The 239,118-nt window shown below is 51.2% G+C and overlaps 17 protein-coding genes, 2 long non-coding RNA genes and 1 other non-coding gene across 43 annotated transcripts; 8 read left to right on the forward strand and 12 right to left on the reverse strand.

The window, feature by feature from the left end:
* Positions 1-24,767: 24,767 nt before the first annotated feature.
* Positions 24,768-29,608, reverse strand: LEUTX (leucine twenty homeobox). Its single transcript, XM_059383454.1, has 3 exons — positions 29,602-29,608; positions 25,853-26,004; positions 24,768-25,175 (listed from the first exon to the last, which is right to left on the reverse strand). The coding sequence occupies exons 1-3, from the start codon at positions 29,606-29,608 to the stop codon at positions 24,768-24,770; spliced, it is 567 nt and encodes a 188-aa protein (XP_059239437.1).
* A 9,140-nt stretch (positions 29,609-38,748) lies between these two features.
* LOC132006203 (ferritin light chain-like) lies at positions 38,749-39,835 on the reverse strand. Its single transcript, XM_059383978.1, has one exon. The coding sequence runs from the start codon at positions 39,646-39,648 to the stop codon at positions 38,851-38,853; it is 798 nt and encodes a 265-aa protein (XP_059239961.1). The 5' UTR covers positions 39,649-39,835; the 3' UTR covers positions 38,749-38,850.
* Positions 39,836-39,956: 121 nt separating this feature from the next.
* Positions 39,957-41,160, forward strand: LOC132006205 (EP300-interacting inhibitor of differentiation 2-like). The gene has a single exon (XM_059383980.1). It carries the CDS (start codon positions 40,052-40,054, stop codon positions 40,619-40,621), a length of 570 nt encoding a protein of 189 aa, XP_059239963.1. The 5' UTR covers positions 39,957-40,051; the 3' UTR covers positions 40,622-41,160.
* A 10,276-nt stretch (positions 41,161-51,436) lies between these two features.
* Positions 51,437-69,255, reverse strand: SELENOV (selenoprotein V). Its single transcript, XM_059383979.1, has 8 exons — positions 68,687-69,255; positions 59,924-60,016; positions 58,010-58,356; positions 56,231-56,255; positions 56,046-56,099; positions 55,872-55,946; positions 55,670-55,764; positions 51,437-51,510 (listed from the first exon to the last, which is right to left on the reverse strand). Exons 1-7 carry the CDS (start codon positions 68,798-68,800, stop codon positions 55,687-55,689), a joined length of 786 nt encoding a protein of 261 aa, XP_059239962.1. The 5' UTR covers positions 68,801-69,255; the 3' UTR covers positions 51,437-51,510; positions 55,670-55,686.
* Positions 69,256-69,314: 59 nt separating this feature from the next.
* Positions 69,315-77,678, reverse strand: DLL3 (delta like canonical Notch ligand 3). The gene is made up of 8 exons (XM_059383981.1): positions 77,196-77,678; positions 76,316-76,370; positions 75,036-75,278; positions 73,293-73,507; positions 72,835-73,057; positions 70,084-70,675; positions 69,764-69,848; positions 69,315-69,401 (listed from the first exon to the last, which is right to left on the reverse strand). Exons 1-8 carry the CDS (start codon positions 77,676-77,678, stop codon positions 69,396-69,398), a joined length of 1,902 nt encoding a protein of 633 aa, XP_059239964.1. The 3' UTR covers positions 69,315-69,395.
* A 4,409-nt stretch (positions 77,679-82,087) lies between these two features.
* TIMM50 (translocase of inner mitochondrial membrane 50) lies at positions 82,088-88,513 on the reverse strand. Its single transcript, XM_059381524.1, has 11 exons — positions 88,025-88,513; positions 86,988-87,144; positions 86,428-86,459; positions 86,191-86,212; positions 84,652-84,710; positions 84,433-84,552; positions 83,914-84,018; positions 83,715-83,813; positions 83,187-83,343; positions 82,749-82,855; positions 82,088-82,297 (listed from the first exon to the last, which is right to left on the reverse strand). The coding sequence occupies exons 1-11, from the start codon at positions 88,130-88,132 to the stop codon at positions 82,196-82,198; spliced, it is 1,068 nt and encodes a 355-aa protein (XP_059237507.1). The 5' UTR covers positions 88,133-88,513; the 3' UTR covers positions 82,088-82,195.
* Positions 88,514-89,386: 873 nt separating this feature from the next.
* Positions 89,387-117,709, reverse strand: SUPT5H (SPT5 homolog, DSIF elongation factor subunit). Of its 3 annotated transcripts, none has more exons than XM_059383135.1 (30): positions 117,611-117,709; positions 117,279-117,356; positions 112,013-112,178; positions 108,389-108,454; positions 107,851-107,862; positions 107,291-107,360; positions 107,106-107,174; positions 106,938-107,003; positions 106,660-106,690; positions 106,235-106,303; positions 100,522-100,773; positions 99,364-99,453; positions 99,184-99,254; positions 97,631-97,736; positions 97,295-97,388; positions 97,067-97,203; positions 96,465-96,620; positions 96,219-96,365; positions 95,240-95,386; positions 95,027-95,152; positions 94,137-94,221; positions 93,681-93,800; positions 93,496-93,598; positions 93,279-93,406; positions 93,077-93,182; positions 92,497-92,655; positions 92,212-92,380; positions 91,667-91,870; positions 89,884-89,979; positions 89,387-89,810 (listed from the first exon to the last, which is right to left on the reverse strand). In XM_059383135.1, the coding sequence occupies exons 2-30, from the start codon at positions 117,351-117,353 to the stop codon at positions 89,667-89,669; spliced, it is 3,264 nt and encodes a 1,087-aa protein (XP_059239118.1). In that variant the 5' UTR covers positions 117,354-117,356; positions 117,611-117,709; the 3' UTR covers positions 89,387-89,666. The 3 variants fall into 3 exon arrangements, with proteins under 3 accessions (XP_059239118.1, XP_059239119.1, XP_059239120.1); XM_059383136.1 differs by having other exon boundaries at positions 117,587-117,611; XM_059383137.1 differs by lacking the exon at positions 107,851-107,862.
* Positions 117,710-117,757: 48 nt separating this feature from the next.
* On the forward strand, positions 117,758-119,132 carry LOC132005695 (uncharacterized). 2 transcript variants are annotated; one of them, XR_009400879.1, is made up of 3 exons: positions 117,758-117,998; positions 118,120-118,205; positions 118,518-119,132. It is a non-coding gene; the product is annotated as an uncharacterized LOC132005695 (long non-coding RNA). The 2 variants fall into 2 exon arrangements; XR_009400878.1 differs by lacking the exon at positions 118,120-118,205 and having other exon boundaries at positions 117,764-117,998.
* Positions 119,133-119,238: 106 nt separating this feature from the next.
* Positions 119,239-121,747, reverse strand: LOC132005694 (uncharacterized). Of its 2 annotated transcripts, none has more exons than XM_059383139.1 (4): positions 121,726-121,747; positions 120,861-121,019; positions 120,698-120,742; positions 119,239-119,841 (listed from the first exon to the last, which is right to left on the reverse strand). In XM_059383139.1, the coding sequence occupies exons 2-4, from the start codon at positions 120,969-120,971 to the stop codon at positions 119,587-119,589; spliced, it is 411 nt and encodes a 136-aa protein (XP_059239122.1). In that variant the 5' UTR covers positions 120,972-121,019; positions 121,726-121,747; the 3' UTR covers positions 119,239-119,586. The 2 variants fall into 2 exon arrangements, with proteins under 2 accessions (XP_059239122.1, XP_059239121.1); XM_059383138.1 differs by lacking the exon at positions 121,726-121,747 and adding an exon at positions 121,486-121,709.
* A 1,174-nt stretch (positions 121,748-122,921) lies between these two features.
* RPS16 (ribosomal protein S16) lies at positions 122,922-126,451 on the forward strand. The gene is made up of 5 exons (XM_059383019.1): positions 122,922-123,044; positions 123,178-123,279; positions 125,854-125,950; positions 126,066-126,113; positions 126,255-126,451. Exons 1-5 carry the CDS (start codon positions 122,997-122,999, stop codon positions 126,398-126,400), a joined length of 441 nt encoding a protein of 146 aa, XP_059239002.1. The 5' UTR covers positions 122,922-122,996; the 3' UTR covers positions 126,401-126,451.
* Positions 126,452-126,473: 22 nt separating this feature from the next.
* PLEKHG2 (pleckstrin homology and RhoGEF domain containing G2) lies at positions 126,474-139,929 on the reverse strand. Of its 6 annotated transcripts, none has more exons than XM_059383018.1 (19): positions 138,294-138,984; positions 137,170-137,438; positions 136,992-137,092; positions 135,926-135,992; positions 135,731-135,777; positions 135,334-135,484; positions 134,888-135,025; positions 134,478-134,678; positions 134,117-134,209; positions 133,940-134,026; positions 133,545-133,578; positions 133,357-133,458; positions 133,188-133,235; positions 133,070-133,108; positions 132,880-132,896; positions 132,598-132,774; positions 131,560-132,487; positions 130,283-131,480; positions 126,474-126,692 (listed from the first exon to the last, which is right to left on the reverse strand). In XM_059383018.1, exons 1-19 carry the CDS (start codon positions 138,400-138,402, stop codon positions 126,638-126,640), a joined length of 3,861 nt encoding a protein of 1,286 aa, XP_059239001.1. In that variant the 5' UTR covers positions 138,403-138,984; the 3' UTR covers positions 126,474-126,637. The 6 variants fall into 6 exon arrangements, with proteins under 6 accessions (XP_059239001.1, XP_059238998.1, XP_059238997.1 ...); XM_059383015.1 differs by lacking the exon at positions 126,474-126,692 and adding an exon at positions 139,566-139,929 and having other exon boundaries at positions 129,584-131,480; positions 138,294-138,423; XM_059383014.1 differs by lacking the exon at positions 126,474-126,692 and adding an exon at positions 139,077-139,929 and having other exon boundaries at positions 129,584-131,480; positions 138,294-138,420.
* Positions 139,930-140,223: 294 nt separating this feature from the next.
* Positions 140,224-140,316, forward strand: TRNAI-UAU (transfer RNA isoleucine (anticodon UAU)). The gene is given in 2 exon segments: positions 140,224-140,261; positions 140,281-140,316. It is a non-coding gene; the product is annotated as a tRNA-Ile (tRNA).
* Positions 140,317-142,361: 2,045 nt separating this feature from the next.
* On the forward strand, positions 142,362-143,499 carry LOC132006108 (uncharacterized). Its single transcript, XR_009400983.1, has 2 exons — positions 142,362-142,665; positions 143,089-143,499. It is a non-coding gene; the product is annotated as an uncharacterized LOC132006108 (long non-coding RNA).
* Positions 143,258-145,843, reverse strand: ZFP36 (ZFP36 ring finger protein). The gene is made up of 2 exons (XM_059383784.1): positions 145,735-145,843; positions 143,258-144,896 (listed from the first exon to the last, which is right to left on the reverse strand). Exons 1-2 carry the CDS (start codon positions 145,756-145,758, stop codon positions 143,937-143,939), a joined length of 984 nt encoding a protein of 327 aa, XP_059239767.1. The 5' UTR covers positions 145,759-145,843; the 3' UTR covers positions 143,258-143,936.
* A 5,049-nt stretch (positions 145,844-150,892) lies between these two features.
* On the reverse strand, positions 150,893-155,410 carry MED29 (mediator complex subunit 29). Its single transcript, XM_059383785.1, has 4 exons — positions 155,110-155,410; positions 154,129-154,187; positions 153,785-153,869; positions 150,893-151,585 (listed from the first exon to the last, which is right to left on the reverse strand). The coding sequence occupies exons 1-4, from the start codon at positions 155,323-155,325 to the stop codon at positions 151,343-151,345; spliced, it is 603 nt and encodes a 200-aa protein (XP_059239768.1). The 5' UTR covers positions 155,326-155,410; the 3' UTR covers positions 150,893-151,342.
* Positions 155,411-155,555: 145 nt separating this feature from the next.
* PAF1 (PAF1 homolog, Paf1/RNA polymerase II complex component) lies at positions 155,556-160,339 on the forward strand. Its single transcript, XM_059383783.1, has 14 exons — positions 155,556-155,933; positions 156,523-156,552; positions 156,651-156,743; positions 157,066-157,187; positions 157,276-157,342; positions 157,436-157,537; positions 157,617-157,722; positions 157,828-157,896; positions 157,979-158,082; positions 158,158-158,274; positions 158,381-158,509; positions 159,393-159,498; positions 159,607-159,697; positions 159,776-160,339. The coding sequence occupies exons 1-14, from the start codon at positions 155,887-155,889 to the stop codon at positions 160,177-160,179; spliced, it is 1,587 nt and encodes a 528-aa protein (XP_059239766.1). The 5' UTR covers positions 155,556-155,886; the 3' UTR covers positions 160,180-160,339.
* A 99-nt stretch (positions 160,340-160,438) lies between these two features.
* On the reverse strand, positions 160,439-199,045 carry SAMD4B (sterile alpha motif domain containing 4B). 2 transcript variants are annotated; one of them, XM_059383782.1, is made up of 13 exons: positions 198,929-199,045; positions 185,517-185,741; positions 174,460-174,930; positions 169,868-170,107; positions 168,984-169,093; positions 168,740-168,826; positions 167,737-168,079; positions 167,035-167,120; positions 166,407-166,525; positions 165,653-165,851; positions 165,328-165,451; positions 162,888-162,971; positions 160,439-162,678 (listed from the first exon to the last, which is right to left on the reverse strand). In XM_059383782.1, exons 3-13 carry the CDS (start codon positions 174,821-174,823, stop codon positions 162,650-162,652), a joined length of 1,785 nt encoding a protein of 594 aa, XP_059239765.1. In that variant the 5' UTR covers positions 174,824-174,930; positions 185,517-185,741; positions 198,929-199,045; the 3' UTR covers positions 160,439-162,649. The 2 variants fall into 2 exon arrangements, with proteins under 2 accessions (XP_059239765.1, XP_059239764.1); XM_059383781.1 differs by having other exon boundaries at positions 185,339-185,741.
* A 458-nt stretch (positions 199,046-199,503) lies between these two features.
* Positions 199,504-208,132, forward strand: GMFG (glia maturation factor gamma). Of its 4 annotated transcripts, none has more exons than XM_059383787.1 (8): positions 199,504-199,805; positions 204,076-204,143; positions 204,582-204,678; positions 204,798-204,847; positions 205,693-205,742; positions 207,196-207,278; positions 207,723-207,796; positions 207,942-208,132. In XM_059383787.1, the coding sequence occupies exons 2-8, from the start codon at positions 204,141-204,143 to the stop codon at positions 208,011-208,013; spliced, it is 429 nt and encodes a 142-aa protein (XP_059239770.1). In that variant the 5' UTR covers positions 199,504-199,805; positions 204,076-204,140; the 3' UTR covers positions 208,014-208,132. The 4 variants fall into 4 exon arrangements, with proteins under 4 accessions (XP_059239770.1, XP_059239772.1, XP_059239769.1 ...); XM_059383786.1 differs by lacking the exon at positions 199,504-199,805 and adding an exon at positions 199,908-199,993; XM_059383789.1 differs by lacking the exon at positions 204,076-204,143 and having other exon boundaries at positions 199,505-199,805.
* Positions 208,133-213,535: 5,403 nt separating this feature from the next.
* Positions 213,536-225,501, forward strand: LRFN1 (leucine rich repeat and fibronectin type III domain containing 1). 11 transcript variants are annotated; one of them, XM_059381469.1, is made up of 5 exons: positions 213,536-213,640; positions 216,191-216,223; positions 218,674-218,728; positions 219,115-220,557; positions 223,727-225,501. In XM_059381469.1, the coding sequence occupies exons 4-5, from the start codon at positions 219,152-219,154 to the stop codon at positions 224,631-224,633; spliced, it is 2,313 nt and encodes a 770-aa protein (XP_059237452.1). In that variant the 5' UTR covers positions 213,536-213,640; positions 216,191-216,223; positions 218,674-218,728; positions 219,115-219,151; the 3' UTR covers positions 224,634-225,501. The 11 variants fall into 11 exon arrangements, with proteins under 11 accessions (XP_059237452.1, XP_059237459.1, XP_059237462.1 ...); XM_059381471.1 differs by lacking the exon at positions 213,536-213,640 and adding an exon at positions 213,732-213,844; XM_059381470.1 differs by lacking the exon at positions 213,536-213,640 and adding an exon at positions 213,851-213,942.
* Positions 225,502-231,841: 6,340 nt separating this feature from the next.
* Positions 231,842-233,800, reverse strand: IFNL1 (interferon lambda 1). The gene is made up of 5 exons (XM_059382229.1): positions 233,624-233,800; positions 233,326-233,397; positions 232,221-232,364; positions 232,032-232,115; positions 231,842-231,940 (listed from the first exon to the last, which is right to left on the reverse strand). Exons 1-5 carry the CDS (start codon positions 233,798-233,800, stop codon positions 231,842-231,844), a joined length of 576 nt encoding a protein of 191 aa, XP_059238212.1.
* Positions 233,801-239,118: the final 5,318 nt, after the last annotated feature.

Raw genomic sequence — 239,118 nt, forward strand, 5'->3', positions numbered from 1 at the left:
TAAAGGCCCAGTTCTGGCCTGTCTCTGGAAAATATCAGGATCTGCCCTAATAAGCCAGGGCTTCCACAGAGTCTGCAGGGGCGTGGCTCTTTATGCCAGGCAGGCATCTAGCAGGTGCTGAATGCATGTAGCAGGCCTTACTGGTGCCATCCGGGGGATGGCAGGCAGGCAGTGGGTACAGACTTTATCCCCAACGTCTGGTCTCACCCTGTGGAGCCATGACGGAGAAAAGCATTTTGAGATTCTCGGGCAGAAAGATATTCCCGGGGTTCCAGGTAAGTGGGTCTCTTTCCATAGCAATCTGGAAACTTTTGTCTCCCAACTGGCCAAACAAGAGCCTCCTGATTCGAAGGTACCTACCATCTCCCGCCACTGGGGCGCGGTGCTTCCTGGGAAATGGAGTTCTACGTAGCAGTCCCCTTTACGGTTTTTCGTCAGAGGACTACAAAGACCAGGATTCTTTTCGCTCACGCGTTAGGGACGGGCTCCCCGGGGGGCCAATAGGCGTTCAGAGACGGATGGGTGTGCCCGGATGCTTTGAGGCGGGCTATGGGGGAGAAGAAGGCCGTGATTGGGTAGCGTCGGCAAGGCTGCGCGCGAGTGTTGAGCTCTTTCAGGCGTGCGGCTGGTGGGCGAAGGTGCTGTTCCGCGAGACCGTACAGGTTAGGTGTCTGTGGTCTCAGAGCAAGAGGTAGGCGCTGCGGCCCTAACGCGCGGAGCATCACTAGCCGTGGTGTCCGTCTCCGCTCGCAGGAAGCCCCGGTTGGTAGGAGAGCCAGGCGATGACGCGAGGAGAGCGGATGTTCGGGAAAGGGGGCAGAGTGTGACGTGGAGGGAATCCAGGCGAGGCACCGGTGGGGAAGCATTCTGGGAGGAGCAGGAGCTGTCGGCGCTGAGACCTGGAGACAGGATGTTTGCGGTGGCCGTGGTGCGGTGGTTTGCGCACAGGCAGCGATGAGAAGCAGCCTGTTGTGTGAATGTGAACTGCGGGAGATGTAGTGTAGGAGATCTAATGGGAAGTTCTCTATGAATTCGATCGCGGAAGATTTTGTTGGCCATTTAGGGAGCTTAGGCTTTGTTCTAAGGGCATTGAGGAGCCACGGGAGGATTTGTAGAAGGGAAGGGGCATGGTCCATTTACTGCCATCGAGGAATAGATTGATGGGAAAGAGACTGGGGTCTGGGAGCCCAGGGTGGTGGTTGTGGCAACATCCTGGGCAAAAGGTGTTGGGAATGAACCAGGGCGGGAGTCTTGGTTGGGACAGAAGAAAGGGTATGTGTAGGAGAGATGTCTAGAAGGCTGAGCTGACAGGATATATGGCTTACAGGCTGTGTGGAAAGGGGAGGTAGAGAGGGGCAGGGAAAAAGTTATCTCCAGCAGGTCGAAGAGAGCCTGGCGTATGGTAGATGCTTAATTAAAAAAAAAATTTTTTTTGAATGAGCACAGGAGGCAGATGCTATTATGATCTCCCTTTTGTAAACAAAGATACTGAGGGCAGATAAAGTTAAGTAAATTACCCACAATCACATAGCTAGCAAATGGAAGGCCCAGGATAGTGTGTGTGTGTGTGTGTGTGTGAGAGAGAGAGAGGGAGAGAAAGAGAACCATTAACTTAGCAAGATGCGGGATGAACTTTGAGACATCAGCAGGGTCCAGATCATGTAGGTCCCTTAAGGAACTTAGGATAAGCATGGAAATGTATGTCCCACATTTCAGTTTCAAGCCCAGAACCTCTCCCTGACCTGCTGACTGACTGCCCACATGATATCTCTTCTCTCAAGATATCTGTAGTCATCTGGAGACCTTTCTTGACCAAACCGAACTCCGGTCTTTTCCGCAAAACCTGTTGTCCCACAGTAAGTGCCGCCTCCATTGTCTTATACTAATGTCTGGTCCATCAGCAAAGTATACTCAGAACCTGACCATTTCTTCCCACCTCCACTCTTGTCACCCTGGTCCTGTCCACTCTTATGGCCTGCCTACACCATCACAACAGCCTCCTCAGTAGTCTTCGTGCTCCCCACAGTCTGTTTCTCATATGCAGCCAGCGGGACACTGAATACCTATATCAGGGTGCATTTTTCTCCTGTCCAGTACCCTCTTGTGGCTCTGTCTCACACAGGAATTGCCAGTGTTCTTTCCGTGGCCTTTGCAAGGCCCTGCATGATCCAACCCTGTTACCTCTCTACCTGTTCCTTTTACCCTGCTCACTCTGCTCCAGCCACCCTCGCCTCAGGGCCTTTGCACTTATTCCCTTTACCTAGAACACTCTTCTTCAGATAGTAGAGACTCACGTTCATCTCCTTTAGGACTTTACTCAGATACCATCTTCTCTCTGAGAACTTCCCTGGCCACCGTTCTAGAATTATATAACTGACATTTGTATATGTGCTGCCCAAGCGAGCACTATAACTGACATTTGTATATTAACTTCTCTTTAACTCTTCCTTAGGATTAATCACATCACTATTTAACTCACTATATAAGTTATTTATCGTGATCATTGTCTCTGTTCTCTGTACCCACAGCAGACCATAAGCTTCATGAGGACAGGGGCTTTTGTCTACTTCCTGCTTTATCTTTAGCATCTAAAAGTGCTCCTGGCACGTAGTCTGGGCTCAGTAACTGTTTACTGAAAGGATGGTTCAGTGGGTGCTTTCAAGACACAGATCCTAATCCAACGTGCTAGGGACTCTGTCCATCCCTTTTCCACAGGACTTTAGAGGACTGCCTTAAAGTTGTCTGATGTCTTAGACATTCGACAAGTATTTCTTCTTGCCTTGCTCTGTGCTCAGCATCGGGAACACAGCAGAGAACAAAACAGTTTCCCTATCCCAGGAGAGGTCAGTCTCAGGAGTGGGGATTCACATCCTCAGCTAATCCCACAGATAGGAAATTACAAAGAAAGTTAGAGAGTGCCATAGGAGCACTTGGCCAGAAATCTAATCTGGACCTTAGGAAGTGGGGTTCAAGTGATGAAGGTATAGGCACTAAGGTCTCCATTAAGGTGTAAAAGTGTGAGGATGCCTGGGTGGCGCAGTTAAGTGTCCAACTCTTGGTTTTGGCTTAGGTCATGGTCTCAGGGTCCTGAGATCAAGCCCCACCCACATTGTACTCTGTGCACAGCATTGGGTCTGCTTGTTCCTCCCCCTCTGCTCCTCTACCCCGTTCTCATAGATAAAGTCTTCTAAAAAAATAAAGAGGTGAGAGAGAGAGAGAGTGTGGGGGGGGTGCACGTGTGTGTGTGTTGGTTGGAACCTAGAGGCTGAGGGGGAGCAAGAGGCCAGGTCATGTAGCCCCCGTAAGGAATTTGGGTCCTTACCCCATGTATAGTGGGAAGTCACAGAAGGGTTTTAAGGCGTGAGAGGAGATGCATTCAGTCTTGTATATCAGCAATCCCTCTGGCTGTCGTGCGGGTGAACTGACAAGGGGTTGAGTATTGAAGTAGTGAGACCAGTGACAAGGCGGCTGTCCTGCGATTTAAAAGGCTGCCACTGCAGAAGGCCACACATTCTTTGCTATTTCTCCCATCAGGAGGTGGAACGTCTTCCTCGTCTTTCATGTAGACTGGCCTGTAATTTGTTTTGACTAGTAGAATGCCATGGAAGTGATGTTGTGCTGGGTAGGTCCTTAAGAGGCCGGCAGCTTCTGCTTTCCCTCCCTTGGGGCCCTGGGCTGCTGTACAGAGAAGTCCAGCTACTCCGCTGGAGGGAGACATGGAGACAGACGTGGATAGAGAGAGGTCCAGCCAGCCCCTAGCGGCTCCGCTGTGTTGGCTGACGGGCTAGACACGAGTGATGCCATCTCGGATATTTTCACCCAGCTCCCAGCTGACACCCTGTAGAATAGAGCTTCGCCTTGCCCTCTCCGTTTTGCTCAAGGTACAGAATCACAAGCGAATAAATGGTTGTTGCTATTTTAAGCCGCTATGATTTGGGATGATTTGTTACTCAGCCAGAGCTCCCTGAAACAAGCTCTCTGAGATCCTTTCATTTTACATTTTACGGATTCACTCATCTCAGCCCCACGGTCGCCCTGTGTGGGACTTTGGTTATTCCTGTTACACATAGGAGGAAGCGAGAGCACAGAGAAGCTAACAGGGTTCTAGCAAGCTACCCGGCTCAGAGTAAATACTGAGTGTGCGACTGCGTTTATGCCTCAGCTTGAAAATGCCCGTAATCGGTAAAAAAGGGGCAGTGAGATGAATACGAGTGGCACTAACCCGCTTCTTAGTGCTTCCAAGGCTCCGTGTCATTGTCACAGGATGGGGATTCTAATAATATTCGTCTCAGGGTCTGCCAGAGCAGGTGCCTAACACGACGCTAATTCCTGAGCAGCACACAGCCAGGGTTCTCGTGGACAGTGGCCTGTCTTGGGGGTTCTGACGGAGAGACAGGCAGGTCCTTGGTGATACAGCCGAAGTGCTGGGTCAGGCCTCACCCAGCGTGAGCAGAGTGAATGACTTTTGGACTTTCCCATTAGGGAAACCAGTAAGTCTCATTTACACCAAGTTACATTGGGTTTTCTATTGCATGGAACCAACATCCTAACTGATTCTGGGTGTTTATTTATCTGTTTGTTGATTCATCAGATGTTGATGCACTTACTTGCATCCAAACACTGTTTTAGGGGCCAGTATTACAATAGTAAACAAGATCTTGGAAAGCCCTGTCCTTGGTGGAACTTCCGTTCTCATGGGACAGGTGGATGCTAAGGAAATCAGTGTTGATGATAAGAGCTTGGAAGGTTGGTGGTGTGGGAGGGGTGGAGGAGAGGAGGGGTAGAGAGTGACAAGCTCTGTGATGAAATGTTAATGCAGGAGAGACCTCCCCAAAAGGGAGGAAGCCAGCTGTGCATGTTTGCTAAGGAGATTCCAGGGAAAACAAGAGGCTTCAAGGCACACGGGGTGTGTTGGAGGAGCAGGAAGGAGTGAACAGGACCAGGGTGAACCAGTGGGAGGGAAGGGGATGAGGGCCCAGGGCATGCGGGCTTGATGAGCAGACTTGAACTCGATTTGCAACGAGGTGGGCAGGCAGGCAGAGCATTTTGGGCTCAAACACGATGTGATCTAACATCATAGGATTTCTCTGGCCACCCTGTGGGCACCAGGATGGAAGCAGGGCTCCACTGTGAAGGCTACTGCACTAGCCCAGCCAAGAGATGGTGGTGATCTGGCCAGAGGTGTTGTCGAATTTCAGATATTATTTGAAGGAAGAGTGGGCAGGATTGGGGTTATACAGGTGTGGGGTGAGGAAGAGGAGTCAACAACTCTAAGGTTTTTAGCGTGTGCAGAGAGAGGAGGGCGTGCCCAGAACTGTGTGAGGAAGGCCCAGAGAGGCTGTGGGTCTGATCAGCGTCCCCATGGCCTTGCCGAGCATGTGGGATATACAAGTCTAGCATTTGGGGGCTGGATCTGGGCTAGAGATACAAACGTGAGGGAGTCACTGCCATCTTCGTGGCATCGAGAATGAGGTTACTAAGGGAGAGTGGAGGTGCAGATGGGGTCTGGGAGCCAGAGCAGGGGTTCACGGGGAGTTGCTGCAGGAATCTGGGTGAGAGACCCCAGTGGCCTGCACCAGGGCAGGAGCAGGAGTGAGCAGTGCACTGGAGGCGTTTTGAAGACGGAGCCCGTGGTGGATTGGTCATGGGGATGATGGAAAGAAATGGACTGGAGGCTCATGAGAGCAGGGTAGAGTTAGAACATAGGGCAGGGACTCTGCTGTCTTCCTTTCCTTGGGCCCTGTGGTCCCTGCAGTCCCTCTGTCCCCATTCCAAATTCTGCAGACAAGAAGTGGATTGGGGTCCAGCATCCAACGCTGGTCCACCTGCTGGAGCTGGAGCATTGCCACAGTGATGTCTGTGTGCCTGGAGGGGCCGTGGACTGCGCGGTCACCTGCAGTATTCCCAGTTGACTGTTTCTGGCAGTTGGCGTCTGGAGGGCAGGTGTGTGGGCAGAGGGAATGATTTGGCCCATTTGGTAGGTTGGGGGGACAGACCATCTGTGTAGCCTGAGATGTGTCCTGCATTGGGTGAATGGGGCAGGGGAGACCAGGAAGGGGGGATCTGGCAGGCTCTGGGCTCAGAAGGAACAGGGTCGGGCTGAGAGAAATGATGGGGGCCCAGTGCAGCTTCTGGCACTGCCAGGGTTCCCAGAGTAGTCAGGAAGGCACTCATCATACCACAGCAGCCTCGGGAGGCCGGGGGTGGCGGGAGCCCGAAGAAGCACATGACCCAATCCGAGGTACCAGGAGGGACTTCGCCGAGCCGAGATACATGAGGCAAGATATGCCAAGCCAGACGAAGGCAGCTAGGGACTCTGCTGTGGCAACTTAGCGCCAAGTCAGCAGAACGTAGACTTTAAAATTGTTTTTATTTAGTAACTTTGGATTTACAGAAGAATTGCAGAGATAGTACAGAGAGCGACTTCCCATGTGCCCAGCTCCCCCTCATGCTAACTAACTCCTTACAGGACCGCAAACGTACCTTCGTCAAAACTAAGAGGTGAATGTTGGTTAGTGCTGTATTAACAGAACTCCGGACTTTATCATATCCCACCCGTTTTCCCACTAACGTTCTTTTTCTGTTCCAGGATCCAATCCAGGATACCCCGTTGCGTTTGTCCGTCATGTCTCGTTGGTCTCTTCCAGTCTGTGACAGTTTCTCAGTCTTTCTTTGTCTTTCATGACCTTGGCAGATTTGAGGAGTCCTGGTCAGGTATTTTGTAGTGTGTCCCTCAGTCTGGGTTTGTCTCCCATTGTTTCTCCCAGTTAGACTGGGATCATAGGCTTGAGGAAGAGTCCCGCTCAGGCAGGGGAGGCTCGTTTCTTGAAGGAGGCATCCCCCAGGGCTCTGCCCTTTCCTCACTGTGTGTGTCAGTAGCAAGTCGCAGGATCCAGCCCACACTCGAAGGGAGGAAAATTCCATTTCGGTTCCTGGGGGGGAAAATGTCGAAGACTTTGTCCTCATGTATGAAAACCACCACAATAATTAATGAATGTGGGAAGGTACTTTGAGGCTGCACAAATGTCCTGTCTCTCCTCAAAGTTCCTCCGCCTGATTTTGGCATCCATCAGTGGACCTTGCCTGGGATGGTTATTACGGTGCTCTTTGTTTTGGTTTTTTGTTTTGTTTTAATTGGCTTCACACCCAATGTGGGGCTTGAACTCAACCCCGAGATCAAGAGTTGCATGCTCTTAAAGACTGAGCCAGTCAGGTGCCCCTACTGTGGTGCTCTAATGATGCTTTTCTCTTTTCCTCAGTTCTTCTGCGGTTTGTTTTTTTTTTTTTTAATTCTTCTCCCCACCCCATCCATTCTATTTGTATTGTCATTAATTTATATCAGTATGGACTCGTAGGTAGGGATCATATTCCTTCCACATAACCCAATTATCATTGTAATTAATGTTTTTCACTCAGGTTGTTACAGGTTTGGCCACAGAGGCCCTGTCTGGTTGGCTCCTGTGTTCTCGACTCCTTTTTTCCCTTTCAAACACCTCCTTACTTTCTGGCACCGTAAGACGCCCCAGCCCTCAAGTCAGCTATCTCCCCGGGGGGGCCCTGGTCGGTTTTACTGGAGAATGGTAGCGGAAACCAAGGTCCACACGCTGTAGGTGCTCATCGCTGGGCTGTCCCTGCCTCGAGGCCCTCCCAGCTGACGGAGCTCGGAAAGATGTCTATACAAACCAGCGTGGACACATACCTCTGCATTTCCGACTGTGTGTGTATAGCTAGGTGTCTGTGTCTGTGCTGATGGGTTCACCCTGCCAGCTCTGACCCTGAACCGGGGGCTTCGCTCCTGCCACATCCCCCAACCTTGCTTTCTTTATAACCCCTTTCTCTGCCAACAAGAACCTGGCTCAGGGGGCACTTTCTAGCGCTCATCTTACTGGCCATCTTGGCACAAAATCAGCAGTGTTCGCCCTTCCTGCCTTCTCGAGGAGCACTCTCCTCTAGGTTTCTGTGGTGCTGCTGTCCCCTGATTTTTCTCCTCTGTCTTGTTTATTTGCAAGAAGTTCCTCTGATTTCACCAGCCCCCACTTACATGTTGGGGCTCTTCTCTTCTTCCCCCCCTGGGCCATCTTACCTGCCTTTATGGCCTGTTTCCTGTCTCTGTGCTGGTAATGCCCACTCATTCCCTGTCCTCCGCCCTGACCTCAGCCCTGAGTGATCCCTGGACCCATAACACTCACTGCATTCCAAATTCTAAAGCTGCTGCTCCTCCAGGGCTGGCCCCTCCATACCCCAACTTTCCAGAAGGAGCCCTGGGCCTCATCCTTGATGCTTCCCTCCCCGGCATCCCCCACTCCCAGCCCGACCCATCAACCTCCCTAGCTCATCCACTGGGCTTCCCAGATCTCTCCTACTTGCCCTCTTCTCCCCTTTCAGAGCCCTGCCTTGGTCCAACCCTGCCTCTTCCACCATGGCTCTGCCTGGCCTCCTCCCTGGCCTCCTAGCTCTCACACTGGGCACTTGGCACCTGGAGTTCTGTGGAACTCTGTGGAACACAAATCTGATTATGTCTTCCTGCTAGAAGCCTTTCCACGTTTCTCCAGCATCCTGAGGACTAGGTTCTAACTGATCCTGAGGGCCTGGTGTGATCTGGCCCCTGACCCTCACCCCAGCCTGTCTCCCCAGCTGCCTAAGCTCCAGACACACTCAATTTCTCTTTCCTTGAGTGTGACCAGCACGGTCACCCGGGTCTCCATGCAGACCCTTCCGGAGCCCCAGCCATTTTCAGTCCAGCCAGTCCCACCCACCCAACCCACACTCCACCCACTTTCTCCCCACTCACTCTTTCATTATTTTGAAAGGATTCCAGACATTATCATCTGTAAGGCTGATGAGTAAAATGAAACCAGTGGTTATTTCTGAGTGTTGGAAGAGGGTGAGGGCCTTTAAAGAAATGTTCACAGTGACTGTGTTTTTACTGAACACTAACATAACACCACTAGTTCTTGTGGAGAGAAAGTTAACAAGGAGGGGGAAAAAAATCCCCTTGAGTTTGAGTTTTAAGAGACAAAAAACTTTGAGGGGTTATTTTCTTACTTTAAACATCGCGCAGCAGCAGGACCAGCACGGCTCTGTTTCTCTGGGCGCTGTGGGAGTCGTCAGGCCAGAATGAGCTTGTGAAATGTGCTTGTAAGCTTTCGTTCGACTCACATCCACCGAGGGGATTTTCTGCTATTGATTTTCACAGTGACTGTAAACACGACTTGTGTAACATATCTGAGTGATGTGTCCCGCACATCTGGAACAGCCAGCCTCTCTAACAGAGTCTCCTACGTGGGAAGGAAGCTCCCTCGGGGAATCAGCGCAGGGAGAATTCTCGTCTTTGCGTGTCCTTTACACCAGTGACTGCTGGGACAGTGAGCTCCCTGTAAAGGACCCCGGAATGCATGTGGCTTTGAATCTGGCAGGCACACACTATATAGTAACAACGGCCACATTTTATCTAATAAGGTCCTGCATTTCTGCAGCTGCCCCCTTCAGCCCTTCACATACATGAGCTCACGAACTCACACAGCCCTTAGGCAGCTGCTGCTGTCACCCCCGACCCGGGTGTCAGTGGGGCACTCAGAGTTTACATGAGTTGCTTCGGGTTCCCTAGCTCATAGGTGGTGGCACCAGGATTTGAACCCCAGAGTCTGGCCGCACGCACATTGTCTGCCTTCAGCCACCTTTTCCTGGATGCTGCTCTTAAAGGAGGCGCCCCCCACACTTCTGATAAGGCACTTTCTTCTTTTCCGAGGAAGGGCTTAAGTTACTTTCTTCTCCATCCGCCAAAATCCTTTTCAGCCGCCCCAGTTATCTGGAAAGAACAATGCATAAGTTCTTTTGCTTTTAGGGACCATTTGAAACAAACAAAGATGCAGAAAGCAAAGTCTAATGAATGCTGATGTCCCCATATCCCGGCTTCGGCCCTTTCCTGGCTCCGCCCGCATCCTCTACATTTGCTCCTCTGCTTAATTACTTTACATCAAATCCAGGTATGTTTTAGAGAAAAGATCTCCTGCAGTCCCCAGCCCCAAGGCCTCCCCCTACTGGCCAATGGACGACCTTCCAGATTCTCTGTAATGCAGATGGATCTGTGCGCGAGGGGGGGGGGGGGGGGGGGTGATACTATCACTAGGCTCTGTCCCTGGCTCGATTCTCTCGTAACCCTATCCCCCAGGCCTTTCTCCTCGTTACTCTGAAACCTGAAAACGATCCGATCCCTCTTAGTGACTGTGGAAAGGCTGGGGTGGCTCTGCCAGCCCGCCCTCTGCAGTGGGACATTTAATCTGTTCCTGGCGTTTTGCCATGATAGTGGCCTCTTCCCTTATTTGGGTTATTTTCTGGACGCCTCCTTCACTCCAACCAGGTCAGGCCTCCTGAACTTGCACTCTGTAACTTCACTTGAACCATACCACCCTTCCCGTAGTCAAAATGACTACTTCTCAGTTAATGGCCAGGGGGGCTCCGTGAGGGCAGGAACCACGTCTGTCTTGATCCATGCCATGGCCCCGGCATCACCCAGCACAGGGCCTGGGACTCGGTCGGTGCTCAGTAGTGGTGAGGAATGAACGAATGAATGAGCGATTGCCGAGGTTGGTAGCTGGGCAGTTTTCATGGGGGCGGTAAGAAACCACAGAAGTGTTTGGGACAGAGCCGGACCCATTTTTCCTCGAACCCATGCACCTGTAAGTCCCCTGGGATCTTGTTAAAATGCAGTCACTGGGGCAGGGAAGGGCCTGAGATTCTGCAGCTCTAGCAAGCTCCCAAGTGATACCCGCGCTTTGAGTAGCGATGGTCTTGCCACTCATGTGGCGCTCCAGCACCTGAAATGTGGCTGGTATGAATTGAGAGACACTGGAAGTGTAAGATTCCCACCAGATTTCAAAGACTTAGTACAAAAAAGAGAATGTAAAATATCTCATTAATAATTTTTATATCATTCACATGTTAGTAGGGTAATATTTTGGATATATCAGGTTAAATAAAATATATTATTAAAATTAACTTCAACTGAGTTTTTTTTTAATGTGTCTACTAGAAAATTTTTAATATGTGGTGAATCACGTCTGGGGTTCTCGTTATGTTTCTCTTGGATGGAGCTGATCTAGAACACTCCAGACTCCCTGCCACCCCTAGCATTTGTACATGCTTTTTCCTTATTTGGAGCATCTTCTCCCCTTTTCTCCCAGCCGCCTCCTCACAACTAATTCCTACGTCTTTCAGGTCTGAATTAAGATGTCTCCTCCAGGAAGCCTTCCTTGACACCCCCTCTGCCAGGGTGGTCCGGTGCCGCCTCCAGGCTTCTACAAGTCTGGATTTCCCCTATCTCGGTCCTGACCATCTGTGATGTCAGCATCTCCTGTCTGTCTCCCTCTCTAGACAGATTTATAATGAGGATGGGGACAAAGTCTGTTCTGGCCACCACCTTATCGCCAGAACCTGGCACTGAATTACTATTTTGTGAACTGAATGAAGAAAGGACAAGTCAGATGTGGGCTCTGCACATCTTATGAGTCTGGAGCCAGCTGTAGTGGTATTTTTATGGTCCCAGCACCAGCACAGCATTGCCTCCGCTGGGCGTGCAGTAGCCCCATCGTGGGCCTCCCCAATCTCTTGGCAGAATTATTCTGCTTCTGCCCCTGAGCTACCGGGGCCTCCTCTCCACGTGTGTCCTCTGCTGATGGCCCAGGTCTGAATGGGGACTCTCTCGGTTAATACATACCCACTGTTGTTGGTATGACACAGATTGATACAGATTTTCCCCAGTCTCAGATTTATTTTTCTTTTAATTGCTTGTAAACAATAGTTTAAACATTGTTTAGAAACATGCTTTTAAAAAGTAGTCATGGGGGGACGCCTGGGTGGCTCAGTTGGTTAAGCAGCTGCCTTCGGCTCAGGTCATGATCCCAGCGTCCTGGGATCGAGTCCCACATCAGGCTCCTTGCTCAGCAGGGAGCCTGCTTCTCCCTCTGCCTCTGCCTGCCATTCTGTCTGCCTGTGTTCGCTCTCTCCCCCTCTCTCTCTCTGATAAATAAATAAAATCTTTAAAAAAAAAAAAAAAAAGTAGTCATGGGGTGGAGCGCCTGGGTGGCTCAGTGGGTTGAGCCTCTGCCTTTGGCTCAGGTCATGATCTTAGGGTCCTGGGATCGAGCCCCATATCAGGCTCTCTGCTCAGCAGGGAACCTGCTTCCCTCTCTCTCTCTCTGCCTGCCTCTCTGCCTATTTGTGATCCCTCTCTCTCTCTTTCTCTGTCAAATAAAATCTTTTTTAAAAAAAAAGTAGTAATGGGGTGCCTGGGTGACTCAATGGGTTAAAGCCTCTGCCTTCAGCTTGGGTCATGATCTCAGGGTCCTGGGATCAAGCCCCGAGTCGGGCTCTCTGCTCAGCAGGGAGCCTGCTTCCCCTCCTCTGTCATCTCCATCTGTCAAATAAATAAATAAAATCCTTTAAAAAAATAATAAAATAAAAAGTAGTCATGAAGCAATAGTCTGTTGGTCTTCTCCCTTCTCCATCCCTCTACCATTGCTTCAGTAGTTTTGTAATGAATTTGGTGTGGAGAGCCACTCTGTCTCCTCAGTAAGCAGGGGAAGACCAGGGAAGGCCACACTGAGGTCATCGTCATCTTCTCCCAACCTGCTTGGGCCCCCCTCTGTTAGCATGGCCATGGTCCCCACACCCTCCCTCGCCTCCATCACATCCCTCCTCTTTCCTCCACACCCCACCCGTGTCCCTACCAATCACAGAATTACAGTCACTACACTCCCTTCCTCTCTCATGATCCCACCCATCTGACTGAAGCCTGCCCATAATTCTATAAACATCCAGAGGGGAAAAGAGAGAGGGCCACACTGAGGGTCTACTTTATGTTTTCAAATTGACAGAACTTAGGATGACTGCCCGTGGGGACGGAGATTAGCAGAGCATCTCATGAACTTTGGGTGGGAGAGCAAGTCACTGTGGCTGTCTGGAGAATAGTTTGGTATTACTTTGAAAATTCAGCCAGGGTGAGGATTGGAGTCCCTCACACTCAGCATCTCCAGCCCTAGGCACTTCCCCAGAAGAGATCTGAGCACATGCACTAGCTGAGGTGTCCAGTAACGTTTGTATGATGCTGTTCAAGGGCAGAGATTGGAAACAAACCTGACATCCACTGGAAGGAGAATGGGTAGATCATGGTACATTCACACAGAAGAGTGTTAACACAACAGTGAAAAGGAAGGGCCCCAAATTGCACAGAAACAATAATGTTAATAAAACAAAACTCAGAAAACTCCATATAGAATGACATTTTTAAAAAATAGATTTATTTATTTGAGAGAGAGAAATAGATTCCATGCTGAGCAAGGAGCCCAACACGGGACTCAGTTCTGGCCAGGACCCTGAGATCACGACCCAAGCGGAACGCAGATGCTTGACTGACTGAGCCACCCAGGCGCCCTAGGATGACATTTTTATAGAGTTCAAATCCAGGCACAAGGAGAAATCATTTAGACTTACAAAAATATGGGACCAAAAAACTTATCTTAAAACAGCAAGGGGCAAAAGAGAACCTTTTGGGATTCATTGAATTATGCATGTAAAATGGGTATGTTTTATGGCATGTAAATCATGCCTCCATAAAGTTGAATTAAGAAGAAATGAGCAAGATACCTGGGTGGCTCAGTTGGTTAAACGTCTGCCTTCAGCTCAGGTCATGATCCTGGAGTCCCGGGATCAAGTCCCACATCAGGCTCCCTGCTCAGCAGGGAGTCTGCTTCTCTTGCCGACCTCTCTCCTCTCATTCTCTTTCTCTCCCTCTCAAATAAATAAATAAAATCTTAAAGGAAAAAAAAAAAAAGAAGAAGAAGAGATGGGCAATTGCCTGGCAATTTGTTGGCATTCAAGAAATGGTGTATTTGGGCGCCTGGGTGGCTCAGTGGGTTAAGCCGCTGCCTTCGGCTCAGGTCATGATCTCAGGGTCCTGGGATCGAGTCCCACATCGGGCTCTCTGCTCAGCAGGGAGCCTGCTTCCCTCTCTCTCTCTCTCTGCCTACTTGTGATTTCTCTCTGTCAAATAAATAAATAAAATCTTTAAAAAAAAAAAAGAAATGGTGTATTTTTAGGTAATATTTTTATTGAAGTGTAATTTCATTGAATTTTTCTTAAATGTTGGAATTTAACAACCCTGGGACAGACAAGCTCTGGATTTCATGCTCCTATCCTATCAAGCAAGCCCTGTTGATTTGTGGGTCCTCTTCCATGCCATCAGATGCATCATAACAGGCGACCCGCATGGTAAGTGAGTAACCGCTGACATTTTAGGGGGTCCCCCCGCTATGTGTCATGCCCTGTGTCGAGGGCTCTATCTGCACTATTTCTTTGAGTCTTCACAACACCCCTGTGAGGTTGGTTTTGGGGCCTCCATTTAACCGAGTGAGCCTGGAAAAGCCTGCAGATTGTCTTGCTTTGTCTTGCCATCTGTTGGATGGCTCCTGGCTGCAGACACACAGCTGTACCCACCTGTCACCTCCAAGGAATTCCAATACTTAAGTCACATATTGAAGACTAGAGAAAAGTTTTCTATGTTCACATCACAGGAACCACTGGGGGCATCCCAGTGGTTCCAGTTGTCTACTGCTTATAAACAAACCACCCCAAATCTTAGTGAGGCTTAAAACAATAACTTATTATGTCTCGTGGTTCTATGGGTTGACTGGGTTCCGCTGGGCACTTCTTGCTTAAGGACACTCATATCATTGCAGTTGGATATCAGCTGGGTCTGCAGTCACCCCAAGGCACGGGATGTCACGATGGCTCACTCACGTGGCTGGCCATTGACACTGACCTTGGCTGTGGGCTGTGGCTGGAGTGCCCATCCGTGGCTCTCCATTGTATCTTGGGCTCCTCAGAATGGTGGCTGGGTTCCAAGAGTAAGCTTTCCCAAAGACCCAATTCGAAGCTGGAAGGCTTCTTACAATCTAGCCTCAGAAGGCCACTTCTATGTATTCTGTGGTTAAATCAGTAAGCACAGCCTGGTTTCAAGGAGAGAGCACTCAATCATCTCCTGAGGGGAGAAGCCACTCCAGGTGTCTGCTTACATTGGCATTTTACAGTCAACGTATGACTCATCACCAAGAATGGCCTAGCATCAGGTCCCATCTTTTCTTGCTCCATGCCCCTCCCCCATGGTGCCACTACCTCTGGGGCTCCGGGCCAGAAGCTTCCTCTGACATCAAGACCTGTGGGGAGGGCCAAAGGTGGGTCAAGGTTTCACTCTATCTGACTTTCTCTGATGTCCTTCAGCTTTGAAAACTGTACCTTTCTGTTGTTAAGTACATTTGTTTTCACTCGAGTATAGTAACATAAGCCATAAAGCACACAACTCCTGAGTTCAGTGTGGAGTAGATGAATGAGTTCCCACATCCAGCTCCATGGCTGGGGATACCGAGGTGAGCAAAAAGGAGCGTCACCAGCCCTTGTGACACTCACGGTCACAGTATGGGTCTTTGAAAAGGGTTCTGGTTCTCTAGGGACTTTTAAGACAAACCCAGAAAGCCCACTCAGAACCGCTTTCATCTTCACCCTTAAGCAGTTCTGAATGCCTGTTCTCTATTGTACATACGAGTACAGTCCAACTTGATAGTTACACACGTGTAGCGGGGATGCGTATGGGAGACTTTTGTGGGGTGTGTGGTCAGGTTAGAGGACTTCAGTCTAGAGTTGGGGGAAAGAGGTAGACAGGACCACCGAAGGTACGATGGTGTGTACTCTGATCACGGCCTCGCTAGGCCCAGTGGTGTTGAGAAGACTAAGGACAGGGAGGCGGTGTGGAATGTTGGTGGTTTTCTGGAGGAGAGGACAGTAAAGCTAAGACAGGAAGGATGAGAAAAGCCTGGAAGTGCATGGGCAGAGACTCTGGAAACGTCATGGCAGGTGCAGGGGGAAAATAGGCAGCCTGTTGTAAATAGTATGTAGATTAAGAAGCAGCATAACTAGGCCCCCAGCAGCCCCTTCATGCCCCCTCCTATCCTTCCCTCCCTGTGGCATATCATAGTTTATTTTATAAGATTTGTATTTATTTATTTTTGTGAGAGAGAAAGCATGCATGTGAACATGAGCAGAAGGAGGGGCAGAGGGAGGAAACAGAATCCCTGCTGAGCAGGGAGCCAGATGCAGGGCTCAGTCCCAGGACCCCGGGATCATGACCTGGGTCGAAGGCAGACGCTTAACTGACTGAGCCATCCAGGCACCCACATATTATAGTTTCTAAAAATATTTATAACCATATGCTCCATGTGCTCTGCTTACAACATCAAGAGATGGCATGTATGACCACTCCTCTTGGTCCTGGGCAGACGTTTATGACCAAGACGACCAAGGGAGTACGGCTGAAGTGACACTATGTGACATCGGAGGCCACATCATAAAAAAAAAAACCACCGTTTCTGCCTGGTTGTTTCTCACAATGCTTCCCTTCGGAACCCAGCTGGTATGTGAGGAAGAGCAGACTAGAGGCTCCTGTGGGAGCATTCAGGCCTGTAGCCCACACAGCTGCCAAACCCATGAAGGAGGGAGCCTTCAAGATGACCCCAGCTCCGGCCACCATCTGACGATCACCCCATGAGGGGACCCCAAGCAAAAACCACCTGGCTGAGCTCAGCCAAATTCCAGAAACGTGAGTGATAATAGTGATCAGTGATCCTTATTTGATCTCACTAAGTATAGGGAGGTTTGTTATGCGGCAGTAAATACCGGATCCCCATGGGTAACCGCCCTGCTGATTTCTAACACCATAGGTTCTTTTTGCCTGATTCTTTATATAAAAGAAATGATAAAATATATCAGCTTCTGGGCTTTCTCTTTTACCGTGGTCTCTGTGCTTGGGCCCATCTTAAGAGAATTTTAAGGAAAAAATACACATTTTGCTTTTGGCTTAGTAGAACTTGGTTATGTTAGCCTGTCCCTCTATTCCCTTTTCTGGCTACCCTGAATCTACCCCCCCCCCCGACACACACACACACACACACACACAGGATGCAGCTGAGTCTCCCTGCTGGCTCTCTAGGGGTGAGCCCATAACCCAGGCCTGGCTCATGAGAGAACCTTCTATCTCCCTGCCCACAGTGACTGTTTCAGAAATGGGCCAGTGGCCCTCGCCTGGCCCAGTGAGAGCCAGGGTGGGCTGAGAGAGGAAGAAAGGGAGGCTCCTTTGGTGACGTGGCTTGAGAATTGAAGCCGCTGGGGGCCGCCGTGAGAGGCGAGCGTGCCTGAAAACGAAGACAACACAGAAAGGAAGGCAGAGTAGAGATGGAGAGAGAAAGGATCCCAACTATCTCCTTGGCCCTGGGTCCACCCATACCTAAAGGCAAACTTAAACCCATTGCAGTAACATGAACCTGCTTCAGCCAGTTTGAATTTGGGTCTTCTGTTGTTTGTGGGCGAGTGTCCCAGCAGGTGGCTGTGCACGTGGATTTTCCCATAGAGCCCCAGTCGGCATCTCCATCCGCTGGACTCCAGCCGCACGTGGGGAAAGGCGGGATAACAGCATGACCCTCCTCCTGCTGTAGAATCCGGGCGAGGAGCAGCAGCATCACCCAGGGCCCCGTGGGGAGTGCAGATTCTTGGACCTGCCACCCTCAGTGACTCACAAACAGACGGGCTCCTGCGTGTGTTTTAGGAAGCCCTGCAGGGAATGTGTGCTCAAGCAGGGGGAGCACTGCCAGGGAGCATAGCAGCCCGGGGAGAGCCCTGCTTCAGGTTCCGGCTGCACCTGTCTCTCCCACTCTGAGCCTGGATGAGTTACAGAAATCCCCCTGCCTTGATTTTCCCACCTGTAAAATTGCACCCCTCCTATCTGTAATGCTGTCATGTGGACCAGTGAGTTGCTAGAGGAAAATCACTCCGAAGCGTGCCTGGCACCCGGTCCAGGCTCGTCAAAGTGAGATCAAGGGTTCTCAGGCTTGGTGGCGCCGGAGAATCACCTTGAAGGGCTTGTTGAAACACCACTTGCTGGGCCTACCCCTCCGCCCAGAGTTTCTGACTCTTACTAAGGGGAGCATGGGAATTTGTGCTGTGAACGAGTTCTCAGGTCCTGCTGGTGCTGGTGGTCTAGGGGATCCTACTCTGAGAACCGCTAAGCTAGAGGTCACTGTTCCTCAGCTCCAGCTCCCTTTCTGCTGGGTCTGCATCACCTCAGGTGCTCTGGAATCGCTCTTTCCGCTGACTCAGGCCCCTGTCTCCTCCCGTCCCTCCCCTCTGGCACCAGTTTTGAGAGCTGGATCTCTGTGCTGGTAATCGGAGCTCTGAGCCCAGCTTTCCGCTGAGAGTAGCCCCAGCCTCCACCTGTTCAGGGCACCTGATGGATGGCTCCTTCCACCACAACTGTTCCTTTTTGGGCAGCCTTCAGAACTGTCTCCAGCTTTCTTATATAAGCAGACACCTTTCCTCCCAGCCCCAGAGGGCGCCATGTCACTCCTGCCACTCCAGCCCCCATTGCCACCACTCTCTCTCCCCCGACCCCCATCGGAGGCATGTCTTCACTTTGCTGACACAAAGGGCTTTAAAGGCAGGGTCAGACAGCTGAAACTAATGTAACATCAAGTGTCAGACTCATATTTTTTTTTTTTTTTAAGATTTTATTTACTTGGGGCACCTGGGTGGCTCAGTGGGTTAAAGCCTCTGCCTTCAGCTCGGGTCATGATCCCTGGGTCCTGGGATCGAGCCCCGCATTGGGCTCTCTGCTAGGCAGAAAGCCTGCTTCCCTTCCTCTCTCTCTGCCTCTCTCTGCCTACTTGTGATCTCTTTCTCAAATAAATAAATAAAATCTTTAAAAAAAAAAAAAGATTTTATTTACTTATTTAGCAGAGAGAGGACAAGTAGGCAGAGCCTCAGGCAGAGGGTGAGGAAGATACGGGCTCTCCACTGAGCAGAGAGCCCGATGTGGTACTTGATCCCAGGATCCTGGGATCATGACCTGAGCCGAAGGCAGACACTTAACCCACTGAGCCACCCAGGCGCCCTCGACTCAAATTTTAAAAATTAAAAATAAAGACAGGGCCAATTCAGCCCCCTCCAACAAACTCCTCTGTAACTTGGCCTTCTAGGTGGAGTGCGAAGGTTAGTGTGGCTGGAGCTGAGAGCAAAGGGGAAGATGGCAGGAGATTAGGTCAGAGAGAGAGAGCAGAGGACAGATACGTGCACAAGGCTTTATGTCATGAGAAGAGCTGGGGCTCCAGCCAAATAGTGGTAAGATTTTTAAATCATTTTTTAAGTTGTAAAATATCATAAATCTTTGCCTAAATCTTTATACACACAACTTTGCACATTTATACATATTATACGTATTTTGAAAATTATACAGTGAGCACACATGTAGCCACTACACAGGTGAGAAGTGGAACATGGCCAGTCAAAATCAGCCCTAACATCTGTGGATCCTGGACGAAAAGTATAAATGGAGGCTCCCTACCTGCCACTCACGCCCTTCTCTTCCCGTTTCTGTCTACACCCCGAACCTTTGAGGGGTCGGTCATCTGTGCGTTGACCCTAACACCCTCATCTCCGTGTGACAGCTTGGCCCATCTCCCAAATCACCACTTGCCCACCCCTTGGAATGCAGAGGTGTGCACACCAGCATGACCTGGCCTGGCTGTAGGATTCAAGGTGGGCCGGGAGAGAGGTGCACACAGGGGCTGGAAGCAGGTTCCAGAACACCTGGGTAAGGGATTCTAAAAAGCAGGCAACCTTCCAAAGTAGCTATTGTAAATATGTTCAAATAACCAAGAGGAATCATGGTTTTAAAAGTAAAAGGAATGGGACACCTGGGTGGTTCAGTTGGTTGGACGACTGCTTTCAGCTCAGGTCATGATCCCGGAGTCCCGGGATCAAGTCCTGCATCGGGCTCCCACCTCCACGGGGAGTCTGCTTCTCCTTCTGACCTTCTCCTAGCTCATGCTCTCTCTTACTGCCTCTCTCCCAAATAAATAAATAAAATCTTTTAAAAAAAAAAAGGAAAAAAGAAAAACCATATTAAAAGTAAAAGGAAGGGGCGCCTGGGTGGCTCGGTGGGTTGATGCCTCTGCCTTTGGCTCAGGTCATGATCCCAGGGTCCTGGGATCAAGCCCCACATCAGCTCTTTGCTCAGCAGGGAGCCTGCTTCCTCCTCTCTCTCTCTCTGCCTGCCTCTCTGCCTACTTGTGATCTCCGTCTGTCAAATAAATAAATAAAATCTTAAAAAATAAAATAAAATAAAAGTAAAAGGAAGGTATGATGATAATGATTCACCAAATTGAAAAAAAATTAATTCCAAATGGAAATCTGGAGCTGAAAAATGTAATAACGGAAATGAAAAACTCAGTAGAGGGGCTCACCAGTAAATCTGAGCTGACAGAAGAAAGAATTAGCAAATTTGAAGATAGTGATTATGCAGTCTGAAGAATGGAGAGAAAAAAAGAGTGGAGAAAAATGAACAGAGCCCCAGAGAAATGCAGGACACCATTAAGCCAAACAATACACACGTAATGGGAGTACCAGGAAGAGAGGAGTGTAAGGAGCAGAAAAATTATTCTAAGAATTATTCTAAAAAAATATAGTCTAATAATACACACATATACCCATGTACATTTATATAGAGTATTGTTGGACCTATAACATGTAAAATTGTGATTTCCAATTACAGCCCCAAAGGTTAATGTCATGAAAACTAAAAGAACAAGAAGGAGAAAGTATGTATAACAAAAGCTACAAGGGGCATCTGGGTGGCTCAGTGGGTTTAAGCCTCTGCCTTCAGCTCAGGTCACGATCCCAGGGTCCTGGGATCCAGCCTCACATCGGGCTCTCTGCTCAGCGGGGAGCCTGCTTCCTCCTCTCTCTTCCTGCCTCTCTGCCTTCTTGTGATCTCCGTCTGTCAAATAAATAAATAAATAAATAAAATCTTAAAAAAAAAAAAAAGGCTGCAAATACATACTTGCTCTCCTCTCAGCTTCTTTAAAAGACGTAACATCATAGGAGCGCCTGGGTGGCTCAGTGGGGTAAGCCTCTGCCTTCAGCTCAGGTCATGATCTCAGGGTGGTGACATCCAGCCCCACGTGGGGTTTTTTGCTCAGCAGGGAGCCTGCTTCCCCCTTTCTCTCTGCCTACTTGTGATCTCTCTCTGTCAAATAAATAAAATCTCTTTTTAAAAGACGTAACATCATATAAAGTAATAATTATAACAATGGGGGTGCCTGGGTGGCTCAGTCAGTTAAGTGCCTGCCTTCAGCTCAGGTTATGATCCCAGGGTCCTGGGTTCGAGCCCTGCCTCGGTCTCCCTAACCCTGCTTGTGCTCTCTCTCTCAAATAAATAAATAAAAATCTTTTTAAAATAATAATTATCATAATGTATTCTGGGTAACACTGATAGATGTGACATGTATAGCAATAATACAACACAGGGGGAAGGTAACTAAGCTATATGGGAATGGCGCTTTTGTATCTCATTGGAGTAAAGTTTGTATGAATCTACGGCTCATCCTGATTACTTAAGATGTATAGGGTACATCCTAAGCAACCACTAAGGTAATAGCTCATGTCTATTTCTATTTCTGGAGAGCAGCCAAGATGCCCTCAATGACAGAATTTGATCTGATTTCTAGAGATCTTGAAAGGTGAAAAAACAGAGTAGCTCAGAATTCATAAAATCATGTAGAAACCTTTGATTGAGCCCTTGCCATGCAGCTGGTGGACATCACTGCAATGGTTCTCAGATGAGGAAATGTTTCAGGATCTCTGCGTCTCAGCCTCCCTCATTCTGACCCTCAGTCTCCCCCCCGGTCTCTACGTTTCCCTCTGTGTCTGGGTCACCTTCCCCATGATCCCCCTCCCCAGCTTCTCTCCACCTCCTTCTTTCTCCCTCTCCCTCATCTCTAATCTGTGCAGCTCTCCCTGTTTTGCTGGTTGCCCTCAAGATCGTTCAGGGTTCTGACTCTCCTCACTGTTCTCGCTCTTTCTCGTCCAAGCTGTAAGGAATGGCCAGTTTGTGCTCCAGCTTCCTGCCCCTCCAGCTGGAGGGGCTGAGGGAGGAGGCACTTGAACGGTGGGCCTCTCCCATTAATTCGCACATTTCTCTGCCTTCTGAGACGATTCCATATGATTTCATCTTTAACCTGGAAATGAGCCAGAAATCTCTGGCACATTTTGCCTTGTTGAGATATTTCTGTATTTCTAAGAACATCCCTACCATTTCTTGTGAATCACTGTCTTAAAACATTGCTGAGTTCAATTGGTTAATTTTTTTTTTAATTTCGTTCTGTTTTATGAGTGACATTTGCCTAGTGTTTTGGTTTTCTTTTTAATCCTCTTTTTCTAGGTTTGTTGCAGGAATTGTGCCAAGCATTCAAAAGATTTTGGGAATGTCCTTTCTTTTTCTATGTTCTGGACTTCCTCCCACAACCTAGGAGTTCTTTGTTTGATTATATGGCAGAATTGGCTCTAAACCATCTAATGCCATTCTTAAGACTATAGCTTTTTTACTTCCTTTGTTACTTCTTTGATTATTGGTGTATTCAGATTTTCCAATTTTTCACGTGCCAATTATTGTCAGGACTACTTCCATGGAGAAACCCCATTTTCATTGTATTTGTTTGTTTACTTTTTTTTTTTTTTTAATAAAATAGCCTCTGCCCAATTGATGCCCCAAGGATCCAGCCCTCGATCCTGATTGGACATCAAGGATAAGGGGTGGGTCTTAAACCCAGAGTGACACTGCTGGAGACACCGCAGGAAACTTGGATAGAAAGTCCTCAGGCAAAGCGGGTCCCGGTGGCTGCACACACGTCCACTCGTGTTGAGCGACCAGTTCGTGGACCCGGGGAGCAGCGGCTGCCTGTAGGGGAGGACTGCCCACCCACAGAAGAGGGAATAGGGGACCGCACCATCACGGGCACCGTCTTGCAGGTTATGTGCGAATGCCGCCCCCTAGTGCTCAAATGTGGGCGGTGACCCTGGAGTTAGGCAAAATAAGGGGACCGACAGGGAGGCGCCCTGGTCTTGCTACACCCATTGTCCCAAGCTCTCAGGACATTGTTTGGTGCCCTTCGGGGTCACACTACCCAGTCAGAGTCCCACCATCGGGACCTCTGGTTTATTCACCCCTTTCTTTTCTTTTCTTTTCTTTTCTTTTCTTTTCTTTTCTTTTCTTTATTCACCCCATTTCTTAATAACCATCTAGCCAACAAGGGTGCGGATGTTCATGTGTGGGCCAGGGCCTGTGTGGATGGGGTGGAAATGTCAGCTCCCAGGCACATTGGCTTGCAAGCTCCACGGGAGCTTGCCAGGTATGATTTGAAACTGACTACCGTACAGAAAGGGCAAGGAGAGACAAAAGAAAGAGGCAGACTACCCCAGCTTGGTGCGTGGAAGGTTTAATAAACGAGGGAATTTACATTAGGATTGGGGAAAGGCAAGTGGAATGAGCGGTCCAGGGACAATAGAGGGGCCAAGGGGCCTCTGAATGCAGGTGTCCAGTGCATGGGTCGAACAGCCGTCCCCTCCTTTCTATGCCCTCCTATGCCTTCCTCCAACAGGAGCTCAGTTTAGTGGCATGGACTCTAGGCACCTTCCTCAGCTGGGATTAGCGTGGGCGAACATTGGGTGTTTGACCCCACTTGGGTCCTCATGGTGAAAGCTGTTGGAATCTTCTCCTTTTTTTCTCAAGTGGAGTAGGGGGAGGGGTGTATCTCCGCCAAGGGGATCCCCCTTGGCAGCAAATTGTAGGACTAGGGGTTGAAGTGACACACGTAGAATGCTTTCTGTGCTTTTCTACAGAGGCCTTGGGCTCGTACTCCGGAACTCTTCTCTGAGCTATTTTCACCCATAAGTACCTTGTTAAATCATTGTTTTTCTGGAGATACAAGTGCTGGGACCTCCTAACCCATCATCTTGCTGATGTCAGGACAACTTTTTAATTTTTCTTATTTTTTTATTTTAAAAGATTTTATTTATTTGACAGAGAAAGAGAGGGAGAGATCACAAGTAGGCAGAGAGGAGGGTGGGGGTGGGGAGGAAGCAGGCTCCCCACTGAGCAGAGAGCCAGATGCAGGGCTCTATCCCAGGACCCTGAGATCAAGACCTGAGCCAAAGGCAGAGGCTTAACACACTGAGACACCCAGGTGCTTTTTTACTACTTTTTTGCTACTGCAACCTTTTTACAGAGAGAAGATGGTCCCTCGGGTACCGGTGCTCAGTCCACATGGTATTGACTTTTGTTGGGGGTGCTTTCATGGAGCTAACTCCGCTGGGACAGGCAAACACCCAAGGAAAACTAGCTGGTTTCTGCTACAATTCTACAGGCACCTATGACTGTCATTGATACTGAATTTGGTTGAAAGGATACTACTCACAGGACAGAACAATGATGAAAGGTAGAGCAATTTATTTTTTTTTTAAGATATATCTTTTTTTTTTAGATTTTATTTGAGAGAGAAAGAGAGCATGAACAGAAGGAGAGGGAGAGGCAAACTCCCCACTGAGCAGGGAGCCCAAGGTGGGGCTCGATCCCAGGACCCTGCAATCATGGCCTGAGCTGAAGGCAGCCACTTAACCAACTGAGCCCCCCCAGGAGCCCCAGGTAGAGAGATTTCTTTCTCCTTACAGAACCAGATGGACTGCTGGGCTCTGATCCATTTAAACTTAAACTAACCCATTAAACACGTTTGGAAATGTCGCTCGGTTGGTCAAGATTTGGATCACGGAACACCTGTTCCAGCACACACCTGTTTTTCAATAAACAGATAAATGGACATGTCAGCCATACCACTTCACCTGGGCCATGTGGGGGAGAGGTACTGATCCAGACTGTGGGGACCATCATCCCCAGGTAGGGCATAGAGCTGTGTAAACTGATCGATGTCATAGGGACTGGAGGCCCAGGGAGGATCAGAGTCCCCCAGACATAGATCTTGGAGATCTGCAGGCTGTGAATCCCAAAATGAATTCCATCTGGAGGAACCAGGTTGCTCGTTCTTGGAGGACTGAGGCAGTTCATGGTCAGGGGTGTCTGAAATGCCGGGTCTTTTGTGATGATGAGTGTTTGCTGAAGTTACAGGTGAGGAGGGCTCCTCCTCCTCTTTGCCCGGAGTGGTCGGGTTTGGTGCCTGTCGTGATGAATTTGATCCATTTGATTGCTGCTCTTTCTTCCTTTTGACGCGCTGGTTCTTGAACCAAGTCTGGGGAGAGAGGAGGGGAGAAGGTTAATAAAGTGGGGTGGGTCCAACAGGGAACCCGCACGTTCCCGGGGACTGGGCTCTTTTGGCATGAGAAGGCTAGTCTCTCATCTCTTCAGTTATGTGAACAAGGGATGTTGCGTCTGTCCCCCGCGGTCCTGAGTTCCAGATGGCAAAGGGAGCGTGAGATCGTGCTTGCAGTGGGTGGGATAGGACAGAGCACTGAAACGCCAGATCGGGAGGGGATAAGGCAAGGTGCTTCTGTCTTATAAATGTTCTGCATTTTTCGAGAGAATTCTGAAGATTGAGACTATGAGAAGCCGCAAGACATCTAGAGGACTGTGAACGTCCTGATTAAGGAGAACCTAGAAATGAACAGGAACAGACCCCGAGGGGATGATCTGAGATCCATCCCCAAAAGGTCCCCTGTAGCATTGTGGTTCTGGAGTCAGAAAGGTCTGGATTCAAATTCCAGCTCTTGTGTTTATAACCCTTGGAGGAGTCTCTGTGAACCTTAGTGTTCCTCAGTGAAATAGGTGATAGGAAGAAAAAAAATACAGAACATCTGTCCTGACATGTACCAGTTGTTCCATAAACAGGAATTACATGATGTGCGAGTTACAAGTGCATGTGACACTCTGGGTTAGGTGTGCTAGCTAGAGACGTCTGCAGGGACGTACCTTTATTACAGACTCATCGAGATGAGTAATGGAGATGAGCTCCTCCGTGGTTGTCCAGTCTGGGTACATGGTCTCTTCAAACACACGCTTCAGGGCCTGGAGCTGCTCCACAGTGAATTGTGTGCGGCCCCGGCGAGCATACCTTGGATTTTCTGCAAAAAGGATAGACAAAAGCTTTCATTTAAACACACACACACACACACACACACACACACACACACACACACACACTCCAAGGTAAACTCCTGACCTGAGCCTGAGCTGAGAGCTTGGTCTAAAAAGTTGACTCACACTTCACCATCTTGCTGGGGCTGCCCTGTGTCCCTGAAATTGAGTGTCCCCTACTAGAAAATGGTTTAAGCCTGATTTAAGGGCAAGTAACTGTCCCCTTGTTCTAGAGGAATATGCTAGAAACTCATAGCCTAGAAAAATTTTGAACCAGACGAGTGGGAGAAAAGATAGCTGTCCTTGTTGGGATAACACAGGGACATGACATCGACCTGGGATTCATTGGCGTTCATACGATTCAGAGAGTGTTTGAGTGTCCGAGACCATGAAATCAGCAATAGGCTCTGGGCCACTGCTGTCTACACTGGTCGGTGCGTGAGATCCTGAAGCTGTTGATTCGGCCGTTTATTAACGAGGCCAGTTAGGGAAGTAGGCGTGAAGCTTAGTGACCTGAGAAAGAATGTTGATTACTCTGTTTATGAGCTCTGTCACTCTTTCCCTCTTTTCTCTATCAGTGAAACGGTCCCATATAATTCACTCACTTTGGGGAAGACACGGAGTATCCAGAAAGCAAGTCTGCTAATTACCGGCTTGACGCATCATAGGTACAAATTGGGAGGGTTTTTTTTTTTTTTTTTACTGGTGTTTAAAATGTTAACGTAAAACCATGTCATCTAGCAATATTTGGTCCATTCTCCATGGAAGATTCTATATATGTGGGAGGCACACAAAGGCATACATACAAAAAAGTCAGCATTCCACTAACCACCCCACTGTGAAGACAAGAAAGAGGTCAGTCAGGGATTTCTCGCAGCTTCTCAGAGTGTCTTTGAACACAAAGTGGGGGGGCTTAGAAGACCTTGGAGGAAGACACAGAGACAGAAAAGATAAGCAGGAGAAAGAGGAGGAACCACAAATGAACGAACAGAAACATTTTTCTTAAGAAAAGGAATAGAAGTTGGGGCATCTGGGTGGCTCAGTCGGTTAAGCATCTGCCTTCCGCTCAGGTCGTGATCCCGGGGTCCTGGGATTGAGCCCCACATCCAGCTCCCTGCTCCTCCCTCTCCCTCTGCTGTTTACCCTGCTTGTGCTCTCTCTCTATCAAATAAATAAAATCTTTTTTAAAATAATAAAATAAAAACTAAAGTCTTAAAGGGGTGCCTGGGTACCCCAGTCATTTGAGCACCCAACTCTTGGTTTCAGCTCAGGTCATGATCTCAGGGTCGTGAGATCAAGCCCTGCGTCAGAGCCATGCTTAGTGTGGAGTCTGCTTGGGATTCTTTCTGTCTCTCCTTCTGCCACTCCCCACTTACATGGCTGTGTGCTCTCTCTCTCAAATGAATAAGTAAAATCTTAAAAAAAAAAAAAAAAAAAAGAGGGGTGCCTGGGTGGCTCAGTTTGTTAAGCTACTGCCTTCAGCTCAGGTCATGATCCCGGAGTCCGGGGATTGAGTCCCACTTATGACTCCCTGCTCAGCAGAGAGTCTGCTTCTCCCTCTGACCCTCCCTCTTCTCATGCTCCTATCTCTCTCTCTCTCTCTCAAATAAATAAATAAAATCATTTTTTTTAAAAGAAAGAAATACACTTCTCAACTAGGCTTTCTTTTTTTTTAAGATTTTATTTTTTTGACAGACAGAGATCTCAAGTAGTCAGAGAGGCAGGCAGAGAGAGAGGAGGAAGCAGGTTCCCTGCTGAGCAGAGAGCCCAGTGTGGGACTTGATCCCAGGGCCCCGGGACCATGACCTGAGTCGAAGGCAGAGGCTTTAACCCACTGAGCCACCCTGGTGCCCCTCAACTAGGCTTTCAAAATAAATAACAAAAGGAAAATATAAATATCATAACATCAATATTTAAAATATTTGGACAATAAAAGTCTTAAGTAAATTGAAAAATACAGACCACAGATGAGAGAACTTATTTTCAGCAAATAAGAGAAATTATCAGTTTCTAAATACAACAAAAATGTTCTCCTGAGGGGCACCTGGGTGGCTCAGCGGTTAAGCCTCTGCCTTCGGCTTGGGTCATAATCTCAGGGTCCTGGGATCAAGCCCCGCATTGGCCTCTCTGCTCATCAGGGAGCCTGCTTCCCCCCACTCTCTGCCTGCCTCTCTGCCTACTTGTGATCTCTCTCTGTCAAATAAATAAATAAAATCTTAAAAAAAAAAAAAAAGTTCTCCTGAGCCTCAAGAAAAAAAATCCTAGAAAATAAAAAACAGTAAGTGGAGAATTCACACAAGAGAAAAGCAGAATGGACTTTAAAATTGAACAGGGAGGGGCGCCTGGGTGACTCATTCGGTTGAACATCTGACTCTTTTATTTTTTTTAAAGATTTTATTTATTTGACACAGAGAGAGACAAGGAGAGAGGGAACACAAGCAGGGGAGGGAGGTGGTGGGAGAGGGAAAAAGCAGGCTTCCCGCGCCCCTGAACATCTGATTCTTGATTTCTGCTCTTCTGCTCAGGTCATGAGCTCAGGGTTGGTCATAGAATTAAGCCCTGAGTTAGCCTCCCACTTAGTGTGGAGCCTGCTTAGGATTCTCTCTCTCCTTCTCTCTCTGTCCCTCCCAGTGCACTCTCTTGTGCGTGCTCTCTCTCTCAAAAAAAGAAAAATAGCGCAAGGAGTCTCAGTTTCACTAGGTAATAAAAAAATGGGAAATGGATCAAATATTAAGTACTATTTTATACCGTTAAAAACAAGACAATGGGCCCAAAATGGAGTGGCTCATGCTAATCCCCATATCACCATACTGACACTTAGTTTCTGTTCTCCCAAGGATGGAATCTTAAAACCAGTCAGGAATTACTTGATCACCACTAGTCAGGGAACCACCTGGTAGACCCCTGCCAGCCCCCGCAGGAAACCAACTTTGCAATAACCAATCGGCTTGTTTGTCTAGTCTCACTTCCTCTTTCCCTGCTCCTTTTTACCCAGAAAAGTCTTCCTTTAGTACAACTCCCCAGAGGTCCTTTCTGTTGGCTAGATTGGATGTTGCCTGATTCACAAATCGTTGAATACAGCCAGCGCGATCTTAACAATGTACTCAGTTGAATTTCCTCACTGAACACACACCAAATGGCTGACATCTGAAAGTCAGACAGTAGCAAGTATTAAAAAGAACTTGGAGGGGCACCTGGGTGGCTCAGTGGGTTAAAGCCTCTGCCTTTAGCTCAGGTCATGATCCCAGGGTCCTGGAATTGAGCCCCGCATCAGGCTCTCTGCTCAGCTGGAGAGCCTGCTTCCCTCCTCTCTCTCTGCCTACCCACTTGTGATCTCTGTCTGTCAAAGAAAGAAAGAAAGAAAGAAAGAAAGAAAGAACTTGGAAAAACAAAATCTCTCGGCTAATGGTGGAGTCCAGTTATAAAGCATTTTCCAGTGCTCCCTGTTGGTACAACCCAGTGGTTTCCCAAACTGGCCACTTGGTATTGGCAAGAGGATACAACAAACCCTCACCCACTATCCTCTGCTTGTCCACAACCCTCTAGCATCTCACCACTATGCTTCGCCTTTGCCCCCAGCTTACCTGCCATATTATCCCCGTTGAAGTACAGACTCCTTCAGCTCTGTTTTCCGACCTCCTGAGTTTCGTCTGTGTATCTGCTGGGTTTAGGGAGCTCCTATTTAAGCAAGATTTTAATGTAATCAGGCCCCTGCCCAATCCCTCCCTCCACGTCACACCTTCCAGTAATCCATTCAGTACTTGTGCATTAAGAACTGATTCTGTGCCTGATGCTGTGCTGATTTCTGGATAAAGCAGAGATCCCAGACAATCTCTGAGCTTCAACAGTGAAGGGAAACAGACAGAAGTCAAGAAAACAGAAAATGGGGCGCCTGGGTGGCTCAGTGGGTTAAGCCGCTGCCTTCGGCTCGGGTCATGATCTCAGGGTGCTGGGATCGAGTCCCACATCGGGCTCTCTGCTCAGCAGGGAGCCTGCTTCCTCCTCTCTCTCTGCCTGCCTCTCTGCCTGCTTGTGATCTCTCCCTGTAAAAAAAAAAAAAAAAATCTTAAAAAAAAAAAAAAAAAAGAAAGAAAACAGAAAATGGATAAAATGTCCAGAAATTCCACTCAGGGCAAAAGAGGAAGCACATGGGGTACTGGGAGAAAGAGTAGGTTGGTAAGATGAAGGAATCCAGAAGCCAAATGATGGACTCTGTGCATGGGTAGCTCCCGGGGAGACCTTCAGAGCAGGGAGAGAGGGGACAGGGAGCATGGAAAAGCCCCTCATCGTACCCCCTACCAGGCTGTTGTTCTCAGAAGAGGCAGCAGCAGACAAGGGTGAAGTTCTTAGCAAAGCCTAAATCATAGACGTCCTTGTAAATTCTGTTAAGGAGTTTGCATTTGGGACCATTGAAGTCTCAAAGAGAGTTCTGAGCAAATGCCAATTGCTTTTTTTTTTTTTTTTAGATTTTATTTATTTATTTGACAGACAGAGATCACAAGTAGGCAGAGAGGCAGACAGAGAGAAAGGAGGATGTGTTAGGACCAATTTAATGTTAAAACCTGTTTACTATTAGGGCCTGCTTAGCCAGAGTGACTCCATATTGCCTCGGTAGCCATATTGTTGTTTACATCCACGGACTTCATTCCAGAAATAAACGCCCCAGTAGTTCCTGATATTGGTTCCAGGTATCAATTCCGGGAGTAAACACCTTAACAATAGCAGCCACGTACCTTGGGTCTGCGGTTATGCCCTATAAAACCAGCCTGTGAGATGGGGACAGGGGTCGCTCTCTTCAGAGATGGCCCTGGCAGGTCAGTCTAGCTTCTAATGCTTGGCATAGAATAAAGCTTTGCATAACTTTCACTTTGTCTCAGTCTCGTTCCTTTGATAACGGACCCCAACATTCTGGGGGCTCATCCGGGACCAAATGACGAGAAATGAGCCAGCATCAGATTTCTGGGAAAAGCCTATGGAGGTAAGATATAGAGATTTTATTTTGCGAGATCTGGTCTGTCTATCTGTCTGGTTGTGGAGCTCCAGGGTATAGCCCACTGGGGAGAAGCTGGAAGCAGCTTTGCTCCCCAGGGCTGGTGTGGATGTGGGGACGCCCCGTCCCTCCACTGGGAGATTGCCAGGGGGTATGGGCCCCCCTAGGCGGTCAGGGGATGGAGAGAATCCCCACCAATGGGTGTTTGCAGGGGACCGAGAAAATCCTCACTGGCCACTGGATCTGTGGTTGTCTTTGTCTTGTCTTTTCATTGTCTATTATGTTGTTTGTTGTGTTTGAAGGAATGGGGTAAGCAGGGAGTAAAGGGACTCTGACTTTTACTCATTTATTGTGTTAATGGCTATAGCTGGAGCCAACTGTGGTTAATATAACTCAAGACAGATACTTTAAGGAATATTCTCAAGCAGTGCTGAAACTCCCTTTGTTTCAGGGAAATTCCCTGTCTTCTCTGGCCCGACATGGACTGCCTAACCCCTCCCCGCTTGCTGGTGGGAAAGCATGGTGTCTGCTCCTCTGCTGAAGCTGATGAGCTCTAAAACTGGAAACCCTTTCTCTGCCTTCTGGCAGCACTTTGTTCTTCTGTCTCCCCCTTCTGTTTCTGCACCAACTTGGGTGCGGCCTGCATAACTGGCCTCTAGACCATCCTCAGTGCTTCCTGCTCTATGGCTCCTTCTCTCTTCACTGTCAAGGAGCAAGAAGAGCAGCCCCTGGACCTAACATACCCCCACTCCAGATCTTCCCACCTGGGTCTCCAGTAAACATTAAAAGTGGAGTGGGTCAAGGTGGAATGTAAATCAGTATTTGAACTAAGTTAAGTTTGTTGGTTTAATTAAGATAGACATGTCTTGGCACGCCTGGGTGGCTCAGTTGGTTAAGCGGCTGCCTTCAGCTCAGGTCATGATCCCAGCATCCTGGGATCAAGTCCTGCATCGTGGTCCTTGCTCAACGGGGAGCCTGCTTCTCCCTCTGCCTCTGCCTGCCATTCTGCCTGTGCTCACTCACGCGTGCTCTCTCTCTCTCTCTCTCTGACAAATAAAATCTTAAAAAAAAAAAAGATAGATATGTCTTTAAAGTTACAGCAATAAATGTGAAACTTCAATTAAAGTTTACTGAAGGTCAAATAAGCTCATGTTATTTATTAAAATCTGTTAGCAAAAAGTAACTGAACTGATGGTTAATTGTCTGTCTCAAAGTTTTAATGGGTAATTGTTAAAATAGCTTTCAAAGTCTTTGGTAACCTGAAAGTTTAAAGTTTTGGTTGGATGACAAATGGAATTAAATTATGAACATCAAATGGGATAAAATGCTAAAGCATTGAGTACTTGATGTAGGTTTGTGCTTTTGGTTTCTTACCACAAAGAAACTAAGAATATTTAAGTCTATTGGTAAACATGTTTTGTGCTTAACTGATTCATAAATCTGCCATCTAAAAAATTCTGTTATAGGGATGCCTGGGTGGCTCAGTTGCCTGGGTGGCAGCCATGACTGCCTTCGGCTCAGATCATGATCCCAGTATCCTGGGATTGAGTCCCATATCGGGCTCCTTGCTGTGCAGGGAGCCTGCTTTTCCCTCTGCCTCTGCCTGCCGCTCTGCCTGCCTGTACTCTCTCTAATTCTCTGACAAATAAATCAATTTTTAAAAATTTTGTTATAACAGATCACAATTGGTTAATATTTAGCCATCACTAGAGACTGAAGTATTTATAGAATAGAAAATTCTGCTAATTATAACTAAGACTGATGAAATAAAGGAAGCAATTCTGTATGTAAAAAAGTAGGAGATATGCAAGAAAGGAATAAGGAATGAAATACATTTTGTTGAAGGTAATAGAAGGTAATTTTGTCCTAAATGAGATGGTTGTTTAGAAGAAAATGGCTTGGGACAAAACCTGGATGCAAAAAAAAGTTGTAAAAGATTTGTGAAGGAAAATCTTCAGAAAAGAAATTTTAAGTATGGTCAGGACGGACTAAGATTAAAATGAAATTTTTTTAAAGATTTTATTTATTTATTTAACAGACAGAGATCACAAGTAGGCAGAGAGGCAGGCAGAGAGAGAGAGAGGAGGAAGCAGGCTCCCTGCCAAGCAGAGATCCCAATGCGGAGATAGATCCCAGGACCCTGAGATCATGACCTGAGCCAAAGGCAGAGGCTTTAACCCATTGAGCCACCCAGGTGTCCCTAAAATAAATTTTAAAATGTAGCACGTCAAAGTGGCAAAAACACATGAAATGACTCCATGTATTCTGGACAACCAAAAGAAAAACGCCGTAAGGTTTTGATTAAAAGTTGTTTTTTTTTTTTTTTTTTAAGATTTTATTTATTTACTTGACAGAGAGAGAGAGAGCACAAGCAGGCAGAATAACAGGTAGAGGGAGAGGGAGAAGCAGACTCCCTGCTGAGCAGAGAGCCCAATTCAGGGCTTGATCCCAGGAACCTGGGATCATGACCTGAGCTGAAGGCAGAGGCTTTAACTCACTGAGCCACCCAGGCACCCTTTTATTAAAAGTTTTAATGCTGTCTGAAAAACCAGAGGGAAGGCAGTTGACTGACAGTAAGACTAAGTCATAGAAGGATTGGGGAAAGTGACTTTTCTTTGCCTTGGTTTATAGGTTTGAAAGGAAACAATGAAATATGTTGAAAATTTGACCATATTAGATCAGTTTTCCCTTCACAAGAAGGGAAAAAAGACTAATAAATCTATTCCTGTAAGATGTTTCTGTTCAAATGAGACATAGTATTTAAGGAAGGAAGACTAAAGCCCTGTGTCATGGCAAATCTATATTGGTGATCCATTCAAGTAAATGTTGACTATTATGTAAACTAAAAAGACACTGGTATAAAAAAATCTTTCTCTCTGTTCAAAAAAACAAAGTTTTCTTAGATTAATTGATCTGCTGTTAAGAAGAAAATGTAAATGGTTTTCTCTTTGCCTGCCCAGAGAAACCAGTTTCTATGTTTTGTTTTATCAGATCTTAAACATCCATAATCCTATTTAGGCATGTGCTTTAAAACTTATATTTTAGCAATTGTCAACAAGATTTAAATTGTAAATGAGATCTCTTTGACTAATAAGGCTTTTCCTTGGTATGCTAAATTACTCAGGAAGTACTGCTAAACCAATGATAAACCTTGGGTTACATTTGGATAAATGCTATAACTATTATAGAGAGTCTATGCATTTCCTAAAGTTTTAACCTTTTGATAAGGTCATCACTTGATATTGTAATTATTGAAATATTATGTGTCACAGAAGTAACCTGATTTTTTTTTTAAGATTTTATTTATTTATTTGACAGAGAGAGATCACAAGTAGGCAGAGAGGCAGGTAGAGAGAGAAGAGGGAGGAAGCAGGCTCCCTGCTGAGCAGAGAGCCCGATGCGGGGCTCCAACCCAGGACCCTGAGATCATGACCTGAGCCGAAGGCAGAGGCTTTAACCCACTGAGCCACCCAGGCGCCCCGAAGTAACCTGATTTTTTTGCCAGTTAAATTATAAACTCTCATCTCATCAGTTCTTTAACCATATCTATTCTGAGCTTTTGTCACTTATAATTGTTTTAATTCTCTTGTAAAATAAGTTTTACCTTAAAGGAGATTCATATAAAGGACTTTCAGGACAAATACAGGTATTTGATATGTTTAAAATCCTAAAATTGAAATGGATAAAAATTTCCAGAACTAAGTAAAAGCTGCAATCAGACTAAACCAGAATTAATAACATGGGACTAAATAAACTAGAATATTATAATGTTATATCTGTTAATTTAAACATTGCTGGTTCTCTAATGTCTGCATTTGTGAGTTCAGTCTCACAGGCATTGGCTAAGGCCATGGACAATAATTGAAAACTACACTGTGCCTACTGGCCCCAGAACTCCGGACAAGTAGAGAGAATAAACCGGACTCTTAAAGAGACCTTGACAAAGTCAATTCTGGAAACTGGCGGTGGATGGGTAGATCTTCTTCCCTTCACCCTCCTTAGGGCGCGATGTACACCCTACTTAAACAAGTTCACCCTATTTGAAATAGCAAGAGGTTGCCCTAGCGGAAATGACTGATCAGTCTATACTCCAGTCACTGCAAGCGCTACAGTCTGTCTTATGAATAGAACCACATCCTTACCAACCCAGAAACTTGGTTTGGATACGCTGCCACCAAGTAAAAAACTTGGAGCCTTGCTGGAAGAGACCATTCACTGTCATCCTGACCACACCCACGGCAGTAAAAGTAAAAGGCGTCAGGGCCTGGATTCACATGTGTCACATCAAACGAGCCAAAAGCAAGGACACCCTCCAGAAATGGGAGCCACTGCCAGTGGACCCCACCAACTGTGGACTAAAACTAATACTCAAAAGGGTTTTATAACTTGGTCACTTTTTTTTTTTTTTTTTTTTTTTTTTTCAGAGAGAGATCACAGGTAGGCAGAGAGACTGGCAGAGAGAGAGTGAGAGGGAAGCAGGCTCCCTGCCGAGCAGAGAGCCCAATTCGGGACTCGATCCCAGGACCCTGAGATCATGACCTGAGCCGAAGGCAGCGGCTTAACCCACTGAGCCACCCAGGCGCCCCTAACTTGGTCACTTTTAACCCTCTTCCTACTCAGCAGCAGCCAGGGGACACCTCACAGGCCTAAAACAGCCCAGTGGAAAATCAAAAAGACAGCCGATAGAACAACATTCAAGGGGACACCGTGGCTCAGTTGGTTAAGCAGCTGCCTTTGGCTCAGGTCATGATCCCAGTGTCCCACATCTGGCTCCTTGCTCAGCAGGAAGCCTGCTTCAAAAAAATTCAAGGTTAAATGCAGAATAGAAGAGTGCTTGACATATTATTCCTTAAAAAGTGGGGAGGATTTCTGCGTAGCCCTGGGAGAGGAATGCTGCTTCTGGGTATTAACGCCCTAATGTCGTTTGTACAAGAAAAGGAATTGGGGCAATAAAAATGTTAGTCCTACAAACTCAATATAACCCCTTACAACAGGAAGACATAAAACTGGCTGAAAAGTCAAGGAATTGACTAATCTCCAAATAAAAAGGGGGAATATTAGGGCCAATTTGATTTTAAGACCTGTTTAACTATTAGGGCCTGCTTAGCCAGAGCGACTCCATATTGCCTAGGTAGCCATATTGTTGTTTACCTCCACAGACTTCATTCCGGGAATAAATGCCCCAGTAGTTCCTGGTATAAGTTCCAGGTATCGATTCCAGGAGTAAATGCCTTAACAATAGAAGCCACATACCTAGGGTCTGAGGTTATGCCCTATAAAACCTGCTTGTGAGATTGGGAAGGGTTCACTCTCATCAGAGGTGGCCCTGGCCAGTCAGTCTGACTTCTAATGCTTGGCAGAGAATAAAGCTTTGCAAAACTTTCACTTTGTTTCAGTCTTGTTCCCTTGATAACGGACCCCAACAGAAGCAGGCTCCCTGCTGAGCAGAGAGCCTGATGCAGGACTCAATCCCAGGACCCTGAGATCATGACCTGAGCCAAAAGCAAAGGCTTAACCCACGGAGCCACCCAGGCACCCCAGGATCTTTTGTTTTTTAAAGATTTTGTTTATTTGGGGTGCCTGGGTGGCTTAGTGGGTTAAAGCCTCTGCCTTCAGCTCAGGTCATGATCCCCAGGATCCTGGGATCAAGCCCTGCATCGAGCTCTCTGCTCTGTGGGGATCCTGCCTCCTCCCTCTCTCTCTGCCTGCCTCTGCCTACTTGAGATCTCTCTCTGCCAAATAAATAAATAAAATATATTTTTTAAAATAGATTGTTTATTTCTTTGACAGAGTGTGTGAGCACAAGCTGGGGGAGTGGAAGAGGGTGAAGGAGAAGCAGGGAGCCCAATGTGGGGCTCAATCCCAGGACTCCAGAATCACAACCTGAATGAGCCAAAGGCAGATACTTAACCCACTGAGCCACCCAGGTGTCTCGATGAAAGATCTTTTATAGCCAGTGGTTCTTAAACTTTAGTGTGCATGAGAACCACCCGGAGGGCTTGTAAAACACAACGGGGTTCCACCTCCAGACTTTAATGCAGTAGGTATGCGCTGGGATCCATAAACAGACGTCTTAAGAAGTTCTCAAGTGTACTGATGCTGTTGGTCTGGGGACCACACTTTGAGAACCACTGTTCCTAGCAATCCCAGGGTCACCTTTTCATAGAGACTAAGACCTCTTGGGGACTTCTTGGATGAACTATGAAGTTTTAGGCCAGCTCTATATCTATTATAATTGTTACCAACATTAAGTTTTAATGATAGTTTAGTTTTAAAGAGCCTTTTAAATTTAGGACACAGTGAGGTGCCTGGGTGGCTCAGTCGGCCAAGCGTCCAACTCTTGATTTTGGCTCAGGTCATGATCTCAGGGTTGTGAGTTGAGCCCCACATGGGGCTCCTTGCTCAGTGGGGATCCTGCTTCTCACTCTCCCTCTGCCCCTCCCCACCTGCTTGTGCTGTCTCTGACAAATCAATAAAATCTTTAAGAAAAAAACTGCTATAAAGGGGAGCCTGGGTGGCTCAATGGGTTAAGCCTCTGCCTTCAGCTAGGGTCATGGTCTCAGGGTCCTGGGATCGAGCCCCACATCAGGCTCTTTGCTCAGCAGGGAGCCTGCTTCCTCCTCTCTCTCTGCCTGCCTCTCTGCCTACTTGTGATCTCTGTCAAATAAATAAATAAAATCTTTAAAGAAAATGAACTATTTATAACCAATGAAACAATGGAAAACATGGTGGAATCTCATAAAAATAATGTTGTGTGAAAGAAACCAGACACAAGGGCGCCTGGATGGCTCAGTGGGTTAAGCCGCTGCCTTTGGCTCAGGTCATGATCTCAGGGTCCTGGGATCGAGTCCCACATGGGGCTCTCTGCTCAGCAGGGAGCCTGCTTCCCTCTCTCTCTGCCTGCCTCTCCGTCTACTTGTGGTTTCTCTCTGTCAAATAAATAAATAAAATCTTTTAAAAAAGAAAAGAAAAGAAACCAGACACGAGTATATAAAATTAAAAAAAATAATAAGCGAAACTAAAATACAGGAATGCACCCCTGGGTAGTAAAACAAAAAGCAAAACAAGGAAGCAATCACTGTAAATACCCGGATAGTAGTTACCTCTGGATAGGAAGGACAGGACAGTGAAGCAGGGGGAAGGGTTCAGGAATGTTAGAAATCGATTTCCAGGGGCACCTGGGTGGCTCAGTGGGTTAAGCCTCTGCCTTTGGCTCAGGTCATGGTCTCAGGGTCCTGGGATAAGAGCCCCCCATCTGGCTCTCTGCTCAGCAGGGAGCCTGCTTCCCCCCTCCCTCTCTGCCTGCCTCTCTGCCTACCTGTGATCTCTGTCTGTTGACTAAATAAACGAAATCTTTTAAAAAATTGAAAGAAAAAAATCAATTTCCAGTGGTGGTTACGTGGATGTTGGCTTTCTGATCAATCAACCCGCCGTATATTTTCTATACTTTTCTATGTTATACTGCACAGATACGATTTAGAAAAAAAAAAATGGCCAAGAGTGGCCAAAGAAATGTTAAAGACAAGAAGGGAGTATGATTAGAAAGCTTTAGTAGTTCAGAGGATTGTTGTGAGGAAGATAAACAAATGAATAAACGGAAAGTAATAAAAAACACCCCTCTCCCTCCTCCCGCCAAAAACCCCACGAATCTAGACTATTTTGGTATACAATACAGGTGGCTTTTTTTTCTTTCTTTCTCCCCTGCAAAATGCTTTATTGTTTCCATTTGGTCTACAGCTTGGGGGAGGACCTCTCCCAGGTGGTTAAAAAGCTGCCTGGCTGCTGGCTGCTCCGACAAACCCAGACAGAAGCCCCGGGACTAAAGGGATGTTAGAGGGGCCCCTCAAAGGTCGCTGGGCTCCAGAGGCTGACAGTCACGCTTGAGGGTGAGCCTTTCGAAGAGATACTCGCCCAGCCCGACCTGGGTGCAGGACACCCTGCGGAGGTTTGTCAGGTGGTCGCCCATCTTCTTGATGATTTTCACCTCCTCGCCCAGGAAGTGGCTCTCCAGGAAGTTACAGAGATGGGCGTCCGCACGGGAGGAAGCCAGGGCGTGCAGATCCAAAAGGGCCTCGTTCAGGTTCTTCTCCAGGACCACAGCGGTTTCCATGGCGTCCAGGGCTTTCCCCCACTTGTCGTGGGACGGCTTCTGCACGTCCTGGAAGAGGGAGCTGCCGCTGCGCTGTTCTTGCAACATCAAGAGCTTCTGGGCGCCTTCGAGCTTCTTCTGGGCCAACTCTTGGAAGAAGTGGCCCAAGCCCTCCAGAGCCACATCGCTGCAGTCGAAGTAGAAGCCCAGGGAGAGGTAGGTGTTGGAGGCCCGCAGATGCATGTTGACTAGGCAGTTGACGGAGGCCTCCACCTCGGTGGAGTAATTCTGGCGAACCTGACAGCTCATGGTTGGTTGGCAACAGGGAGCTGAGCTCAAAAACCGGTGTTGGTTGGCCCCGGAGGCAGAGGGTAGCTGAGGAGATGGTTCCGAGGGTTGAGGCTGTACAGAGGGTTGAGGCTGCACCAGCGGCTGGAGAGCGACCGGAGTCTGGAATAAAGGGTGGCCCTGGGTCTGTTCACAAATTCTGTTGAAACACTGGACAGATCCAGGGGCCCGCCGGACGCACTGTTGGTGGGGCATTATAATCATGGGAGAAGAAGCTTTGAGTGAAGCATCTTGGATGGGATCTTGGGAAAGCCAACAAGAAGCAGTCTTGTAGGACTTTCCTTGTAAACGTTAAACTGGTCCAAATGGAATACATGGCTCCGCCCTCAGACGTTCGGTTACACCCCCCACCCCCCACGGCAGTTTCAGCTGTGATGGCACATCCGACCGCTAGGTGGCGTCTGGCGGAGAGCGGGTGCCCGGGCACGACGCGTGCGCAGTGCGCCTGGGTTGAGCCGTAGGCCCTGCGCTCGCGCACACGGGATCGCGCCCTGCGTTTCCTGGCGCGCACGCGCTGGCGCATGCGCACTCAGCTGCACACCGGTAGTCGCGCTCTCCCTTTACCGCAATATTTCTGGGAGCGGCTGAGCTGCCCCCGCGGTCCGAGATGTCCGAACTGCCCGCCGACAGCAGTATCCGGCAGACGGACGCGGCGAATGGCCACCGCGACGTCCGGCAGGCGGAGGTAGGCGGTGGGAGGCGGGAGCCGGCCCCGGCGCGGCCTACGGAGCCCCGAGAAGGTCCGGTGGCGGCGGCGGCGGCCGGGGAAGCCCGCGAGGCGGCGGTCGCCCGCGAGCTGGCGGGGCCGGCGGAGGAAGAGGGCGCGCAGGCCAGACTCCGGTCCCGGCCCGCGAACGGTCCGGGCCTCGCTGCGCTGCCGTACCTCCGCCTGCGTCACCCGCTTAGTGTTTTAGGAATTAATTACCAGCAGTTCCTCCGCCACTATCTGGAACACTACCCGATCGCCCCGGGCAGGATCCAGGAGCTGGAAGAACGCCGCAGGAGGTTTGTGGAAGCCTGCAGAGCCCGGGAAGCCGCGTTCGATGCCGAGTATCAGCGGAATCCCCAGAGGATGGATTTTGACATTTTGACGTTTACTATAGCTCTCACCGCGTCTGAGGTTATCAATCCTCTGATAGAAGAACTCGGTTGTGATAAGTTTATCAGTAGGGAGTAGTCTGGCGACGGACCTGCGTGCAGGGGAGTGAGACTTGGCGCCGGCCGTGTCGCGGCCTTGTAAGAAGTCCGTGTATAGGCGATAAGGCCCATGCCTCGTCGGGGTGGGGAAAGGGAGGTTTATCAGGAAAAAGCATCAGGAAGGAGAGAGAAAAGATTCAAAGCCTCGTGACTTCTGTGACGTTGGGTTTGCGACTGATAACATTCTTGACCCTGCGTGGTGGAAATGTCTTTGAAAAACTGCTTCCCCAACATGAAGGAGAGGTTTCCTGCAATTGAGACTCGGTGTGAAATATTGGCCATAATAGAGCCGGTGATGAGGAGAGAAATGGTCAGATACTCATGGTAGCAAGAAGGAGTCACAGCTGAGTTACCCTGTAGACAGACTGGAAGCCCCCGGAAGAGAACTTGAAATTGTCAGAATTTGCGCTCTCCTCGCGTCAGGTTTTAGTCTAAGGTGATTTTGTGTTTTCTGAGGCATTTCAAGTGGCGAACAATGTAACTGTTGTATATATTACATGATAAATTACGTGTTCGAGAGTTTCTGAAGTTTCTGGATTTTTTTCTTTCATTTTTAATTTTTACTTAAGGTGGGGTTTTGTTTTGTTTTATTTTTTGGCAAATGTATGCACACATCCCCAAAAGTAAAATACATGCTGAAAAGCCTTCCCTCCCTGGCCCCTCCATCCAGTACCACAACCCACATCTGTAGGTGCCTCTTCTGTCTTTGCAGTGTCCTTATGTATACACAAGCAAATGCGAATTTGGGTATTTGGCTGGGGGGGGGGGTGTCTGTTTTTTTGTTTTTCATTTCTTCACAAAAGTTGGTGTATTTACTGATTTATAAGTTACTTTTATAGTAAGAACGTATCTTGACGATCCTTCCAAACAACTAGGTTTCCTCATTCTTTTTTAGAGCTGCATTTTGTTTCATTCTGTGGCTGGTTATGCTGTAATTTACTTATCCAGGAACCACGCCTTTGGGTGGTTCCCCATCTTTTGCTTTAGATTTCTTTTTAAAGAAATCTAGGATCAGGATCATGATCCTAGGGTCCTGGGATCAAGCACCACATCGGGCTCTCTGCTCCAAGGGGAGCCTGCTTCCTCCTCTCTCTCTGGCTGCCTCTCTGCCTACTTGTGATATGTCTCTGTCAGATAAATAAATCTTTTTTAAAAAACGATTTTATTTATTCATTTGAGAGAGAGAACACAAGCAGGGGCTAGAGGGGCAGAGGGAGAAGCAGACTCCTTGCTGAGCAGGGAGCCCAACTGGGGACTTGATTGATCCCAGGACACTGAGATCGAGACTTGAGCTGAAGTCACACATTTAATCAAGTGAGCCACCCAGGTGCCCCTTGACGATATAATAATAGATTTTATCTATTCGACATAGAGATCACAAGTAGGCAGAGAGGCAGACAGACTGAGAGAGAGGGAAGCAGGCTCCCCGCGGAGCAGAGAGCCTGATGCGGAGTTCAATCCCAGGACCCTGAAATCACGACCTGAGTCGAAGGCAGAGGCTTAACCCACTGAGCCACCCAGGCCCCCCTCCCTTAACTTTTATAAAATGATGGAGCAGCTTATAATCAGCAGCTTCTTAGATTCTTTGTTATATATAATACCCATAGTGTGAATTTACAGAATTCAAAATTCTGGGCCAAAGGTATTTATTTGAAATGTTATAGATCCTGCAAAGTTGCCTTCCGTACGTGTTGTACCACATTCCACTTCTGCCAGCAACCGAAGGACCTTTCCTTCCAGTCTCGCTGACATAGTAAGCCACCAATGGTCTGGATTTTTCCAATCTATATACTTGAAAGGTAGTATGTTGTTGTTTTGAGAGAGAGAGAGCGAGCATGTGCACACTAGCAGGAGGAGGGAGGAGAGAGGGAGAGAGAGAATCTCAAGCAGACTCCCAGGGGCTCAATCCTAGGCCCCTGAGATCATGACCTGAGCCAAAACCAGGAGTCAGAGGCTTAACCCAGGGAGCCACCCATGCGCCCCAACAATATGAGTTTTTTCTTTAAAAAAAAAATTTTTTTTTAAGATTTTTATCTACTTATTTCACAGAGAGAGAGAGATCACAAGTAGGGAGAGCAGCAGGCAGAGAGAGTGGGGGAAGCAGGCTCCCTGCCGAGCAGAGAGCCCCATGCGGGGCTTGATCCCAGGACCCTGAGATCATGACCTGAGCCACCCAGGCGCGCCTGGACAGGATGAGTTTTTTAATTTGCCTCTCTCTTAGGATTGAAAAATCTTTTCTGAGAGTTCTGTATATTCCCTTTTCCATGAACTGTTCATAGCTTCTATCCATTTCTGTCCTGAAGAATTTTGCCCTTTCCGTGTTGATTCCAGGGCTATTTGTGTAACAGTGATATGATAGAATAGCTTGTAATGTGAGTTACAGGTGTGTTTTCCCAGTTGGTCATTTGCATTTGGTTATCCTGAAAGCCTTTTGGTATGGAGTTGTTGGGATTTTTTTTTTTGTTTTTTTGTTTTTTATTGTTTGTTGTTTTTTTGTGGGTTTTTTTTGTTTGTTTGTTTGTTTGTTTGTTTTTGCTTTTGCTTTTGCTTTTGTTTGCTGTTTTCTTTTAAACGGGGGGAAGATTTTGAATCTCAAGGTTTTCTTGGAGGAGGTATGTGTAGTTGGCGTATATTTGAGTCTTTGAGCCACTTGGAATCTATCCTGTAGGAGGTAAGGATACAAAATTTCTTTTTTAGAAAGAAACTGGTATTGTTCTAACACCAGTTAATAACCAGTCCAGCTTTTCCCCACTAACTTTGTTTAAAGATGCTTCTAGGTATACTAAACTGTGCTTTTCATTTTCTGACTACATTATTTTAAATCTGGTAGTGCTAACCCTCGTTACATTTCTTTTTCAGAGTATCTTTGGCTGTTTTTGTTTCTCTTACTAGTCAGCCTCAAAGTCAGCTTATGTTGTTTCAGGCAACGCTTTTCTTTTCTTTTCTTTTCTTTTTTTTCTTTTGAGAGGTACCTGGGTGGCTCAGTTGTTAGGCGTTTGCCTTCAGCTCTGGTCATGATCCTGGGGTCGTGGGATCGAGTTCCACATCCAGCTCCCTGCTCAGCAGAGAGCCTGCTTTTCCCTCTGCCTGCTCTGTCTGCTGGCCCTCCTGCTTGTGCTCTCTTGCTCTTCTCCCTCTCTGTTAAATAAATAAATAAAATATTTAAAAAACAAAACAAAACTTTTCTTTTTTCTTTTTTTTTTTTTTAAAGAGAGAGAGAGAGTGTGTGGGGGCCAGGCAGAGAGAGAGGAAGAGAGAGAATCTCAAGCAGTCTCCACACCCAGCATGGATCCTGGCTGGAGACTGGATTCCACAACCGGGAGATCATGACCAGAGCCGAAACCAAGAGTCCCGACACTTGACTGACTGAGCCACCCAGGTGCTCCTCAAGCAATGCTTTTTTATTAGAATTCCACAGCAGTTAATTTAGGAGTAACTGCTATTGTTAAGATACTGAGACTTGGGGCACCCGGGTAGCTCAGTGAGTTAAGGCCTCTGCCTTCAGCTCAGGTCATGATCCCAGGGTCCTGGGATCGAACCCCCATCAGGCTCCCTGCTCAGCAGGAAACCTATTTCTCCCTCTCCCACTCCCTCTGCTTGTGTTCCCTCTCTCTTTGTGTCTCTCTGTCAAATCAATAAATTAAATCTTATTTAAAACAAACAAACAAACTGAGTCTTCCCATCCCAATGGTCTATTTTCCCTTTTAAAAAAAAAAAAATTTTTTTTTTTTTTTTTTTTTTTTTTTTTAAGTAATCTCTACACCCAGCATGGGGCTTGAACTTACAACCCTGAGACCAAGAGTCCCACACTCTACCAACTGAGCCAGCCAGGCACCCCTATTTTCCCATATTTTTAAAAAAGATTTCCTTTGTGTCCTTCAAAGGAATATTAATGTTTATCCTCAAATGAATGTTCCTAAAGCAGGCCTTTCACAAATCTAGTTATGTATTCCTACATACATTTACCTTTTTTTGTTTTTCCTATGTAAGTGAGGATTATTTCTGTTACATTTTTTCAAAGTTTGCCTGTGTGTTTGAAAATAATTGGTTTTAAAAAAAAAGGAATTCATTTCTACATACTTACCTGCTAGCCTGTTAACACACTGAATTCTCTTAATTGTTTATAGAAGTATTTCATGTGGTTCTCTGAGGTTGGAAAACAAGTCCTATTAAATAGCGAAAATATTGCCTCCTTACCTTTTTACACCTAAAACTTCTTTCTCCTTATAAATTCCAGTTCCTTCTGTCAAATGTAAAATTATTTGAAAGACAGACATCCTTGTCTTGTTCCCCATTTTGTGGAAATACCTCACGTACACATTTGTCCCTCTGGAGACATGTGTTTTACAAAGAATGATGATTGAATTTTGTCAAAGCCCTTTTCAGACTCTTCAGTGATCCTAGGGTTATTTTTAATAGAATACTGATAATTTGTGATGTTTCCATTCTTCAAATGATCCTTATTTACAAATGAGGTATAATCCTTTTATTTGTTTTTGTTTTTTAAGATGTATTTATTTATTTATTTGACAGAGAGAGAGATCACAAGTAGGCAGAGAGGCAGGCAGAGAGAGCAGGGGAAGCAGGCTCCCCACTGAGCAGAGAGCCTGATGGGGAGCTGGATCCCAGGACCCTGAGATCATGACCTGAGCCAGAGGCAGAGGCTTAACCCACTGAGACACCCAGGCGCCCTGAGGTATAATCCTTTTAATGTGCTTTGGATTTCTCTTTTTTTTTTTTTTTTTTTTAAGATTTTATTTACTTATTTCACAGAGCACAAGCAGGGGGAGAGGGAGAGGGAGAAACAGGCTCCCCACTCAGCAGGGAGCCTAATGCAGGGCTCCATCCCAGGACCCTGTGATCACCATCCCAGCCGAAGGCAGATGCTTAACTGACTGAGCCTCCCGGGCGCCCCTCTGCTTTTCTTTTCTTTCTTTCTTTCTTTTTTTTTTAAAAGGGAGGCTGGCATTAGTATTCTGTAAGTGAAGTTGCTGTGTCCTTTTCTTGTGCCATATTTGTTATTTTTAGATACTAATGTTCTTGCATCATATAAGTAATAGGGAAGCCTTCCTTTCCTAAATTCTGGAACACTTTAAGACCCACTGGAATCAGGGCGCCTGGGTGGCTCAGTGGGTTAAGCCGCTGCCTTCGGCTCAGGTCATGATCTCAGAGTCCTGGGATCGAGCCCCACATCGGGCTCTCTGCTCAGCAGGGAGCCTGCTTCCTCCTCTCTCTCTGCCTGCCTCTCTGCCTGCTTGTGATCTCTGTCTGTCAAATAAATAAATAAAAATCTTTAAAAAAAAAAAAAAAAAAAAAAGACCCACTGGAATCATCTTGTTAAGATTTGATGGCATCTCCTTTGTGACTGTCGGGGCCCCGTGCTTAGGGTGGTGAGGGTGAGGGTCTGGTCGCCACTTTCCCTCCTTTTCCCCGCCCTGAGAGAGGTGGATTTGTAGGCACTTAGAAGACAGACATGTCCTCGCGGACTCGAGTGACTGGCTTTCTTGATGGGGTGCCTTTCTTTGCACTCCTTGTGACAGAAGGACTCAGAGGCGGCAGGCACTAAATACACGCCCCTGACCTGCCAGGCGCCTTTTCGATTTCTCTGGTGTGGTGTGTATCTCAGGGTCAAGGCCTGGAGTTTCTGCTTATCAGGTTACCCCGGAGGCTGCTTATTCTCAGTTCTTCCAGGATCTGGCCTGAGACAGAAATAGCAGGTTGTTGCCCAGACAGGAAGCAGCGTGATAACTCTGACGTCCACAGTTGTAAAGCCCTCCGAAGACCTCTTGTCCCTTCATTTGTCCAGAAAAGAACACGGAGGCTTAGAAGGCTCCAGGTCCATCTAAGATCCTGTGTTCTTCCCACTGAAGGGCATTAACCTGAAAGTGGGGATAGCCTCTCAGCAGGGGAGCGGGACCAGGGCTTGGCGGAGGGTGGATATTAACAGCATCACTTGGGGTGTCAGACTCCTGGGGTTCACAATCTGATTTTGACAGTTTTCTGTGAGACCCTGGGCTTATTACTCAATGCTCTGTTTCTCCTTGAAGATTCTCTCTGTTCCACAATCTTTATTGGTGATGAAATCTTACAGGGGTTAAATGCATACACTTTTGGAATTTCAGAGGAGGGGACACAAGAATCTAGAGTTCCTGGACCAATACGGGTTCCTTAGAATATGTAAATGCATGTTGTCACGTGACCAAGTTAAGTTTTCTTGTATGAAAATCCGCATGTATGATTGCCTAGCAGAGTCCCAGACTCTGGGACTTTTGGTTTGGAGAAATGCTCCCCAACAGATCATCCGAGCGTGGGAAGGGTGTCCAGTAAAAATGGCACTGGGACTGCCAGCTCCGAACTGGATGTAATTAGGATCGTGGATAAAGCTCTGTTTTCTTCAGGGACTGAGTGGAAGACACAGAGAAGGAAAGTAGGTCATTCTCAGCCCGCTAATGAAAATGACTAAGTGGTTTCCGTTTCCTCCTGTCACCAAGACCTATTGTTTTCTGCAAGGAAAGGGAAAAATACGGCCCTTTCTCCAGAAATGGATGGGCCGCACCGCACCCCCGGGAGCAAGCACCCAGCTGAGAATCCTTTCACCTCAAAGCAGACATAGCCTTTATGGTATAACTAGGTATGTGGTCTTTGCCCCTTGTTCCTGGCACAGAGCTCCTGAAATTCACCTAGGAATCCCTGAATGATAAGAGTGATCGGTGTCTTTTGTGGATAAGCATCTTTTGTTCTAAGGAGGTGACTCTCAAGGTGGCCCCATAGATAGCTCCAGGATGAGGACTAGCTGCCAGAAAGACCAAGCCTTGATTAGAAGCTCAGACCTTTCAGCCCCACCCCAGGCTCTGCAGAAGGGACAGCGGCTGGAGGCTGAGTGAATCACCCACGGCCACTGATGTCATCAGTCATGTCTGCATAAGGAAACCTCCATAGACAAGAGTTTGGAGAGATTCCACAAGTGGGTGAACACATTGACCCGCAGGGAGCTCCGTGCCCCTTCCAGCATACTGTGCCCTCTCTCTCTCCCAGTTTGCTGCTCCAGACTCATTCTGGTGAATTATCTAACTTGGAAGGAGCTGTGGGAACCCCTGAATTGATAGCCAGTTGGCCAAATGTGCTGGCGACAACCTGGGACTTGGGGTGGGGTCCAAAGCGTGGGTAGCCTCATGGGACTGCGTCCTTCCCTTGTGGGATCTAACGCCAACTACAGAGAGTGTCAGCACTGGACTGACCTGTAGGACACCCAGCTGGTGTGCAGAGAGCTGGAACTGGTGTAGATAGCACCTACGCACCTGATGTCAGGCCCATTCAGGGTAGTCTCCGGTTTGACTAATTCACGGGGCAAAATCCTTTTTGTCATTTATTGTGACATGTCCTGGGAGTGATAGCCCGTCCTATTCACGTGTCCCACCCACACTCAAGGGAAGGTGGGGTTATATGAAATGACCCCAGTATGCCTCACTGGGGGTCATCTTAAGATTCTGCCTGCCATAAAAAGTAAATATTGGGGGCACCTGGGTGTCTCAGTCATTAGGCCATCCGCCCTTGGCTCAGGTCGTGATCCCAGGGTCCTGAGATCCAGCCCCGGTGGGGCTCCCTGCTCAGTGGGGAGCCTGCTTCTGCTTCTCCACCCAGGTGCCCCCAGATAAATGAGATCTTTAAAAAAACAAACAGGGGGACCTGGGTGGCTCAGTGGGTTAAAGCCTCTGCCTTCAGCTCAGGTCATGATCCCAGGGTCCTGGGATTGAGCCCCGCATCAGGCTCTCTGCTCAGCAGGGAGCCTGCTTCCCTTCCTCTCTCTCTGCCTGCCTCTCTGCCTACTTGTGATCTCTGTCAAATGAATAAATAAAATCTTTAAAAAAAAAAAAAACAAAATAAAACAGTAAGGAAGCTTATTCTTCCCTCTGTAACTGTTCCCTATTATTGCTGTCTCCTTCCTCCGCTCCCATGGACACCTTCCCTGGCTCTTCAGGACGGTGCACCGTCAGAGTCCACATTCCAGGCAACAGCATGGCTGGTACCCCTTCCCTTAAGAGCACAATCCAAAAACTGCACACCTCCATTTTCTTACATCTTACTGCCCAAGCTTAGTCATGTGGCCATGCCTGGTGGCAGAGGGGTCTGGGAAATGTAGTCTTCAGCTGGGGACTCTCAGGAAGTCCGGGAGGACAGATACTGAGGGACATAGTCTAGCGGTCTCTGCCACAGCCGGGATGGCCAAATCCTCGTCTTCACTTTCCAGCTGGAGACACCAAGCTCAGAGTGCAGATGTCACCAAAAGCTGCTGGGTAAATAAATCAAAGGTGGAGGGGGGAAGGGAACCTCTTTGTACTGTACCCCAAGACCAGGGGCTTTTACCAGCTCAGAAGAGCTGCTCTCTCATCCCTGGTGCAAGAAGAGGCAGGTGGGGATAAATGAAAGTGGGGAAATGCATAAATTTGTGACAAGGGCTGGGAGAGGGTCTCTCATGGTTGCCACCTCGTGTCTGGGTGCGGGGTTGCAAGCGGCGGGAGAATGTTCTGAATTTACTGAGGCACCAGTCCTGGATGCTCCCTTCCTCTCACGCTCGTATCTGAGCCGTACAGTGCGATGGGCAACGCGGGGCTCTGCAGACTGACTGACTGACTGCCCTGGATTCTCAGGGCAGGACTTACGCGCTTGCAAGCAGGTATGCCCTGAGAGAGTTAACGTGCAGAGAGTCCCTGTGCCAGGAAGCACTCTTCAGGGATTTTCACACACTTAACTTGCAGACTTTTTTCAACAGCCCTAGGTGGTCAGTGCTACTACATCCCCTATTTTACCGATGGAGCGACTGAGGCACAGGGAAGTGAAGTTGCCAGAGGTGCCAGAGCTAGGATGTGGCAAAACCGGGATTCGAATTTAGGTAGGTATTTGGCTCCGGGGTCTGTGCTCTTAGCTAGTAAGTTTTAGGGTCCTCCAGGTCTGCCCCACCCCCAGCTGCATGGGCTAATCACGGTCAGGACTAGAAAGAGTCCAGACTCATCGAAGGCCCAGAGCTTCACTTTGGAAGTGCGGGCAGCATGTCTGCCGTCTCTCCAATGACCATCGCATCTCGGCCTCTGCTGTGGCAGACCCTGTTAGGGGCCTGCACTGCGTCTGTCCCTTCTTCTTCCACTGGAGCCAAACATGGGGCTGAGCCAAACCAGGAGCTGTCATCCTCTCCCCACCCGCCATAAGATTAAGATTCTGCCTGCCATAAAAAGTAAATATTGGGGGCACCTGGGTGTCTCAGTCATTAGGCCGCACCATCCCCTCCCCAGGAGGAGGGCATACCCGCCCAGTCTGCGGGGGAGTCTGAAGTGTTTGTGAATGGACAGCTGCTCCTTTCCAAGAAGGGGATTCTTTTTTTTTTAAGATTTTGTTTATTTGACAGAGATCACAAGCAGACAGAGAGGCAGGCAAAGAGAGAGGAGGAAGCAGGCTCCCCGCTGAGCAGAGAGCCCGATGTGGGGATCGATCCCAGGACCCTGAGATCATGACCTGAGCCGAAGGCAGAGGCTTAACCCACTGAGCCACCCAGGTGCCCCCCAAGAAGGGTATTCTTAAAAGGGGTTTGTTTTGTTTTGTTTTTATTTATCTGATGGAGAGTACAAGCAAGGAGAGTGGGAGCTCAGGGAGAGGGAGAAGCAGGCTCCCCACTGAGCAGAGAACCTGGCACGGGACTTGATCCCAAGACTCTGGGATCATGAACTGAGCCCCAAAGGTATACACTTAACCCACTGAGCCACCCAGGCGCCCCCGAAGAAGGGGATTCCGACATAGAGGGTGGTACTAGGATATGGGGGGGAACCTACAAGTCCCTGATGTTTCTTTCCCCTCTGTGCCCAGAAAGGTGATGGCTTTGGGGATGAGGCCAGGCTACAGAAAATTGTGAGCATTATCAGTGAAGAGATCAGGAGAAGGTAGTGGGGCAACAGGCAGGCTGGAGGGGAGGGAGGTGAGCTGGGAGGGGCAGCAGAGGGATTGAGGGGCACAGGGGAGAGCACCATCCTGGCATCACAGCCAAAACTGGGTGGGGCTTCCAGGAAAGGTTTGCCCCCCCAAAAAAAAAAAAAAAAACATGCCCCAGCTGGCATTTCCTTCCTTATTCAACCCTTCTCCGCCAGGAATACAGACATCATGGGTAGGGGCGCAACAGTGAAATGTGTGTGAACCCAGCCCCCTCCTACCAGTTCATGGGAAAAACTATTAATTGGTCCTGTTGCGTGAGCCACTGGTGGTCTGGTTTGCTGTTACTTGCAGAGAACACCACTCCAAATGAAACCTACTTGTTCTGTGCCAGGCCTTGAGAATTCCATGATTAAGTAGTGTTAGGATCCCCATTTTACAGAGGAGAATATTGAGGCTCCCAGAGGGAGGGTCCCTTATTGGAGGTCACAGCAAATGTCTGACTCCCACACTTTACAGTGACCTCTTGGCTACTGCCCGGTGACCCCATAGCACCAGGTGCAGAGTAGGGGGCCCATCGATGTCCCACGAATCCACACACGGCCCTTGCCCCAGGTCACTGAGACCCCTCCCAACACAGGAATTCTAGGACCTGAGGCTAGATGACCAGGAGCAAACCTGGGGAGCAACAGGCCAAGGCTTCTTGTCAAAGCTGCCCTCCCTTCCCCTCACCCCCAGTCCAGACCCTTGCTGATGCCGGGACCCGGGAACAGGTGACTGCCACAGTCTTCAGGAAACAGTGGGCCAACATTAGACACCATCAGACCAAACACAGGGAGGCAGACTGTATGTATTTCCCTGTTCCCCTCCCCAACCCACCCCAGCCCCAGCCACCATCAGGAAAGGACCTGACTTGGCAACATTTCAGCCCTTCCCGGCATCCTGCTGAGGCTCCTGAAATAGAGAAAGAGAGAAATTTTTCTAAAATACAGTAAATAGTTATTTAAAATAACAACTGTAGGGGCGCCTGGATGGCTCAGTGGGTTAAGGGCTCTGCCTTCAGCTCGGGTCATGATCCCAGAGTCCTGGGATCGAGCCCCGCATGGGGCTCTCTGCTCGGCAGGGAGCCTGCTTCCTCCTCTCTCTGCTGGCCTCTCTGCCTACTTGTGATCTCTGTCTGTCAAATAAATAAATAAAATCTTAAAAATAAAATAACTGTATTTTTAAAAATAGCATTTATATTAGGGTTTACTAGGTGTCAGGCACCATACTAATGGTCCCCACTTGAGACCCCTTGCCATTTCTCAAACACACCAGACACATTCCTACCACAGACCCTTTGCACTTGCTGCTCCCTCTGCCTGGAATACTTTCCCCCAGATATTCACATATGCACATGGTTCAATCCCTTACTTCTTTCAAGTGTTTAGAGATTTAAAAAAAAAAAAAAGTGGTTTTTTTTTGAGGGGGTTGGGAGAGAGAAAGCGAGAGAGCATGACATGGGGAAGGGGCAGAGGGAGAGGGAGAAACAGGCTCCCCGCTGAGTAGGGAGCCCACCTGGGTCTCCATCACAGGATCCCCGTATCATGGCCTGAGCCAAAGGCAGACCTTCAACTCCCTGTGACCCCCAGGGGCCCCTCAGTTTAACCCACTGAGCCACCCAGGTACCCTTCAGTTTAAATACGATCTTCCAAATAAGGTCTTCCCCACCACTCAATTCAGAATTGCAAAAAATTCCCAGCACTCCACCACTCCTTTCCTGCTTTGTTCTCTTCTCACTACTTCTTTTTTTTTTTTAAAGATTTTATTTATTTATTTGACAGAGAGAAATCACAAGTAGTCGGAGAGGCAGGCAGAGAGAGAGAGAGGAGGAAGCAGGCTCCCTGCTGAGCAGAGAGCCCAATGCGGGACTCGATCCCAGGACCCCGAGATCATGACCTGAGCCGAAGGCAGCGGCTTAACCCACTGAGCCATCCAGGCGCCCCTTCTCACTACTTCTTTTAATCTTCTGTTTGCTTTGCCTGGCTGTCCCAACACTAGAATATCAGCCTCCCTAGGGCAAGGGTTCTTACTGTTTTGTTCACTGTCCCATCGTCCCCAGGACCTAGAACAATATCCAGCACAAAATAAGTACTCAGCAAATATTTGTTGAAAAAAAAATGAAATCCAAGGAGGTGAAGGCTGTCGTAGTTTCTGGGTTACAGAGGAGGAAACCGGCAGAGAGAGGTGCAGGCATTTGCCTTACGTCACACAGCCAGTAAACAGCAGAGCTGGGATTTGAAGCCAGACAACACTGACTCCAGATATCTAATGTAGTTGATTGTCGTTCTGGTCCACCCAACTTTCTCCCTTTATCCCTCTTCTTCATGTGGTTTGGGGGGACCAACTCCATCCCCTTGTCCGGGAATGGCCACATGAGAGCACTATGTTCTCTTGGGTCTCAGTGATTGATTCTGGAAGGAAAATGTGACCTAATCCAGGTCAATGGGAACTTTCTTCAGGATTCATGCCACCATGAGAGGGAGCCTGTCTGAGAATAAAGTTAGCCCAGGAAAAAAGCAGAACACGGAGTAAAGAAGAGCCAGATTCCCAAGGCCAGTGTTTTGGTGCCTGGATCAAGCCATGCCTGAAGCTAATTAGCCTCTACACGTTTATTCTCATGAGCCAATTTTTTTTTCTTAAGCCAAACTGAACCAGGTTCTCTATTGCAATAAGAACAGTCATTACTTATTCCAATAACAGCAGCTGTCACTGAAGAAGGGATTTGACTGGCCTTTAATTCACAACACCTAACATCACCTGCTTCAGCTTTGTGTGGCTGGTGGATCCAGGGTTTGAATCTAAGTCTCTGTAACCCCAGAAGCTGCATGCATAATCATTATGCTTCTTGGCAAGTGTGAAAAACAGACCTCTCATCTGCCTCCCAAGCCCCCACCCCCGGATGGCTGCTGGAAAACAGACTTACTAAGTGCCTGGCACATAGTAGGGATTCCAGAAATACTGTTTGTAATTTAAAAAAAAAACGCTAATATACCATGTGAACACTGTCTGGAATCTAATTCCCAAACCATCTCGACAAAAAAAAATTTTTGAGGGGCATCTGGGTGGCTCGGTGGGTTAAGCCTCTGCCTTCAGCTCAGGTCATGCATGATCTCAGGGTCGTGGGATGGAGCCCCGCATCGGGCTCTTTGCTCAGCGGGGAGCCTGCTTCCCGCTCGCTCTCTCTCTGCCTACTACTCTCCCTACTTGTGATCTCTCTCTGTCAAATAAATGCAGTCTTTAAAAAAAAAAAAAAAAGATATTTCTGAGACACTGGAATAGTATTAAATGCCATTAACACATTTTAAGATTTTTGTTGGGGGATGATGGGACGCCTGGCTGACTTAGTTGATAGAGCATGTGACTCTTGAGCTCAGAGTCGTGAGTTCAAGCCCCGTGTTGTTCATGGAGCCTACTTAAAAATAAAATAGGGGCACCTGGGTGGCTCTATCCATTAAGGATCCACCTTGGGCTCAGATCATGATCCCGGAGTCCTGGGATCCAGCCCCATGTCAGGCTTCCTGCTCAGTGGAGTCTGCTTCCACCTCTCCCTCTCTCTCTCCCCTTGTCTAATAAATAAAACGGGGGAAAAAAAGTCTAGAAAATGCAAACTAATTTATGATAAACAGATCTATGAAAAACAGATCAGAAGGGCACCTGGGTGGCTCAGTCAGTTAAGTGTCTGCCTTTAGCTCAAGTCATGATCCCAGGGTCCTGGGATCGAGCCCCATGTTGGGCTCCCTGCTCAGCGGGGAGCCTGCTTCTCCCTGTCCCTCTTCTCCCCCTCGTTTATGCTCTTCTGTCATCTCTCCCTCTCTCTCAAATAAATAAATAAAATATTTTTTTAAAAAGGGGGGGCAAGCAGATCAGCAGTTGCCTGGGGCAGGGAAGAAAGCACGAGAAATTATAGTCCCCAAGGAAATTTTGGGGGTGACATACATTCATATGTCAAAACTCATTAACTCATATGTTTTAAACATGTACTGTCTCTTATACATCACTTATGCCCCCAAAAGGTGACAAATTTTTGTAAAAAATAGATAAACAGATTAAATGTATTAAATCTGTAGCAGCTTGCAAATGTGTATGTATAGTAAGTGGTTTTAAAAATGCACTACCTGAAGGGGGAAAAAGTCCAGTATGTGGGGCACCTGGCTAGCTCACTCAAAAGAGCATGTAACTTTTTATCTCAGGGTTGTGAATTAGCCCCACACTGATATATAAAGATTATGCACATAAATTTTTTAAATGAATAAAAAATAAAAATCCAGTATCGGTGGCAAAAAATAAATAAAATCCAGTATTGGCGGCAAATAAATTATTGTGCATATGGTTTAATACTTTATACCAATTCCAATACCAGTGGAACTTTCTGCAGTGATGGATTCTATATCCTCTGTGATGTCCAATCCAGTAGCCACATGTGGCTATAGAGCACTTGAAATGTGGCCAGTGTGACTAATAACTGCAGTTTTTAAGATTAATTATTTCTTTGTCAGAGAGCGCACGCTGGAGACAGCAGGAGCAGGGGGAGCAGGAGAGGGCAAAGCAGCCTCCCCTCTCAGCAGGGAGCCTGACAACTGCCCTAGGACTTGATCTCCTGACCCTGGGATCATGATCTGAGCCAAAGGCAGCTGCTTAACCGACTGAGACACTCAGGTGTTCCAAAAAGTGAGTTTTTATTGTATTTCATTTTAATTAACTTAATTGTAAATTGCAGAGCATCGGCCTGCTATTGGATAGTACAGCTTTACAACTAGGAGCTAAGAAAGTAAAGAAAGAACCTTAAGTTCTTTTGGAAGAAAATTTAACCGACATCCCACTGAGCCCTTCTCTGAGCCTTGTAAATTTATTATGTTAAGTGAGACGTCTTATGGGAGCGTCTCAACAAACCCATTTTACAGAGGATGAAAATGAGGTTCAGAGAAGGGTAGAGCTGACTTGTCCTGATCTAAACAGGGAGGCTGGGCTCAGCTAGGGCTGTGACTAAATCACCTTTGACTCCCAGACAGTGCCCTGCCCCCACCTACCCACCACCCCCGTCCTCAGCCCCACCTCACCTCCCTGACCTCACCTCCAGCTGGTCACCTGCTACCTTTTGCTGATCTCCTCCTCGATAATGCTGAAAATTTTCTGCAGCCCGGCCTCATCCACAAAGCCATCACCTTTCTGGGCACAGAGGAGAAAGAGCACGGACATGTAGGTCTCCCATCCCCAGAGGATCCCAGCACTGCCACCTGCCCGCCCGCCCTGTCTGGGCCCCTTGCCAGAATCACCTTCTTTGAATGGACCAGTTTTCCATCTACAAACACTTCGAACTCCCCCGTAGCCTGGGCAGCTCTTTCCTCCTGCTGGAGAGGGAAGGTGGGGGTTGGGGGGAAGGTGAGAGCTCCCCTCCAAGCCCCTGGAATCTCCCAGCCCTGACTGCCCCCCTCAGGCAGGCCACTCACAAATTGGAGACGATTTGGAAATTGCTGCTCCAGACTCTTTCTCAGTAGAATGAACTGCAGAGAGGAGTGGGGAGCATAGGGTCACAGGTCTTGGAGGGAGAAGAAACAGGACCTCCTTCTAGACTTCATGTCCTAATCCCCCTTCCCAGGCCCCGCCACCCGCCTACAAAATCAAAACTACTTACCCGAAGGCTATAGCTTCAGAGGCCGCTGGAGAGAGGGCAGAGAGAGATGGAGGGAAGACACTACATCAGTATTTCCTCCAGCCCAGAGGGAGCCTGGGAACAGTCTGATCCTGTCCCTCCGCTGCTTGGAACCCTCCCATAGTGGCAGCTCACCCAGGGCAAAAAACCAGTCCTCTTCATGGTCCACAAGCCCCCACCCGCTCTGCCTCATCTCCTCCTCCACTCTCCCCCTGGCCTGCTCTGCTCCAGCCACAGGGACCTTCTCCAATACTCCAGGCATGCCTGCCTCAGGACCTTTGCACCACCTGTTCTCTCTGCAGAGTCCTGGTATCTGCACAGCTCCTTCTCTCCCCTCCTTCAGGTCTTTGCTCATACATCACCTCAAGAAGACCATCCTGACCACCCCAGCTAAAATTGTGACGGCCCCCTTGCCTTCTACCATTAACACTGATCACCTTCTAAGATGCTATATAATTACTATATGTCGTATTTATTGTTCATTCCCACCCTCCTCTCTACACAAGGATGTGAGTGCCATAAGGACAAAGATTTTTTTTTTTAAGAATTAGAGAGCAAGCGAGAGAAAGAGGATGAGCCTGGGGAGCAGCAGAGGGAGAGAGAAACAGACCCCCAGCCCAGCAGGGAGCCTGATGTGGGCTCCATCCCAGGACCCTAGGATTGTGACCTGAACAGAAGGAGATGCTTAAAGAATTGAGCCACCCAGGCACCCCCAACGATCTCGGTCTTATTCACTGCTGTGTCCCTAGTGCCAAGGACAGGGCCTGGCACGAGGTAAGTGCTTAATAAATGAATTAGTGAATTAATGAATCCATGGAGCCAGAGAAAGAGCTGGAAAGGAGAAGGGCAGGAATGCTTGGGATCGAACCCCACATCAAGCTCCTTCCTCAGCAGGGAACCTGCTTCTCCCTCTGCCTGCTTCTCCCCCTGCTTGTGTTCTCTGTCAAATAAAATCTTTTTAAAACCAGGGGGAGAAGGGCAGAGAGAGATGGGGGAGATGAGGAAACATAAGAAAAAGGAGAAACACACTGAGTTGTGGGGAGAGACTACCTGGGCACAGAGAAATGGAGTCGGGGGAAGAGAGGAAGAATGGGGGAGGGAGAGGAAGTGGGGGGGGAGAGGGAGACTGGGGAGAGAAAAGGGGGAGAGAACATTCTCAAGCAGGAGAGGGGGATGGGGATGGAAGGGAGAGACCAGGCCTCAGCCTCGGAAGGTCAGGAAGGTCACCGCTGTTACTAGGGCCGCTGACACAGAGACTCAGCTCTGAGACTACCAAAGAGAACAGAGGCCAACTTCCTTCAGCCTTTGTGGCTGGGTTCCTCCTCCCCGACCTTTTACCTAGATCCCTTCCCCACGCCCCAGCTCTTCCCTTAGAGGCCAGTCTTCTCATCTGGGGAAAGGCCATCCCTGACAGTCTGAAATTCCCACACCCCCAGTGCTCCCTGGTGTGCTTTGCATCTGCAAAGCCTAGCTGGGCCTGGGGAGAAAAGCAAGGGGCTTGGGTCAGAGGCATAGGCCCATTCCTTGGGGGGCAGCACACTCCAAAAATGGATAAATGAGTGAGGGGGAAGCTCAGAGCAGGGATGTGAAGCCCCAGATCTCCAGCCTGTATGAGCATGGCAAGTGGAGCCAAGACTGGGACTTGAGACTCCCTCCCTTCCCCCTCCTAGCAAATCCCAAAGCCCCACCGCCCCGCCCCCCCACCCCCTCCAGCCTTGCCCCACAGGGAGGTAGGCAGGCATGCACCAGGACGACCCTTACCAGTAGATCACTCGAATCAGGATCTTCTTGTCCATCGGGAAGTTCTCGCTGGTGGGGGCTAACGGTCCGGGCCCCAGGATGGACACCGGCTCAGACTCGGGAGTGGAATCTGTCAACTTCGTGGCGGAGGAGTCGGTCCTCGAGGTGGAGCCAAGGGTGAGCCTCAGTAAATCAGAGGCGGATGGAGTGTGGACAAGAATGGACTCTCGGTTGAACCCGAATTCACTGGTGACGGATGGAAAGTGCTTCACACTAGGCGGCCGCGAAAGATCCTTGTCGCGCGACGAAGCGGGTTCCAAAGCGGGTTTCGTGGGCTGATCCAAAGGTGGGGCTGAGTCCGGGAAGGACTGCGACACAGGGACAGCAGTCGTGATCTCGACCCCGACCCGGGATGAAACTGGGGTTGGGGCAGGGACCGGAGGTGGGGTCCAGATTGTAGTAGGTGTCTGTGCCGGAATAGGGGTCTGGACCCCGGTCGGCATCCGCGCCCGAGTTGGGGTCCGGACGGGAGTGGGGTTCCAGACCTGGGTCGGGGTCTGGACGGGAGTCGGGGTTTGGGCCGGGGTCGGCATCTGGACTGGAGTTGGGGGCCAGGCCGGGCTCTGGGCAAAAGTCGGGGACCAGGCCGAAACCTGGGTCTGGGCGGGAGTCGGAGACCAGGCTGAGACCTGGGTCTGGGCAGGGGTCCAGGCCGAAACCTGGGTCTGGGCGGAAGCCGGGGTGTGGATGGGAGTCGGGTTCTGGGCCAGGGTTGGGACGGTAGTTGGAGTTTGGGGCGGGGCCTGGGCAGGAGTGGGGGTCCAGGCTGAGGCAGTAGTCTGGGCGGAAGCCGGGGGCCAGGCCGAAGCCTGGGTCTGGGCAGGAGTCGGGGTCCAGGCCGAAGCTGGGGTCTGGGCAGTAGTGGGGATCCAGGCTGAGGCTGGGGCCTGGACGGGAGTCGGGGTCCGGGCTGGGGTCCGGGCGGGAGTCGGGGTCCAGGCCGAGGCTGAGGTCTGGACAGGAGTTGGGATCCAGGCTGAGGCCCGGGTCTGGGCAGGAGTCGGGGTCCAGCCTGAAGCTGGGGTCTGGGCAGTAGTGGGGATCCAGGCTGAGGCTGGGGTCTGGACGGGAGTCGGGGTCCAGGCCCGGGTCGGGGTTCGGACGGGAGTCGGGGTCCGGGCCCGGATCGGGTTTCGTATGGGAATTGGGGCCCGGATCGGGTTTCGGACAGGAGTCGGGGTCCAGGCCCGGGTCGGGGTTCGGACAGGAGTCGGGGTCCAGACCCGGGTCGGGGTTTGGACAGGAGTCGGGGTCCAGGCCCGGGTGGGGACCGGAGTCGGGGTCCGGGCAGGGGTCAGGATCTGGACAGGATTCGGTGTCCGGGCGGAAGTTGAGGCCCAGGCAGGCGTTGGGGTCCGGACCGGGATCGAGGTCCTGACTGGGATCGAAGCCTGGGCCGAGGTCAAGGGGGTTGGGGCCCTTGCCTGGTTGTTCATGGTGGGGGCAGGGGGGCCCCCCCGGGTAACAGGGGGTTGGGGAGGGGGGATTGGGCTCCTGCCCGGTTCTCCTTCCTTGGGCAGGGAAAGCCTCACCCACACCAGGATTCTAACATGGGAGATGACCACAAGGGGGCACTGTGACATCATTTTCCACCCGGTAAGAAGGTTCCATTGCTCTGGGCCAGGGACCAGGTGGGAGGGACCTCTGGATCTCACCTAAAAATTCCCATCCCTAAACGCCCTGCCACCTCCAAGGTAAGGAACACAGACATTGCTCCAGTGTTCTCCTCACTGTCACTAAACATTCATTCATTCGGTACCTATTTCTTGAGCGCCTGCAGTGTGCACATTCCTATGCTGAGTGATTCCGAGGTCAGCCCTCATCAGGAAAGCCTTGGTCCAGGAATCAGTTTCCCTGTCCAATGGGGAAACATACCAAACAAGGACGGCCCAGGGTGGCCAAGGCTGGAGGGGTCAGAGATGATGGAGGCCCAGAAATCTGCAGGATCTCCAAAGGTGCTGTTAGGGTCTGTAATCAAAGGAGTGAGACTGATACAAAGCGAAGGTCAAGCAAAGATTTATTTTGTGCCAAGCATCGAGAATCAAACTGACCGGTCAGGGCCATCTCTTGCAACAAGGTGACCCCTCCCAGCCTCACAAACTAACTTTTATAGAGGTAGTTTAGCCAGGCTATACACAGGTGGTCAATGAGATTGCAATACACAGAGAAAACTGCACAGTCATGCTAAGTCTGCCACACACAGAAAAAACTGCTAGGTAACACATGGGTGGCCAATTGAGTTTTAATTTACCCTAGTAGATATATGTGTGCCCCACTGATTGGATGTCTTCACCTGGCCTGACCCACCCTTGTAGCTAGGCTTTGCAAGTAAGTTCCTCTGGGAGGGGCAGGGTCAATCTAAGCTTACTGCATGGGGTCAATCTAAGTTTACTGCATAAACACAAAATGACTCCCTCTGGCCAACCAGGCCCTTACATTGCTAGAACCAGCCTGGGGCAGAGCGGGCTCTCTGAATGGGGTAACTGGGTGATCTGGAGAAAAAGCACCATAGTAGCCAAGATAACGGAGTTTACAAGTATATAGTGCAAAGTGCTACCCCTACAAGCACAGTAAGTGACACTGTCGGGATCCACATGGAAACGGCAGGCTCCGGTGTCCTGGCTCTTAACCACTGGTGGCTCATTCACTGCTGAATCCCAGGCTTCTAGAACAGGGCCTGCCTTGTTTGCAGGAGGTGCTTCCTAAATATTTGTCTTTTTATTTTGAAATAATGAGACACTCCTATGTAACACTCATAGGAAACTGAGTAAAACTGATACTGAGCACATCCTGTATCCTTTCCACCCAGCTTTCCCCAGTGACAGCCTCAGCTGTAACGCTAGCATGTTGTCAGCACCAGAACTCTGACATTGGTCTGAGACCATTAGGTCAGGTACACACCTTATTTTGAATCATGAAAGGGTTGGGTTTGGGGGTTTGTTTTTTGTTTTAAGATTTTATTTCTGAGAGAGCAAGCATGAGTGGGGGTGGGGGACAGAGGCAGAGGGTGAGGCAGACTCCCCACTGAGTGGAGCACAATATGGGGCTTGATTCCAGGACCCTGAGATCATGACCCGAGCCCAAGGGTGACACTTAACTGAGATGGATGCCAGGGGCCCCATGGGTGTTTTTGAAAGGGATAAGAGTTAGGAGCACCTGGGCAGCTCTGTCAGTTGAATGGCCAACTCTTGATTTCAGCTTGGGTCATGACCTTGGAGTCCTGGGATGTAGCCCTAGATCAGCCTCCTTGGTGGGGAGTACCCTTAAGATTTCTCCCTCTCAGGTGCCTGGGTGGCTCAGTGGGTTAAAGCTTCTGCCTTTGGCTCAGGTCATGATCTCAGGGTCCTGGGATCGAGCCCCGCATCGGGCTTTCTGCTCATCAGGGAGCCTGCTTCCTCCTCTCTCTCTGCGTGCCTCTCTGCCTACTTGTGATCTCTATCAAATAAATAAAATCTTAAAAAAAAACAAAACAAAAGAATTTTCCCTCTCCCTCTGCCCCTCCCACCCACCCACACATGTGCACTCTCACTCTCAAATAAATCTTAAAAAAGGGGGGGGGAGAAGGTAGAAAGTTATGACCTACTGTACTTTGCAAACACTGAGCCCTTCTCGTGTTAAACCTTTGGCCTGGGTCTCAAAAACTATGAAGATCATGAAAGACCAAATTTTCTGTGTGATGCCTACAGGAAAATATTGAAAATATTGATGCCTACAGGAAATATTGAAAAGGGTCCTCTAAGCAAAGAGAGAGCCTATAAGTAACAGATCAGAAAGGAACAGAGACAATATACAGTAACAGTCACCTTACAGGCAATACAATGGCATTAAATTCATATCATTCAATAGCTACCCTTTGTGTAAATGGGCTAAATGCACCAATCAAAAGACACAGGGTATCAGAATGGATTTAAAAAAAAACAAAAACAAAAACAAAAACAAAAACCAAGACCAATCGATATGCTGTCTACAAGAAACTCATTTCAGACCCAAAGTCACATCCAGATTTAAAGTGAGGGGGTGGAAAACAATTTACCACACTAATGGACATCAAAAGAAAGCTGAGATAGCAATATTTATATCAGATAAATTAAATTTTTTTAAAAGATTTTATTTATTTGACAGAGATCACAAGTAGGCAGAGAGGCAGGCAGAGAGAGGGGGAAGTGGGCTACCTGCCAAGCAGAGAGCCTGATGCGGGGCTCAATCCCAGGATCCTGAGATCATGACCTGAGCCAAAGGCAGAGGTCCAACCCACTGAGCCACCCAGGCACCCCCAGGTAAATTAAATTTTAAGCCAAAGACTATAATAAGAGATTAGGAAGGACACTATATCATACTTAAAGGTCTGTCCAACAAGAAGATCTAACAATTTTAAATATCTATGCCCCTAACATGGGAGCAGTCAATTATATAAACCAATAACAAAATCAAAGAAATACATTGACAATAATATAATAATAGTAGGGGACTTTAACTCCCCCTCACTGAAATGGACATATCATCTAAGCAAAAGATCAACAAGGAAATAAAGGCTTTAAATGACACACTGGACTAGATAGACATCACAGATCTATTCAGAACATTCCATCCCAACGCAACAGAATACACATTCTTCTCTAGTGCACATGGAACATTCTCCAGAACAGATCACATCCTGGGTCACAAATCAGGTCTCAACCTGTACCAAAAGACTGGGATCATCCCCTGCATATTTTCAGATCACAATGCTTTGAAACTAGAACTCAATCACAAGAGGAAAGTTGGAAAGAACCCAAATACATGGAGGCTAAAGAGCAACCTACTAAAGAATGAATGGGTCAACCAGGAAATTAAAGAAAAATTGAAAAAAATTTAATGGAAACAAATGAAAATGAAAACACAACTGTTCAAAATCTTTGGGACACTGAGAGAAAAATATATAGTGATACAAGCCTTTCTCAAGAAACAAGAAAAATCTCAAGTACACAACCTAACCCTATATGCAAAGGAGCTGGAGAAAGAACAGCAAAGAAATCCAAAACCAGCAGTAAAAGAGAAATAATAAAGATCAGAGCAGAAATCAATGAAATAGAAACCAAAAGAGCAGTAGAACAAATCAATGAAACTAGGAGCTTGTTCTTTGAAAGAATTAATAAGATTGATAAACCCTGGCCAGACTTATCAAAAAGAAAACACAAAGGACTCAAATTAATAAAATCATGAATGAAAGAGGAGAGATCACAACCAACACCAAAGAAATACGAACAATTATAAGAACATATTTTGAGCAACTATATGCCAGCAAATTTGACAATCTGGAAGAAATGGAGGCATTCCCAGAGACATATAAACTACATAACTGAACCAGGAAGAAACAGAAAACCTGAACAGACCCATAACCAGTAAGGAGATTGAAGCAGTCATCAAAAATCTCCCAACAAGAGCCCAGGGCCAGACAGCTTCCCAGGGGAATTCTACCAAACATTTAAAGAATTAGTACCTATTCTCCTGAAACTGTTCAAAAAAAAAAAAAAAAAAAGAAAGAAAGAAAGAAAAGAAAAACTTCCATTCTCAATTTATGAGGCCAGCATTACCTTAATCCCCAAACCAAAGACCCCTTCCAAAAGGAGAATTACAGACCAATATTTTTGATGAACACAGATGCAAAATTCTCACCAAAATATTAGCCAGTAGGATCCAACAGTACATTAAAAGGACTGTTCACCACAACCAAGTGGGATTTATTCCTGGGCTGCAAGTTTGGTTCAACAGCTGCAAACCAATCAATGTGATACAATATATTAATAAAAGAAAGAACAAGAACCATATGTTACTCTCAATAGCTGTTGAAAAAGCATTTGCCAAAGTACAGCAATCTTTATCAAAACTCTTCAAAGTGTAGGGTTAGAGGGTACATACCTCAATATCATCAAAGCCATCTATGAAAAGCCCACAGCAAATACCATTCTCACTGGAGAAAAACAGAGCTTTTCCACTAAGATCAGGAACATGGCAGGGATGTCCACTATCACCACTGCTATTCAAGATAGTACTGGAAGTCCTAGCCTCAGCAATCGGACAACAAAAAGAAATAAAAGGCAACCGGGTTGGCAAAGAAGAAGTCAAACTCTCACTCTTTGCAGATGATATGATACTTTATGTGGAAAACCTAAAAGACTCCACCCCAAAACTGCTAGAACTTGTACAGGAATTCAGTAAAGTGCCAGGATATAAAATCAATGCACAGAAATCAGTTGCATTTCTATATACCAATAGCAAGACAGAAGAAAGAAATTAAGGAGTTGATCCCATTTACAACTGCACCCGAAACCATAAGATACCTGAGAATAAATCTAACCAAACAGGCAAAGAATCTATACTCAAAAAACTATAAAGTACTCATGTAATAAATTTAGAAAGACACAAAGAAATGGAAAAATGTCCCATGCTCATGGATTGGAAGAATAAATATTTTGAAAATGTCTGTGCTACCTAAAGCAATCTACACATTTAATGCAATCCCTATCAAAATGCCATCAATCTTTTTCAAAGAAATGGGACAAATAATCCTAAAATTTATATGGAACCAAAAAAGACCCCAAATAGCTAGAGGACGGTCGAAGAAGAAAATCAAAGTTGGTGACATCACAATTCCAGACTTTGGCTCTATTACAAAGCTGTCATCATCAAGACAGTATGATACTGGCACAAAAACAGACACATAGATCAATGGAACAGAATAGAGATCCCCAAAATAGACCCTAAACTCTATGGTCAACTAATCTTTGACAAAGCTGGAAAGAATGTCCAAAGGAAAAAAGTCTCTTCAACAAATGGTGTTGGGAAAATTGGACGGCCACATGCAGAAAAATGAAACCGGACAATTTCCTTACACCACAAAAGTAGACTCAAAATGGATGGAATACCTCAGTGTGAGACAGGATTCCATCAAAATCCTTGAGGAGAACACAGGCAGCAACCCCTTTGACCTCAGCTGCAGCAACTTCTTCCTGGAAACATTGATAAAGGCAAGGGAAGCCAGGGCAAAAATGAACTATTGGGACTTCATCAAGATCAAAAGCCTTTTTAAAAAAGATTTTATTTATTTATTTGACACAGAGAGACATGATCACAAGTAGCCAGAGAAGCAGGCAGGGTGCAGGGGAAGCAGGCTCCCCGCTGAGCAGAGAGCCTGATGTGGGGCTCCATCCCAGGACCCTGAGATCATGACCTGAACCAAAGGCAGAGGCTTAACCTGCTGAGCCACCCAGGTGCCCCAAGATCAAAAGCTTTTGCAGAGCAAAGGAAACAGTCAACAAAACTAAAAACTGACAGAATGGGAGAAGATATTCGCAAATGACATATCAGATAAAGGGCTACTATCCAAAATCTATAAAGAATTTATCAAACTCGGGGCACCTGGGTGGCTCAGTGGGTTGAGGCCTCTCGGCTCACGTTGTGGTCCCGGGGTCCAGGGATTGAGCCCCGAGTTGGGCTCTCTGCTCAGCGGGGAGCCTGCTTCCTCCTCTCTCTCTGCCTGCTTCTCTGCCTACTTGTGATCTCTGTCTGTCAAATAAATAAATAAAATCTTAAAAAAAAAAGAACTTATCAAACTCAACACCCAAAGAACAAATAATCCAATCAAGTAATGGGCAGAACATGAACAGACATTTTGGCAAAGAAGACATCCAGATGACCAACAGACACATGAAAAAGTGCTCCACATCACTGGGCAACAGGGAAATACAAATAAAAACCACAGTGAGATGCCACCCCACACCAGTCAGAATGGCTAAAATTAACAAGTTAGGAAACAACAAATGTTGCCGAGAATGCAGAGAAAGGGGAACCCTCCTACACTGTTGGTGGGAATGCAAGCTGGTGCAGCCACTCTGGAAAACAGCATGGAGGTTCCTCAAAAACTTGGAAATAGAGCTACCCCATGACCCAGCAATTGCACTACTGGGTTTTTACCCTAAATATACAAATGTAGGGATCCAAAGGAGCAGGTGCACCCAAATGTTTATAGCAGCAATGTCCACAACAGCCAAACTATGGAAAGAACCTAGATGTCCATCAACAGATGAATGGATAAAGACAACGTTGTGTATATATACTATGGAATACTATGCAGCCATTAAAAGAAATGAAGTCTTGCAATGATGTAGAGGGAGCTAGAGGGTATCATGATAAGCAAAATACGTCAATCAGAGAAAGACAATTATCATATGATCTCTCTGATATGAAGAATTTGAGGCAGGGCCAGGGGCTGTGGGGGGTAGGGATTGTAAAATTGAAACAAGACAGGATTGTTTGGGAGACAAACCATTTTTATTTTTTTTTAATTTTTTTTAAAGATTTTATTTATTTATTTGACAGAGAGAAATCACAAGTAGGCAGAGAGGCAGGCAGAGAGAGATAGAGAGGAGGAAGCAGGCTCCCTGCTGAGCAGAGAGCCCGATGCGGGACTCAATCCCAGGACCCTGAGATCATGACCTGAGCCGAAGGCAGCGGCTTAACCACTGAGCCACCCAGGCACCCATTGGGAGACAAACCATAAGAGACTCTTAATCTCAGGAAAAACTGAGGGTTGCTGGGGTTGTGGGGGAGGGATTGGATGGCTGGGTTATGGACACTGGGGAGGGTATGTGATATGGTGAGTGCTGTGAAGTGTGTAAACCTGATGATTCACAGACCTCTACCCTTGAAGCAAATAATACATTATATGTTAATTTTTTTAAAAAATTTTTTAAATGGAGGGGGGGGGTCTTGGTTCACCTATTATTGATTCTCCTGGTTTTCACCAAATTTTTAGTTTTTATTTTTTTTATTAATTTGCTATGTGCCCTCCGGATCATCCCCGGAAGCTTCAAATGGTCTGTCATTTTGGTTTTTTGTTTTAAAATTTTACTTATTTATTTGACAGAGAGCAAACACAAGCAGGGGGAGCAGCAGGCAAAGGTAGAGGTAGAAGCAGGCTCCCCACTGAGCAAGGGGCCCAATGCAGTGCTCAACCCCAGGATCATGACCTGAGCCAAAGGCAGAGGCTCAGCTCATTGAGCCACCCAGGCGCCCCTGTCATTTTGTTCCCCAGTGAGCAGGGAGCCTGAGGCGGACTCAATCCCAAGACCCTGAGACATGACCTAAGCTAAAGGCAGACACTTAACCAACTGAGCCACCCAGGCATCCCTTGTTTCTATAATTTTCACCTTTTTGCCAGCAGGGAGGTCTGCCAAGCTCCTCATTTGGTCAGGTCACTGTAGTAATAAATCCATACAGTCCATTTTAAAAACACAAACGGTAGCACCCTATCTGTTCTTCTGCACCTTATATTTTCCCCCCTTGGGCAAAATCTATCAAAGATTTCAGTTGAGCACATCTGTATCTCATCATTTGAACACTGGTGTAATAGTTTTCTTATAAATGGCCCCTAATCAATGTAGCCAGTCCTCCCTCATCAGACATTTAGATCGTTGACAGCCTGTGGCTATTACCAACAATTACTCAACTACAGACACCTACAGTCACCAAAGTCTACGTGTAGGGTAAATTCCCAGATACAAAACCATCCGATTAAAGGGAATGTGAATTTTTTTACTTTGGAAGTTATACTAAATGAGTCTTCTGATGTTTTATTTTGTGTGAGACCATAAAAACATCAGGGTATTGCAGGCGGCCAACACAGCTGCATTTTGGCTTTTAGAAACAAAGAAGCAGGAGTGCCTGGGTGGCTCAGTGGGGTTAAAGCCTCTGCCTTTGGCTCAGGTCATGATCCCAGGGTCCTGGGTTGAGTCCCATATCTGGCTCTCTGCTCAGCAGGGAGCCTGCTTCCCCCTCTCTCTCTGCCTGCCTTTCTGCCTACTTGTGATCTCTGTCAAATAAATAAATAAAATCTTTAAAAAAAAAGGGGGGGGTGAGCACAACCCAGGTCCACAAAAATCCGACAAGCTCTTTAGCAAGCTTTCTAGCAGGAAGGCATCCTGCAGGATGACTGCATCCCAAACCCCCCAGTCACTCCCTATCTTTGCAGCAGTTACTTCAAACTCCCTGAGCCTCAACTTTCTCTTCTGTAAAATGGATCCTTTCCACTCTTATTGACTGGTTCCATGGGGTTAAAAAAAAAGCACAGGCTTGTGGCACCCTGCTGGCTCAGTCGGTACAATGTTAAACTCTTGATCTCGGGGTTGTGAGTTTGAGCCCCAAAGCAGAGATTACTTAAAATCTTATTAAAAAAATAAAATATTAACAAAAAACAAAACAAAACAAAACAAAAAAACCCTACAGGCTCAAAATGGCATCACTTAGGCTAAGTCATCAAACTGGGGCTTAATACCTAACCTAACTTCAGTTTCAATTTAGCGGGAAAATTAAGTCTCACCAGGCCAGTCAGGAATTCTCTGATCTGCACCAGTAATCTGTAACATGGACCCTCTCCACCCCCAAAAGGAAAATAAGGTAATTCCCCAATGACTCCCTGCCCTTCCCCTACTAGGAGGTGCCCTTGCCTCGAACAATGCTTTCTTTTCTTTTGCTAACTTTCTTGCCCCGCTCTCCTTCCTATAAAAATCTTCCTTTTTGGTCACCTCCTCAGAGCTCCCCTACTCCGCGGACAAGACGCTCAACAATTCATGAATCACTTATAAAACTCTTCAAACTTACTGTGCTTTTCTTCTGGAACAGTTGGTTTCCCGGCCCGATAAGGTACTGACGTCTAGTAAGTAAGAAACCCAGATATGGGGTAGACAGGGCCGCTGCTTTACCCACACCCCCCATTTGCTCTGGAAAGCCTGACTGACCTTACTTCCCACCGCGCGCTAAACAAATTGCCAAGATTGGCCAATCAGAATAAGCCATTCTGCCTGGGCCCCGCCCTGCAAGGCCATGTGACAAGCCGGAGCCAGTGAAAGCCCGGTTTACAAATGAAGCCATTCCCAGACACAGCTGAGTGAAAAGATACTGAAGGCACCGGGTCCCTGAATCCAGCCCCGCTGAAACTACACCTACCACAAGATGTTTCATTTTTATGAATAAACTCTCCTTATTTAAGCCACTTTGAGTTGCTTCTGATCCCTCCAGGAGAGTCCTGCTACTTCTCTCAGGAGATAGTAGCTCTCCCCTCCGTCCCAATACTAAGTACAAAGCACTTAGGCAATGAGTCAAAGCTGATCAAAATAAGAGCCTTTATAGACTTCTCTAGAGAGGAGAGGGAAAATTGGATTTAAATAAGCATTATATACAACTCCCAAAGGTAAAATTCTCCCACACATGCCGTCCAGCTCCAAAGTGTCTCAGGCAGAGATTGGGCACCACCAAGTAAGTACAAAAATATCCAGGTTCTGTCTCCAGGCGCTGATGGAGAAGGGGCAGGTCAGGCCTAGAAATGAAAAGAGTAGGAGGCATTAGACAGGGCTGCCCTCGCTTCCTCTCCCTCTCCCCAGGGAGTGGAAAACAGGGAAGCTCTGCTGGGGCTCCCCACAGTGACCTCTTGAGGGCCGTATGGTCTGGCAAATAGCTCCAAACGACAGCAAGAGGGCTGCAATACAGAACTAATAAAAGCCGTAAGTGAAATGTGGCTTAAGGACCTCCCAGAGACCCTACGCTCATTTTACAGATAGAGTAAAAGAGGGCTACAGGAAAAAAAAAAAAAAAAAAAAATAGAGGGCTACAGGAAATGCAGGGGCTGCCTCCGCCCAGCATGCCCAATGTGTGGGGAGCAGGTAGAGGGGTGGTAACTACCTCCCGGGCATAGACGGAAGGAGCCGATATGACGTAAATCGCATGAGAGTCTCCATCTTCAGGGTGATTCCAATCCGCTGGCTGGCTGTGGGAGGAAAAGAAGATCAGATCCCTCTAATTCTCCGATCTTGTTTTCCCCACCCACCATGGAGAGACCGCAAAGCCAACTAGGGGAGCTGTCAACGACCCAATCAGAAAAGGCGGGGAGCAGGTAAGAGGAAGGGACCAATCAGTAAGGTCTATCAGGGAATCGGGTCAATTGCACTATGGAGATTGACGAAAGCAGCCAGGAGAGAAGCCAGACGCCTGGGGCCCCTCACCTTGGCCCATCCTCCGAACCCTCCTGCGTTCTTCTGTTGTTGAGTGCATCTGGGAGCGCGTGCACCGATGGCTCCGGGGTTCCCGCCAGCAAGCGAGACCCAGTATCCTGGCCGGGGCCTCGGCGCCGCACGTGGACCAGCAAGAGCGCCGCGCCGGCCAAGCCCGCGGCCACCAGCAGTCCCAAAGCCGGAGGCAAAAGAAAGCGCTGCGGGTCCCCCTGTTTCAGGCCCGGCAGCTCTGCGGGCAATACCCGTGCGCCATCGTCCGCGCCGTCGGGGTGAACCGGGAACTCGCAGCGCGCGCCCATGTAGCCGGGGGCGCAGGCGCAGACGAGGCCAGAGAAGTGGGCGTAGCAACGGCCGCCGTGGGCGCAGGGGCGCGCGGCGCACGGGTCGGCGCGTTCGCGGCAGTCACGGCCGCCGAAGCCCAGAGCGCAGGAGCAGCGGCGCGCGCCGCCGCCCTCTAGGCACGTGCCGCCGTTGGCGCAGGCGCGGCCGGAGCAGTCGTCCAGGTCGTGCTCGCAGCGCGGCCCCGCGAAGCCCGCGCGGCAGCGGCAGCGCAGGGCGTGGCCCAGGTCCAGGCAGAGCCCGCCTGTGGGGAAAGGGTGTCAGGGGCGCGGCCTCGACGGGGATCCCCGAGCCTGTCCGTGCGTCCACTCCTCTGCGCTGTAATCCTGCCCACCTTCTGCGTCCCCGCTGTCTTTGTCCAACTCTTAGGGCCAGCCTCTGGGAGTTGGCCTGGAAAACAGGCCTTCTTCCTCTCCTCCCCAGTGAAGTCTTGGTTTGAGTCAGTCCACCTCCTGGGCGCTCTGTATGGCCGTTTTTCTCTCGGCTTCAGCCATACTCCAATAGTTAGCAGTCCCAAACATGTTCGAACCAGCTGGCCTTTGCCCAGGGCTTCTGCCTGGGATACCCTTTATCTTTTCCCTTCCTCCTTTACTCCCATTCTTTTCACCTTATCTCTCCCTGAGCTCCCTGGTATCTGCTCAGATGTCCCTTCCTCCAGGAAGCCTTCCCTGACTCTCCATTCCAACCCTGGGCTCCCCTATCACAACCCTGACAACTTCAGGCTCCAAGCACAACTGTGTCTTCACCCACCCCGAGATGGTACCCTCATGAGGGCGGGGCCCTGAGCTGTGCTAGTCACTGCTGTGTCCCTAGTACCACTCAACCCAGAGTGAACACTCTGTTTTGGAGAGAATTAGTATTATGAGAATGCATGGGGCGCCTGGGTGGCTTAGTCGGTTAAGTGGCTGCCTTCAGCTCAGGTCATGATCCCAAGGTCCTGGGATCGAGCCCCGAATGGGGCTCCCTGCTCAGCGGAGAGCCTGCTTCTCCCTCTCCCTCTTCCCCCTAGTGCTTGCTCTCTCTCTAGTAGTCTGTGTCTCTCAAATAAATGAAATCTAAAAAGAATGCACTGAGCCCTTTACTCATAAACTTATGTAACTTTGTAACACCGTTATCAGATCAGATCTCTCCACTGCTCATTCCTGTGGCTCCATCTCCCTCAGGGTAAAACCAAAATCCTCCTCATGGCCCAGGAAGGCCTACATGATCTGTCTGGATCACCTCCCTCCCCTCATCTCGCACCACTCTCCCTGCACTCACTCTGCTTGATCCACACCTGCTTCCCTGTGATCCTCAAAAGGTCAGGCACGTTCTGACCTCAGGGTCTTTGCACTTGCTATTCCTGCTTCCTGGAACATAACTCTTCCCCCTAGAACCCACATGGCTCCCTCCTTCTCTACCCTTCAGCAAGGTTTTGCCTAACCACTTTTGCTAAAATGTCAACCCTCCACCCCATACACACTCCCCATCCCCTTCTGGCTTTATTTTTCTTCTTAGGTTTTTTTTTTTTTTTTTAATATCTTGTGTATTTATTTATTTGAGAGTGAGTATGAGTGTGAGCAGGGGGAGGAGCAAAGGGAGAGGGACAAGCAGACCCCACACTCAGCACAGGCTTCACACAGGCTCTGTCTCATGACCCTAAGATCGTGATCTGAGCCAAAGCCAAGAGTCCTGTGCTTGACCTACTGAGCCACCCAGTGACTGTTTTCTTCTTAGTTTTTATCACCATCTAACTTCCTATATAATTTACTTACTTGTTAATTGGCTGTTCTGTCAGCTCTATGAGGGCAGGGTTTTTTTTGTTTTGTTTTGGGTTTTTTTGTTTGTTTGTTTTATTTCATTCCCTGCTGTAACCGTAGTGCCTAGAACAGGACCTGGAACACTGCCGATACTCAATTATATGTGTTTTTAAGTAATATCTACACCCACCATGGCTTCAATGTACAGCTTCGAGATCAAGAGTCTCACAATCTACCTACTGAGCCAGCCAGTCTCCCCTTACTCAAATATTTTGGTATGGGAATACCACCTTGCCCAGAACAAGCAGGCTGGACAGGACTGCCCGGGTGGCTCAGTTAGCGTCCTTTGGCTCAGGTCAGGATCCCAGGGTCCTGGAACTGGGTCTCACATCCGGCTCCCCGCTCAGTGGGGAATCTGCTTCTCCCTCTCTTTCTGCCTCTCCCCCTGCCTCTGCTTGTGCGCGCTCCCTCTTAAATAAATAAATAAAATCTTTAAAAAAAATAAATAAAAATAAAACAGATTGGGGGTGGGGGAGGCTCACTTCCCCAGACCAGAGGGTAGAGAAAGCTCAGCCAAGATTCCCACCCAGGGCTGTCTGAGCCAAGCCCCGCTGCTGCCCACTGACCACGCAGGGCCCCTCCCTGCCTGGCCTCCCCACCTCACCGTTCCAGCACGGCTTCAGGCTGCAGCGATCCACTCTCTTCTCACAGTTGGAGCCTTGGAACCCGGGCGGGCAGTGGCAGATGTAGGCAGAGTCAGGGTCTGCGCCTCCCACACACAAGCCGCCATTGAAGCAGGGTCCATCCGCACATGTCACCCCGCTCACCTCACACCGCAGTCCGTAGAACCCTCGGGGACAGGCACATTCGAAGGATCCTGGGGTCTCCTGCGCAGAGGCAAGAGGACTTCAGAACGGGTCTCTCGGGAGCAAAATCCCAATCCCCTCCTGTCTTAACCAAGGAGGGCTGCTCCTTGCCGGGTCCTACCTCCCAGTATTCAGGGGCCCTCCCCTGACAGCTCCCCGCCCACCCCCAGCCCTCCCCAGGCTGTGATCTCAAGGAGCCGCAGATAGGGGGCGCTTGGAACTCCCGGAGGATGAGGAGGGAGGGGCTGATACTGACGCTACAGCTGCCCCCGTTGGCGCACGGGTTCCCGTCACAGGGCGCAGGCCTGGGTACAAGGCATCCAGGGGTGGCAGGAGACGGGCCCCTGGGAGTGAGGCAGCTGCTGGAGACCGGGATGGTGCAGAGGGGCCCAGTCCAGCCCTCCAGGCATCGACATTCGTTGGGCTGCTCGCAGAAGCCGTGGTCTGGACTGCAGCCCTGGCGACACGCCGCTATGGGGGAAGGAGAGGCAGAGGAAAGAGTAACGTTGATGAGGGCCGGGTCAGGAAGGCAGGAATCAGAGAAGTTTCTGAGGGCTTTCTGTGCACCACCTTCTCATCCTCGTGACAGACAACCCTCTGGGCTAGCGGGTATTGTGATCCCCAGTTTCCAGACAAGGGCACTGAGGCCCCGAGAGACACACAAGAAGTGGCAGACGGAGGATGTTAACCCAGGCCATTGAGCTCCCGACTCTTGTGCTCTTAGAAGGAGAATGGAGGGGTGCCTGGGTGGCTCAGTCATTAGGCGTTGGCTAGAGTCATGATCCCAGCATCCTGGGATCGAGCCCTGCATGGGGCTCCCTGCTCGGCGGGAAGCCTGCTTTCCCCTCTCCCTCTCCCCCAGCTTGTGTTCCCTCTGTAGCTGTCTCCCTCTGTCAAAAAAATAAATAAATAAAATCTTAAAAAAAAAAAAAAAAACACTCTCTCTGCCAGCCTCTCTGCCTATTTATGATCTCTGTCAAATAAATAAATAAAATATTTTAAAAGGGGGGGGGGCGCCTGGGTGGCTCAGTGGGTTAAAGCCTCTTCCTTCGGCTCAGGTCATGATCCCAGGGTCCTAGGATCAAGCCCTGTATTGGGCTCTCTGCTCGGCAGGAAGCCTGCCTCTCCGCCTATTTGTGATCTCTGTCAAATAAATAAATAAAATCTTAAAATTAAAAAAAAAAAAAGAAAAAGAAAAGAAGGAGAATGGAGTGGGGCCTGCAGGGTCAGAACCTGGAGAGATAAGAATGGTCCCCTGGGGCTGGGGAGGGGCCCCTGGACTTTCAAGCGAAATGGGAGGGTCTTCAATTAGGGCAGGTCTGGGAGAATCTGGGTAAGCCTAGGAGTCCTAAGGGCTTCACTGGGATTCAGAAGTTAGGGGAGGAGTCTGAGGGTCCCCATAATGGAGGTCAGGGATCCAAGCTTTAGAAAGCAATGATATCTGGCCTCTGCAGCTGCGGGGAGGGAGCATAAAGTATCCCTTGGTGACCGGGTTGTGGGAAACTGCAAGGAGTTTCCAAAGCTCCTGGGTGGGGGTAGGAAGGGCCCCAGCATTGGAAGAGCTGAGTGTCCTAGCATCTGGAAAGTGATGTGCGCATGCGTTCGAGGAGGAAGCAGGTGGGTAGTGCTTACATGGGAAATGGGTGTGGGGCTCCTATTCGGGAAGAAAAAAGTGCTAGGAAGAGGGGAGGGGGTTGGAGTGCCCAGGCAGGACTGGAGAGAAGTCCAGGGTCCTCAGTTTCCCCGAGGGTGGTAGATGGATCACGGGAGGGGGCTGAGGACCACGAGGGGGCCTGGAGTGGGGCCTGGGATACTTGGCCAACAGTCAACAACATTCCCTAGTTTCCTGGAGAGGGGTGTGTCTGCCGCACCACGGCAGAGCTCTCGAGCCCCCGGTTCCCTGAGGAGGGTAACCGGCTTGTAAAAGGAACCTTGGGGCCGTGAGTGCAGCTAAGGAAGGAAGTGCCGGGGACGGAGTGGGGTGGAACGCAGGACTCACGCGTGGCCTCACACTCGTCCTCGACCGGCGTGCAGGGGCGCAGTCCCGAACCGCACCGCGAGGGGGCGCTGCGCGAACGGCAGAGGCGCGCGCATGCGGTCCCAACGGCTGGCGGCTCGCAGCGCGCGCGGTAGGAGAAGCGCAGCTCCCAGGCGCCTGCGCGCTGCACGTCCCGGGCCCACGGGCCCCCGGCCGCCAGGCGGCGCCGACCCGCCACGCGTGCCAGCAGGCTCCAGGCTGGCCCTGCGGGGAGAAGGGAGCGAGGTGCTGGGGCGGGACGGGCCGCAAACGGACTCTGTCTGGCGAGACAGATGGAGCTTGCACTCTCCCTGCGGCTCTTAGCGAGCCCAAAACACCCCTTTTCCGAGCACTGAGAATGGCTGCAAACTCCCATAATGATGTAGTCATCCCATTAATACCCTAGGACCATTGCGATGACAACGGTCCTCCCAAAGAACCCGAAACACCCCCATATCTTGCCCAGGAATCTTTGCATATCAGTAAGGAGACCTCTAACATCCTGTGACATCTGATATATCTATATGGCCAAGGTGCAACATGGGTCTTTTGAACTGAGGTCATGACACCCCGAAACTGTGCCTCAGAATCTTCCTAGATCGAAATGGTGACAGATACCCCAATTACTAGACCGTAAATTGCCCTCATTGCCTGAAGCCTTGGGATACAGAGAGAGAGTGGCATTTTCTCCCCCAAGAAAGCTGTCACAACGCCCCCATATTGCCACAGGAGCTTTCTATATCTAAATGCTGACAGAACCCCCCAGACACACACACTGTAGACCTTACATGGCTCCAAAATCCCCTCAAATTAAGAATAAAATCACCCCATCTCCCTCCCTGAAACCTTTGCTCAACCTGCGACATCCCATAGGGCTCCTGGGACCTCTGTAGGGACACCATGACTGAGCTTAGCCAGGTTTATCAAAATCCCACAGTGACGGTGCATTACTGTGCCATCCTGTATCCTCCTGCTCTGGGGGCTTTTATTCCAAGATGCTAAGAGTGCCCTCTGCCTGGTATCAGCCCCTGGAGACTCCCGGGTCCAGGACCAGGACAATTCTACACCGACCTGCCAAGAGCCCTGGGACTACTGCCACCCAGCCCCCGCACTCAGAGCTGGGAGGACAGCACAGGCTGTTGATCCTGGGAATGCCCCACCCTACAGACAGTCCCATGTCACTCTCCTGGATCATACACGGGGCTCCAGCTCCCTGGAGTCCCCACACTGTGCACTGTAGTCTGATGACTGAAGACACTCACCTCCAATCTCTTCTAACTCCTCTCTCCAGGTTTCGATGATGAGAGAGAAGGTGCCCTGGTTGGGAGGAGAAAGGAGAGGAAAGAATGAAGACAGTGGAAGGCCAGATTTTTGGGGTGGTGATCCTTCCAGGGACCAGGCAGACAAGGGACAATTCCCAGAGGGGCTGGCCCAGGAAAGGAATGACAGTTTGGGCTTCCTTTATGGAGCACTTCCTGTGAGTAAACGTTAGACTGGAGATAGATGGTTGAACCCCTCAAGAGGGACCCTTGTGAGGTACCATGATGATCCCATTTTACAAATGGGGAGACTGAGGCTAGAACAGGGAAAGCCACCTTGCCCAGAAGGACAGGGGTCTAGACTTCAAGTACCGGTCCGTTCACCTGCCCACTTTTGGGGTTGTAGGCTAGGAGATAGGATTTTGGAGGTAAAAGTCATGAATACGGGCCCCAACTGGAAGATAGGAGAAGGGATAAAGGTGAGAGGAGACGGGTTTCGAAAACAAGGTGGAGGAAGGTCCCCAAGTGCAGGGAGATCTGAAGATAAAGATAAGGATTCCAGTGTTTAGGAATCCCCAAGGAGCAGAGGTAGCGTCCTGTGAATTTAGGATTTACAGAGGGTGAGATTGAGGTTCTGGGAATTTGGGGTCCCAAGCATGCAGGGTGGGTATCAGAACATCTGGGATCCCCAAAGGGGAAGTGGGACTCATAAATTTGGGGTGCCCTGTGGGAAGTCCATATAATAGAATGCGGGATTCTAGGTTATAGTTACTTGTCTGGGAATTTGGGGTCCCCAGAGGGACCCCCAGAGGGCAATGCTGGGGGCTTGGAGGGCAGAAGGCCATAGAAGTTTGGGTAGGGCCTCCAAGCACCGGGTTCTCACCGGCCAGGCTTCCCGGAAGGGAACGCGCATGAAGCCGTCGGGCAGCGGCAGGTCAGGCGCCAGCGCTTCGGGCTGCTGTTGGGTGTAGACCGGTCCTCGCGCAGTCAGCGCCGCGCCCAGGGCGCACGGAGACTCGGCGGCCTCCTCGGAGACCCCTGGCTTCAGGCAGACCCTAAAGAAGAGGCGACACGGGCCCTGCGCAGTGCAGGGGGACCGCGGGGCACCCGGTCCTGGTCCCGGCCCGAAAGAGTGGATCTGCAGCTCGAAGACGCCTGCAGGCCGTGCCTGGGGCCGGAAAGGGGCACAGCGTGAGGAGGTGTGGGAGCCCAGGCGTTCTCCCCGCCCCGCACCTCCTCTCCAAGACCTCTTGGGTCGCACCCCTTCCCATTTCTCCCTCTCCACTCCCGCTCTGACCTGGGGAAGGAAAATAAGCGCCAGGATCACTGTCCGGGGCAAGAGCTGGGGCATCTGCGGGCTGACCATGGCCTTTCGGGGGGGGGGGGGGTGCTGGAAGCAGCAGCTGCGGGCTCCCGAGCCTTATATGTGAGGGGACGGCCCCGCCCCTTCAGGCAGCCGCCGGGCTCCGGGAGACCCTAGGGGAGGAGGTCGCAGGAGAAGGGGAGCTTGCCGGAGCAACCGTGGATTGCGGTATGGGCACCGGCTATGCAGTGAGTGTGCCATCCTGCGTGTGCTTTGGGCCTGACTCCGCGTGTGACTCAGGGTGGGGTGGGGTTAGGGGCTTAAGACAGTGTATTAGGCTATACGGGGTTTTAAGATTCTGTGCGTGCATGCGGTGTGAGCAAGAGCTGCTGGCAGGAGGCTGTACGTGACTCTGTGATTGTGTGCCTGGCTGAGACCGCGTGCCTCCACGTGTGCCTAAAAGTGTATACAGTTAGGACTATTTGTTAGGTTGTACGTAATTCTAAGATTCTGTGGTTGTGTGTGTGTGTATGCGTGTGCACCAGCATGGGAGAATAGAGATGTACGTGACTTCATGATTGTCTGACTTTTGGGGACTGTGTGGCTGTTGTGGATGCTTCTCTGGGCCTGTGTAAGAATGAAGGTGAGATCCTGGACCACTGTGTGGAGTCACGTGAGCCTCTAACTTTGAGGTCTGTGCAGGTACCTCTAGGTGGCTGTGCGTGTGTGGTAGGGTCTGTGTCAGCTGTGAATAACCAAGCGTCCACGTGTGAACGAGATTAGGTGTCGGGAAGCCCAAGGGTGTAGCCATGTGTGCGGGCGATGAAGATCCCGGGTTCTTTGTGGACCTGTGTGTATGTGTGTACATGCTTGGTGTGTGCGCTGCCCTCCCGAAGACAAAGCCACCTTTCCAAACCCCGCATCACGGATGCACCAGACGCCGGGTGGGGAGCCCCCGCCTGCGAGGCGGCTCCAGCTGTATGTAAATGCCGCCATCTGCCGGACGCCCGCGCCCCTCCCCCTTTGGGCCGCAGCTGGGCCGCCCATTTGGCCTCCGGAAGGTGTGAGGAGCAAATGGGCAGGAAATTCCGTCTTCACAGATCAGCCACCCCCCGCCCCGCTCCCTCACAATGCGGGGACCAGGCACCCCCCAGGGCCCTCCAGAAGCCCCAAAGTATTCCCGGGGCCACGCCAAGGAAAGCAATGAGAGCAGGTGCTCCAGCCTCCAGTCCCAAACTCTCTGTGCCAGGTGCTGAGTAAAGCCCTTAGGTGATGCCAACCCCTTTTCCTAACCCCACAAAGAAAACATTTTAATACTTAGAGCCTAATACTTATGGGGGAAATACAACTTCGATTTACAAACTTATTTTTCTTTTGGAGAAGACAGGATGATCACGAAAGTGCAGCCCAGCAGAACCCAGCACACACAAGCGCTTGGCAATTTTTAATCAAGGAGCGAGTTCAGTTAGAGACTTTCCCTCTTAGGGGCACCCGGTTGGCTCCAGCAGTGGAGCTGGCAGCTCTAGATCTTGGGGTTGTGAGTTCAAGCCCCACACTGGGTGTAGAGATTACTTAAAAATACAATCTTTCCTTTTTTTTTTTTTTTTTTTTTTTTTTTAAAAGATTGATATATTTATTTTAGAGCTCCAGCAAGTGCGGGGAGAGGCAGAGGGAGCAGCAGACTCCCCACTGAGCTCGGAGCCTGGTATTGTGACCCCAGGCCAAATCAGGTCCCTCACTCAACCAAGCCACCCAGGCACCCCAAAAGTAAAATCTTTTAAAAAAAAGTTTCCTCTTAATCCTGAGGAGTGGAGTCATGGAAAGCTTTTGAGTAGGGGAAGGCCATGGTCACAGCACAGACAGCCCAGGCTCCTTCACACAGGTCTTCCCTCTACTTGCGTCCTCTATACTCCCTCCTCTATTGAATTCCCTTCTCAGCAGATTCCCCCTCCTGCAGGCACTTCCCTAACATTCACTAAGGTGGCCAGGCACCTCCTCTGAGTCCCACAGCCCCGATTCTTCTCTCCAGTCAAGACCATTCTGGCCCATGGGATCTAAGCTAAATCTGACCCTGTCCCTCTCCTCCATAGCTCCGCAGTGCCTTCAGAATACACTCCGAGGGCCGCCCCAGTTGGTTAAGTGTCTTGATTTCAAGGTCTTGATCTCAGGTTGAGTTCAAGCCCCACAATGGGTTCCACACGGGGAATGGGGAAGAAAGGAAGGGAGGGAGGGAGAGAGAAAAAGAGAGAGAGAGAGAGAGAATGAGACAGAGAGACAAAAAGAGAGGGAGGGAGGCAGGAAGAGGAGGGAAGGAAAGAAGGAAAATACACTCCCAAGACTCCAAGGCTGACATTTGAGGCCCCCCTCCATATCCTTCAACTCAAACTGGCTCTGTAGCCCAAAGCAGAGCCAAGCCTCATGGTCCAACTGGGAGGCAAGTTAGGCCCTGTACTGGGGGAGGTGAAGTGAGCTTCCCATCATAGGAGACATTCAAATGCAATTTGGACAGTCTTTAGAACCAGCTGTGGAAGAAGGCAAAGTCCTGCCCTGGATGGTAACTTGGGAAGGTAACAGATTCCAGGTCCGAGATATCTCTTTTTAAAGATCATAAAAATAGCCAGGCTTTATTGAAGGTTTGTGCCAGACAGGATGTTTCAGGTGAATTCTGTCATATCTATGTGTGAAGTATATTTTCAGGAGTCTCTTTGGCTATTCAGGATTTTTCCTTACAAGCTGATCTTAGCGCCCACAGGCCATGCTGAGGTGACATCTGAGCAAAGACGCAAGGTGGGGGTGGGGAGAAGGGGAAGTGATATGTATCCTGGGAAGATATTCCCGACAGAGGAAACAGCAAGTGCAAAGGCCCTGAGGTGACCACGCCAGATACAGAGATCCCCATGGCTTTCCTTATTTCCTTGTAATCTGTCAGATACCCCCTCCAAGAAACCTTCCTTGACCGTTCCTTCCAGTCTAAATCAGCACCTCCAGCTCCCAAACCACTGCCTACTTACCATACCTTATTTTTCTTTATGCATTTCTTACTTTGAGAAATATCTGACCATTTTCTCCCCTGAGACTTTTCACCTAATTTGTTTACTGATGCAGACTAGTGCCTAGAACAAAGCTGGGGAGTCACCACTTAGGAAATACTGGTGAGTCAGTCAATGAATGAGGGAGGTACTGTTACAAATCTCTTATGAATGCATAAACCAAAACCCCCGAGACCTAGCCCAGGTTATAGACGGTACACCTGGGGACTGGGCAGGTATGCAAATTTTAACACTTCTCTGTGAGCCTTTAAAAAATGTATCGAGTCCAGAGACTCAATCCGGTCCACAGAGGTATATCTTCATTATCATCGCAAACACCAGTTAAACTATTTAACTGGTCCCTGCACTAAGTGCTGGCTGGAGGAGAGGCTGGGCCAGCCAGGGGCAGGAGCTGTCAAACTGGCCCAGGATGCTTCAGTCTGCGAAGCCAGTATGGGAATCTACACACGCTGGGTACAGGCTTTCCCGTGACTGACTCAACTGCTTGAAGACAGGTCCTACCATCACCCCCCCCTCGTGAGCTGAGGAAGTGGAGGCACGAGATGCCAGGCCCAAGGTCCACGGCTACCATCTAAGGGCCTCCACGGGACGCCTCACTCAGCCTAGCCTGCGAGCTAGGTACCGTTACCTTTACAGATGGGGAAACTGAGGCACAAGAGGCAAAGTAACCTGCCCGAGACCACACGAAGCAGGAAGTGGTAAAGCTGGGATTTGAACATGGCCAGTCAGGAACTCAGGACTGTGGAATGGCTCATGACTGTGCCGTCCCCAGCAGGGGCCACGAGCCACAGATGGATGCTTAAATTAAGGTTACTTAAAATGATACGAACAGAAGCTCCAGTGCTCGGCTACCCTCATGACACTGCAGTACTCTGTGGCTCTGCCCGACCATGACAGTGCAGACATGGGACACGGAATAAACATCACAGAAAGTTCACATGGTGCTGCCACACTGCCTGTCCCAGTTAGGAGCCAACATTTCACAAGAGACTTAATATGAAAATCACAACTTCGGGCTTCTGTCAAAAGAGCAGATCAAGCAACTCCAGGTACACCTTCCCGCAGGGCCACAGGTGGCAGAGGGAGCAGCCCCCACACTGCCCCCCGAGCCCACATGTGGTGCGTGCACACAGTGGCCTGGCAGTGATTTGGCTCTCCGGTCCCCCGTGCCGCCCTCTCCTCCCTTTTCCACAGGTGAGGAATCTGTGGAAATCAAGGAGTGAAACGCACTTTTTGTGGTCACATGGCACATGGGAAGACGCAGCCAGAGGAACCCAGCTTTGTGGCTTTCTAGGCCAGGGTTCAAACCCATCCTGATCACTGAAGACCCTACTCTGTGCCCGGTGGCCGATCGGGACGATGACCCAAGAGTCCCGGACCTCGCCCCGATGCCCCAGGCTGGAGACTCTCGGGACACAGGAGTGTGGCATCTGGGATGGACTTTATTGGATGTGGCTGCCCAAGCCACAGTCTGGGAGCACTGAGCCCTGGGCCCAGGACCCAGGCAGTGAGTCTGAGGAGGTTCAGAGGTCAGGGCTGTTTGGAGCGAGGCCATAAGCGGTTGGTAAGAGAGCCAAAGAAGAGGTTCTGCTTGCTTGATTTGGAGAGCTCAGCCAGGCGCTGCTGTTCTTCCTGGGGTGAGGGACAGAGGAGGGTCAGCCCAGGGTGGGTATTTGCCTCCTAGGCTCCCTCATCCAAGGGGCCACCCTCCTTAAACCTCTGACCAGCCCACACCCCTCCCCAAAGCCTCTAGAACACCAGCCCTTTTCCCAGACCTGGCCCAAACTCCTGTCCACACAAAACTGGGGCCTCCAGATCTGCTGGAAACCATTGCAAACTACCCCTCTCCAAGACCCATGCTTGGCATTTCCTGCCTCCTGCTCTCAGATGAGGCCGTGGAACCGAACCCCCTCCCCCATTACAAGAGGGGAAACTGTCCCTACAGGACAGGTCATGGGGAAGACAAAGGCCTTGCTCAAGCTCTTGCAGCCAGAGTGCAGACAGGCTGCTCAAGGGCCCTTCTCTTGGGAGCCTCGGGAACTGATGCAATGCCCCCCACCCCCTGCGGATTCGGGGGGCCCACCTGCTCTAGCCGGCTCTGGCGCTGTTTGAAAGCCTCCAGGGGGTCATCCTCCAAGGCGTAATGCTCCAGCACAGTCCTGACATCCTCCACACGGTTCAGCGCAATGGCTGCGGGCACAGCAGGCAGGGCTCAGCCAGGCAGAAAGGCCATAGGGAAGCAGGGCCCGCAAGGGTAACGGTCAGATACTGGGGCTGCTCACTGCTACCTGGAATGCTCTAAAAAGGCTCCCCTGGACATTCTCCCAAGTATTTCCTAAAAATCCCCGAGCACCCCCAAACATTCTCAGAAACTCCTAAAAATGACAAGATGCTTGTGAACCTCCCACACCTCAAGTACCCAATTTTACATTGGGGTGGGGGCAGAATTAAGCAGTTATCATTCCTCCTAAGAGTCAAGGGCTCCTAGGTCAGAGCCCAGGAGCTCAGGGGTCAGCCTCACTCTTAAGGAAGGCAGACAGGTCCAACAAGACCCGGTCATCAGAGTTGCCGTCCCAGGGCCGCAGGGCAACACCATTGTAGGGCTGCAGGCGGAAAGCTTCTTTCTTGCAGTCCACGACGACTACGCGGGCAGGGTCCCGATTCAGACACGAAATGTCCTGGGAGTGCAAACAAGGCCCAGAATTTCACACAAGCTACCACAGCTACACAGCCCCAAAGACAATAGGTTCCAGACAGACATCAGATGGCTTCCAGATCTCAAACCCCTCTGTTACCCCCAACTGCCTCCTTTGGAGACACTCCATCCCCTGCACCCTCACTGGGAGTGGCTCCCAGCCCCTGATACTGGGGAAGGGAGAAGAACCTAGAAGCCCAGCCCTTGCTGAGGGCAGGCCGAAGGCCTGTCAGAATCAGACCTGCGGCAGAAGCAGGGTTGTGGCTTGGGTCAGAGCTGGGGCCTCTTTCCCTCAGGAAGTGCCACCCCTCCCAACAAGTCCCAGAGGACAACCCGTGGCCCCCAACGTGACACCTTAACATGGTGGCCATCCATGTATCTTGTGGCATCCCGGAAGAGGCGGTAGGAGATGAAGCCATGGGGGTCCACGCTGTCGATGAGTGGGAAGGCAGTCTGGGGACGGGAATGGGGGTGGAGAACAGGGTCAGGCTGAGCCCTGACCCTCCCGCCCTCCGGCCACACTGATCAACCCTCTGCTGTCCTGGGGCCTTACCATGCCAGTCTCGGATGTAAAGATGACGATTTCATACAAAGGGGCAAGCTGCTGGAATAAGGTTTCGATGCCTGGACGCTTCTTAAACCTCCAGCCAGTGGCAAGCTGGGGAGGCAGGGAGGACAGTGAAACACCAAGACCCAGAGACCCCCAAGAGAACAAAGCCCCAGCCTGGGGGATCCCCAGAACGAGTGCTCTCCCCATCTTTCTAGCTCCGGGGTGGGGCAGGGAGGGAGAGGCTCAAGAGTACACGGCCGTGACGAGGGTTTTGGAGGCTGGAGGGTCTGGGTCCCAGGCTGACTGACTCCTCGGCAGCATGGAACGTGCGCCCAGGCAGCCTCACAACAAACTACGGGGTGGGAAGTCTCACAGGCGAGCAAGGCAAGGCAAGGCGAGCGACGCCTCCTCCCCAGCAACACAGCAGAGCTGGGGCCAGTGTCTCTGCCCTTAACCATCATCACGATCTGGATCCCCAAGTCCACCTAGTGTCCCCAACCTGCTGCCGTCCCCAGGACACACCGACCACTCAGGGTGCAAGAGGACGCCCGTGAGCTCCAAGACCAGCGTGTAGGGCGGCTGGTAGTACGGCTCCCGCAGAGGGTCTGGGAGGAGGCAGGGACTGGTGGGCTCGATGATCATCTGTGGGAGAGAGACGGAGTGGGGGACACTCAGAAGAGGAGGCAGGGGCCCACGCAGGAGGGCTGGGGACTGGGCTCAGGGCTCAGGGCTCCCGCTCACCTGTCTATAGTCTTTGAAATATTTGTATGTCCGACGCAACTGCTGTATGAGAATCGGATCTAGGAGGAGAGCAGGGCACAAAGGAGTTCCGAGATGAGCCAATGCTCAACCTCCCAGACGAAGCTGGGGTTTGTTTACTTACCGGACACAAGTCTACAGATCCACTTGGTTTGAACAAGCTCATGTCTAAGTCCAAAGGTAGAAGGGAAGGATGTAACCGTCAGGCAGGAGTAATACATCTATCCACCTGCCCAGTTTTAGTGTGGATACTTACACCCACGCGCCCCACCAGATATAAAACCGAACACTGATACGTCTCCCCACTTAAAACCCACACCCACGAGACTCTGCTGACATCATGTCTGTGTGTTCAGTCCATTGGAACCACTAGGCTTCTGGATCTGCCTGCTTCGAGCTAATATGCTGAGTCTACTTAAGCCACACTAACTACGTACACACACCTACATATTTCATAATCTAGTGGTTCTCAACTTGGAGCTATCTGGTCTGCCACCTTCCGGGGAACTCAGGCGATGTCTAAAGACACGTGTGACTGTCAAGATACTGGCGTCTAGAGGACCAAGGCCCACGATGCTGCTCAACACACTCCAAGGCACAGGGCTCTCCCCCACAACAAGCACTACCTGCTCCAAAGTACTGAGAGGACCAAGACTGAAAAATCCTGGTTCAAATGAATATACTGAAGCCCGTTGAAAGCAGCAAGTCTACCTGACTGCCTCCTTCACTGCGGTACTTTTGGTCTAATTAAGCCACCATCTATGTACGGGCCTGCCTTTTCACAAGCAGAACACGGCAACGAGTTATGCTAGCAAACACACACTTCTTAAACCCGTGTGTTTACTGCCCCACTTAAATCAGTACGTTGACTTATTTGAACCAGAAAGATTACCCAGTTAAAAGAGCATACTTACCCACCTGCCCAGCCTAAGCAACCAGGTATTAACATGTAGGTCTGCTAACTTCCCCAGCACAAAGGTGGCTTTCTGGACCTACCAATTTTATTTTTCTCCTGGGAAAGGCCAGATGTGACAAGACTGACAACTACTCTCTACTATCCAATTTGTCAGAAACTCTCCACCAAAAGCTGGTTAACTAAAAGGAGGAGGGAGGAAAGAAGACATTGTTTTGGAAATGAGGAGCCTCATGGGGTGGGGGGCTGGGGGTGAAAAAGAGGATGTCTTTATGACAGGAGGGGATTAAGGGCTGCAGCCGCCCAGATCTAAGGCACAGGAAGCCATGTGTCTGGTGACAGACAGCCCCCTCTCTCCAAGCACTCCTACGGTGGACTCCCCTCCCCCAACTGTCCCTGACCATCTGCTCCTGGGCCAGTGAAGAGGGCTGAAGAGGACTAGGGCTTTGTAATGCCCCTCCCCTCAAAGCCATCCAGCTGCTGACTCCCCTACCACCCAGTGGAAGGAGGAGGGGTGGGGGGGCACCAGATGGGAAAGCAACATCCCCATAAATAGCAGAATAGGGAGGTTCGGGGGAACCTCAGAATCTGTGCTTGTTTTTACTCACCATTGTCGAATTCATCGGGAATCTGGAAGGTGGAAACAAAAATATAGGGTTTGGGATGGCAGAGGCAGAACCCCATCAAACCCCAAAGAGGAATCTCTGGGGCCCTGGGAGGAGTCAGCAAAGGTCCCTGGGAGGGAGTCTCACCCCAAGACCAGAAAAGAGCCTGAGCAGACCAAAGGGGAAAGGACCCACAGGATGGGACCCCTGGCAAAGCCTCTGAGTCTCTATCTCCCTCACCTTGGCACCAGTTTCATCCACAGAGTTGTTTCCTGTAAGGGAGACAGGGAGGAATGAGAGAAATTGGGGCCTGGTCTCCTGGGTCTTGAGGAAGGAAGAGGGCAGGGGGCCTGGATTCCTGGGTCTGGGGGAACAAGGAAGAAGCATGGTCTCCTAAGATCAAGAGAGGAGGGGGTTGGTAGTCAGGATCCTGGGTGTCTGAGAGAAGAGGGACTAGGGTAGGGTCTCAACAGTCTCTGGAGGAAGGGACGTGGGGGAGGGCTGGAGCTTTGGGTGCTGAAGGAAGAGGCAGCTTAGGAGGCTGGTCAGGCCCCTAATTCCCTAACTTTCCCTCTTCCAAGTGACTCTCTGGATCCTGGTGCATAACCAACTAAGAGTGAAACCTTGAGCAAAGTGGGTAGAGGAAGAAGAAAGATCTCCCGTTTCCAAGGTAGATATTCTAGTTGGCGGCCTTAATGAGGGAGGATCCAGGAAATGGGTCAAACCCTTAGGGGAAAGGGCCTCTCTGCAAAAGAGAGGGCCAAAGGAACAAAACTAAGAAACAGGCATATGTCTCTCACCAAAGATATAGATGACGCTCACAGTCCCACCGGCCCCCAGCAGCCCAGCAAGCCAGAGTGCGACTTTTTTGGCGTAGCTGGGACCTTCTGTGTCCCGCTGCTGCTGTGGCCCCTGAGCCTGGGCCTTGGTGCCCGTGCGGCTCCCAATTTCCGTGGCCTGCAATTGAGAGGAGATAGGTTAGCCCAGAGAGAAATGAGAAAGGGCAGGATGACTCTGGTACCCTAGTAGAAGGCTCAAGGTCGGGAGCCAGGAAACAGACACCCACATAGCCTCAGAGTGTTGTGTCTCTGGAGGAGCAACCAGGAGATTGGGTCTCTTAGAAGAGTCAAAACTAGACTGTCCAGGGCCAGGATCCCAGAGGTTCAAGAGTTGATACACCAGGTGCCTAGGATCCTGTAGGGCAGGGAAATGAAATCAGGCAGACTAGCTGGACACTGGGATGCTGGGAGCAGGCAATGGAGGGCACAAAAGGGGATGGGACGGGTAATTAAAACATCCGGATGCCTAGGGCTCACAGTAGCGGGTAGCGAGGGGAAGGGATGGGAGCAGGGACAGAGGGGCACTGGCTTGCCTGGGGAAGTAAGGGCACGAAGTGAGGTCAGAATGGCTGGATCTCTGTCAACGTGGAGGCAGGGTGAGATTAGAAGCTCGCATATCTACCTCATCATCACCAACACCACCACCGCGGGGAAATACCCCCAAGGCCAGAATGGGACCCCAGCATCCCAGGCCCTTCCCCTCAAGTATTACCTGAGAGGTCACTGAGAGGGGACACAGGTGACCTACCTTCCCCCCTGCACCCACGTGGGGTCCAGAGAAAGTGGCGTTCAGAGGACGCACTTCAGCCCTCAGCACCTAGCTCTGTAGGGGAGGAAAGCGCTGCCCACCCCGGGAGGCAGAGAAGCGCCCCGAAACGCGTGCGGCATTCCATTCAGCACCCTGAGGTGTTGCGTCCCAGAGCCTTCGCGCGGCGGCGGTCCGCCCGGAACGCCAGAAAGGGACCCCCGCACTCGGGGGCCACCCCCGTTCGGCTCACCTGGTCCGGGGTCCGGGGGGGCGGTGTCGCCAGCCTCGCGCACAGCCCCCGCGCGCCGAGCCGGAGCTCGCTCCGCAAGCGGAGGAACAGCGCCGCCGAGGCCGCCATCTTGCCCTGACGCCACGCGGCCCCGCCCACTCGCTCCGTCCTCTCGAAGCCCGGGCCCGAGCCCTGGCCAATGGGGGCGCAGGGGTGGGGCGGGCGGACGGGAGCCCGAGAGAGACAAAGAGCTGCGGGCGTGCCAGGCTCGGGCGGACCCGGTGCGCGGACCGGTTTGGAGTCCGACGACCTCACGCCTCCTTCGGGCCGTGGAGCGCTCCCCAGCCCCTGCGGCGGCACCGGGCGGCACACCCAGTGTCCGGGGGTGAGACTAAGGCCACCGCGTAGGGACCCTGTAGCTGCGGATGGTGTCCTGAAAGCGAAAACCCGCGAGCTAGTCCGTCTAGCCTGCCCCGAGGGAGGCTGTCCAGGAAGCGGACCGAAAGCCAGCCCTTCCCGAACTCTTCCCCCACGTGGAGCCTGGAGGCCGAATCAGCCTTCTCTCCAGTTCTCAGAGCTCTTTTTTGCTCCTCCTCCCAAGAGCTTCTAAGAAAGGGTCTGGAAAGCCAGCCATTTCAGCGATGCCTCAGCCGGGTATAGGTAGCCATGAAGAATCTCCCTCCTTCCGTCGAGAAAAGTAAGATAAGGCTTATGTAAACTTGTAACAAAACATGGAAAGACGACCACGTGACATTTAGGGATAAATACTGAGGTCAGGCTTCTGAGCATTCCCCGGTGGAGCGAAATGGACTGGGGCTGCTGCTTCAAGTGGGTCCTGTCTGCTACATACTGTTTCCTAAGCTGGTGGTGGTGGACATGGGTGTTCCAGGTGTTGTAATTTCTTTTTTGAATATCTGAAGTATTTTATAATACATTTGATATTGCATTTATTTTTTAAAGAAGACATTTGTCGGGTAAAAAAGGTCAAGGTACTAACAAGCCCCATTCTCTACCTTGCTCCCCATCTCCACCCTCAAGCCATGAGACAGGCCACAGCAATTCTGGTGTCACTGGTTTGTGGGCTCCAGGGAGAGAACCGTCAGGTGCGGTATCCTGCACCATAGGGGGAATTTAGGTTTTCCTGGAGAGTTACGGATTTTCACTTCACATAACTGAGAAAGAGATGAAACTTCAATCACAGGCAGGCTCTGTCCTAATAATCTCTTTCCAGTGTCTCATACATTCATCCTGAAGAGCCCTCTGGCATGGGCAGTATCATTTTCTAGATGGGGAAACTGAGGCTTAGGTACCATCCAGTTATTTGCTCAGGAAGTAAGTGGGGTCTGCAAATGACCCCACTTAAGAAACACACACACACACCACTTTTGACCAAACAGCTTTTTATTGAAAGACCATAACACAAAAGCAAGCTGTGGAAGGGAGGGTGCAGAAGGTGGGGACCCTCCTGCAGACTCTACTCTGATTCCCATGAACACCAGAGAGGGAGACAGGAACCCAGAAAGGAAAATAAAGGAAGTCCTGAACAACCACATTAGCCCTGGTCTGGGCCCCAGACCCTGCGTCAGAGCGGAGGACCAGGGAAGTTAGAAGGGACGATCCCTGCCCGCCAGGTATCCACCAAGGTCTGCCCACCCTGCACTTCTCAGGCCTCCAGGAGCTTCCCCAGGAAGCGGAGATTGAGGATCTTGAGCTGCTCGTCAAGGTCCATGCGGACGATGCCGTCCTCACCATCGATGCTCAACAGGACCCCTGTGGCTTCCCGGTCCTCACCCAGGATCACCTTCACCTGGGTGGAGGGACACAGGGTCAGGCTCTGCATCAGCAGCCCCAAGCCCCCCCGTCTCCTGGCCCCTCGTTACCTTGTTGTTCTTGGTGGGGGTGATGGGCTCCAAGTGCTCGCTGGAGATGCTGACCACTTTCTCACTGTCCTTTAGGTACACAGAGCACATGCCTCCCTGTAGGCAGGGACAGCCCAGTCAGTCTGGCCTGTTTCCAGTGTAGGACTGCTGTCCACATTCAGGGGGCATGGGCTCAGGGCTCATTCCAACAAGTCGCTTTCCCAAGGTGACAAGGGCAGGAGAGTCCAAAAGCTAGGCCTGGTTCCTGGGCCTGTGGTGTGTGGGGACACAGCCTGACCAGGCCAGCATGGGAAGCACCATAATGAAGCTGACTCAGACCAAAAGAGACTGCTGCTCAGGCACTCTTCAAGTCCCCATGCGGGCCTCATCTTTCCTCCCCTGGGCCCGTCCGTTATCTCAGGGATGTCCTCACACTCCCTAGTGCCTGCCCAGAGCTCTGGCCTCATGTTGGTAAGCTCTTCCACCAACAACCTCCAGCTCTGACATGTGTTCATATGGCCTCCTGAGGGTCTCTGCCACCTCTCTCCTCTCTTCCTCACAGCCTCACAGGGCGGGCTGACCTCCCCCCAGGGCTCACAGCCCTCTGTCTCACCTCCCTAGTCCATCCCTGCTACAGCAACATGGTGAATTAATTCCAAACCACAGACCTGATCCCACAGTTTTCTGCCTGCTTAGCTTCCTCAGGACACAGTCCAAGGTCCCCAGTCTGCCACGTGACCTGGCCCAGTCCCTTCTCTGGCCTTGTCACTCACCTTCCCCTTAGGCTATGTTCCAGCCACAATGAACATACTTCAGCTCCCCACATGTGCCAGGCTTTCCCTCACCACCAGGCCTCAGTGTGTCCTGAGTGTGTGTCCCCCTTTTTGGGACACACTGAGCCCCTCCCCAGCCACTTCTCTCGGGTTATTCCTATTCGTTCTTCAGGTCTTGGTGCAGACACCTCATTCTCCAGGAAGCAGCTCGCAAGCCCCTCCAAAGTTAAGTAAAGGTGCCTCCTCTAGGTTCCCATAGCTCCCTTTGCCCTTGGGGCTTCCCCTGTCCCAGCTCTGGTCACTTAGGCTCTCTTTCTTTGGGGACATGTCTGCCTCCTCAACCAGAATGTGAGCTATGTGATGGCAGGGCCTGGAGCTGTCTTGGTCCCTGGTGTTTAATTCAAATAATATTTACTGGAAGGCCAGCACACTCTTTCTTGGTCCCTCATCTAGGAACAAAGGCTACTTACTTAGGAACAAAACACAGGCTTAGTAATCAAAGAATCAGCCCTGAGTCAACTTTAAGCTTTTAAGCAGCAGGTAAGTAACATGAAAAAAATTACATGGAGTTACAATTACATGGAGATACCTCAAAAGGTTTCCCTGAAGGATGATTAGCAGTTTACTAGTAAGAGGATAGAAGGAAGAGCATCCTAGCCAGAGGAAAGTGATGAGCAAAGGCCCTGAGGCTACAGAGAACTTGGTGACAGTAAAGAATGGAAAGGCCAGTAATGCTGCAGCAGGGGTGGGGTGCCTGGCAGAACACGCAGTCCCTGTTACGGAACTGGTCTCAGAGGACTATGTTAAAGAGTAACCTAGTCCCTGGGTGCCAGTCACTGCTCCAGGCTGGGAAGGCCCCAGCTATGCCCTGTGGAGCCTGCAGGCTGACCCTACCACACCCACTTTTCCAGTTATAAACAGATACTGGAGAATGTGGTTAGGTGATTAAAAACAGAAACCCAGTGGCCACAGAGATTGGGGATCCCAAAGGAGAGGACAACTACCCACCCACCAGCCTGGGCCCCACTTACTGTGACGCTGCGGATGACTCCTGTCTGCCCCACCACCTGCGTATCCAGGTAGGTGTCCCGCACCTTCACCTGGATGTCTGTGGTTACCCAGTCGCTGGAGTTCTGCTCAATGCCTGAGCCTGGTGTGTGTGGGTTGTAGCCCCCAGGGGAAGGGGCTCCAGGTGTCATCGGACTGTAGCCAACAGGGCTCGGGCTTGGGCTGGCCTATGAGTGAAAGGGGGACAGCGTCGTCGGGATTAGGTCATCTAGCTTGGCTGTCCCCACAGACTCAAGGCCCATTCTAACCCATCTCCCCCCCTTTTTAAAGATATATTTTAGAGAATGAGAGAGAGTGAGCATTCGAGTGCAGGGAGGGGCAGAGGAAGGGAAAGAAACTTTAGCAGACTTCCCCGCTGAGTTTGGAGCCTGACACAGGGCTTAGTCAGTCTCAAGACCCTGAGATCACAACCTGAGCAGAAACCAACAGTTGACAGCTGAACCAACCAATGCACCACCCTGGCCCACTGTAGCCCACTGCCCTTAAGGACATGCAAGCTGGTCCATACCTGATAGGCCATGGGGGAGGGTGTGGGGTGGTAGCTGGCTGGAGAGTGGGTGTTCTGGTACCCTGCTGGGCTTGGCGCCACCTGGTGGTAGCTCTGGGGGCTGGGGCTGGGCTGGTAGGAGCCTTGAGGAGAGGGGGCAGCATAGGGGGAGAACTGGTCTGTGTTGTACCTGGAGAGTCAGAGCAGAAAGGGGCACTTGCTGGAGATGGTGTTGAAGAGAAGAAGGTAATGGCAGTGGGGAGGGTCAGGGCAAGGTCTAATTAGGGTCAGCCCCAGTGGACTCACATGGCTGGCGTCCCTGGCGTCTGTGGGTTGTACTGAGGGTTGACCTGTGGGGATGAGGGGTCAGGATAGCCGGGTGTTTGGGGATTGGGGGTGCCCCCATAGGCCTGTGGGGATGGGGTGGGCTCGTCGTCGAAGGCATACTCATATTCTTCCTCTGCCCTGTTGGAGAAAGAAGTCTGTTGAGAATGACTGCGGTGATCACAGCGATGCAGCAAATGCTTCCAGAACAGCACTGGACACCTCACAACAGCCCTGTCCAGAGGCTCCCATTTCACAGCTCAGACTGGGAGGCAGAGATGATGCTGCAGCCCAAGGTCACAAAACTGGTCACACGACTTCAACTGCACAAATCTGTCTAGGAGCCCAGGACTTAACCACAGCAGGCTACTCTGGTGGGAACTGGACACTATCTGATCCCCAGCCCCAGTCCCAACCACCCCTTCGCACATAAGCAGCCCCAGGCGGAGAGCAGAGAATTCAGGGAGGGCCATTCAGACCCCTCCATCCCCCAGACACCCGGCATAACCACTTGCACACACACACGGGCTCAGGTAACCCTGTCCCCACCCCCCATCCTCACCGGGATGGCGTGTTGGGATTGTTGGGGTCCCACGCCCCACTCTGAGCAGGAGTACGGCTGCCATCATGCAGGGGTGTCTGTGAACCATAATGCGGGGTGCGGCTGCCTAAAACGGGAGAGTGGGAGAGAGGTGTTCGTCTGTTATGCCCTGTCTCTAGGCCACGCCACATCACCCCTCATCCCTGTTCCCGGGCAAGCTCACCATCCTGGAGAGGTGTCTGAGAGCCATACATGGGTGTGCGGGAGCCAGAGCCGTACATGGGCGTCTGGGAGCCATACATGGGAGTCCGCCCGTAGGTGGAGGTCATGCCTCCCGGGCGCCGCGAGCCCCTGTGGACACAGAGAACCAGTGGGGTGAGGAGAACCCTCTAGCCACCTAACAACCCCCACTCCCGGCCCCACGCTGCCCTGGTGCGTACACCGTGGTGAGCCGCTGACGGTCCACAGAGATGGTCTGGCAGGTGGAGTGCAGCTCCACGCGGGCTGTGGACTCAGTGGCATCCTTCACCACACCAATGTAGCCTGGTGAGAGCCAATTAGTCAAGCTGGGTCGGGTGCCCCGCCATGCCCCTCCTTAGGCCTCCCACATGGCCCTCAAGGTCACCTTTGTAGGGCCCCTGGGAGATGCGAACGGTCTGCCCTATGAGCTCGTTGTCTCTCCGCCCCCGGCCCCTGCTCATGCCTCCGCTGCCGCCACCGGGGCTGCCAAAGCCACCACGCTGACCTAGGGAAGAAGGATAACATCACAGTGTGATCACAGTTCCCAAGGCCATGTCCTCCCCTACATGCTGTGTCTACAGACAGAGCACCCTCAAGCCTCCTCTCCCCCAGCTTGACTACCCCAAGGCACACCCCGGGTTTAAGAGCTTCCTCTGCGCAGCCTGCACTGCCGTAACTGCCCTGGCTGCCACTGGGAGCTGCGGTGCAGGGGGAGGATCCTGGTCACTGTGAGTCGAGAACCCCATCATGGCCAGGCCAGTGGAGCAGGCACCCAGAGAGTATGGGCTGAATTATCTCCCTCCCCCAGTCCCCAGCCCCACCCCTGCCCACTCGCTCTCACCTCCAGCGCTGGGGTGCATGGGACTGCTGATCCGAGGGCTCATGGGGGCAAAGCCGCCCACTGTGAAGTTGGTCACATCTCGGGGCTAAGGAAGGGATGAGCACTGAATGGGCAGGCAGGAGCCTGAGGGATAGCTCCCCCAGGCCACCACCTGCCTCCATTTGGGAACAGCTCCTGCCTGAACTGGCCTGGAGGCCATCCCTCACTGGAGGGATTGAGGAAATGCCTCAATTTCCCTTTGGGGAAACTGCCACCTCCATGCCACTGTCAATCAAGAGGCCCGGTCCTCTCCTGGCTGGGGTCTAAAGAATTCCTCACCCCGTGCGTAGGACCCTGAGGACCAGCTCCTGCTCCCAGCTCCCCAGAGTCTGGGCCTCATTTCCTGATGCCTGCTTCTGTGCAGCTTTCCCACGCGTCCCACCCCATCTACATTTGCTGCTCCCCAGAAACATTCACATAGCTCTGGGTCCCTTTGTTCAGGTCTGTGCTCGGGTGTCATCTCAAGGAGGCCTTTCCTGAACCTTCTCCCTCTAAGGCAGCACCCCCCCAACAATTCTCTCCCTATTCTGTTCTACTCTCCTTCATGGTGCTTGTCCTCGCCTCATAGGCACTACATCTGTATTTACTGATCTGCTCATCTGCGGCTAGCAGCTCTAGAAGCACACACGTTCGCCTTATTCGCTGGTGTATCTCCAGTGGCAAGGCACCTGTCAGGTGCTCAAAAAAACTGAATGGATGAATGATTTGGTAAAAAGTTTGGAATCTCAGTAAACTCTGCCAAGGACCTGAGCCTGACACGTGCCCTCCTAATCCCCAACAAGCCCATTCTCGTTGCTGCTAGGGCCAGGGAAGGCCAGGAACCCAAGGGCCAGGAACTACACCCGCCTTACCTTGGAGCCCCCTGCCAGGACGAGGTGGCGGGTCTTACAGACAAACATGCCCCCGTTCTCCACCAGTTTCTTGCAGTGCAGGAAGGCGAAGCTGCGGAAGAGATGGCGAATTTCGCCCTCCCGGCCCTGGATGGGGAAAGGACGGTCACTCTTAGGGCTGTGGCCCACTCTTGCAGTTTCAAGCAGGGCCAATGGGCGGGACCTTATACTCACTGAGTGGGGGCCGTCAATGACCTTGACGATGTCCTTCACATGGATGTTATTCTGTTCTGAGTCCAGGGCCACGGCAAAGCGGTTGTCCTTCTTCCGGGTCACAGCCTGATGCCTGACGGTCACCACCTTCCCATACATGTTCAGCACCTACAGATGGAGAGGGGGATGCTGAGCCATGAGAGTACAAAGGGGTGACGTGGAGCAGTGCTTCCCTAAGGTGGGACGATTCTTCCTTGCGGAAGACCATCCCAAGCTCTGCAGAAGTCCAAACTCCCTGGCAGTCTCAGGGCACCACCACCCAGGCACTGGGTCAAACAAAAATGTTCCGAGTCATTCCAAAATGCCTTTCGGGAAGACAGTCCATCCCGACTAAGCATCAGGGATCTGAGAAATGGGTGGAGAAGTAGATGTTAACATAATGTTTACCCATCACTGTGTGCCAGACCCCCTACTAAATTCTTCACACAATATTTCACTGAAGCCTCAAAACTTCTCTCTGAGATGGCTGTGGTCATGATTCCCATTTTACATGGCGGGGGGACTCTCAGGCCAAGAGAGGGTGAGTCATTAGCCCAGCATCACACAGCATGGAGCAATAGGCCCCAGGTATGAATCAAAGTCCAGGGTCCTAAGCATTAGGCTCTGACTCCCATGAGCACTGGGTATGGGTGGAGGGGAGGAGGGCACCTGCAGCAAGCATCTAGGTTTACATATTTGATCTCAGGGCCTCAGTCATAACAAATGAAGTGCATGCTACTATTATTTCTGTTTTACAGGGTGTGAAACATGCATGGAGAGAGTCAATGACCTGCCACTTACCCAACACCACAGAGCCAACCTGGGCTGACAGCCCTGATCGGCCCCCCAAAGCGGTCTGGGTTCATGGCTACCATACTCCACCACCTCCCAGGATGAGAGGAGCTCAAGGGAGAGGGATACCCCTACAAGGAAGCCCCGCCACTGAGTACAACACACACACCTGGAAGGTCTCCCGCTCCAGTCGCACGATGACACCCACGGTCTGGGGGTCCAGCTGCACCAGCTCCCCCCACTCATGCTGGCCCCCCACATCCACGCCCGATGCCGTCTCTGAGCAGAGCTGCAGGTCCCGGGGGAGCACCTTCAGCTATGGGAAACAGGAAAGGGGTGAAGCAGGGTCCCAGTAGCTCCTCAGCCTGGGTCTCCTCCTGGCACATTCCACGCTGCTTCCCCTCCCCCCACCTACCTCATGCATGGTGAGGTCAGAGAAGAGGATGACGAAGTTCTCTTCCACTCGCACAATGAGACCTGTGTCACCCTCAAATCGGCCAGCAATCACCTTCACATGGTCCCCCATTTTAAAGTACTTCCGAAGTTCCTGGGCTGGGAACTCCAGCATGTCCTGGGGACCGGGTGTGGGGAAGCTGAGTGGGGAAGGGAGGCCACCAGCCTGCCTGCCTCGCCGTTTCCAGAAGCCACTCATATTCTCATAAAACCTTCCCAAGACCCACTCTAGGCTCAGCACCCAACCACAGACTCCTGTAGGCTGCCTGGACAACCCTCAGACTGCCCCAGAGACAGCTCACTTCAGACTTGTGGTATTAGCCTGGACAACCCTTTACTCCACACACAGAAAGCTGGTCCCCAAGACACTTCCTCAGACCTAGCCGGAGAAAGCCTCACCCCGGACACACCATGCTAGCTAGCCTGGACAAACCCTCACACGGACACAAAGACCCAGACACATGTACCCTTACAGCAAACACAAACCAGGCAGCCCCCTCAGATTACTCCAGACTACACCTTGCTCTCAACCTGACCCATACATATAGGCAGCAGGGCGCCCACCTTGAGGTCCTCGTGCTTGGGCATGATGGTGATCTTGTTGCCGTCCACGCTGAGAATCTTGCCCTGCAGGTTGATGAGTTCACCCTCACACACCTCCACGTTGTCCCCAGGCTGGAAGTTGTGCTCCCTCTCCTTCCCTGCAGGGGCAGGTGCATGGGTGACTTGCAGGGTGCCCGCCATGAGCCGCCCCCTCCTCTTTGGTCTGAATTACTGCCAGAGACCAAATACCTGTGCTCTCAGTCACGACCTCAAGGTCAATACCCTCCGGCTGGTCCTCAAACTTCTCCAGCTCAGAAAGCGTGGGCTTCACACCCTCCGTGATCTGAGCCCCAAAAGACAAGGGGAAGAAGAGAAAGTAGATGAAGGTCAGTGTCACAGCCCAGCCAAGGGAGCTATATGGTGAGATTTATATCCACAGGGACACTCCTACACTCCTGACTCGCAAGATTGTCCAGGACAGACCCCGATAACCCCCTGCTCTGGGGCCTGGACTGAAGGAGGGAGAGAAAGCCTGGCCTCCCGGCTCCCCAGCATGGTAAGCAAGATGCCCCTCGGGACCCTCACCACAGCAGACATGGCAAAGCTCTTGAAGAGAAAGCCCTTCCGGCTGTAACGGTTCCCCTCGAAGATGAGGAAGTCACCGTCGGAAGCAACATCGCCACCAAGGGACCTGGGATTTTGTGGGGGAGAGAAGATTGGGAGGGGGACTAAGGAGAGAATCTTGCTATGCCTCAGGCTCCTTTGCTGGCAGAGGGGGAAGGATCACAGGACCGCTGCCCATCCTGCCCCACTGCGTGCCCTACTAGCCAAGTGCCCTGTCCCTGAACTCCCTGCACTCTCTCCTGTGTGACCTCAGCACAGCGCAGCTCACCCTCCGACGAGCTACCATCTGATGCATCTCCCTGACCAGAACGGCCACTCCCAAAGGGCAGGAGTCTCACCGTTTCCACTCACTGCTAGTCCCCCAGAGCAGCAGCCTGCACACCGGAGGCACTTGGTGAAATACTAGCTCGACACAATATTGGACCATGTCAATGGTTACCACGCATGGAGCACTCAGCCTGAGCCTGACTGGGCCATGCGCCTTTCAGACTGCCCCCAAAGCTTGTGACGTCACTCACATGCCCTGCATTTCCCAAGGAAATGAGGGAGTGAAGCACGCATGGGGCACACTTCCTGGCTAGGGTGGTCTGAGTCTGGATTCGAATTCGGGGGCTGGGACTCCCAAGCCTCTGCCCTAACTCTCCCGGCCCTGCATGTGGGTGGGCAACATTCAGTTCTGGCCCACGCTTCTACAGTGAGAAGGGAAAGCCTGCCCCACTCCCAAAAAGGGAGTGTGGAGGAGCACGGCGAGCTCTTCCTGCCACTCGATCCTCTTCTCGGTGTGCTGAGTTTGGCAGAGGCCAGAACAAGCTCTGTGGGCGGGGCCGGGCACTCAATAAGGTCTGGTCAAGTGGACAGCAGGGGGGTGAGAGGGTCCAATTCAGGCATGTGAAGTAATAGCCAAGTCCTGGGGTGCAGCTCAAAAGGTGTTCTATAATTCCCCTTTAAAGGCATGAAAAACCATCTGGTCGCTGACAGGGGGTTCTAGAACAGGACCAGTGGTTCACGTTCCTCCGTCTCCTCGTCACCCGGCCTCCCCATCAGGAGCCTTCTGGTTAGCCCTGGAACACTGGGGTCCTTGGGCTGCTCCAAAGCTCCCTCCATCTGGGGAGGGTGGGGGACACCCCCTGATGGGAAAGGGCTCTGCAGCCCTGTCTCCACTGTCCAGGCATGAGGATGTCAGGAAAAGAGACCTCACATAGCCCGACATGCCGAGGGATGCAATTGCTGTCCCTGATACTGGGGCCAAGTGCTACTCGGGGTACACGTGCACATTAACTCATCTGACGCTCATGACAATTACAAGAGGCAGGGGGCATCCCTGTTGGTGGTTATAGCAGAGGAGCCTGAGGCCCAGGATGTTCAGTAACTCGGCTGAGGTGATGCTGCCAAGCTGACCAGTCACAAAGTAAACCAAGGATGGGTAAGGGGGCCCAACCCTGCAGGGGAGCCCGGAGGCACACTCTGCGTCACAGCTCAGGGGACCTCACCCAGCCAGGCCCTAGGACACTCACCTGATCTTCTCAGCATCAAACAGCCTCTGTGGAGGCCGCTTAAACTTCTTCCTTTTGGCAAACCAGTCTTTCTGTGGAGGAAAGAGGGCGCGGGTGGGAAGGGTGGAGGAGGAGGACTCGGCCACCAGCAAGGATCAGGCATGCTCCCCGCCCATTGGCCACAGGGTGTCCCCCTGGTACCAAGCTCATGCGGGCCTTGATGCGGTCGTAGTCAATGCGGGGGATCATCTTCAAGGAGATGGTGTTTTGGCTGGGCTCCACATAATCCACCTGAGGAGAGGGGGGTGGTCAGGAGGGCCCTGGTCTTCCCTCCCCCATCCCAGACACAGGAAAGGCAGGAAAGCGGGTGATGGGGAAGAAATCACACTCCTGAGAACTCCCTGCCTATTCTCTAGCCTGTCTCCCCTCAGCTCAGAAGCAAAATACCTACTACTTGCTTGACACCTCTCCACGGACATCCGAAAGGCCCCTGAAATCTAGCACAACCACAAACAACCTCCTGCTGGCTCCCAAGTCTGCTCCTTGCCCAGTCTTCTCCCACTCCATCATTCCTTCTGCTCTGGCACACAGCCTGGGAGTCATTCTTGGCTCCCTCTTACTCTTCCATCCATCTCCATCGTGCTACCAACCCCTGTCAGCTCTGTCTTCAGAAACTAACCTCATCCTCCTCCTCCTCCCTGCTGCCACCCTGGGCCTGCCCCACCATCACCTGCCGCCAGGACTATGGCAGTGGTCTCCTCGCTGGTCTCCATGCTCCTGTGGCCCCATCCAGTCCAGCCCAGGGTTTGACGGTCAGGTAATTCTTTATTGCAGGGTGCTGTTCCCTACACTGCAGGACAGTAGCATCAATCCTGGCTTCTATCCACTAGATGCTGAACAACTCGCTCCTCAATTGACACAACTAAGAACAGTGCCCTGTGGGCAATACTGTCCCTGCCTGAGAACCAGGTATTTATCCTCCAAGAAGCTGTCAGAGCAATCCTATTAAAATCCAAGTCCTGCCACATCCCTCCACCTCTAGTAGAAGCCAAAGCCCTATGACAGGCCACAGGCACAGTCCCCTCCCTGGGCCCTCCTCCTGTTACTCTCACTCTGGGGCACTCTGCTTCAGCTAGGGCGGACCTATGTGCATGCTGTTCCTTCCACTGCAACTCTCTTCCCCAAGAATCCTACAAGGCTCCCTCCCTCACCTCCTTCAGATCTTACTCCCTGTGCTTTGAAGATGCACAGAAGATGTTCATCCATTTCAATGAAAAGGGAAGGGCACAGGAGAGCAGGAGTGTGATAGCAGCAAGCCCTGAATCCTCAGCCTCCCTGCCCTGCCCCCAGCCCTAGCACCTGGGCGATGTCGTCCTTATAGATGCCCCTCTTGAGGCGGACCCAGGATTTTGGCTTCAGGTTGGCCACCTCCTTCACAACTTTGAGCACGTCTGTCATCTCCTTGATGGGCACCATCTGTTGGTTCCAGTAGCCGAGCCGCAGGTTGCCCACACCCTCAATGGCCTGCTTCACATGCGTCTGCTTGTAGGCCTCCACGTAGATGTAGCCCTTCACGTGCTCCGGCGCCACCACTGACTTAATCTGCAGGGGCTGCAGGGTCGAGCCCGTGGCAAGAGAGAGTGAGACAGTAGTGCCACGAACAGTGACAGCTGCCATAACAGTGCCTGCTCTTCCAGGAATTTATCCCACAGAAACATCCGTGCAATGACCAGACACAAGGATATCCGTGGCAGAGTTACTGATTACAGCAACAAACAAGACTGGACATTTGTAAATGTCCTCAAGAGGGAATTGTTAAACTACAGCATAACCACTCCACGAAATATAACATAGAACTTACAAACTAATGAATCTGTATGTAGTGACATGGAAAGGTAACCAACACAGGGGCACCTGGGCAGCTCAGTCGGTTAAGTGTCTGACTCTTGATACCGGCTCAGGTCATGATCTCAGGGCTGTGAGATTGAGCCCTGCGTTGGACTCCACACTAGGTGAGAAGCCTGCCTGAGATTCTCTCTCTCCCTTTGCCCCTCCCCACCCTCCTGGCAAGCATGCTGTCTTTAAAGGGGAAAAAAAAAAAAAAGAAAGAAGGAAAGGTAAACAGTGTATACTACGTGAAAAAAATAAATGGATGGAAGAGAACTTGAATAAGTACACTAACAGCAAACAGAACACATTTTAAGACAAAAGCTACCAAAGATAAAAAAGGACATTTATACTGATAAACCATTCAATCATTCAAGAAGATTTAAGAACTACAAATACGTATGAACGTAACAACAGAAGCTCAAAAAACAAAAGGCAAAAAGCAACAGAAATAAAAGGAGAAACTGACAGTTCACTAATAATAACTGGGGACAAGACCCCACTTTCAAAAATAGACAGGACTAGACAGAAGATCAACAAGGAAACAGAGCACTTGAGGAACCCTATAAACCGACTAGACTGCACATGCATCTACAGACAAAACTCTATTGAACATCACCAGTATGCATACTTTTTTTTTTAAAGATTTCATTTATTTATTTGACAGAGAGAGATCACAAGCAGAGAGGAGGAAGCAGGCTCCCCGCTGAGCAAAGAGCCCGATGTGGGACTCGATCCCAGAACGCTGGGATCATGACCTGAGCCGAAGGCAGCTGCTCAACCAACTGAGCCACCCAGGCGTCCCCCAGTATGCATACTCTTATGGCACACTTAATACTCTCCAGGATAAACTGTATGTTAGGCCATTAAGTTAAGTATTAACAACTGTAAAAGAATTGAAATTGTATGAGATACACTCTCCAACCACATGCAAGTGAAATTAGAAATCAGTAACAGATTTAGAAAATTCAAAACTATATGGATATACACTAAGTAACCAATGAATCAAACCTAAGAATTACAGGGGGCCTGGATGGCTCAATGGGTGAAGTGTGTGACTCTTAATCTTGGGGTTAAGGGTTCAAGCCCTACACTGGGTGCAGAGATTACTTAAAAATAAAATACTGTATCATCTATCTATCTATTTATTTTTTATTTTTTAAAAAATTTTATTCATTTATTTGACAGAGACAGAGATCACAAGTAGGCAGAGAGAGGAGGAAGCAGGCTCCCTGCTGAGCAGAGAGCCCCGCCCGGGACCTTGAGATCACGACCCAAGCCGAAGAAGGCAGACACTTTACTCCACTGAGCCACCCAGGTGCCCTCTATTTATTTTAAAGATTATATTTATTATATTTATTTAAAGATTCTATTTCTTTAGTCAACAGAGAGCCAGCGGAAGAAGAGGGAATGGGAGAGGGAGAAGCAGGCTTCCCACTGAGAAGGGAGCCAACACGGGGCTTGATCCCAGGACCTGGGGATCATGACCTGAGCCGAAGGTAAAGGCTTAACCACTGAACCACCCAGGCATCCCTAAAAATAAAATATTTAAAACAAAAAAACCCAAGAATTACAAGGGAAATTAGAAAGTATTTTGAGGGACGCCTGGGTGGCTCAGTTGGTTGAGCAGCTGCCTTCAGCTCAGGTCATGATCCCAGCATCCTGGGATCGAGTCCCACATCGGGCTCCTTTGCTCGGCAGGGAGTCTGCTTCTCCCGCTGCCCCTCCCTGCCACCGGTTCGCCTTGTGTTCACCTTCCCTCCTAATCAGAAAAAAAAAAAAAAAAAAAAAGAAAGTATTTTGAGATGAATGAAGACAAAACACTAAAATTTTTGGGATATGAAAGAGCTGTGCTGTAAATTTACAGCTGTAAAAAAGAAAAATGTCTAGGGGTGCCTGAGTGGCTCAGCTGGTTAAGCGTCTGCCTTCGGCTCAGGTCATAGCAGGGTCCTGGGGTACAGCCCCGCATCTCGTGCTCTGCTCAGTGAGAAGCCTGCTTCTCCTTCTCCCTCTGCCTGCTCATGCTCTTACTCACTCTCTGATTCAAATAAATTAAGTCTAGAAAGAAAAAAAGAAAGAAAGAGAAAGAAAGAAAGAGAAATCTCACATCAATAACCTAAACTTCCACCTTTAAGAAACTAAAAAGGAGGGGTGCCTGGTTAAGTCTGTTAAGTGTCCAACTCTTCATTCCCACTCAGGTCATGATCTCAAAGTTGTTGGATCGAGGCCCATGCTAGGCTCCGTGCTAGGCATGGAACCTGCTTGGGATTCTCTCTCTCGTTCTCCCTCAGGCCCTTCCCGCCTCTTAAAAAAAAAAAGAAACTAGAAAAGGAAAAGAAAACTAAACCCCAAGCAAGCAGAAGCGAAGAAGTAACAGAGTAGAAATAAATAAAAGAGAGGGAGTAGAAAAACAGAGAAGTCCGTCAAAACCAAAAGCTGGTTCTTTGAAAAGACTAACAAATTTGACAAACCTTTAGCCAGACTGACCAAGAAAAAGACAAGAAACTCAAGTCACTCAAGACTCAAATTACTAAATCAGGAATGGAAGAAAGGTCATTACCACCAACCTGACAGGATTAGGAAGCAACAGTGTGAAGAAGTGTACACCAACAGATTAGATAACCTCAATGAAACCAATGTTTTCTGTAGAAAGATGTACATTACCAAAACTGACTCAGAAAGAAATAGAAAATCTGAACAGACCTACAAAAAGTAAAGATAATGAATTAGTAATAGAAAAAATCTCAACACATACACACACACAGAGCCAGGACTAGACAGCTTCACTGGTGAATTCTCCCCAATTTCTTAAAGTTTTTAAAGGATTTTATATATTTGAGATAGAGTAAGAGCAAGGGAGGGAGAGAAAGAGAGAGACAGCATGAGTGGCGGTGGGAGGAGCAGGGGGAGAGGGAGAAGCAGGCTCTCCACTGAGCAAGGCAACCCAGCATGGGGCTCAATCCCAGGACCCTAGGATCATGACTTGAGCCAAAAGCAGACACTTAACCGACTGAACCACCTAGGCGCCCCTCTACCCAATGTTTTATTTTTTTAAATTTACTTTTTAAAAAGATTTTATTTATTGGGCGCCTGGGTGGCTCAGTGGGTTAAGCCGCTGCCTTCGGCTCAGGTCATGATCTCAGGGTCCTGGGATCGAGTCCCGCATCGGGCTCTCTGCTCGGCAGGGAGCCTGTTTCCTCCTCCTCTCTCTCTCTGCCTGCCTCTCTACCTACTTGTGATCTCTCTCTGTCAAATAAATAAATAAATAAATCTTTAAAAAAAAAAAAAAAAAAAGATTTTATTTATTTATTTGAGAGAGAGAAGAGCACGTGCATGAGAGGGGAGGGATCAGAGGGAGAAGCAGACTCCCCGCTGAGTAGGGACCCCCACCACCCCCACCCACCACCTTGGGGCTCTGATCCCAGGACCCTGAGATCACGACCAGAGTCAAAGGCACTTGCTTAACCAACTGAGCCACCCAGGAGCCCTCTACCCAATGTTTTAACAACATCGATCCTTCACAAACTCTTTTTTAGAAGAGGAACGTTTCCCAATTCATCCTATGAATCTAATATTAACCTGATACGAAAAATAGGCATCGTTAAGAAACTACAGACTGGGGGCGCCTGGTGGCTCAGTGGGTTAAGCGTCTGCCTTTGGTTCAGGGTCCTGGGATAGAGCCCTGCATCAAGTTCTCTGCTCAATAGGGAGCCTGCTTCCCCACCTCTCTGTCTGCCTCTCTGCCTACTTTTATTCTCTGTTAAATAAAAAAAATCTTTAAAAAGAAAGAAAGAAACAAACAAACTACAGACTATGGGCCGCCTGGGGGGCTCAGTCATTAAGCAGCTGCCTTTGGCTCAGGTCATGATTCCAGGGTCCTGGGATCGAGCCCCACATCAGGCTCCCTGCTCAGTGGAAAGCCTGCTTCTTCCTCTCCCACTCCCCCTGCTTGTGTTCCCTCTCTCACTCTGTCTCTGTCAAATAAAATCTTAAAAAAATAATAATAATAATTTAAAAATTAAAAAATAAAATAGAACTGGATTCAGCAACATACACCATGTAATACCATTGTCTTTAAAAAGAAAAAAAAAACCTGACATTTTTTGACTTGCAGAGAAGATAACCCAGAAAGACACACACCAACAGTAATTCCTTCTAAAATCTGGGACTCAGGGAAAGAGGTCTGGCCATCTACAATATGCACATAATACTTTGGTCATCAAAAACAATAATCAGTTGTAACTCAGATGGTACTAGAATTCTGCCCAGAACACATGATAGTGGTTTGAGTGTACTTCAAATGATCTGCAAATCCTACAACTATCCGCTCGGCCCCACAGACACACACCCACTGCCTCAGTATGTAAAAGCAGTATACTCGGCCTAACACGGAGCATAGTACGGGAAAGCATCAGCAGCCACCATAGGGTTAGCAGGAACGCCCTGTTTCCTGAGTTTTGAGTATACCCTTTCCAGGGCTCGCTCCTGTTCCCAAACTGACAATTACGCCTCCGACAATAACTCTATTTATTGAACACAAGCTACAAGATGAGTCCTTGCTGAAAGCTAGACATGTCCAGAGCTATCTGATCCTAATGATGTTGAGGGGCAAGCAGGGCACCCAGAAAAGGGAAGTGGCTTGATCAAGGTCAGGGCTAGGACGCAGCAGGGGCAGGATTCAAACTCCAACAGTCTAAAGAAAGATCTGGGAACTTAATGCAGCCTCTTCATGCATTGTGGGCCCTGAAGGGGCGGAACGGGCTCCTGCAAGGTCAAAGCGCCTCCCAGTGCACACACCAGTCCAGAGCAGGGGTTCAGTGGATATGTAATGACTGCATAAGAAGAGAAGGAAGGAATTCTCCCCCTGACAGGCCTGTCCCCTGACCCGCTCAGCCACACTGTTCCATCCTAAGACTCCTCCCAAATAGTGAAAGGGTGACAGCGGCCAAACAGGGTTGGTGAACAGGCAGAACTCACTCAGAAAAGGCTCAGGGGCTGCTGACCCCTGCCAGGAATGCAGACAGTGAAGACACTGTCGGGCACTGAAGAGCCCTTCAATCCAGGGAGGGACAGTTTTAGCTAAAGCAGCTCATAATGGGCACCTAGAACCCTTGGACCTATACTGTCCCTTCCTCTGGGGTTCACTCTGTCTCTTTTTTCCAAGCTGCCTGCCTACCCGACTTACCGTGTCTGTGAACTGGTAGGCAATGAACTTGCGCATCAAGGAAATGGCTGTGGCCCGTTCCTCCCCAATCTGAAAGACAGACAGACTTCAGAGAGATGAGGACATGAAGGACGGACACATGAAAGGGGCAAGAGACAGGAGCAAGGCAGACAAAGTCACCAGGCAAGAAAGATAAAATAGACTAGAGAGAGAGAGAGAGAGGGGAACAGGAGAAGAAGAGGTACAGAACAAGAGGGATGGGCAGCAAGACAGGGTGGGAGACAGTGAATAAGGAAGGGCAGCAGAGGTGGGTAGGGGGCTGGGAGATGGGAGATGACCAGGCAGAGACAGGACCGAGAGACTGACAGGCCAAAGAGACCCAGGACAGAAAAGATCATGAGCTCTGACAAGGCCACCTCCCCCACCCAGCCTCCCAGAAGACACACCTTACATTTGACAGTCCACAGATTTGGATCCCTAGACAGGAGAGGAAAAGGAAGCCCTTCAGTGAAATGGCTTCATCACAAAAGATCTGATTCACCACACCATCCTTCTTCCTCTCCCTCCACCCACCTCTCCTTCTCCCTCCTTCCATCCATAAGCAAGAGAAAGAGGTCAAGTGCCAACTTGCTACTAGTCCCCACCACTGACCACTCTGTGCCTGCAGACACACATCATCACCACACAAGATTCCCCCATCTCAGCCCAGGTCACGCCCCCTTACTTGACTCCTGGGAGCAGCTGTTGCTGGGTAATGTCATCCGAGAGCTCGTCGGATCCTCCATACACCCTGGAGAGAGGACAGCAGTTGGGAAGGGGCGTGATGCTCTGTTAGAGGCCTGACCCTTCCGGAAAAGGGACCACCCGCCCCCACCCACCCCCGCGCCCTTACGTCTCTCCCACAGATGACTTGGCATATTTCTTCATGTAATACTCGCCCAGTTCTTCCTCTCGCTGATCCCTGGGGTGTGAAGGGGGAAAGCAAACATGAATGAAAGGCTGTGGAGAGAAGGGTGGGCTGACTTGCCCCCAGATCTCCCCTGGGAGCCAGTCTCACCCTTTCGCCTCCCTACTTACCTCCAGAGGTTTTGTAGGCGCCGAGCCCCAGAACGGTCTTCATCCAGGACAACATTATCGATATTGGAGGCTGCAGAAAAATGGACAAACAGGATAAGGGGAGATGAAAGGCAGGGGCCTGGAGGAAGTGGTGGGGGCCAAGAGGGCCGGAGTTGGGCCCTGGGGCAGGAGACACCTCACTAAGGAACTCTCAACCCTCACCCGCTACTCTGTCCTGCTCAGTAATCCTGCTTCTCACAAAAAAGACTTCGGGGACAGGGCCCAATAGGTGGGGGCATCCAGCCATTCCCCATCTCACAGCCACTGAGTACGCCCTGAACTCCAACCCACCCCACCCATCCCTGTTGCCCACCACACTCACACGTACACATAAACACATACACACTTCCCCAGGCCAACGGCTGCAGACCTGGCCTCAGAACTCCCTGATTCTGGACCCTCTACGAGTCAGAGCCCCCAGGGCCAGACAGGGTCAGGGGTGGAGGGAGGGTGCTGTGGGCAGGAAGGAGATGTCAGGATATGGGAGAAGGGCCGGGGAAGCACAGTTTCCAGATTCTTACCTTCAATCTCTTCTACTTGGAGGAAGAGGAGGTGGTGGTGGTGGTGGTGGTGGTGGTGGTGGGCGAGGGCAGACAAAGTATGAGCCAAATTATAGCAGCGAAATCAACCAATGGGTTGGGGGGAGGGGAAGGGAGGGACACAGGAAGGTTGAAAATCAAAAGTAAAGGCCAGGCACCAGGTGGTTGGGGGAGAAGCCGAAATGTATGAGGCGCACAAAACGGAAAATAACAGGGAAGTGGGGGCACTGGCCCAGGAAGTGGGGGGTACGTTGGGACAGAGCCCACCCCCTACAGCCCCCAGAAGGGATTCACTGGGGCCCTGGGATCCCAGAGTCCTCTTCCCACCACACCCACCACCCACAACCCCCGCCCCCCAACTCATGGGCCTAAAAGGAAAAGGGTACAGAGCTGGTCTCTCTGGCAACGACAGAAAGAAGCGAGGTGAGGGGGGGGTGCGGGGCATGGGTGGGGGATGGGCTCTCAAGACCCTCTAGGTCACACCCCAAAGCAGTTTTGCAGAGATGGGGCCCCCACACACCTTTCTCTAGAATGTCCTCTGCTCCGTCCTCCCACTGGTCCTCATCCTCATACTCATCATCCACATCTGCAACAGGAAAGCCAAGTGGTCGGGGAGGCAGCCACAGCAGAGATGACCTGGTGACCGTGGCTCCCGGGAGACAGCACTGGGAGGTGGGCATGACAACTACGCACCTTGCAGGTCAGCACAGAGACGCCACGTCAGCACAGGTCAGGCTCTCGCCTGGATGCCACGGAGCTGCTGCTTTAAGCCACAGGAATAGGTCTCCCCATGCAGCTCCACCTCCACCTAGCTCTGAAAGCCACCCCCCCAACCTACCCACAAGTCCATTTAAATAATCCAATCAGGGACACTAAGTTGGCTCAGTCAGCAGAGTGTGTGAGTCCTGATATGGGGTCAAGAGTTCAAGCTCCACCTTGGGTGTAGTGGTCACAAAATAAATAAATAAATAAACTAAAAAAAAAAAAAAATCAGATCAAAATAAACAAAACTGAAAATTCCCTCCAAACTATTAAGACCAGTATACATATGTTTTTTAAAGACACGATTCACAACCTATTGGTGTTGTTATTATTCCTTCACACCTGTGACCCTAATGCATACTGAGTGTCCCGTGTGCCCTGCTCTGCTGGGAGCACTTGCCACAGACTCCTCACGGAATCCTTGATCCCAGCACCGTTCAGATTTTCCAGTAAGGGCTCTGAGGCCCAGAGAGGGGACCTAACTGGCCCAGAGCCTCTCAGCTGGTCCCGGAGAATCAGACTAGCTCCAGGGCTCATGCACCCAACCTCCTCACTGTGTTTCTCATGCTCTTTTGTATGTAGTGAATATTACTCAAAAAACTAAGCAGCGATACCCGCACGTGACGAAAAACTCCAAAGCTGATGAAAAACTCCAAAGCATTCAGAGGCTACGTGTGCAGGGAAGTCTCCCTCCCATTTCTAGCCCCTGCCAACTCAGTCCCCTTCCCCAGACGCAACTCTGTGAGCAGTTTCTTGCCTAAAGATCACCTGAGCACATGGGGGAAGTGCGTCTAAACCCTCGCCCGACCGCCAACCGCCCCAGTACAACTTTTTAAGACTGTTTGGTACCTTCCTCTTTTTCTAAGCAATGCTACCAGCCTGGGGCTCTTCCACAGGAGCACAAGCCTCATTTGCTATCAGACTATCCGCCCCATAACTCATTTTACCAGGCCCTTACCATCAACCTATACTTAGGTCATCAGACAAGTACAACTGAAAACGGGACTACTGGGGCACCTGGGTGGCTCAGTGGGTTAAAGCCTCTGCCTTCGGCTCAGGTCATGATCCCAGGGTCCTGAGATCAGGCCCCGCATCGGGTTCTCTGTTCAGCAGGGAGCCTGCTTACCTTCCTCTCTCTCTGCCTGCCTCTCTGCCTACTTGTGATCTCTATCAAATAAATAAATAAATATCTTTAAAAAAAAAAAAGAAAAGAAAAGAAAACGGGACTACCGCAACTATCTTGTGTCTTTACCCACCTCTGAGAATTTAATCACTGGGTGAATTCCTAAAAAAGAACTTCTGGATCAAAGGGTCCCTGCCTGTTAAACGTCAATGGGCACCTCCGCATAGCCTTCCCACATGCAGTGCCCAACCACGCTCCCACCACCAGTGCCTGCTTGTCCCTGGCAGTCCACATCTGTCACACAGCATGTTATCCCTTCTACTACCTAAGATCCCTTCTCAAAGAAAGGACTCCCTCCCCTCAGCCTTTAAGGGGAGGACCAGGACTGCGCTGAGCATGTGCCACCCATCTGCTTCCTGGTTCTCCCTTAGGGAAGAGGTCTCATGAAAATGGCCGATGGCATTCCAAGTGGCTCTCCTTGACATGGGTGTCGGGAGCAAGTGCCCTCACGGATGGCTGCTGGGAGGTAGGACCTTTTCAGGGCCAATATTTGGCTGCAGACATCGAAAGGCTTTAAAGCCATGTGCATCTCCTTTGCCAAGGAGTTTGACTTATAGGACTTTAGCATGTAGAAAATTTTCAGGATCCATGACAGATAAAATACATTTTCACTTATCTCTAATTGAAAAGTCACATTCATGTCAATTACAAACAATGGAAATATATCACAATAACGTTAGCAGTAAACTCTAGTATTTTCCAGCACACTACAGATGCTGATATCTCAAAATGTCATCTGCACTCATCACTACTTCAATATTAGATTTTTATCAGACCCTATTAAGTCTTGTTATTTCAATGCATTCATGACAAAACCCACACGTTCTATAAATATTTAGGTCCTGTATTTCAGTATAATTATTCTCTTTGGAATCCTATGTTATTCTTCCCGTGAGCATTTCAGATCATGGTTCTACGAAGGGGTCTGCCGACTTCACCAGACTACCAAGGGAGCCACAGCACAAAAAAGGTTCAGAACACCCAGGCTAGGTAATAACTTGTGTCTTTGTGTCTAAATACATAGGAAGGTGTTCCCAGCAGGGCTGCTTGTAGTGATGAAAGACACAAACTTCAATATCTAGTAAGACATTGGTTAGAAAACAGATTAAGGGGTGCCTGGAAGGCTCAGTTGGTTAAGCGACTGCCTTCAGCTCAGATCACGATCCTGGAATCCCAGAACTGAGTCCCGCACTGGGCTCCCTGCTCAGCAGGTATTCTGCTTCTCCCTCTGACCCTCCCTCTTCTCAAGCTCTCTCTCGTAAATAAAATAAAATCTTAAAAACAAAACAAAACAAAACAAAACAAAAACCCAGATTATGGAAAAATATTATGTAGCCATTGGAGGAAAAAATGGGTATTTCCAGGATGATGATGGTGATGATAGCAGCTAAAGTTTACTGAGCACTGAGGTGCCAAAAGTTGTTCAGAAAACTTTCTTTATGTGAATTAACTCATTTAATCTACGTTATCTATGTTATGTGCTCCTCCACAATCATTGAAAGTAGAAAAAGCAATTTACAGAACATAAAGTATGACATGGGCCTGTAGAATGGTAATAGATAACCCCCATTTTGGAGGACCTGCTCTGGGCTGGGCATGTCACTTTGGGCGGACATCTACTTGATGTGCTTTACATGCTCGGCCCCCCAAATCCTCAAAATATCCCTGCTGGAATGCAAAGGACTGTTTGTCCCCCTGTGTGGAAGGGAAAAGGCGCTCTGAGAGACGGACAGCGACTCACCCAGGGCCACATGGAGAAGAGAGCAGAGACAGGCCAGGAGGGACCCAGGCCTGTCAGCCTCCACAACCCTCTCCTGGCCACATGTCGGTCATTGGAGCTTTTCACGACAAGCTCAGAGTTCAGGTTTTTAAAGGAAGGTTAACAGTATTTTAATAGCATATTTTGAAAGGACTGACGTTTTAGGAATATGAAGAGGAATATTTTAGGGCAAAATTACATGTTTGGGATTGGCTTCGACATCATCTAGCAGTGGGCGGGAGTGAGGAGGAAGGAGCAAAACAAGACTGGTACTAAGCTCTTAATTCTGCCAGCTGCCGGGGCATGGAGGTTCCATGCACTATCCCACTACTATGGCATTGACATTTACCAACACAGGGGGGAAAAAAAAAGTACATTCAAGGAATAGAATTGAAGGTGAAGTCCAGCCTCTGCCCAGCACTCGCTAGCCAGAGACATACCAGCCTCGTCCAGAATGAAGCCGCCATGGCGGGGTTTCTTGGGAGGTCGGTCGTCATCTTCTTCTTCCTCTTCCTCATCATATTCTTCCTCCTCTTCCTCCTCCTCTTCTTCCTCAGGCTCTTCCTCCTTCTCACTGCCTGCTACACTCCGCCGCTCTTCCTCAACCTGGAGAGTCAGGTAGGGTTGGGGCACAAGGTTCTGTACCCCCAAATCCAGACACCAAGCCTCCCCACCCCCAAATCTGATGCCACCTCTGCCTGGCTAGTCGTAACCCCCCCTGCTCTGCATACACTCCCCTGCCCCCTTGGCTGGACCTCTCTGCTAGCCATCCCATCTCAGTGAGAGCACTGGTTGGGTGTCATCCATCCAACTGATACCTGGGAGCTGGCCCAGACCCCTGCTCCACTAGACCTCCTTGATAGCCTCCCCTTGGCCTGTAAATGTAGCTCCATGAAGTTTGGTCCTTGACCCTCATGTTTTTCCACCCTACAACTCCCTAGGCCATCACATCCGCTCCCTTGGCTGGTGGATGTCTCTGTGACAATGATTCCTATATCTCTAGTTCCAGTCTACACTGCTCCCCAAGGCCATGGCCTGCCTCTTGTTGCTAATTCCATAAACAACCTTTACTCCTTACCTACAAAACACTTCACACCACTGATCCTCCCTCCCTGGAGAAAAGCTCTTCCCTTAGCATCCATCACAGCACATTACCCTGGCTTTTCTCCAACTGCTCTGGCTGATCCTCTGCAAGCCCCTCTTCCTCTGCTCACCCTCCAGTGCTGGCTTCCATCCCCAGGCTTCAGCTCAGGATCCACTGTGCTTCTCGCTGCACACATTCTCCCCCTGGGCCACTTTACCTTCCCCAGTCTCAGCTCCTGTCTCTGTAGGTGATGCCCCATCTGTCTCCAGTTCACACTCTCTTCCGGAACTAGAGGCCCCCATGTGTCAGCACCCTCCACAAATGGCTCCCCCAGATGTCCTCTAAGCCTTACACACACTTCACGTCCCTACACTGACCTCAATGTCTTCCCCCAGACCTGTGCTGGCTCCCTCTGGCTTCTAACAGGCACCAAACTCTTGGCCTGTTTTTGGAAAGCTGTCCCTTCAATCTGTCCCTTCTTCTCCATCCCTACAGCCCATAGCCTGGGCCAGAACACTGCCCTCTCTAAAACCTAGCCCCTTGCCCAGCACTTCTGGTCTCTTGACTTCTAAGCTCTTTTTCCAAACCAGTCACAAAAGGAAATGTGATCCCAAACTTCAATCTTTTCTTCACTAACTTCAGGCCCTCTTGCCAAGCTCACATCAGTACAACTCATTTACCTGATATATTCTCTAAATCACTCACCTTTTCATTTAGATTAACAAAGAAACTCTTCCATACTTTGAAATAGTTCAGAAGTAAAAACGTTTTTAAAGTTAGCCTGTCACAAGCAACAAGTAACCATAAGGATAAAAGCAGGGGCGCCTGGGTAGCTCAGTGGGTTAAACCTCTGCCTTCAGCTCAGGTCATGATCTCAGGGTCCTAAGATGGAGCCCCGCATTGGGCTCTCTGCTTGGCAGGGAGCCTACTTTCCCCCCACCCCACCCCCGCCTGCCTCTCTGCCTACTTGTGATCTCTGTCAAATAAATAAATAAAATCTTAAAAAAAAAAAAAGATAAAAGCAAAACAATATTATTAAGTCCTAGCATATTATTAAGCCCTAGCATGATACTGTTGCAGGCTGCAGGCTCTAAGTCAAAAGCCTGTTCTCCCGAAAACAAGGAAGCAAGCAAATTTCAGAAAAGTGTTCAAGGCACAGTGGTACCAAAGTCGAACTTTCTCCATGATCCAATCAAAAGGATGCGTAACTTATACAGCAAATAACTTCATGATGGATCAATGTGGTTTAAGGGCTTGTTCTCCTACCTAAAAGCACCTCCCATCACCCCCAACCCTATAGTCTGTTTCAAACATGGCCATGGGTCTCCACTGCCCTCAGGTAAAGAACCAACTTCCTAGCTGCCTACACTAGAAGCACACAGTCTACCCACTGCTCTCCCTCTCACCCTGCCTCTTTGGGCTCCCCCTTCCAAATGCTAGGTCCCAGGCACACTGAGCCACTTGTACCAAGCTCTCTTGGTGCTATCCATCACTCACGCTAGTCCTCTGCAAAAAAGCTATTCTCCTTTGCCTCTCACTCTTACATCAAAGTATCCCCCTCCCTTCCAGGAGGTCATGCCTATCCCCTAACCCCAGCAAAATCAGGCATATCCTCTAGCTTCCTCCATTACAGCCTTGACCACCTGGGTTCCCTAAGAGCAAGGCCCAGTTTAACTCAGGCACTGATGGGTCCCCAACAACACCCAGTCCAGGGATGAGAACAGAAGACAATTGAAAGACATTTGGTATATATTCCTGACTAATCCACAATGTCCCACATTTTACCAACTCAAACCACAACAGGACCACAGCCTGATTTCAATGAACCTTGTCATCATTCCACTGCCTCAGTCCCAGCAAAACCTTCTCTCCAAACCTGGCTCCCCAATCCCTGAGGTGAGGGCTCCCATTACTATCTCTGTGTTATCTTGGGGCTTGAATGTGCTCTTCCACTGTTCATCCTCACAATCCCCTGAAGGAACCATCTGTATATAAAACTATCTTCACCCCAGGACAGAGAGCTCCATAAGGGAACCAGTGATCCCAACATGATAGAAACTCTAGGAACATGCGTTCAATGAATGAGTGAGCAGGTTACTGGGGCTGAGAATGGTGAAACAGATCATTCCCCCAACAGGGGCTCATCATCTGCCATCCCTACCTTCTCCGTTCCACAAAGCCTGGTCCTTCAAGGACATGCTAACGTCTGGCTGTCCAAAAAGCCTATCTAGTCCCATATCTGGCTGGCCTCTCACTATCCTCCTGCCAGGTGAGTCATGAGCCTGGTGTGGTGCTGAGGAAGTGACATTTGCACACAGCAAACCAGAAGTCCTGGCCAGGAAAAGGACCCTGGGATTCTGGTCTCATTAACACCAGGATTTAACCACATGCAGCACCCTGAGGCCATGAGTCAGAGAGACCAAGAACCCAGTTCTACTGCTTAAAGCAAAAACCCTTCCTAGGGGGCGCCTGGGTGGCTCAGTGGGTTAAGCCGCTGCCTTCGGCTCGGGTCATGATCTCAGGGTCCTGGGATCGAGGCCCACATAGGGCTCTCTGCTCAGCAGGAAGCCTGCTTCCCTCCCTCTTTCTCTGCCTGCCTCTCTGTCTACTTGTGATCTCTCTCTGTCAAATAAATAAATAAAGATCTAAAAAAACAAACAAACAAACAAAAAAAAACCCTTCCTAGCATCCTCCCACCTGCTTTACCCCCACCATGGCTTCCCAATTCCTCTAATTCTTCATTGGAAGCTGAGGACTCGCTACAGGGCACAAGGATTGACAACCAAATGCCTACAGAGGTCAAGAAAAGATATAAGTGGGGCAGCTCAAAGGAAACCCATGGTACTTTCTGTTTATCTGACACTTCCCAGGACACAAGTACATGAAATCTTTCCTTTACTTAAATTCTCCATAAGGGGGGCGCCTGGGTGGCTCAGTGGGTTAAAGCCCCTGCCTTCGGCTCAGGTCATGATCCCAGGGTTCTGGGATCGAGCCCCACATCAAGCTCTCTGCTCAGCAGGGAGCCTGCTTCCTCCTCTCTCTCTGCCTGCTTCTCTGCCTACTTGTGATCTGTCTGTCAAATAAATAAATAAATAAATCTTAAAAAAAAAAATTCTCCTTAAGGTATGTATGATAATAAATGGCAACTGATATATACCAGAATTGAAGAAAATTTCCCATTCCACAGCAGGCTGACACTTGAGCAAGAACCTGCTGGACAGAACAACGCTGATCTCAGGTTGCTGGCCTCTCTCTCTTTCCCAAAAAAGCAGAAAAATCACGATTTCTACATGAAGTAGCCCTTACAAGTGTTGGCAACTAACTTTAAAAAACTGATTCACATTTCCAGAGGTTAAAGGAGTTATCTACAATCATCGAGTTATCTCTTCATTAGTTTGTTAACTGTTGCCCACTAAGTGTAAACTCCGTGAAAGCAGATTTTCCTGGCTCCACTCTCGCCAACACCTGGAAGAATCTGGAACACAGCAGCAGATGCTCAAACATTTATATAAGGGGCGCCTGGGTGGCTCAGTGGGTTAAACCTTCTGCCTTCAGCTCAGGTCATGATCTCTGGGTCCTGAGATCGAGCCCTGCATCGGGCTTCCTGCTCAGCAGAGAGCCTGCTTCCCCCTCTCTCTCTGCCTACTTGTGATCTCTGTCAAATAAATAAATAAAATCTTTAAAAAAAATTTACTTAATAAGCAAGTCAGAAACAAGCAAAAGCAGAAAATAGTTAATAGCAGAATATTTAAAGTCACATATATCCCAGGAAATGTTTATTTGGTTCCCGAAACAGTAACGTTCAATAGACCCAAAGCCAGAGTGACCCTTTCAAAACATGAGATCACACCCCTTCTTCACTCCAAAACTTCACAGCTCTCCCACACTCAATCAGCACGAACTCCTCACCAGAACCTTCAAGATCCTATATGATCTGGCTCCTGTTATTTCTTTGTTGCACTCACTCTGACCACCCAAACTCAACTCCTTGTTCTTTCTTCAACATGCAGACATGCTCCCAGCTTCGCACGTGCTGCTTCCCCTTACTGCAACACTTTTCTTCCACAAATGACTCACTCCCTCACATCCCACAACGTTTTTTTCAAGCATCACCTCTGAGACTCACCTTATTTAAAACTGACCAAGACTCCCTATTCTCCTTCTCTACATTTCTCCAGGGTACCCTCTGCCTTACTAAAGGATATACTTATCAGTTATGTTTATTTATGACCACAAGGGCAAAGACTTTCAAAACCTATTTTGTTTACTGATGCAGCCCCCGCACAAAGAACTGTGCCTAGTACACAGCAGGCACTAAAAACATATTTCCGAAATGATGGCGCACACCCCAGTATAAGAGCTAACAATGAGGCTTGCTATAGGCCAGGTCCTTTATACACATCACCTGTTATTTCACTGTACCTGGGGCATCCCTGCTCCCCCCCACCCCGCACCTATCCCTCTGCCTGACTTAGGCTTGCCTACTTCTCTATCACTACCAACAACCTGGAAACTCCCAAAGGCTGGAGCTCGTTCTGATCTCCTCTGAGCTCCCACAGGGGCCTTTCTGCCCTGGTACTGTCCCAGACGCGATGCCTCCCCACCATGTCCCCGCCACACACCTCGGCCTCCTCGCCGTCACTGCTGCGCTCGCTATCCTCCTCCTCGGAGAAGTTGCTGTCCTCGCTGTCCGACATCTTCTACTCTTGCAGGAAAAGACGGCGGCCTCAGTGCGTCCCCCGGACAGGAGCCCCACCCCAGCCTCAGTTTCCCCGCCAGTTCCCGGGAAGAAGAAAAATCCCTTAGCGCACTTCCGGCAGCCTAGTTCTGGCAACCGTGAGACCGAAAGACTACCCTCTACGCCACCTTCCGTGTCCCCGAGTCCGGGCTCTAAGCCTCCCTGTGCCCCAGCGAACCCCAATCCTGCCACCTCAGCGTCCGACCCACTCCTCACCGCTCCGGTTCCACCTCAGTCTTCGGTACCAGCAGCTGTTCACACGACGCCAGGCCGAGACTGACGTGCCCTCTCGCGAGAACCTACTCGTTGGTCTCGTCTAACGCGAGATTTCCGGGGCTAATCTCCGGCGACGCACTTCCAGGACGCCATCTTGAACGTGGCAGATCTGTCTTAACGTAGAGCATGGAGTCGACATCTCGGGAAGGTCAAAGAGGGGTAGAGTTACTCCCCTTCTCCGAACCGGCTCTTCCAGCTACAGGAGTTCGTGCTTGAATTTACTAATGAGGTGTGTCAAGCCGTGAGGAGTCAGGGAATGACCAAATAATAATGAGTTAGCAAAGACATCAGACTTTATCTCCTAGACCCTCTAAAACATTCCTAGGAGGTAAGTATCCCCATTTTGCTGACAAGGAATCTGAAGCTCAGAAAAAATTAACTGCTCAGTGGCCGACTAAGGCTCCTCCCCAAGTTTGGGTAATCCTGAAAACCCTTGTTTTCCTTTACAGATCCCCAAGTTTAAGTCCATGTGAATTTACATATTAGTAATTATTTGTCTGACGGTGGCAAAGAGGACCGGGCATGAGAGAGAGAGGTAGGAGAAATTAATCTGATGAAGGGAGAAACAGATCAGAAACCTTTAAAAACACATTGCTAAAATTTCTTGCATAAGCATTGAGACACCTGGATTCAATTTACAGAAATTTAATATGCACCTAGTTACAGGGTAGTATAGTGTGGTTGGCCCACCAGCTGGCTCACAGGACAGCTACTAGGGAATGAGTATACCACACGTGCGTGCCTATAGGAGCACACACTCCCTGATCCAACAATCCCAGACTGAAACCAACGTGGGGGTGGGGAGGAAAGCTTGGTTGCTCTATAACAATGTTTCCCCTTCTTAAAGGAAGCTTGGTTCCCTTAAACAGCAGCTCTTCAAAACAGGATTCCACGTACAAAATGCCTTTTGATGTTGCTGCAGGAATGAGAGGGAACAGTAATTTCCCCGCCACAGGAAGTTTGGTGTGTCCGTGGTTCCCAACGCTCAACCCCAGCAGTACAGAAGATGATGCAAGAAGAGAGCGATGCACTGTAGCTGCAAAGTGGAAACAAGGTAGCAGGAAAGTGGAAACAACCCAATAGCCATCATAAAGACAGTGGATAAAACAAATTGGGGTGCATCTATACAATGGGATAGTAATAAGCTGTTGATAAGCACATGAATGAATCTCAGAAACATCATGCTGAGTGAAAGAAGCCAAACACTAGCATGGATATATGTACCTACTACAATTCCCTTCATATGAAACTCTAGAGAAAGCAAAACTGATCTCTACACTCAGCAGATTAGTGGGTGTCTACTACTGGAGGTGAAGACTGACGGGAAGGGGCATGAGGGACGCTCCGGGGTGATGGAAATGTGGCTATGTGTATACCTTTGTCAGAACTCATTGAAATGTACACTTAAAATGTATGCTATCTATCTGTAAATTACACCTCAATGAAGTTGATTTTAAATCTATGGTGTTCAGAATCTGCCAGAGACCAATTATCAAAATCTCTGGGATGGGGCCTAACCATCAGTATTACTTCAAAGCTCTCCAGGTGGTAATTATTTGCAGTCAGGGACTTGAGGTACAAGACTCCCCTTGTCCTCTAGGGGTGGGATTAGGTTAGAAGACACCTGTGCCATGCTTTGTCCCTTCCTCATAGAGGAGAGAGGAGGGAGTATCTGAGAGAGAGAACAGGACCAGATGGGGGCCCCCACACCCTAGGAGGCCAGAGATTTCAGGCTTCAGATCTTATCTTCCTCCTTCTCTCCTCTTCCCCTTGGCTCCTTGGACTGCACATGAAGTCCTCTGGCCTAGAAGGAGAAGGCTTAGGACTGGAAGCTGGGGCTAGAGACCACGTCCTCTCCCCCTCTCTCCAACAAGCCTCTCCAGCAGCAGTACCAGGCAGTCTGTGTCCTCCCAGACTCATGCTGAGGGCCGGTGCCGAGCACATGCCCCCTGTAATAACTCCAAGAGCTTGGCCAGAAAGAGAGGGACAGGTCTCTGGGGATGTCCTTCGCAGGGTGGACAAGGGCCCTGGCCAGTCACCCACAGCTGGGACCCCAGTGCATCCAGCAGACGCTGTAGCCGGAACACGGCAATCCCCAGGGATGGGCCCTCTTCGAACTGGATCACAGACAGCTCCAGCCGGAAGCACCCTAGAGTCTCAGCAGGACACACCTGTGGGGACAGAGTGACTTGGTGTCTCTGAGCAAGGGTCTGATCCCAGATCCCCAGTTCTGAACTATGACCTGGGATAATCAACCCGCCTCGTCTCTTTGGCCCTCAGTTTTCTCATTTGTAAAAGAGAACTCTGAAGAATTCCTAACTTCAGGGTTGATGCCCGCCTCTACCTAGGAAATGACACTTCTTTCTTAAAACACTTGGAAGTGCTGATTTTGTTAGAACAAGATACATTACCACTCTATACCAGAAATTGATGAGCACATCCAGGGTGTGAATACTGCTCTTGTGGACGCGTGACCCTTGTGCAGTGTGTATTCTGCACATCCCTATATGGTGTCCCTAATAAATAAGCTAACATACTTAGAACATTTAGACCAGTACCTGGCAGAAGCATCACTATCTAAATGTAGCTGTCATCCTCACCACCATCACCATTGTTTGTTGCTATGTGCCAGTCACTGTTCTATTAGGTGCTTAGGATAGCATGGGCGCCTGAGTGGCTGTCAGGCATCCAACTCTCGGTTTTGGCTCAGAGTCATGGGATAGAGCCCTGAGTCGGGGCTCCCCACTCAGCAATCTGCTTGCGATACTCTCCCCACTGCTCAAGGGCATGCATGCATTCTCTCTCTCTCTCTCTCCCTTTCAAATAAATAAATCTTAAAAAAAAAAAAAAAAAGAGGTTTTGGAGATAACAGTGAACAAAATGTATCTGTGAAGGCTGAGAGGTGGGTCAGAGCAGCTGGACAGCCAGAACACCATACCCCTGCCTCCTGCCCCCAACATGTGTTTTGAGCCTAGTGGATTCTCCCTGAACTTCCAAGGTCCAGTAAGAAGCTAATGAAATACTCACCGAGAGGTCATCTGGTGTGTAGAGAGTGCCATCATTTTTGTTTCCCTATAATTTGGGGTAGGGAGAAGAATCAGATCTTGGAGGGGGGAGCCTGACCCTTCCTCGAGCATGCCCCCTACCCCCTCCCTGCCTGTCTCCAGGCTTTCCCCTCCGTCCTCCTCACCAGCATCTTCATGATGGCAACAAGGAAGTAGAAAGGCTCCCGAGGACAGAGGGGTGATCCTAGGCCTCCCAAGGGTCGTACCAGCAGGAGGATGGTCCAGAGTGACCACATGGGCACCCTGCCCACCGCCCAGGCTTTCTCTGGTCCCAGCCCAGCATCCTGGAAGCAAGAATTACAGAGAGCTAGTTAGAAGACTAAAGTCCCGGACCTCTTCCTGCCCAGCTCCACTCAACCCAGATACTCAGGGAATGTTCTCCAATAGCCCCGCGGGAAGATGGCCATCCTACAGCAGGGTGGGTCCAGGTCAGAGGGTTCCCTGACACCTCTCCCCCAACCGCCACAGGAAGATATGAGACTCAGCAAAGGTGGGAGTTATCAGCCCAGAGAGACTAGAGGATTTGGGGAAGTCCCCTCCCACCCCCCTCCCCAACAGGTCCATAAGGCAGTACCGAGTGTGTGAGTGCTTGAATCCCGCCGCCTGTCTTCTCATTGGAAAACACCCCTGCTAGGCTCTATCTGTGTTTGCAGGTGCATATTTGGGGGTCTTTGCTCTCCTTTCTACTTCTAATTCTGTATCAAGTATTCCATATTTCAAATATCTTGGAATCTCCATGCTTCCATATACCTGTCCGTCTTCGTTCTCTGAGGGCTGGCCTCTCTGCCTCCGAATCGCCGCCACTTGTGTTTTCTGGGTCATTCTGTGACTGACCCTGTGTCTATCTTCTTTCTCCTCTTCTCCATTGGCCCCTTCTTTGTCTTTTTCCTTCATGTGTGCCTGTCTCTCTTGTGCTGTGTATCTGTCTGTATGCCCCCCCGCCAAGTCAGCCTCTGGGGGCCCCCTCCCTTCACTTCTCCCCTCTCTTACCCTTTTGGAGCTAGACTCTGGGCTGGAGGATCCTCCCTCCCGCCACAGACCCGCCCAGCAACCTCCACCCCATCACCACCTTCCAGGCACAAGGTGAATCACCATGGTCCTTTGAACTTTGGACCTCTGACTCAGGGCTGCCAGAGAAGCTGAAGAAACTGTGGGCTCTCTGCAGGTCTGAGAGAGAAACCTTTTGGCTGGGACCCTAAGGAGTATCCTGAGTTTGGGGGAGCAAAGGGGCAACTCAATCCTGAGGTTCCTCAGATGGGATGGGGGGGGATACTGGGGATAGAGAACTCTGTGGGGAAGAAGCCTGGAGAGTAGGATGATTTGCAGGGGGAGGGTATGAAGAGATGATTTGAAAGACCCTGGAGAAAGAGGGATTCTAGGGTGGGGACCCTCAAGGGGGGCATTCTGGAGGGTGGGATTCTAAGGAGTGGAAAATCAAGGGGAAGCCAGCTGCTGGCAAGAGGAGGCTCTGAAAGGAAAAGAATTCTTAGGAAATGTAGATTTTGAAGGAGGGGGCTCTGAAAGCGAGAGAGATTTTGTGAAAAGGGGATTCTAACGGGGCTGTTCTGGGAAAGGTGGATTGCGGGCAGAGGTAGATTCTGGGGCTCTTGAATGGAGAAAGATTCAGGGAAAGAGGAAGTCTGGGTGAGGGCTCTGAAGAGTGTGATTCTGGGAGAAGACTTTAAAAGGAAGGAAATTCTGGTGAAAGGTGGATTCTGAGGGGCGCTAAAAGGAAAGATTCTGGGAGATGATTCTCGGAGGAGTTGGTTCGGAATCCGGAATTTGTAAATCCTGACTTCCTGCTGTGGGTTCTGACGGAGAAGGATTTGGGGAGAAGGGTGTCCACAGGGCAGGATGGAGTTCACAGAGTATGGTCAGTGCTAGGGGTAAAAAGAGCTTCTTTAGACGAGGGTAAGAATCGATTTTAGGGCGGAGGGAGATTATCAAAGAGCTGAAATGCAAAAGAACCAGCGATGGCCAGCGAGGACCGAGGATGTGAAGAACAGCCCGCCCTCGCCCTTCGTCCGCGATTGCACCCCGCACACGTCAGGTCCCGCCTCCTCCGGTCCTGGGACCCACTTTGTCGCCACTATTCCGAAGTCCAGCCCTCTGGCCGCAATCTGAGCCGTAAAGCGCTCTCCCGTCGCGACACTGCACTCAGAGCGCCTGCGCAGACCCTGAAAAGCGGCCAGGGAGGCCCCGCATTTTCCTTTTCCGGTTGCAGCGCCTCGCGGTGAGGAGTTCTGGCCTACGTTCCAGCCATGCCGTCCAAGGGTCCTCTGCAGTCCGTGCAGGTCTTCGGACGCAAGGTAGGCCGGGTGCCTGATAAGAGGGGCGGAGGGAGGCCGGGGTTGGCTGGGGCCTTCGGGCAGGTTCTGAGGTCGACATAGAAGCGGGGGACCGAGGCTCACGTGGCTCCGCTTTCTCCCTCGCTTTCCGCAGAAGACAGCCACAGCCGTGGCGCACTGCAAACGGGGCAACGGCCTCATCAAGGTGAATGGGCGGCCCCTGGAGATGATCGAACCCCGCACGCTACAATACAAGGTGCTGGCATTGAGGGTGGGCGTTCGGGTTGAGTGGAGGGCTTTAGAGAGAGAGATGTTTAAATAAATGGGTTCTTGGCAATCCTTGGTCTTGGAAGCTGAGGGAATCTGGTATCAACAATGGGATGTTTAGAAACTGAGTTGGGGACAGAAAAAGGGTCATTTGGGGGGCGCCTGGGTGGCTCAGTCTTTAAGTGTCTGCCTTCAGCTCAGGTCATGATCCCAGGCTCTTGAGATCGAGCCCCGCATCGGGCGGTCTGCTCGGCGGGAAGCCTGCTTCTCCCTCTCCCACTCCCCTTGCTTGTGTTCCCTCTCTCGCTATGTTTCTCTCTGTCAAATCTTTAAAAAGGAAAAAGGGCATTTGGAGATGGAGTTGGATTTTCAGGGGGTTCAGATATTGTGATTAAAGTGGACAGAGTGAAAACTTGGAGATTAAAAGGGTGACTTCAAAAATGGGACATTTGGGGGTGCCTGGGTGGCTCAGTGGGTTAAGCCTCTGTCTTTGGCTCAGGACATGATCTCGGGGTCCTGGGATGGAGCCCTGTGTCCCGGCTCTCTGCTCAGCAGGGAGCCTGCTAACGCCCCTCTTTCTGCCTGACTCTGCCTACTTTTGATCTCTGTCAAATAAATAAATAAAATCTTAAAAAAAAAAAAAAACTGGGACATTTGGAAGCCCACTCATTTGGGGACTGCAAGGTAAGGGGAGTTTGTGCGGCCTGGTTTTTTATAGTATAGTAAATTAATGGCAGATGTGTGTCGTGTTTACGATCTAACCTCTCTTTTTCCCTGTTAGAGCATATATTCTCTGAAGACAGAAATCAATTGCTTTCTTAAGACATTTTGTTTAAAAGTAGGGTTTGGTTGTTGTAGGTGCTTAATAGTTAAATACTGGAAGAACAGGAAGAGAATTTGGGTTTGTTGTTCTTTGCTGTGAAAGGGGTTCCTCCCCTCCCTGTTTTGGCCTTAGTTTTTTCAGCTCAGAATGGAAAGAGCAGAATCTGTTTTTTTGCCTTTTTTAACCTGTGGTGTTACTTGAGTCAAGTAACATATTCTCTCAGGTTCATTTATAAAAGGGATAATTTCTATCAAAGGACTGTTGTGAGGACAGAGTAGTTTGTCAGTATAAGCTTCTTGGTATATGTGAGAACTTACTTGTTTTTTTCAGAGTGTTGCTTTTACTTTATTAGTTCCAATTATTTTTTAATTTTACTGATGTTGAAATGCAACGTTAGTTTCTGGTGTGCAAGGTAGTAATAAAAGTCCGTATCGGGGCGCCTGGGTGGCTCAGTGGGTTGAGCCGCTGCTTTCGGCTCAGGTCATGATCTCGGGGTCCTGGGATAGAGTCCCGCGTTGGGCTCTTTGCTCAGCGGGGAGTCTGCTTCCCTTCCCGCCTCTCTGCCTGCTTGTGATCTCTCTCTCTCTCTCTCTCTCTCTCTCTGTCAAATAAATAAATAAATAAATAAATAAAATTTTTTTAAAAAGTCCATATCATTTCTAACTCTGAGAAATAACATTTGTGTTGTAGGTTTAGTTAGAATTTAATATGACGGTATCTGAGATCCCTTTGTATTATGGTGTGCTCTTACCAACTGCTGGTTATACAAAGCTTTGGTTTGTGTGGCCTGTGTTGAGTGCTGGGGACACAGCAGTGATCAGGTAGCCCCAGGCCCTGCCCTCACAGAGGCCCTAGTCCAGTGGAGGCAGCAGACTGGACTCAGTACTAGACCCTGCTCCAGCATAGTCTGGGTTGAGATTGGGGAACCCAGAGAGGGGTTCTGCCTGGATAGAAGGATTGGGACAGGCTTGGAGATGAAGGTGGGGATCTGTGAGCTGAGACCTAAAGCAGGTAAAACAAAAACATCAGGCACCTACAAAAGATCTAGAGCTGGAATGGGAGAGCATGGCATAGGTTGTTGTACTGTTGTAATTTGGAAATGGGATGCTCAGAGGGCTGGGCAGAGTGCTTAAGGGGGGAAATCCAGAAAAAGCACTGGACGGGGCTTTTCATGGTTTCTGAAAGCCTTGGTGGCTGGAGAGGTTGGCCTTGTTGAACTAAAGTGCCAGCACTCTTTTTTTTTTTTTTAAAGATTTTATTTATTTACTTGACAGAGAGAGATCACAAGTAGGCAGAGGGGCAGGCAGAGAGAGAGAGAGAGAGGAGGAAGCAGGATCCCTGCTGAACAGAGAGCCCGATGCGGGTCTCGATCCCAGGACCCTGGGATCATGACCTGAGCTGAAGGCCAAGGCTTTAACCCACTGAGCCACTCAGGCGCCCCAAGTGCCAGCACTCTTAAGAACAAGTGCTAGAGATGGGGTTTCTGAGGCCCCAGAGGGACACAGATGGGAGGGCCCAGCTTAGGTTGCCTTCAGCAGTCTCTCCTCAGGCTTCAAATCTTCCCTGCTCCCCTGCCTATGCAGAGGGGTCTGCAGTGTCAGCCTCCTCCTCGTCCACAAGTGCTCTTACATCAGCCGTGGTAGAAGTTACTTGGAGAGAGAGGTGTCAGGTGCTCAGTGAGGTAGCACTCAGCTGTCCCGGTTGTCATCTAAAATCCTGTCGTGTCCCTTGCTCCTCTAGCTGCTGGAACCTGTTCTGCTTCTAGGCAAGGAGCGATTTGCTGGGGTGGACATCCGAGTCCGAGTGAAGGGTGGTGGTCACGTGGCCCAGATTTATGGTGAGTTCCAGGAACTGTGGGCATGGTGGTGGGGAGGTGGCTCTGAGAGCAAGGCCCTATTCTTGGGCCTTCACAAAGCTGACAACACTCTCTCATGCATGTATTTCCCTCACAGCAATCCGCCAATCCATCTCCAAAGCCCTGGTGGCCTATTACCAGAAATGTGAGTGAGCATGGCTCCTTCCAGACGGGTGGGTGGGTGGCAAGTGGGGGACCAGCCCCTCCCCCAGCCCAGTCTTTAGCCCCAGAGACTTGGAGGGCATTTCCATGGCTCTCTCAGTTCTCACTCTCTTTTCATTCCCAGACGTGGATGAGGCTTCCAAGAAGGAGATCAAAGACATCCTTATCCAGTATGACCGGACCCTGTTGGTAGCTGATCCCCGGCGCTGCGAATCCAAAAAGTTTGGTGGTCCTGGTGCCCGTGCTCGCTACCAGAAGTCCTATCGATAAGCCTGTCGTGAGGATGAGGGTTCATCTTTATAATAAACAATTGTTATGGGACTTAAGGTTTCAAAGACTGTTTTGGTGGTTTTTGGTGGGTCTTGGACTGTGAGAAATGCAAAAATGCCCCAGCCTGGATTGTAAACTTACCCAGAAGACAGCACTCTAGGGTCAGTGTGAATGGGTGGGAGAGGCAGGTGGGCCCTCCCTGCACCTCCAGTAGAGTCCGGTCTGGGGAGTTCTGGGCTATTGGTTGTGTGGGGTGTCCTTGTGAGTTTGTCCTTTTTCAGTCCATTTGCCACTGTCGAAATGGCATGTCAAGGAGGAGCAGTAGAAAGTGTTAAGATCAGTGAACTAGAATACGGAGACAGGAGAAACCTGGGTGCATTCTGAAGTCAACCACTAATGGCCATGTTGGATTAGAAAGCAGTTTACCCTAAAGCCAACCTGTAGGGAGACAGGCTTCGGATGGGGGAGCGGATTTCCCCGACTGGTTTCATGTTTCAGGATGGCAGTACTACTGGGGAAAGGTTCCCAGTTAAACTCATTGTGGTGATTGTCTTTACAGGGCTCAGAACGTGTCTGAGACCTTAGCTTTAGTACCCACCACGTAGTAAGAGCCAACACTTAGTGGGCTCTCGGATGCTATTCCTGGGCTACACAGGACATTTCCATCGTCAAAGTTCTGTGGGACAGTACTGGTGTATGTATAGGGAAGTGAATGTTGCTTGTGAATTCAGTTACTTTTGGCCCCCCCCCCCCCCCCCCGTCTTTGCAGGAAGCCAGTGACTGTTATTGAGGGGAACGTGCATCTCCACCCACATTATCCCTTGAGCCAGCCTAACTACCTCAGCCATCTGTCCCCAGGCTAGGGCCCACACTCCTCTCCCTGCTGCCAGGGTACCGGCAAGAACACTGGACATGGACAGAGGAAGGAAAACCTTACAAACTTTTTTTTTTTGTAAAAGATGGAACTTGAAATTTACTGTCTAGTTGCCCTTTTTGTCTCTGCCCAGTCAGTAGAGTAGGCCTGTGTGGCTGCTGTGGCTGGGCTGCAGACAAGAGAACATGTTCATTGTGAGGCCAGTTCTGTAGGACGGCACAGATCAACAGGGAGCGTACACGGATAGTGCTGCGTACAGGTGGACAGTGGGGTTGATTAGCTGGGCTGGCACCAACTAGGTTCCCAGCTAAGCATTGTTCCTGTGAGGTTGGTGGCAGGCAGAAGTCGAGATGTTAGCTAAGAAAGGTAGCCTAGTGGCCACGAAAACTAGCTCACCAGGCTCTTCATGGGAGATGTGGTTAATGGGTTAATGGTTTGGCTGGCATTAACCTAAATGTCCCAAAGGGGGCAGCAGGGCACTACCCTCCCACTTTTGAGCGTGATGGAACTGTGGCTCTAAGGACAGCTAGGCTGACCTATCAGCGGGCAGATTAGTGGACCAACAAGGAGTGTATCCCAAGGCGCTGTCAGCAAGGACTGTTAAGGGGAAAGCTAGGAGCCTGGCAGGTGTCAGGAGTCCTGGAATCCAGGGGTGGGGAACAGGAGGGGCCAAAGCAAGCCTGGTGTCCATGGTTTTCTTCCAGGGTTCAGAGACCCCCTTCTGAGGCTCCTGGCTCCCTGCCAGAGGCACAGCTGGGATGTATCTTGCATCTGGAAAGGCGGAGGGGGTTCGCCTCTCCTTCCCCACTTGAGGCTTTGGAGTAGACTGCCCCTTTCTCTCCCAGCCGCCTCCTCAAATACCGGGAATTCCGGCGCCACTGGGAGCCCAGGCCAGGCTGGGAACTTTCCTTCAGCTGGGAATGTGCAGCTGGAGGTGGAGGAGGGGAGGGCAGCTCAGCCCTAGCCCAGCTGTATAGCCCAGTAACTGTCTGATAAGGGACTAGAAGTCAGCAGCTGACATTTACTGAGCCAGGTCTTGTTTCTGCTGCCTTACGCAGCTAAGGATCACTTAGGGCAGGCACTAGGCTGTAAGCCTTATCCCAGAGGGAAGGGGTTCCTTTTATCCATTCGGGCACAAAATAGACACTTAACAGTATGGACTCCAGCTAGACTGTGTGGATCTGAGTTCCAGCTCTGCTTCTGCCTAGCTATGTGATGGGGCAGACCCCCTTACTCTCTATTCTGTTTCCTCATCTCTTGAGGATCAGAAACCATCCTCATGTGTCTTTTAGGGACACAGAGGATTCAAATTGAATGAGTTCACATAAAGCGACTAATGCCATTGCTATGCAGATAGTACTCAATAAACCGCCACTTTTTTTTTCTTTCCATTCACTGTTCAAACTTCAGATTCCTAGGATGGACAAGGTGCTAAGTACAAGAGGTTTAGCATTCAATGAATGAAGCTAGTATTACCAAAGAAACTGCTGAAGTTATGCTGCTTGCCCAGCATAACACTGCTGGGAGGGGGCAGAATGATTCTAACATAAAAGCCTTTGTCTCCGACCTGAATTTCTCTTAGGGGTGGGGGCACTTGAGAGGTCCCAAACTAAAGTGAGGGAGTAAAAAGATCCAATGTGTGTAGGTGGGCACAAGAATTAGAACATTCATGTGTTGGGGAGTGAGAAATCAGATGTGGAACGGACTTTGCAGAATCCCAAACCCAGTTCACTCTGGTGTTAGTATAGTAGAATCTCTGAAATTTTGTAGTACCAAGACTCAGAAGAATCTGATTAAAGAGGGATGGATGAAGAGCGATCGGAAGGGATGGATGGATGATAGGGAACATAACGTGATGGCACTGATGGATTAGATGGTTGAATGAGATGTAGGGATGCGTAAAAGGGGAAATATGGAGGAACAGAGGGATGAATGGAGAGGGCCGGTTGGACAAAATGGACAGGTGGGATAATGGAGGAATGGGTATGAGAAAGGGGTAGGGGGATGGATGAATAGGGCAGAGTTGATTAAATCATGGCATATGGATTGGAAGATGGGACATGGAGTAGGGGAGATGGGACAGCCAGCCGATGGATATACATAGAGATGGCTGAACAGATGAGATACTAGCAGACACAAACTGGGTAAACTTCTAAGTTGACCTGGAACCAAGCTGCTTAACTGGGTTTTCCTGGATGGCATCAAGCAGTTAATAAACTAAACGCAAACACCAAACTAATGGGTGGTTGTCAGTAATTTCTCCAAGTTTGAGATGCCTCCTGTTTTCAGAACCACTGATTCATGCTGTGTCAGACCTTCGCATTCATTGTCTTGTCATCCGCCCACTACCTCCAGAATGGGAAAATATACATAACTTCATAATATTAACAAAATATTAATGACATCCCCTTCCCCATCCCTGCTGAGTTAGTCAAGGTAAGTAAAAAGGACCATTCGCCAAAGCAGCTCCCAGGAGTTGGAAAGCTGCAGCAATTTCTAGACCTGTGCTCAGTGTCTGGACTTCTGGTGAAGTTCTGAGGGTCTGTGGCATCCAGCTGAAGTCCTTGCTTTTCAAGAAGCCCGATATCTGGGCTCACATGTGAAAAGGGGCATCAGGAGCTCCCTGGGCCCTGCGAAGGCCCACAGATTCATGGGCAGGGGCCAAGAGAGCAGGGTGGTTCAACCTGACCTGGGCCTTGGCTGGCCGGAGCCGCCCGCCACCCCCAACGTGGATGTTGACCGTGGTGGCATAGCTGAGCCTCCGGGCTGGGGGCGGTGGGGGCTGCAGCTGGGGTGGTGGTGAAGGGGCCCGCGATGCTGGGGCAGAGGAGGACCAGGGACCCCGGGAGGCCAAGGGGGCTTCTCCCCCAGACCCTTGCCGCCGAGCCAGGCTCTGGCTGATGTATGAGGCTGCCAGGTACCTTGAGAGGGCAGCTGCGTTGGGGCCCAGGAGCTGCCGGGTCGGAAGAGGGGGACTATGGGGTGGGGTCAACTCTGAAGACTCTGACCTGGTGACAGGAGAGGCCAAGTAGTGTCCTGGTTTGGACAGAACCATGGTGGTCTGAGCCGGGGTGGAAAACAGGCCCTGAGAGTCCCGAGAGCCTCTCTGCTCAGGCAGGAGTGTCAGGGCTGGACCACGGACGTCGGAGAGGCTCCTCTGCTCCAACGGTGAACGTTTTTGGATCTGAAGGTCTGTGAAGCTTTGTTCCTGAAGCAAAGGTGTAGCAGATGGACCCTGGGTGTCTGGGAGGCCTCCCTGCTTGGGCAGTGGTGGGAGGGCCTGGACTTGGGTGTCTGGGAGGCCTGGTCGCTGGGGCAGAGGTGCAGCAGCTGGAACATTCGAATTCTGGGGCAAAGACAGTGCGGTGCTGGCTGGGAGCTGATGGTCGAGGCAGCATTCGTGTGCAGGCAAGGACGAGGTGCCCAGAAACTGAATGTCTGAGGGGTCTTGGGGCAAAGAAGGCGCAGCGCTGGCTGGGATCTCATGGCTCGGGGGGCCTTCCCAGGCAGCTAGAGGTGAAGCACCCAGAACTGGAATGTCCGGGAGGTCATGTTGTGAGGGCAGTGCAGCGTTGCCTGGGATCGGACGGTCCAGGCTGCTTCCATGTGTAAGCGAGATGTCGACAGCTTGGTTGCCAACACCAGCCAGAAATGGAACATCCCTGGGACCTCCTTGTCTGGTTAACGGGGTATTGCTTGGGCTCTGGCTATGTAGAGGACCTTCTTGCTTGGGCACAGTGGCGGTAGCTAAAACTGTGACGTCAGGACAGCATCTCTGCCCAGGCAGGGCTGGGCTGGTTGGAACTTGGGTGTCCATATGGCCTCTATGCTGAGGCAGAGGAGTGGTAGCTGGATGCTGGACTTCCAGGTGGCCTCCTGGGTCCAGCAGAGCTGTAGCCAGCACCTGCACATCTGGGGGGTCTTCCTGCGGGGGCAAGGCTGTGGTGGATGCAGCCATGCTCTGTATGTTCTGAGGGTCTCCTTGCTCAGGCAGACGCCTAGCAGCTGGTACCCGGATGCCCAGATGGTCTTCCTCCGGCAAACTGGAAACAGAGAGACCCCGGCCACCTGGACAGCCTCCCTGCTTAGACAAAGGTGTGGCAGCTTGAACCCGGGCGGCAGGACCCAGAGGGACAGACTCCTGGGCACAGGTCAGAGGGAAGGCCAGCTCACACACCAGCACGTGTCCAAAGGCAGGCAGAGGCCCTGTGTGCACAGAAAGAACGGAGTCAGGACTGAGGTCTCCATGGGGGCCATCTCTGGCAACCACACACCTGGACCTCACCTGGCTCAGCATGCTCTTGGGACAGGCGGGGGGACAACTGGGGCTGGGCCAGAGCACGAGGCCGGCGACGGGGGGCGTTGGCCGATGCCCGGGTCTCGGCCCGCTGCATCTGCTGGATCCGCTCGCTGTAGAGCCGGGCTAACTCTCGCACCCGGGAAGCTGCCCTCTCCGAACTAGGGGCTCCTGCCTTCCCGCTCCCGCTGCCTCCGCCCAGATCCGAATCTTCCAGGATCAGCAATGGCTCTGGGAAACCTGGCCGGGCCAGCTGCCCCTGCTCCAGGGCCCGCCAGGCGCTGCGGATTTCTGAACAAGAGCGGAATTCCAGCTCATCTGGGAATCCCTGATCTTGGGGGACATCCTGGGGCTGGAAGTCTGGGAACGGTTCCCCTTCTTCAGGCTCCTCCTGCCCTGCCCTGCCACCTGAGGAGGGTTCCCCCAGTTTTGCTGAGCTGCCTCCGGGGAACAGTTCTCTCCTGGTGGCTACAGCCTCATCGGGCCCTTGCAGAGGTCCCTGGAGCCATGAGTCACAGGGAAGGGCGGGAGTGCTGGCGAGACTAGGAATGTCCGGGACATTAGGTATGGCTGGAGGGCGGGGCATTTCAAAAACACTGGAAATGTCAGAGAGGCTAGGAAGGTGGGGAATCTTGGGAATTTCAGACAGGCCGGGAATTTCAGGGAGGCCGGGTGCGTCTGGACTTTTGCTAAGGCCGGAAACGTCGGTAGTTTCAGCCGCGCTGGAACTTTCGAGCCCTTCCAGGACGTGGAGCGGGGAAGGCCCCCGTTCGTCCATCTCTAGCTCCTCCTCCTCCTCCTCTTCTGAAGAGTCTCGGCTGGGCAGGGCTCGGAATGTGAGGGTTTCACTGTCGCCTGGCACCTGGGAGTCTCCAGAGAACTTGGGAATGTCGTGGGGGGATGGCGGCAGTGGGCACTGGGGAAGAGGCCAAAGATGTCAGGGCAGGCTGGGCCCCCTGGCCCCCTGGGGCTATTCCCCTCCCAGCTGAGAGCCCCAAGGACACCACGATGTGATGCCCAGCTCACCCCTGGATCCCGGAGGCCTCTTTGGTTCAATAGTTCCAGAATCTCTTCAGTGATGGAGGTCCCAGAGGGCTCCAGCGTGGGGGTTCCAGTGTCCTCCAGATCCTCAGGGGGTCCGGAAGTTGGAACTGGTGGCTGAGGCTCTAAGGGGGGGTAGAGCTCCCCCTCACTGCCAGTATGCTGTGAGCAAGGAGAGAGGATGGAAGGCTGGAGTGAAGGGCCCCATCCCTTTCTCCCAGGCCCAGGAGTACGGGTCCACAGACCCTGTCCTAGGGTGTTTCTTACCTTGAGTCTAGGCTTAGCTGGGGATGGAGAGATGATAAAGAGAAAAGAATGAGATGCGGGAACAAGGTCATTCCTTACAGCTGATGAGCTGCCTGTCACCCTGCACCCATGCCCATGGGACATCCCCTGGAAAAAGACAGACAGACAGACAGATGGGGCTGGACCCAGCTGGGCTGGGGCAGTCACTTACCGTTTGGTGGAAACATAACGTACGGCTCCTTTACTGGCTCTGGGGAGAGAACACAGTGATGTCAAGGACCCAGCTCTTATCGCATTCTCTAGTCAACTTTTAGGTGGAGGACACTCACCAGACTGTCTACGGCCACGGCGGGTAGCAGAGGGTCCCGGAGATGGAGCTGGGGGACAGGGAGATTAGAAGCCCATGAGGGGCCCAGCTCCAGGCTCCCGAAGAAGGAGGCTGGGGGTACAGTTCCTGGGGGAGAAGCCGGGGTGGGGAGCTCAGGACTCCATCTTTACCTGTGTTCCTTCGTCCAGGGGTGAAACTTCTAGCATCTCGAGGTCGTGGAGACCCAAGTGGGGGTGTCAGGGGCTCTGGAATAGGCTTACTTTTAGGAGCACCTATGGGGAGAAATTGGAACCTGATAATTGACTTTTCCTCGGGAGTCATGCCTCTACTCCCACATAATCCCAAGGCCCCAACTCACAGTGCAGGCTGTTTTCAAGGAGAACTTGTTTGGCCTGAAAGAGACAACGGTGGGAGTTGCGTGGCAGAGCGCCTGTCTCTGAGCGCCCCGGTCACAGTCCTGTTCATGGGTGCTGTACACATGAGGCACCTCACATGACTTGTGACTGTCAGTAATCCCCCCAACTCCGTGGGGTTAGTGCTGATTCCGCCAGGTGAGGAAACAGGCATCAGAGAGGTTGCCCAAAGTCACACAGCAGAGACATGGTGGAGCTGGGCTTTAAACCCAGGCAGCCTAACTCTGCAATTTATGGGTCATGGTCTAAGAGAGTCCCCTACCCTCAGGGTTTTGCAGAGCTATGGTGGGGGGAGGTCCTCCAGCTCGCTCAAGGCCTGTGGACATAGCAGGAGTTGTACCTTGGCAGGGATGGAGGCAGGGTGGTTCTCAAAAAAGAGACGCTGGAGACAGTGAATCCACAGCCTCTTCTCTTCTTGGTTCTTGGCCTGGGGGTGGGACAGGGCAGAGTTGGGAGCCGGGTGTAAGGTCTAGAGGCAGAGGGGAGCCCTGACCACCCAGCACCACCTTGAACCCACCTGGAGAAGGTGCCTGTGTTTGGGAATGGTCAGATCAGACACCTTGAACCCTAGAGGGTCTCGAGGACTCTCGCTCACACTCAGGTTGCAGCACTAGATGGGGGGAGGGGTGGACAGAAAGGGGCAGCAAGCTTAACTCCAGGCCCCCCAGATCCCTAGGCCCTCACCGGCATCCTGCTGGCCTTGCCCCTTATTAAACCTCACCCCTATCCTCGGACTCAAGAAAATGTGGCTCTTTTAACCTGGGCGGTTCCTCCTTTGTAGACCCTGCCACTAGCCCTCCCTGTAGGTACCCAGCTATAGGTATAGGTGATAAACCTTGCTGGGGACATTCTGGCCTCACCCCCAACCCTGAACTCACGAAGATATGGCCTTTGTAGGTGTACTCCGGGCCCCGGCGCTTGGCCACGAGCAGCATCCGTGAGAATAGAAAAAGCAGCCGCTCGCCCCCTCGAAGTCGGGGGCCACCCCCTCCGCCACCTCGGAATGCGCCCTCCAGCACCAGCTCCCCGAAAGCGCTGAGCTCCGGGCCAGTCCAGCCGCCCAGCCGCCGTTGCACTTCCTGCTGGGACCCCATCAGGTGCAAAAGGCACCGAAGTGCACAAGCACCGAGACAGGAAGTGCACACACAACAAGACGGGGGTGTCAGCCACAGGGCTGTGCTGTCCCAGCCAGCGCTCAGAGGCCGATCACCTCCACCAGAGGCCCTCCTGCCCGCTGCCCCCATCCAGCAGCCCCGACACCCCCCCGCCTCCATCTTCCGGGGCTCACCTGGAGGCGCGCCGCATGCTCCTGCTTCCGTTTCATGTCATTGATATACCAGGCAACCGCGGTCATGGACACGATGGCCTCTTCCACCATCTCGCGGCCCCCAGCGCCTGGGCCCTCCGCCCAGTGCTTGCCTAGCTCCTGCGAGGCAGTCCCCAGGCACCCAGGGAGGGGACAGAGATGAGAGAGAATGATAACAACAAAGAGGGAGAGAAACAGAAAAGTAGGGGCAGAGGTGGTGACCCAGTGAAGGACAGAGAGACACAGGCAGAGTCAGAAAGTGGGATCAGCTGGCGCCAGTCCCCACCAGCCACAAGCCCTTGCCCCAACTGCTGTCCCAGCTTCTAGGAACTTGTCCTGGGTCCACCCTCCAGATGTCCCACCAGGGGGTCGCCGGACAGGACCTTGCCCTTGCCCTCCCCGGGCAGCCCCCTGGGGCCACAGCCCACCTGCAGCAACAGATGGTACTTGAGGATCCGCTGAACAGGTTTCAGCAGGAAGCTCTGCAGAGGCAGTGAGTGGCGGAGCTGGGCCTGGCGCTCCTGCAACCACAGGGCTGCGGGTGGGGACAGCGACAGCTCCCGGAGCAGGGCTAGGGAGCTGGGGGTACAGCATAGGTCACGGTTGGGGGGTGGCTGGCAGCCCTGGGTTGGGGGTGCTGGGAGGGGATGGGGAGTGGTCAGGGTTGCAGGGGCTGGGGGCAGTCAAGGGCAGCTTAGGGAGAGATCAGTTACTGTCCTGGTCTGGTAGGGGTTGGAGCTGGATGGGTCGAGGTGAGGGAGACCGGCTGACACAGCAACTCAGGGGGCAAGGCCTGGGGCCCGGCAGGAGCTCCTCACCCCTCACCTCGGGTAGTTCATGCAGTACAGCGTGTAGATGTCAAAATCCTCACTCTGCAGGTGACACAAGAGTCAGGGAGACCCAAGGTCCCAAATCCCGAGGGCCTCCCTCCTGCCTAGCCCAGGCCTGCTCCCGCTGCCCCCCTGCCTCCCGCTCCGCCCCAGGCCTCATCCCAGACTGAGCGCCCTCACCCTGACTCACCCTCTGCACAAAGCACTCAGCAATGCCCCCCGCGCTGCTGCTGCCCTCCAGGTCCTCCAGGAGCTCACTGTGAGGGAGAGAGGGTGGTGAGGGGCTGCCCCATCCGCGAACCCCCCTGTGGGAGGACTCCAAGAGGCTGGGGCCTTGGTGGGGGCCAGGGTCTCTCAAGGGGTCACCACACCCAAAGGAAGTCTTCTTGCTGTGACACAGCAAGCTGCTCAGACTTTGTCCGTGGACAGCATCCTATTCCTCCGCTTGAAACACTGTCACAGGGGTGCCTGGGTGGCTCAGTGGGTTAAGCCGCTGCCTTCGGCTCAGGTCATGATCTCAGGGTCCTGGGATCGAGTCCCGCATCGGGCTCTCTGCTCAGCAGGGAGCCTGCTTCCCTTCCTCTCTCTCTGCCTGCCTCTCTGCCTACTTGTGATCTCTCTCTGTCAAATAAATAAATAAAATCTTAAAAAAAAAAAAGAAAAGAAAAGAAAAGAAACACTGTCACAGCTGCCATGGACCTGGGGTGGGAGTGGGGATTTTGTGAAATGACCCAGGGAGAGGGGTGTCATGACCCTCAGGGCTGCGATGAGCTTAAGATCCTGTTGCGGTTCTTGGCATGCCTTCTCAGATCTCCTGCAATCATCCGCAGATCTCATGAAGACACTCAGAGGGGTCAGGATCCTTGGACCCCAGCATCCTCCTTCCTGGGTCCTGGCCAACCATCTGGTCTATCTGGGGCTGAGGGGGTTCCCAGGCCGAGATGGTCGCACGAATGCTCACACTGGCATGATCTTCGGGCCCCACGTGAGCCCTGGATTCATCGTGATCCCACATCTGACACAGCACTGAGACACATCTCAGGATTTAGGCCTCCTTGGGGTCCTCAAGCTCCCATCTACCTCACCCTCCATCACTCTGGTTCCTTGCTTCCCATCATGATCCCTGCCCCAAGTCACCACACCCAGGTACCAGCCTGGACAAGGCATTATGGGGCTCCAAGGTCTGGGTTAGGATACAGCCCACCATCCCTGACCCTACCCACTGGTACCCGTGCCCAATCCCTCCCACCTCTGACCTGCTGAACTCGTAGATGTCCTCGATGTTGGCAAATAGCATGCCCACCTGCTCCGCACTCAGCCCTAGGACCCCACCATCCATCAGAGGGGCCAGGTAGTCCTGCGGGGATGACTGGGGTTATAGGTGCGGAGGGCTGGCCTGGGTTCCTATTGTGCTCAGGTGCCGGCTGGCCTCACCTCCACGATGCTACGAAGGTCCCGGACGTAGGCCCGCTCTGTCTCCACGATCTCTCGAACCACTCGCTCCAGCCTCGAGGGTTTGGCCAAACCCGGGGTTCCCACGGGTGACAGATGCAGGCGGATGGGGGGCCCTGGAAGGGGCTCTGGCCTGGACGCTGAGCAGACTGGGGTGGGCCCTGGAGCCGGGTCCCCCTCAGAGCCCACCGTGCTCAGGGATGTGGAGCTCCCAGAACCTCGGGGGGAGGCCATGGCAGGGGTTGCAGGACCTGCTGGGAGTGTGGAGCAGGAGATCAGGGGGTGTCCCCACCTGAGTGAGTGCTCTCAGCTCTACACTCATCCACACCACATCACTATCTTTCCCCAGGACTCCAGTCTCCTCTCCCCATTGCGCTGCCCCAGTCCTGGCCAGTCCTCTCCCATCAGGGTCTCCTCTGGGCTTCGGCTTCCACTCTTCTAGTCCACCTCCATGTGTCAGCCTGGGAGATCTTTATTAATCTGCCCATTTGACCCTGTCACTTCAAGCGCTCGAGTCCTTCACGTCCTCGGGATAAAGTCCAAACTCTCAGATCCACAGGGCCCTATGCAACGTGGCCATTCGAGACCTTTCCAATCTGCTCTCTTTCCATAACCATACCACTTCTCACACTCCAGACTCCAGTCCTATTTGCCTTTCAGTTACTCAAGAAAAACCAGCCTCTCTTGCCTCTGCACACACTGTCCCCTCAGCATGGAATACTCTTCCTTGCTTTTTCCAACTCATTCCCCCTCATCTTTCAATTCTGTTTAGATGTCTCCTCTTCCTTGAAGCCGGTCCCCTCCTCCATGAAGCCATCCCAGGCTGGGCTCCCACAGTGAGGGGATGGGGCTTTTCCACCACTCCCCACAACCCTGTCTCAGCCCTGACCATTCTACCACAGGTTTTCCCCTCTGGACTGTCAGCATCTGGGGATGGTTCCATCTGCCCTAGGCGACCTGGAGCTCTGTGTAGGCAGGGCTGGGATTGTATTGATCACTTGTGTTGCCAGCACTGCGCAGCACTGAGGCCAGCCATAGAGGTCCTCACAGTGCCTGGCCTACAGGACCCAATGCCCAGCAGACCCCACCCTCTCTTGCACGCTCACCTGTCTGGCTCTCACACACAGCTGCGCAGTCACACACTTCACCTGTGGGGCCACGGCCAAGGCTAGGGCTGGGTTTGGACAGGTTCGGTCCACGGGCTCCCTCGGGCATGGCTGAGTGGCTCAGCGCCTGCTGCAGAGAGATCCCCTTCTTGGATATCAAGACCCCATCAGCCTCCCCACACTGGCCACACTCACAGATTAGGCCAGAGAATTGGGAACCCGGTCTAAACCCAGGAGGGACCCCCTAAGAGTAACTAAGGAGGCAGACGGAAGCACGGTGACAGAAACAGGGGCACAAGCGGCGATAACACAGAGAAAAAGATGGAAAGGTTGAGACAAAGAAGACTGAAGCTGGGATTCTGGTCTGTCTGGGGCTGGAGGCTCAGGGATCCTGGGAACGTTTGGCTGGAGCCGAGGGCGAGGGGCAGGGCTGGGAAAAGCCGTGGGCGGGAGGCCGCGGGGTCCCAGGGGAGGGCGGAGGAGGCTGGGGGACCGGATGCCAGGGTCCTGCAGACGGCTCCCTCCCCCGCCCAGGGCTGCGAGTTGGGGCGCTGGCCATGAGCCCTCAACACACCTCCCCTCAACCTCCCAGCCAGTCCCTCCGCGATCCGCTTACTGCCCCCACCACCGCGCCGGGTCCCCAGCGCCTCCCCACACCCCTCCAGACCCAAACTCCCGCTGGCGCCTCCGCTCGCCCCCCGCCGGCACGCCCCCTCATTGTTCAGCGGCTGTGGCGCCGCCCCCTCCCCCAGCCCGTCGGGGCCCCTCGCCTCCCTCCCTCACCGCCCAGGGAGTCTCCAGCCCAGAACCGAGGTTGCTCGATTCTTATTCGACCCTAGTACGGTCCTCGGGGAGCCGCAAGGCCGGACTCCTGGGTCTCTGCAAGTTAGGGGCGTGAACTTCGGGTTCTCAGGCTCCGGGAACCACAATCCGGGGTCTCTCGGAAAGGGATGTAGCAGTCCGAATTTCTTGGTCCTCTAAATGAGGGATGCTGGGAGTCCCGACACTTAGCTCTTAGATGGGGCGCTGGAGACCCAAATTCCTGAGTCTTCCAGATAGGGCCGTGGGGCGACCGGATTCCTGAGTTCCCCTAACTCTTGGAGCAGATATTAAACCATCTCCAGGCGGGAGCGCAGGGGAGTCCCAAATTCCTGGGTCCCCTTGAAGTGGTGGGCGTTTCAGCCCCAAACAAACTGGCTGGGGCGCTAGGAGTCCGTATGCCAAGTTCGGATATCTGGACTCGAATATCTGGGAACCCTTGGAGGTAATCACCGGTCTGGGATCCCAACTTCTTTAACCAGGGCGCAGGAAACTCGGCCTCCAGGATCGCGCGGAGTGATGTCCCGGACTCCCGGCTCCTCCAGGAGGGGGCGCTGGGCACCTGGATATTTGGGTTCCTTTAGCCTGCGCTTTGGGGTCTCTCAGGGCGCGGTACAGACTCGCTACTCCGGAGTCCACGACTTTGGACCCCTCAAGGCTCTGGGATGAGTACCGCTGGGCTTTGGCGGCGGCGGTGCGACAACTGTGGCGGGAGAGTCCGGTCTCAGCTGTGAGGCGGGGGGCGGTCGCCGGGACCTTCCCCTCCCCCCACCAGCCACCCGGGCTCATATCCTGTTCCCGCCCGCGGGGGGGAGGGGCTGCCTTCCGGCCAGGCAGCCTTTAAAGGGTTAAGCCCCACCCTTGTATCTGAATATTCATGAGAAGGCGAGTCCCGGGCAGGCTACGCCTCCACATTCCTAACGTCTCTGAGACTTTTCCCTTTTACAGCAAGGGCCTTCGGGGCGTGAGAATCCGGAACTGGAAGCGCACTCTCTCCCATTGGTCAACCAAAAGACTCTTATTTGCATATGCAGCAAAAGGCGGAGTTGTCCAGCTAGGTCACGTGGTCAAGAACAACTGAAGGACTTCGCGACGCGAGGGTGCGGCCGGGGCTCCAGTGGCGCAATCGGTTAGCGCGCGGTACTTATACGACAGTGCGAGCGGAGCGATGCCGAGGTTGTGAGTTCGATCCTCACCTGGAGCATCTTTTTCCTCTTAACCTCTTTTTACGAATTTATACATCTTATAAATCAACCAAAACATCTACATCCCCACTTAGAGGAATGAACGTTTCGATATTTGGAGTTTTCGGGTTGGAACTCCTGGAACTCTACCTCCCGGGAAAGTGTTGTGTCGCGGGGAGGTGCCGTTTTCATCCCGGCCGCCAGAGGGTGGTATCGCCTCTTAAACGCTTGAGCTTTTACTTGGGTTGCAAATCTCAGTTTAAGACTTAGATGTGTCGGGTCCTCCGCAAACTGTATGGCACTGCCTCCTTTTCCATATTCCTGTGTTGGACTTTTTACCAGCCATAATTGCCATATAACACCGTATTAGTCCAAGACATGCAACATGGTTCGATATATGTATAAATTGTGAAATGATTACTATAAGTTAACATCAATCACATCACAGTTAATCGTTTTTCTCTCCAGTGTTTTGGGGTTTTTTACTCTCTCTTTCCCTCCATTTTTCTGAATTGATTTGTTTTTTTTTTTCAACAAATGCTAAACAGCACTATGTGACTGACTCCTGTTTAGGGTTTGGGAATGAGCGATACAGCGAAGACAAGACAAAGTCCTGGCCCCTGAGGATTTGACACTCTAGTGGGAGAGGCAGGTTTCTATAAGCATGAAAATTACATCTTATATGCCTGGTAGTGGTGAATGTCACGGAGAAAGTTGGGAGTTGGGAGAATGAGGGTGACAGAGATTCAGTGTGGGTTGTAATAATAGTAGTCAAATACCATTTCACTGAGGAGACATTTGAGCAGAGACCTAAAGGAGGGGAGTAAGCCATGGGGATACCTGGGGGAATATTCCAGGCAGAGGTAGGAGCCAGTGCAAAAGCCCTGGGGCTGAAGCAGCAAGTCAGGTATATTGGTGAGCAGCCAGAAAGCCAGTGTGACTAGAGCAATAGTGGCCAAAGAGCCAGGCCATGTAAGCTGGTGAGGACTTAGGACTTTGCCTTTTATGTGATCTTACCGACTCAAGTGTTAGGTCAGGTTCCCTGTGGTTGTCTTGTTGGCGAGTGGGGAGAGACTGAATGTAGGCCCTGAGCCATTAAAACCAGGAAGCGGGTATTAGCAAGGTTCAGATGGAAGATGGTGCTGGGTAGGACCAGGGTGGCTGCTGCGGGAGGCAGGTAGATCTATGGAGAAGGTGAATCAGACAGAATTGCTGCTGGGCTGGGGTGTGGGTTTGACAAAGATGAGTCAAGGGGACTCCTGAGTGTTTGGCACTGATAGCGGCGGTGGGGGTCATTTTCTCAAATGAGGTTTTTGATCTTAGAAGGGGCAGAAAATCTCTTTTTGCTAAGGGAAGGACCAGAGATGTCAGTTTCTTGTTCTTTCAGTGTCTGTAAATGTCTCTGCATGGCACGTTCTTGCTTTCTGCCTCCCCAGTGTCTTTGGGTCTCCGTGTTTCTTTTACTCCAACCCTTTCCTCTAAGTCTGGGGATCTGAAACCTTTCCCAAAAAATGAGGGGAAGAAGGGCAGTTTCCGGGAAGAGGAGATCAACGGTCAGGGCCTGCCAGTGGGCAAGGAGAGAGAGCCAAAGAAGAGAGGGCAAGGAGGCAGGAGGAAGCGAGGGGAGAAGGCAGAGGAGGAGAAGGGGTTGGAGAGGGTGAATACCAGCAAGAGGGAGCAGAGGGGTGGGGAGGAGAGGTGGAACCGAGGAGACAATGAGTGTGTGAGAGGCCGGGGGGAAAAGGGTAGAGAGGGGAGGAAGGGGGAGAAGGGAGAGGAAGAGGGGAACTGAAGAAGAGAGAGGAGGGGGTCAGGGACAGGGTGGTGGGGGCTGGAAGGGGAACCTGTTAAAAAGGGGAAAGGGAGAGGACTACTGGGGGAGGGGAAGAGTTGGAGAGGGTGAGGGGAAGACCGGCGCCGGCGGGTAGGGGAGGAGGAACTGGCAGGGGAGAGGGTGGGGAGAGGAGAGGGAAGTGGGGGAGAGAAGAAAAAGAAGGGGGAGAAAGGGGTAGAGGGGGGCGGAGGAGGCGGCGGAAGGGGGGCGGGGCGCCAGCGCTGACGCGGGGCGGCTTCCGGGCGCGGGGCTGCCGGCTCCCCCGCCCCAGGGTGGTTCCCGCCGCCTGTTGCCTTGTATGGTCCGAGGACGCCGCAGTACCCGGGGCCCCGCCCGACGCGGCCCCGACCCACAGTCGGGCCTGTCGGGTCTCCCGGGCCCGACCCCTCCTTGGAGCGCGAGCCCTCTAGCTTCCAAGACCTCCAAAGGGCGAGATCCCGCAATGCCGGACTTCTCGAGTCCCGACGGGCCAAGACTCTGCAGTTCCGAGGTTCTGGGGCCCCGGAAAGCCAGAATGCTGCGTTTTGCTGCCCCTGTAAGTTTTCGGAGACACCGAGGAACTAGAATTCCAAGTCGCCGAGACTACCTCGCAGATCTGGAATCAGGCTTTCAAGCCGCCTCCCCAGGGGTTCCAAAAACCTGAGTCCCCCGGGCTTTCACGTCCTGGAACGCCGGGTGGTAGGACCCCGGGACGCCCCGACTTTAGGGATGCCCCCTCCCCCACTCGCCGCGCCACCCTCGTCTGTCCTGGGCTCGCGCCCCGGCACATTCCGTCCTCTCCGCTCCGCCCCGCCCTCCTCCCTCGGCCCCGTGGGGACGGAAACATGCCGTCCCCGCCCGCGCCCGGCCGCGAGCTGGGTCAAGGAGCGCGGCTGGACGGGAGCGCCCGCGCCCCCACGCCTCGGGAACTGGCTCTCCGAGTTCCTAGGGTGACCTCACCTGGGCCCCGCCCTCTCAGGTGCACAGCCGGGCCTGGTGACGTCACTTCCTGCCAGGTAAGCGCCGCGGGCCGCTCGGTCTGCGCAAAGGTTTTGGAGAGCGATCCGTCTTCCGCGCCTATCCTGCTTCTGAGAGCCCACGCCACCCTCCCCGCTCTTCACTGCTTCTAGACCGCGGAAAACCCGGGATTCCAGTTTACACACAGATTCCTTTTATTTAAAAATTCCAGAAACCACAAAAATAAACTTTCAACAATATATTACTTAATATATTATTATAGTATACTTATAACAATAATTATTCCATCGTTTCCAATATTACAAAAAGGAGGAAGAAAAATACAAGGGAAGCAGACGACCCATATATATAAATACTATAAAATCTAATAGAATAAATAAAGTCGTCATAAATAAGGGTCCCAATGGGTGGGGTGGGGGTGTTTGGCAATGGCTTTGGCTACTTGCTTTTGGAGGGAAATTTGAGCACCAGGATTCCCCCTCAGGGGGAGGCTCCAGTCACCACCAGACACCGGAACCTCAGGGTCTAGGAGAAATTGGAAGGGGCAGTGGGAGCCTACTATTCACAGCATTGGGAAAGGGAGGGGTGGGTAGAGAGCTCACTGCCTTCCTCAAATCTGCTACATTTTTTTTTTTTTACAAGACCCCAGAAAACACTCCGTCCCCCAACACCATGAACACAGCTTGCACACTGGGGACCTGCCCCAGCGTGGGGTCAGGGGATTGGGTTAATGCACTTCGGAAGGTGGGGGGAGGCTATTTGATTGAGTCCCCCGGTTACCCGGAACCCCCAGCAAAAGAGAAATGGCCCCCTTGAGATCCAGCTGATCTGTACTGGGTGGGGCACTTGTCACTCAGACACCGAAATTCGGTTGAAGATGGGAAGTCGTCGAGGGGCTGCAGCTGCAGGCGGCTGGGGGGGCCCAAAAACCCCAGCCTCGAAGACAGGTGAGTCGGATCCCCCCAGGCTGCTGCCACTGCTGGCATATTCATCAGGATCAGATCCCAGGGAGTGTGCAGAGGGGCTCCGAGCCAGGCCACCCAAGGGCCCCCAGAGGCTACTAGTGGTAGCCCTTCGACAGGAGGGGCAACAGGCTGGGGTGGGGTCCCTTCGGGCCACTGGGGTCCCAGGGGCAGCAGAGAAGGCAGAGGGTGAAAGTGGAAGGTCCCCAGGTGGTGGTGGTGGGGAGCTGGAGGGAGAGAAAGAGCAGGAGGACAGGGAAGGGCCTGCCAGGCCTGCCGGTGGCGGTGATGTCCGGCGGCCAGAGGGCAGGCCTGAGAAGCTGATGCTTTGGCGCAGGACAGGGGGGTGGCCCGGGGCAGCCAGATCTTCATTGAGGTTGTGGATGAAGTGGCAGCGGGAGCCGTAGGGGCAGCGGCCCTGGAGGTAGAACTTGTGGCAGAGTTCGGTCTTGTACTTGGGGTGGCGGCTGGCCTGGCGCAGCTCCCCCAGACCATGGGCAAACTGGCACTTGGCCCCATAGCGGCAGCGCCCGCTCTCCGAGAAGGTCCGACAGAGCTCAGTCTTGTACCGGGATGAGGTGGTGGGGGTTGCAGTAGGTGAGGTGGGTGAGGGCGACAGTTCAGGGCCCGGGCGGGGAGCCAGGGGGGCGAAACCCGGGGGTGGCGGCACCCAGCCACAGCTTCGACCCTCCACCAGGCTGGTGGAGCGGCCAGGCAGGCGGGCACCCACCCCAGCCGGGTTGTTGTCGGATGAGCTGAGGCTCCAGAGTCCGGAGGAGGACCAGGTTGGGCTGGACTCGCTCTCTCCCTGGTCAGATAGCAGGTCAGTGCTCACCGACAAGAGGCTCTGTGGAACAGGGATTGGTTAAGACACCGAAAATGCTGGGTGACGCCCCACCACAACTGCAGGGCACCTAAGAGCTTGCCAGTCCGGTTTGTGGGCTCCTGGCCTGAGCCCCACCTGCGCACATTAAAATATGGGTGCCGGATCGCAGAGATCCCGATTTGGACGTTCTGAATTTCCTCGCGACAGAAGCCTATCCCGAGGGATCCAGGCACCCCGGCTCCCCTGACTTGATCCATGAATGGATCAAGAGAACCCCAGAGTCAGGCAACACCACTGTCCTCCCAGTTTCGAGCCTCTGGGCCCCTCGGGATCTGACCCCGCGCATGGGGTTCTCCAGTTTCACAACCGGAGAAGCACACAAACTTAACCCCGGAATCGGGATCTCTCCGGTTTTAGAGTTCCCAAAGTTCCCCGCTGGGTCAATGGGTGGAGAGACATTAAATCGGCTTCTCCTTACCCCGAGACTCCAACCCCAGAAACGCCTCCGCGCAAAACCGCGCCCTGAGCAACTACCAGGGGGTAAGCCAGGTGTGGGGCCATTTCCGCCTCCAGACAGCCCGGGTCTGAAAAAAGTCCTCCAGCTTCTTTTCTCCAAGGCCACCCCACCAGTTTTGGGCCGGAGACCCGAAAGTCGCGAGCTCCGTCTGCACCTTCCGAGACGCGCACTGGTCTGAGAAGGGAGGCAGGGACCCGGGGCCGGAGTGTGCGACCCTCCCGAGCTGCAGTTTGAGAAGGGAGCCGGAGGTCCCGGTCCCGGACTTTTCGGCGCTAGTGATCCCTAGTTTAAGAAGGGAGTCAGGCCAGAGGGCCCCAGGGATGTCGGTCGGCGGAGGCTCACCTCGTAGATGGCGGAGAGATCCATGGCGGCGCGAAAGGCCGATGGGCTGAGGATCCGGCCAAAAGTGGGAGCGCTGAAGTCAGGCTGCGGTTGGTTGGCGGAGCGGTATTTTTATAGAGGCGGTGGGAGGAGCCGTGGCCACCGGGGCTGGCCCGGGTGGGTGGAGCCAGGAGGGGCGCTTCCCGGACGCTCGCCCCCAGCAAGGCCCGCCCGGCCCCCGGCCCCCGGCCAAGACGAATCCGAGCCTGGCCCGCTGGTGGCCCCGACCCAGCGGGGAGTGTCCAGGGTGGGGAGGGTGGTGGTGGTGTCGGCCCAATTTCAGGGCTGGAGACCGAGGCGCGTTGAATCGAACTGCGCCGTGGTGCGGGGTAGGGCTCCCGGGGGAATTGACAAGGGCAGAGGCCAAGGGGGCGTGCGCCGGAGAAGCGGACGGGGGCGGAGAGAGAAAGAGACAGAAATGGAGAGATCCAAAGAGAAAAACACACAGAGAGACAGAGGTGGCGAGAGAGACACACGCAGGGAGATGTAGACACAGAGGGTGAGACAGGTCAGGGAGAGAAGTTGGGAGACCGAAAGGACATGTTAGAGATAGTTCCCGAGAGACAAACCCGAAGCAGGAAGCGAGAAGGACCGTCACATAAACAGAAAGTGGGCGGAGGGGGGGAGGGACAAACACTTAGAAACAGAAATCCTTAGGAGCCGCACGGAGGGGAGACTAACAGGCCAGGTGGAGAATTCTGAGCGCCGCCTGCCTGGCCCGGTCTCACCCCTGAACAACCCGGATTCGGAGAACTTTGATCGCCATCGCCCTTCCCCGACTCGCGGGGGGACTCGCAGGCCGGGGGCCGGGGGGTCCCGGATACCCGCGAGGCAGGAAAGGAGCCTCTCCTGCTCACGCAGATAGTGAACGGCCCTCGGATCGTTTGCTCTGGGCTAAGCACTATTCTTTGAAAGTGCTTTACATACGTTAACTCTAGGACGTATTATGCCCATTTTACACACCCGGAAGCCCAGGCACAGAAAGGCCAAGTTACTGTGCTAGTGCCTGTTACTACGAGTTGGCCCTCTGAGAAAACGCAAGATTGCAAAGGGGGAAGTCTTATTGTGGTGGAGGGTTGCCTTGATGGAAAGTCGTTTGGAGGTGGAAGAAATGGGTCATGCCCCCAACTGATGGTCGCATGGGTGTCTTTTAAAGGGGTGAGCCTTGAGAGAACTCTTACCTTGCCGGGGTGGCCCCCCACGTTGGCAAGTCTGTTATTGTCAAGGGGGTGCCCTGAGTGACACTCTGTTACAGGAACCTGGGAAGAAAGTTTACTTTTAAGGGGATCTTGGTGAGCTGGCTGCCCTGAGTGAAAACCCGGGGGTAGAAGTCATTGCCACGGAGTGCAGTTACAAAGGTGGAAAGTTTGTTTTTTGCAAGCTGCGACCGCCAGGCACACCGAGTTGCCTCGTCGGACAGAACTCGGGGGAATCCCTGGTGCGGCGCTTTCTGGGGCTGAGGGGCCTTCCCGGCCAGTCCCGTGAGCTGGGCGGTTGCGGGCGGCTTTGGCACGGTTGCAGCCTCCCGCTCGCCCGTGACTCATTCGCAAGGGGCGGGGGAGAGGGGGCTTCCTGGAAGCCGTGACGAGGAGACTCGACCCGGACGCCCGGGTTCCTCTCCTGTAACCAGGGCTTGTGTCGCCTGTAAACAACAGCCTCGAGGACAACGGGGAAAAAGGGGAAAAGGGAGGTGCCTGGTACCCGCCTCCCGGCTGGGCTCCAAATCCTTGTGCCGCTAGTAGGACTGAGGCGGCGGGAAAACCGGAGGTGGGGGGACACCCCGGGGTCTCCGGCGTCTGGCTCGGCTCCGGCTGCGATGCTGGGGGAGTTTCGATTCCCTAGAGACTGGGAGCATTTCCCATCCCTGAGTCAGGCTGACCCCCTCCCCTGTCCTATCTGCTTAGTCATCGGCCCCAGAGCCAGGACGCTTGGGATTGGGCGACGTTCGAAGAGGTTGGAGAGGGAGCTTTGCCGACCCTCCACCGAAACGCAGACGGGTGGGACCCCGCGCCCTGACCCCTTCTTGCTTTCATATCAACGGGTCCGGGGCTCCAAACCACCTCTCTGCTCAGGTTCAGGAGACCGAACTTCCAGTCTCTCCTACCTCAGACCCCCAAGTCCGGGCGCCCAGCCCCCTTTCTCTCTAGTCCAAGTACGAGCCCCCAGCCTCTCCCCAGTCCCGCCTAGGAGCCTAGCTCCCATCCCCCTGCCCACCCCGTCCAGGCCCCAGACGCCCGGCCCGGGAGGAAGTTCAGGGCAGGACTCCTCCCCGCTCCCCACGTAGCCAGCGGGAAAATCCGTGGCCCCAGTGGCGGCCGGGAATCCCCTCTGGAATGACGGTGGGAAAGGGGATGGCCGGGGTCCCCGCGGGGTGCGGCGGGGTAGGGGGGTTAGCTCCTGGGCGGGCCGAGCGAGGAAGAAAGGGGCGGAAACCCGAGCGGCTAAAAATACGGCGGGCACTTCCGGCCTAGGGGGAGGGGAACGGAGAGCAGAGTTTCCAGAAAAACAAGCGGGGACGGGAAACGCGGGGGTGTGAGACTCGGTGCGAGTGCGCGGGCGAGCGGGGGAGCGTGTACTCGCGGCACGTGCGCGCGCCTGGCGTGCCCGGCGTTGTGTGGCGGGTGTGTGTGTGGGGGGCGTGCCCGAGGGTTATGTGGCGCGCGCGCGCGTGTGTATACTGTAGGTGCGAACGTGTGTGCCCTGGTGTGGCTGGGTGCAGTTAGGGCAAGTAGGTGCGGGACGCCAGAATGCGTGCCCCGTTTCCGGTGTGAGGGCTGTGTCCTTACAGTCCTGCCCGCCATGGCTGTGTGAACACATGTGTGAAACCACCTGCGCCTGTGTGGTTGACTCTACTGTTTACTTTAGCCATCTCCGGGTGTGGGAGCGTGTACTCGACTGCAGCTGTCTTCCGGGTGGCGGTCGCTTGTGACTTACATATCTAGCTGCACAACTGTGGCACTCAGAGCCACTATGGGATCTGGAGAGACTGAGAGTAGGAAACTCCTTGAGGAGCCCCCGGTGTGGATCTGGCCGGCTGGAGCCTTCTGGCCTGAGAGGCTGTGTGCGAGCATCTATGTGACTGCAGCAAGCCGTGGCTGTGTGCGTGGCCTCTGTGGCTGCGTGTGTAGCGAGCAGTGTTTCCAAGTGTCTTTGTCCTTATTTGGGGTGAGGCTGAGAACACCAGAGGCCAGAATCTGGATGCAGTTCCTTGGAGGCCCAGTCACAAGGCAGTGAAACTAGTGAACTTCAGTTCCTGACGTCTGCGATGCACATGATGGGGAGGGTGGTGGGTCACTGGTTGCCGCCTCCATAGGCACAGCTGAGGCACACACGCACACACTTGTACCTAAGAAACATTATCTGTCCCCAGCTAAGGCTGCTTTCAGTAATGTTGAGCTGTGGGTTATGGCTGAGTCAGCCTGTGATGGGCAAAGTCTGCGATGGGGTGAAAGATAGTGGGTTAAGTGGTGATTAGAGAGTTGTTTGTATATTCATGCGGTTGGATTGTTCCTTTTAGAGTCTGTGGGACTGTCACTGGGCCAGAGAACCTGGGGACACCATGATTGTAGGGTGGTGGGCTATGCTGTTCTCTGCTGAGGAAGGGGAGGTGTGTTGCACCTATGTCCCTATAGTCTGTTGTGCCCCATGTGGCTGTGGTTCTCATGTACACCTTTTCCTGGAGCATGTGGTTTGTGCACTAGGCTGTATAATCCCCCTCTGGGTCTAATAATTTGGTAAAAATCTTGCTAAGGACCTTCATGACATGCATCAATTCTTCTAACCCTGTCCCTGCACTGTGGTCCAGGCCTCCACATTGTCCCATAAACACATCAGCACTTTCTGCCTCAGGGCCTTTGCACTTGCCATTCTTCTCCCTGGGATGCTCTTTCTCCAAATGCCCGCATGCCCATTCTCTCTCCTTCGAGTCTACTCCAGTACCACCTTCTCAGTGGGGCCTTTGTGACCTCTGTCAAGGACTTTTTTCCCCAAAATATAAATCTTAACCACCTATTTAACAAGTAATTAGACCATGATAATAATGAATCCCCACAGACCACTACCCAACCTAAGCTCTCAGATTTTTTTTTAACAAAGTAACATAATTCTCCAACTACATAGCCTGTATTTGTGTCAGATTTATTCCTGTGGACAGCATCTTCAGCTAGTGCCTGAGAGTGGTCTGTTGCCCTTCCTGGGGGCCTGCCCTACATGCCTGGTTCTTTAAGAAAGAAACTTCCTGGGATGTGTATACACACACACACACACACACACACGGGGCTGGCCATTTGTGTACACACACACACACACACACACACACACACACACACGGGGCTGGCCATTTCCCAGGACTCCAGTGTGGGGACTTGAGCTCTGGGTGAATCAGAGGTCTCTGTAGTTCCAGGCTTTCCTTGCAGATGTGGGGTCCAGGACAGGATGCCTCTGGGCGGCAAGATGGCAACCAGGGCAGAGAAGGTGTTGGGTGGGGCAGTCCCGCAACCAGGCTGACTCACTAGAGCCTTTCACACCCCAACAGCTGGGCCTGAGCTGGTAGCTCCGCCTTGCACTTGCCCAGGCCTGAAAGCCATGGCTGAGCTCCCGAAGCTTGCTCTCAGAGAAGAGGGGAGCCTGGTGGGCCACTCCTTCCCTGAAGCCCCCTCCCCAAAGCCTGCTTCCCGGAGCTGGGGCCCAGGCGCCTGGGTTCTTCCCCAGGACTGATGATTCACCCCTGCTAGGGCCTTTTCACTTCTCCTTTGGGGCTAAAAATACAGGGACCCAGGCATCCAGCTGGGCTAGGCTTTACCACGGATTGCACAATGCCCCTTGCTGACGCAGACTCTAGGTTCGGGTGGGGGAGTGAGTTGCTCTCAGACCAGGCATGCTGAGGTCAGGGCCTAGAACCCCTTCACTTCCCCTTTCCTGGGCTGAGGACCTGGGGGCTGGGCCGACATGGGAGGTGCTAGGGATCCGTAGACTTGACTGTGGGCCCTGGAAATGAAACTCCTTCCCCTAGCCCCAGGTAACCAAGGGGTCTGGCTCCCAGAATCCAGCCCCCTTCAGAACAGAGGCCCAGTCAGGAACCGGGGGCAGAAGGCAAAAAAAGAGGACCAAAACAGAGATGGTCAGAGACAGGACCACAGAGGCAGAGACACAGAGACAAAAAGAGATCAAATGACAGATAACAACTGACCCATGCCTTAGAAACACACTAGAGACAGCTAGAAAAAGCAGCAAACACAGAGACCCCACCCCCAACGGACAAAATCAGGAAGGACTGAAGGAGAGGCTGGTCTGGGCTCTCTGCCCAGGCCAGGCTGGGGAAGAGCCCTAGTAAGAGGTCATCCATAGACAGTCCAAAGTGCATCCTGGGCTAGGCAGGAGAGCAGGCTGCTTGGAGGCGGTGAGGCCCCGCCCTGCCCGCTCCCTGCTGGCCTCTGCTGCCCCCTGCTGGCTCCAGCCACAGGGCTTAGACGGGAAGAAAAGGCAGAGACTAAGGCTGCTTTCAGGTCACTCTTCATTCCCTCCCTGTCCCCTTCCCCCCGCGGCCCGCCCCACTCCCAGCCCTGCCAGCTCACAGGGTGCCCCCGGGGCCAGTAGGTGGTGCAGGCGTCTTGCCTGTAACCTTGTTGGCGCAGTCCAGCAGAGCGGTGTGAATGTCCTTGGCACAAGCAATCTGGGCTTTGATGACTGCCAGGTACTGCGGGTAGGGTAGGCTGTCAGGCTGCACTGCATCCGGTTTGGTGGCCGTGGGCACCAGAGTGGGAGAGTGCTTGGCACTGTCGCAACTCTGGGACAGGCACTCATGGGCCAGGCGCTGTGGACAGGCAGGCAAGGTGCGGCTTCAGTGTCACTCCTGATGCTGCCACCCCCACCCCAAGGGCCAGCCTGGGATAGCCTGCTTGGTCCTCTGGACTCCGGGGGGCTTGGAGTCAGAGCCTGGCCCTGTCGACCACATGCTCGGCGACCCTGAGGCACACGGCTGCTTCTCTCTGAGTCTGTTTCCTCCTTTGCAAAACAAAATGGGTTTAACAACTGCCTTTGCTACCTTGTCAGGTGAGAAAAGGGAGACTAGCGTGTGAGACACCCACAGTCCCAGCACATCATGCAGTGAATGTCAGCTGCCATTACTGGGACTGTCCTGACTCCAGCCTGGACACTGCCAGTGGCTGCTCTGATGACGCCTGCCCCTGGTTTTCCTCCTCCTTCTCTGGCTGCGCTGTCTAGTTATGGCTTACTCAGCCCAAGCCCTAAGTGGGGCAGTTCCCAGGTCCCAGCTGCTCTCGTTCTCATGCCTCCCACGGCTTTCCCACCCACATGCACTCCTCAGCTGCCACCTCTGCGGTGACACCGCCACACCTGTGTCCCCAGCCTCCCCTGAAATTCCAGAGCTCTCCTACACTTCCCACCAAACTGCTCTTTTTCCTGGGTGCCTGTCTCAGGAAGGCCACCGCCATTCCAGCTTGAGCTCTGGGCCTCATTCTGGAGACAGCTCCTCCCACAGTCCGGGGCAGCCCTATGGCTGTACGCAGAGCCTTTAGAGTAGCTTTCCCCATCTGCTTGTCCCGGCTTCCTCAGGGTGGTGGTGTAGCCTAGCCCACCTGAGTCCTGTCATGGTTGCTTCTTTGGGCTCCCAGCCTCTACTCTTGGCTCCTCTAACCCATCCTTCACGTGGCAGCCACAGGTATATTCCTAAAAAAGCCAGCGGGGCCACGTTCTTCGTCCATGGTTCCCCAGCACCCTCGCTGCTATATTCAAAGTCCAACAAGCTCTGGGGCACCTGGGGACTCAGTCGCTTAAGCGTCTAACTTCTGCTCAGGGGATTATTTCATCAGGTGATGAGATGGAGCCCTACGTCAGACTTCATGCTCAGCAGGGAGCCTGCTTCTCTCTCTCTCCCCCTCTGCCCCTCCCCCCTGCTCCTGCATGCAGTCTCACTCTCAAATAAATAAGAAATCTTTAAAAAAAAAAATTTATTTATTTATTTGACAGAGAGAGAGTGAGCGAGAGAGAGGGAGCGCGCGCACGCGCTAGAGAGGGAACACAAGCAGGAGGAGTGGGAGAGGGAGAAGCAGGCTCCCCACAAAGCAGAGAGTCTGATGCAGGACTCCATCCCAGGACCCTGGGATCATGACCTGAGCCAAAGGCAGATGCTTAATCAACTGATCCAACCAAGTGACCATAAGTAAGAAATCTTAAAAAAAAAAAAATCCAACAAGCCCTAATGCTTACTACACCTCAGCTAAACTGAGTCTATGACATTCTTAAAGGGAAATTAAAGTAGAAGCTCTTCCTTCTGGTTGGGACACCTTTCTACTACCACCAGGTTTCTCAAATTCTGACTTTGGCTTCAAACACCAGTTCACTATGATGATGATGATGATACTACAGGGAATGTTTACCATGTGCCTAGTACCCTCTTATGCTTTCTACATACATGATCTTGCCATCTTTCCCCAAAATCTATTTCTCAAAGGAAAAATCTGAATCTTGCAGGTAGAGACTGGTGGTCGATGCAGATTCCAGAGGCCTGTGCTGTTAGCCACCCGCCCTCCTCAAAACTCCTGCCCCTCTTCCATTTTTGTTCTAGCCTCAGCTCAGATGCACTCTCTACCAGTAAACTTCCCTGAGTCACCATCCCCTCCCTGACCCATGCTAGGCAGAGTCAGGTGCCTTTTCTGAGTTTCAACAATCCCCAAGCTTCCCTCATTTTAATCCTGACCCCCCCACACACCTCCCCCATCACAGCCCTGACTTCTGTGGCCTGGGTTTTTCCTATCACAGCCCTGACCACTCTGAGCTGTCACTATTTGGGGATGTATGTCACCCTCACTGAACCGGAAGCTTAGTGAAGGCAAGGACTGGAGCAACACTGGGTCCCCAGCCTCACGTGTGAAGCACAGGTGTGGCCCATAGGAGGTGTGCCCAGTGTGTGTCGACTGAATGAATGAAGGTTCCTGAAGACCTGGGGGCAGAGGCAGGGCTGTGATCACCCACTGTCTAGGAGGCCACTTACCAGGCAGAGCTCCAGCTGGTCACAGAGTGCGTAGAACTCTTCCAGACACTTGTCAAAGCGCTGTATGGGTCCATCACTGCTCTTTCTATAGCCCAGGGGAAGAAGGTGACTGGAGAATGGATTTCCAATCTCTGGAACTTCAGTGGCTACCCAACCAAGTATCCATCAGGAAACCAAGTTTAGGCCCAGAAGCCCCAAGGCAGGGCCTAAGGGACTGTTTTAGAAGAGGCAAAAGAGCAAGGCAGGTCACAAAGGAGTGGGGCTCCGAAATGAAAGGAAGGGGCATAAGTGGGTGGGGATCTGGGTATGAGGTTCTAAGACGAGGGAAAGGGGACTATACTCACTGTCCGTTGTCAATGTTAGTGTTCTGAATCAAGTTCTGAGCTGCAACCTTCATCAAGGTCTATATTTAAAAAATGCAGGAAATAGAGAAACAGAAGGGGCACTTTTGGTAGATCTACACTCTTCCTTAAGATCTATTCAATTTCTGGACGCCTGGGTGGCTCTGTCAGTTGAGGGTCTGCCTTTGGCTCGGGTCATGATCCCGGGGTCCTGGGATCCCACCTGCGCCGCGCTCCCTGCTCCGTAGGGAGTCGGCTTCTCTCTCTGCCCCTCCCCCGCTCCTCCTCATGCTTGCTCTCTCTGAAATAAATATTTTTTAAAAATCTACTCAATTTCTTTTTTTTAAAAAAAGATTTTATTTATTTATTTGATAGAGAGAGATCACAAGTAGGCAGAGAGGCAGGCAGAGAGAGAGGAGGAAGCAGGCACCCTGCTGAGCAGAGAGCCCGAGGTGGGACTCAATCCCAGGACTCTGAGATCATGACCTGAGCCGAAGGCAGCGGCTTAACCCACTGAGCCACCCAGGCGCCCCAAATCTACTCAATTTCAAGCCTCCTCTTTACGTGGCATCTCTCCTGTCGATACAGATTAGCAGCCCTATTTCCCCAGAGGCCCGCTCTCATCTAGGGTTCTCCGGGTAATCTCTCCCGACAGATCTTACAGTCCTCCCTCACCTACCAATCACAGGCAGAATCTCTGTACAGGCCAGTCCTTTACTCAGGCTTTAACAACCAGGGCCTTGTTTTTCCTTTAAACTCCCTCCCACTCGAGTTGCGGCCATTCCCAGGCCCAACATTCGTGCCGATCCCGTTCACAGGGCAATCCGCAGACCTTCGCTTTGGCCTCATCAAGAGGACCGAATGCCATTCCACTTCCTGCCTAACGCTCCTCTGCTCGCTTCCAGACTGAAAAGCCCCTTTGCCTTCCCGCTTGGAACCAGAGAGCCAAATCCCGCTAGCTTCTCGCAGCTCTCGGCCAATCACCTGTAGACTCTCCTTCAACTGCGGGATGAGCATCTTATAACGCTGCACCGGGTCGAAGTCCTGTTGCTGTTGCTGCAAAAGCCCGCTCTGGGCAGGCCCCACCAGCTGTGCTGGTGGTTGAGGCTGCTGTTGCGGACCCGGGCCGCCAGACGAACCCGGACCCGATACGCCCGCAGCAGACGAAGCAGCTGCAGCCTGCTGCTGGGACGCAGCCATCTTTCTCAGTTTAGCGCACCGGAAGTGCGCCACAAGCGGTTTTCTCCCTGTTTCTTTTCAGCGTCTCGGTCTCCAGGCCTCGCTTGCTAGTTAGCCCCGCCTCCCAAACAACTCAGCCAATGGGAGGAAAGAATAACCGCCTCCCGCACTTGACTCTCAAATAAGACGTCCAGACTGAGACTCCCGATTCGCCAATCACAAGAGGCTCTTTCTCCCTCGCTCCGCCCTATACCCAGCCTTTTGCCAATCCGGGTGTGGGTGTAATCCGGACTCTATGTCCCAGAAGGCCTCGCGGCCTGAGGCGACCTGTCCGGTCCTTAGCGTCTTGGCGGCAGTTGGTGGAGCCGGAGCTGCGAGGCCGTCTTTGGCGCTGCCTGCGCGTTTAGCTGAGTCTCCGCTGGAAATCTTCACCAGCCCACCTCATTCCGACCCTGCCCCGGCAGAGAGCGGCGCCAACCCGAGCCCTCTCTCGGATTAGGCGTCCGCCAACGTCGGTATACCCCTCCGCGTCTCCCCGCGGCTCAGCAAGGACCCCGTCTGGGTTTCCTTCGCCTTGTCTCCATGGCGCCTACCATCCAGACCCAGGCCCAGCGAGAGGATGGCCACAGGTAGGCGCCACGCCGCCTGGCTGTGTCGTTTTCGTTTAGGTCTGTCCAGGTTTCGGCGAGGCGGGGGGTCGGGCGCGGTGTCTTCCTACGACGTCATCAGCCCCCCAGTGATGTCAGACCTTCGCCGCGAACGCCCTGGCGTCACGGAACGCTCACTTTTGACAGACAGGGGTGGGTTCCTTCAAGGATGGGCTGTTGCCCCCACCTTCCTGCCATGCAATTCAGGGATTAAGCTCTTAGGAGACTATCTAGACGGACTGTGCGTTTATTACTCCAGTCAAGCATTTGGAGAATCCCTTTGCTGAAAGCAATTGAGCACGTAGTTCTACTAGAGTACTTGAAGACGTCCCCTCCAAAAGGGATTGAACAGTTGATTTCATTCATGAAAGCGTTTGGAGACACTTTCTCTAAAAGGAGTTGAATCCTAGGGTTTTTCCGTTAAAGTACTTGGAGCACCCCTCCCACAGGGATTACCATTTTTGTCACTCCCTCCTTCCCTTTTTTAAAAGTTTGGAGAAACCCCCCTCACTCTTCTTTCAATCGTGTTCTCCGTCTTTCCTTCAATATCTCACTCTCTCTTACCTACCAGGCCCAATTCTCACCGGACTCTGCCTGAGAGGTGAGCCCCATTGGGTTTTCCCAGAAGGGGTGGGCCAGTGGGGGCTGGGAGCAGAGGTGGGGCAGCAGGGGACTGGTTTTGAGCCATTGTATTCCCAGGTCTGGAGTGGTCTGCCGAGTCAAGTACTGCAATAGCCTCCCTGACATCCCCTTCGACCCCAAATTCATCACCTACCCCTTTGACCAGAACAGGTGAGACTGAGATGGAGGGCAAAACAACTCACTTAGATCATGAGTTCCGTAAGGACAAGGATTGCTTCTCTTGTTGACTGCTCTCTTCTCAGAGCCTAGAACAGTAGCTAGCAATATGGTAGTAGGTCTTCTCCATAAATATTTGTTGAATGAAACAAGCAGTGTCCGAGTCTTTTCCCACTGAAGAGCCAGCCTTCTAACTCCAACATGGGGGATACTCCCATTTTGAGTTCCTCCCTGGAAAAGCTTAGGCTCTGGGAAGCAGGAATATGAGGGTAAAGCTAGAATCAGGAAACCATAATGGGTATGTTTCCCCACCCAGGTTTGTCCAGTACAAAGCAACTTCCTTGGAAAAACAGCACAAACACGACCTCCTCACTGAGCCAGACCTGGGGGTCACCATTGACCTCATCAACCCGGATACCTACCGCATCGACCCCAATGGTGTGTGGGAAGGCAGGGAGGGCCTGCTCTAGGCCAGCAAAGGCCAGGCCCTCCCTCACAGCCCTTCTGCCCCCTTGTTCCCCTCTAGTACTCCTAGATCCAGCTGACGAGAAGCTTTTGGAAGAGGAGATTCAGGCCCCTACAAGCTCTAAGAGGTGTGTGTGTGCTGAGTGAGGACTGGATATGTAGAGGGAATCTATGATGGGAGGAGGGTGGTGGGTCCTAGGTGCCTAACACTCTACCCCCAGATCCCAGCAGCACGCGAAAGTGGTGCCATGGATGCGGAAGACTGAGTACATCTCCACTGAGTTCAATCGTTATGGCATCTCGAATGAGAAGCCCGAGGTCAAGTAAGTTGTGGCAGGTAGAGAGGGAAGGTGATTTCAGGTATGTCCAGTGACCCCTAAAGTCTTCTCTCTTTACTCCTAGGATTGGAGTTTCTGTGAAGCAGCAGTTCACAGAGGAAGAAATATACAAAGACAGGGATAGCCAGATCACAGCCATTGAGAAAACTTTTGAGGATGCCCAGAAATCGGTAATTGAGGGAAGGGGATGGGGTGGGATAGGGGTTGAAGGCGGACCAAGGTGCAGCTCCAGAGCTCCATATCCTCCTCACCCACCCTGTTTTTGCCCCCAACAGATCTCCCAGCATTACAGCAAGCCCCGAGTGACACCAGTGGAGGTCATGCCTGTCTTCCCAGACTTTAAGGTCAGATCCGGGGCAGGAGGCAGTGAGGCAGAGCCTGGCATCTCTGCTTGTCCCAGTCTAATCCCAGTGCTCTTGTCCCTAGATGTGGATCAACCCATGCGCTCAGGTAATTTTTGACTCAGACCCAGCCCCCAAGGACACGAGTGGTGCAGCTGCTTTGGAGATGATGTCTCAGGCCATGATCAGGTAAGTGGCCCCACTGCCCACCTTGGCCTGTTCCTCACTGCCCCTTTGTGCTTACTCTTCACTCCTCCCATCCAGAGGCATGATGGATGAGGAAGGGAACCAGTTTGTGGCCTATTTCCTGCCTGTGGAAGAGACACTGAAGAAGCGAAAGCGGGACCAGGAGGAGGAGATGGACTATGCACCAGATGACGTGTGCGTGGGTCAGGATAGGTTTTGGGAATGGAGGACTGGTCGCTCCCTTTAATCCCTCGTAAGAAAGAAGTGGGGCTGCTGACCTTGTTCCTCTCATCCTCATCAGGTACGACTACAAGATTGCTCGGGAGTACAACTGGAACGTGAAGAACAAAGCCAGCAAGGGCTATGAGGAGAACTACTTCTTCATCTTCCGGGAGGGCGATGGGGTTTACTACAACGAACTGGAGACCAGGTACTTGGTACACTCCTACCTCAGATTAGCCTGGGGCTTTGCTTCAGAATCCTGATCTGGGGTACATGGGAGCTACCTTGGAGGCCATTTGTACGTACGGATTGGTTTCGTGTTTCAAACGAGTAGCAGAAGATTGCTTGACCATGTGAGCTGGACCTAGTTCTAACACACGAACCCAGGGAAAAAAGCTCAAGATTGAGGTTTTTTGTAGTGTAGATAGCCAGGTTCCCTCTGCCGTAGTAAGAGACTTCATGTGAAAGTCAGCATAGGCAAAATATGGAGTAATAACATCAAATTAGCATCAGTATTTTAAATGAAATCCTGGATACCCAAAAACCTTCCCCTAAGAGCTACAAGTTTACTCCTGTGCTAGGGAACTTGGTGTAATGTAAGGGTTGGGAAGTAAGTGTGACCTTGAGTTTGTTTAAAGCAGAGATCACAACCTCTGATCCCATGTAAGAGGTAGCACAGTGCCCTTGGCTCTGGGTGACCTGGAGCTCTTGGCAGCCTCCAAGGGGCACCATGACCTGGCCCAGCAAAGGGTTCCTCCAACCTTTTGTTGCTATGCTTTGGGAAGGTAAATTCCCAGATTAAGACTTTCTAAAAGCCAGTAATCTAGATTCTGTGCTTTTAAGTGTTGCTAATTTACCTTAAAATCTCTCATGTGTACACACACTTTATAAATACAGGGGACGCATGGAGCTATTATCCTTCCCTTATCCAACCTCTGAGTTTGGTCTCCTTCATTCACCCCGCATTTATTCTGGTCTCTTCTGGACTAAGCATTGGTGAGGAAGTAAGAACCAAGTCAGACTGGATCCCCCACTGGGGTCTTTAAATGCATCTTCCACACTACCCTACTCCCCCTACTTGCCCACTACAGGGTCCGCCTGAGTAAACGCCGAGCAAAGGCTGGGGTTCAGTCCGGTACCAATGCCCTGCTGGTGGTCAAACACCGGGACATGAATGAGAAGGAATTAGAAGCCCAGGTAACAAGCATCACTGGCCCAGGGCAGCCATGGAGAGGGTGGTGGTGGGTGAGGAGAGACAGAAGCCTGACAGGACAATCTCCTTCTCCTCAACCCTGCTACTTCTAGGAGGCACGGAAGGCCCAGCTGGAGAACCACGAACCCGAGGAAGAAGAGGAGGAAGAGATGGAGACAGAAGAGAAAGAAGCTGGGGGCTCAGGTAAAGCTGGACAGGCCAAACCCCAGGCGCCCTGGAAGGGTGAGAAACTGGGTCTCACTTCTCCCTGCTCCCTTACAGATGAGGAGCGAGAGAAAGGCAGCAGCAGTGAGAAGGAAGGCAGTGAGGACGAGCGTTCAGGCAGCGAGAGTGAACGTGAAGAGGTTGACAGGGATGAGGCGAGTGACAAGAGTGGTAGCGGCGAGGAGGAGAGCAGTGAGGACGAGGCCCGGGCCGCTCGGGACAAAGAGGAGATCTTTGGCAGTGATGCGGACTCAGAAGACGATGCGGATTCTGATGATGAGGACAGAGGCCCGGCCCGTGGCAGTGACAATGATTCAGATAGCGGCAGTGATGGCGGTGGCCAGCGGAGCCGGAGCCGCAGTGCCAGTCCCTTCCCCAGTGGCAGTGAGCACTCTGCCCAGGAGGATGGCAGTGAAGCTGCAGCTTCTGATTCCAGTGAAGCCGACAGTGACAGTGACTGAGTCCCAGGTCCTTCAGGGTTGGTGCAGACATGATTATAATGCGATTATTATGTGCAGGAAGGCACTTTTTGAGTGGTCTGTTTGCAAGCCCTTCGCTTTGTTCGTTTCCCTCCTCTCCTCCAAGCCTTGCTGTTAATAAAGCCAACTTTTTTTCCCTTTATGCCCCTTCCCAACCCTATGGTCTCATTCTGCTTATACTTTTCCTTCCCCCCCATCCCAGGAGCTCAGTGGCCTCAGCTTAAGGCCTCTAGATTTTCCATGAAGTATAGTATAGCATAACAAAGGTCAGAATCCTTTTTTCGTTTTTGTTTCTTGTTTTTTTTTTTTTTTCCAAAATAAGCCCAGACCATTAAACAAGTGAAACTCCAACAAGTAAGTCTTCTCCAACAGCGAGAAAAACTGTACAGTTACTCAAAGCTGATTCTGCCAGTGGGGCTGGGGATAGGAGGGAGGGTGAAATCATGGTGGTGGGGGAGGGGGCTGGGGAGGGGCTGGGGTAGAAGAGGGTCAGGGTCCTGCCCATCAGAGTGGGGCCGCCTGCGTCCTGCACACTCTGCTGTCAGGTGGGGGGAGGGGGGCAGCTCTTGCCTCCCATTGTGTGTGTGTGGGGGGGTGTCCCTCACCACCTCCTAATGCCAGGCAGAGCCAGCTCACACTGATGGGTAGTGAAGAAGACAGGACTGGCTAGGAGGTGGTGAGGGTCCTATAAGAGGGACACCCTGCTGATTCCAAACGAGGTGGCCCCTGTCCATCCCACTTCCCGGGGCTAAATGGGAGAGGAGGACTGGAGAAGCCCTGGGAGCTTGAGGGGAATGAGCAAAGGCACAGAAACATGGAGGGGCCGGGGTGGGGGACTTGCATAGGTTGATGAGTGTGCAAGAGGTACATAAATAAACCTGACACCCCACCCAGCCCGGCACTGGGAGAGGAGGTGGGGACCTTAGCAGATCCCCAGGGCCACCCCACCCCCTGGCTTCCTCCCCTTCCCTGGGCTCAGAGGTGAGGGAGGTCCAGACCAGGAGGGCAGAGGCAAGAAGGTCCAGGGAATGGGCTGAGAGTGCAGGGAGGGCGGTGGTTTTAAAATTTTTTTTTTTGGTTTTTTGTTTTTTCCCAACATTTTGTATCTTTAATAACATACACAATGGTTACCAGCCATATTCATAACAAAAGTTATTCATAAAATGTATCTAAAAATAACATTTTTTTTTCCTTTTCGGTGTGAAAAGCTTGAGAATGTCCCAGTGGGGGGTGGGGTGGGTTGAGTGGGAAGAAGGGGTTGGAATAGGGGACCCTGGCTTCCCCACAGCCTGAACCCCCAAGTCCCCTCCCTCCACCTGGGCCCCAGCACAACCCCTCAGCAGGAACAGAGACCAGAGGGTCTGTATGACTCCACGGCTGGGACAAATCTCTGGGTTATGATATAGTGTTCCACTTAAGTGAGGTCATGACAGAATGGGGGGCGGGGAAGGATGAAAGAAAAGAGGGGTGGGGAAAGAAACCAAAAACCAAACAATCCCCTTTCCCTTATTCCTTACCCCAAGTCTTTCAGCTACCAGACCTGGGAGTGGACAAGGGTGTGTGTTGGTTGCGGGAAGGGGATGTTAAGGCAACAGACTTCCTGACCTCACTGGCTGCCCTGGCTCCTGGCCTTCAACCTCGGCATCTGGGGAGCCAGGACTGGAGGGAAGCAGGGGAAGGACTAGGGGGTCTGGAGGAAGGGGCTCTGCCCCTTCCCCTCATAAAATTCAGGCTCCCCCTGCCACTTTCTTGGCTCAGAGAGAGACCTGGGGATTCTAAAAATGAGAGGGAATGATCAGAGAGAAAAACCGTTAAGAACTATATAAATATGCATCTTAAATAGGCCTAAGAAATTAATTGTAGAGAACCTCTGATAAACAGGGCAAAAGGAGGTGAGTCAAAGAAGGGTGGCTCCTGTCCTTGGGGATGATGGGAATGGGGAAGGAGAAGAAGGTGGCAAGGAGAGAGAGAGGATCCTCTCAACCACCAGCTTCTCCTTAGCTCCTCTCAAATAACATCCAGGAGAGCAGGTTATCAACCCCGCTTCTTTCTCCCCAAATATCAGATGGTTCTGAGAAGGCCCCACAAGATAGGGGTAAGCTGCTCCCTTAGGAGGGGCAGGTGGCCGGCAGTCTGGAAGAGGCAGGGGTGGGACAGGGCCAGGTAGGAGATGAGGGAGGTAAGGAGGGGCAGTCAGGCTGGCCAGTCCCTGCCTCCTTTATCCTGGCTGCCCTCTACCTCCCTGAACCTCAGCAGAGATCCCTCGACGGGCCTGGGAGTGAGCAAGGTGCGTGCCAATGTTAAACAAAAGTTAAAAGGGTGAGAAAGTAGAAAAATACTAGAATGTATAGCTGAGCCAGCCCACCCTCTCGCTGTCGCAGAGAAGCCCGTTGGGGGTTGGCCCCCGCCCGCCGCCCAGGGAGCCTATAGGTGCGCTGGGCTGTGGGTCCCGTCAGATGGTGGAGGTTTTGTCTGTCCCATCTGTGGTGAGAAAGGGAGGAAGGGAGGAAGATCAGGAACTGGCGGGAGGCCCAAGAAAAGGTGCTCAGGTAGCCTGTCATCCCAGTCAGGCCCTCCCTGGAGGCTGACCTCCCCTAGGGACCCCTCAGGATGCTCTGAGTTGCTCAGTTCAGAGGTGGAGACGCTGCTGGGTAGGTGGGAGCTGGGTCAGGGAAAGAGGAAATGCTCACCACCCAAGGCGTGTTCTGTCATGCTCAGACACAGAGACTCCAGAGTGGGATTGATCTCCAGGTCAGGCCCAGGGACCGGGCAGTCTGTGGGGAGAGAGAACAGAGGTGAGGGCTGAACTGACTGCAGAAGGCAAAACCTGGGAGACAAAGGACTGCAGGGGCTGGTATGAGGGAGGGGCTGAGAGGGATAAGAGGAAAAGGAGGGAGGGAGAGAGGGGCAAAAGACAGAGAAATCGTATGTAAGACACGGCACATGCTCTGATGGGAAGTATGACCAGGCAGGGATGAAGGACACAGACGGGCCTGGGTGTATCACAGAGCAGGCAGAGGCAACAATGGCAAGGGCAGAGGCTTAGCAATGAACAGAAAGGCTGAGCAGCAGGCTGAGGGAGTGACGGGAAGCTGAGGGAGTGTCCTGGAGGCCACACACTGCATGTTGCCTTAGGCACAGTCTAGCCATCAGCCCCAGGCACTGGGCAGCCCTGTACTCCCTGACTGATGACCTGCTCCTGTACTTGGGTGCAGAAGCTTAATTAGAACAATTCCCATCCCCACTTGGACTTGCTCCATTGGGCAGGATGTCATCTGGGTAGGCCGGACAGACGGGGCAAATCAGGACAGCAGCCATGGGGCTTGTCCTCAAACCATCTCTAAAGGGCCTCTTGTTGGAGTGTCTGGGAAACAGCCCACCTCCCTAAGCAGACCTGACCCCACCCCACACTGCTTAAAACCCCCTCCTCGGCTCCTCACTGCTATGGGGAGAAAGCCTGAGCTTTCTACCTGATTTCAGAAGACGCTGCTCCCACCTCCAGCCTCTCCGATCATCATATCCCCAATGAACCCAGAGCTAAGGCCTTGTTGGGACACCTAACTGTCTCTTCTTAGCCAATATTTTTTTTGATTTTGGGCAAGTGACCTGAGTCTCACATTCGTGACTGATATGATGGGAATAAACCAGCACCCTCATGTGTGCAGCTGGGAGGATCTGATTTGATGGCATGGAAAGCCGCTGGATCCATAGTCCAGCACGCAGGTAAAAAGAACTACTCCAATGTTCTGCTCGTGCAGCTCATCCATCCAATCACCTGCATCTGCAACTGATGTAACGCAGATGCCTACCACGTTAGGATGAACACAACGGACAGGGTCCTCTGCTTCTCACAGGTTCACATCATCTCATAAGTAAAGTAACCCACTGACTGGCATTTATATCATGAAGACCTTAGAATCACCTGCAAATTTTTTTTTATTATTTATTTATTTATTTATTTAATTTATTTATTTGACAGACAGAGATCACAAGTAGGCAGAGAGGCAGGCAGAGAGAGAGAGAGAGAGAGAGAGAGAGAGAAGCAGGCTTCCTGCGGAGCAGAGAGCCCGATGTGGGGCTCGATCCCAGGACCCTGAGATCATGACCCGAGCCAAAAGCAGCAGCCCAAACCACTGAGCCACCCAGGCGCCCCCAATTTTTTTTTTTTTTTTAAAGATTTTCTTCATTTATTTGACAGAGATCACAAGTAGGCAGAGAGGCAGGCAGAGACAGAGGGGGAAGCAGGCCCCCCGCTGAGCAGAGAGCCTGATGCGGGCCTTGATCCTAGGACCCTGAGATCATGACCTGAGCTGAAGGCAGAGGCTTTAACCCACTGAGCCACCCAGGTGCCCCTGCAAATCTTTTCAAAAAAAATTTTTTTAAAGTAAAACTCTACCTCCAACGTGGGGGTTGAACTCATAAGCCTGAGACAGGAGCTGCATGCTCTACTGATGAGCCAGGCAGGCACCCCATTGCCCCCTTCCTCACCTCTTCCAGACTGGCCTTCTCTGCCTTTGTAGCCTGAGTGGCCAGCAGCAGGCCTAGCCCAGGGCAGGGGACTCCCCCACTCAATAACCAAGGCAGGGCTAGCATTTCTCTAATCTCCCTTTTGCCCCCTTCACCCTCATTCTGATCTCTCACCTCTATACTGGTCTGTGAGCAGAGGGCAAACAGCCATCTCACCTCACAGACCCTTTAGTGTGGAACCTGATCTACAAACTCAAGTCTGCTGCTTCCTGCCTGAAGGAATCCCAGGGGACAGACAGGCAGAACTCCCCTCCATAGAAACCTCGATGCTCTGACAGTCTCATCCCCTCCACCCTTTCCAAACTGAGTACTTAATGATCCTCTAAGGAGATGGTGATGGAGACCAACAGGGACACTAAGACTGTGAACACAGGGAGGGAGAGGTGTGGAGACGTAAGGCTGGCAGTAGGGGAGAAAGAAGACAGAGAAAGCAGGTAGGATCTGAGAAAGAAAACTGATGTGGGGGAGGGGGTACAAGAAAACTCAGGATGCGGGAAGACGGGTGCAGAGTGGTGGGAGGTAGGAGGAGAGGATAGTAGGAATGGGACTGAGAGAAGGACCACCTAAGGGTATCGCCGAGCCCCAAGGGTGGGGGCAGCTTACCTGGAGGGAACATGAGAATGGCCTGGGGTGAGGAATGGACCGGGAGGGAGTGGGTGCGCTGCACAGAGCTACGGCTCTGGCTGGGCATGCTGTTGCTGCCTCCAGGGTTGGCAAACCACAGGTTCTGCACAGGGAATGGGAAAAACAAGTGGTGAGCTGAGTGGGAAGAGGCTGAAGCTGAGATCTAAGTGCAGGATCGGTAGGGCTGGCAAAAGAGCCTCTTCCCTTTGCGAAAGGCCCAGGTGCAAACACATGGACACGCACAGCCCAGGCACAACCACCCCAATCCCCGAAGTGCCAGGCCCTCCGCTTCCCACTGGCTCACCTGTCGGCCCTGGCCCCCAAGGCTGGGGCTAGTGAGAGCATGTCGTGGGGAGATGCCCCCGATGCCTGAAGGGCTCAGAAGGCCCATCCTACCGGGTGGGAGGGCCCGGGGAGGCATGGGGAACTGCCGCTGGGTCCGCCGGGCCACCCCCATCCCCACAGAGCCAGCTATGGGAAGCGAGTTGGAGCCGAATGCCCAGCTGTGAGAGAGCAGAAGGCATGGTGTCAGTTGAGGTGGTCCCCTCTGTCTGCCCCTTCCTCACCTCCCCCACCAGAATCCCCATGGAGAGGACAGAACACAGACCTGCTCTGAACAAGGATTCCCTGCCCAAGTCCTTGCATCACATACTGTTCTCCCGCCCCAAGGAAACCCCAGGATGGAGATGGGAGCGGATAAAGGTTTCCTCATATCCACTTATAGCAGTTCTCCTAACTTGAATTCTCAAATGCGGTATTTAGTAGAATAGAGGAGAAACAGGGAGAACAGGGGAGAAAAGGGACTTCACAGCACCCTGCACACAGGGGAGAACATGAAGTAGGTGTTGCTTCTGCCAGCTCAGCACCCTGTTCTAGTGCTGAGAACACCAACGTTTTTTCCTGGTAAAGTCTTCACTGGGTGACTTGTGGAAGGTCACCCAGTGACTGAATGAACAAAACAAATTCCCAGCCCAGAACGTAATCAGCCCACTGAGCACCACCTGTCCACCACCAAGGGACTCGGGAAGGAAGGCCCCTACACCCTGGCGGCCCCTCACCCTTTCTGCTGCCGGTAGCTCTGCATCTCTAGAGCGGCTTTGCGCGGGAAGGTCCGGAGGAGCTTCAGAACTTGCTGTTTCCAGGACAGCAGCCGTTTCTTCTGCGTCTCCGTGAACGCCTGAAATTGGGAGCGTGAAGTGGGGAGGGTGTTCTGTTCAGATCTGCCTTCCATTCACCCACTCAAGTTATTTACTGCCTGCCTGCTCTGTGCCAGGGAGTACTGGGAGGCACAGGTTCAGCGGGGGAGAAGACATGTACAGTACTGAGCTCACGGTTCAGCGGGCCAGAAGACATGCAGGCCATCTGACCTGTGACAAGCACTGCGAAGGAGAAGCCTCATCTACTAGGCGGGGCCAGTGAAGGTGTCCCTGAGGTATACTCATTTGAACTAAGTGCTGAGGGACCAGCAGAAGGGAGGGGAATCTCGCTCCCCAGAGAAAGAACATGTAGTAAGGTTCTGAGAAGGAGAGCTCACGGCAGCCACTAGAGCCAACACTGGTGAGATGAGGGCTGGAGACGCTGGGTGGGTGCCAGCCAGGCAGGGCACTGAGGGCCACATCAGGAATACGGATACTGAGAGCGATGGGGGAAGCCTTGCCCTTTTTGGGACCCTAGAGAAGGCCTCACCTCATGAGTCAGGCACTTTTCAATAAGCTGGAGGTAACTGGTGATGTTCTCCTCGTCCGGTCGGGACACCAGCAGCTGGGTGCACACTGAGGGACAACGGAAAGGGAGGGAAGTTAGCCCCAGCATGTCCTCTGCCATGCTCTAGCTCCTTCAGCCCTCCTGGCCAGCACAAGTATTGGAAGAGGACACTCAGGCTGGATGAGTTCTAGCTATGTGCGAAGCATGGTACCCGATTATCATGAACATATATAAATCCACAATAGTAGCTCAGAGAGGTGGAATCACTTGGCCTAGGTCACACAGCTAAAAGGATATGGATCCAATCGTAAAGTTGGCTACGCCATGCTGCCTTAGGAAAGGCCAAGCCCACTGTGAGTTACACCATCCCCATCCTGTGGACTTTAATACCCCGTGAAAGAACGAATGGGTTTGTCTCATACTATACACAATATCTACTGACACATCATTCCGCCTTTTGCTGAGGCTGGAGACACTGTGTGGGTAAATAAGGGTTGTCTCCTACCACCTACCTAGACATACCCAAGGGTGGGGCCTTGCTACTCTCAGTCTCAGCCACTCTCTGATATAGTCACTAGGGTCCTTTAAAAAGCTCTGCTCCCATCATTTAACTTGGATCCCTGATGACTGGGTTCAATTGGCTCCCTGTCCCAGAACTTCTTGCTGGGCATTACGTGGTCTCACCTTTGCCCATCACCCGTGTAAACTGGCTGGGGATGTCTCCGTCGGCAACGGGAGCCGGGGCTGGCTCACTGCCATCAGTGGGAGCCGGAGCTGGTGGAGGGGGGTAGCTCTCTGCAGCTGGAGGGTCCTTGGCCTCAGTGCCCTTGTCTGTGCCGGGGTGAACCAGGGAAGGCTCAGCACCTGGCAGTGGAGGCTCTCCCCGGCTCCCATCCTTGGCAGTAGGGGTGGCGGCAGCGGCAGCAGCCACAGTGGCCTGGAGGACGCTGTAGGCCTTGATGGGGGTGATGATTATCTGCTGTAGCTCCTGCAGAGCGTTGCGCAGATTCCCGCCTTCCAGCACATCCTGAGTAAGGAGGACACATCCGGGGTCACATGCTGACCCCCAAAGCTACACAGAACCACTACACAAGAGGGGTCAGAGCTGGGAGAGTGCTGGGGGAACCCTGAGTCCTAGCACTTAGAGAAAGGAGGTAAGGACAATACAAGCTCACATATATACACAGATATGTACACATTTGTATAATGTAATCCCTCTTCCCCACTTCAAAGTGGAGTTCCAAGGGGGTCAGTTCCAAGGGGGTTTGATGCTGGGCCTCAGGGTCCCACCAAGGATGGAACCAGAAAGCAAGTGGCAGGAAAAGGGAAAAGGAATGCAAATCAAGGCAGATATGGAAGAGGAGTGAGTGAGAAATAACCAAATGGAAAGAGATCATGCACACCGGGTGACATTCTGCTCCATCAGGACATTAGTTAGGAATGGAAAAGTGAAAGGAACAGGGATTGAGTTAACAGAGACAAAGTCTGGAGACACAGACCAGGACAGAAAAAGAGGGGAGCCTCTCGGCCACAGGCCCATGAACCCTGTGATCTGACTTGCTCCTGGCCTCCCTAGGGCTGGGTTCTCTGGAGGTCAGACCTAAGGACTGGGGAAAGCCCCAGGGTAGGCCACCCAGAGCCACCACGCAGTTAGCTGGACTTGGAGATGGAGATACCAGATCCTCACCTTCTCCAGGGACTTGAGGACACTCTGCCTCTCACGCAGCTTCTGGATGCTCAGCGCTATCTTATGGCGGGCACCTTTGGTCACATTCTGTGGTAGAGGCAGAAGGGGATAGGAAGCTGGAAGTGTGAGGCTAAGGTCCCTGGGGTGCCCCCAGGGCCTGAAGAGACACCAGAGGCTTGGGCCGCAAGAGTAACGTCAAAATGGTGCTGCCCCCACCACCTCCCCATGGTCCCACTGGCTTCACCTGAGATTCCAGATGCTGCTCAGTCAGTGTCATCATCTCCTCATAGCTCATCTGTGAGAAGAGGGCCGCATACTTGTGCAAGCGGAGGCTTTTCAGCCATGAGGGCACATCTATGGAAAAGGAGAGCAAAAGGTCAGGAATCTGGCCCTTATGACTGGCAGAGGAAGGGTTGTGGGGAGGGAGCAGTTTTCTGCAGTTTTTAATGTTCCAGCCTTGGTGGGACTCTGAGGCCCCAGCATCAACCACCTTCTCCAGAGCCCCTTGGAACTCCACCTTGAAGGGGGGGAAGAGGGAATACACGTATACAACCAGAGGTAACACCAGAAACTGCAGAAAACCAGAAGTAGGGGAAAGCCAAAGGTCCATAAGCCACTTTTTTTTTTTTAAGATTTTATTTATTTATTTGACAGAGAGAGAGCACAAGCAGAGGGAGTGGCAGGCAGAGGAGAGGGAGAAGCATGCTCTCTGCTCAGCAGGGAGCCCGATATGGGGCTCGATCCTGGGACCCTGGGATCATGACCTGAGCTTAACCAATGGAGCTTAACCAATGGAGCCACCCAGATGGCCCCATAAGCCACTTCCTCTCCTGCCCAGTCACACCGTTCTAGGTGGTCTTCCCTGGTATCAGGACATCTGAGCCTTCTGCCTGCCTGACTGGGTATGTACTAGGATGACCTCATTGGTGTCCCTGGAACATCAGCTACTGCCCTGTCCTGGCTTCCTTGTCAGGCTGGGATGTCTGAAGGCAGGGGTTTCTGGGCTGTCAGACCAGGGCCGAGGGTGATGGGACAGGAAGTTGGAAGCTACCACGGCTCCCTTCTGTCCTCTAAGCTATGCAGAAACCTCTCTTCAGAGGGTCCTAGTGCTACCCTCCCCTGTCATACCTTTCATGCCACTGCCGTCCTCCTGGAAAGTGTTCCGGCTGGAGCCCTGCTCCTCCGTCTGCTCACTGCCAGAGGAGGCCACGCTGCTCTGGGGTGAGAGGGGTGCGTGGTCGGGCGTGGTGAAAGCAGCCCGGGCCCCAAGCTCCTCCGGACTCGGCCACTCACCAGGGGCCTGGGGGCTCGTGGGGATGAGCGACATGGAGCGCTTCAGCGGGCTGGGGTGAATTTGGCAGGGGAGACCTGGCCAGAGGGGGAGAGGCAAGAGGTCAGGTTTGGAGATCTGACCCCAAGAGATCATGCCCCCTGGTTGGTGCCATGGACAGCAGCTCAGCCCCAGAATCCAACAACAGGAAGGGACCCTGGGGTCTGAGGGGAACCACCTACGAGATACTGCTCATTACCTCATTCCCCATACCTTACCCATCAGCAAACTCTCAGCCACATCTCTCAATCTTCCCACTTTCTCTTCCAGTACTCTGGTCTGTAACTGGTGTCCCTTGTTGGAATTACTGCTATAGCCTCTTCACTGGTTTTCTGCCTTCATTCTTGCCTCCTACAGCCCATTAACCTCACAGAAGCCATGGTGATTCTTCTAAAAACGCAAATCTGACCAAGTTAGTCCCTACTTTAAATCTCACCTATGACTTTCCTTCACACTGAGGATAAAATTCAAACTTTTCCACATACCTACAAGGCCCTGTGGGACCTGGGCCCTGCTCACCTCTGACTCTCAACTCCACCAGCTCACTCTTCAGTTCAAGCCTTTTTAGCTTTGGCTTCCCCACCAACCCTCACTTGTTCCTGGAACACTCAAGCTGTCCAACGTCAGGACTTCTGCATTTGCTCTTTCTTCTTGTCTTCCTGATTTTAGCAGCTGGCTCCCAAAAATCTGATCTCCAGCAAGCATCATCTCTTCCAAGGCCTTCCCTGAGTGGCTGCCCTCCAGCAATCTTGGTTACTCTATCGTATGACTCTTACTTGTCTTCCTTACAGTACCTACCACAACCTGGAATGACTTCACCTAGTTCATTGTTTACATGCTTATTAACTGTACACCCCTGCTACAATATGAGATCTGTGACAGCAGGGACTTTTCCTATCTTAAAGATCACTGCAGCCTCAGTAATTATAGTGGGGCGTGGGCCGGAGGAGCTGCTTCGTTAGTATTTGTAAAGCAAATGAATGAATGGAATATATAAACTGCTTCTTCAACATCTCTATCATTGGGCCTCACGACCTCCCAAAGATTTTTCCTGTACTGAGCTAAATCAGCTACCCATAAGGCCCAGTAACTCAGGGCGAATCCAGGCTGTCTTCCACAAGGTGTTTCATATTCTCCATCTGTCCCATTCCTGAGGTAAGAAAAGGGTTCCTACTTGATTTTAACCATCCTCAGGAGAGTGCAAGTTCCGAGTTCCAGACCTTTCCATGTAACTACTCCCTTTGCAGAACTCATTGCTCTTCCACCCTTTCCTGCCGGCCACCTGGTCTTCACTCCTCACTCAAGTGTTAGCTCTTCTGTGACTTCTCCCTCTGCACTTGTGAGGGCCCTGTGTTACTGCCTCAAGCCTAGCAGTAGCCTCCACCACCAGCCTGCCTCTTGCACTGGACTCTGGGCTCATGTGTATTAGGGCCACATTCTGGGAGGCCTTGAAGGTAGGGTGAAGCTTTTCAATTGCAAGCAGTTGCAGGAATAACAACCTTGCTCAATCATTTCTGCATCACCAGGATCAGGTGCAGGGCGTGATACACAAGAGCCCTCAGATTCATAAAAGCTTAAAGGAGGGCACCCATGGTCCATCCTAAGGGTGTTAAGGGTGCCTCTGAGCTTGACACATGGAATTCAAAAGTACCCAAAGTCAAATAAAAAGACAGGGACACAAAGCCAAAAAGCCTCACCCTGTGTAGGTGAGAACATCAATACTCAGAGAACAGAAGCACTTTGCCCCAGTTGCCAGAGGGAGTTGGGAGGCAGCTACAGAAAAACCATAGCCTTGTTCCTGATGGAAAGGCTGGGATTCCTGCCAGTGCTCCACTGAAACTCAACCCAGGAAGAACAACCAGTCTGGTACAGGCCCCAGACCACCTTCCTTCATCTGCGACAGTCTATGCTCCTAGCCAGGAAATCACCTGAAGGACAGGGCAGTGCACTGATCCATACCCTCAGGCCAGCCTCCACCTCTGCCTGTGACCTCTGGGGTCCTCTTTTCATGGCTTCTCCCAAGGGCCTGGATTCCCAGAAATGGCACCTTTTGGGCCCCATGGGACTCGGTATAGGCTTTTTTTTTTTTCCTTTTTGCCTGTCTTGGTGCCCATGGCTTCCTTTTCCTCCCTTCTCAGTGAAGGAGGAGGCAGGAAATTATCCTGATTAGATCGTGCAGTTCCTGAGGAGCCCTGCTTGACCAGGGACTGGGGTGGAGGCCGGCCACAGCATGTATAAAAACAGGAATGCCGGCTGGAGATCCAGGACTTCACTCTCTCTCCAAGAAACCCTGGTCTGTCCTTGGCAGCACCCCAAACCCACCCTGCTTGCCCTTACAGGCCAATCCTTGCTCCCCACTCAAAAATATTTTAATGGTTTCCGGTTTCCTGCAACTGCTTGAAATCGAAAAGCTTCATCCTATCCTTCAAGGCCCCCCAGAATGTGGCCCTAATATACTGAGATCTGGGAGTCAAGACAGACCTGCACTAAAATTCTGGCTCCACCACCTATTAATTTTATGATCCTGGGAAAATCACTGCCTCCATTTCCAAGTAATGTCCTTGGCAAAGGGATAGGCACGCAGTAAACATGAATGTCTGTGACTGTTATTACTCATTTAAACCCTTGCATCTCTCCATCCCAGCCAGACATCTGCACACTCCAATTTGCCACCCCTGTGTCTTCATTTCATGCTGTGTCCTCTACCTGGAATGCCCAATTCCTTTTTCTCTTCTGGTTCAACCCCTCTATCTGACGTTGCTCCAGCTTAGTCCTTTAATAGCTGCTGTGCCCCACTGGGACATTGTGGGGAGGAAGAAATATATGGATACCCCCTCCCCTCGATGAGGTCTAAGTGTCTATGGGAGGGTCACTTTTACATGGAAGTAATGTAGCATAGTAGTTACAAGTATGAGCTGTGGAGCCAGACTGCCTGGATTTAAATTCTGGCTATACTACCTGGGACAGGTGACTTTTCTATGACTCAGCCCAAGAATTTATTTGTGTAAATTTCTCAGAACACCTTTTGAAAAAGACTAAATGTTCAATAATCTGAGCTAGAATTATCTTTATTACTGTATTTCCCAATTTGGACCCAGAAACTATGATGCTCTAAGACTATAAAACATGGTCTAACATACTTTGTGTTGCCAGAAGTGCCAAAAATGCTTTCCTATCCCTCTACTTCCTGCGATCCTTACCAGCACTTGGGAGGAGACAAGTAGCTAGGACATCCATATGAAACTGGGGGAAGAAAGGAGCTCAGAGCACGAAGGGCGTGTACCAGGTGCCACCAGGAGACCCAGGTTCACTTCACCTACTGGCATGGATGACATTTCACTGCCACTCTCTCTTGGCTTGCTTTAAGCACTACCAGCCAGCCAAAGGGGACCAGCCATGCTGAGGTTAAATCTTAGAAACCTCTCACACCTGGAGTCACATCATACTACCTCACCACACCTTGGAAATGCCACATTCCCCTTATCCTGTTCATTTCAAGTAGTATTTCAAAAACTCACCAGCTCCTCCTGCTCACCCTAGCCTCTGGGGTGCTTACCAACATAGCCCTTCCAGACCATTTAGCTGGAGAACAGAGTAGTCACCAGGGGCAGACTCTGGTGTCAGACTGCTAGGTCTGAACTTCGGACCATTTTACTACTTGCTCTGTGTATAACTTTGTCATTTCTAGAATGAGGCTGATGATAAAGTTGTGACAAGGATTAAGTGAGATATGTCAGTAAAGCACTTACAACACAGTCAACACTCAACAATGTTACCTGCTATCACTAATATCTTACAGTGTGACTTATATCTTACATAAACAGGCTTACAAACAGATTTCTCAGAAACAATGCTGCTAGCTGAAGCCATAAACACAAATCCACAATGTCTTAGCTGGAAGGGACCTTAGATTACATCTAGTAACTCAATGCTTTCAGAGGCCTAGCAGGTATCAGACATGCCCCAAAGAAGTCATTAGGGGCACAGGCCAACTGGGGCACATATACAGGGTCTTAAGGTGAGGGAACACAATATTCGGCCATCTTATTGTTGCTACAGGATTACAGGACTTGAGTTGCCGGACTTTTTAAACAATTTTAAGAGAAACTGAAATCTGGATTTTTAGGGGAAAATTACCAATTTCTTATGTCACCAAATTTATTTTAAAACATAATAAGACAAAAGCAAAGATTCACTGAGTTTGGGCTCAACAAGACATGTCTGTAGGTCAGACATGGCTCCTGGAATGGCAGTTCACAAGCTCTGCACAGCCTCATAAAGCTGAGGTCCAGAGAGATTATGTGACTTGCTCAAGGCCAAAGAACGAGTGAAGAGCCCAGTTTGACCTTTTTCAAGTAGGCATGGCCTTCTGGGACCCTCACTCCCTCACCTGCATTTGCGTTGCTCCCAATACTGTTGATGGCTGGCGGCACTGAGCTGGATGGGTGGAAGGGCACGTGTCCATTTTCCCGGGGTGGCTTGTCCTGCCAGCCTGGCCCTGCCTCCCCAGGGCCCAGCTCTGCAGGGCTCCCCCACTCATCCGAGCCTTGGCGTGAGTGGTAGGTAGGCTCAGGCCGGGTGCGGAAGCCACTAGCCAGCCGTTCTTCCAGGTGGCTCAGCCAGAGGGCCAGTGCATTGCGGTCCTCCAGTGTGGTGGCCGGGTGGATGAGGGCATAAGAGAGCAGCTGGCGGCTCTCCTCGATGAAGGCATTGCTCTCGATCGAGTAGGCCAGCACTTTCTGCAGCAGCCTCATGTACTCCGACTTGGCCTCCGTGTTGCCTGGCTGAAGTAGGGGCAGGTGGGACAGCAGGAGGGATACCACCTTCTCTTTGGACTCCTGCTGCCACTGGCTGACGATGGCTGCAGAGGGGACAAAAGGGAATGTCAGGGAAGACAGGGTGGGGGACTCTCTATAGATCCAGGAGTACTACCTACAGTCTGCTCCCTCAGCTCCAATCTCCTCTCCCTTCCCCCTTCAAGACCCCTGAGCTTATCCTTCATACTGATGAGACCTATTACCAGAGTAATTTTTCCTGGTTCCATCACTCCTACTCTCCAACACCTGCTGTGGCTCCCCATCAGCCAAACTTGCTACTCTGGAATCTGAGCTCCTCCTGCTGTCCCCAGGCCTGCCCTTCTTCCTGTATCCCTGTTTGTTATCTTCATGGCCTCTACCCACACTCCCTTTCCCCCAGCAAAAGAGCCTCCTCCTTCCTGAAAGGGGAATGACACTGGAATATGATGGTTAACAGTTTGGGCTCTGGAATCAGACAGTCTAGACTCTCCCAACTTACTAGCTAGACTCTGGGAAAGTCACCTTGAACCTCAGTGAGCAGTGATCTCCTCACTGAAAAGTTTTGAGATAATTATAGTACTCAGTTCACAATGCTGTTCTGAGATCCACTGAGCTAATAAAGAAAGGAAATGGCCAGGCACATAGAAAGAATGTATTTACTAAATGCTTGCTGTTTATTTATATTTTAAAGATTTATTTATTTATTTGAGAGAGAGAGAGAAAGAGCAGGGAGCCTGACGTGGAGCTCGATCCCAGGACTCTGGGATCATGACCTGAGCAGAAGGCAGATGCTTAACCAACTGAGCCAACCAGGCACTGCAGCTTGCTGTTTTTTTTTTTTTAAACTGGTCTCTTTGCCTCCAGATTTTTTTTTTCTGAAAAATCTGGAGGCAAAGAGACCAGTTAAAAAAAATTTTCCCCTCCAATCGTTACCATTCACCAAGATGGATTTCTCTTCCTAAAAGTACAGCAAGGTGTCATGTTCCTGACCAGGAGCTCACAATGCAGGGCTTGATCCCAGGGCTCCAGGATCATGACATGAGCTGAAGGCAGATACTTAACCAACTGAGCCACCCAGGCGCCCAAATTCTGGATTGCCTAAACCTGCTCTCTTCCAGGAAGCGTGCCTGGCTGCTCCATGCCACAGTGATCTGGTGACATCGTTTTCCCATCCCACAGTGTGACAGCCTAATAAGTCTGTCTGTGGAGATGAGCCAGGTTTCCCCTCTTGACCCAGAAGGGGACTCCCAAGGAATAAGACCACTGCCTGGCCACATAAAGGAGGCCTTGGGAATGAACTGTTTGTTATAGATCTGTCCTCTGTGAAGACCTTGTTACCCCTGCCTTAACTTTAACTCTCCAGTGGAGTAGAGGATAGGAGAAAATGCTGCCAGGGCAAAGGAAAGGGACAAAGAATACCAACCAATACTTGAGAAAAGAGATAATGATCAAGGACTAGGGCCAACTATGTCCTCCCTCTTGGGCAACTGAACTCAGACCTGTAGCCACAGTGATGATTTGCAAACACCTAACATGGGCGTTTTGAGAGATGACCTACTGGGCTATTGGTAAGGTCCTGGGAAGGTGTGAAGGAACTGGATCTAACCTGACAGAGAGAGGACCCTAGAGGGGTGAGTGATGAAAAAGAATAGGCAGAGATATGGCTATGTCTGTCCTCTCCCAGGTATTGACCATGTTACTCTGGGCAAATGTAGAACTTCACTAAGCTTTACTTTATCTCCCAAGTGGGGGTCAGAATCATTCCTACCTGGCATAGCTACTACTAACTACTATGAATTAAAGTGAGCATAAAGTAGATCCTCAGCAAATATTAGCTACCCTATCATCACAGTTATTATATTTTACTGTGGCTCCTTCTTTTCAAATACCCACAGAGATTCTAAAGCCACATGCCCACTCCTGGTCCTGGAAATGGAGAGGCTGGGAATGGGCATATACTATATAAGGAGAGCCTCAGAATTCTAGGCATCTGGATTTCAAGGGATCCCCAATCTGGATCGCTCTGCATCTGACAGGCTCAACCCAACTTCCTAAAGGCTTAAGATTCCAAGGACCACTGGTCTCTGCAAAGGGAGTCTTGCATAAAAACATGAGAAACAACCCCTCACACCTCCCTTTGTCTTAATGACCTGTGTGGAAATCTATGATTTAGGAATTCACATTTATTTCTAATTCTGGGGGTGTCCCTGGGGGTGTCTAGGTGGCTCAGTCATTAAGTGTCTATCTTCAGCTCAGGTCATGATCTCAGGGTCCTGGGATGGAGCCCCATGGCAGGTTTCCTGCTCAGCTGGGGGTCTGCTTCTCCCTCTCCCTCTGAGTCTCCCCTCTGCTTGTGCTCTTGCTCTCTCTCAAATAAATAAAAACTTCAGGAAAAAAAAAAAGATTTCTAATTCTGCTTAAATCTGTAGCTTTATGAAAATGAAACACACAACTCCCAACTCCTGGCCATATAACTAACTACTCATTCTCTTGGCCTGGGACTCTCTGCTCTAAGCTTCCTAGAGAGCCCCAGGGATTCATACATTTAAGCAGAGTTATCAATTCCTACTATGACCATAGTACTGGCCAAAATAGAACAGTAATACTACACAGTAACAGTAATAATGGATAGCACTTACTGAGTATTTACTATATACCAGACACTATGCTAAGAACCTCAACTCAACCCTCCTTTAACATCCCACCTTATAAATGAGGGACTAGATTTCAGTGACAGAACCATGATCTGAACCCAGGTCTGTCAGCCTCTAGAACTGGGAGGAACTTTTACGTATAACATTGTACTAGCTCTCCAGTGCCAAGTCTCTTGTTCTCCACCCTGGCTTTCTAGATCTCATGCATGACTTACCACTCAAAGCTAGGAAAACTCATCTCTCTGTCTTCTCTTGAACCAGCACCCCATGACTACAAGGCTGATTCTTAGGTCATCTCTAACATCTAAGGATGTTTCCAAGGTGGGACAGGCCTTCCTGATTTCAGGAAGCCTTCACTTTTCCCACCCTTCTACCTCCTTCATCTGGCACTTGATCACATAGGGACAAATACCCTGGCACCCCATTTCCCTGACTTAATAAGCCTTGAATTTTTTGCTCTTGATGAGAAGGAAGAAGAAATACAGTGATGAAGATTAGGGACAGAAAGTCAAAGACTTACATCCCAGCTGTGTTATACAGTTGCCTGGCCAATGTGCCTCCTTCTCTGGAAAGGGGGAATTAACAGGGCCACTGAAAGGATTTAGGGAGACAATGTGTGTAAAGCACCTGACAGGAGTCTACCCACAGTAAGCACTTAGTATGTGACTCAGTGATTGGTGTTTTTCTCCCTTCTCTGGCAGTCAGCCTACCCTTCCAGCCCTACCCTGATGTTCTCAATTGCTGTTGTTTAGGCCTTACAGAGTAGCCAGAGGCATCTGGGACAGAGAGAAGCCTTGTCTAGTTCCTCCCCCACCCCCGAATACTGCCAGGACCCCAGGGCTATGGGACACAGCTTCTCCTCTGGTACTGCCAGGGGACATGACAGAACAGCCCCAAGGGTTGGGCTCAATGAAGGACCTTGTTCTACTACGGAGAAAGGAGAGAGGGGTTTTGGACGACTGGAGGCTGACCCTGGGGAAATGTGTGTTCATGTGTCTGTGCAGCGGTGTGGTGGGGAGGGCGGGCCTCCCATGACTGGGAAGCATCAGTGAGCACTGGAATGGGTCCAAGGAATTTGCGCAGCCTCAGGCCCCTTGGGGTGAGCCCAGCTGGGGCTGCAGATGATGGGTGGGGATGAAACTTCGTTTCCTGCTCTGATCAGAGAAGTCTGGCTCAGAGCTCAGGCACAGCAGGGGCCTAATGAATACCTGCACAACTGAACCCAGATGGCCTCCTGGACGGTAGTGGGGTCTATGTGTGGGTCATGTGCCTCTCGAGGACCCCTGACCTCACGTCACCCTGTCTCATGTCCCAGCAGATATACTGAGTAAGAGTACAGGTTCAAATGAGAACCTGCCTGGATTCTAAATCTACCTCTGCTTCTGTGACCCAGGTCAACATAACTGTGGGCCAGTCCTTTAACTTTTCTGAGCCTGGTCTCTTCTTCCGTACAGTAGGGGCAGTAAAAACCCTATGTCACAGGGTTGTTGTAAAGATTCAATGAAACAATCATGCAAAGCACCTGACATGCGTTAAGTACTCCATGGATTTTAACTATTATTGTCATTGCTCCTGGTTGAGGATTGAGAGCCCACACTGTTTTGGGACTGTGGGGAACAATTAACATAGGAGAGCACATCTGGGACTCCCCCTTAAGATTCCCGACAGGGGTGGGGAATTTCATACAGTTATTTACCAAAAACAGACATGTCTCTGGCTCCTCTGAGCTAGAGGCACAATAAGCAGTGATGAAATTCTGGAGGTGGGCGGATGGGGGAGGGGGCTGGGGAATGCCATGATGCCAATGACTGCTTCTTCCCAAGCGGCAAACCTGGATTCTGCAGGCATGGAGAGGATCAGAGAGACTGTGCATGAGTACCCTCCTTGGCCAGGTGACCAGAGCTAAGTAGGTCATGACCCTGGGTCCTGGCAAACCATAGGAGCCAAATATATCTTGGAGACTGCCATAAAAGCAAATCCATTTTTATGTGCTGGGCTGTTGCAACAATCCTGGCAGCCTCAGGCACTCGTCACAGGGGCTGGGGTTCAGCTGCAAACACACCCTACTCTACCTCACCCCAGCTCGCACAAACATGGGGGAGGGACAGGGGGCTCACATTTTTGTTTGATGAACTGTGTCAGTAGAGCTTGAAAGGGGAGGGTGGAGGCATGAGAGCTGAGCTCTGGTGACTCATTCAGCCTCGGCCCCCTCCTGACCTCAGTTTCCCCACCCAGATTCAGTGAGCCAGAGAGGGAGGAGTTTAAACCTGCTGGATATAGGGACTCTGACTCACAGAACAGGAGGAGGAAAGAAAATGCAGGAAATGCGGCCCAGGAAGCTGAAGGATCAGGGGAGGGAAGGGGATTCCAGTTTCCCTGGCTCTACCCTTTTGGTCCAAGTCAGCACCAGGGGTAAAGAGAGGGCCAGGATTACTGTTACAGCTCCAAACAGGCAGGGAAGACAGCACTGGGAAAAGGAACAGGGATGATAGCAGGGGGAAAGCTGGAGCCTCTCTCCTTTCCTGTTCCAGAGACCCTTAGGGTACTACTTCTTTTCTTTTCCTGGGTATTGTTTCAGATTCTGCTTCCATGAAACCAACGCTGGCTGCCTGGGCTGGGCCTCTTCCCTAAACCCTCTCAGCTGCTTGAGAGGAAGGAACAGCCCAGACTAGATCCCCCTTCCACAGCCCCAACTCCTCACTCCCCGCAGGCTGCATACCCTCACTACCTTCCTGGGCCCACCTGGAATCAGCACCACTATTAAGACAAGAGGTTCTTCACTGGATGCACACAAGAGCCAACTAGGGACCTTAAAAAACATCAGACTTGCTGGGGATGGGGCCCAGGCCTCAGATTATTATTATTATTTTTTAAAGATTTTATTTGACAGAGAAGAGAGAGCGCACACACCAGGGGAACAGAAGGCAGAGGGAGAGGGAGAAGGAGAAGCAGGCTCGCCAAGCAGGGAACCCGTTGCGGGGCTCGATCCCAGGACCCTGGGATCATGAACTGAGCCGAAGGGAGATGCTTAACGACTGAGCCACCCAGGTGCCCTGTCAGATTATTTTTATAAAGCCCTTGAGTGATTCTGACATGAAGCCATGGTACCCACTTGCCTAGATCAAGCCCTCTGCACTCCCTGCCCTTTCTGGTAGCTCTGCCCCAAACCCAAACCTGAACCCACGGCCTCCTTGGGAGAGCTTAAAGAAGGGGCAGGGTTGGGTGGCTGGGACAGAGTACAAACCCCAAAATGGCAGAGGATCTGCCTCACTGTTCAGCCACCCAGGTCTGAAGGGATCTAAAAAGCTGAAGAGTTTCAGACCCTGTAAGAGGCAGCTAGCTCTTCCCTGGGGATTGGTGTACCAACTGAATTCATGATTTGATCTGTGGGGTAAGTGTTGATCTATTCTTTTAGAAGAATGTGCTGGGCTCCCAAACAAAGAACGTAATATGCTTGGCTGCGGCTTTGGCGAGTTACTTCAGAGCTAACTTCAGAGTAACTTCAGAGCCCAACACTTGGACAGTATCTAGAACAACCTTCTTACGGTTCAGATACAAGTTCCCTGGGCTCAAGAGGGGTGGAGCTGGTCCAACGCACGAGAGTTGTTAGTGGCAGAGATGGAACTAGAACTCCTGGATGTCCTGATTCCTATTCTCAAGTCCCATGACAAATGATTAATCCAACAGGGCATCATTTCTCAAGACTCCTGGTCAGCAGAACCTGGGTATGTGCTCCCAGGCCCATATCCTCAGGATTCTGATTTGGTGGGTCTGGGTTGGTGGGAGGAGCTGGATTTTAACAGTCACAACCCTTTACCGGGTGAGATGGATGATGATGCAAGTTTGGGAAACAGAGGGAATGGGAAGGCCATAATGAACACCGGGAAAGAAAAAGGAAGAGGGTGCACAGTTCCTCCCATAAGGCAGGCCTCTGGGCCCAGGAAGTAGCTCCTTCCCTCACAAATACAGCAAGGCTGGTGTTCTACTTAAGGATGAACCAAGACAGGAGACACAAGCCTCCTTAGTTTTTGAACTACCACGCCTATTAAGAAAGAGGTACATAGGGCGCCTGGGTGGCTCAGTGGGTTAAGCCTCTGCCTTCGGCTCGGGTCATGATCTTGGGGACCTGGGATCGAGTCCCGCGTCGGGCTCTCTGCTCCGCGGGGAGCCTGCTTCCTCTTCTCTCTCTCTCTCTGCATGCCTCTCTGCCTACTTGTGATCTCTGTCAAATAAATAAATAAAGTCTTAAAAAAAAATTAAAAAAAAAAAAAAAAGAGAGAAAAAAAGAGGTACACAAGGGTCTACAGAATTTACCTCTGTGATCAGTTCTCTCTCCCGTCATGCTCTGCTCTAATCCTGGCAGGCTGCCTGCCAACTCTGATATATACCATAGCCCTCCTTCTCTTTTCTCATTCAAAGTTTTCCCTACCTTTCTATCCAAGTACCAGCTTGTTATACTCTCACCATCTGACATGGGACTGTGGCTGAAGACCTAGATTCCTATTTTCATTCACCAGTGAATTCACTCCTCATCAGTTCTCAACCCATTACCCTGCCAAATCCCAGTGCAAACCATCTGGGAAGGGCCTCGGTTCTTGGTGCAAAGTGTACCAAGTCTTTCAAGGCAATGTCGTAAGAGGGAATATTTAACTTATTTATTAATTTTTCAAATATTTATTTATTTACTTATTTACTTATTTATTTAATTATCAGAGAGCAAAGTGAGCATACAAGCAGGGGGAGGAGCAGAGGGGACAGGCAGACTCTGCACTGAGCATGGAGCCTGACCTGGGGTTTAATCCCACAACCCTGAGATCATGACCTGAGTTGAAATCAAGAGTTGAAGGCCTAACCAACTAAGCCACCAGGTGCCCCTAGGGAATATTTTAAATGCACATTACTTCAAACTAGCAGCTCCACAGAATTCTAGGCATTTATCCTAGAGATGCTTAAAGGGTACTCATTACAACACTGTAAGAGCAAGACCAAACATACCATATGGTAAAGCCTAGAGGTCAAGAGCCAAGAGGTCTAAAGTCAAATTTCAGTTCCACCTCTGACGAGTTGTGTGACCCAGGGCAAGTCACTAAACCTCTCCAGACCTTAATCTCATCTATAAAATCAGGGAACAGTAAGACCTACCTTACAGAACTGTTTTGAGGGTTAAATGAGTAATAAAGGTAAAGTATTGCTTGATACCCAGGTAGGGCTCCATAAATTTACCTATTCTACGTATTCTTGCTATTATGCAGCCATCAATAATGAAGGATTATATATATACATACATACAACTGGAATATGAGATCTCCAAGTTATACTGTTAAACGAAACTGGTTAATATGCACAGTGTTCCACTCTATGTGTTAAAATGATCAAAACAGGGGCACCTGGGTGGCTCAGTGGGTTAAAGCCTCTGCCTTCGGCTCAGGTCATGATTCTGGAATCGAGCCCTGCATCAGGCTCTCTGCTCGGCGGGGAGCCTGCTTCCCTTCCTCTCTGCCTATTTGTGATCTCTGTCTGTCAAATAAATAAATAAATAAAATCTTTAAAAAAAAAAAAAAAGATCAAAACAGGGTGCCTGGGGGGTGCCTGGGTAGCTCAGTGGGTTAAAGCCTCTGCCTTCGGCTCAGGTCTTGATCCCAGGGTCCTGGGATCGAGCCCCGCATGGGGCTCTCTGCTCAGCAGGGAGCCTGCTTCCTCCTCTGTCTCTGCCTGCCTCTCTGCCTACTTGGGATCTCTGTCTGTCAAATAAATAAATAAAATCTTTAAAACAACAACAACAACAACAACAAACAGGGTGCCTGGGTGGCTTAGTGGGTTAAAGCCTCTGCCTTCAGATCAGGTCATGATCCTGAGGTCCTGGGATCGAGCCCCACATCAGGCTCTCTGCTCAGCAAGGAGCCTGCCTCCCTCTCCCTCTCTCTCTCTGCCTGCCTCTCTGCCTACTTGTGATCTCAGTCAAATAAATAAATAAAATCTTTAAAAAATAAAATAAAATAAAATGATCAAAACAATGAACAAACTGAAGGGAGAGTATGAATGTATTCATACATGCACAGAATATCTCACAGAACATACACCAACTGGGAATGTGGAAGTATGGAAGGGAGGAGACCTCACTTTTTACCTTTCATATGGTCTGATTTTATAAGTTTTGAAAACACAGAAATTAAACATGCTCTAATAAGAAAACAGAATAAACACCACTGATGGTTCTGATATACAGACAAGATTGGCACCCAGTGCTCACTCAACTGCTTGGTCAGGATGGGATGGGAGGGATGTGTGCCAAAGCTGCAAAAGAAAATGGCCTGCCCCAAAGGAGCCCTCCTCTGGGGGCAGAGCCATACTGCAACCAAGAACTCCTGCTATAGAGCAGAGAGGAGCCTTCCCTGGTGGGGATGGGGGAGGGGTTGAGCTCTGAGCCTGCTGCAACCTTGCTAGGTTCTTGCTCTCACTCATACTGGATTTAAGCCAGTATGACTCCTGGCCTAGGAGCCCCCTCTAACCACCCTATAACCATGGTGCTTCTGTGACTTGGTACACAAAAATTCAGAAAAATAAAGGTGACTGTTACCAAGGCAGATGGACCTGGGGAGATGAGGGAAGCCAGGCAACTCTGTGGCTCCCCAGTCCCAATCTTAGCAGTCCACTGTGGATTTCCTCACCTATAAAATGAGGATATAACAGTACCTATTTCATGGGGTTGTTGTTAGGACTAAATGAATTACTGACAATAAAAACCATTTACATTTATTAAGCATTTACTACATGCCAGATACTGTTCTCAGAGTTCACAACTACCCTAGAAGGTAAGCACAGTTATGGTCTTGATTTTAAAGATGAAGAAAAAAAGGCTCAGAAAGATTAAGTTACTTCGTTATATCACAAATGACAGAACTGGGACTTAAACCCAGACAGTCTGACTCTAGAGCCACCAAAGACTGCTTTCAAAGTTAGTATACAAGGCAGTACTTGGCTTGTTTTAAGGGCTTGACATGAACCATTATCATGGGGAAGAAGGTGGGAACTGACGCAGAGCCCCGAGGTGCCCTCCCCAGTCCCCAGTTAGCTTTCAGGTAGTACGACTTGCTGTCTTCTCTGGCCTCCATCTCTCTCTCACCCATCGCTGAGGTCAACAGCTCTCCAACTAGCCCTGTGGAGGCCCAGAGGCCAGAGTGTCCCCTGAGAGGATTCTCTGGCCTGACTCTTGTCTACAACTAGGGGTCTTGGGACAGACAGTTTTATAGACGCCTGGCTCAGCCATCCCAACACCAACCTCATGGGACACAGAGTATCTCTCTACTAAGTGCTGAAGGAACTGATAGGGACCATATCTAAACTCAAAACTCTCTTGAAGCTGTTTATCCCTTAAGTCCAACTTACCTTTGGGAGTAAAGAAAAGTTTAAGATGACTAGTAAATTTTGGAAGAATTCTAAAATTCCCTCCTAGCTCTGCATCCTGAAGCTTGAGAAATGAATTATTTGCTCAGCTTCCAAATCCTTTCACAGTAATGACTTTAGTCTCTTCCTCTGTCACCTAGACAAGCCACCTATGTAACTCTTCCTCTGCCAAGGGATGTTCCCAGTTTGCACTGTCCTCCCCAGGAAGCCCCACATCTCAGTACATCTGGCAACAACATAGCCCCAAGAGACCTATGATGATGATTTGGGAGGTCAGGGACTCCCTACCCATCAACAAGCTCAGAACCCACATTCCTCAGCACCACTGTGGGGGTGGGCCTCCTCCACTATCTGACATCAGCTCTTGTTCCAGGTCTCCCTTCCACTGTGCTTGTCTCTAGGGGTGGAGACTCACCAGCACTGTTGGCCTCCGACTCCAGCAGGTGGATGTCATTGCAGTCCGCTAGCGAGTGCTCCAGGCAGAGCTGCAGGAAGCGGGCCTGGGTGCGAGTGACCCGCTTCAGAAGTGACAGCAGGGCCACCGTTTGCTCACACTCATTCCAGCCCTTGAACCAACCAGCGAGGATGCCCACCTGGTCTCGGAACATCATGGTGCCGGGCCTGGGGCCACGGTGGAGGGGACGGCGGTGGCGAGGGCCAGCGCCGTCACATGGTCTCGGCTCGGGGCTCCTGTTACCTCTCCCCTGAGGGCCAGGGCTTGAGGACGTTCCCTGGTGCGGCGGCAACGGGCAGTGGGGGGAGGATGAAACCTGCTCACATCGGGGGAGGTCTTGGTCCAGCCACACCTCTCCAGGCTCCTAGAAAAGGAAGTAAGGGGGTCAGACAGAATGAAAGGGCTGAACTGGTGTGGTTAGTGCTGGCTGAGGGGGTAAGGAGGCTTCATGCCTTCCTTTTTCAGGGTTTCTGCTCTGCTGAGTCCCCGGGGAGAAAGATGGAAGCCAATTACCAGATAAAAAACCAATTTTCCTTCCAATCTACAGATTCAGAGAAAAAGCTTGATTGGGATTCAGAGAGACTAAGGAGAAAATGTTGCCCAGCAAGCCTCACTGTCACAGGGCCAAAGGAAGCAGAGTAAGTTGGTAGGATTTTCCGGAGATGGGAAATAGGAGGGGCTGCACACTATAGGGAAAGATCTAAATTAATGGAGACCTGGTTCCAGGTGACACATGACCCCCAGCACATGTCTTGACCTTGCTGGTCTCTGGCCACCTCTTCTGAGAGTGGGAAAGAGTGATGGCTCACCTGGTAAGAGGACTACATGCAGTTTATATTATTTCAATCTAAGCCTCACAAAGCAAAGATGTGAGTGGACAATGTAAGTGGTGATCCCAGTGCAGATCTCGAGTATGCAGATAGCTAACTGATCAGTAACTGCCTCAGTGTCGTGGGTACAGGGACGGACAAAGTCTTTTTCAAAGATTTCCAACAGGCTGGGGGATCTCACCTCCTTCAACCCAGCTCTGTCACTCTGAGAAAGGTGTACCTCTGATCTCTAAGCTCTCACTCATCTCTGCTCTGAGGTGAGTCTCCCCCAGACTTCTTCATTCCCCTGAAGATTACTCCTGACCCAAGTCCTCTGGGTTGGTAAGTCCCCTTGGTTCCCAAAGACTCCAGACTGTCATCCAGACTCCTAAGAGCACAGAGGATACCAACCTGAGAGGGGTTACATCCAAAGTAAAAAAAACTCCCGAGAGGGGAGCCTGGGTGGTTCAGTGCATTAAAGCCTCTGCCTTCGGCTCAGGTCATGATCCCAGGGTTCTGGGATAGAGCCCTACATCAGGTTCTCTGCTCAGCAGGGAGCCTGCTTCTTCCTCTCTCTCTATGTGCTTCTCTGCCTACTTGTGATCTCCCTGTCAAATAGATAAATAAAATCTTAAAGAAAAAAAAAAAAACAACTCCCAAGCAAGAAAGTGTCCAAATTCTTCTCTCAGACAGGAACTACACAGGAGCAGTGTTAACTGGGCAGACAACAGGCCTATTCTTCAGTTGACTGATTTCTGGACACTACTCTGAAGCCTTTCTCTAAATGTCTTGAGCTCCAGGTCTCCACTCACATTTCCCTGTCTCTCCTGCAACCAGTGCCTTGGCTCTATCCCCAAACCACATTTGGCTCCATCTCCTTCTGGCTGCCAAAGGACTGAGAACTCCACACAAAGACCCACTGAACCTACTGGGCTCAGATCTTAGAGAGCTACTGCCATCTCCCTGAACTTCCATGCTCCTGCTGAGCAGGGCTGTGAGGTCCATCTGAAGATGGCTGTGGTTCACCTGGCAAATCCTCTGTGGGACAGCCTGAACAGAGCAAACTGGCCCAGATGTCAATCCTTTTGGATATAAGGAAAAGCACAGGGGAAATGAAATGTGTTCCAAGTTAAACAGATCTCCCAGATACCCTTTTATTTATCTCTACACTCAATGTGGGGATTGAACTCATGACCTCAAGATCGAGATTTGTACACTCTTCTGACTGAGCCAGCCAGGTGTCCCCAGAAATCTTTTTTTAAAAGGAAATCAATCGTTGCCTCCTGGCTTAAATCCTCCAATGACTTCCCACTGCACTTAAATGAAACCTAAACTAAACCTGACCATATCTTGGCCTACAGGGCCCTGCAAGACTCCCGTGGCCTCTCCAGCCTCATCTTGTACCAAGATTTCTTATTCACTGGAATTCTCTTCCTCCAGACCTACTTATGGCTGGCCCCTACTTGTCACTCAGGTTTCAGCTCAAAGTTACTTCCTGAGAGAGCTTCCCTGACCATCCAATCTAAGGAGTCTGTCATATTAATACTATTTCTTCTATATAATTTGACACTCTCAGGTACCATCATCTTATTTTTGTTGTTTCTCTTTCCATCAAAAAGCAAGCTATAGGATCACCCGGTGCCCAGAACAGTGAATGGCACATAGATGGTGCTCAATATGTATTTGTTGAAAGAATGAGTAAAGATGGTAAGCATGAAAGTCACACTTGAGATTTCTACAGCCTCAGGGCGAGAAGATGATAGAAGGAATGGCCCACTGGATGGTAAACAGATTTAGAAACCTTGTCCCAAGAGAAAAATTTGAAGGCACTAGGGAAATTTCTCCAGGGGAAGAAAAGACTCAGAAAGAATGGCATAACTGACTTCGAATATCTGAAGGGGTAGCACACAGAAGAGGAATTAGATTTGTTCTTTTATTCCAGAGGAGAACCAGGGAAAATGGCTGGAAGTCAGAGGTGATATGGGAAATGTAGAGAGTCAAGAAAATTCAGTTCTAGTCTTGCCCCAGACACTGATTCACTTTGATCTTTAAACTAGTCTGCTTCCCTTCCCTGCAATGTGTAAGGAGCCAGACTGGATCAGACACAACAAATGGGTTTTACCTCAGAGGCTAACTCCAAACGACTGGTAGAGGCTGCTTGGAGCACGGTGGTGAGAAGGATCCCAAAGAAATGGAACAACAGGAACAGCCATCAAAGGACGATGATTAATAAACTGGGGACACACCTCACATGATGGGATACTGTATGGGATAATAAACTGGGGACACACCTCACACGATGGGATAGCTTTTAAAAACATGCTTGATCCTGATAGCAGAATACAAAAAACACAACAGAACTATATAGTGTTTGATCTTTTAACCACCAACCTACAGGGATGATAAGCTCTGTAGTAATACACACAATACAACTGCATTTTTATAAAAAGATAAAAAGCCACACAAAAACCCTTATATATCTTACAGCATCTATATACGCATGTGTATAAAGAAATGTGTACAAGGACACACCCTGGGCTGTTCACATTGGTTACCTTGGAGAGAAGAAGGAATTATTAACTTTCTTCATATAACTTTGTAGCATTTCACTAGTTGCAAGTAAACATATATTACTTTCGTAATTTTCAAAAAATTTTATTTGAGAAAGTTTTATGATTGCATTCTACTTCCGGTTCAGTGAGAAAGAACACTTGATTGATTACCAATGTTTGCCCTGGATGCAGGATGGATGAGTGGTAGTTCACATGCCTGAAATAATCAGTTTCCCTTCCCAGCTCCAGCATTTTGTGGCTTTCGGCCCCAAGGAGACAGCAGCTGCCTCAACATAAGGAAGAATTTTAAAATAATATATCTGTCCAAGAAAGGAACTGGCTGCCATGTGAGGAGGTAATAAGCTCCTTGGCTGCTGGAAGTGGTCAAGTGGAGGCTAGATGAACATCCCTTGGGAGTGGGAGGGATTCCTTCACTGGGTAGCAACTCATAAGATAGAAGGACATGTTACTATTTCAGAGGGAACATTTGTGACGAGACGTTTGATATGCCAACAGCATTTACGGCAAAAAGATGACCAAATCCACGAACAAGACCAAAGATGTGCACTCTCTTTCCTATAAACTTTTACTGAGTTGTTACTTTTCCTAAGCAACATCACTGTGCCCCCCAAATAAACTGCTGACCAGCTTCTTTCCCCAAATAAGTAATGCTGTGGGAGAGGGCAGGGCCTCAAACATGACACTTAATAGTTATGGCCAGGTTTTGAATGAAGAACGCTGGTGAGGACTACAGTGAGTTGAAAGCACTTACCCTGTCTAAAGGGAGAAGTCACTTATTTTAGTTCTAATCAACTGCTGCCAGGGGGGAATGTGGGCCCAGTATTGTTAGGTTTAGTAGCTCAGGGTTTTTTTTTAGTTTTTTGTTTGTTCTTTTAAAGAGGAACCAGAAATCAGGATTTTTAAATAAAATTCAGCTATTTTTAAATATTGGAAACAAATTCACATTAAAACAGCAAAAACAAACCACTATCTAAGAAACAAACAAAGCCTGTGGCCTGTAGTCCTCGGAATAGATGGACACAAACTCGGAAAAGACCAAAAGTCCGCTAACTATCCTTCTCTCTCATGCCACCCAGCTGCTCGGGAACATGACTGGCACAGAGAATCTAATGCCCAGCCATGGTTCTGACAATCCTCATTAAACACTAGGGGGTTTAGAGCAACAGTCACTTTTAGGATAGAAGGATGCTGGGTGTTTGGTGTGGATAGTGACTGGAGAGGACTGTATGGCCTTCTTCCATTGAAGGGCCAGAGGTCCCCAGCTACTTCCTGTCCTGGGTGCTTGGTAAGCAATGAGAAGGGAAGGGCTGCGCTGATATGATGGCCAGGAAAGAGGCATCAGCACCGACTACTGCAAGGCACTTTACGGTGATGGATTCTGGTGGATCTGCTTGCCAGACAGCCATTCCCATCTTCTGGTACCTCTGGAAAATTAACTGTCTTCCTTGGCTCCAGGAGGAGACACAGAAAATCTACTGGCCAAGAAAGTCCTCACTGGATTCCTGCTGGAACTACTGGGGAGAATAAGTTCTCCATTAGAGCTGCTCACATTATGCAACATCTCCTGATGTTACTGGCTGCCACTTCTGCTACCTCATAGTGAGAGCCTGTCTCAGAATGAAGCTGACACAGATGAAAGCAGAGTCAAGAGGTAAGGGGACAAAGAGGGAGCCTTGTTCACATTTGAAGCTCTGGATCAAATCCAGCTAGCGTGAAGCCTCCTCACCTCAAACTCTTCAGTTATATGGACCAATAAATTCCTTTTGGGCTAAGGACAGTTGGCGTTGTGTTTCTATCACCTGAAGTTAGAAGAGCCTTGACTGCTCCCATACAAAAACAGAACTCACCACTTCTCTGGTCTTGTATTCATGTGACCAAAAATGACTCTCTCCTTTGAGGCAAGACTCTAGAGGTGGACCCCTATGGCAAAAGCCTCTTGGACAGTCCCAATATTACCGCTGCCATATTTGGTCTTCAACGGACCAAGTAACCTTCTTTCGAAGCATCTATCAACCCTGGAAGGTGGGAAATGAAGCCAAAATTGGCTAAGAGGTTCTAGGAAAAACTGTTCACTAGGCTCCCCTCTTTGGCTTCAAACAGCAAGAGGTGGCCCACAGATAGGAGGTACCTCTGCAGGTCAGCTCTCCTCATTCAGAAGCCAGACTGTGGAGTCAGATATGGCTGAAACCTGGGCTCTCCTGCTGATACTTACTTACTCTGTTGACCTTAAGCAAGTAACTCAGTTTCTTCCTCAGTGAATCTTGTTGTAAGAATAAAATGAAACAATGTGTATAAAAATACCTATACGAATGCTTAGCATATTTCCCTGTACCACCTATCGTGTCATATGCTAGACCTCATGCTAACAGCTTTTTGTGGATGAGTTCATTTGATTCTAAAAACAACATATATGCTATATTTCACATATATATACGAGGTACACGTGTATTCCACAGATGTACACACACATTATTATCCTCATTTCACAAAAGGAGAAACAGACACAGAAAAGGTTAAGCCTCCTAAGACTATATCCAGCTAAGCTGAGATTTTCAAGGCCAGTCTGTCCAGCTTAAGAGCTCTTGCTTGTTCCTAAGAATGTTACAACCTCCTATAAGTTCACTTCCATTGCCTAGAAAAGTTGGGCAAAAGGTAAACCCTTTAATGCCAACATCTCTGGATAAATAAGGGGGTCCTGTTAACCTTCTTACCCATTCTTAGCCCTTCTATAGCACCCACCTAGGCCTCTGAAGAACTCATACTTCATGAATAAGGTACCAGGCTAGTTACCTAAGGTTAACTCACTATCCTGACTTGAGAAGAACAGGAGAATGTCAGATGCCAAGGGAGCTCAACTTCTTTTTTATAAAGATCAACCATTATTTTCAGAAACTCTTGAAATATGTACACAAAATATATATAATATTGCCTCAGCCAAGAATGAGGCTTTTGTATGAATAGTTCTCGGGAACAGAGGGAGAGGAGGGAAGAAGCCAGGCAGGGCCTTCTGGAAAGCTGTGGGAAAACTTGAAGTAGAGAGGAAGCTGGTATCCTGTCCCCCTTGCCCCCATGTATTGCTCTCTTTCACTCATCCCATGCTTAAATGTGTTGACCCTTCACCAATGTAACTCCATCTTTAGCTCTTTCCTTTCTCTATACTAGTATCCTTCACTTGATAATCAACTCCCACAGGTTCAACTATCACCTTCTTGTGGACAACTGAGAATTTCTTAAAGTCATCCTGGACTCCTTTCTCTTCCATAAGATCTATTCATCTGGTCTTGATAATTCTTTTTTTCTTAACATCAACTTAACATGCCCTCCTTTTTCTTTCCCAAAACTCAAGTGGCTCTGGGACTATGCTGTCTGGGTTGGAAACAGAATCCTACCATTTACTACCTATGTAACTTTGGGCAAGAGATTTCACCTTGCTGTGACTGTTTTCTCATCTGTAAAATGGGTTTAAAATAGTACCTACTTATAGAGCGGTTAGCTACTATCATCCTGGATTCCTCTCTCTCTCTCTAATCCCATTATTTTAATTTTTAACTTTTTATTAACATATAATGTATTATTAGCCCTAGGGGTACAGGTCTGTGAATCGTCAGGCCTACACACTTCACAGCACTCACCATAGCACATACCCTCCACAATATCCTTTAACCCAACCATCCTCTCCCTACCCCTCACCCCCCAGCTCTCTAATTCCATTATTAAGTCCTATTTTCTCTATACTGAAAATACATCTAGTTCTCTCATTTTTTACTGCCACCACCATATTCAAGTTATCATCTTTTTTCATCTGGACAAACGTAATGCCTCCTAATCAACCTCCTGCTTCCATTTTTACCTGTTTTCCTTGCAGAAACCAATGAACATTCTTTTTTTTTTTTTTTTTTTTTAAGATTTTAATTATTTATTTGAGAGAGAGTGAGAGCATGAGAGCTGAGAAGGTTAGAGAGAGAAGCGGGCTCCCCATGGAGCTGGGAACCCGATGCGGGGCTCGATCCCAAGATTCTGGGACCATGACTTGAGCTGAAGGCAGTTGCTTAACCAACTGAGCCACCCAGGTGCCCACCAGTGAAAATTCAACAAAAAAAGAAAAAAGGAAGTAACGAAGTCAGACCATGTCACTGTCTTGTTTTAAAAACCCTCTATAGCTTCCCAAGTCTCTTAAATAAACATATGAACTCCTTACCAAGGCCCACAAGGTCCTATGTGATCTAGACTCTGTCAACCTCTCCAATCCCTTGCCCCTTCTCCCTTACACTGGTTTCCTTGTTGTTCCTTGAACACATCTCAAGGTTTCTGTCACTTTTGTTGACCCCTCTACCTGAAATGTTCTTACCAGATCACCACATGGCTGGTTCCCTCCCATCAATCAGATCTGGGTTCATATGTGCCCCAGTCTTCCTCATCTCCCCAGGAAGGAGTTTTTGGTCTGATATCATCCAAAGGCATTTCTTTGAAGGCTGCAGCTCTTCCAGAAATGCCTAGACTGTAAGATCCATGAGGGAAGGAAAGACTGTGGCTCTATTATTCATGGCTATGTTTTCAGTTCCTAGCATAGCACCTGGCACACAGCAAGCACACCTTCAATATATCTGTGAAATATTCCCCCTCCCGCCACCACAACCCTTACAGCAGTCCTTTCTCCACATAAAACAATGCTTAGACTGGAATGCCCCACTCCAAGATCACCCCACAATTATGCCTTCTCATCTTTGAGGTTATCAGGTTCAATTGTCACATCCTCAGAGGCCAATTCTGACCATTCTGAATATGGTGGCCATAGCCACCCTCTTTTTCACTCTACTGTTTTAATTTCTTCATAGCACATATCACAGATTTGTTTATGTATCTCTCCACTGCCCCATCAGAATGTAAGCACCATGAGTTCCAATACCTCGACTGTTTCTTCAGTGCCTCCATAAAGTGCCTCCATAAATTGTTTAACTGCTAGAGTTGACTGCAAACACTAGACTTTTATACTGCAAACACTGTTCTATAACCTGCCCTCAACAGACTCTATTCAACAAATTTACACTAGAACAAAACAAAACTCTACTCAAAGTAATTTACCTAACTCTTCACAAAGTTCAGAGTCCAAAAAACCCAAAGTTGAAGTACAAAACTGAACACCACTACTCCTGGATTCCGCTACCCTACCCTGGAGCTACCATGAAAACTGGGCAGCCATCTCTTCCCTGTCTCTATCAGTAAGATCCCAAAGGAAAGTATGGTTGGGTCAGGCTAACCATTGACTCTCTGGATCCAAACAATCACAGAGTGGAGAATGACTAGGGCTGAAGAACAAGGGAGGAGGGAGACTGTCACCAGTACTCAGTAAGGTTGTGGTATGGAATCACAGCAACCTCAGCAAGCAAGAGACAATTCCAGGGTATAAAACCCCAAACATGTCCCTAAGGATCTTCTGTTACTTCACACTTATTCAGGGAAGAAACTGTTTTCACACTGGGGTTCTCAGGAAAGAGTTGTCTTTCCACTAAGGCTGTTAAGGAGGTAGGATGTAAGCCTGGAGTTGCTGGAGGCCATTTTAGTCACCACAAGTAGAAACCTGTTGAGGATGAAGCTAACTCTTTGGAGAAATGGGCAGAGATTACTGAGAAGAGTGTTTGAACTCCTGGATAAAGCTAGGTCTGAAGCCAATCTAGACCTGGACTTTTTAGTAACACAAGCCAATTAATTCTCTTTTTTGATTAAACCAGTTCGAACTAAGGTTCTGTCATTTTCGTCTCTGGAGTACAGGCTCACCTAAGCCATTTATTTATGAGCCATTTATTCTTGGTAACACTGAGCAGTTATACACAGGGCACTGTTCTAGATACTTTATATGTATTAACTAGTTCAATCCTTACAATAATTTTATAATATAGAATATCATTATTAGTTTCATTTTTTAGATGTGGAAACTAAGAACTAGAATAAAATTTAAGTAATTATTCTAGGTCACAAAACTGGTAAGTGACCATGTGGGATGGAAATCCTGTCTGGCCCCAGAATCAGCATACTTAACCATTATGCTACAACGCCTCACTGCACCCAACCCTATCGGAACAGAAAATCCAACTCTATGACTCATGGCACTATCATCTTGGGATTGACAGGGTCCAGAGACCTATTTGTGCCACCTGTCTTCAATTTCACCATTCGTAAAATGAAATTAATTGTAGCTTACCTACCTCATAGGGTTCCTATGAGGAACACGAGATGAGAATACATGTGAAGCGTTTAGACAGTGACTGGCAAATAGTAATTACTCAATAAATAGTAGCCATTAGTATTATCACTCTATGGGTCACAAAAGTGCAGCTGGCAAATACAACAGAGATCGAAGAGATCTGTTTTCTTTCATCTCTGTCCTTTAAGTGAAGAGAAGAGATGCATGGGTGGGAGATGAGGAGGCCTTCTTCTTGCCTTTGGCCCACTGCAAAGCTGTTAACTGTCTAGAAGGCTACTCACCACTGTCCCAACTCCTGTGGAACATCACCGAGCCCCCAAACCACCTTTCCATGAAGGCTTTACAAATAAAAGGATCCCTCTTTCACTGCCAAATTTCCACAGCATATATTTGTACCTCATGTTCTGTCCCATGTACCTGCCCAAAACCTCTAATGTACTGTGAGCGCACTGAAGGCAGGCCCCACTGTTTATCCTGTGATCTCTGTTTCCTCTTCTAGACCCTAGAGAGAAACAGAATCCCTCAGAGAAAGCTGAGAGCCCTGTGGAGGCCCCAGACTTACAAAGGTGAGAAGCTAACCAGGATGGGCTGCAGGTCACCAAGAATAGGACCTAAGGCAGCTCAGAATCAGGAATGAGCACACAGAAAAGTCCCTCAAACAGCAGTAGGAGGGGCAAGACAGCCTCTTCTAGGAGGAGAGACAATGGGAGCTGGGTAGAGAGAGAGGACAAGAGGGGGTAGGGAAGGTGTATAGAACCTGAATGGGGAGTGAGATCTGAAAAACTTAAGAGATTTCTTGCCAAATGCAGGAGAAGTTGCCCATTCTCTAATAATTCCCAGTAACTTACAGAGGGCAGATCCCAGTGTGGGATTCAGAGACAAGTAAGACACATCCCAGTACTTTCCAAACTGGCTAGTCCAGTGAGGATGAGTAGACAAGTACATGAAAAACTACAAGGGAGAAGGTGAGTAGTGCTCTAAGAAGTAAAAGAGAGGACTCTCAACAGTAAGACACAGAGAATGAAAAGACCTGAGGGTGTCTTAAAGGGAGAGTGCCTACGTGGAGAGAAACAGATGAAGATTAGAAATGGACATGTGTTCAAGGAGATATCAATTTGAAGCAAAGCCCCAAAGGCTGGGGTATGGTGTAGAAGGGAAGCCAGAAGGTGAAAGTGCTGAGAGAGACCTGTAAATAAACCATTTGAAGGTAGAATATGAAGTAATTGCTCAGAGGGTGGGGTAACCTCTGAGAGAAGCCAGAATCCTTTCAAGAAGGCAGACTTTTTGGAAGATGGATATTTCACAAAGGGAACTCTCAGGAAAATGGGGGTGGGCAGGAGTTCAGAGGTATACCCTGAAGCATCTTTCAGGGGGCTTTCTGTGGCAAAAGGGAAATCTTCTTGGGGGACAATGGTTCTCAAACTCAAGCATGCACCAGAATCACCAGGTGGGTCCCTAAAAACAGACTGCTGGATCCTACTCTCAGGTCTTCAGGTTCAATAGGTCTGGGCTGGACCCAAGAACCTGCATTTCTAACCAGTTCCCAGGTGATGTTGATGCTGCTGGCCCAAGGACCGTGCTTTAAGGATCACTGGTATAGGGGAAGGGATTCTTTAGTGAGGAGGCCCTCAAACGGGAAAAGGAAGGAGAAGGCTGCTGAAAAGAAAATGGGGGAGTCCTCAGGAAGTCTCTAAGGGGGGGTTGAGGGTCTCTCAATCTCCAAAGGGAGGAGTCGTCTTTGAGGATGAAACCTAAAAAACCAAAACGGCCTGTTTCTGAAGGTTGAGATTTCAAGAGGTGAGGCTGTCTCTTGAGGATCTTTTCATTAAAAGGAGACAGTGGAGGCTCTAGAGGGTGAGGGGAACCTGGAAGATGCTGGGGACCTCTGAAGGGACAATGTGGGGAAGGAGACTCAAAGCTGAGAAGGATCTCTGAGTTGATTTCAAAGAAAAAAGAACAGAGATGGTAAGAGGATATAAACAGGAATCCTAAAAGGGGTAAATCTGATAGGGTACTGAATGGAAGCATGAGGCAATGTTCCGAAGAAGTCTCAGAAAGTGCTAAGGATTAGGTTGTCCATGCAGGGCAATTTTGAAGAAAATTCTCTAAAGGGTGTCTGCAGGAGGTGTGGTCTCCAGAGAAAGGCTTTGGATGTGCTGTGGCAGGATGGCAGAGATCTTTTCAGGAACTCCTAAGCTTAGCTGAGCTTAGATGAGGAGAAACCTCTGAGTAAAGTCTTCGAAAGATAAAGTATGGGACAAGTGGGTCTTCTGAGTAGAATGTGGGAATGTCAGGGTAGAAGGTCTTTCAGAAAGAATTCTGGGACTTTCTAAGAGCAGGACCTCAGTTATTTTAAGGGAAGACTGAATAGGGAGGAGGTTCTAGAGGATGTGAGGGAACCTGTGAGGAAGAGCTCAGGGAGGGAAGTCTCTAGGAAAAGTGTCTTAGTAAGGCAGGAGCTCTGAACAGTGATTCTGTGGGTTCTGGGGGTGTGTCGGAAGGGTCTCTGGGAGGGTTTTCAAGGGCTTATACCAGGAGAGCTCAAGGGATTGCCGAGGTCTCTGAGAAGATGTGAGGACATCTTGGAAAAACTGCATCTCACAGAGATCATGAAGAGTCTTAAAATTTAACAGGTTTTGAAACTTCAACTAAAAGCCAGTCTAGAAAGGGGAATTTTCAAGGGTCATCTAAAGAGAATTCTAGAGGATATCAGAGACTACAAGGGACCTTTTTTGAATCCTGAAGACATCTGTGGAACATGTGGTGTAAGTTACCAAGAAAGAGTTGGGATAGGTAACAGGGCTTGTGGAAAAGGCTTTTGGAATATGGGATATGAGTTCTCCAAAGATTTCAGTGACTCTCTGGAGGAGACATTTGGGAGAAGTGAGGGTGGTCTTGGGGGAAGATTCTTGGGGTATGTGAGGGTGATCTCTAAGGCATTTCAGGCTGGTGAGACTTGGGGGACCCAAAATCTTTGGGATCTGTGGAAGGGTCCTAAGGAATGACTTCGCAAAGGGGGAGTGTGTATGGGAGATGGCTGGCGCTTGGGTGGAGGGAGGGTCCTCCAGGTGAATTTTGGGGATGTGAGGACATTTCAAAGTCTCTGAGGAAGAATTTCAGGGTATATCAGGGGCATTCCAAAGGACATGGTGGCAGGGAGGGGTTTGGAGATTTGGGGGCCATGTGTGAAACATCTCCCAGGTGATTTCTGGTGTGGGGGTAGGTAGGAGGGAAAATTCTTGGGACCTATGAGGCGGAAGACCTGAGGAGATTGTGGAGATATGCGAAATAGGTCTCCGGGGAAGATTTCTGGAATGTGCGGGGTCTGGAGGGGATCTCAGGGAGACTGCAGGAGATTTTTAGGGCTTATGAGGGAGGCTCGGGGAGGAGATATGACACACATTGTTGGAATAGATGAGGAGTGGCCTCCGGGGAATATTTCTGGACGGAGGAGGAGGATGGGGATCTGGGGCCAGAGGAGGGGTTCGCTGGGGAAGATTTCCGAGACCTAACCCGGCGTCTGGACAAGATTCTGTGGACGTAAGGCGGGGAGGGGGGGCGGGGGGTCTTTCGGAAAGATTTCGGGCAGGAGGAGGGGTGCGGGTTTTCAAGGGGGCTCTGGGGCGGCTTTGGCGTGGCTGTGGGAACGCCCTCCAAGGAGGTGTCTGAGGCAGACCTGCGGGGGGGGGGGGGGGGGGGGGGGGGCCCCCCGCCCCCCGCGGTCCCCAGGGGGTGAGGAGGGTTTCAGAGAAAAGCTTCCCAGGCGGCCTGGGCGGGCGACTCGGGGGTCGAGGGTGGGGGATTCTCTCGAGGGCCGGGACCCCCGAGGCCCGCGCTCGCCGCCGCCCGCCGCTCGGGGTCCCTGAGGGGGCGGGGCCGCCCGCGCGGCCTGGGGCGCCCTGAGGTGAGCCCCGCGCGCCCCGACCCGCCGCCGCCCTGCCGCCGCCCGGCCCTGTCCGCGACTCACCGCCTCGGCCTCCGCCGCCGCCGCCGCCGCTCGGGCCTCCTCAGGCCCCCGCCGCCGCCGTCTCCCCCTCTCCGGCCCGCGAGCTCCCCTCCCTCCTCCCGCACCGACCACCACCGCCGCCGCCGCCGCCGCCGCCGCCGCCGCCGTCGCGCTGCGTCACCGCGCCGTGCGTCACCGCCCCTGGCCCCGCCCCGCCGGGGCCGCTGCTCGCCGGCATTAGCTCACGCCGCGGTGACGAACGGCGCGCCCGCCAACGGGCGGCGAGGGCAGCCCGAAGGGCGGGAGGTGCGCGCGGAGAAAGGCGGGGTCCTGGCGGAGAGGGGAACGCTGGGGGTTGAGCGAAGCCCAAGAGGCCCGCCCCCCACGCGCTGGGATTGGTTGACCGCGGGGCTGACGGGCAGTCGGCCCCTCCGGGACCTGGGGGCGGGCGGGCGGGGCGCGCGCGCGGCGTTGCCATGGGCGACGGGCGCGGGGGAGCCGGGGATTAGGCCTCCCCGTCCGCAGGGGGCAGTCTCGCGCGCGTCTACCTCAGCGGCCGCGAGCTAGGTCACAATTCCTGAATCTGGTGTTCAAGGCCTGCCTCCCCTCCCCTCTTGCACCGTCCGCCTAAGGCCTGGGCCCAAGTGGGCCCGAGCGGCCAGGTTACAGTTTGGCGCTCAGGCTCTGGACGCTCAGCTCGATCACCGCAACTCTGTCTGAACTTGCTGCTTCGTGTCCCAAGTGGGAATAGGATTGAAAGAGACGATGCGTAGAAAGCGCTTGGCACAATGGAGGTCGTCAACAAATGGGAGTTGTTGCTTTGACTATTGTAATCTGTTCATTCCGCAAGCTTTCCTGGATCTGGTGACTAAGCGGAGCGGGGGCCCTCACCCAGAAGGTGACCGAGACATGGCGTCTTTGAGGAACTCCAAAGAAAATACAGTCGGGGTGGACGGAGTGTAGAGTTCCGGGCAAGGAGTGGTGGGAAATGAGCTGTGGCCAGATGTTTGGCCACTTGAGGGAGTTTGGGCTTGTCTTGAGGACGCTAGGGAGCCATGGAAGGGCTTCAAGTCAGGGAGAGTCATGGTGAGTTGGGGATTTGGAAAGATGGCTCCGGCTTTCATATGGAGCGTGGATTGGAGGGAATAAAACTGGGGCCTTCAGTAAAGGGAGGCAGTTGGGGTGGAACAGGGGCGTTTGCACCGGGGTGGGACTGTGGGAAAGGGAGGAGGTGTGGGTGGAAGAGACGCCCAGGAGGCCTAGTGAACCTGTCTTGGGACTGGCTGGCTGCAGAGCCGGGAGAGAGATTGAAATCCTAGACAAGGCCTCTGGATGGGGGGTTTAGGGGTTAGTGGTTTCTCCCTCAAAAGGAGACCCAGAAGAGAAGCAAGTTTGGAAGATGCTGAGTTCAGTGTGGGCTACCCAGCAGCGGGGCGGAGGTGCGGGTGGGGGGGGGGCGGGGGCGGGCAGGAGGCTGCACAGAGATGGGTCTGGAGCTTAAGAGAACTTGGGGCCGGAAACCAAGATTTGAGGTTCATCAAAGATGGTAATTGAAGCTGTGGGTGATCTAGCCTTGGAGGATACGAAGGATGAATGGAGACAAGGACTCAACAGAACCCTAAGAAAGGAGGACACCTAAGGTTTGAGCAAAGGAATGGGCATCTGTCCAAGATTGAGAAGGGACAGCCAGACAGGAAAATGCAGTGAGGAAAGTTCATTTCAAGCCAGGCTGGCAGAGGGTATGGAATCCCATCCATTACCTCCTCTGTTTAAGCAAAAACCTTCGTGGCATGTAGAGTAGTTCAATAGATACCATTTCATTTATTCATTCAGTGATACTCAAGTACCTAATATGTGTCAGGGGCTTCAAGGTTCACTAGAACCTTGTTTCTAGAAATTCAGCAATGGAACAAAGCTTACATTCATGCCTGAAGCTTAAATTCTGGTTGAGGGAACACAATAAATAGATGTTATTTATTTATTTATTTTGACAGAGAGATCACAAGTAGGCAGAGGGGGAAGCAGGCTCCCTGCTGAGCAGAGAGCCCATGTGGGGCTCGATCCCAGGACCCTGAGATCATGACCTGAGCCGAAGACAGAGGCTTAACCCACTGAGCCACCCAGGCACCTCCAGGGGACACGATAAATAAATAAATATAATGTGACTTGGTGATAAGTACTACAGGGAAAAATAAAGCAAGCTGAGGGGATGGAGTGATGAGGTCAGCACTGTTTTAGCTGGGGGAAAGGTGTGATCAGGTGAGGTTTGAGCAGAGATCTGAAGAAAGGAAGGGGTAAGCCATAAGGGAAAGAAGTTTCCTAAAAGAGGGAACAGCAAGTGCAAAGGCCCAGTGGCAGGCTTATTCACAGAACCACAAAGAGGATAATGTGGCTGCAATGGAGTGACCAAAGAGGGGAGGGTAGGAGAAGACAAGGTCCAGGTGGTAATGGAGGAGGGGTGGTGGCAGATAAAGGCCACTGTAAGGATTCTAGCTTTTACAACTAGCTTTTACCCAAATAACATGGAGGCTGTAGGAGGATTTGAGAGAGGAAGTGTGTCATCTGCCTTGGGTTTTATTAGGATCCCTATGGCAGTCCTCTGAAAAATAGTGTGTCTGTGGGGGGGGTGGGCACAAGGGGACAGTGAGGAGGTTGCTGCAAGAGTTCAAGCAGGAGATGAAGATTTGGGGGACCAGGGTATGGGCCGTGCATGGAGGGGGGTGATGGGGAGGTTCTGGTTACATATCCAAGTTCAGAACTGACAATTCTGATGTACAGTGAGAGGAATGAGACAGGTTAAGGATGACTGAGACATCCATGTGGAAATAATCAGCTTAGCAGCTGGATGTAGGAGTCTATGTAGAGTCCACAGAGAAACCTAGGCTGGAGAAATAATTGGGGTATGCCCTTTGAAAGCCAAGAGACTGGATGAGATCAGGAGAGGACGGTAGGTGAAAAAGAGAAGGAGATGAAGGACTGAGCCCTGGGACACCCCACTGTTAAAAGGAAGAATCAGGGGCGCCTGGGTGGCTCAGTACGTTAAGCCGCTGCCTTTGGCCCAGGTCATGATCTCAGGGTCCTGGGATCGAGCCCCGCATCGGGCTCTCTGCTCAGCAGGGAGCCTGCTTCCTCCTCTCTGCCTGCTTGTGATCTCTCTCTGTCAAATAAATAAATAAAATCTTTAAAAAAAAAAAAATAGGAAGAATCAGCAAGAGGCCGAGAAGGAGCACAGCCAGAACACTCAGAGGAAACCCAGGCCAGGGTGTTGTCCTGAAAGCCAAGTGAAGAAAGTGTTAATTCAGGGCACAGAGAAGGATGGATGGTGACACATGCAGCTGCCAGGGCACAACAGACAAAGACTGAGAATTGACCAGTAAGTCCAACACCATAATTGGTGGCCCAGACAAGGCTACGTCAGGGGATGGGGACAGGAGTCACAATCTGCTGGGAGAGAGTTGAAAAAATCAGGAGGAGACATTGGAGGCAGCAAGTATAGATGATTCTTTAGAGAAGTTTTGCTGAAAAGGGAAGGAAATGAATGGGCAATGCTGGACGGGAGATAGGGTTCTTCATTTGTAAGAAGGAAGACAACCCAGGGCGCCTGGGTAGTTCAGTTGGTTGAGTGACTACCTTCAGCTCAGGTCATGATTTGTGAGTCCCAGGATCGAGTCCCTCATCGGGCTCCCAGCTCCATGGGGAGTCTGCTTCTCCCTCTGACCTCCCCTCTCGTGCGCGCGCTCTCTCTGTCTCTCTCAAATAAATAAAATCTAAAAAATATTAAAAAAAAAAAAAAAGAAGGAAGACAACCCTATATGTAGACTGAGAGGAAAGATCTAGTAGGGATGGGAACATTGATGATGCAGGGAAAGGGAGAATAGCTCTAATAACCCCTGTCCGTCGGGGGGAGGGGTGGGATCCAGTGCCTGTGGAGGGATTCAGGAAGGTGAGGGTTGGGGGTGGGGGGAAGCTGAACCAATATGGCGGGCCAGCCACTGGGGAGCAGGAACCTGTGAAGAGTCTCTCTTTTTTTTTTTTCAAAGATTTTATTTATTTGACAGAGATCACAAGTAGACAGAGAGGCAGGCAGAGAGAGATGGGGAAGCAGGCTACCCCGCTGAGCAGAGAGCCTGATGCGGGGCTTGATCCCATCCTGGGATCATGACCTGAGTCAAGGCAGAGGCTTTAACCCACTGAGCCACCCAGGCGCCCCTAGTGAAGAGTCTCTTGTTGGCTTTTATTTTCTCACTGAAATACAGGGAATTTTCCCATAAATTACTTCCCTTTTATTTCTCCTTTATATGACAGGACACTGTATTGATTTGGGGGGGTAGGGGTTTGTGGTATAAGTAGGTTACAATATCTAGGACTTTGATTTCATGGTGGGAAAGGGGGCAACACAAAATGCACTTAATAAAAAAGGGAGTACTGGTCTGACACAACTGGACACCATTGTTGTAAGGCCCGTTATTAGGCCCTGAGGCTGAATAAGTGCAGGAAAAAATCCAGCATTACCTGGAATAATGGAGTGGAGTCTCCACAGGATAATGTGGAATCTCGATATCCCCATCAATACGGTGGGTATCAGTTAGGCTAGCAAACATCCCTAAGCTCCCCTTTTCTACTCTGGAATTAAAATATTAACTTAAATTAAATTAAAATATTCCAGAGTGGGGACGATCCAGGAGAACTTACTGGAGGAGGGGAGGAGCTAAAGAGCTATCTCTCTCAAGTAAGCAGAGAGGCAGGCAGAGAGAGAGAGAAGGAAGCAGGCCCCCTGCCGAGCAAAGAGCCCGATGCAGCTGATCCCAGGACCCTGAGAACATGACCCCAGCCAAAGGCAGAGGCCCTAACCCACTGAGCCACAGAGGCGCCCCAGACCTTGCTCTTATGTACAGTGTAGAGCATGTCCACCATGCCAGGAGGTATGTAAGGCTGTTTTATCCCTACAGGAATCCTGAATCAGAGGGATGAAGCTACCTAGCTAGGGTCACACAGCAAGGCAGCATTTGAATCTGGGTCTGGGTGATTGCAAAGCCTGGGAGGTCCTGGCAGATGAGGGGAAGGAAGGAAGGGGAGGAGCCCTCTGAGACAGTTGTCCCAGAATGGGCATAAACAGGATGTGGTGTTGGATGAAACCTTTCCCCTGCCCCACACCCCTCCCCCTGCAGCCCTGGTCCCCAACTCTAGAAGACAGCGGAACTGAGAAAAGAAGAGGCCTGTGGACAGAAAAGTCATGGTTAGGGGGCTGAGGGGGTGTATGGGAAGGGCTGGGGGCTGGGGTGGGGTTGGGGTTGGGAGATTGCCTGGGTGAAGGTCAGCCTGGGGGCTAGTCAGGGGCTGGGAGGGTGACCCCATTGCAGCAAACGGCCTGGCTGGGGGAATAGAGATTCTGGCTCCGGGTTTAGTCCCTAGCAAGCAGATCCTCAATTGCTCCCTGAGGGCACCTGCCTAGAGGGCTGGAGCCCAGCCTCTGCCCTGCTCCCCAAACGCTTGCACTGGTAAGGGGTGGCACCCACCTGCGGAAAGCACCTTTTCCCTAATGTACCCGGGGCGTCCTGTGGGCCGTCAGGCCCACCTCTTCATTAGTAGTTGGGGAAACTGAGGTTTAGGGAAGTTGACGGGGTGGGGTGGGGAGCTTACGCTCTCTTAAGCTCTTCCTGGGCTTCTCTGGCAGTCGGATTCCCTGGTGGTGTGTGAGGTGGACCCTGAACTAAAGGAAAAGCTGAGAAAATTTCGCTTCAGAAAAGAGACAGACAATGCAGCCATGATCAGTGAGTGTCATCTCCTCCCCTGGAAGGTTGGCGGAGGGGGTGGGGCCAAGAAGGAAGTCTGGCTAGTGTCCCCACTGGATGGAAGGGGCAACTAACCCCCATATGCCATTCCTCCCCAGTGAAGGTGGACAAGGACCGGCAGATGGTCGTGCTTGAGGAAGAATTTCAGGTGAGGGATGGGATGGAGGGGGCCACCGAATAGGGCAGGGTGGGACTGGGAGAAAGAACCAGGGGGCTGGAACTGATGCTACGAGCCTGACTTCGGGGTTTAGACAGGACTGGAGGTCAAATCCCAGCTCAGTTGTGACTTGAGGCAAGAGACTTCACCTATATAGGTCTCTGTTTTCTCATCTGTGAAATGGGGATATCTGTACCTACCTGAACCTACCTCTTAGGTAGGTCTATGATTTAGTGCTTTAATCCTTGTCATGGGCCTAGAAGTGGGCCTGGCACATAGAATATGCTCAATAAAATGATGATGGTGATGACAACGATGATGATATTTTATTGGCATGTAAATGAAAGTTTCCAGATAAATCAACAAAAAGCTAGTGGAAATCCTGCATAAAAGGATAGACCTCCCCTTTTCTTGCCTCGATGTCTTTATCAGTCACACAGGGATGCTAATAAGGCTTACTTCGTAGTGTTGTGGTAAGGATTTGAGGGGGTAGCCCATGGAGGCTGGGGCTGTTTGATGGGGCGGTGGGGGGGGGATCAACTAGGAGCTGGGCCCTCTCAGGTCCTCTAAAAGACAGTGTAGCAAAATGGTTACAATTTGAACCCAGATTCAAATCTGAATCCTGCGGCTCGCTCTCCACAACCTTGGACCAGCGTCTTAACCACCCTGGGCCTGTTTGCTCACCTGTAAAGTGGGGCTAAGAGGAGAAGCTACTGCACAGAATTGTGGGAGAAATCAGTGAGTTAATCTATGTGTGTTTCTTAGACCAGTGCCTAGGCACATAGGTTGACCTTACTTAATGACGGTCTTTGCTTTTTCTCCCCCCTCACGCCTAGAACATTTCTCCAGAGGAACTAAAAACAGAGTTGCCAGAGAGACAGCCCAGGTATCTTGGGGATAGTGAGGGGAGGGTCAGGCCAGGGAGGGGTGAGGGTGATGATGAAGGAACAGACTGAGGGACCCCTTGGATTCCAGTATTAATCGCGGGTTCTGGTCTGGGTTCGAGGCCATGAATTCACACCCTAGGACTTTTTGTTTGTATACTAATATTTTATTGCAGAATTTTACACTGGTAGTCATGTGATATTAGAACTTGCTTTCTTTTGTTTTCTGTACAAACATTGTCAGATTTCAGTCTCGTGATTGCACTTCATTAAACAAAAAATGAAATTTTCCTTTTTCAATGCCTGAGAATACTTTGGGAAGTGGAGTTGTTTGACCTTTAATGATTGGGGAGAATCCTGTGTGAAGCCTCCTAAGCTAGTACAAAGGAGGTCTTCGACACTCCTGTGAAGCCTAGTCATGTTATTTTACATCTCCACTGGAGTGAATTTGGGGTGCACCAGGATTTTGACCCGCCATCTCAGGCTCTCCATCCCAGCCAGGACCAGCTCCCCAGGTGTCTGACAAGTGTAGTCACGCTGGGTCCCATGCACAGAAGGGAGTCTCAAACACAGATGGGGCTTAGTGCTCTGCGGCTGCCTGCCATCTGGAAATTTTTTATAGTTTTATCTTTGAGTTCGTGTTTTGTGTAAAGTCTGGTGGGACAAGTGGAGCATGTACTGGGGGCTTGGAGCCGCCTTCAGCTCACACATGGTCCCTCCATCAGCCCTGGTTGGTCAGGTTCTCCCCTGGTCGCTGCTACCCTCTGTCCCAGGCAGGGGGTCTGAGTGCAGATAGGGGAGGGTCAGAGTCAGAGTCAGGGTTGGCAGACACCCCCTGCATGACAATTTCCAAGGTCTGTCTACAAGCGAGCCAGGGGGTGTACTTGCCCTGTGAGTGTCCCCATGCCCAAGAGAGCCCAACTTGAAGTAGTAAGTTTAAAGAGCCAGTGACCAGTCTGGAGAGAGACTGTGGAGCAAAGGGAACAGCTTTTCTCTTGCCTTTTTTTTTCTCTTGCCTTTTGAACAGCAGGCCCCACATTTCCATTTTGCCCTGGGCTTGGCAAATGATGGGCGCTGGCCTTCGTCCCAAAGGTCTAGAGCTTTGGATGGTCCCACGTAGTTCTTGAGCCTTTACACTCCGACACGAATTCCCTGGGCTCAAATCTTTCCTGTATCCACAGAAATCCAGTTAAGTGACTCTGGGCCTCGGTTTTCCCATCTGAAGTATGGGAATAACAAGAGCACTTGTGTCAGGGGGTTATTGTGAATCAAACAAGCACTTACAATGAGTATTTTTCATCCTTTTGTTTTCACTGCCTGTATACTGGGGTCTCATTTGTTAGACCTAGGTTCTCAGACTCAGGCAAGATTTCAAGACTGTGGACTCCGGTAATGGGCATTGGGCCCGGGCTTCAGGCGGAAGTACTGAATTTGATTTCCCTTTGGCTGGTGTAGGTTTGTGGTTTACAGCTATAAGTACGTGCACGAGGATGGCCGAGTGTCCTACCCGTTGTGCTTCATCTTCTCCAGTCCTGTGGGTGAGGCACGGCTCTCCCTGTCCCCACAAGAGGGTCTTAGATTCTGTGCTTGGGGTGTGCAAGAGCATGTCCGTGGGTGCAGGTATGTGTGACTGGTGACTGTGTGAGTGTGCAGCATGTGTGGCGCATGGGTGTTGGGGTGGGGGTGCGAGCTCAGATTCCTTAAGAGCCCACCTGTCCTCCTCAGTCTCAAGGTGTGCAAGCCAGTTAACCTCTCCCTTTTATTTAGAAACTCCTACGTGGCCTCTAAACCCTCTCCTGGGACCCTCAGCATAACAAGTCCCTCCCCCAAACAGCCCCCAAACCCTGAGTATGGCTTCAAGAGACCACCTTAGAACAGCTCCCAGGACCCTTCGAAAACTTCAGGGCCTGCAGGACATAACCAGGGCCTTAGTGATAAGCGGGGTCCCCTAGTTACTCTCTTTTCTCTTCTTTTGCACGCAGGCTGCAAGCCTGAACAGCAGATGATGTACGCAGGGAGTAAAAACAGACTGGTGCAGACGGCAGAGCTCACAAAGGTCTGGGCCTGGGGCTGAGGCTCCCCAAGGCTAGGGAGGTAGAGCCCGAGGGTCTGGGCTCCTGTTCTGAGTGGGGGAAGGGGCCAGAGGGCTCACTACTTCACTTCCTGAGTGGGTCTTAATGCGGAGAACTCTCCCTGCCTAGGTGTTTGAAATCCGCACCACTGATGACCTCACTGAAGCCTGGCTCCAAGAGAAGTTGTCTTTCTTTCGTTGACCTCTGAGCTGAGGAACTGGATTCCTGATGTCGGAGTCTCTGAAGAAACTGGGGACTGGGACCCCTAGGACCTGAACGTCTGAGCCCCTAAGGAAATTAAAATGCAGGAATTCAAGAGATCTCAGTTCTGTGTCTGTTTCTCCTTGGGAGAGCTAGCAGAGGGTCCCTGCAGTACCGGCGTTAGGCCAGCAGAGGGCAGGCAGACCAAGTAGATGGCCGCTGAGTCCCATAAGAAAAGGGGCGGGAGGGATACCTGTTTCTTGGCAAGAAAGGAAGAGGCCTGTAGGTTTTTCTGGGGAGGAGTTGGCGGGCTGAGGAATGGTGGGGGAGGGGTTTCCAGGAAGAATTGGAAAATATCTGAAACCAGGAGGGGGCCCTCCTAGGGGAATATAGCCACCTGGGTTCCTGAGAGTGAAGGAGGCAGAGTGCCTGTTCCCCTCCTCCCTACTTCTCACGGCAGCTCTAGGAGCTAGCAGACAGTGAGCCCCCAGGCTGGAAGAATTTTAAGATTTTATTTATTTATTTGACAGACAGAGATCACAAGTAGGCAGAGAGACAGGCAGAGAGAGAGAGAGGAGGAAGCGGACTCCCGGCTTAGCTGAGAGCCCAATATGGGGCTCTGATCCCAGGACCCTAGGATCATGTCCTGAGCAAAAGGCAGAGACCCACTGAGCCACCCAGGTGCCCCTAGGCTGGAAGAATTTAAAGGCAGAAAAGCTGTTGAAGGATCAGACATAATTGCTTCAGGGAGTTGCTGTGGTGGGTGGTTTGTGGGGTTAGGGAGGCCTGAGGGCCCAAGGCTAGGGAAGGTGAGAGGATCTAGGGCTCTCAGTGAACCCCTGAGGGGTATGAAGTTGAAGGTCAGGGAAAGGACCCCCTACCTGCCCCAGTTGGGAGATTCTTTTTTCTTTCATGTGCATGTCTGGGCTTTTGAGTCTCTTGGACCCTCTGTCTTTGTCTCTGAGGGACATTTATTGAGCACCCACAGTGTACCAGGCTCTCAGAATTCTGAGATGGGCAGGTCTTCACAGAGATAAATCACTCTCTCTGCTTCTCCTCCTAGTCTCTGGTCCTTTCTCTGTCCCCAGATGCAGGGACCTGGGAGCTCCCCCCCCCCCCCCCCTTTTCAGGTTCCCTGTAGAGAGGTGTTCGTTGCCATGGTAACGATGACACAATGACCTTGGGCCTGGGCTGCCCCTCCCCCAGCCCTGTCATTCCTGGGGTTGGGTCCACAAGCCCAGCTCCAACCCCTCCCCAACCCTTCCAGCCAGAACACACCCATCCCCTCACCACCCGGCTCAGCCTATTCCTTTACCCCCTTGTCCCCTGTCAGGACAAGTCCTTTGCATAAAGAAATCGCGAACACATGCCCTCTCCTCCTCCCCCATGCCAGTATTAGGGGGAGGGATTTGAGTTTCTTTCTGACACCTGTCCTGGTGCCCTCCCCAGCCCATCTCTGCCAGGAACATCTCTACTTCTCGCTGTGATCACAGCCTCAGTCTCTCATGGCTAGAGATGGAAGAAGAGGAGGGCTGGGGATAGGAAAGGTCGTTCAGTTAAGAGGTCAAGAAAGCAAAAGGACTTGTCCAAGGTCGTGCACTTACATGATCAAATTAATAATAATAGTTAACTTTTTTTTTTTAAAGATCTTATTTATTTGACAGAGAAATCACAAGTACATAGAGAGGCAGGCAGAGAGAGAGGGAAGCAGGCTCCCCGCTGAGCAGAGAGCCCGATGCGGGACTCAATCCCAGGACCCTGAGATCACCACCCGGCCCAAGGCAGCGGCTTAACCCACTGAGCCACCCAGGTACCCAATAATTGTTAACTCTTTGAGGGCTTCCTATGTGCCAAGTACCTCTATAAGCCCTTTACAGATGTTAACTCATTTAATCCTTACAAAATCCCAAGAGAATGGTATCATAATTATCCCCAATTTACAGATGAATAAACTGAGGCACAGAAGCCAAAATAGCTGCCTGAAACCCCACTGCTAGGGGTTTGCACAGTTAGAACTTTAACTCAAGGCTATTAGGGAGTGGTCAAAAGCCACTCCCTCTCTCCCGCAGGGAATTTAGGGGTTCATCCCTTCCTTTTCCTTCCCCTCCCCTCTCCCTATCCTCCTTCCCACGTAGTTGAACTTCTGTCAGCCTCCAGACTCATGATTGCAAACAATCCAATCAGGAAGAGGCATGTACGAGGAGTTGTCCAATCAGGAGCAGGGAATGTGGAACTCAAGGACCAATCAGAGAGGGTGACTCTGGAGACTGCCCAATACAGAGGAGGTTTGCGGAGGGACCAATCAGAGAGGCAGAGCGGAATACACCATCCAATGGAGAGTCAGCACAATGGGGCGTGGCTCCAGTTTGGGGGCCACTCCTTCAAGGGTCCTCCCAGAACAAACGAGGGACCATCTCCTCTCTTCCCACTTGCTTTCACCTAGGCTTCACAGATCCAGGCTCCCTAATTTTTGAATCCAGGCCCTAGGGTTTCCCTGGGGAGCTTCTCCCTGCTAACCTTAAAGGAAAGTAGGGCTTACGTTAGAGAGGAAGAAACGGGATTTAGGGCGGAACTGAGAATGGGGGATCTAAATTAGGCAAGTGGTGCCTGGACTGAAAGATGCTTTTGGGGTGGAGTTTAAGGTGCTGGGGGCAGTGTTGGGGCTAAGAGGGTAGGACCTGGGCCCGAGGACAACCTGATGTCAGAAAGGGGGGGGCGGTTTCTTTTGGGCAGAGCCTTGGAGGGGGTGGGGCTGGGATTGGGGGTGTGAGGGTGTGTGTGCGTGTGTAACTAGGCTTGGGGGCGGGGCCTAATTGTGGAAGTGTGAGAATGGTTGCCGGTCTCTATTAAAATGTCTGGGGCAGGAATTGAGGCTGGAGGAAACTTCCACCTGTTGCCCCCTTTCAGGCCAACTCACAGCCTCCAATCGCTGGGCGTTTCCCTCTTCCCTTCTAGTGACCCCAGGCTGGGACATTATGTTTATTGCTGAGTGTGTCTCCTGCGGTGAGTCTGGGGTGGGCCTACCTCCTTGGCCCTCTCCTGAGAGCTATCAAGAACACGTGTTTGCTGAGCACCCACTGGGTGTCCTTTGTCGTTCTGGACACTGGAGAGAATTGGTGTCCAAGCCTCTCCTCTCAGGAGGCTTATATTTCAATGACTAGACAACAAGCAAGAAACAAACAAATAAGTGAACAATAAAGAGACATTATTAACAAGCATGATAAATGCTAGGTAGGGGATAAAATGAGATGATGGGATAGAAATAGTGGGACCTTTTGTTGCCTCTTTAGTCTCTAGAAGACTCCCCCTGCTCACCAGTATTAGGTGACTATGTATTAGGAAATATATATTAGAAAATATTTCCAACATGCAGCAAAGTTGAAATAATTTTACAGTGAACCCTCATAGACCCACCACCTAGATTCTACCATTAACGTTTTATTGTACTTGCTTTTTCACCTCCCCATCCGTCAACCCATCCATCAACCCATCTTCTTTTTTATGGATTTCAGAGTAAGTGGCAGACATCTGGACAATTGGTGGAGGGTGAGGGGGAAACTGGGGAGGGGGAAGGGAGGACTCTCTGAAGAGATCACATTTGAATTAAGATTTGAATGAAAAGGAAGGGGAAAGAGTGCAAAGACCCCAGGGGCTGAACTGAGTGGGTGTGTTGGAGGAGTAGGAAGCCATTGAGGGGAGCTAGGAAATGAGAGTGGTAAAGGATGAGGTCAACAGGTGGATAGGGCCAGATATACTTGGGCTCAAGCTCTTTGTTTCCCCATCTCCGTGGATCTCCCTTTTCCATCCCAGGCCGGCCATGGCCTTCTTTTCCTTTCACTTCCTGCCATTTGTTACCTGTGTGACTTGAGGCGAATTAACTAACCTCTATGTGGTTAAATTTTCCTCATCTGTAAAATAGGGGTGTGATGGGACCTCCTCATCTGGCACCTGGGAGGAGTCAATGGAGTCATGTAGGAAGCTGTGCCATCCCTGGCGCACAGTAGCACTGGACGCTTGTCCACTTTTGTGGTTGTTAACTATTCTCTCTCTCCATCTTCCCAGCCCAGGACCTCCACACCCCATCAGGGAGCATCAGGAACCAGGGTGGTGGTGGTGGTGCCTGGCTGGAGGTGGTGATAACGGTGGTGATGTTGGAATCTGGAGATTGGTGGGGAGGATCGTGGGTGTCCCCAGGGGGCATCTAATGGTGGTGAGTGGGGTCAAGATTCACTAAAGGGGAGGTTTTGCAGAGGTGCCCTGGATCTGGGAGACAGGGCAGGCTACAAGTGATGATGATGTGACTAGGAGGAATTTAGGGAAGGGGTTTGACAGAGGACCTTGATACAGTGGGATCCAAAAATGGGAAGGGTTTGAGCTGCCAAGGAGCTGGGGGTCTGCCATAAGATGGATTTGGAGGGGAGGCCTTGTTGGTTTCTGAGTATCTCAGAAAAAGGTGGAGAGTGGCCTGAGATACTCAATGGGATTTGGGGGAGGGACTGGGGGGTCAGCTATTGGGTAGGAGTTTTGCAAGAAAGGAGTCTAACCAAGGAAGGAGCAAAGAATCCTGGGATCCATGGAAGTCACAGGGAGGGGGAAGGGTCTGCAGGGTCCAAAAAAAAAAAAAAAAAAAAAAAAGAGTAGGAACAGGAGGGAAAGAATCTGGCACAAATCAGGGGTTCTGGAAACCAAGGGGGGTTTTAGAGGGAAGGATGATCTGGGGTCTGATGGGAGGTAGTGAGGAAAGGTAGGGGGAAAAAGAGACATCTTGGGGCCCCCCTAGAAATTAGACCTGGTCTGGAGTCCCTCCTGGGGGGTCAGGGAATGGTTCGTGGTCCTAGAGGGTGGAAGGACATGGCTGGGGGGCCCCCAAGATGCACAAGGACATGGTTTGGGTCCCCAAAGGAAGTAAGACATGATCTGGTATCTCCCTGGATGTTGAAATATGGTTTGGGTCCTCTCTGGAAGCTGGGGCATGGTCTGGGGTCTACCTGAATGTTATAGTGTGATTTAGGGTCCCTGCAGGGGGTTGCTCTGGATCCCCCTTGGGTGCTGGGATATGGCCTGGGGCTCCCACTGGAGTATGGGGCAGAGTCTGAGGTCACCAAGGAGAGTAGGACATGGTTTGTGGGTTCCTGGGTGGCTGTAGAACATGGTTTGGATCCTCAGAAGAGGTAAGGCATGGTTTGAGGTTCCCCTGGGTATTGGGACATGATCCCAGGTCTCAGCTGCGAGATCCGAGTCCCCATGCCAGTTGGGGCGGGGTCTGGGGGGGGTCTCGGGGGAAGCCGGCAGGGCTGGAGGTGGGGCTGGGGAGGGGTCGGGGGCGGGCCGGTGGCTCCGCAGTGGAAAGGGGTCTGCCGCGCGTCCCCGGGCGGGGGTCTGGGCGGTGCGGCCGCCCCGCCCGCCCCTCCGGTCGGCGCCCCCTCCCCCCTTGCGGCGGTGGTGGCGGCTGGGCTCTGGCGGCGGGCGGCGCGGAGGGCGGAGCTCGGCGGCGGCTCAGGAGGGAGGGCGGGAGGCGGGAGGGAGGCGGCCCCGCGGCACCGCGCCCCCTCCCCCGGCCCTCCCCCCACCATGGCGCGGAGCGAGGCGGCGGCGGCGGGGCCGGGCCCTGGGCCCCCCCGGGCTGGGTGAGCGCGGCCCGCAGCGGCCCGGGAGGCGGCGGGCGGGGGCGCCGATGGGAGCGCGGGTGTGAGCGTGCGAGCGTGAGTGTGTGTCCGCGGCGCTGCGGCGGGCCCGGCGTGCGCTCGCGCGGCCCTGTGTGTGCCCGGCGCCGGCGTGTGCGGCGCCCTGCTTGTGTGGCCATCCGGGTGTGTGCGGGGTGTCGAGCCGAGGTGCTGTGTCCGGCCGCGCGCGTGTCCCCCTGAGTGGCTGCCCCTCTGGCTGTGTGTCTGGGGGGCTGTCGCGCGTCCATCGGAGGGGCTGTGTGCAGGTGTGTGTACGTGGGCTGTGTGCCCAGGTGTGGGTACCCCCCGCCTACCCCCCCCCCCCCCAGCGAGTGTGCGCGGGGCTGGCTGCGTTGGGTGTTTGGGTCCAGGTTGGATGTCCATCCTAGGGTTTGTGTAGCCGGGTGTGCCCGTTTGGGTGTCCATTTGTGTTGTGTGTGTGTGTGTATGTGTGTCTGCGGGTTGCATGTCTCTGAGGGTGTGTGTCTGTGCGTCCACCTCAGGTTCCCGGCTAGGGGCTGGGGCTCGTTCCTTGTGGGTCCAGGCCTCTGTGTGGGTTGGGGGAGGGGAGTTTGCCGCTTCCTCGGTCCATGTCAACTGGGGGGTCCTCAGCGGTCCTTGGGGGAGACGGCCATGTCTTCCCCTTCCCGGTGCCTGGGAGGTGGGGGGGGGGGGGGGGGCGGGCGGGGGGGGGGACGGGGGGGGGGAGGGGGGGCGGAGGGAGGGACAGATGGGCTGGAGGGGAGGGGCACAGACCCGGCCCTTCCCCACCCACCCCACCCCAATCCCCCCACCCGCCAGATCTCCGCAGATACGGCCTGCCTGAGTTGCCGGCATACAGATGGCCAGGCCGGGGGGATCTTTGGGCGGCTGGAGGGAGGATTGCCTTGCAGCGGGGCTCTAGGACTCAGCCCCCCAACCCTTTGAGACTCCACCTGCTGAACTCTGACCTCAGGCCCTGGCAGGTGCCTTGGTTGGGGGTGGGGGAGGATGTGCTGGGAGGGAAGGATGTTAGGATTTCTTTGAGCTGGGATGTAGGTGGGGCGGGGGTACCCCAGGGCTGGGAGGGATGCGTGTTCATGACTGTGTGTGTGAATGTATGCCTATCTGTTGACTATGCCACTGTGGTTCAATATTTTATGTGCATTTTGGAAGTGTGTAATGTCCCTCCCAGGGCTGTTGTGTGAGTATGTGTCTGTCATGAGTGAACATCTCAGAATGTGTGTGCAAGGTGGATCTTTTTGTGCCTGTGGGCTTGATTGAGTATCAGTTTTTGTGTTGCCTGTGTGTGCTTGTAGTTCTGTGTATGTGTGAGGTGTGTATCTGCTGGTGTGTGCATTTGTGCATCTGGCGGTGTGGGGATGGAGCAGTTTTGTGACCATGCACCTTGGGGATATGTGAAGTTGTGTTAGTGTTTAGGAGTGTGTCTGGGCATTTAAGAGCCTGCACCTGTGTGTCACCTGTATGTGCAAGTGAGTATATGTTGTATGTATGGGCCCCTGTGTGTTGGCAAATGTGCACATGTGTGTCTGTTATAGAAGCATGAATCTGGTTGTCTGCAAGGGGGCACACAGGTTTCTCTGCTGTGTGTGTCTGTGGGTATGTATGAATGTGCAAAGGAAAGTCAGTGCTGTACATGCGTGCTTGTGTGCGGGTGTGTCCACCTTGAGGGTGTGTGTCTGTGCTGTGAGTCCATTTATGTGTCAGTGTTGGTCTTTGGGGATTGGGGTTGTATCTGTTCATACGTGCAGGGCAATCTGTATGCACGTGCTTGTCTCCCTGGCATGGGGCTGACCTTACTTCTTGGCCCAGTGAGACTCGAGCCTGTGTGGCCTGACCTGTGGTATGCTGGGGTCCTTCGTGGAGGGGGGCGTCCAAGGACACAAGTGTGTCCACATGCCGGGCCAAGAGCCCACGGAGAGTGGGGGCACACATCTGGCTGGTGTGTTCCTGGAAATCCAGATGTGGAGACTTGGACTGTGGGTCCATGTGGGTTTTGGTGTGTCCGCAACATGTTGGTATGGCAATGGTATGATGGCGAGGATGGGGGCCTCTGGTTCTTTCCTACAAAGTTGGTGGACTGGGATGTGAACTCTGTAACACGCTGGGATCCTGAAATCCTGGATCTACAAGAGAAGGTGACTGGGAGGCCAGTTCCTGGATCTTGAGGAAGGAAGAAACCTAGACTCTGGAGTTTGAAGAAGGAAGAGACAGGGGTTGCAGATGCCAGGTCTTGAGGGAGGAGGGGGCTGGGTTCTCTGGCCTGGTGAGCCCATAGAGAACAAAGGGTTAAAGTCCTGGACTCCTGGGTTTGGAGGGTGAACAGTCCTGAGGCCCAGACTCCCTGGATTCCAGAAACGACTCGCTGGGTCCGTCTGAGATCGTGTAGAGTCTGCAGCAGGAGGGCGGAGAGAATGATCACCCCAGAGATTTCCTTGGCCAGGATGGTCTCTGAGGCAGGTCTTCAGAGAGGAGCCCGAAGGATGCTAATAGGATCATTTTGTTCCTTTGCAGGTACCGGCCCAGGCCCTGACTCCCTGCAGAGAGGTGAGTGGGGTCCTCCAGGCTGGGGAGAGAGATGTGGAGTGATTGGGCCTGCTCTGAGCCAGCTGGAGGCCTGAAGCCCTGCCTGGTATGGATTTCAGGGCAGGGTACGGCAGTGTCCAAGGGGTGGGGGTGAGGGTGACAACAAGGTCAGGAGCATCGTGTTTGGGTCAGGGCTCATGGTAGAGCCTGGACACGGGTGGTAGGTGGGGATTTTAGGCCTGGAGGCATCCCCTCTCTGGATGGGTAAGGTGGTGGGGACAGGGAAGTCTCCTGGTGATATGGGAAAAGGGCACAGAGAGTTTCACAACATGAAGTGATCCCCTGCATTTGGAGAGCGGCATGGACATGGTTTACCATTTGTGTGTGTGCGTGTGTGCAGGTGGGAAGATCTCCTGGTCACCTGACCTGCTGGTGGCTGAGAGAGAGCCAGAGAAAAATGATATGTTAATAATTATTAGTAGTAATAGTAATAATATTTAGTAATAATAGTAAAAATATTTAGTAATAATTACTAATAGTAATAATAATATGATGATGATGACAATGATGATGATGGCTGCTAATATTTATACAGGGTTTACTCCGTCAGGAACTGTCCTAAACATGTTACACTGTATTATCTCTGAATACTTAAAATAACCCCATGAGGTAGCTGCTCCCATTATCCCCCATTTTATAGATGAGCACACTGAGGCACAAAGAGAGGCAGTCACTCGATTAAAGTCACGCTGCTGGGGCCTGGGGTATGAGCCGCAGCAGTCAGGTCCCGGTTCTTCCTTGTGATGCCGCACTGCCTCTCAATAAACGTTAGCTATTTCCATTGCTGTTATTATTCCTTTCACTTGAGTCCCACCCCAGCTGTGGGAGGCAAAACCGTGTACTTGTGCTTCACAGACTGGGGTTCTGAGCCTTAGAGACCCCGCAGACGAGCAGGTGAAGAGCCGGGCCTCCGAACTCGGGAGCTCTGCCTGGCAGGCCAGGGTTTTCTATCTGAGACCGATCAGTCTCCCGGGCACAGAGCACAAGACCAATTAATGGGGGGCACTCAGAGACTCGGTGGGATGCCCCAACTCTGCCCCTCGTCCTCTGTGCATCCCAGGCACTGGCTCTCCGTCTCTATCTCTTTCTGCCTCCCTCTTGGTCTCTAACGATAGTGTCTTCAGATTGCCCCCTGCCTGTTCTGGCTCGCTCTCCCCTCTTCATCTTTTGATCTCAGTGCCCTTCTCTGTGTCTTCTTCTCTGTTCTTCAGTCTCTCTTGGCTTCAGACTGGCTCCTTGCCTCTGTACCTTTCTTTCAGATTCTTTCTTGTTTCCTTTCCTTTTATTTATTTATTTACATACTTGCTTATTTACTTATTTATCTATGTGAGCTCCTGGCACAATGTGGGGCTCGAACTAACCACGCTAAGATCTAGAGTCATATGCTCTGCCCGCCAGGCATGCCTCAAGTTCTCTTTTTGCCCCTTTCTCTCTCTCTCTGTTCTTGCCAGTCCACACCCCCCCCCCAACTTGTCTCCCTGTCTCTTCACCTCTCTCTCTCTCTCTGACTGTCTTGGTCCCCTCACTACAGCCTGGAAGACCTAGGGCCACAGCAGGCTGCAGCCCCAAACTGCAGATTCCTAGGAGGTGGGCTGGCAGGGACTGGGTGCAGGGTGGGGTGAAAGCAGTTTCAGGGACGCCCCCTTCCCATCCTTTCCTCTTCACCCCCCACCCACCCCTTGTTGTGATGGGAGTTGACACGTCGTGGGCTGCAGGCACCGCAGGGAAATCCCTGCCGGAAGGTTTTGCCTGGAGCAGAGGCATAGCGTGAGTGTGTGAGAGTGTGGGCATGTATGGGGCCTTGTAAGTGCCCGCTTATGTGAGCATGAAAGCCTGCCTGCTGCCTGGGAGCTCACCAGGGCCCAGGATGAAACCTGGCTCAGAGAAGAACTTCCCAAGGCTGAGCCAGAAGACATGTGTTTTTCTCAGCCCCTCCTACCTTCAGATTCCCTCTGCCACTCCCAAGGGGGGATATGTTTTGGGGGGAGGGCTTACCCTTAACATTCACTGAATATTTACTATGTGACAGACCCTGTGCTCAGTGGCTCCCACTGAATGAGCTCACAGAACCATTCCAACAACCCAGGGAAGATGGTACGAACATCATCCCATTTTGCAAATCAGGAAATTATGGCCTAGGTTAGGGGAAACATTCATTTGGGATCACCAAGCGAGCAAGTGGGGGAGCCAGGACGTGAAGTCTGGTCTGTATGATTTCAGGGCGCTTACTTTTAATGATGGTGCACACTTCTACGCCCGGCACATAGCGGGCACTCCGTGGTCATGGTGATAATAATCACCAACATGAGTTGAACAGATTTCATGGGCCAGGTGTGGTTCTAAGTACATAATGCTCATTAACCCATTTAATCCTCACAGAGGTAAGGCCTGTTCTTATCTCCATTTTACAGATGAAGAAACCGAGATTCAGAGAGGTTCAGACACTTGCCCGAGGTCACACAGCTAGTAAGTGTCAGAGCTGGAATTTGAACCCAGGGGCTTTGGCTTTGAAATTCATGACCTTAAACCCTAGTCAGCCATGAGTTTTCCGAATATTAAGTGGGTACTGGAAGGCCCAGGCTTAGTCAGGTGTTACCCCGCTGGTTGGGAAATCATAAGAAGTCTGGGCCTTCTGGAGGAGAGTCAGATTTGGGATTGGGACACTCAGGGGTGGGGTAGTGAAGTTTATCAACCAGCGTGGAAATATTGTCCATTAACGATGAAACGCATGGCCGCTGATGAGCAGTCCTGCCACTGTTCTGCCGTGGGTATCGGGAAGGGAGGGACACAGTGGTTGGCCAGGCTGGTGGTCAAGCCCTGTGCCTGCGTAATCCTGTCCCCTTCCCTCGAAGGTCTCACGCCCCACTGCTCCCGCCTTCCCCCTGCACCATGGCTCCGGGCCCCTTCACCTCGGCGCTCCTCTCGCCGCCGCCTGCTGCCCTGCCCTTTCTGCTGCTGCTCTGGGCTGGGGCATCCCGTGGTCAGCCCTGCCCCGGCCGCTGCATCTGCCAGAACGTGGCGCCCACGCTGACCATGCTGTGCGCCAAGACTGGCCTGCTCTTCGTGCCGCCGGCCATCGACCGGCGCGTGGTGGAGCTGCGGCTCACGGACAACTTCATTGCGGCTGTCCGCCGCAGGGACTTCGCCAACATGACCAGCCTGGTGCACCTCACCCTGTCCCGCAACACCATCGGCCAAGTGGCCGCTGGCGCCTTCGCCGACCTCCGCGCCCTCCGCGCCCTGCACCTGGACAGCAACCGCCTGGCGGAGGTGCGCGGGGACCAGCTCCGCGGCCTGGGCAACCTCCGCCACCTGATCCTTGGCAACAACCAGATCCGCCGGGTGGAGTCTGCTGCCTTTGATGCCTTCCTCTCCACCGTGGAGGACCTGGATCTGTCCTACAACAACCTCGAGGCCCTGCCGTGGGAGGCTGTGGGCCAGATGGTGAACCTGAACACCCTTACGCTGGACCACAATCTCATCGACCACATCGCTGAAGGGACCTTCGTGCAGCTGCACAAACTGGTTCGCCTGGACATGACCTCCAACCGCCTCCATAAACTGCCCCCCGATGGCCTCTTCCTGCGGTCCCAGGGTGCGGGGCCGAAGCCGCCCACGCCGCTCACGGTCAGCTTTGGCGGCAACCCGCTGCACTGCAATTGCGAGCTGCTCTGGCTGCGGCGGCTAACCCGGGAAGACGACCTGGAGACATGCGCCACTCCCGAGCACCTCACCGACCGCTACTTCTGGTCCATCCCAGAAGAGGAGTTCCTGTGCGAACCGCCGCTCATCACGCGGCAGGCGGGGGGACGGGCCCTGGTGGTGGAGGGCCAGGCGGTCAGCCTGCGGTGCCGCGCCGTGGGGGACCCCGAACCCGTGGTGCACTGGGTCGCGCCCGACGGGCGGCTGCTGGGGAACTCAAGCCGGACCCGGGTGCGGGGGGACGGGACGCTGGATGTAACCATCACCACCTTACGGGACAGTGGCACCTTCACCTGCATTGCCTCCAATGCCGCCGGGGAAGCCACGGCACCTGTGGAGGTATGCGTGGTGCCCCTGCCTCTGATGGCGCCCCCGCCGGCAGCCCCGCCACCTCTCACCGAGCCTGGCTCTTCCGACATAGCGACACCCGGCCGCCCTGGTGCCAACGAGTCAGCTGCTGAGCGCCGGCTCGTGGCGGCGGAGCTGACCTCGAACTCGGTGCTCATCCGCTGGCCCGCCCAGAGGCCTGTACCCGGAATCCGCATGTACCAGGTCCAGTACAACAGCTCCGTGGATGACTCCCTGGTCTACAGGTGGGTGCTGCAGTCCCAGGACGCCCCGCCCACTGACTCCCGGGGCCCTCCCCTTCATCTTCGCAGCCCCTTGGCCTTCTTGCTCAGCCTCGGTTCTCTAGATGGCTGTGCGGAGTTGTCCTGGGCTCTCATTTGCCCTGTCCCCTCCTCTTTCTACTTCTGTCTCATGATCTCTTTCTGCTTTTCAGGCATTTAGTAAATCTTCATTGAGACCCCACACAAGCCAGACGTTAATATGCCCAGCACAGTTCCTACTCTCTGGGGTTCCTGGTCTACATCACTGCTGGCCAAAGGTGTCTGGCCATTTACCTTGTCAGTTAAACATTTTGGAACATGAACTATATTCGCACACTTACATATGTATAGTTACATTTATATTTACAGATTACATACCAGTGTTACTGTATCAACCCACTGGGTACATTACAGAACAGAAAAGGAAAAGTATGAGAAAAATAAATAAATGCTCCTTTGATCTTACCCACTTCGTTGCGAAGTGGTGATAATGCCCCCTCCCATTTTATAAACACCCATGTTATTTCCACCATCCACTAGGCTAGAAGCCCTTGCTCTGGTGTAGACAGGTCTGTTCAGTATAGACAGACATTAAAAGGTTACTTTCTCCTATCATCTCTGTTATTCTCTTGCTTTTGCCTCTATCTGCCTGTACCCTCTCTCCCTCCGGCTCTTTTAAGGCACTGAGCCCTTGCTCTGCACTAGGCCCTGTGCCACCTCATTCAATCTAACCAGCTCTGCTGTGAAACAGTGATGATCCCCCCTCCCATTTTATAGATAGGGAAACTGAGACTCAGTGGGAGGAAATCACTTGATCAAGGTCACAGAGGAAAGTGGCAGAGCCAGGATTCCAGGCCTTACCCTTCTAACTGCTAATCTTGCCCTTTTGACATTGAACAGACATTTAGTGAGCACCTGCTGTTTGCCAGGCAGGGATTAGGGGAGAAGGAGAATACATTTCTGTAAATGACTCTTGGTTTCTGTGACTCTCCACCTCTCTTTTTCTCTCTTTCATTATTTAACCCTTGGCCACTGTGTGTGGGGGAGTGTGGGGGAGTATCCTCAGACACTGCATGTACACAGATGTTGGTGGCCCTCTGTCCCCAGCAGGGCAACAAACCCCTGGTCTCTTCCTTTCCCCTTAAGGCCACAGTTCCAGTCCCCTGTCCCCCCATTGCAGATCCCTGCACTCCGGTGCTGTAGGGGTTAACCTCCTCACTGCTGCCATGGGCGGAGGTGACGACCAACCAGAAACCTGATCTGCTGCCTGCTCAGGTCTTGCGGCCAATTAGAGACACACCAGCTGAGGCTTTCTTAAGGAGCCAGCCTCTGTCCTTGAAAAGTGGGGAGTCCCTAGCAACTGGCTACTTTGGGGGAAGGAGCAAGAGGTATCCAAGCCTCTTGGGAAGGGGAGAGGAGAGGATGAGGAAGACATACAGCTAGGGGTCCGAGGTTGGATGGGGTGGGGGCAGTGTGTGAAATGGCAGGAAGGGGGGTCCACCGGAAATGTAGGTAGGCCTTTTGGGGGGAGGCTTATTTGAAATCTTCTGGTTGAAGGGTGGCCCTTGGTGGTAACAGAGCTAAGGTGGGCTTCAGGACCAGAGCTGGCCTGGTCAGAGGGAATGTGAAGTTTCCCAGAGAGAAGAGGCCCATGGAGATGGGGGTGTGGCCTCTCTCAGGAGACAGGGCTCCTGCAGCATGATCCCAGGCAGAGGAGGCCCCAGTCCTTGTCTCTGGAGACCCACTAAGAGTTTTGGAGGTGGGGAAGGCTTGTGAGATTGAGTCCTGGGCATGCAAATTCATGTGGACATGGCAGTCCTGGCTTAGCCAACAGCCCAGAAGGGACGTGCCAAATAGAAGAGGGTCAAGGCCTAGTGGGAACGGCCTTACAGATGGGGAAGAGTGCAGTTGGCAATAAAGTGTGAGCCACAGCAAGGGTTACTAGCCAACACAGGGTGGGATGTGAGCTAATCATGATGAAGTTATTGGGTGCCAGGTGTTAGGTGTGTTAACTTATTCACACATCACACTATCTTTATGATGATCTTAATATCTCCATTCTGGGGAAGCAAGGCACAGAGGGTTTAAGAAACTTGCCTAAGGTCACAGTGCTAGCAAGTGGCAGAGAGACTCAAACACAGGCTCCGAGACATTGTCAGCATAATGGCTCCTTTACAATGATCCTCATTGGAGGGCAGGGGCCGATAGCAAGAATGGGGCATGTTGCTTGGTTACATTTGACCCAATTACGGATGAAATTTATCTGGGCGGGGGGCATGATTTCATGACCTCTGGTGGTATGGGGCAGAGTGTGCACACAGAGTGACTGATTGCAGGACATGCAGAGTGGGCATGGCCCTAGGCACAGTAGGGAAACCATCCCTAGGAGGCCTTGGGAGTGTGGCTTGGAAGCCACTGCTCAATCAAAAGGGGAGTGGCTTATAGATGGCCCCTTAGTGGATGGGAATAGGTACTTGAGGGGTTTGGGAGTTGTCCCAGAAGACAGACACAGCTTGATGTATCTACCCAGAAGTGGGACATGCAGGTGAGGGCCGTGGCCTCTGAGTTTCCCCAGAAAGGATGGGAATACATAGAAAAGAGAAACTGGAAGAGCATCCATTGTCCCAATTGAAGTAAGACAGAGTGGGTGAGCTGACCTCAGCATCCGCTTGAGTGAGGATGGGACATAGAGGAAACGAGATGAGGCCTGTTGTATGGGGGCCCTTAAAGGGTGGAAATATGTAGACCTTAAATGGCAGTTGTCCCAATGAAAGTGAGACACTGCCAGGTGGCATGTTCCTTGAGGGCAGGCCTTAAAAGCTGTAGCACCCCCTCCCTTGCCGAGGGTGGGGGGTGGTGGTGGTAGTGGTGTGTGTGTCAGGATATGCAGATGAGGGAGCAGGAATGGCAGATACTACCTAATAGGTGACAAAACACCACAGGAGTGGGTCTGAGGGCAGGGCACGCAGAGGAGGGCCATGGCCCGCAGCAGGGGTCCTGACAGGATGGGAATTTGTCACTTGAATGGCTGCTACTATCCCATAGAGGGTGAAATACCAGTAGGGACACATGGTTTGGTCTCCCCTGGTCAGCACGGGTGGGGCATGAAAACGAAGTGATGCTAACCCAGTGCTGATGCCCTCCTGTCCTGCAGGATGATCCCATCCACCAGCCAGACCTTCCTGGTGAATGATCTGGCAGCGGGTCGAGCCTATGATCTGTGCGTGCTGGCTGTCTATGACGATGGGGCCACAGCACTGCCGGCCACTCGAGTGGTGGGCTGCGTGCAGTTTACTACCGCTGGGGATCCTGCACCCTGCCGCCCACTGAGGGCCCATTTCTTGGGCGGTACCATGATCATCGCCATCGGGGGCGTCATCGTCGCATCGGTCCTCGTCTTCATCGTTCTGCTCATGATCCGCTATAAGGTCTATGGCGACGGGGATGGCCGCCGTGTCAAGGGTACCTCCAGGTCGCCGCCGCGGGTCAGCCACGTTTGCTCACAGACCAACGGTGCAGGTGCATCGCAGGCCGCGCCCCCGCCGGCGCAAGACCGTTACGAGGCGCTGCGGGAGGTGGCGTCCCCAGCTGCTGCCGCAGTGGCGGTCGAGGCCAAGGCCACCGCAGCTGAGACGGCTACCGCGGAGCCAGAGACCGTCCTTGGACGCTCCCTGGGCGGCTCGGCCACCTCGCTGTGCCTACTGCCGTCTGAGGAAACCTCTGGGGAGGAGTGTCGGGCAGCGGCGGGCCCTCGGAGGAGCCGTTCTGGGGCCCTGGGGCCGCCAGCTTCGGCGCCTCCCACTCTAGCTCTGGTTCCTGGGGGGGCCCCGGCTCGGCCGAGGCCGCAGCAGCGCTATTCGTTCGATGGGGACTACGGGGCACTCTTCCAGAGCCACAGTTACCCGCGCCGCGCCCGGCGGACAAAGCGCCACCGGTCCACGCCACACCTGGACGGGGCCGGAGGGGGCGCGGCCGGGGAGGACGGAGACCTGGGGCTGGGCTCCGCCAGGGCACGCCTGGCCTTTACCAGCACCGAGTGGATGCTGGAGAGTACCGTGTGAGCGACGGGCGGGCGCCGGGACACCTGGGTGCCGCGGACTAACGCCCAGCCGCACGGACGCTGGGGCAGGACTCTGGGAGAAAGCACGGCGCCTAGTCGTCGGACTAGAGGCGGAGACTTGCCCTTCTTGTCCTCGGAGTTGGGGGGGCGGGGCTCCCTCGTCTGCGGCTCTTGGTCATGCCCCCGGGCCCGAGGGGGTTAGGGGGCGGGCAGCCGGGCCCCCCTCCTCCACGGACTCCTCGCCCCCATCCTGCCCCTCCCCCCGCGCGCTCGCGGACCTCGCTGGAGCCGGTGCCTTACACAGCGAAGCGCGGGGAGGGGCAGGGCCCCCCCGACACTGCAGCACTGAGACACGAGCCCCCTCCCCCCGCCCGGGACCCGGGGCAGGGGCGAGGGGCCCATTTCTTGTATCTGGCTGGACTAGATCTTATTCTGTCCCGCGGCGGCCTCCAAAGCCCCCACCCCCACCCCATTCACTTCCCTGGTCCCATCGGGTCTGGCTTGGGGTCCCCCTTTCTCTGTCCCCTTCGTCTCTGTCCTGCCCCCTGTCGTCTTTGTCTTACGTGTCTGCCCTTCCCTATTTGTGTCCCCTTTCTCTGTCCCTTCCCTATTTGTGTCCCCTTTCTCTGTCCCGTCGTCTCTTCTCCCTCCACCCTCCCATTTCTTGTCCAGTTGTTTCCCTATCTCTCCCGATTACCTCTTCCCCTGCACATTCTCCCGGGCAGGTCCCACTGGAAGGACCAGACTCTCCCCTATTCCTTCCTCTTTTCCCAAATAAATCCCCACATGAACAAAGTCCAAAACCAAATTCCCCTCCCTGCCGGAGCCGGGACCCTCCGCCGCAGCAGAATTAAACTTTTTTCTGTGTCTGAGGCCGCTCTGCTGACCTCTGTGTGTGTCTGTGTGTCTTGGTGTGTGTATGTGGGGGTGTGTGTGTGTGACCTGGATTACAGCATGAGGACTCAAGTGAGACGGAAGAAGGGATGGCTAGTTGGGACCCGGGAGACTCGGGATAGTCTCCTGTCCCCTAAGAGACTTAGAGGTGGGGAATAATAAAAATAATACTAGCTAACATTTAGTAAGTGCCTACTATGTGCCAAGCCCTCATTTAACCCTCTAAACCCTAGATATCAGTGCTATTATCCCATTTTGCAGATGAGGAAATTGAGGCCCAGGAAAGTTAAGACTCTTGCCCGAGGTCACCGAAACAGCACAGAAAGTAGCAAAACTGGGATTTAAAAAGGCAGGCAGCCTGACTTCTGATTCTGTATTCTTAACCACAGAATTGTGCTGAATAGCTGTTGGATATCCATTCCACATTGCGCTCAGCACAGCTCCTCTGAGGTGGGTCAGCTAATTGAAGTAGGTATGTTTGGTCCCATTTAACAGTCAGGAATCTGAACCAAGGAGAAATGAAAGTCACTTGCCTAAGGCCCCCAAATGAAGAAATAGGGGAGCTGGCAGGTTCCCCTCTTTCTGTCACTCACTGCTGCACTGTATTGCCTCTGGTGTCTGTCTGGAAGCTAAGGAATGGCCCCAAAGACCTTAGCTGAGCATAGATATCCAAAGTCAGCCTTGGGGAGGGGATGAGGGAAAATGATCATTGGCCGGGGTCTGGAATCTGAGGGGTCCTGTGTGCAGGAATCTGCTGGGAACACAAAGGATGGTGTGGGGAGAAGAGTTTCTCAGGTGAGGCTGAGGGCTGTGGCTGGGGAAGGAACGTAGGTTGATGGTCTGGTGGGATGCCCCAGCCCTTGGGGAGGGGGAGGCCCGCAGTGGAAACTGCTTCCCAATCCTGGAGAAGGAGGAGGAAGGCTTCTTGCCAGCCAGGGGCCCCCTGAGGCCTGGGGAGGAGGAGAGGAAGACAGAAATAGAAACAGAGCAGGAGGGAGGGGGATGGATCTGGGCAGACAGGGTGGGAGGCAGCAAGGACAGAAGCACCAGCGACTCACAGGCCATGAGGCTCCCTCACCCAGTGGCCCAGCCACACATCCATCTCCATCATCACGACTCCTGGATACTGAGGGCTTCCCACACGCCAGGCACTGTGCTCACGAACCCTCCCTGATGCAAGTAGAGAGTATGCAACCCAGAGCCCAGCAAAATGGAGTTACTCAGTAAACGTGATTGCATTTATACACTGCAGCAGATCTGTGTAGCGTGTGCAATCACTTTTCTAGAGCAGGAATCTGAAGTTGAGAGGTTAAGGAGTTTGCCCAAGATCATACAGCCACAAAATGGCAGAGCTACGATTGGAAATTTTATTGTCTCCAAATCCTGCACACCCAACCATCTGACTATATTGTCTCCGATTCGCCCAATAAAGCTTTATTGAGCCTGTACTGTGTACTGGGCCCTATGCAGGGGATACAACAGTGAAAAAAATAACCAAATAAAACAAACCCCTCCCCCATGGAGCCTATATTCTAGGCATGGGGATGAGAGTAAACAAGCACATAAATGATGTGTCTGGGGGTAAATAAATGCCATGGAAAGAATGAGAACGGGAAGGGACGGGGACTGACCAGGAGGCCTACTTTAGATTGGGGGCTCAAGGAATATGATGCTGGAGCTGAAGAAATCCCTTGTAGAAAGAGCCAGGATAAAGCATTCCAGGCAAAGTGAATAGCACATGCAAAGGCCCTGAGGAAAGAGTGTCCTTAGTGTTTTAGAGGTAGTATGTCTGGACTGGAGCGAGTGAGAGAGCGGGAGGGGAGGAGGTGGAGAGGCAAGCAGGGAACAGATTCTGCAGAGCCTTGTGGGCTGGGGTCAAGAGTCCAGATTTTATTCCCCGAGCTATGAGAAGCCAGTGGAGGGTTTTTTGTAGAAGTGATATATGATGTCTGATTTTCATGGAGACCCCGGCTGTGGGGTGGGATGTGTGTGTGTCTTCAAAACAGAACCAGAAACTGCCATCTACCTGACATGTTTGGGACCCACATGGTCTCTAGTTCAGTTCTTTGGATAACACTCCACCCTCCTTCCTGCACCTGTAACTCCTTCATTTGGTAGAGAGTTATCAGTCAATGCCAAAGCCGTGCTGTTTTTCAAAATTGAGAGATCTAAACCCAAGAAACAGGTACACTAGGTGAGAGAGGGCATAGTATCATCCAAGGGAAATGTCTGAGTAGCTCTTCTGTGCCTGCCCTGGGCTGGTCACTGAATACCCGGGAGTGACCAAGACAGACTCGGTCCCTGCCCTCCCAGAGCTGAGGGCGATCACAGCCCTACTGCTGTAGGAAGAACAGGAGCCTGGGAGCCCAGCAGAGCTCTCTGACCCTGCCCCAAAGTTCAGGGACATGAATTAGTCAGTCTTTAGGTAGCAAATGACAGGAATGCAGCTTCCCTGGATTAGAACTAAAAAGTGGGCATTGTTATCTCATAAATCTGGGGAGCAGACTGTCAAGGGTAAAGCTACAAGGAACTTTGCCTTAGAGACTGAATGTCAGACTCAGTTTCACCCAGACACTTTATTCACTCATTTCTCTTCTCTGTTTCTCTCAGCTCAGATTCATCCTTTTCAACAACATGTGGGGAAAATGGCCATTTATTTACAGACACAGATTTAATGCTTCTAGCACCATAGCCCCAAAGGTAAAATGGCAAAATCTCCTCCAATCCTAAAGGAGGGGGGGGGGTGGACAAGGGCAGGGCTCTGATTGGCCTGACTGGAGTCACATGACATTCTTGCTCTGACTGTAGTATCCAATGTAATGCTTTGATTGGCCAGGTGGGGGTCAGGTGTCTGGGTTGTATGTTCTGGGGGAGGGGAGGTTACTAAAATAATATGAGGTTGAACCAAATAAAATCGCCAGTTTTATAGGTTAGAAATGGCAGGACATTGGCAATTTCATTTGATTGACCCTAGATAGTCACCAGAAAATTAGGATGGGAAAGTTTTTAGACATATGAAAGCAGTAAGAACCCCAGTACACCATGCAGAAGGTGCATGGTTTTGAGGGAGAAGGTGGTATTAGCTAAGACATAAGGGATGAATGGGAACAGACCAGGTGAAGACTTCATGGTGGCAGGAGAGTGATAGGACATGTCTCAGGCACAGGGAACAGCGGATACAGAGGCTGTTGTGCGTGGGGACAAGGGAGGGCTTGCCACCGTGCTCTGGAGATGGAGTGCTCTGACTGATCTAACCTGAGTCACGTGTTCAACTAAATGAAAGAATAGGAAAATGGGAGTTAGTCCCCAAAGGAAAATTGAAGAGCTTTACCAGGAGAAATGAATACTGACCAGGCCAAACCAAAATATATCCAGATCAAAATTTTTTGTTAGGCCTTGGCATCTCCAAGAAGGGATTTGTGACTGTAATTCTGGCATGCCTATTGAAAAGGGTCAAATGCCAGAATTCAGATATGTCCTATATGATTCAAATGTTTATTAGCAAATATATATATTTGATAACATAAGCTCTACACCCAACATGGGGCTTGAACTCAAGACCCTGAGATCAAGAGTCGCATGCATGCTGTACCAACTGAGCCAGCCAAGCACCCCATATTAGCGAATATTAATTGACTACCTTCTCTAGGCTTTATGCTGGGTATACAGAGATCAATTTGTGAGGATACCTCTGGCTGCAATTAACATGACTTAAGACATTTATCTCATTTATTTTTTTTTTAAGATTTTATTTATTTATTTGACAGATAGAGAGCACAAGTAGGCAGAGAGGCAGGCAGAGACAGAGAGAGGAGAAAGCAGGCTCCCCGCCTAGCAGAGAGCCCGATGCGGGGCTCAATCCCAGGACCCTGGGATCATGACCTGAGCAGAAAGCAGAGGCCTTAACCCACTGTGCTATCCAGGAGCCCTGTTTATCTCATTTAATAAGAAGCCTGGAGTTAGGAGTTTTGGGGTTTTGGTGCAATGCCTCACTGATGTCACCAAGGACCCAATTTCCTACTCTTTAGTTCTACCTTCCTTAGAAGAATAGCTTCATACGCTTGGCTCATTGCCTCCTGGCCACAAAATGGCCACCACAGCTCCAGAGCTCACATCCTCATACTAGTGAAGTATGCAGGAACGAAGGGAACACATGGAAGAGTTTTCTTTGCATCAAGGAAAAAAATTCTAAAATAAGAGTAAGATCAATAAATACATATGTGGGGCTTAACCTGTGCCAAGAACTGTTTTAAATTTCTTACATATGTTAATGAATTTAAGAAGCCCTTCAGTTGGATGGCCATCCCAAACTGCAAGGCAATCCCGAAAACAGGTGTCAGGCAAAGGGAAAGAAATTCATGCCATGGGCTGAGCAACTTATATCTTCCTTGCCACTGATTGCTTTAGGCTTAAGCATGTGACTAAATTCTGGCCAATGAGACAAGCATGCACATCCAATAGGGAGTTTCTCTGGAAGGTTTTCTTTAATTTAAAAAAAAAGTTTTTTTTAATATTTTATTTATTGGGGCACCTGGGTGTCTCAGTTGGTTAAACATCTGCCTCCCGCTCAGGTCATGATCTCAGGGTCCTGGGATTGAGCCCCACGTTGGGGTGGGGGCTGCTCAGCAGGGAGTCTGCTGTTCCCTCTCCCTTTGTCCCTCCCCCCCACCCATGAACTCTCTCAAATAAATACACTTGATCTTAGCCAAAAGGCCGAGAAGCGATATCTCTCAAATAAATAAATTAAACCTTTTACTTATTTATTTGAGGTGCCACAGTTTTCCTCGCTTTTAAGAACTGTGGAAAAGGGGCGCCTTGGTGGATCAGTCAGTTAAGTGTCCGACTCTTTTTTTTTTTAAGATTTTATTTATTTATTTGACAGAGAGAGAGGTCACAAGTAGGCAGAGAGGCAGGCATAGAGAGAGGGGGAAGCAGGCTCCCTGCTGAGCAGAAAGCCTAATGTGGGGCTCGATCCCAGGACCCTGAGATCATGATCTGAACTGAAGGCAGATGCTTAACGACTGAGCCACCCAGGTGCCCCAGGTGTCTGACCCAGGTTCAGCTCACGTTGTGATCTTGGGGGTTGTTGGAGTGAGCTCCACATCAGGTTCCCCGCTCAGCCAGGAGTCTGCTTCTCTCCTCTCTCTGCCCCTCCCCCCACTCATGATCTCTCCCTCCCCCCTTCCAAAATAAATAAATAAACAAACTTTAAAAAACAAAAACCTATGGAAGGCGAGTTAGGGCTCCAGACATCGTGGAGCAGAGGCAAGCTATCCACATTGAGCCTTGTCCAAATTTACGACACACAGAATCTATGAGTAGGATCAAATGGTTGTCATTTTACTCCATTAAGTTTGAGGTGATTGGTTGTGACAGCCAGAGCTGTGGCTGCCACCTTGAGACCATGAGGTAGCCAGAGTAAGAATCAGCCAACAGATGGGGCACCTGGGTGGCTCAGTGGGTTAAAGCCTCTGCCTCAGGTCATGATCCCAGGGTCCTGGGATCGAACTCCGCATCAGGCTTTCCACTCAGTGGGGAGCCTGCTTCCCCCTCTCTCTCTGCCTGCCTCTCTGCCTACTTGTGGTCTCCATCTGTCAAATAAATGAGTAAAAAATCTTAAAAAAAAAAAAAAGAATCAGCCAACAGAAATGGAAAGAATTTGGTTCTCAAAAACATTGCTAAATAATGAATTAACCCATCCTAGACCAGTCCTATGAGCTGACTTTTTGTTATGTGTGATAATAAACTCAATTTTGCTTTCCCCACTTGAGTTGGGTTTCTTATACTCATTACAGGATAAACCGTCTTGATTAGACCTCTCTTTGTCCTAGGTACCCATGGAACAGAGAGATATCCAGTTCACAGACGGGACAGACAGAGAGACATATAAACGTGTGTTACATGTTCACAGAACGGCGTACATGTGGGCGCGAACTTGCTATTAGGCACCTACAGTCAGACCCAGGTTCAGGCAGACACTCACTTACATGCATACATGCACATGGTCACGGAAATCAGGCACACATAAATATACACAGCCGGTTACACATTTTACCTCCACCTCCCAGACACCCACACTCAGTCGCAGACTCACAATTCTACACGTACCCAAGGACTCACTTATCACAGAAGGTTCCAATTCCTTCCTGTTTACTTGTGCATATTGTATAAAAGTAGAAAAACAAGCATTTCTTTTGGGTTAGCACTCCAGTTTCATAAATAAAGGGGGAGAGGAAATAACTTAAGGCAGGTCTGGGGCTTAGTGTATCACTTAAGGTCTGGGGTCTCAGATGGGCTGGGGGTGGGTCCAGGTCCTCAGACACACAGGTCTCCACTGGCGACACATTCCAGGTCCTTTTTGAGGAGGCGGAAGAGGTTGAACAGGACAGAGGCCTCGAGGCAGCCTTGTGACTCCTGAGAAAGGAGACATATTGGCCATTTCCCAGGTGTCCGCCTCCTCCCTCACTCAGGGCCTGGGCATCCATCCCCCTCTTGAGTCACTCACCTTCTTTGAGGCTTCATGAAGCCGGTGCAGCCAGTGGTGGAGGCGGCCCTGGGGATGGGGGCCTACTGTGGGCTGAGCCTTGACCTGTGGGCAGAGGAGGGTGGTGTATGAGGTGGGGCCTGGGGCAGAGGGGTGATGTCCCCTATGCCCAGACTCCACAGAGAGGACCCAGGTGCCCCGAGCACTCACACAGGCCTGGAGCTCAGAGTGGATGTGGCGCAGAGTGTGAAGGGGCTGGTCCAGGATGCTCCCCTGGGACCTATCAGCCATGGTCTCCAGGACCTTTAGGGTCAAGGTCAGCTCAGCCTCCAAGGCCGCGGGGCGCTCCCACACCTGAGGAGAGGTGAGAAAGAACAGACAAGGTGGAAAGGTAAGGAAGCGGAGGCAAGAAGACCCAGTTATGTGGGGGCAGGTCAGGAGTGCAGGGAAAGAGGGCAGGTGATAGGTGACAGAGGATGGGGATAGGTGATGGGTCAGGTAAGAAGGAGGCAGGGGAAGGGAACACATGCAGAAGGATTCAGATGAAGGATAGAGGTGTGGCAGAAACCTAAGGGAAGATACAGGAGAAAGACTGAGGTGGGACAAGTGAAATGTGGCTCATGGGGGTCACAGAAGTTCGGAGAGATGGGAAGGGGATGGGTGAACAGAGACAGGTTAGGGAAGCAAGGGGAGGGGGTGCTGCTGGCTGCACAGGTGACCAAGGTGAAGGAAGGAGGCGCAGACTCTGGGAAAAGGCAGTGGAAGAAAGACGATGGGGGACACAAGGGAGAATCAGTGGTGGGGAGGTCAGGTGAGAGGGGCAGAGGGAATCGGCATTGAAACTAGACAGTGACAAGCTGGCCAGGGCAAGGGGCTTGGGTGGGAGTTAGAACCTGGAGAGAGAAGGGAGAAATGAGAAGGAATTAGGTAAGAGTGATGGGAACAGGTGAAAGAGGGATGTGGGGAGAGGCAAAGAGGTGATAGAAAGGAACTTAAGAGTCTATAGCCATACCACCGTGAACACACCCAATCTTGTCTGATCTCGGAAGCTAAGCAGGGTGGGGCCTGGTTAGTACTTGGATGGGAAAGGGACCCAAGGGAGGGATAGGGTCAAGGTAGCAGTTGAGGAAGGATGGGGGGGGGGGGGGGGGGGGGGGGGGGGGGGGGGTGGCAGGGCGGGGGGGGGGGGGCACAGGACAGGCGAGGGGAGACCAGACAGAGGGGAGGACAGGTGAGATAAAGGAGGCAAGGAGCCACTTAAAGAATGAGGGAGAGGGGCCAGGTGAGGGCAAGTATGGCCTCACTTCCAACTCACCTGCAGCTGTCTCAGGTCCCGGTTTCTAGGGAAGAGGCGGGAGCTGCAACTCCAGTTTTTTAGTGAATTTTCCTAGAGAGTAAGAGCAGAGGTTTAGCCCACAGTAGGAAGGCTGGAGGCTAGCTCATAGCAGCAAGGATGGAGGCTGACCTCGAAGGAGGGCTTGAGTTTAATGCACAGCAGAAAGGACAGAGGCTAGCCCATTGCAGGAGGATATAGAGGTTAGCCCACTGTAGCCAGGTGGCACCTGGGCCAAAGCAAGAGGAGTAGAGGTTAATCCATAATCATAGGGACTCACCAAAGCATCCTTGGCCATCTTGAAGGCCTCCAGCTCCCGTGGTGACAGAGATTTGAACCTGCCAATGTCACAGCCCTTCCAGGTTGTGGTGGGCTTAGAAGTGGGGACGGGGCCAGCTGTGGCCATGCTCAGCCCTGCAGTTACCAGCAGCAGGACCCACACCATGGCCATGGTCATATCGCAACTGCTTCCCTGACTGCATGGCTCCGTTTTTTAGGCAGGTTAAGCGAGCAGTCCTGGCTGATGTGTGTAAAGCGAAAATGCAAATGGAAATTGTGATTTTCACAATGACTTGAAAGGCGGGAGTGGGTGGGGCCAGGTACAGAGTCAGGTGTGCCGCTTTCTGACAGCTCATGGGAGGAGAATGAGGCACAAAAAAAGTCAGCTGCAGGAGAAAGGGAGCAGGGGGTGACAGTCTTTTCTGGAAGCTGCAAGGTGAGCTCACAGGTTTGGGTGGGGCCAGATGAGCCCAGAAAGGAAGGAAAGAGAAACTGAAATTCAATCCCAGGATGAAGCCTAAGGAGTTCCTGACCTAATTTAGGAGTTCCTGGAATTTTGGGAATCCACCGATTGAGGCCAAGGCAGGTCACAGCAGGGCAGGGACTGGGGCAGAGCATGAGTGGTGAGGCTGCAGGGATGCAAGAGAGGGAGCTTCCCCCATCGGTTTGAGCTAGTTCTGGGAACTCATTTTATGCTCTGAACATTCCTGTGAGTTGTTACTTTTAGGCTTGTTCCCATTTCACCAGCTAGAAAATGGAGGCACGGGAAGGAAAAATGACTTGCTTAAGGTCCCACAGCTGGCTAATGGCAGAGCTGGGGTTTGAACGGAGTCTCATGTGCTTACCCCCTGCTCTATGTACACCCAGAGAAGAAGGTGAGAACCTGTGGGAGTCATAGCCAGCCAGTTCTCCTGTCTCTCCCTCTGGGTAGCAGGAAAGGGTAGAGAGCTCCTCATTCGCTGAGGGTAAGAGAACTTGCTGGGGAATGGAGGGGCTGCTTGGAGAGAAGGCAGTGAGGAGGGCTTCCAGAAGGCAGATGGAGTCTGGTTGCTTTGTTATCATCACCCCCCACGGTAATAATAATTGTGTAGCAGGTAGGGAATTGCTTTGATGTGTGGGCACTTTATGTTTTTCATTCCCTTATTTTTTTTTCTTGGCCTTTAGGTGCAGAGAGTTATTAATCATCCTCTTCAGATCATAACACAGAATTGCAATTGGCCCATGAAAGATTCTCTAGGGTTTTCCCCCCACTTCCTGTACCCGATCTTCACTCCGACCCCCCCACCCACAGGCACCCACTTTAAGGCACTTGATATATAGCTGGGAAGATGTGTCTTTATCATTTGTGATTTTGTGTGTGTATATGTACTTCCCAATCTGCATAAATGGGATTGTGCTATAAATTTCATTCTATCTCTTCCCATTTTTTTTTTTTAAACTTATGTTCTGGAGATCTCTGGTGGCATACACCAGGTTCTCCTAACTGCTGCATTGTAGCCCATGGTGTGCCCACAGCACATTCACTTATCTACTCCCCCAGTGATGGGCGCTTAGGTAGTCTTCCGGCTCCCTATCACTCGAAGGCTTGTACACATCCCCTCCATGGGAGGTCTTCTAGGACATGCCATAGCACCCGCCACCATATCACCTCAGCTCATTTTTTTCACTCACTTGTAGCTCTGGTGGGCAGTTCATGAACACCCTGACACCTTCCCACATCATATGCCTGTATCTTTCTTCTCCATCTGAGGTCTTTTTCCCGTCTGCCTGCCGAACAGACTGGAGCGCCTGGATTACTTCCCCGGGGCAATCTTTCACCCAGAGAGGGGTGGGAGCCAGCGAATAAATACTTTTTCTTCTCTTTTCCTCAGTGGGTTGATTCAAAGCCGTGTTCTGCATGACTCCTTGAGTCCTTAGAGGGTCCCTGCCTGGTGGGCATGAGCCCTAGTGGCTCACAGCAGTTGCCCTTCAGGGGCTGGAATGAGGGTGGGGAAGAAAGGTGGCGGGGGTGTGAACTTCAAGGAGGCACTCCCTCTCAGGTTCAGGCAGGTGCCCTGGTGCCTCACTTGCCTCAGTGAGGTCTAGACTCTGTGCCATTTTTGGATTTTTTTCTCCTCTGGTCCTAATTTCTCTGCTCACCTGTGTTTCTTGGGGATACCTCCCAAATAAACCACCTGTCCCTTGGCTCAGGGCACGCTTTTGGTAGACCCAAATTAAGATATATATTCAGAGTGGATTTCTGGGGCACAGAGTAAACCTGAACTTCTATTGTCTAGTTAGCACTATACTGTAGAACTTTCTGCAAGGTTGGAAGGGTTCTATGTCCATACTGTCCAGTACAGTAACCACTAGCCACATGGAGCTATCCAGTGCTTAAAATTTAGCTAGTGCAATAGAGAAATTGAATTTTCAGATTTTCCCATTTTTGTTTATTAATCAATCAAAAGGTTTATTTATTTATTTATTTATTTGAGAGAGTGTGTGCATGTGAGCACGGGGAGGGGCAGGCGGAGAGGGAGAAAGAATCTCAAGCCAACTGGAGGACGGACCCCAAGACAGGGCTCCATCCCACAACCTGGAGGTGTTGTCCCCAGCCCAAATCAATAGTCTGATGCCCAACTGATTGAGACAACCAGGTACTCCTCATTTTTCTTTAATTGAAATTTAATTGGTGTATGTGGCTGATGGCTACCATAAAAGGCAGTGCAGTCCTAAATAATTCATCCACTGGTTTCCCAAATAGTTGCAACCACTTCCCTCGCTCCGGAAGTGCTCCAAAGTTCTAGTTTTCCGGCAATCATGGCACCTCCGCAACACCTGGCTCTGATGTAGATGATGAGGCTTGTGGACCTTGACTATAAGTCTGCTGCAAAATAGATGAGAATTCCAAGGTTGTAGGAAGAGCGAATTCTGCATGTGGCAAGAATGTAAATACTTCGTAGCTGGAAGGAAGGTTGTGATAGCTTTAAAACATGTCTTCAAAGACTTTGAAGTGATTCTGTGCCCTTCCCTTGGATCTGGGCTGGCCTTAGTAGCTTGTGTGTAACCAGAGGTGCTGTATGACCTCTGAGGCTAAGTCAGAAAAGGGAGGCTTAGTTGGTTCTCTTGAGACTCTCACTCAGGGGGAAGGGTAGCTGCCATGTGAGAAGGATGACCACCATTCTCCCATCCTCACTAGCCATCAACTGTCAGCCACGTGAATGAGCCATCTCAGACATCCAGCCCAGCTCTCCATTCCCCCAAACTGTGGTTGGGGTCCTGTCACCATTAATCCCCACCCCACCAAGAGCCTCAAATCCATTTTACTCCATTGCTCACATACCTCTAGGGCCCAGAGCATAAAATAATTATATATGCACACATATATTCATATATAGACAATCTCCCCTTCTATATACAAGTAGATCTCTCTGTCTCTTATCTTTCTCTCTCTTCTTACAATAACTGTACAACAAATTATCCAAAACTACAAAAATTGTGATTCAGCCACTGTGCAAGGTGACTGGTACTGGGGATGTGCAAACAGAGCTCTGATTATTGCCTTGGCAGTAACACTTTTAAAATGGAATTATAGTTGCATAATATCCTAAACATCCAGGGTATAATAGAAAATAATTCATTATACTCAATATTTCAAGAATCAAGAAAATCTTAAATAGAATGGGAAAAGCCAATAAGTTGATGCCAACACCAAGATGACACAGATACTGGAATTATCTGACAAGAATTTTAAAGGAACTTGTAAAAATGCTTAAAGGAGCACTCATGAACCCTCTTGAAACAAATTAAAACATATAGAGTCTCAGGGGCAACTGGGTGGCTCATTTGGTTAAGCATCCAACTCTTGATTTTGGCTCAGGTCATGATCTCAGGGTTGTGAGATCAAGCCCCTTGTCAGGCTCCATGCTGGGCTGAGCATGGAGCCAGCTTAAGAGTTTTTCTCTCTCTCTTTCTCCCTCTGCCCCTCCCCCCTCAAAATATATATCATTTCAGAAAGAATTAGAAAACATAGAGGACCAGATGAAGAACTTAGAACTGAAAATACAGTAAATGAAATAAAATTCACTGGAATAAACTCATTCTTCTCCATGGAAGAATGGAGATGAGAGAGGAAAGAGTTGGTGATCTTGATAATAGGCCAATAGAAATTATCCACTCTGGGGAGCCTGCCTGGCTCAGCTGGTTAAGTGGCTGCCTTTAGCTCAGGTCATGATTTCAGGGTTGTGAGATCCAGCCCTGAACTAGGGCTGCCTGCTCAGTGGGGAGTCTGCTTGAGACGCTCTCTTCCTCTGCCCCTCCCCCCACTCGTGCTCTTTCTCTCTCACTCTCAAATAAATAAATATCTTAAAAAAGAAAAGAAAAATTACCCAGTCTGAATAACAGAGAGTAAACAGATTGAAGTCTACACGAAGAGAAGTAGATTTTTTTTTTTTTTTTTTTTGGTCTCTATTGAGACGAAAGGAGCTTCAGGGACTTTGAGGACAATGACAAAAGATGTAATATTCATATTACTGAAGTTCCAGGAGAAAGGCAGAAAGAAACTTTGATGTGAAAAAAATATTTGAAGAAATAATGGCCGAAATACTGGATACCTGGTAAATTACCCTTAGGTAGTCTACAGATTCAAGAAGCTGAGTAAATCCCAAATAGGATAAAGTGAAGAAAGCCATATCCAGGCACATCGTAATCAAGCTTCTGAAACCTAAGGACAAAGAATCTTAGCATTAACTGGCGTTCTGCCGCAGGAGCCAGAGAGGAGCAGCAGCCCCAACTGCGCGCTGCCCTACGGCAGGGGCCGCAACAACGGTCGCAAGGTGAGTAAGAACATGAGCAAGCCGAGGCGCGGCCATCGCTGCGGGCGCACCACGAAGCACACCATGTTCGAGCAGGACGTGATTGGAGAGATGAGCGGCTTTGCCCTTTATGCCTGACGTGCCATAGAGCTGTGCAAGGTCTCCAAGGACAAGCCTGTATTAAGTCCATCAAGAAAAGGGTGGAGACACACATCTATGCCAAGAGAAAGAGAGGAGCTGAACAATGTCCCAGGAGTCACAAGGAAAGCAATAGTCAAGAAGGACTGAACCCCTCCCCCCTTCCAAGCCTTCTTGGAATTTGAGAAAGAGGGGAGGAAAGGAAGGAAGGAAGGAAGAAGGAAGGAAAGAAAAAGAAAAAAAAGAAAGAAAGAGGAAAGGAAGAAAAGAAAGAGAAGAAGGAAGGAAAGAAAGAGAAAGAAGAAAAAAAGGAAGAGAAGAAAGAGAGGAAGGAAGAAGAACAGAAAGAGAAAGATAGAAGAGAAAAAGAAAAAAGGAAAGAGAAGAAGTAAGGAAGGAAAGAAGGAAAAGAGAAAGAAAAAGAAAAAAGGAAGAGAAGGGAGAGAAGGAAGGAAGGAAAAAGAAAGGGAAAGAAAGAAAGAAAAAAGGAAGAAAAGGAAGAGAAGAAGGAAGGAAGGAAAAAGAAAGGGAAAGAAAGAAAGAAAAAAGGAAGAAAAGGAAGAGA

Source organism: Mustela nigripes, chromosome 17 (assembly GCF_022355385.1).
Source record: "Mustela nigripes isolate SB6536 chromosome 17, MUSNIG.SB6536, whole genome shotgun sequence".
NCBI lineage: Eukaryota > Metazoa > Chordata > Mammalia > Carnivora > Mustelidae > Mustela > Mustela nigripes.

Coding starts and splice junctions, on each gene's coding strand:
- LEUTX (XM_059383454.1), bottom strand. Junction 25,176..25,852: donor TCGATGAGTCTGTAATAAAG/GTACGTCCCTGC, acceptor CTCTCTCCCCAG/ACTTGGTTCAAGAACCAGCG.
- LOC132006203 (XM_059383978.1), bottom strand. CDS start 39,648: ATGATTATAATGCCCCACCAACAGTGCGTCCGGCGGGCCCCTGGATCT.
- LOC132006205 (XM_059383980.1), top strand. CDS start 40,052: ATGTCCGAACTGCCCGCCGACAGCAGTATCCGGCAGACGGACGCGGCG.
- DLL3 (XM_059383981.1), bottom strand. CDS start 77,678: ATGGTCAGCCCGCAGATGCCCCAGCTCTTGCCCCGGACAGTGATCCTG. Junction 76,371..77,195: donor CCTTCCGGGAAGCCTGGCCG/GTGAGAACCCGG, acceptor CCTCCCAACCAG/GGCACCTTCTCTCTCATCAT. Junction 70,676..72,834: donor CCTGAAGCCGTGCTGGAACG/GTGAGGTGGGGA, acceptor CTTTCCCCACAG/GCGGGCTCTGCCTGGACCTG.
- TIMM50 (XM_059381524.1), bottom strand. CDS start 88,132: ATGGCGGCCTCGGCGGCGCTGTTCCTCCGCTTGCGGAGCGAGCTCCGG. Junction 83,814..83,913: donor TTACATCCGAGACTGGCATG/GTAAGGCCCCAG, acceptor TCCCGTCCCCAG/ACTGCCTTCCCACTCATCGA. Junction 82,856..83,186: donor CCTGTCTGCCTTCCTTAAGA/GTGAGGCTGACC, acceptor CTGTGCCCGCAG/CCATTGCGCTGAACCGTGTG.
- SUPT5H (XM_059383135.1), bottom strand. CDS start 117,353: ATGTCGGACAGCGAGGACAGCAACTTCTCCGAGGAGGAGGATAGCGAG. Junction 99,454..100,521: donor ATAAGGACGACATCGCCCAG/GTGCTAGGGCTG, acceptor CCCTCTCCTCAG/GTGGATTATGTGGAGCCCAG. Junction 94,222..95,026: donor TCCTGGCAGGGGGCTCCAAG/GTAAGGCGGGTG, acceptor TCCCTTCCTTAG/CCCCGAGATGTGACCAACTT.
- LOC132005694 (XM_059383138.1), bottom strand. CDS start 121,629: ATGAAGGAAAAAGACAAAGAAGGGGCCAATGGAGAAGAGGAGAAAGAA. Junction 121,020..121,485: donor CAGAGAACGAAGACGGACAG/GTATATGGAAGC, acceptor TCTTGCTTCCAG/GATGCTGGGCTGGGACCAGA. Junction 119,842..120,697: donor ACACACCAGATGACCTCTCG/GTGAGTATTTCA, acceptor CTGTCCCCACAG/GTGTGTCCTGCTGAGACTCT.
- RPS16 (XM_059383019.1), top strand. CDS start 122,997: ATGCCGTCCAAGGGTCCTCTGCAGTCCGTGCAGGTCTTCGGACGCAAG. Junction 123,045..123,177: donor TGCAGGTCTTCGGACGCAAG/GTAGGCCGGGTG, acceptor CGCTTTCCGCAG/AAGACAGCCACAGCCGTGGC. Junction 123,280..125,853: donor CCCGCACGCTACAATACAAG/GTGCTGGCATTG, acceptor TTGCTCCTCTAG/CTGCTGGAACCTGTTCTGCT.
- PLEKHG2 (XM_059383015.1), bottom strand. CDS start 138,402: ATGCCCGAGGGAGCCCGTGGACCGAACCTGTCCAAACCCAGCCCTAGC. Junction 135,993..136,991: donor GACATCTACGAGTTCAGCAG/GTCAGAGGTGGG, acceptor TCTCCCTCACAG/TGAGCTCCTGGAGGACCTGG. Junction 133,109..133,187: donor CCGTGGCCGTAGACAGTCTG/GTGAGTGTCCTC, acceptor TTCTCTCCCCAG/AGCCAGTAAAGGAGCCGTAC.
- ZFP36 (XM_059383784.1), bottom strand. CDS start 145,758: ATGGATCTCTCCGCCATCTACGAG. Junction 144,897..145,734: donor ATCTCTCCGCCATCTACGAG/GTGAGCCTCCGC, acceptor CCTGTTCCACAG/AGCCTCTTGTCGGTGAGCAC.
- MED29 (XM_059383785.1), bottom strand. CDS start 155,325: ATGGCTGCGTCCCAGCAGCAGGCTGCAGCTGCTTCGTCTGCTGCGGGC. Junction 154,188..155,109: donor AGTTGAAGGAGAGTCTACAG/GTGATTGGCCGA, acceptor TTTTAAATATAG/ACCTTGATGAAGGTTGCAGC. Junction 151,586..153,784: donor ACCAGCTGGAGCTCTGCCTG/GTAAGTGGCCTC, acceptor GCCTGTCCACAG/CGCCTGGCCCATGAGTGCCT.
- PAF1 (XM_059383783.1), top strand. CDS start 155,887: ATGGCGCCTACCATCCAGACCCAGGCCCAGCGAGAGGATGGCCACAG. Junction 156,553..156,650: donor CACCGGACTCTGCCTGAGAG/GTGAGCCCCATT, acceptor TTGTATTCCCAG/GTCTGGAGTGGTCTGCCGAG. Junction 157,538..157,616: donor AATGAGAAGCCCGAGGTCAA/GTAAGTTGTGGC, acceptor CTTTACTCCTAG/GATTGGAGTTTCTGTGAAGC.
- SAMD4B (XM_059383781.1), bottom strand. CDS start 185,534: ATGATGTTCCGAGACCAGGTGGGCATCCTCGCTGGTTGGTTCAAGGGC. Junction 174,931..185,338: donor GTCGGAGGCCAACAGTGCTG/GTGAGTCTCCAC, acceptor TCCCCTCTGCAG/CCATCGTCAGCCAGTGGCAG. Junction 166,526..167,034: donor AAAAGTGCCTGACTCATGAG/GTGAGGCCTTCT, acceptor TCCCAATTTCAG/GCGTTCACGGAGACGCAGAA.
- GMFG (XM_059383787.1), top strand. Junction 204,848..205,692: donor TGCTTGAGGAAGAATTTCAG/GTGAGGGATGGG, acceptor CCTCACGCCTAG/AACATTTCTCCAGAGGAACT. Junction 205,743..207,195: donor TTGCCAGAGAGACAGCCCAG/GTATCTTGGGGA, acceptor TGGCTGGTGTAG/GTTTGTGGTTTACAGCTATA.
- LRFN1 (XM_059381469.1), top strand. CDS start 219,152: ATGGCTCCGGGCCCCTTCACCTCGGCGCTCCTCTCGCCGCCGCCTGCT. Junction 220,558..223,726: donor GATGACTCCCTGGTCTACAG/GTGGGTGCTGCA, acceptor CCTGTCCTGCAG/GATGATCCCATCCACCAGCC.
- IFNL1 (XM_059382229.1), bottom strand. CDS start 233,800: ATGACCATGGCCATGGTGTGGGTCCTGCTGCTGGTAACTGCAGGGCTG. Junction 233,398..233,623: donor AGATGGCCAAGGATGCTTTG/GTGAGTCCCTAT, acceptor CTTACTCTCTAG/GAAAATTCACTAAAAAACTG. Junction 232,116..232,220: donor ACTCTGAGCTCCAGGCCTGT/GTGAGTGCTCGG, acceptor CTCTGCCCACAG/GTCAAGGCTCAGCCCACAGT.